This window comes from Phyllostomus discolor, chromosome 2, assembly GCF_004126475.2.
Source record: "Phyllostomus discolor isolate MPI-MPIP mPhyDis1 chromosome 2, mPhyDis1.pri.v3, whole genome shotgun sequence".
Lineage (NCBI taxonomy): Eukaryota > Metazoa > Chordata > Mammalia > Chiroptera > Phyllostomidae > Phyllostomus > Phyllostomus discolor.
Window position 1 is genome coordinate 141,105,242 of NC_040904.2, and position 243,399 is coordinate 141,348,640.

Genomic DNA, 243,399 nt, shown 5'->3' on the forward strand with positions numbered 1-243,399 from the left:
AATAGATCACAAATAAACAAGAAAATATATAATATGTCAAAGGGTCAAAGGACTAGGAAGAAAAAATAAATGAAGGTAAGGAGCTAGAAGAGCATTAGAGTAAAAGGAAGAGTGTTATTTTACGGAGAGTACTAGAGAGAAGGTATCAATAATGTTTGAGGGGAGCCAAGTCTCCCAGGCAGATGATACAGGAAGTCCAAATGTTGTAAGGCAAGAGTATAAATGAAATGTTCAGGAACAGCAAGGAAACTGGTGTGACAAGAGTAGACTGAGCAAGAACAGTGGTAAGAGCAAAAGTCAGAATTGTAGGAGAAGGCCAGATCGCATAGACCTGTTCAGGCCGTTAAGTCTTTAGCTTTGATTCCCAGAGAGGTAAAAGGCCACTGTGGGATTCTGAAGAGACAAAAGACATACTGTGACTTACATATTGAAAAGATCTGGACTTCTGGCCTAGATGGAGGTGTAGGTAGACACACTGTGCCTCCTTGCACAACCAAAATAAGGTCAGCAACAATTTAGAAACAGGATAACAACAAAATCTGACAGAAAATTGAACTGTATGGAAGTTGGACAACCAAGGAGTTAAAATATACACGTTCATCCAGACCTGTAGGAAGGGTGGAGTCAGGCAGCTGGGTGGAGAGGGGTTGCAGCACAAAAATTGGTGGCACCGGGCGCAAAGGCATCCCAGGTGCAAGACCACAGTGGCATACCCTGGGTGCACAGGTGGCTGGCAGGCCCAGCGAGGCAGTGATTGTGAAGTAAGGCACTGAGAGCAAGGTGGCTGGCTGTCCAGGCAGCCCCACATTTGTGAGCAGATAAGCCAGGCGAAATTGGGCAGTGAGACAGACTGTGCAACCCAGGGTCCCAGCTCAAGACTCAGTGCCAGGAAATGGAGCCTCAGGGCACTGATTAAAAATACTTGTTGGGGGTTAAGGAGCAGGGAGAGACTCCCAGTCTCTCAGGAGAGTGCATTGGAGAGACCCACAGGGTCCTAGAAGGTGCACAAGCCCACCCACTTGGGAATTAGCACCAAAAAGACTCAGTTTGCTTGGGGGAAGCCACGGAAGGGACTGAAATCAAACAGAGAGTGGAGCGGGTGCCACCGTTCCCTCTCAGACCCTGCCCCCACATTCAGCATCACAACCCAGCGACTGGGTTGCCCTACCTTGGTGAACACCTAAGGCTCCGCCACTCACTACATAACAGGTATGACCAGACCCTGCCCCCCCCACACAAAAAGGCTCAAACAGAAGAACAAATCAAAGCCCAGAGCCAATACTTTTAAGTGACCAAGAGATAACCAACCTATCAGATGCACAGTTCAAAGCACTGGTGATCAGGATGCTTACAGAATTGGTTGAATTTGGTCACAAATTACATGAAAAAATGAAGGCTATGATAAGTGAAATAAAGAAAAATGCACAGGGAACCAATAATGATGGGAAGACAGCTGGTACTCAAATCAATGCAGTGGACCAGAAGGAAAAAAGAAACAACCAAACAGAAAAGAATGGAGAAATAAGAATTCAAAAAAATGAGGAGAATCTTAGGAACCTCTAGGACATCTTTAAACATTCCAACATCCGAATTATAGGGGTACCAGAAGGGGAAGAGCAAGAGCAACAAGTGGAAAACTTATTTGAACAAATAATAAAGGAGACCTTCCTCAATCTGGCAAAGGAAATAGACCTCCAGGAAGTCCAGGAAGTCCAAAGTCCCAGAGAAGTTGGATCCAAGGAGGAATACAACAAGGCACATCATAATTACATTAGCCAAGGTAAAAATGAAAGAGAGAATCCTAGAAGCAGCAAGAGATAAGGAGACAGTAACCTACAAAGGAGTTCCCATCAGAATGTCAGCTGATTTCTCAAAAGAGACCTTGCAGGCAAGAAGGGGCTGGAAAGAAGTATTCCATGTCATGAAAGGCAAGGACCTACATCCAAGATTGTTTTATCCAGCAAAGCTTTCATTTAGAATGGAAAGACAGATAAAGTGCTTCTCAAGTAAGGTCAAGTTAAAGGAGTTCATCATCACCCAGCCCTTATTTTATGAAATGTTAAAGGGACTTATGTAAGAAAAAGAAGATAAAAAACATGTATAGTAAAATGATAGAAAACTCACAATTACTAACAACCATGCCTAAAACAAAAACAAAAACTAAGCAATCAACTAGAACAGGAACAGAACCACAGAAATGGAGATCACATGGAGGGTTGGCAGCAGGGGAGTGGGAGGAGGAGAGAGAGGAAAAGGTACAGAGAATAAGTAGCATAGATGGTAGGTAGAAAATAGACAGGGGAAGGGCAAGAATAGTATGGGAAATGTAGAAGCTAAATAACTTATGACACATGGACATGAACTAAAGGGGGGGAATGTGGGTGGGAGAGGGTGTGCAGTATGGAGGGGAGTGAAGGGGGAAAATGGGACAACTGTAATAGCATAATCAATAAAATATATTTTTTAAAAAAGAAAAGATCACCATAACAGACTTCTTGAAAAAACTGGAGTAAAATGTGAAAAGCATACAAAGAGGCAAGGGAACAAATTAGGAAGATATTCAAGTAACCCAGGCCAGAGATGAAAATGGCTTGAAACAAGGTGGAAGATGTAGAGGTGGTGACAAGTGGTTAAAATCTGAATATATTTTGAGCACAGAGATACAAGGATTGTCAAATCAACTGGAAATGTGAAAGGAAAAGTCAAAAATTACTCCAGATTATTTGGCTTCCATAGCTGAAGGAATGATACTGCTGCCATTTACTGATATCGGAATATATGTGGGGAGGTCAGGTTTGAAGTTGGAAGTCAAATCCAAGAGAGAATCACAGTTGGAGGTTTGGATGTTAAGTTTGTGGTATGAAGAAGATATACAAGTAGAAATTTCAAGTGGGAACCTCAAGGGAGAGGTCCAGGTTATGCATGCAAATTTAGGAGTTGTCAGTGGAATCATAAGATTTAAATCCATAAGACTAGATGAGATCAGAAAAAGAGAGCATGTAGATTTATTATTCAGTCCAAGTAACACAATCCAACCATAGAGTCTTAAGGAAAGTTTAATAAAGTGTATGTTTAAATGGTGTAGCAGAGTTTAGGGTAAAGAATAAGGCGTAATACACTACCCAACAGCCACCAGCCTAAAGGCCTAAAGAGGTAAGAGGGAGAAGTTACTAAGAACCGAAAGAGGTGAGTGAATGGAGAGGACCCCAGACTGAAATTGTAACCTTTAGTTAAGGGAACCTCCACTCTCTTCCCAATCTCTCCCTGGAAGTGAAGGGCAAGGGAATCTGTCACGTCTTAGGGCAGAAATCAAGGAAGAGAAAGGTCAATAAAGTAACTATGGGGAGCCAAATGGAAGAGTTCCACCACAAGGGATAAAAGAAGAAAAGAGACCCAAGCCCTGGCTGACGTAGCTCAGTGGATTGAGCGCGGGCTGGGAACCAAAGTGTCCCAGGTTCAGTTCCCAGCCAGGGTACATGCCTGGGTTGCAGGCCATAACCCCCAGCAACCGCACATTGAAGTTTCTCCGTCTCTCTCTCTCTATCTCCCTCCCTTCCCTCTCTAAAAATAAATAAATAAAATCTTTTAAAAAAATTTAAAAAAAAAAAGAAGAAGAGAGACCCAAGAAAGGAGCCCTGGAAAATTCAGTTTTAGAAATCAAACAGATGAGGAGTATGTGTTGAAAGACTATTCTTTCCTTATTCAGTTGACTGGACACCTTTAACAAAAATCAATTGATCTTAAAGGGAAGGGTTAATTTCTAGAACCTCGATTCTATCCCACTGATCTATATGTCTATCCTTATGCCAGTACCACATGCTTTTATTACTATAGCTTTATAGTCAATTTTGAAATCAGGAAGTGTGAGTCCTAACTTTGTTCTTTGTCAGGACTGATTTGACCTGTCTGGGACCCGTGCATTTGCACATAAAGTTTAGGATTATTTTATCAATCCCTTTTTTTTTAAAGGCTGGAATTTGATAGGGATTGTATTGAAACTGTAGATCATTTGGTATTTCTATCTGAATAATAAGTCTTCCAATATATAAGCACAAGCTATCTTTCCATTTATTTAGATCTTCTTTAATTTCTTTCAAAAATGTTTTATAATTTTCAATGTGTAAGTATTACAATTCTTTTGTTAACTTTGTCCCTCAATATTTTATTCTTTTGATACTATTTTAAAGTATTTTCTTAATTTTCTTTTCAATTGTTCATTGCCAGTGTACAGAAAATAAAATTGATTTTTGTATATTGATCTTATACCTTGCAGTCTTGCAGAATTTTCTTATTAGCTCTCACAGTTTTGTTTTGTTTTGTTTTGCATGTAAGTGAATTCTTTAGGATTTCTGCATACAAAATCACATCATCTGCAAACGTAGTTTTACCTCTACCTTTCATATCGAAATGACTTTTATCTCTTTTTCTTGCCTAATTGTCCTAACTAGAATGAGTTAATGTCTCTAAAACAACTCTAGGGTTAGGTGCTTCATCCCCAATACCACAAATGAGAGAATGAAGCCAGAGATAATTTGTCCAGTACAACACAGAAGTGAGTGAAAGAGTTGGAATTTAAACCCAGGCAGATTTGTCCAGAGTCTTAGCTGTTAGCCATTTAGAATGCTGACTCATATATGTAGTTACTCAGCAAGTAGCTTAATGATGAAATTTGAGAAGCATTCTTATAAATGTCAGGAAAGAGACAAAGATGCTAACAATTACTACTTATCCTGAATATTTTAGCATAAGTTTAGTAAATGCAAGCTAATAAAAAAAATTGGCATAATAATTGGAAAGGGAGAGATCTGGCTGTCATTATTAGTGAAAAATATGGTTGTACACACAGAAAATTCAATAGCCTCTAAATTCGGCCATGACAATTTAAAAAGAGTCAGCAGACTTACGGATAAAAGAGCCACATACAAAAAATGGCATATTTGCTGAGAACCAAAGCATCGCAGGTTGGATTCCCAGTCAGGGCACATGCCTGGGTTGCAGGCCATGGCCTCCAGCAACCGCACACTAATGTTTCTTTTTCTCTCTCACTTTCTCCCTCCCTTCTCTCTCTAAAAATAAATAAATAAAATCTTTTAAAAAATGACATATTTTGAGCACCAGTAATAATCCATTAGGTAATATAACAAAAATTCAATTCAAAACAAATAATATTAAGATATCTAGGAATACAGGGCTAACAAAAGATAAAGAAATAGGGGAACAAAGTATTTGAGGAAAAAAAAAGAAAGTAGACTATAGTATAAGGTTTCTACCAGGGGGAGTTCAGAAAAGGGAAATTGGTTGGATTTAAAAGTTTGAATATACACTCCATAGAAAATTTTGAGAAAAGAAGTAATAAAATTAATGTAATAATTAGAGAAATTTAATTGGACACCAGTTAAATGAAATTCATTGGTCTAAATAGCCCAGAAAATGTGCTGATATTCAGTTGGGATCACATTCTCATGTGGAGATTTTTGTAACCAGATTATTCTCAGTAAAGAACAATATACTGCCACTGGCTTAAATAAAAGGAAAACCAGTATTTTAGATGTGACTATGTTTTCCGGGTACGATAAACAGAAAAGCAGAAAACACTCTGTAGAGCTGCTTGTCAGACACGCTGTGCTTGGCCCTCATATTTTTAATATGAGGTCAAATGACGGAACGTTGAGTCATCCAGCGACCAGGTCTTCTACGTAATGACTAAGTTTGGCATTTAGAAAAAAGACTAAAAATATAACTATGATCATAGGCAGAATGCACTTATTTTTAAAAATGAGACTTCTGGCTGGTTTCATAAAATTTTAATGAAACCATGATGATAAGAGGCAATATCTCTAATGGATATTTCACGGATTAAGAAGATTTTAACATCAAATTCTGGTGTTAGTTTGGCATTGTATGGGGGAAACCTAAATTTAAGTATATTTAGGCCCTTATTTTTTCTGACTTCTCTTTTTATTATGTTTTCATCAAATACTAATTGGGCTCCTCCTATATATCAGGCAGTGTGCAAAGTCCAGGGAAATGAGCCAAAATAAAGCAGAAGCAGCACCTGCCCTCTCAGGGTTTACAGTCCTCTTTGGAGCCCATTGTTTGTAGCACACTCCTCCTGGGTTGCCAGGACTCCACTCTCCGGGGTTGTCCCCTGCCTCCCCCATCAGCCTGTATCCTTTGCTGGCTCGTTTTCTTTTGCTTTTCTCTTGATATTGGTTGCCTGTAGTCCTCAGCACTCATCTTTCTCTCCCAATATTCTTCCAGGGTAATCTCATATATTTTTTTCTACTTCATTTACTTAGTGCAATTGTATATGTGGATTGCTATACATATGAGGTCTGCCTGGAAAAAGTGCAGCCATTATTAGTAAAATGAGAACCATTTATGTAACATCAATATAACCTGGCAGCCAAGGAGAGTGGACTGGAATGCACAGGCGTGAACAATGATCACTTCACTGATCACTCCACTAGTCAATGGGGGCAGTAGATGCCATTGAGTGAACATGTGTACTGTGTGGCTGTTGCATTTCCAGCTTATGTAACTGTGCTTTTTGATTGGGAAAGTGTCCCTCATGAGTATACCCCTCAGTCTAAACAATTAGTAAGAAGTACTACCTCAATGTTCTTCATCTATTTAGAGCTGCAATATGCCGAAAAGGGCCATAGCTATGGGCAACTAGTGACTGGCAGCTTCACCAACAAAACAACATTCCCACACACACATCACTTCTTGTGCAGAGTTTTTCAGGTGACTCAGTCCCCCTACAGTCCAGATTTGGCACCCTGTGATTTCCGGTTTTTCCCAAAACTAAAATCACCTTTCAAAGGAACAAGATTTCAGACCATTGATGAGATTCAGGAAAAATGCAACAGGGCAGCTGATGGCAATTCCAACAAAGGATTTTGCAAAGTGTTTTGAACAGTGGAAGAGATACTGGGAGAACTGTGCGAGGTCCCAGGGTGTCTACTTTGAAGGGGACTGAGGTGCTATGTACAACGTTTCTTGTATCCTGTATCATCTTCAAAAAATAAATGTCTCTATTTTTCATAGTACATGGCTGGAGAGTTTCTGCACAGACCTCATATATGGATTATATACATATGGATTAATATGTATGTATTACTATGTGCCAAGAACTATTCTAAGCATTTTGAAAATATTATTCATGTATTCCTCATAACAACCATTTGAGGTAGATATTATTATTTTACCCATTTTCCAGATAAGAATGTCAAGGCAGAGACTGACTAAGAAAGTGGCTGAACTAGAATTTGACCCAAGACTGACCATACCCTAAGCCACTACACTATGCACTCTCCGAACATCTACCTGGGCCCCTTCCAATCTCCCCCACCCAGGGACTTAGAGAATAAGGCTAACTAGTGCAAACATGAGGTTTACAATGTTTGTTGGGCTATGAGTAATGACCCATGAATTTTATATTTTCTGCCAGTATCTATGATATTGTGGCAGGCTACTTTCTTAGCTCATAAGGAAGATAAAATCTCAGATTCCTCACAGTTCTTGATGTAATGAGTGATGAGAAAATCTTTTAACTAAATAAAATGACCCTGTGAAGCAATCCTGGGGAATAGGTTAAAATGATTAAGATAAAGATGGCCTAAGAAGTATCATTATCTACAGGTAATAGGCAGCTACTGAAAGAGTTTAGCATGAGTAAAAAATGATAAAACTATTATTTTAATAAAATCAACCTGACATTGGCATTTAGAAAAAAACTGCTCATATACAGCTGGACGTAAACCCAAATATCAGCAGCCACAGCAATTAATATTTACTGAGTACTTTTTGTGAAGAAGGCATTATGATACAAATTCTATTTAATCCCCATTATAACTAAATAGTGTCATTATAATACATATTAACAAATACAATGCTTGCCATGTGAACAGCTTTAAATATATGAACTCGCTAAATGTACATAACAACCTTATAAGGTAGATACTACTGTTAACACTATTTTACAAGTAAGAAAATCAGGTATCTAGAGATTAAGTCACCTGCTCAAGGTCACAACAATCTACAAACCAATAAATGGTAGAGGTAGGATTTGACCCTAGGGAGTCGCTCTGCTGGAAACTATGTTCTTATTCATTATCCTATACTACAAGTTATGTAAGGCAATACAATCATTATAACCATTGTATAGCTATTTTAAGAAATATTGCCAAATTAAGTCACTTACCCAAAGTCACAGAGCTGGTAGTAAGTGGTGAAACCAGAAGGTCCCTACTAAATATAAAAAGAGGGAGGCTGCATAGTCAATTACAGTACTAACCCTGGTTATTTTCAACTAATCCTTTTGTGGTTCTGATTCACAGGGATTCCTTTGGAGATTGTTGTAAAGAGGGGCTTAACTCAGACTTAAAGGGAACCTGCAGTCATTGTGCTGGGAACCAAAATAAGCAAATGAGGCTGGCCACGCCTTGCAGGAGGACATCACTTAACTTAGGACTCTGACTGAGAGTGACAGGAATACAATTCAAAACTCAATGTCAGCAACAACTGAAACCAGAGTCTGTCTGTCTGTCTGTCTCTCTGGTATCTCTGCTTCTCTCTGACCATTGACATCATCCTCACAATTGTATTTTCTCCCTGAACCTGGAACCATGTCTGTTATCACCTCCAGGCTCACATCTGGCTAGCTTCACCACCCAAACATGAAAAAAACTTTCCCTAATTCCAGTTGAAAAAATATGCCGGAAAGGACTCCATCTAGCCCAGCTTGAGCCATCACTTCACATTATGACCGATCCTTGTGAGCAATAGGGTAATACCTTGGAATAACTCAGGTCACTTATTCATCCCTGGATCAGGGCAGGCTTGTACAGTGTGTAAAGGGCAAGTCAGGAAGCAATGATTGATAGTCCTTTCTACTACCATGTAATTGCAGTGGAAGAGCTATTTCTCAAAAGAAGTAGGCAGAGGAGGGAGACAGGGATCTCAGGCAGCCAGGAGCAATAGATCTTCATAACATCTGAACAGGGACTCTTTCTTTCTATGTGACTTTGGCTCCCTTTACATTTCAAGCACATTCAATACCTCATTCAATTCAGTACAAGGCTGGGTTTCATTGCTTTAGTCATGGATAACTTTATTTCACTAATGAGACAATATCTCCTTGGACAACGGGACTAAGTTCATGTTGGATATTTTCATACACTTAGTAAATTCCTGTTGAAATGATGTCCAGCCAACCTTCATTGCCACACTACAAATGCAGAAACCTTTCTTTGGTTAATGGCGGCAGCAGTTTTAGGGAGACTGTCATTGTTTGACATTTCTCCTCTTTGATTTATAGCTGGCACAAAGCTTTTGCTTCTAAGGAGATGGGCCTCATGCCATTATGTCTTCATAGCACTAATAGTTTACTGTCACTAACAGCTCAACGTAGCTGAATTAAATGCCCATTGATTCCTACTCTGTAACGGTACTTGACATGTTCCAGGTCTTTTCGTGTTTACATCACACTCTTGCCACAGCCAGTTTTTAAACTTGAAATAGTATCTACTGTTCTTTAAGCACTTGGTTTAGTGTTTTTGTATATCTTAGCTAATTAAAGAAAGTTAGCATTTACACACAAAAATATAGTTAAAATGATTAAAGAAGCTGAGGTCTAGAGAGATTAAAGATGTACCCAAGCTCATAACCATTGTATGTTGTTTAGCCAGAGGTCCCAACCAGGTCCTTCTGACTTCCAAGGCTGTCTTAGGGGCACTATTTAGCTAGAAAATTAAATGCTAATTGCTACACAGCTAATGTTTCCTTTTAAGACATTAGCATACATTCAGTACAAGCAGAAACATTCACCTCCTAACATAGTGACACTTTTCCCTCTACACACACAGCATGGAATTTCCAAACATTCATAATTATCTTCAAGTTAAGCTTCTTGTTTAGAGAAGTCCTCATCTTGAACACTTTGGGCTGTCAAGGACAGGGACAAGTTTGTGTTCTTATTGTACAGAGATGATTTTCTAAAATTATCTTCAGGAACAAAATCATAACATAAATTTTGGAGGGTGGGGGGAAAGTTTTTTTATTTTGTTGATTTTCTTACACTACAAAGATTTTCTTCACTTATTCTAAAAACTTCACCTGGGGAAGAAATCAATCCATAGCCAACCTTAGCCAGAAAAAGAGAAAAAGAAATGTGAGTAACAGTCAACTGCTAGCTGACGACCTTGAGCACATCGGTTATGTGTTAACACCTTCTGTTCTGGTAGCCATGTCAGTACATTCACCGAGAAGAGCAAAAGAAAAAACCTCAGCTGAGCCATGTGGCCCAGCCGGGATGGCTAAAGAGAATGGTAAAGTGGTATCAGTGAAAAAGATAACTATGAGGAAGGAGGGAGCCATGTGGTCTACCTCAAAACTCTGTTTTTATTTCACTGCAGTGACTGCAGAATCCAAGGAAAATGTTTCTCCTTTTTAAATTATAGAATATATTAAGTAAACGTGGTCTGAATCCAAGAAGATCATTCCCTAAACAATTCCCTAAAATTTTCTCTGGGACTAAAGGGACAGAATGAGTTTGAACAATGCATTTTTGGGTGGTTGTTGGAGTTATATTTCCTTTCTTTGCTTTTCTAAAAGAAGTTGGAAGTACCCGCTGATGTCACTAACATATCTTGTTACTCCTGGGGAAAGGAGATAGAAATAGAGGATAAGGAAAATTTAAATTGGCATTCTCTTGACTTTAACAGCTGGCTGAAAAAATATTCTGCCAAGTAAACTGCAGGCAGTTGATAGACTAACTATAATAGAAGGAAAATCCTGTGAGAGCTTAAACAAATGTACAAATAGTAATATGTTGGATAACTTTTATATTGAATCTTTATATAATCTTATTTATGTGAATATTCAAGTTCATAGAATGACATGTCTGTATGTCATGTACAAACATATATACTCTAATAACTTCAATAATAAATTTATTATTTTGAAAGGAGGGAAATTTTTTATGTATGGTTTTGAGTGTGTGTGTGTTTAAGCCATTCTTTAAAAGAAATGTTCAGGTAACAACACATCAACACATTAGGAAATACAATGAAAGAAAATCATTATAATAGCACTTATAATAGCAACAACAGAAGATAAAATTCCAAGGAATAAACACAACATAAAATTTGCAAGATCTACATGAAGAATTTGTTTTTAAATGCTGAGAAGGCAGACCAGAAAAGACTTGGACAATGGGGCATGTCGCATTCTCGTACAGGAGCACATGGCAGTGTAATAAAGATACCACTCTTCTCCACTATAACTTAAAAAGTAACATGATCTCATTAAAATAACTAAGTTTTTTCCAACTGGGAAGCTAATTCCAAAGTTTATAGACAAAATAAGGAGGAAAGAACAGTTAGAATAATTCTGAAAACAAAGGTGTAGAGTGGAGGAAAGAGCCTTATTAGACATTTAAAGCATACTATAAAACTACAATAAGTAAAGCAATCTGTACCTGCACATGAGTAGACAGACAGATCAGTGGAGCACTTATGAAAAGTCCAGAATTAGAACCAAATGCATACCAGAATGTAGTGTATAATTATAAAGTGGTTTTATAAGTTGTGAGGTAAAGAATTAATAAATGATGTTTATTCTAGCTGTAGTACCTTTACACAAAATAAATTTCAAATGGATAAATCATAAAACTATAAAGAGTAAAATATGAAAGTTGTGAGAAAAAATGATTGTGGGTTTTTAAAAATACAATCAGAGTATGGGACACTTCCTAAGCGACAATCAAAAGCCTAATAGAAGAAATAAATACAACTATAAGAAAGTAAAATTTTCTGCATAGCCAAACTAGTAAAAGAACAAATGATAGACTTAGAAAATATATTTGCAACAAGTTTCACAATGGGCTATATTAAGGGCTCACACCATTCAAACAGCAAAGCCATTCACCCAATAGAAAAAAAAATAAGAAAGAATAGTTTCATAGAAAAGAAAAAAAGTAAGAGAAATGCAAATAAACTTCACATTGAAATATCATTTTGCACCCATCAGATAGTTGAAGATCCAAAAGTTTCATTGTGTACTGTTAGGCAAATGTGTTAGGAGTGAGGGCTCTCAGGCATGCTGACAGGAGTACGTAAGGACAAAATATCTTTGGAGTGTAATATAGCGATGCCTATCAAAGCGACAAGTATGTATGCTCTTCAGTCTGGAGAACATTATCCTACAGATTTCCTCACACACATGAAGGCATAAGAATATACATTGCAGTTTTTTAAATAGCAAACTGTTGGAAACAACTTAATATCCTACAATAAGAACTGGCAAAATCAAATTAAGTGTATCTGTTTCACCATGCTTACTTTATACAACTCCAAACAACAAAGAAAAAAGTAACACATAGTCACAACGTATTCAAGGTAATCCAAAATCCTGGACTCCAAGGCAATTTGGGTTCATGCTCATTGTCCATCCAGTTACCCCCAACTTCTACTCTCAAAAGTGTCCCTATCTCTATAAAACATAATTGGGTCACGCTAAGTACAGTTCTTGGAAATGAGAGAAGGAAGAAGGAGGAGCTATGGAGCAGAATGTGAGGTTTAGATGAAGGGAAAAGAAAGGCAACTTGATTCCTCCCAGGCAACCTGGCACTACTCAATTCTTCTCCTCTTGACCCTATTGAGGCCACAGGTCTCTGGAAACAGTCTGAGTTCAAATCCTGGCTCCACTACCTATAAGCTATATGATCTTGAAAATTCTTTAATCTCTTTCTGCCTCAGTTTTCTCATCTATAAAATAGGGATACTACTACCCGTTTCACAGGGTTAGTGCTATCATGAAGATTAGATGAGCTAATGAATGTACAGCACTCAAGACAGTGACGGACACCTACGAAGCACTCCAGATGCAGTACTATCACTGTGATCTAGAGTGCCTCTGTATGACTGCCACTCTGGACCTTGGCGAAGTTACCTGCAGAAAAACCTAACCATTGAAAGAAATCACAATTAAGAGTTACGTGTAAACTAGAATCATTCATTCACATTTTTTCAGTAAGCGCTTATATCTAAGGCTCTAAGCTAAGCTCTGGGGGGAGGTAAAATTATACAAAATGCAGTGGGAAACTAAGGTGAGTTGGCACATAGCTCACATGTATAAGATGACACTTTCTGTTTCATCATAAGATTTATTGATTATAGCTTTACTTCAATTATGAATTTAATAAATGGTCTGGTTTCCAGTAAATATGTTAGTCTCTTGAGTACTCAGCAATTTTAATAAAACTTCAAAATAGAATAAAAACCTATTAATATAGACCAGTTAGCTAATACTGAACAGTAAATGAGGAGTTAAATGTGTTCTTAGAGCCAAGAACTAAATTTCTGGGATCAAGATGGGCTCAGGTTTGAAACTGCCACTTTCCATGCATGACCATGAGCAAGATACCTAAACTTCCCATCCATTCATTCTTCATATTTAAAACGAGTAGCTCTTGCTACCTAGTTCAAGTGCACTAATGAGGATTAAACATAGGGCATTTACCTAGTGCTCAGCACAATGCTTAATAAATAATTGCTGGCATCATTATTTTTATTTCTCCAAATTTAAATAAACAGCACTTATTTTTCTCTCCATATTACATCTTCTCCACCTGATTTGTCCCCATTTCTCTTCAAGCCAATGAGGTGAAAAGCAGTTTGTTCTTGTTTGAATACTCACATAGCCAATCTTTGTTTAGGTGTGTTCTAGATTTCCTATTTAGGCAAGGCCCTGAGCAGGAAGACATAATTTCCTATAACCCTGCTCTGACAGCACAGCATGAGTGGTGAAGCATTGAAGACTCCCCCTTCCTCCTGTAGGCACTTGCACTGGAAGATACAAACCCAGTCAGTGGGAAGTCACTTGAAAAAGAAAAACGTGAACTACTTTCTTCAGCATGAATCTGCAGCGCCAAAACTCTTCAGCCATATGCCATGTCCCTTACAATTATGATCTAATGTCTAAGCCAAAAGGAAAATTTTGCTAAGTTATCTATGTTTATAGGCATTTGATTTGTCATTTTAGAGTACTCATACTGAAAGCAACTTAAAATTATTTGAAGATGGAAAAGAAAAAAGTTGAAGAATTACTGATACAATTATTTAAATGAATCTTAGGAATTCTAATGTCACATGTTCTAAAGAGGGACAAAAAAGTATGCTTGAGAACTAAAAAGATTAACTGAGACCTGAACTCTGAGGCAGGTATTTTTAGGAATCTGATAGTGTTTTCATGTCAGTTAGCTTAAGAAACTAAAGTGTTTGTTTCTCATAGTTGCTAGGCAACATATTTGGTTTGATTTGGTTTCCAGTCATTTTAAATAACCATGCCATGATTATAATAATAAAAAAAGCATTATCTTTTTTTCAATTTAATGTCAAAATACTTAAGGGCAATTGGCTTTAATAAAGTCATTATTACTTAACGGATTTTTTTCATATTCTTATTCCAAAATCCCAGAACCACATAGTGCACTCTCAAAATAATAACTTAGGTTCCAATTGTGCACTAGGCGGTATTTTTTTCTATTTTAGATTAGAAATTTACAAAAAATTCAAGATACTGAATTTTGTTCCCTTTTTTCTAAGTTTTTACATATTCTGATCATCAAATTCCCGAATCATGAAACATTCTCTTTTTAAGGAGGAAGGGAGTTGAAGGTAACTTAGAGAGATTTTTCACTCAAAATAGTTAAATGTTGGTATTAAAGAGGGATAAATGTTCAGTAGTTCAAAAAAGCATGCATACATGCAAAAACTTAATCTACTGACCAAGCTGGAAATAGTAAGTGCTACTATTAATGTGGTTTTTTTGAGTTTTTACGTAGATGTTAGTTTTCTTGTATAGTTAATATCCTTTGCAATTATTTGTTTAAAGCCAAGGAATACAAAATGACAAGTAACATTCCTCCTCTTACTCCCTCCTCAAGTTCAATCCCATTCTCCAGGAATAATCACTGCTAACACTTTCTTGTGACTATGTATGTTTTTAAGTTCTGCTTGGAAACAGATTTTAGATTTGAACACCCAACTCAGTTATTGTTAGCGCTTCAGTGCACTCTTTGTTACCACACAACCAAGAGGTTTGTTTGTTTTTTGAAAGCAATTTTTCCAGCAAATATTGCATCCCTGAGCCAAGCCTGTCCCTTCTGGCTGTCCTCTGGTAGTACCTCCTCCTCCTGTCCTATTTCCAGACAACGCACACACACAGTTCAAGGACCCAGCTAACTCACCATCTTGGATGGGAATTTCTAGATATATGCTTTTTTAAGGTTAATGTTCCAAAGCTGTTTCTTAGTAGTTAGCTTATTCTAAATTTAAAAGACCAGTCTCTCTCTCCCTTCCTTTCTGTTTCTCCCTCTCCTCCCCCCACCCCCATTATTTCGTTATTTCTATTAACTTTTTTGTTTTTATTATTTATTCTCATTTATAGAACACATAAAAAGATGTATGGCTGGAATGATCTGGGCCCATCAGAGGCACAGGAACCCCACCCCCCGCCCTCCGCCCTGCCAGATACATGCGCCAGCTACAGCTGCACTAAGACATCGTTATGAAGAGCCCTTGTCACACACACCTGCCTCAAGTCAGCAGACTTTCCCTCTTGGTCCTTTCCTCCTCCAGGTTCCAGTTTTCCAGCTAGTCTAAACAGTTTCCATCCCGCAGCCCCAGGACAATCTACTGTTCTTAAATCCATGTTTGGTATCTGGAAGATTAATTTTCTTCTTGTTTAGTCCTGGTTTTTCCTATAATGGGAATTCTGTATTCTCTCTCTCTTTCTCTCTCCACTCCTACCCCTCTCTTTTCCCTCTCTCTCCCCTCTCCCTCCCTCCCTCTCTCTCCCCTCTCCCTCCCTGCCTCTCTCTCAGAAACACACGCATTTGGAACCTCTGCCATTAGCTGTTTTTCCAAACCACTCCTCAGCAACCACACTCTGAATTAAAACCATCCTGGGTATTCAGCTACTGCTTGCCATCATCACATTTGTGAGTACTTGTCCAGCCCTTGTCCTCTTCTCTGTGAGCTGCCTCATTTCTCTACAATTGCAGCTGTTTATATCTCACAACATCCTTCCTCCTTGGCCAGCAGCTGATTGGATCACAGGTGCACATCGGCCCTTGTGCTGGTCCCATCAGACCCACTCACTTGAGAACTTGAACTAAGAGTCACAGAAATTGTGAGTCAGCTAGAATTAAAAAAATATTGTAGGATCAGGAGCTCAGGTGGCCATTTGTGTGTCACAGAGCCGATGAAGAAGCAGAAAGAACCAGATTTCAAAGAGGAGAAAGCAAAATAACAGACATTCACAAACATGCAGAGACATGAGGCCATGTGACAAAAGAAAGAAAAAATAAGACCAAGAATATAAGAGAGAACAAATCTTTCTTCGTCACTGACAACTTACATTTCTTCATGAAGGAACAAATGTTGTTTTCTAACACTGAGTCCTATAAAAAATTCTAGAATTTTTATCATAAATTCACATTGTTTTAATCAAGCTTAACTGGGCCCTTACATCTTACAACAAAAAAAGAAAAATTATGATCTCCCTTACTCTCTTCTGTTCTCTTTTTTTTCTGACTTAAAGAATAATGCTATCTAAATATGTTCTCTTAATCTCTAAATCAGCCCCAGAAACTGCATGACAAATGGTCAATACATGCTGGTAGACTTTCACAGCAACAGAACACACATTGTAGGATCAATTGCACAATACAATATCAGCTCCCAAGTTTTGCTGTTACATTTGAAGTGTCACATCTAGTACTTTATAGTCATCAACTTTTTTGTTCCTGTTTGGAATATTTAAGCTACTGTCTGTTCCTAGGACTACCTAATATCTGAGAGGGGAGAAAGCAGAAACTCTAAAACACAAAAATTAAACAAGATTTAATATTGAGTGGAGGATGAGGCATGGAAATAAAATGACTAATCAGCATGATGGAAAAATGGAAGGTCTCAGGGTTAAGAGGAGGATTTTTTTTTAAAGATTTTATTTTTACTTTATTTTTAGGGAGAGAAGGGAGGGATAGAGAGAGAGAGAGAGAGAGAGAGAGAGAGAGAGAAACATCAATGTGCGGTTGCTGGGGGTTATGGCCTGCAACCCAGGAATGTACCCTGGCTGGGAATCGAACCTGGGACACTTTGGTTCCCAGCCCGCGCTCAATCCACTGAGCTACACCAGCCAGGGCTAAGAGGAGGATTTTTAACGGCAGAGGAACACTTCAATATTTCTGATAGAAGGTGTCAGGACAGAGAAAAGGTTGAAAATATATATAACTATGCATAAAATTTTAATTACATATTCAACCTGATATCAGCAGATTAAGTCCACCTTACTTAATCAAGATGTATTCTGTATGTTGTAGCTTGAACAATAAAACAAACTCCACTTTGAAACATAAACCTGTCCAATAAAAATGCTCATTTCTTCTTCATTTTTGTTTTTGTTTCTTGCCTCTAATGTTTTTTTTTCCTTAATCCTCACTAGAGCATAAGTTTACTGATTTTAGAGAGAAAGGTAAATAGAGTAACATCAATGTGAGAGAGAAACATGGATTGGTTGCTGCCCACACATGCCCTGGTCAGGGGTTGAACCTGCAACCATTGCTTCATGTACTGAATGATGTTCCACCTACTTAGCCATCCAACATGAGCACTTGTAACGCTGTTTTTTTCCAGATGCAAAAGTACTATTAGTGGAATCAAAATGTGTTATATAGGCATACTTGATTCTTGTAATACTGTTATATTCCATATAAATGTTTGAGCTTAATTAACATTTTCCAAAATGTTCCTAGAATATTGGCAATATAGGGAATTAGTCATCAGCTCTTTTCTTACAGTAACCATTTAAGGTGAGAGTTATCGGTCCCTTTTATAGATGAGGAAATAGGAGCCTGAGGACTGTATAGAATAATGTTGCCCAAGGACACACGGCAAACACGCTAAAGAATCAGGGTCACAACCCCAGTTTATCTGGCTTCCAGATAAACTCTCTACTACACCAAGTCCATATATTTCCAACATACAGACTTAAAGAAACCTAATCTCCCACTGGAGTGCTCACAAAAAAATAGAAAATAAATGACAAAAGCAAGAAGTCTTTAGTGTTGCAGGAGCCAAAGAGGCAGTATTGCAACATGAACTATGGAATAAGTAAGTTCTGTGCAGTAGAAAGTGGGCACTTCTTTGCTCCCACCTCAATGTCAAGGCAGAATAGAAAAATCCCACTTCATCAGCATATCAGAGAACATGCATAACAAGGAGGCTGGGCAAGGAGAAATGCTCCTCAACCATCCCCACAAGAAGGGGCAGCTGTACAGGCATTTAAGAGCCTGGGGTTAGTTACTCTGAAAGCTCCAGCAAGGCAAGAATCTTATGACATCCCATCCTGCACAGCACCAGGCACTTAACCGAGTCTCAATAAATCCTGTTGAATGAATGAGCTCTAACCTCTGTAAGTTTCAGCAGTTGCATAGAAACTGACAGTCCTAAGAAGAAGGAGGCTTGAAGAAATACAATTAATACTGACTATAGCTGAAAGCATGAAATCCGCACAAGTGCTGATGGAAAGACTGATGGGGCCCTCCTCTGTAAATGGGAGAAAGGCGGGGATGTTTCCAGAAATGCAAAGTAACCATTCAAACACTAACAAAATGGAGGATGAATTAGCAAAGAACACAAAAGAGAGTCAGTGAATGACAGAGAACTAGGGGAATAAATTTAGAAAAGACTACAGAAAAAAAAAATCAATACATTTTCCAAAGTGACACCTGCATAACAATTTTGCCAGAATTATAATGGAAAGGGTTGGATTTTAATGCTGTGAATACATAATGTACCAAATAATAACGATATATAATAACATAGCTAAATGTTCAAAAGACTTAAGAAAATATTTTAAATGAACTCATTCATTCAAACTTTGACAACAACCTTGACAACAACTGTTAGTTGGCTACTATTATAATTCCTAATTTTACAGATAAAGAAACAATTCAAAGAGGCCATGAAATTCCCTCAAGATGAAAAAGTTAGTAAGTGATAAAGCCAAGTTTCCAGCTCAAGATATATAAGAAATTAGGATGCATTTTCTTTTTTAATATTTTATTTATTTATTTTTAGAGAGAGGGAAAAGAAAGGAGAAAGAGAGAAATATCAATGTGTGGTTGCCTCTCATGTACCCCACACTGGGGACCTGGCCTGCAACCCAGGCATGTGCCCTAACTGGGAATCAAACCAGTGACTGTTGATTCACAGGCCCACTCAGTCCACTGAGCTACAACAGCCAGGGCAAAATTTTTTATTAGGGTGCATTTTCATAACCACTGAACGGCACCACCTTTAGTCAATGCAAACTGTAAGTCGATTCCTGAGTGTGATTTGTCATTCTCAACCCATTGTATTGTCATGATAAAGTTCTGAATGTAAAAGAATGAACTCTTTTAAGGCCTTACTTTCAGTCATATCCAGAACCAAGTCAGCTCTACTTAACATTTGTAGATTGGTATGGTAGCCAGAACTTCTATCCATTCCCTATTTTTAATTTCAATTGGAGAAAAATTATACAAGCTATGCTCTTGCATACATGTTTTTGAGCTAATGCTGCTCCTCTGCTATAACTCGGCTTTTAAATCTCTGCCTTTATGAACTGTAATTACTTTGGGGCATTATTTCTTCCACCAACTCCTGGATTTAACAAGCATTCACTGCTTTGCCACAATTATAAGAGAAATTAATCAATACTTTTATTAGTCTTAATTCTTTCTCTTTTCCTGATTATCTGGTATCCAAAAATGTTCACCCATCCTGTATCAGCTTTAATGTTAAGAATGTGTTCTAAAGAAAAAATAGAGAAAAATGAGCCTTTATTTAACAGCAAAACATCAAAACAATTGTGGTATTTCTGAATCATAGTGCTATAGCCATTAATTGAATTTTAAAGGTATAAGAAAGAAAATATAAAAGGGTTAAAAAAGTTTTTGTGGTTATGAAAGTCAAAAGTTTCAGCAAGATTAATATTTTTATTTTTTTTTAAGATTTACTTTTATGGATGGTGGAATACCCAGAAAGGAGGAAGGTCAATTAAGTAGCATTCTAGAAAAGGTTATATCAGCTTACTACATATAGGAATCACAGTATGAGGTATGCCTAGAACAGAGCCAACGGGGTTAGGATGGCCTTGTTCAAAGCTGTGAAGGTTGGCTGGATTACCAAAAGCCACCTGATTGTCTAAAATTGGAATTAGGTCAAAGGTCAAAGACACACAGCAAATCCTTGCTTCCAATCTACACACCAATATGCAGGGGTTAATGGGGTGGTCCTACAATAAGATAAGCTGACACAGTCAGGAGCTGAGAAAAATATGGTGCCAGTCAGATTGGATCAGGGCCATTCTAAAGCCTTCATTTTAACTCATGTACCCCTTTAAAAGTCCCATCTCTATACTCTGAAGTACTGGGGGGGATTAGGGCTTCAACATATGAACTTGAGGGGACACAATTCAGTTTATAGTATGTCTTCTCTAAAATTAGACTAACAGCAATAACAAAAATAGAAGAGAAAATAGCTCTTAAGACACAGGTTTTTCTAGAGTTGATAAAGTGTTTGTAGAAAGCTGTACAGAATACATCAGATTAATGGTGTCCTACAGAATACACAGAAACACTGTATCACATTATTTGAACTACAAAAGTCTGTGCAACTGCCTAAAAACTCTTACAACCACAAAATGCTTTATATCTTGGGAACATCTGTACTATTTAAAATCATGTTTATTTTGAACATTATACAATACACAGTCCAGTATATGCTTTATAATAGAAACTCTTCTTAGATTTATTTGGTCTTTCAGCCTGTTTTCCTATTCTTTCGTTCATTTTTACCCTGTGCCCCAATTCCCAGGAGTGGGGACTACTTTCTCTAAAACACATGCACTCGTTCTAAGGACTGATAAAGTTGACTGGTGGGAAATGCACTCTTTAATATTCTCTGCTTGCTCATCTATTTATGATTTCTCCAAGGCCAAATTCTTGTCACTGACCTCACCCCAGCAAAGGCCGGGCCCAGGGAGAGGTTCCGTGTATCCCGAGAGGTCACGGCCAGACCACAGCACCCACGTTCGCTTTTCTACACTTCAGAACGCAGTGTCAGTGCCCCGACCACTGGCACAGCCAGGCCTTTGTCAGCGGACAGACTCATTCTGTGGAAAACCATTCACTGGACAGTAACGTTTTACTTCTTTTTTCCTTGAAAAACTTTTTTCATCACTTCTGATTTTTAAAAAAATAGTAAAAGTTAAATGGTTATTTTTTTTTAGTTCTTACTGCCTTGCTCTTTTTCATGATATTAAATGACTATAATTCCATCAGAATACTTACTGACATTGAGCAAAGAATTCATAAAGGCATAATCGTTTAAATTTTAAATAAATACAAGATTAGTAGGCATGTGACTTTCTACATAGTGAGAGAAAATTTTACTTTGTAATTCTCTGTAGCCCCTGCAATTTTTGCAAACTACTTGATAAATTTAATTTGCTTTTTCTCACTGTTAATCGTGCTTCAGAAAAGTGGACTAGGGGGGCACAATATTATTATTTTGGGTCATTGTCAACACTGCTGCAAAGGAATGATACTGTACATAGTTAAGGCCAGTATCCAAATACTCTGGGAAGCTGAGCCACATAAATATAGAACAGCCTCACACTTTTCACCAGTCACTACATAGTTGGGAAACTATGCATCAGTTAAACAAAGAAATTAAACACATAGGGCCTGCTACATTTAAATATTTAAGTGCCACATTTTAAACAAATCATATTACTATAGGCCTGAGGATTTCCAAGGCAAAAAGTAAAGTCTGGACTTTTCATAGAACACCTTTTTTTCCCTTTAGATTTTGAACTGCACACAATAATGCTTTTCATTTCTGTACTTTCTCCAAATGCTTCGACTTCTTACAGGCTACATTGTTTTGTAAGAATAAACTGTAGGTTTTCCAAAGAGCCTCTCTCTCCCACTCAGCTGCCCCGAGGGAGTTAGAGCTTCTGCACACAACTTACTTTCATTTCCCTCACCCTAAAAATGATCAAATAAGGACTGTTTCCTCACCAACATTTCTAGGGTAAGAGGCTCTGACAACTGCAACCTTTATCACTGCAAAACATCTCTTCTCTTTCCTGCTCTGGCATGTCCAAATAAAAAGATTATTTAACACACCAACTGTATTAGAATGAGGCTCCAACAATTACAGAGACACACAAGGTGAATATACAGTGTTAAGCCATTGGGAAGTGGATTGTTTGAGCATCTCAGTAATTTTGCTATGAACAGTTGGGAAAGCTCAACAAATGCTACAGAATCGGTACAATTTCTTTTCAGAATATACCCCTTCTTGCCACCAGAATAGACAGACGCTTGTTGGCTGCACAATTCTCAGCATCCTGGTTCACATAAGGATTCTGCATATCACATATTCTTTACTATTTTGAAGTTGCCATGGCAGAGAAGAGAAGAGATATTTTTGTTGATGGAATGTCTCTTAACAGAGCTCCTTATTTTGGCCTTCCTGACTTTCTGACGCAGTTTTCAGAGCTACTTTAAAATATTTCCCTGACTTTATTTTTTTTTAATTATTTAAAGTAATCAACATTACAGCATACCCACAAGAGCAGAAGATGCATTATTAAATGAGCCAATAGGCAAGTGATTGAGATTTAAAGACACAGCATTCCAATGAAAAGGATGGACCATGTCAGAGTTTTACTGAGCTCTTTAACTTTCAGTCCAAATTCCTCCTGGTCCTTTGTCAGTTTCCCTTTCCCTTTTTCTTTTCATTAACGTTTGTCCCCTGGTTATTCATTGTTGCCTTATCATTAAAAAAATAGAATTAGTGTATCAGATCAGACTAGGTGATGCTGAATTTAAGCTTAATGGCTTAAAATAATGTTTTATTTTTTCACAAACCAGATGGCCTTCGTGGATCGCTGGGGGGCCTGCCCTGTGTGACTCTCCCCTGGGAATCAGCTCTGTGGAAGAGCCTCCCTCCAGGACGAAGGCCGACAAACTGTGGCCTGCAGATGAAGTTTGGCTTGCTGCCTGGTTTTGTAGGACCCAGGAGATAAGATTGGTTTTAGCATATGGCGTGTTAAAATAAATTATTTATGAATAATATTTTCTGTGAAAAGTATATAAAAATTATATGAAATTTACATTTCAGCATCCATAAAATAAGTGTTATTGGAACACAGAAGTGCTTGTTCATTTATGTATTTCTCTGATGGTTGTTTTTGTTCTACAACAGCAGAGTGGAGAAGTTGCAACATACGGCCTACAAAGCGTAAAATATGTGTTACATGTTTTACAGAAAAATGTTACCAGATTTTGAACTAGAGCACCGCTGGTCACCATGGCAGACAGTACAAGAAAGAATGGCAAACCGTGCACTGCTCCCAGGGCTTCCACACGGAAGTGACACTCAGACGTCTGCTCCCTGTTCATTGACTAAAGCCAGTCACATGGCTACACTGAAGTTCAGCAAAGGCTAAGGAAATGCAGTCTTACCCTCTGCCCAGGAGAAGAAGCAAACACATTTTGATGATCAGCACTGATAATTTTGACAAGAAAAACAAATTAGAAAAGAATTAGATACATGGTAAATAGATTCTTTGTTTTACAAATAATTGGCTTGTTGTCACAGAAAAGGTGGCAAATTAAGGAGAGCCTCTGGTTACCTCCCCTGAAACCAAACTCTGAAGATGCCACAGAAATGAGATGGAAGTTGAGGAATCTCAGAACTTTGCACCAAAAGTATGGGGAGCTCTTAGGGACAGAGGTCAGAGCCTGTTATAAGTGGGAGAGTGGGGTTGAGGGTAAAACAACAACCAAATGCAGGAAGCTGAGATGCAATGAAAGCAGAAAGTCCGGCAAACGGCTTTCAAATGGTACCTATATATTTCCATAACACCATCCTACAATGTCATCGCTCATCTCTGTGCCACAGTAGAACGGATCAGCCTGGAACCAACAAAATGGAGGAGAATAGCCTCAGGAGAGCACAGGAGCTCAGCTGGGGTTACAACGAAAAACAAGTATGGGCAGGCTTGTCCCCATTATAAGCATTCCCCTTCTCTCATTTTCTCTTTTTCTTATCCCTCTACCCCGATCTGCCATAATTTATAATTACAGCTGAGAAGATCACTTCTTAAAAAGATCCAAGCACGGGGCAAAGTCACTGGAATGGAACACCTGTTGGAAGATGGTGAGGGAGAGAGGACTTCATCAATGAAAGTGGTCCTGCCAGAGGTTCATGACTGTGAGGATCCTCTCCCCTCCCCCACCCAGAGGAATATAACATAGGCCTTTTAAAATCAGGCAAAAGAGGAGAAACAAGTACAACAGAGGTTGAAAAAATATTATAAACAATTATATGCCGATAAGTATGCAAACTATATGAAATTAATAAATTTAATTAAAGCCAAAATATAAATCAAAGTTTTGAATAAATTAATATCCATTATATAAGTTGAAATATTAATTAAAGACGTTCTGAAAAATCACCAAAAAGTCCCATATGCAAATTACTTTACATATATGTGCTCCCAAATTTTTATTTAAGTAACCCCTCCTTTATACAAATTATTCCAAAGAATTTTTAAAAATTAACTCATTTTATTATTCCAAGTTCAAAAAAGGAAAGAATAACAAAAATAATAATTTAAGTAGATACAAAAAAGCATTTGATCAACTCAACACATATATACACAAAAAACTAAGAAGACTAGACGCAGAAATTTGTTAATTTGATAAAGGCTATCTACAAAATAACCAAAGCAAATATTACAATTAATGGCAAAAATTTAGATACATTTTCTTAGGATCCAGAACAGAACAAGGAATAGTGCTATCACTACTAATGTTCAATATGCTACTGTAGATCCTACCAAATAAGACAAAATATAGAAATAAGGATTGTAAAATAAGGAAGAAATTATAATAAGTTAAAAAGCAACAACTATATGCTGCCTAGAAAAGACAACTTTAAATATAAATACACAGACTGCATGAAAGTAACTGGGTGAAAAAAAGATATATTATGTAAATAACAAACATAAGAAAGCTAGAGGGACATAATATGTGTCCAAATGGACTTCAAGACAAAGACCATTACCAGAGATAGATAAATTTCATAACAATTTAAAGCCCAATCATCAGGAATACATTATAATCATAAATGTGCCTGAACCTAATCATAGAGGTTCCAAAATTATGAAATAAAAGCTGACTGAAATAAGAAGAAATGTAAACAAGTCACCACTGGAGATCTGAACACCATTTTCTCAGTAACTGATAGAACAAGACAAACTCAGTAAAAATAGAAGAATTAAACAGTAGCAACCCGATTGACCTAAACACACTTATGTAATACCACACCCAAGAGCAGAAAACACATTTTCTTTTCAAGTGCACATGGAACAGTCAAAATAGAGCATATTCTGGGCTAACACAAGTCTAAAATTAAAGGACTGAAATATGGTCAGTGTTTGCTCTCAACCATATTATGACCATAATGGATATAATTTAGAAAACAGTAATAATAAAATATCAAAAACACCTGAAGTATTTGCAAAATAGATAACACACTTTTAAATAATTTATGTATTAATGAAGGAATCACAAGGCAAATTAGAAAACATTTCAAACTAATAACAATGAAAATACAACTTCTCAAATTTTGTGGGATTTCCAAGGAAGATATAACATTTCAAAATTTGTGCTCAGAGGAAAATTTACAGCTTTAAATGCTTATATTAGGAAGGAAAAAAGATATAAAATTACCTTAGCAAACTAGAAAAACAAGAGCAAAGAAAACCAAAAAAAGTAAACAAAAATATCAATGAAATAGAAAACAAACAATACAGAAAATTTACAAAGCCAAAGCTAATTCTTTGAAAAGACCAACAAAATAGATAAACCCATAATTAGACTGATCAAAAAATACAAAGGAAGCATACAAGTATAAATATTAGTATTGCTACAAATCCTATAAATATTAAAAGAATAATAAATATAAGTAACTTTATGCCATAAATTAAACAACTTAAATGAAATGGGCAAATAACCTTCAAAAACTACATCTTAACAAAACTGACACAAACAAAATAATAATTATGGACAGCTTTGTATCTACTGGAGAAAGTAAATCCATTTTCAACAAACATTTCCACAAAGAAAGCCATAGGCCCAGGCGGCTTCACTAGTGAATTCTACCAATATATACAGTGAATTTTTTTAAATTTCATATGAAACTCTTTCAAAATGACCAAGAGCAACTAATGTATTGATAGGGTAAAAAACAAAGTTATATAACAAAGGTTTCTCAAGAGTCCAAAACAGGTGATTTAACCAAAACACCTGACACCAGAATGCCACAAGAGACTGACAGATATGTAGTGAAGATGGAAAAGATAAATTGGAATTCTGTATCTTCCCTCCTTTGGCACACCCACCTCCAGCTCTCAGAATGAGCAAGGCCTGCCTGGCTCTGAGGAGCAGGGACCTAAGGAGCCCATTTGCTATTGCTCTGGAGGAGGCGGGGCTTGGCTCTCTCTCCAGGGTCTTGTCTCCCAGCCTGGGCCTGCACCCAGTTGAGTGCAGTGCCTGGCTTTCAGGCCCAGAGGAAAGATGATTTCAGAGAGCACTATGGAGCTGGACTACAGTAGGACAGTGTCTCCTCTCGTAGCCAGAGGATTAGGAGGTGTGGGGCTGGCTCTAGGGCTTTCTGGCATACCCTGTTGTTGATGAGAAAAGCAGGACCCCCAGGACCTACTGAGACCAACACAGAATCCCTAGATACCCAGAACTGCAAGAAGGGCCTGGGCCCCTGCCCTGGAGGGGTAAGCCCTCCTGAGCAGCATGGGAAGAAGACTTTCAGGGCTCAGAAGAACCTGGAGCAGCGTTGTGCCTGAAGCTCGGTATGAAGTCTGAAATATACCACAGAAGAAAGATATCTGTCTCTTTTTTTAAAAGAAGGAGAAAAAGAAAAATTATCAGGCCCCTCTCCCATCGCTTCACATTCCCCACCCCCATCACCACAAAGCTAGATCCTGAACCTTCACTTAAGGACCCCTTAAGAAACTGACCTTTGCTAGATGTGGCTAGTCAATAACCACACCTGTGATGCCATGGTCACTACTGAGGTTTTATTCTTTAGGCTCTGACATGAGGGAACTTGAACACTAACCCTACCTCCCATTCCACACTCATTAGGAAAAGCTCTCAAAGTTCTACCTCCCTTAGTCTGCATCTAGGCAACATATTAAATCTCATTTTATTTATTTTATTTGTGCTTAATCGTCTGCAATCTCTTTTTTCCACACCAATCCTGGTATACTAATTGGCTTGAGGTACACACACACACACACACACACACACCATTCCTTAGGCTACCCAAAGGGCTGTTAAGCTCCAGCAGACTTAGGCCTATTCACCTGCCCCAGCTTCATTTTCAGGGAGGCATTGTCAAAACCAAAGAAGAGTTCCGTGCTGATATAACACACCTTCACTTTCATTTTGTAACCAGAAATAGTACCAGACACCTGTGATTTTTAAATTTATTTATTTAATCTTTATTATATTTTTCCATTACCAATTACTCCCCTTATACCATCTTCCTACCCCCAGAAATCACCACACTGTTGTACACGTCCATGAGTCCTTTTTCCTTTTTGCTCAATCCCTCCATTTCTCAACCTCCCCCCACCACTAGCTGTCATCTGCTCCATCTATGAGACTGACTCTGTTTTGCTTGTTAGTTCAGTTTGTTCACTAGATTCACATATGAGTGAAATCATGTGGCATTTGTCTTTCTCTAACTGGCTTATTTCACTTAGCATAATGTTCTCCAGGTCCATCCATACTGTTACAAATGGTAAAATTTTCTTCTTTTTTATAGCCAGATAGTATTCCATTCTGTAAATGTTTCATATTTGTTTTATGACTCATCTACTGATGGACACTGGAGCTGCTTCCATATCTTGGTGATTGTAAATAACACCGCAATGAACATAGGGGTGCTTATGTTCTTTCGAATTAGTGTTTCTAAAACTCATTCAAACATACCTTAGAGATTTAACACTTGCTTCCCTTCCCTGCCCCAACCTCCCACTGAGTCTATAAAGAGTTTACATCTTAGGCTTACATCTTGCACACCCACACTTGGAAAGTGTATCTTTTGCTTAGCACATAGTGTAGGCCACCAACGAAAGGATGTTGACCATTAAAGTCTCTTATTCTTGCTATTTGTGTTATCTTCAAAGGAAATTTCTAAAGGAGCATATTTGCTTTTTAAATGAATAAAAATGATATTTTAATCTACTGTTTCTAATAGTTTTGGGGGGAAGAGGTTTCCTAACTTCACAGTTAGCACCAGCTAATATAAATAATTTCTCATGCACTCCAATAGTTGGAGAACAATACACTCAAATCCCCTTTCTTCACCACCAGAAAATCTTGTTTGGAAATTTGGACAAGTTAGTTGAGCTTCCATTTATATATCTGCAAAATAGCAATCGTGATTCTTACCTCACATGGTATTGTAAAGATTATAAAGTGAATGTGCAACCATTCATAACACATCATATACATTCAGGCAATGACATTTTAATTGGACTGGTAACTCAAAGTCTCCCAGTCGGATGTCCTGGTTTTCTTAATTAGGTCTTATTGATTACAAGTAATCCAAACCATATAAAACTAGCTTTTAAAAAATAGAGAATGCCATGGTGCATACAGATGTAAAGTACATCCATATAGTAATATAGTAAATAGTATAGGAATATAGGAATATAGTAAATAATATTGTAATAACTATGCATGGTGTCGGGCAGGTACTAGACTTACCTGTGTGATGACTTCATTATGTAGATAAATGTCTAATTGCTATGTTGTGCACTTAAAACTAATATAATGTGGTATGTCAACTGTAATTTAAAAATAAATAGAAAAAAGAGAACACCATATCTTTTTCTCTTTATTTTATTTTTTCCATCACCATGATATCCTGTCCCCCCAGTCCAAACAAACAAACAAACAAACAAACAAAAAAACTAGAGCAGGAAAATGGCCAAGACTTACAATGGACTAAAATCAGAAATTGGAAGATCCCTGGGATTCTTTCTATCTTGTCTGTTGTTTTATTAGTTCTATCTTATTCTTCTCCCTTAGAGCCAGGCTGAAAACTCTAGAGGGCTCTACTCTTGCCCTTCCCTTACCGTGCCCATCCCCATGAGGCAAGGAGTCAATGGGGCTAAGAAGATGTGGCCCAAGTATGTGTGCATAGCCTCCCCCATGTATGTGTGGGGTCAGGGAGTACCTAGGAACTCTCTGTACCTTCTGCTCGATATTGCTGTGAACAAAAAAAAAACGCTCTAAAAATAACATCTATTAAAAGAAAAAAAAAAAGCTGTGCTTTTCCAGAGCCCACATAGTCCCTTCTGAAACATGGTCTGGGTGCTTGAGTTCCCAGAATTCCCTGTCTCCAGTGGGCCTGAGTTTATTCCTAGGACCTGTACCAGCTTCTTTCCTGAGTCTGTCTGCCCAAGGACAGTGTGTTCTTGTAGGTGAGGCCCTCTAGTCCCAAAATATACTCAAGATGGACCGTGCTTGAATGAGCTCCTGGAATGTCTATATACATGTAATTTATGGCCCTTTGTGGTACTGATAAAAAGAGGAGAGTCTACAGACCATCTCTTTCCATCTCTCAATGGAAAGTCACTTTCCATTGTAGAATTCTGAAATCTTAGAGTTTTATTTTATTTTATTTATTTTTTTAGACTGTATCCATTTATTTTTACAGAGGGGAAAAGAGAAAGACAGAGAGGGAAAAAAACATCAGTGTGTGGTTGCCTCTTGTGTGCCCCCTACTGGGGATCTGGCCTGCAACCCAGGCATGTGCCCTGACAGGGAATCAAACCGGCAAGCGTTTGATTCACAGGCCAGCACTCAGTACACTGAGCCACACCAGCCAGGGTGGTTCTCAGAATTTTAATAGTTCAAGCCTCACCTCCCAGGTTGTTATGAATTAATTGTATTTGTCAAGATAGAAAGATAGAAAATATATTATTTAATAGTTTATTTTCTTAATTTATTCCTTTCCAATGTTTAAACACATGATATGGGGGCCACCATCTGTACTCTTGCTCCTGGTCCCATTAATGTTGAGGATAATGCCATTTTATTTCCCTAAGATGACAAGCAATAGGCTCAGTCAGCAGTGGAGAACAAACTCCAGTCTCTCAGCTCTGACTGTGAAGGAGTCTGGGAGGGTCTGATTGGCTCAGCTCAGGTTGCAGAGGGAAGGAGGGCTGCAACCCCTGGTCTAATCAGTTGAGTACTTTAGAAGCGGGCCTTTTCATAGAAATAAGACTGTTTGGGGAGGGAGCCATCCTTGTGATAGAATAGGAGGTTCCCAGAGACATTTGGCTAGATAGATTCCCCACTGAGTATCCAACTTCACAGCTAAAATAAATGCAAATTTTATTTCTCTTATTTCAATAGGACAAATTGGCGAAAAAATCAATATATTCTAATTAGAAGACAAATTATACCATTTTTTTAGTCTTTTTCATGGTTGGCTTTAATAGGAACACTATGATGGAGAGTACATTTCTGTTAAAGAGAAATTAAAGTTTTATTAAAATGATATTCAATCTCCATTCTCATGTAGTTTTAAAATGTTATCAGTCTGTTAATACAAGTCTAATACCTTTTTCCTTATTAGAAAATCAAGCTAAATTGTTTTTAAATCATTCCATTGACTTATTCTTCCCTATGTCCTTTGTTAAAAAAAAAAAAGCAGCAAGCCTAATAAGGTGTACAATGTTTCATTTAAAAAACACTTGCCAAGCCTTCTAGCTATAACAGAATGAATACAGTTCATAACTGGGATCACTAACAGTCCTATTTGAAAAAATACAAAGGACTGGAAACTAGTATTTGCTTTGGATACTAGAAAAGCACGTAGAAGAACATTGTTTCAGCAAGATCATCTTCATGTGGCAGTATGAAATATGGGAGAAATGAGAAAGTATACTTTCAACCTTTTCTGAAAGGAAAGCAAAGCCTCATTAAAAAAGAGAAAACACAGCCACACTTTGTTATTGTTTCCATATTACTTCACCTCAAATAACCTAATGTTACTGTTTACACTTAAACTGAGAGGTTCATCCATTCTACCCAAGTCTGAAGCTTAACCTCCTCTACACCTTATGCAGACAAAACTGCTGTTTGAGATTTCATTCGGCTCCCATAGACAATACACAACCATCCAGAAGTCATCAGCAATTCTAAACAAGGGCATTATTTGCTCTGGAGCAACAGAGTGCCCCTAATTCTATATTGGAAGGGCTTATGGGCAGTAATCCTATTACAGTGGGGAACAGAAGGGAGTCTTCAAACATTTTTGTTTGAGAATACATTTAAAGAACATTTAAATACTATGAAGCCCCATGACATATTTAGATCTAAATACATAATTTTCCCCATATAAATTTACACAATAACAAAAGATGCAAATCCAATATATTGTATATTTTGATATTTTAAAAATGAAATGGTTCTAACACTTTTAAATGTATCAAAAAGAATGTAAATTATGTAGTGGTTTGACACCATCATTCACTTTTAAAATATGTGAACAAGTTCTTCTTTAACAGTTCCTTTTGCTCCTCAGATTCTTACTTCTTTTTCACATCCCTCACAGAATCGTATGATGTAATACATTTGGTGAGTTCTACCTCATATAATCACCTATGTAATGTTTCTTTGCAATAAACTTGTGTATGTAAATTACAATTAAGTGAGGTTCTTTTCCTGTAACTACAATGATCTAAGTGTTTCATTAAAAGTCTTCTCATTATCATTAGTATTAATTATCAATAACTGAAACCATCATAAAATATTGTACATTTGCAGTAGGCTAAGACTGGAGATGGAAGAGAGGTAGTAGGCCTTTTTTAATCAAGTAGGAGAAGGACAATTGTGACAGAAAAGACCCCAAAGAAGTACAATGACTCTTGACCATGAGGAAATTCTCAGGTAGATCAATTTTTAGAAAGATGAACATGAAAGTTGAAAGTTTAATTTCCATAAATTCACTCATAAATTCATATGTGTCCAAAAACACACAGGAAAATCTTGTATGCCAGGCATCGCAGACTTTGGCTTGAAGATCTTTAAGCTAGATGAATTTACCTAAAGCTGCATTTAAATAGTAAGCTCATTATTTTACATAGATTGTTTGTGCCAATCAATAAACCATTAAAGACTTATAATGCTCTTTTTATTGAACATTAAAGAAAATCAACTAGGACATGTAGTATTATTGTTACTTGGACTCGCTTGAGAGGCATTGGGTAGAGATTATTGAGGAACTACAATAAAACCAGCTCCTTATCACTCCTGTTCATAGCCACACTTTATCATTCCTGCTGTTCAGTCTGCAGAAGCATGTGGTTCTTTCAGTCCTTTCTAATTTACACAATGCCTAGTCAACTTAAGGCTGCTGGCCTAGGTGGACAGATCTTCTCTTAGGAAAGTTGTATTCCCTTCCATCTGTGCTTGCAATTGATTCAATCCAATCTAATCTGTATCTTGTTGTGAAACATTTTCTGAAAGAAGTAAAGAGGCAGACAATACATTCCAACATCCTGAATTATTTTATACCTTCTCTCTTAGAGCTATGGTCTTCAGGAGCATTTGGTCCAAGTTATTACAGATGACAGCTCCAGATATTTTTGCTCTGTATAATAAAGATATCCAGCATTTCAGTCAGCAGTATCTCTGCTCTTGTACTTACCACGTGACCACTCAGCCAATGCCCACTTTTAGGTACCAAATTCTGTTTTGTTTTGTTTTGTTTTTTCCAGATAAAGGTTCAGTTGCTAAAGTAAAACCCAGAATAATAGTGTTTTAAACAAAATAGTTTATTTTCATGTGAGAATCCAAGTTTAAACAGAACTAGGCTGATAGGGTAGCTTCATGGTACTAGAAACCCAGGGCTCATGTTATCTTGTTGCTTCGTTGTCCTACATAGTTGCCTTCATCAGAGAAGTCTCAGCATCACATCCACATCTCAGGGAGCAGGAGCAGGGAAAGGCGTGGCGCTTCCCCTTCAGGGCATGACCCAGAAGCTGAACATGTTACTTATGCCCACATCCATTGACTTCATCATATAACTACATCCACTGGCAAGGGAGGCTGAGAAATATCATCAGCTGGTGGGTGGCCACATGTTCCAGCTAAAACTTTAACCACATGGGAAAAAAAAGGGGACTGGATATTTGGGGGAAACTAGCAGACTCTGGTACAATGTCTATAGGAAAAAATGAGTACATTGCCTATTCAATGTCAAAGGAATCGTTTGGACTACTGAGTTACTTACAATAACAATAATTGATATTTGATTAGATCATGTGAGATTACCTGTTCAAGGATTGTTTTCTCACTCGACCAGGTGAAAATTGTGCCTTCAATAATAACTCAAATTGTGTTATATGGCTTTATATAAACATCAAAAGAGCTGCTAAGGGCAAATATATCAATATTTTATCAAAAGAACCATGACTTACTTAAATGGACTGAAGAAAATACACATTTCCCTCACATAAGCTTTTATTTTCATTAGAATATTATACCCAGAAAGCAATTTTTTTCTTTCCCTTCCTCATTCCCTCCATCTTCTCCATCCTGGATTAATACTTAACATGCAGGTATATTTATGTCAGGAATCTTTTTCACATGTATTCTATCCTACTTAAGCCATACCACAACAATATGAGGTATGTACCATCCTCAATTTACAAATGAGAAAATTGAGAATCAGAGAAATTTACTGACTAAAGATAATCAAACTATGATAATGGCTTGCTAGAAACCTCTAGGAAGCCATAGATTTCTGTCCCAGCCAAAAACAGATGATAGGCTCACGTAGCTTTCTGTGAGAGGGCCAAACATTGCAATCCAATGGACCAGAGAAACACAAGTATAACTGATTTAAAGGGCAATTTTAGAGCACACGGCAGAGACTGCTCACGGCAATCCGATACAGGTTCGTTCCCTTTCCCTTACTAACAGGACCTCCAATTCAGCTGGGCACAAAGCTCGCCCTTGTTTGCACCCAAGTATGACCAGTGTGAGCAAAATGTTTCTCTACGCCATATAGAAAGTGTCCTCAGAGGAAAGAGGCAAAGCCTCCTTCTCCCCTCATTACTTTTGCAGGATCAAATGTAAAATACAATATTGGAGCCTGTTGTGGATTAAATTGTGCCTCCCTCCAAAAAATAAAATTTGCTAAAGTTCTAACCTTGAAAAGCTGTGAGAGACTATATTTTGACTATTTCTTTTCTGTTTAGGTATTTAGATACACAAATACCACTGTGTTATAACTGCCTACAATGTTTAGTAACACGTTGTTCACTCTGTGAGGTTTGAACAACAAAATCGCCTAATGACACATTTATAAGAACATATCTCTGTTGTTATGGCATACATAACTGTATTAAATACTTGCACTCACATTAAGTATCTAAAATAATCAAATTCATAGAGTCAAAGTCTCCAATGGTGGTTGCCAGGAGCTGAGGAGAGAAAGAAATGGGGCATCACTAAATCGATAAAGTTTCAGACAAGCAAGATGAATAATTTCTAGAGATCTGTTGTACAACACTGTACCTCTAGTCAATGATAATATAGTTTATACTAAAAGTTGGTTAAAAGAATAGACCTTATATTAAATGATCATCTCACAATAAAATAAAAAATAAAATAAAACTGATCTTTCATGATCTTTCATTACAGATCGCTCAAGAAGCACTTTTCTACACCAGGGATCAGCACACTTTTTCTATAAAAGAAAAAGAAAACATATGGGCTTTTCAGGTCATGCAGTCTCTGCTGCAAGCACATAACTCTGCTCTTTTGCATGAAAGCACCCATAGATGATCTAAATGAATGAACATGGCTGTGTTTCAATCAAGGTTCATAGTCAAAAATAGATGGTGGGCCAGATTTGATCCACAGGCTATAGTTTGTCAAACACTATTACAAGCCATAAACTTCCAGGGAGTGGATGTATCATTTGTTTTATTCTTCATTGTTTCCCCAGTGCCTAAAATAATCTCTCGCATAATAGGTACTCAATAAAATTGTGTTGAACAGATTAAGTCTACTCTCTGCTACAGGTACAGAATTTGCTTGTGTTGAGGTAGCAGCCCTATGTCTGCTATGTACTGCTATGACTCTGGTGACCCACCAGGGTCACTAGTGCCTTGGATGACTGTGATAAGGTGTTAACTGATCCTGGTAACAAGATAAAATGACAGATGTTCCAAGGATTGAATATAGTCTGGGAAGCTAAGGCATCACCAGTTGCTTTAAAAAAGAAAGGAAGAGGTTATTTGTGTTTGGTAGGATTTTTAAAAAATATTTTTTTATTTATTTTTAGAGAGAAGGGAAGGGAAGGAGAAAGAGGGGAAGAGAAAGAACAATGCGTGGTTGCCTCTCATGCACCCCCTACTGGGGACTTGGCCAGCAACCCAGGCATGTGCCCTGACTGGGAATCAAACCAGCATCCCTTTGGTTCACAGACTGTTGCTCAATCCACTGAGCTACACCAGCCAGGACTGTACTTGGTAGCATTTTAAGGAAGCTGTGAAAGTTTGGGAGGAATGGTGAGGAGTCAAAGAGAGAGAATATGATGAATTTCTTAACTGAGGTTGGAGAGAGGAGTGAGAGGTGGCAGTGACCCAGAGGGTAGCAGTTTCCTCTGACAAGGGAAGTTTTAGTGGCCCAAGGAGATCAGCCTAGAAAGAAGGTTGTTTGATTTATCCATGGCACCATCCTCTATAAAAACAGTAAAGGTGTAAGGGAGACCATAGTTCCCTTTTCAAGGCAACTCTAAGCCACTGAGTCAATACCACAAGCATAACTCACCCCCCAGAGTTAAAGAATATAAAGGCAAGAAATCATCATTGAAATTAAACAGTAGTATGCATGTCCAAGGGATATGAAGGGAATTTGGTCTCTTTATGAATCGTGTAATCAATGAATGTGTAGAGATCACAACTAGGGGCCACAGAACAATACTCAAGTAGTGGTAATAAGAGGAAGTAGTAGCATCATGTTTGAAGCCTCAGAAATAATATAAATAATGGCTACGGCTTGCAGAGAAATCAATTGTTTCAACATATCCTCTCTCCAAATGGCTTGTTTTACTGTGGTGTAAAAATCAGGTCACATATATTTGTCATATTAAATTATTTTATTTTAAAAATTTTTTTTAAAAAAACAGAACAAAACTCTGATGGCTGCTAAGATCAGGTCCAATATCCACTGACTGACATACAAAGTCTTCCATCATTTGTTCTCAAACTACCTTTCTAGTTACTTCATGCCAAAAACTCCCGTCCCAAATGTGTTTTTACAGAGCCACACCAGGCCATTGACCATTTCCCTCAACATGCCTGGCACTCTCACAAGAAGATGCCTTTGCTCTAGATGTTATCTGGCCTACAATGCCTTTCTTTTCCTCTCCATCTAGCAAATTCTTACCCTGCTTTGAGACCTATGCGGTAAGGCTTTCACGGCTCACTTACCCAGATAGTTGGTCTCTCATGCCACTGTTCTGCTATGATATTACACCCCAATTATTTGTTTGCATATCTGCCCTTGTGCTGAGACAGAGAGATTCTTGAAAGCTAGTCTTAATATTCTGGTGCTCAAGAAAAATGGGCAAAAAGTGCAAATAGCCCATGGTGCTGCATTTAAAGCAATGATAGCAATATTTTATCCCATAATCTCTCTTGCTACACTAATATTCCTTTCTGTACTTATCCCTTTCCAGATGAATCTTCTATTTTGTTACTCTCACACCCAGACACAGAAGAAAATATCTCTATGCAAGGTCGATAAGCTTCTCAGTAGGAGGGCCAAATAAATGTTTCAATTGTGTTTTTAAATTAATATTTAAACATTTTTAACATTGCATTCTCATTGTCTTCTTCATAAGGGCATGAGGTGGAAAATAAAAGAGAAAAAAGACAGAAAGACAAAGTAGCTGGATCTCACCACTAGAATTCAACATAAAAATCTCAAAATGGAACAGAATTCTTAGAAAATTTCCAAGACCAGTTCTCTAGGAAATTGATACTTACAAATACATTTTAGAGAAATTTTCAATCCCATGTACATTTTCAAGGAAATGTAACTACTATATTTGTATCAGTTAAATTACATTTAATTATCAGCTTAACGTACTTCATCATTGCACTCCAAATCTAACACATTTTGTTAGGAAGCAAAACAATCTACTTTTCCTCTATTAACATGGTATTGTTTTTCCAACTGAAACTTGGCACATAATAGTATTAATTAAACCAATATTTCAGTTTTTTAAAAATAGTGTTCCCAAATAAACACAATAGAGTTCACAATCTCTGGGTTAGTGTGTACTATCAGGAAACTGCAATGGAACCTGACCTTCTCTTTCTATCTACTTATTTATTTACTTCTCTCTCTCTCCCTCTCTCTCTCTTTCCTTCTGTCTCACTCTCCCCACCCCCTCTTTCTTTCTTTTCTTTCTTTCTTCCCTTTTACATTGTTGTGTTACGAAACAGTATCTTTTTTAAATTATATTATATTGATTGAGCTACTGAAGTTGTCTCAATTTTTCCCCCTTTGCCCCCCTCCACACAGCAATCCCCACGCCATTGTTCATGTCCATGGGTCATGTATATAGTAGGTTCTTTGGCTACTCCATTTCCTACACTGTACTTTACATCCCAATGGCTATTCTGTTACTACCTATCTATGTTTCTTAATCCTCTCATCTCTTCACCCATTCCCCAACACCACCCTCCCATCTGGCAACCATCATAATGCTCTCTGTATCCATGATTGTATCTTTACTATTCTTGTTTGCTTAGTTTGTTTTTTAGATCTAGTTGCTGATGGATTTGTATTTTTATCATTTTATTGTTCATAGTTTTCATCTTCTTCTTTTCTTAAATAAGTTTCTTTAACATTTCATATAACAATGGTTTGGTGATGATGAACTCACTTAGTTTTTTCTTGTCTTGGAAGCTCTTTATCTGCCCTCTGATTCTAAATGATAGCTTTTCTGGGTAGAGTAATCTTGGCTATAGGGCCCCACTTTTCATGACTTTGAATATATCTTGCCAATTCCTGCTAGCCTGCAAAGTTTCTTTTGAATCAGCTGACAGTCTTATGGGAACTCCCTTGCAGGTGCCTCACTGCTTTTCTCTTGCTGCTTTTAAGATTCTCTCTTTATCCTTAACCTTTGGCATTTTAATTATGATGTGTCCTGGAGTGGGCCTCTTTGCATCCATCTTGTTTGGGACTCTCTGTACTTCCTGGACTTGCATGCCTATTTCCTTCGCTAAATTAGGGAAGTTTTCTTTCATTATTTTTTCAAGTAGATTTCCAATTTCTTGCTCTTTCTCTTCTACTTCTGGCAGCCCTATGAGGCTAATGTTGGACCTTTTGGATTTGTTCCATATGCTGCTTACACTATCCTCATTGTTTTGGATTCCTTTTTCTTCTTGTTCTGATTGGTTGTTTTTTCCTTGCTCGTGTTCTAAATCATTGCTCTGATTCTCAGCTGCATCCACTCTACTCTTATTTCCCTGAAAATTATTCTTTATTTCAATTAGTGTATCCTTCTTTTCTGACTGGATCTTTTTTATGCTGTTGAGGTTCTCACTGAGTTCCTTGAGCATCCTTATAATCAGTGTTTTGAACTCTGCATCTGATAGATTGCTTATCTCCATTCTGTTTAGCACTTTTTCTGGAGTTTTGATCTGTTCTTTCATTTGGGCCATGTTTCTTAATCTCCTCATCTTGGCAGCTTCCTTGTGTTTTTTTCTATGTAGTTAAGTAGAGCTGCTTTGACTCTAATATGTGGTGTAACATAGTGTGGCCTAATGTAGTAGGTGTCCTGTAGGGTTTGGTGGCACAGCCTCTCCTATAACCCAAGCTGGGTACTCAAGGTGCATGCTTCGTGTGGGCTGAGTACACCCTCCTCTTGTAGTTGTGCCTTGGTTGCTGTTGGCAGATCAATGGGAGGGATTTACCCAGGCCAGTCAGCTGCAAGGACTGGCTGTGACCACTGACTACCAACCTCTGCCCTCCATGGAGGATCAGCTGTGCCAGGACAGGGTGGTGGTGCTCCTACATCATGTGTAGCTGTCCACTGGGTGCACTGGCACTGGGGTTTCCCAAGTGATGCAGGTCAAGGTCAGCCCCTACCTGTGTTTTTCCCAGGGCTACCCTGCCTGAGCTTATATAAAGCAATCTAAGATGGCTGCCACTTGTGCTGGGCTTGGAGATTCCCAAGCAAAGCCAAGCTGTGAATCTAGGCTGGCTGTTGCTAGTGCCAGGACTGGGGCCACGTAGCAAGAGGTGTAGAGGCTGGGGGCTCACTGAGGCCAGCTATTTCTTGTTTGAGAGGATTTAGGAAGTTGTGAAGCATGAGCCACGACTAGCAATTCACCTGGAAAAACCAGCTTGTGTGGGCCTGTAAGTTGAAGGAAGAGTCTCTGGGGATCTCCAAGGTGGGTCAAATAGTTGATAGAGTCTCGGATATGGTACCAGCTTGCCAGCTCTGTGGCTCTGTGGGGGGAATGCTCAGAAAAGGGACAATGGTCTCCATTCACCCTGATGCTGATACTTCATGCCACTGCTGCCCCTCAAGCTGCCATCCTAGTGCTGGAGCTCAGATAGAGTGAGTCTGACTGAGTCTGTGTGTGGGTTCTTTAGGAGGAACTGCTTGCAGCTCTAGCTGTTTCTTCCACCCACTCAATCCCTACTGATTTTTGCAGCCAGAAGTTGTGGGGACTTATTTTCCTTGCACTGGAACCCTGGGCAGGGGGGCCTGGTGTGGGACTGGGACTCCTGGCTCCCGAAATATCCCTCCCAAATTTTTATCCTCCACACATGGGTGTAGGACCAATGTGTTCCACATCAGCACCCCTCCTACTAGTCTAGATGAATGTGGTTTCTTTAATTCCATAGTTGTCAGACTTCCATTTAATTTGATTTCTGATAGTTCTGAGTGATAGTTGTTCTACATTTTAGTTGTAATTTTGATGTGGTTGTGTGAGGAGGCAAGTCATTTCTTCCTATGCCACTATCTTGACTGGAAGTTCTGAAACAGTTTCATAGCATCATAATAGTATAATGTTTTAATTTTATAACAATAAGTATATTTTAAACTTAAGTATATTTTACAAGGTATACAGTTTGAATGTTGCAGCTAAATAAACATTGTGCTGAACTTGACCTTTTGATATTATATTTCATAATAAATCTTAAAGAAGTAGACTGATACTTCCCAAATTTTTCTCACTCAAAACAGTAATCAAGGTACCATTTCCTCAAATCTAAAACATTAACAGAGTTACAGAAAACAAACAATAAAGAAAGACAGTTTACTTAAAATGATACAAATGACAGGGCTGAATCTACTGTTTCAAAAAAGTGTCTTTACACCAAAACCAAAAAAATATATTTATTAAAAATTCTATTGTAATATAAAACAGATAAAATCATGTGTGTTATTCAAGAGCCTGTTTTTGCAGCACTTACTTAAGAATTTCCTACATCTTGTCCCTGACTTCCCCAATTGCCATATTTTTCACTGGAGATCTCAGTCCCCTAAGGAACTGTTCTAGGACATTTTGTAAGAACTCTGATACACTCTGAGACTTTTATGGTGAATTCTAGTGGTGACATTCTGTCCATTTTGTCTTTCTTGGGCTTTTTTCGCCTTTTATTTTCCCTACAATGCTCTTATGAAGTAGACCAATGGGGAATGTAATACATATTAGAAATAGATTTTTAAGAGAGAATAAGGAAAATAATGCAAGATCTTATCTTTTTAATGTAATGACCTATTCTGTACTTATAACAAAGACCATTGAATGGCAAAGGGAAAAAAAGTAAGCAAGCAACAAATTAATTTACATATGAGCATTTATAAAACCCATGACCTTTTACATATGAGTGTTTATAAAACCCATGAACAGAAGTTATAAAACTCTAGAACCAGAATTTATAGTTCAAAAGCTAAAAATAAGATTATAAACAAAATATTTTTGTTTTTTCTAAAAAAAAAGTGCAAGTTTTCCTTTTGTGAACCAATCTAAGACCTCCAACAAAACAACTATGATGAGTGATACTAATATTCACTTGGATGTGCTTATTCAGCCTCAATTTCCTAAGCAAGGTCCTGTGATGGAAATGGGGAAAGACAACAAAACAGTAGTTTCATATATCTTGAGACTCTACCAGATATGGTCCAGTTAACAGCAGGGAAAGAAAGGAGGGGCTCAGCTCCGATAATAGCCTCATCCATAGGAGTGCAGCCACTCTGCCACCGATGCTGGGGGAAGGCCTGGGGAGAGCACAATACTCAGTGTCTGAAACGTTACAACACACAACAGGGGTAGCCTAAGAAAATCATCCTCAGGTGACCTTTACAAGGAAACAGGAACACTCCTAACCATGAGATGCCTAATGACCTTAGTCTAATCCTCCAAGAGATTTCAGGAAAAAAATAAATAAATAAAAAGAGCCAGTACTAGTGAATTCAACCAGTTGACGCAGTCATAATCGAAGTCTCTAGGAACACACAAGAGTAAGGTAAAATGTCAGATTTTCAGGGACAAATTACGTACAGCAAGGCACAAAGTCAGATACCAAGTTAGGAGCAAAAATCATAATGCTGCATCTCAAAATTCTTTAGATTATTGTTATCTCTCCTCAATACTGGTCCTGAAGGTTGTTAGGTCAAGGTTGAGAATGTCTAGGGGGTTAAGTACAATTAGCATTGAAGAAGAAAATACTGCAAAATCCAGTCAATGGCTCTGAGAATTGGTCCCTAACCCTATGACTTACACTGCACTAAGAGGGGAACTAGGGAGATGGCTCCCCAGAAGAGCCATAAATTACTATTTTGCCAAAGAAAGAGTTTGTGGATATTGAGTTGGCAAAAGCAAAAGCTGTCCCCTGCTGAGAGTTTCAACACAGCGTTTGTTGCCTAATAAAAAAAAGAATAGAAAAATAATAGTATGTATTCTGAGAGATTTAAGCTTGAGATTCATCCAAGATCATTAATTGCTGTAAGAATTCATATGATTTTGATGTATTGGATAGGATTAACATCTTCATGGTTTGTTGAAAGTTCTAAGTGAACTTTGGACTGATGATTGAGTTTCATGTGTGAATGCAGTAATAACTTTGCTCTCTTTTAATTTCCCTCTTTCTGGCCATTGAAAGTGATGAGCATATAATATTTACACCCTCCAGGGGTGTCCAACCTTTCAGCGTTTCTGAGCTACACTAGAATACAAAGAATTGTCTTGGGCCACACATTAAATTCACAAACATTAACGAAAACTGATGAGCAAAAAAAAAGGTTTTAAGTAAGTGCACAATTTTGCACTGGGCTGCATTCATAGCCATCCTGGTCCACGTGCGACCTTCGGGCAGTGGGTTGGATGCCCCTGGCACAGCAAGTGCTTTAAGAGCTTGTGACTATTCTTTCTAGTACTGCAGGGTCAGTCCAGCTAATTAATGACACCAAGAATAAAGAGATAAGAAGATAACAAATACTCTTTGAGATCAGTCTCATGGCCATTGCTCATCTAGTCCAAGAGTGGAGAATGGGTTGATTGTATGATAACAACCACTAAAACCTAGAAATACAACCCCCAAATAATCCCCAGCTTCCTTTTACAGTAATTAGGGCTTTTCATCACTAGCCATTTTTTTTTTCAAAATTATGCATTCTCCTCTACCTGTGCATTGAGATTTGTAAGTGGGTTACAAAATCATTTTTGTCAGGTTGGGACTGGAGTTTTTAATTAAATGGAAAAAATAAAATAGAACTAAAGAGTAGAAAAAATAAGCAAAAAGAGAAAAAACTTTTGTTTTAGTTGTTTGTGTGTATGTGCTGGATTCCAATATAAAATATTTTTTCTATGGATTACAGTTTAAAAGTAGATACACAGATGTAGATATGGATATAAATATAGAGATATAGATATATAAGAGAAATAGTTGGCAAACTCTTCCCAAAGTGCTATCACCAGCACATGGGAGGTGCTCTCTACTATATATTTATTGTCATATATTGACCATATATTTGACCATATATTTATGGTCATCTACAAAAATACAATCATAATAAAAATGACTACCTTAGACAAGCCCAGAACTGACTAACAGTTAAAACAGAGAGAACAAGTTACTTGAAGTTTGGAAGGCAAACTTTTAAGTTTAACTTTTCCAAATTTAATTTTTTCAAAGAATGTCTAAGTTCTCAAAATACTTGATTCTATTCTATCATTCTGTTGTATTCTATTCTACTCCACTTGACTCTTCCATTCTGCAAGCCCCAAATCTGGTCATTGTCATTTACCTTCATCCAATTCTAGCGTCAAATGTTTTTCACACAGATTATTTATAGTATCATCATTATTTTAAGTTTTTTTCCACTATGGAATGAATTTTCATTCAACAAGTACAATGTAGAAAAAAGATCACTCTTAGGCCTAACATTTAAAGCAAATAGTGTAGATTTTTTCTAAGCAGTATAATACAGCCAATACTTTCCAAAAGATTTACTTTAAACTTTAACATAAGGATTAAGTTTTAAGATTTCATTATATAGGGTCTTCTTTTTGACTTATTTTATATATTTGAGTTATAAAGAGTTATGCATATGTACTTCCTGATCAAATGAAGAGCAAATTAGTATAACATTGCGTTGTAAATCCTTGTATTGGCAAAACTGCCCACTGATATTTTGGAGTGGGGGTGAAGGCTGGAATTCATTTTAAACAGAGTATCAGCTGCGTAATTCTCCTTTGATCTCACACCCACTTGTGCTGATCTTCCCTTTTCTCTGCCAAGGCAGAGTGGGAAGAAATCAGAACAGAATTCTTACAGGGAGTCAGTTTGACCCTCCACTCCCATTTGCTCAAACTCCAGTTCAAAGACAGAAATGAAATCCAACCAGGGTGTGGTTGGTTACATGGTGCAAGGTGAGTTTGGCCAGAGTGTGAGCATTGTTATCTCATCTGTTTTACCTACTCCCTGAGCTCTCAAAGTCCTATCTCTGATTCATTCTTTCTCAACTTTCTGAACCTTGAACAGAAAGAGCTGGCATTTTTAGAACTGGATCAGAGTAATGAATATCATTAAACTCAGAGTCCTTACTATGGTCCATGAGGTGCTTCATTATCAAGCCCTGGCTACCCCTGTGACCTCCTCTCCTGCAACCTTCCTCTCTTCCACTGCCCTCCTTGCCGGCCTCAGACACATTTAGCAAGCCCCTGCCACACATGCTGTTCCCTCTGCCTGCAAAGCTTAGGTTTCTGCGTGTCCTATTCAAATCCCTGCTTGACCTCTGGAGCTAAACCTTTCCTGTCCCCATGACTATGTATTTTATATACCTTGCTCTGTTTTTCTTTTCAGCACGTAAGTACTTAGCCTGATTTCTTGTGCTACAAACATGAGCTTTAGAGTCAGATGCACCTGGGTTAGAATCCCGTCTCTTCCCTTGCTCTAATCCTGGACAAATTACATACCCATGCCCCTTAGTCTCCATTTCCTTATTAGTAAAAATTAATTATCTCATGAAAAATCTCAGAACCCAATGCCTTGTTACACTAGAATGCAAGTTTCACAGGAACAGGATTTTGTAGGTCTAAATCTGTACTTCAACACTCCAAGAATTGATTTAATAAATGTATTTTGAAGGAAAGAAAGGATGGAGGGAGGGAGGGAGAGAGAGAAACAATGAGGAAAGGAAAGGAGAAAGGATGATTATGTTCTTAGTCAATATTAATTTGTGATCCCTGTTATTTACTTTTTCTCACCAAAATAGCTCTGAATTGCTTCTATGAAGGAATACATGTATGATAAATGAATATGCACCTAACTTTTCCTAACTCATCACAGTCCTCTCCTTCTTCATTACCATGTGAATCTTCTGTTTTTTAGAGATAGAGAGAAACATGAATTTCTTGTTCCACTTATTTATTGGTTGATTCTTGTATGAGGCAGAACACCCCCCCCCCAAAAAATGGAATTATCTTCTAGAGGGCAGCCCCCTTGTAGTACAGGCTTCCCCCTGCTAGATGAGTTTTAGGAAGCTATGTACCAGCTAGCACTGTTGTGAGAGGCTGAGTTCAGCTTCAGTGAATTTTTTTGAAGACTCTTTTAACATGTTTGCCCATTTCATGATGGGTGATTTATGAGTGTACCTCCCCACACTGCACTGAGTATTCAGCAGTTTTTGAACAAAAAGGCGTGACCCCTGTGCCCATCCTCCCTATTCACCCAATCTCTCCCTGAGCAACTTTTTTCATTTCCCCAGACAACAAAAAGTCCTCAAAGAGAAACATTTTGCTGATGTGGAAGAAGTGAAGCAAACAACAACAGAAGCACTAAAAGGCATCAAAACTGTTTTGAGCAATGGAAACAATGTCTCAGTAGGTGTATTGCATAAGATGGAGAGTACTTTAAGGTGACCGAAGTTTAAACATGTAAGAATAAAGACACAATTTTGTATAAATAAATTCCGGTTTTGGGGGGATCCTCACTAGTATATGCCCTGACTGGAGATCAAACCTACAACCTTGGCATATTGAGAATACATTCTAATTCACTGAGCTACCAGGCCAGAGCCTTACCATATGGATTTTTAAAATCACTCAATCTTTATTTTTTTATAACACCTAAAACCAGCAAATAAAGTGAAACGTGAGGAGTAACACAGTGAAGCTAGCATAGCAGTGATATAGATCAGACAGGCAAAAGTTGAAACCCAGAGTCTAGCAAAATCTACCAGAGCGAGATGGCCCACACTGCTGATGACCCACAACTATGAAGCTCTCCAGACAAGAGAATGAATTCTTTGCATGTTCAGTGATAGAGACTCCAGAACACCTGGCAAACAAAGCCCAGAATCAGAGGTCTCTGTCAACAGAAGTCCTGGCAGACAACCAGGCAGGCAGAAGGTCAATGTCAGGGAATCTAACAGCAGTCCTCCAGTGAACTGCAAGCTTCCTTAGGGCAGGGTCTGTCTCTGATTATTCTCTGCCATGTCCATTACACCTAACCAATTCCTGATATGTTATGTATTCTTGATGATTATTTATTAAGTGAATACATTATGAATAAATTAAGATTTTTCCAGCTGAAGGTAATACAACACAAATTCTTTTAAACAACAACAAGGCCCTGGCCGGGTAACTCAGGTCATTGGAGCATAGCCCTGAAACACCAAGGGTGCAAGTTCCATTTCCAGTCAGGGCACATACAAGAAGCACTCAATGCATGCATAAATAAGTGGAACAACAAATGTCTGTCTGTCTGTCTGTCTCTCTCTCACTAAAATTAAATAAATAGATAAATAAATAAATAAATAAATAAAATAACATGACTCTGACATGAGCCAATGTAACTAGAAAGCATTACTAAAACTAAGGGAAAGGGCCAGACCATAGGTGAAGTTAAAGTGAGACCAACCACAAGGCTGATTTGATGTTACATTCTCTTTCAGATGCTTCCTGTGGATAAGAACATGATTGGCTTTGGTGAAACCAAGGAGGTGGCAGCATTCAGTGATGAATTAGAGAATATAGAAGTATTTAAGATGTTAGATGTAGGAAGATCACTGTGATAATAAAGTTCAGAGTGTTACCATGGAGACCCATTATTATCCTCTTACTTTACTAGGTCTTAAATATTACTAGGTGTCCAGTACTGACACTTTAACTTTAAGCATATTTCAGACATTTGTATGAAACTGCATGTCAGATGTTATCTACAAGGATGTGCCACAGATACCCAATTTCAATCCCCACTTTATCTCTTACCTCTTCTTGCCCACCAATACAATATTTCCCTCAAATTTTGGCTGTTATCCTTTATTGCCAATCTCAATGAATAGCACTTATCTAAGTCAGAAATCTGTCTGTGTCTATCTTTGTCTTTCTCTCTATCTTTATCTCTTTTTTCCCCTCCAGTCTAACCAATCATCAAATCCTCCCTCTTACATTTTGCTTGATTCCTTCTCCTCCCTCCGCCCATGAAAACTGTTACCCTGATTCAGGCCCTTATCATTTGTGAAATGCACTGCAATTCCCACCTAACTGGCTTTCCTACTTGAGATACATTACTGAAAACCATGGTCTGCATAGTTACTGTGTGTTCCCATAGCATTCTGTGCCTGCTTCCTATCTGATATTTATGATATCATATTGTAATTATGGGTTTATGTCGGTCCTCCTGACTAGATACTGAATTTTCAAACGTGAGAGTTCATCTTTGAAACCTCAGTGCTTAACATAGTGTCTACCAAAGTGAACTGAATCACTGAGCATTTATATACTTAAAGGAAAAATGGATCAATAGGTACTTTCAACTCTCTGCTAAATTACATGACCATACACAAAACATCAACAGTGGGTTGTCTTGGAACCATACCGTAGAGTTTTTCCTTGGTGCTCACAGTGCAATGGACCAGACTTTCTCTGAATTAATAGAAAAAAATCTACCTTATTGGTACATTTTTCTTCAATGGCATGTTTTATATTCATCAGCAATTTGTGGATGCAATGGCCTGTGATTCTGTAATATGCATATTATATCTCAGAAGATGAAAGAAAACATTCCAAACTTGGGCTGTCTCCCCCAACTATAATTATATATAGTCTATTTTTTACCATCATTCTGGAGAGGATCCAGCATATCTCTGGGCATTAATTTGAAAACTACCATATTAGTCTAAATAATCAGTAATTGATAAAAAAATCCAAATAGACACAGGAGCATAACATTCTTACTATGAGCAGACATTGAATTTTCTTCTGAATTTATGGATTAATAGACTTAGTGATATGTAATCATTTTGGCTCACCTAATAAAATGATGCTTTGATTATGCAAGATAATGAAATTTTAAATCAGGTTTCTAGGTTACCACATGTGTTTATCTCTGTTTTGATCTGATATGTGACCTGCTTTAACTATTCAGATAGGAGACATTACATAATATGTTTATAGGCATGTGCTTTGTAGTAAAATTGCTTAGATAAATCTATTGTATGACAGGCTCTGATTCTAATAATAAGAATTTTTTAATATGCCTTCTTACTCTTCTCTGCAAAAAAGTATATTTAAAAATACAGAAATTTTATCATTTTAAAAGGATGAAAATACTTACCGATATTTATACATTTTTAGATACTGTCACTAATGTCCTTTCTTTTAAAAAAATATTAGAGAATGTTTATGATGTAACTTCAATAAATAACAAGAGTAATACTGATGAATTTGCAGCCTTAGCATTGTGTAATGGATGCTTTACAGATTTATTTATGTATTTATTTTTAGAGAGGGGGAGGGAAGGAGAAAGAGAGGGAGGGAAACATCAATGTGTGGTTGCCTCTCATGCACCCCTACTGGGGCCCTGGGCTGCAACCCAAGCATGTACCCTGACTGAGAATCGAACCAGCAACCCTTTGGTTCACAGGCCAGCACTCAATCCACTGAGCCATACCAGCCAGGGCAATAATGAATGCTTTATAGAAACACATGATCTAAAGTTTAACCAAAGGGTCAGGGGCAAAAAAAAGCACAAGTTAGAGATAATAATATTTTCAAAAGTAACCAAATAATCAAAATGCTAATCAAATGCTGCTTTTTGTCATTCCAAAAGTTTTAAAGTCTGATCCTTTGAAAGTAACACACAGCCTTGTGTTTACTTTGTAAAAATTCATTAAGGTATTTAATAATTTATGTACTTTTCTGTATGTATGTATTATACTTCAATTTTAAAAGTTTACTTGAAAAAATGCACACTCTAACACATTTAATAGGCACCAGAGATGACATGAAAATTCTGAGCTATCAATTCAAAAATAAAACACTATTCTTTATATTTTCCTCAGCATGCATCTCTGTAATTCACAAGACAAGTTCACTTATTTATGGCAAGGACTGCCTGTTTCTACTGATGATCCATATTGTAAAGACAAAAATTTTTAAAGCAAGATATCTGTCACTCTCAAGTAGCGTGTTCTATTAAATTCTGGAAACTCTAATCATTCAATATTTGCATATGTTTTATTAGATACCCAGCACTAGGCTGAAGATACTAGAAGATACTATCTTAGAGCTTTATCTATGGAGATATAGACCCTGGCCTTCTGGACTTGCAATTACACAGAGATTTCTACTGGTGCATTTACTGTTACACAGTGCCTGTGTGTGAGTGTGTGTGTGAGTGTGTGTGTGTGTGTGTGTGTGTGTGTGTGAAATGAGGAGGGAAGACTGAGTGAGAGAGTGAGGCCAGCATCCTTCCCTCCACCTCACAGAGTCAATGGTTTAGGGTCAGTAAAATTAACATTCCAACAGCACTCATTCACTGGAAACAAGTTCACATGCCAATGGGCGTGTGTGTTGATACTGGTGAAGCCTTCACCCGAAATACACAAATTGTATTAGATAGTCAACAGATGTTGAATAGAAGTGAGTCTTGTTCCTAATTTTTTTTCAATAACATGTGATTACCTACATCTAGCATTCAGGGTTTTATGTGGCTGAAAGATAGATGAGAATACAGAAATTTAGGTTTGAAATGAAGGGTCACAAACTGGTAGACCAATTAACTGGTAGGAAAAAATCTATCCTGTGGGTATATTTGACAAACACAATGTTTTTTAAAATTACTTGCATCCCAGCATAAAATCATTTGCATATTTTTTAAATCTCCATTTGGAGTTTCTCTTGACAATCAATAAGGTCTGAAAAAATTGGACTGAGACAAATACTGCTACTTCTATTATTATTATTATTATTATTATTATTATTATTATCATCATCATCATCATCACTACTACTGCTGCTGCTGCTAATACTACTATTACTATTACTACTAATCCATACCCAAGAATATGTTCATTGACTTCAGAGAGAGAGGAAGAGAAAAAGAGAGAGACATCAATGTGAGACAGAAACATATATCAGCTGCATCCTGCACACCTCCCGGCTAGGGATCGAACCTGCCACCCTTTGGTATACAGGACAATGCTCTACAAACTGAGCCACCTGGCCAGGGCATTCTACTTCCTTTAAACTAGGTGTAACTCTACAGTTCAAGGATTGGCTCTATGCCATACACAGACTGTTTTGTTACTCATCTTGCCTTCCTGGCTCCTGTGACATTTCAGGTTGAAATTCCTGGTTTCCATAGAGAAGCTAATTTAATTACCTGGTAAATTGGTTAACCAAAGTTTATTTTCTGTTTCCTTCCACCCTATAGTGGAGGATATTGATACTTTGACTAAATTATTCTGTTTATTAGCCTTCAAAATGATCTTTTGTAGCAATCTATGATCCTTAAACAAAAAAGAACAAAATTATTTTTTCCAGTTGTTTTAAAAACCAGAAAGTCAAGTCTTTCTACACAATGAATTACCAGTTTAAAAAAATATTTTGTAAGTTCAGATTTCTATATATTTACCTCTTCACTAGAAAAGCAGTCTTAATGACAATTTACAAATAACATTATCCTCATATGCAAAGCATTGCATATTTTCATGAAGGTAGCCTAAGATCAGGTACCCAGCCATCAGCTTGTAGAAATACCTATGTGTGTAAGGATATCCTGTCTTTTATTTCTTTAAAATTGATTTTTTAAAAGCAACCTTTGGACTTTTTTCTTATAGCATGTAGAAGTCCTTGGTATTAATTGATGATGGTAAAACATAAAGAAAATTTTATTTTCTGCCACTGACTTTCTGTATTATTTTTATGCCCACTATAAACTTCTCATATTTGTTCAAACATTAGATTCTGGGGTTAAAACTGGGCACATGAATATACCACCACACTATCTTCTCTGTAACTTGCTACTCAGAAACTTTGTGAAACAGTCTGCTGAAAAACAGATGTATTGTTCAAGTTTTACCTTGAGTCAGTTTCCTAAGATTAATCTAGGAACATTTTGCATGGAAACATTGAAGCATGCTTACCTAATGTTAGTGGATGCAGCCTAGTATATTTAAAAGTATGGCATTTAATTTTTGTGTCCTTATAAGGATCCAGGAGATTAAACTCTAAATTTTTAATATCTTTAAGATCTATTTAATGTGCATGGAAAAAGAGCTACATGTTTATGTGTTGACATAAATATTTAAATAAACCAAATTTACCAAATGAAACATTTTAGAAGTTATATAACATGAAAATCATAATAGCATTACATTAAATGTTAATAACGTTTTTGAGAAATTATGGTGTTCTTTCTTCATAAAGGTAAACTTGCCTGAAGAAAAAAATTTGTACCATTGAAAGCATTGGGGAAGAATTGGAGAAGTTTACCATTTATTATATACCATCTCCTACAAAGATGGTGCTACCACCCACCTTCAGTAGCCTTCAGTTATTTGCCCAAGAATAGGGATGAATGTGTCGTGATCTACAACCTTCCCAGTGCCCCATTGCCCTGGACTTGATGCCTTGCATTGTAAGTCAGATGTAGAACTGTGGCCAAGAACAGGAATAATTTCTCTAGTCTCTACAAGGAACTGTCCTCTGTAGAAAACTCGAACCATCTGAGTCAACAGGATAAGGACAGGTAATGCTGTTCACACAGACAGTACATAATTCAAATTTTCCCTTCAAACCATATCATCACAGTTCTCCTACCATCTCTCCCACCATTTTTCAGTGGTCTTTAATAGTTTATCTCAATATAAATAGAGTGGGGTTTTCTTTTTATACTCTTTTTTTTTATATTCTCAGAGTCCGAAAACTCACTTTTTGCCTTCAACCACATCAGAAGCTGTTCCTTTCTACAAATACATATGCCAGCTTAGTCTCCCCACCACTGGTTGACATGGTTCACCAACTCACACCTACAGAACCTAACCTGGGAACACCCAGAAGTTAGGAAGTTATTGTAAAGTGCCAGTTGCAGCTTTTTGTGTGAACCTGTTCTCCTATGTGCCATATCTCCACCCTCAGGACTGAAGATGTTATTTTTTTTCTTTTTTTTTTTAAAGATTTTATTTATTTATTTTTAGAGAGGGAAGGGAGGGAGGGAGAGAGAGAGAGAGAGAGAGAGAGAGAGAGAGAGAGAAACATCAATGTGCGGTTGCTGGGAGTTATGGCCTGCAACCCAGTAATGTACCTGGGCTGGGAATCGAACCTGGGACACTTTGGTTCCCAGCCCGCGCTCAATCCGCTGAGCTACGCCAGCTAGGGGCTGAAGATGTTATATTTTTTAATGGGTCATGGTACATGGAAGGTGCTTAAACATGTTTGCTGACTTAATAATAGAGGGACATGAGGAATCTCATGGCTTAAACTGGTTCCCCAAATTTAGCATGCATAAGAAACCACCTGGAGGGTTTGCTGAAACACAGATTGCTGGGCTCTGTCCCCAGAGTTTCTGATTCAGTAAGTCTGGGTTTAGGTCTTTTTGGCCTAATTCTGCGATTTTAACCATTTCCCAGATGATGCTGATGCTGCGGTTTAGAAATTGCACACTGAGTATAATTAGCTTAGACCATAAGACTGAGTTATTGTAAGACTATAAAGTTCTGTATTTATGTATGTAGTTAACCTAGTTCTTGTACCCATATATACAGGGTAGAAATGCTACCTAAGATTTAATATGAATGTAACAAGAGAATGAAATAGATTTACCTAAACCATACAAGAATATTTATTTATCATTAAACAGTAATGACGTGTACAAACCGGTAGGGGAAGACAGTGGCATAGTTTGAAAAGAAGAGAAACTGGAAGGTGTTTCTGGGAGAGACAAGGGTGGAGTTGCCAATGGCAAAAATAGGGCAGTCCTGCTCAGAAACTATGCTGCTTGGCAGCTCCAAAAGTGTGAGCCTGAATTCTCTCCTCTCAAAAACAGGATGTAGCTGCTCTACCATCTCCCCAACTTTCACCCCTCCAAACTGAGGAGAGCCCTTTGTGGGGAAAGAAGGAATCATATGCTTCTCTGATATTTCACCTAAGCATAAATATAATTTAAGAAAGGTGATTTTTCAATGATAGTCACTAAGTCCAAATGTCATAGCAGAGTAACAGCATCAACCAGAAATGATCCAGTGAAAAGTCTAAAGGACATTTTAAAAATCAGTGTTAGAGATTAATTTGCTTTCATTGCAAAGAAGGCGAGTGCACATTCAATGAGAACATAATGTAGCAAGCAGCAAAAAGGGATCAGTGGAACCAAGCAATCAAATGCCCGTATTTAGACAAGAACAGTTTTTTCTCTTATTTAGAAAAAGGTCTCAATTCTAGGTAGAGCTAAATGTTTCTCAAATTCGAATTGCTTCCTCGTGTTGAAATTGGAGTTGTTTTTCTGTATAACATAAAAATATTCCTTTATATTTGGACCAAATAACCTGATCAGCTGCAGCAGCAGCATGCTCCCCTTAGAGAGTAGGAGACCTTGCATAAAAGCGGAGGTACTCAGTTTATCTGCCTTCAAAATGCAAAGGCCCTTCAGGATTCTCTGTTCAAACTTTGCTAGCTATATACAAAAACTGCCTTTTGAGAATCTGACCTTCCTTCTACAATAGTATCTTTAAACTTGTTCTTTTTTTCTACCAATGAGAATTAGGTCTAAAACTGGTTTAAATTTAGTTTAAATATTTTTGGCACAAATACTGCCTACTGACAATCATGTCATCATGCACCTGAAGTCACATAATTCAACTTGTCTGTCAGTGACAGTAGCTGTGTTAAGTGATTAGATAGCCTCATTGCCAAGGTAAGTTTTTTCCACTTTGCAATCAATAAATAATCTGTGTCTTCCTGGATACTCTATGCAAATACCCTCCTTCCCACCAGCTTTCCACCAAATGATTTAGTCTTCTATTATTGATCTTTGCCTAAATAAATAATTGCATTCAGGATTCCAAATGGTGAGTTTTCTATTATTTCTTCCATATTAAAGAGCTGGCATTCTTTTTTTTTTTTTAAAGGCTCTGGCCAGTGTGGCTCAGTTGGTTGGAGCATAATCCTATAGCCAAAGGGTTGCAAGTTCAATACCAGGTCAGGGCACATGCCTGGGTTACAGATTCAATGCCCCATCCAGGGGCACAGGAGAGGCAAATGGCCACTGATCCATTTCTCCCACACTGATGTTTCTCTATCCCTTCCTCTCTCTCTAAAAAGCAATAAAAAAAAAAGCTTGCACACATTGATGGTTTCAATGGACACTATAAATAATTTTTTACCTATTTCCAGAGTAAAATGTTGATATAATATACAATATCACCTCCAAAGGTGGAAATGAAGCTCACATGCTCGCTCGCTCTCTCTCTTCCCTCAAAACTTACGGACTTTTTATTTATTTAATATTTTATGGGGATGCTTAATACATTCCACATTCGTCCTTGGAAGCCATGAACTCATGAATTTATTTATTCAATATTTTATTACCACTTGTTATTATTTTGGGATGGCTGGCTTATTCCAAATTTGGTCCATGGAAGCTGCTTTAAGAGAGATCCCATATTTGAGGACTTGCTTGCTTTCTGGCACAAGATCCTGCAAGCTCAATTCTTAACTAACTGCCTCAGACTTGGAATCAGCCGTGTAATTAGGTAAATCTGGTTCCTTTCAGAGAATTTAATAATCAAGATCTGAGCACTCAGAGTTGTCATTGCTTCTAGAACTTCTCAGTATATTTGAATTGAATTTCCAATTCAAATTTAACATTACAGAAATTTTTTGCCTTAACTTCTTTGATTTCATATCTGTGTGTACTTTTCTTACACAAAATCTTGTTTTCTAAAATGCTTACTTATTTTTTCCCCAAATATGCAATAATGGTTAAAAATTATAATAACAATATAACTACAAACAATAAAATGAGTAATGTCTAAGTTTTTTTTGTAGTTCTTTTAGTCCTTAGAGCATATCTCATTAAAGATGTGCAGAGTAAGTACTACATTCAAATTTCATTGGAAATGTTTTTCTTCTGGGAGATTGTGTTAGCAGTTTGATATATAATTATGATTTATTTGTTTTCAGTTTTCAAGAGATGTAAAAATATTAATCCTGTATTTTTAATATATAAAAGATTTACATGATTCAAACACAAAATTAAATTTAAAAGCATATTTATATCTCTAAGTCTTACATCCTTCCCTTTCCCCTCCACTCCATTTCAAAATCACCCTATGGATAACAATTATCTTAGTTCTTTTGTTTACACTACCAGTGTTTTTTTTTGCAAAAATAAACATAATATATGCCCCTTGATCTTTTTTTACTTAGCCATATATCATAGTAATGTTTCTTATTCCTTCTTTAAAATTTTATTTTCATTTTTTATTTTAGAGAGAGGGGAATGAAGGGAGAGAGGGAGAAAAATATCAATGTGAGAAACATTGATTGGCTGGCTGCCTTCCATATGTGTCCCAACTGGGGATTGAACCCGCAACCCAGACGTGTGCCCTGACTGGGAATCAAACTGGTGACCTTTCAGTGTGTGGGATGATGCTGAACAAAATGAGCCACACTGGCAGGGGCTATCAATCTTTTTATAGCTACATCATAATTAAAATGGCAGTATCATAGTTCATTAAATCAACTAGTCTCCAGAGTTGATTCCTAGAAGTAGGATTGCTGAGTCAAATGGCAAATACAAAAGTGATTTTCCTGAATAAGATATGGTGTTTTTTATATTTTCCAGAAAACTCTGATAATCAGCTAAGTCTGATAACTAGTACCCTACATATCAATAGCCATAGTATACTGTTTTAATCAAAGCAACAAGTTTTAACAGAGTTTCTACTTTGAGCTGGGTATTATGGGAGAATATAAGCATTCACTCATGAAAGTATATGTGTGTTGCAACCCTTCAAGGCCAGGAAGGTCCATGGTATTCACACAGAAGGAAAAATATTCACAGAGACGGTGGGATGTCTGGCGTGCCTTTATTCATGGGTGGGCAAGCCACACATGCTGCACGCTGCATGTCTATCTCATGTCTCTGCATAGCACATGTCACGGCCCTGGCTCCCCAGCATGGCACCTGTCCCTTTGTGTATGTCTCATCATCGTGCCCAGCAGGGAGTCCCTACCTGTCTAAATACTAGAGGGGAACAAAGCCCGCAAGATGCAAGAAATCAAATAACATAACATAATTCTGCGTATGCAAGCCCACTTCATGTTATGGGAACAGTTTATCAGACTCAGTCTCAAGGCTGTGAGAACACTGGTTATCAGGCCCCTCCAAGGCTATGGGAACACTGCTTCCCTTAGCTACCCAGACTTGCGGGTGAGGAATCCAGACTGCCTCCACTTACTCTACAATGTGTCATTTGAAATACTAGGGGTGGTGGAGGAAAATAGCAGAAAGTTGAGGTAGTTTGTGTGAAAGAAACTATTTTCTGGAGGTTTGCCAGAAGGAAAGAGCACAAGGGAAAAAGGTGAAACAAAAGAAAAGGGTTGAGTTACTTAAAGGATGGTGAACATTGGCATAGTTAAAGAAGAGAATGGAAGAAGCAACTGGATTGGGATGTAAAATCAGACTGTCAAGAAATATGTAGGGGAAGCTGAAATTGGATGCCATTATTATAGTGGCAATAGTCCTAATAGCTGCTTTTCCCCAGGTCTGCTCTCCCTTTCTCCCAGAAAGAATTATGCCTCTATGTTCTGCCTTTCTTTAGCATTGTGCTCCTATAGCATTTGTCAATATTTTGTAATAACTGTCTAGTCTACCTACCCTTACACACTGTAAATTCCTCATCTTTGAATAGCCAGAACCTGGCATACAGCCTACCACACAGTAATCCTACCACAGAGTAAGCACACAATCAATGTGTGTTCAATTGAATTGAATATCTAAATAAAACTGTCCTGTGGATTGTAATCTGAAAAGCAAGCTAAGTAAATACTTCAATCCACATAAATATTAAAATGTGATTTTTGAGGGAATCAATGAGGTTTGACAGGCAAAAATTTATCAGCCCAATATCATTCAAAAGTGATAAAGTTTAATAAGCAAACACCTTGTATTATGGATTGCTTAGGGTTTATGGAAAGATAAGATTAAGAGCAAAGCCCTGTGAACCAAAGTTGCTGTGTTATTGCTTTTTATTGTATGTAGCTATACTTCCTCATGAGATAACCATCAAATTATGTCAGACTGTCTGTTTCTTGTGTAATGCCAAGGTTAACTGGCAAGAGTTTCAAAAATAAAAATGGGTTCACATTAGAATTGCAGAGCTGTAATTATTCACAATGTTTGTGCCACTTTCACGACGCATCTAAAAATATTTGAAGTTCCTTATGGATAGTCAGCTTTATTGAAATTTCTAACTCTTGTGTTAACTGGGGAGAACAAACTAAGTCTAAACATTTTAGGCATTTATATGTTTATAAACCTATGAGGTGATAGGGTATAATGAAAAGGATTAATCCAAATCCACTAACGTTAAAAAAAGAAAGGTTTTGTAAGTAAAATTTAGGTGGAGTTTTCAAAGAGATTTTCTGGCAGGAAGAAGGGAAAAGAACACTCTAGGGAGGAAATAATGCTTTATAGAAGGACACCAAACTATCCAAATAGAGAAGGGGGTTGATTAGGTTTAAAGTCACTGATGAGGCAGGATTTGATAGTGGGTGGGATTTTCAAGTACTAACTCTCAGATGTAGGGGCTCTCTCTGATTCTCTCTCTTCCAGGCCATCACAGACTTTGGACTGGGGCCAGCCCAGAAGGTTAGCATCCCAGTCAGCTAGTTCATCTCAATATCACACTTATTTTCCATGTGACTAGAATAACATACAAAATGTGGGTTTAAATGCTAGATGGTGCTTTGTCCTAAGGTCATTTAAATTCAATTAGATTAAAAAAATGGTCCATTGCTCTGACCAGGTATCTCAGTTGGTTAGAGCATCAACCCCATATGCCAAGGTTTTGGATTCCATCCTGGTCACAGCACATACAAAAATCCACCAATGAATGCATAAGTAAGTGAAACAACAAATCAATGTTTCTTCCTCTCCCTCTTTTCTCTTTCTTTCTCTCTCCCCTCCCCTCCCTCTCTGTCTAAAATCAGTAATTTTTTAAAAAGATTTATCTGCTAAAACTATAGTTTAATGTATCATATTCCTCTGTATTAAGAACCAAAATGCTAACTTTACCCTTCCATTGATTCTTTTGCATGTTCCTGGCACAGAAACTCTTTGGAGGGGTGTTTGTGTAGAATTTTATTTGTGCCTGGTTAAAACACCCAAAGCATAACACAATTTTAACAAATAATCATTTTTTAATGATATGTATTTTCCTAGGCATTGGTTTGAGCTGTGTGATGTTACCGAACATTATCTCTTTACAGGTTTGTTTCCTCCATTAGACTATTAGTTTCTTAAGGATAAAGACTTTTGAGTCTATTTCATATTCTTGGAGTATAACACAGAGCCAGGCACATAGTAAGCACTGAAATGTTTGTTGAGAGAAACAGTTTGTCCAGTGCCCATTGTATAATTAGAATTACTTTCATTCTTGCAGAGTTAGGAACAAAGCTGCAGGGACCTGCTGCTATTTTGAGATGCTGACTATCATGGAAATTTTCCCAACCAGCTTTGTTGGGACAGCCTGGCCACAAGAGCTCTAGTCAGTGTAAAAAGTGTACCTACCAAGCGTCTTTCGTAAAACCTTTGGAAGTGAGTGAGAGGCAATACAAGGTATACCAAGTTGGAAGTGTTTTCATGTTGGCTCCATCACTGAACTGCTAAAGCCACTTTGTCTCTCAGAGGCCTTAAGTTCCTTCTCTGTCAAAAGATTTGTATCAAATTATCTCTAAATTCCTTCCTAACATTAACATCAATAATTTTTATTAGCTGTATTAGAGTAAAGTTGCCCTGGGGTCTCTAATACGTTACTTTATCATGTTTTAGTTCAAAACTAACATTGCTTTCAATGTTAAGTTTAAAATAAAATCTAAATGATCTCAGAGAATGTTATTTCCCCCATTTTTTTAATCCAGCTTATATAGGGAACAGTCACACAGTGAGAAAATCACAGTAAGTCAACCTGTATTTTTATGGGCAATTTTTGCCTTTGTAAATAAAATATTATCTAAGAAAATGAGGTTTCAGGGGAAAGAATGTCTTAAATTAGTTCTTCAGGTTGTGCAGGTACCTCAAGAAATTTCATTAGCACCTAATAACTTACTAGCAGTCTAGAAGAGAAAAGGCACTAGTTTTACTTCTATAATAAAGTGTATTCCCTCAAAGAACTTATTGACAATCCTCCTCTGAGTTTACATATAGTTATTAAATGAATTTAAAAGTAATATAACTATTTTTACTTTTAAAAAAATTCTGAATTCTTAATTCAAGCTTATCTCTAACTATCAATGAAATTAGTGTGGTTTGACATGTTTATATGATTTTATAAGCATGTATACAAAGCTCTGTATGAATATGTAATTAATTTAATGAGTATTGCAATTAAAGTTATCTTTCAATAGCATTAATGAGTAGATGCAGAGCATCATTATGATTATGAGGAAGACAGATGTATTTTTGACTGCTTACTATATGACAGGTACCTTGCATTATCTTGTTGGACCCTCTCACCAACTCTAATGTTATATTATTATCTCCACTTTTTAAAAATGAGAAAACCAATGCTTAAAGAAGTTATTACCTGCCCCAGAGAAAATGGTGGGACTCCATCCCAAGCTGTCAAATATCAAAGTCTAGCCATGCTCCTTAACATCAGATTATGTTACCTTTGTTATATCAACTGCTTCACAAAATACTTTCAAGAATTCATAAATTTGTCTGACTGTAAATTCATTAAAAAGCTTTCAATAAAGCTAAACAGACTAGATCGTCATTTAAGGGTAAGAGGTCAATATTTGCCCAAGACCCCTGAGTTACCAAAAAAAGATTTAAGTTGAATTTACCTACTTCCACTGATATAACTGTAGTTGTTGACAACCAAACTACAGTTATTAAGAATCACCCTATCATCTGTAGGGAGCATTACTAACGTTTAACGTCACAGCTAATATCAACCACAAGAAAAACTGTGGTTTGGTATTTCTCTGTGGTAGATGTTGATATCCAGACTTTGATGGGTAACAGTGTATTGAGTTTATCCAAAATTTTATCACAAAGATTCTTAAAATTTTTCATACTAAAAAAAATTCCAAAATACTTGTAAGTGGAACTAATTAGAAATACCTCAAAATTATACTTCTTTAAATCCTCACCTGAGGATATTTCCATTGACTTGAGAGGGAGAAAGAGATAAACATGGATGTGAAAGAGAAACGTCTACTGGTTGCCTCTCATATGCGCCCCAACTTGGAATGGAACATGCAGCCTAGGTATGTGCCCTGAATAAGAATGGAACCTCTAACCTTTTTGGTGTACAGGATGGTGCTTCAGTTACTGAGCCACTTGGGGCCAGGACTCAAAAATATACCTTCTTATGGCTAAAAAAATTAACCATTCCAAATTAGCTAACCAATAGTTGTATTCCTATACTCAGTTAATATAGTTTGATGATGAACTGGTGTTTACTTATTTTATGCTTGGATCTCAAATTTCTGTTATGTGATTCCATTTCAAGAAATTTTTCCTTAAGAAAGATGAGTCAAAGATGTTAAACTATGCATTTTTTACAATAACAAATTTGTAAAATGTTTGAAATAACACCAAAAGAAGATCAGTTAAATAAAATACGGTATATAGAATGACATACTCATTGCCACTGTTGTAGGAAGAGGTCCATGACACATGGCTAAATGAAAAAGATGGTTATTAAACTCTGTGTAAAGTGACCTCATGTTTTATTTTAATAAACCTATTCAAGATCACAATAAGATATCACCTTATACCTGTTAGTTATTATCAAGAAGACAAGAAACAACAAGTGTTGGCAAGGATGTAAAAAAAAGGGAACCCTCACACAATGTAAACTGGTGCGGTCACTATGACAAACAGTATGGAGGTTCCTCAAATGTTAAAAATAGAACTACCTTATAGTCCAGTAATTCCACTGCTGGGTACTTCTCCAAAGAAAATGAAAACACTAACTCAAAGAGATATATGCACCCCGCTATGCTGCAAATTTACTGCAGCATTATTCACAAAAGCCAAGATACGGAATCAAACTTAGTGTCCACCGGCAGATGAATGAAAAGAAAATGTGACTTTTATATATACATAAAATTCAGCCATAAAAAAAGGAAATCTTGTCATTTGTGACAACATGGATGAATCCTGAAGACATTATGCTAAGTGAAATAAGTCAGCCTGAAAAAGACAAATATCTTATGATTTCACTTGTATGTGAAATCTATTAAAACAACAACAAATGAGCTCATAGATACAGATTGGTGGCTGCCTAAGGCAGGCATTAAGGGGTGGGAAAATGTGTCAAGGTACAAACTTCAGTTATAAGACAAATAAGTCATGGGCTATAATGTGTATCATGGTGATTATAGTTAATAATACTGTATTGTATATTTGAAAGTTGCTAAGAGAATAAATCTTAATAGTTTTCTCCATAAGAAAAAAGGTTTATAACAAAATGAAGTAATGGATGAATAACTATACTTACTGTGATGATCATTTTGTAATATATGCAAATATTGAATTATGTTGTATATCTGAAACTAATATGTTAATTATACCTCAATAAAATAATTAATAAACTTATGTATTTATGAATATATTCAAAGCAAAAATCTGGAGAATATGTTTTGTATAAAAATGTTAGCAGATCTGAGTAATGAAATTACAAGTGACATTATTTTCTTCTTTATATTTTAAAATTATTTCCTGATAATTTTACTGATTAAAATTAAACATCTTACTGATAATTTTTCAATGGGAATAAATTAGCTTTATAACAAGAAAAAACACTACTAAAAATAACTCTGATGGAGCATTTGGGAGAAATTATTCTGTGGTCCCTGAGAAATAATTGCAATGTCCACGGATGTAGCACATTTGAAAGAAATCTATTATGTTTGGCACAGCCCCAGTTGCAAACTACAGTATGTCAATTAATGAATTATAAGTATCTGTGAAGCCTCCACAAGGTAAGAAACCTGATATTTCACAATGTAGAATAATAGAAGAAACTGAGTCTGCCTTAGAGGGCCTATAACCAACTAGAGAATGAAAACATACCCAATTTTTAGTATAAACTAGAAAGGAATGTAAAACTTGCTAATTTATGTTCATGGGCAGAAGGAAGTTTTACCTACTTGTTGAACCAGCTTCATGCTTGTGCATAAAATGAGGGTGATGCTGATCTCCAGTACTTTTTTATCATCTAAGATTTCTAACTGTAAAGGCATTAGTGCCTTAGGGCCTGTTGGACTCTACTATACCAATTGTTAAATTTGTAAGTTTATTATTTTTTCTCCTACAACAATGGAAAAAAGCTCTATTAAATATAAAATTAAATATAATTAACATTATAATCATATAATTATAAATATATCATTAACATTTTACTTAAGTCACTGTACTTCTTACATTTAAATTTTCTCAGTGTCCAGAGCTTACATTTGAAGGGTCACACTTATAATATTTTACCAAAGTATTCACAGAATATATTACTTCCTTTTTAAATATCAAAATAAAATTGGACACTCTCTCCACAGTTTATAATAATGACTATCCACTATTAGACAAAGATTTGTTTCAGGGAACTGAAGAGTACAGATCTGTTTGCCCTTTCATTGATTGGGCCCATGCTCTTTTCTCAGTTCTTATGTCTGTTTTTCATTGTCAGAGTCTGTTTTTAAAATTTTTTTAAATACTCACCTGAGGACATATTTTTACTGATTTTAGAGAGACAGAAAGGGAGAGAGAGGAATATTGATGTAAGAAAAAAACATTGACTGGTTGCCTTCCACACACACCCCAACCAAGGATAGAACCCACAACCTAGATATATGTCCACACTGTAATCAGCCTGCAACACTTTGGTGTAGGGGACTACACTCCAGCCAACTGAGACACCCAGCTAGGGCTTGTTGTTACAGTTTTTAATCTATATAATCTTTTACTTCTCGGGTGTCATATATCACTTGCTGCTAAGAATGTGACTTAAGGAGTACCCCTCGTCTAACTTTCTTTTCTAATTTGCCGCAGGCAAAGATGAGAACAGGGACAGGAAAATGTGAAAATTCTCTTACGTAAGTAGAGTAGATGGGCTCATGGACTTTGAGACATTTATATTAGCTACACTGAGGCCTTTTTCATCCTCCAGGTCCTCAATGCTGCCATAGCTTACTTAGCATTTCATAATCTTCAGACTTCTGACATGTTTTGTATTTCAGAATACTTCCAAGGGACCTATTAAATCAATTTTAAAAATCTCCATATTATTTTAAGTTTGCAGGCAAGCATCCTTCAGAATAGAAGAGTAAAGAAGATACATTGAATAAGTGATAAAAGATAATGCAAAATAGAAAAAGAAAAATACAAAAGGAAAGTGAGAGGAAGGTGAAAAGTGAAGGAAGAGCAGACGGCAAGGAGGGAAGAAGAGGTAAGGATATTAGGAACAAAGAGAGAGGGAATGAGAAATGGAAATATTGAGAGAGGGGAGAGAAGGGATGCAGAAAAGGGGGATGAAAAAAGGGGACTTGAGAAAATTAAAGCTGCAGTGAGGAAAGGAGAAAGACGTGGAAAGAGAGAAATGGACAGAAAGAAAGAGAAATATAGGGAGAAGGAGACAGAGAAACAGATGCAGAGACAGAGTGATAGAGAGATAAAAGGAGAGAAGGAAGAAGGGAGAGATATACCACCTGACAGCTTTCTAACTCCAAAAAATCCAGGTATTCCTCTTGAATATTTTTATGAGGTTTATGCTTCATAACAGGATATGGTATATCCTGTTTTTACTTAAGCTACTTTAAGTTTCAGCTCTTGTAAATAAATAGTCTCTGACTAAAAATATATTCTGCAATAATCACTTACTGACCATCTTCTAAGTACTAGAAATTAGACTCAGTACAAGCCTACATACTGCAATATCCTCACTTTATTTATTAAAATAATGAACTTAAAATTCCAACAGATGCAGTATGTCCTGGAATATTTAGGTTTGACTATATTTCAGAAAAATAAAATACTAGTGTTTTTGTTGTCAGTATATAACAAATTATCCCAAAACTTAGCAGCTTAAAACAATAATTAACATTTATTATCTCACAGTGTCAATGGATCAAGAATTTGGCAGCAGCATAGCTGGATGATTCTGGCTGTAGATCTCTTATGAGTTTGCATTCAAAACATTAATCAATGGAGGCTTTACTTAGGCTAAAGGACCCCTTCCAAGTGGGCTTTCTCACATGGAAAATTTCTTGAGTGTTCTCACAACATGGCAACTGGTTTCTCCCAGAGTGAGTGATTCCTGAGAGAGCAAGACAGAAATGTTAATGCTATTATGACCTAAGCTATAATGTTATGCTGTCACCTCTTCAGCATCCTATTGGTTACACAAGTCAGCCCTTTTCACTGTGGAAGTGAACTGCACAAAGGTGTGAACACCAGTAGGTAAGAATCACTGGGGGCCATCTTGGAGGCATGCTCTCTATCACACTTAGTTAACCAGTCTGATACTGTTAACTAAAGTTTAAATGTAACCTTTTGAGAAACAAATGATTTGAATGTAAGATGGCTTTTGAGAACTTCACTGTTTTCTTTCAAAGTTATAAAGAAGAGAATAAGCTATATTGAAGACTATATTAGTAGTTGTATTTACTATCTTATGAGAAAAATCATCTAAATTATGAAAGTGACTTTATGAATATGGCATAGTTTTTCCTGGTGTGACATTAACTGTCTTAAAACTTAGGTGGTCTCTCTCTCTCTCTCTCTCTCTCTCTCTCTCTCTCTCTCTCAATGAGGTATAATTTACTTATAGGAATACTCTTTTTCATCTATACTTCTATGATTTTTGACAAATGTATACCATTGTATAACAATAACCATAGTCAAGATATAGAACAACTTCAAAATATTAGTACTAACTCTTTTTTCTTCCTTTTCCTTCCTTACCCAGGCAAGAGAAAACATTTGTCTTCAGAATTTAATCAGTAACATGGCAGAAATCTTTACAATAGGGAACCTCATGATGTTAATGTTCATCTCTAGAAATGAGGTAAACAGGGTTAACTGTGATCAAGTGTTGGAGATAAAGGAAGCCACAGAGAGTGCCATGATAAAAACACAAGAATGGCTATAAATTGCAAAATCAATGCTCTAGAACTTACAGTTTCACTTCTTTATGCCACTGTTTTCCTTTGCCCAGAATCTAACCTCTATATTTTTCCCAGAATGATCTTTCTGACCCAATTTCTGATTTTATTACTCCCCTAATCATGGTTCTTCAATGGCTCCTCATCTGGAGCAAAAGTAGCAACTGCCAGTAGCCACAGGGGCCATGGAGGTGGCCTGGGTAACAGATGAATAAAGCAGATCAGATGCGAACAACTGTAGAGTGGTGACAGCAGAGTCTGTCAAATTTGGGAAAATGTGGTCAGAACTCCCCAGTTCTTCAGGAGAGGCTAGAAATCCAGACTTCCATGTGAAATTTCTCAATTTTTAGGTGTTGATAACTAATCCAATTAAAACACACACACACACAGCATGAGCCAACCCACTTCTGGAGCCTGTGAGCAATCATTCAACTCTGACCTGACTGATAGGTTAAAATCCAACTTCTTAGCATCTCATTAAAGACTCTTCATGATCTATTTCCTGCCCACTTTATCTTCCTCCCCAAGAGCATGTGTATTTCATCATCTGTGAATCACTTCCCATTCAAGGAGGAGTGTAGTTGTCCTTGCTGTTATGTTTCTGCCTCTGTTCCTCTGACAGATTGTCCTTTCTACTCACAGGGCATCACTCCCAAACACCTCATCCAATTCCTCTTTGATTAACTACCTTGCTTAAGTGACATCTCCTCCCAGAAGCCATCCCTGTCCCCATCCTCCCCTTCTTTGTCATCTAGAATAGGTATCTTTATAGGTGGGTTCCCAAAGCATTAAGTAAATCCCAGTCATTGCTTGAAATAGACTCTAAGAGAAGCAGCAAATGTATGTGGGCAGATAAGTCCCATTTGGTGTTTGTTAGGCTTATATATTTCATGCCAATAGGCAACTGTATAAATAGACATGGAACTTAGATGCAATATCTAGCCTTGAGGTAGGGATCTGAGAAAAACTTTGCAAAGGGGAAAAAAAAGAGGTCTACAGATGACATCCTGTGAAATAAGATATAGGCAGAGAAAAAGGAGTGTATGAGAGGCATTTTTAAAGTAGTTAGAAAATTTGGAGGAAAACCAGCAGAAAGTGGTGTCATGGAAGTTGAGGGGAAATTGTCAAGAACGAGGAAGTATTCATCTTAACAAACACTGCAATATGTCCACTGCATTTAGCAATAACATCAGTGGCCATCCTGACAAGACCAGTTTTTAAGGAAAGGTGGTTGTGAAAACAAACTAGAGTGAATTAAGGAAAGAATAAAAATTGAGGAAGTTGAAACTATGAATAAAGATTATCCAGTTGTTTTTTGTGTGTGGATTGAAAAAAAGTCTAGAATTGTTTGTTTATGGGGTTAGGAGAAGGCATTTTTGGATGAGATGTTTATTGGTTTACTTTTACTATTCCTCAACAGGGGAGGTACTGGCATTTTGAGAAGCATAATTCATGGTGTGGAGAATTCCCTCACATTACAAGTTATTTAGCATCCCTGCTATCGCCCTCCCAGTAAATCACAGTAATGCTCCCCAGTCATTTTGATAACCAGAAACACCGCCATCCTCATTTCCAAATGCCTCTGGGCATAAAAAACTACAAACCACAGTAAGATCTTCTTCTTTCTCAACATTTTGTTATGAAAAATTTTAAACAAAAACTAAAAAAAAGGTATAATAAACATTTGAATACCCATTAGCGAGGTTCAGAAATTATTAACATCTTACCAATCTGCTTTATCTACTTATGTATGTGTGTTTCTATTTATTTATGTCTTATTTTGCTGACCATTTGAAACAAATTTGTCAAAGTCATGAAACTTTACAGACATACCTCTTTAAATTAAAGACAGATTCTATCATCACAACATTATTACCACATCTTAGTATATAAATAACTAAGAATTTCTTAATATCAATCTAAAACCCAGTGCATATTCAATATTTCCCAATAATCAATTATAACTGCATGATTCCTCTCATATGAGGTACATGGAGTAGTCAAATTCTAAACAGAAACTAGAATGATGGTTTGCATGGACTGGGGATGCAAGGATAGAGTTATTGTTTAATGGGTACAAAGTTTCAGTTTTTCAGGATGAAAAAGATTCTGCGGATGGATGGTGGTGTTGGTTGCACAGCAATGTGAATGTCATGAATGCCACAAACTGTATACACTTAAGATGATTAAAATAGTAAATTTTATGTTACATGTATTTTAGCCATTTCAAAATACTTTAATTAAAAATTGTTTTAACTAATTTTTAAAAATTGAGATTATCCTGAGTAGGCTTGCGTTAAAAGCTCATAAAAGAGGGACTGGGCCCTACCTGGAGGGAGGTTCTCCTGCTGGCCCAGCCACTGTTGTGAGCTCTCCACGGAGGGGGCCACATGATGAGGACCTGAGGGCAACTTCCAGGAACTGAGCAAAGTCTCCAACTATGAGCCAGCAAGAAAATGGGGACTTCGGTTCTACAACTACAACTTAAATGAGCTCCAAAGAGTCTCTAGATAAGAGCCCAGACCTGCTGACAACTTGCTTTTGGCCTCATGATACCCTGAGCATAGAACCTAGCTGAGCCCACCTGGACTTCTGACCTACAGAACTGTGAGATAATAAATGGGAATTGTTATAAGGTGTCACATGTGTAGTAGTTTCTTACAGCACCAATGGAAAGTGAACTACATGTCAACTACCTATGCAATACTCTTTACAGATGTACTGGGAATTAATTTCACTTAAAAGCTCCTCAACTTTTCTAATTTTCTATAAAGTACTTAATTTCAACCTTCATACCTGGCAAATAGGGAGCTCTCTATCAGTCACTCTTAGAGGTCTCTCACCTCCACCAGGGATGTGACAAGTTGCTGAGATCACACTACACAGTGCTACTGTGGTCATCAGTCATGTTTGCACACTTGTTAGTGCTGGAACATTTATCCTAGCCTGGATGACCTCTTCAGGTATATTCCTGACATTCATGTCCCAGCTAGGAACAGATTTACTGTGCAATGTCAGGGCCTCTCATTTGAATGAGTCCCTTCCAAGGTCCTATACTTAATTGAGTACAGTGGTACTTCCATACTCATTAGTTCATTCCAAACTCATGCCGAAACTGAGGAATACTGAATGATGAAGCATATTCTCTTGTGGGGTGGTATTGTGACTCACACAAGTTCTAGCAAGTGTGATGAGTCTGGAGCAGGTGCCAAATGCTGAATCATTTTTTTTCCTCATCAAAATGCCATGAGTACAGGGTCTGAAGTGTTCTGAAGCTGATGAGTACTGAGGTATGACTGTATTTGCAAGTTTATATCCTTTGTTTGAAAGAGGATTCCCCAAACTGTATAAATGCCAGGCACCACAAAACCTGAATACTCCCTCAGCTCAGAACTTTACTGATTAACTAATTAATTCCTCTTCCCTACCTGTTCATCTCCTTAACTGATGGTAACTTTTTAGACATTGTTTTTTCTTTCTCTCTTGTCCTAATTTTTTTCATGACACTTACAATATCTGAATTTTCTTATTCATTTAAAATGTGTTCATTTTGCCCCAACTGATGTGGCTCAGTTGGTTGGGCATTGTCCTACAAGGTGAAAGGTCACCCACTCAATTTCCAGTCAGGGCACATGCCTGGGTTGTGGGTTTGGTGCCTGGTCAGGGTGCATAGGGATGGCAACCAGCTGATTTTTTTCTCTTACATTGATGTTTCTCTCCCTCTTTTTCTCCCTCCCTCCCCCTCTCTCTAAAAATCAAAAATAATAAATTTTTTTAAAAAAGTGTTCATTTCCTGTCCCTTCCTACTAAAAATGTAAGCTTGTGGAAGGTAGGCACTCTATCTGTTTTACTCATTCCTATATCCCGAGAACCTAGAACAATGATTGACAAATCATAGGTGTCAATCAGTATGTATTGACTAATTGATCCCATGTCTACCAAATTGCTACATGCCAGCAGACAGCAAGCATAGTCCATTTGGACTGCTATAACAAAATACCATAAACTGGGCAGTTTATAAACAACAAACAGTTTTTTCTCACAGTTTAAGAGGCCGCTAAGATCAAGTCTTAAGTCTTAAGATCAAGGCACCAGCAGATTCGATGTCTGGTGAGAGATCGCTTACTGGTTCATAGATGGTAGTCTTTTCACTGTGTCTTCACATGGTGGAAGGAGCCAGGGAGCTCTCTGGGACCTCTTTTGTAAGGGCACTAATATGACCTAACTACCTCTCAAGGGCTCTACTTACTAATGCTACCACCTACTAATGCCACCACCACATGAGTTCTGGTTGTGGGGGGGTGGGCATAAACATTCAGACCATAACACCGGCCAAGTTTATGTCCAAGCTTGTATGGCTAGTAGGAGTCCCTAGTGGGATTCCCAGGCCTAGGTTCCAGCCTCTCTAATGTAGCATTCATGTACTCTGAGATCCTGTCACATTCTAACAACACTTCCAGGGATCCGGGAGCAAATCCCCACTGCTCTAGAGATCCACCGAATTCTTTCTCATTCTTTTAGGCTAGGCATCACATTTATTCTCAGTGAAATCCTTTCCCATGACAGTACCCAAGGATGGCTTGAGAGAACATCTCTGCTTGGTTCCTCTTTCTCCACTGTAAATAAAAATAATATTATATCATATGATGAATTAACATTTTTTAAAGTGAGAATAAAAGCAAATTTAGAAATGTTCCTATTTGCATTGATTTATAATGCTATATAAATGTAGCTTCAATAAATTCCTGGTCACATGGTACACTACTTCCAACCAGATTACTAGCCCTAAACTCATTAAATAGAAATTTGGGGGTGACCATTTCAAGCTTAGAGAGAACATGTTGTGTTTTGAAAGCAACTTCTGCTTTCTTCCCTGACACAAACATCCCCTGAGGCAAGGAAGCAGAGTTGCTATCAGCTTAAACAAGGGAAGGGAGAGAGGCAAATACAAGAAAACAAATAAGATCTCAATTTTTTTCTTTCTTATGTACGTTATACATTTAATCTTAACCACATGAAGCTGCTGTTACCCTGATCTGCCAAAACTGAACACAGTCATCATCAGCGATGCTGTATCTGCTATCACTACACATCTGCATTCTCTCCAGGATCCCACTCTGTTCATTTTTCTACTCTGGTCTCTGGAGGAATTTAGCTTTTCCTAGGATTTGAGTTGAAGGATATTTGAATAAATCCCTGAAATGGAATTTCCAAGATGGAGCTCATGTACCTCAAACTCTCCCTCTAGATGCTGGAACAGCTTTTAGTTATTTTTGTAGTTTCAGTGCTATGGAGGATGATTCTTAACTGTTAAGTTCCCTTCCTTTTTTCTCCCAGAGCTCATAGTTTCATGTAACTTGGCCTTCCAATAGCCTGCCTTGATATCCTGGGGTGGGTGTGCCACAAGGAACTTTCCTGTAACCTTCACTTATTAATTTCTTTTTTTTACTATTTAAAAATTTTATTTTTCAATTACAGTTGACATTCATTATTTTGTATTAGTTTCAGGGGTACAGCATAGTAGTTAGATACTTATTTACAAAGTGATCCCCTCATAATTTAAGTATTCACACAGTACCATACATATGTATTAAAATATTATTGACTGTATTCCTTCCAGGGGTGTCCAACCTGTGGCCTGCAGGCCACATGCAGCCCAGGATGGTTATAAATGCAGCCCAACACAAAATTGTAAATTCACTTAAAGCATTATGAGAATTCTTTGTAATTACATGTCACAATGTATTTAATGTGTGGCCCAAGACAATTCTACTTCTTCCAGTGTGGCACAGAGACACACAAATATTGGACACCCCTGATTGAACTTTATACCCCATGACCATTTTGTAACTGCCAATCTGTGCTTCTTAATCCCTACACCTTTTTCACTCAGTCCCCCCAACCCCCCTCCCCTCTGGTGACCATCAATTATCTGCGTCTATGAGTCTATTTCTGTTATGAGTCTATTTCTGAGCCTATTATTTATTTTTCCCCTTCTTTCCATCAACAGTCTCCTTCCCCCTCCCCCTGGTCACTGTCAGTCTATTCCTTCTTTCCATAACTCTGATTCTATTTTGCTCATTTGTTTGTTTTGTTCATTAAGTTCCTCTTATAGGTGAAATCATATGGTATTTGTCTTTCACTGCCTGGCTTAATTCACTTAGCATAATGCTCTCCAGTTCCATCCATGCTGTTGCAAAGGGTACGAGTTCCTTCTTTCTCTCCACTGCATAGTATTCCATTGTGTAAATGTACCAGTTTTTGATCCACTCATTTACCGATGGGCACTTAGGCTGATTCCTGCTCTTGGCTACTCTAAATGTTGCTATGAACATAGGGGTGCATAAGTTCTTTTGAATTGGCGTTTCAGGATTCTTAGCATACAATCCCAGCAGTGGAATAGCTGGGTCAAAAGGCAGTTCCATTTTTACTTTTTTGAGGAAATTCCATACTGTTTTCACAGTGGCTACACCAGTCTGCATTCCCACCAACAGTGCACTAGGGTTCCCTTTTCTCAACATCCTCACCAGCACTTATTGTTTGTTTTATTAATGATGATCACTCTGAACAGTGTCAGGTGATAGCTCATTGTGGTTTTAATTTGCATTTCTCTGATGGCCAGTGATGCTGAGCATCCTTTCATATGTCTATTGGCCATCTGTATGTCCTCCTTGGAAAAGAGTCTATTCAGGTCCTTTGCCCATTTTTTAATTGTATTGTTTAAGATGGTCTGAAGTTTGTGGGTTATTGTTAAGATGATTAATTGAATTGTTTGTCTTCCTGGTGTTGAGTCATGTGAGTTCTTAATATATTTTAGAGATCAAATCCTTTTCCAAGGTATTATAGGCAAAAATGGTTTCCATACAGTTGGTTCCTTTTTCATTTTCATGATGGTTTCTTTAGCTGTGCAGAAGCCTTTTAATTTGATGTAGTCCCATTTGTTTATTTTTTTCCTTTATCTCCCTTGCCCTAGGAGCTATATCAGCAAAAAAATATTGCTGTGTGTGATATCTGAAATTTTACTGCCTATGTTTTTCTCTAGAACTTTTATGGTGTCACTACTGATATTTAACTCTTTTATCCACCTTGAGTTTACTCTGGTGTATGGTATAAGTTGGTGGTCCACTTTCATTATTTTGCATGTACCAGTCCAGTTCTCCCAACACCATTTATTGAAGAGGCTATTTTTACTCCATTTTATGCTCTTGTCCCCTTTGTCAAATCTTAATTGATCATAGAGATATGGGTTTACTTCCAGGCTCTCTCTTCTGTTCCATTGATCTATATATCTGTTCTTATGCCAGTACCAGGCTGTATTGATTACAGTAGCCTTGTAGTGAAGTTTGATATCAGGTTTTGTGATCCTTCCTACTTTGTTCTTCTTTTCTCAAGATTGCTGAGGATATTTGGGGTCTTTTTTGTTCTGTATGAATTTTTGAAATATTTTGTGAAATATGCCATTGGTATTTTATACTGCATTAATTGTAATAATTAATACACATGGTAAGTAAAATCAGTCAGTGTTTCTTACAGCATGGGACATGTAGGCTTGTGGTAAGTGAGCTAATTTTCATTTTTATTTTTATTTTTATTTGCTGGTGGTGATCTATTTAATTACCTGACTGGAAAAGTAGACACTCCACCAGTCCAGGGGCAATGGGTGGGCTTAACCCTCCTCCTCATCCATCATTTGCCTCCTTCTCACCCTGGCCTACATGAGGTAATTTTAGATGGATGGGATATTAAAATACCAGTGAAGCCACTCAGTGCAAAAAAAAACACAACCTTTTTTTTCACTATTTTTAATCTTCCTCAAGATATTAAGTAGAAAAATATTAGGTTAGAACTAATATGTCCAATCCTTACCAATCTTCCTTTTTTAACAAATTGAGAGCCAGCCTTAGGCTCAGATCCTTGATAGACTACCTAAGTAGAATAGCCTTGTTTTCTTTTCATTGGATTTGTTTTTAAGGCCTTCTTTTGTTTATATCAATTGGAAATGTTTTCTACTTATGAAGGTTATAATGTTTCCTTTTAAAATAAATCTATTTAAAAGAAATCTATTTGTTTTTTAAAAGGTTAATAAATATTTACTAATAGTATTTGTTAATAATATTTATGCTTCCTAGGTCAAGCAAAAATCATGACAAAGTTTGGGAAACACTAAATTAAGCAATTCATTTGCATGGCTATATGATGTTTTGACACTGACAACGACGCAGGTTGCAGGTCATGACCATTAGAGGTACATTATCATCTCTTTAGCACTATGCCTATACTTTGGTTTATTGCCAGACACTTGTCAAGACTTCCTATTTGTGGGGATCAGAGGAGCTTCGTGGGTATATCAGCCACAGGTAATTATGCTAGGGTTAGGTTCTAGGGATGAAGCAGATTCGCGGAGAATATACCCTGAAAAGTAAAGAGCAACCTGACTTTCAGAGTAGGGGAAGGAACTACTGGGTATGGGGAGTCAGGCTGACTTTGTAACTCAGAGGTAAGGCAAAGGGTTCCAGGCTGTGACCCAGAAATCAGGATTGGTATAAAGGTGGAGTCTGAAGCAATTTAGGGTGGTTCAGTGTTGGTTCCAGTCAACAGCCTGGATGGGACTATTTTATAATGCTAACAAATTATAAACTTTCCTTCTGGTTTCTAAAAACAACATTGGGAAAAAATTATTATACAATGGAAGAAAGCCTAGCCTACATGTAGGTACAGGAGATAAGACCAAACTGCCTTGCCCTCACCAGGCAGCTCAGTTTGATGGAGCATGCTTCCATACACCAAAAGAATGTAGGTTCAATTCCCCATCAGAGCATATAACTAGGTTGCAGGTTAGATCCCTGCTCAGGGCACGTACAGGAGGCAACTGATCAATATTTCTCTCTCTTCCTCTCTAAAATCAATAGAAACATATTCTTGGGTGAAGATTAAAAATAAAAGGACCAAACTCCCTTGCTAACTATTCTTTTGTCAAGCATATAAATGTAAATTAGAATCTCAGATTTGGACTAGGGATGAAGAGAAAAATATATGACTTAAAAGTACTGATCAGTACAACTATATCTCAAAACAAATAACAACCAGGACTATCAGAAAATCAGGCTGTATGGAGGTCTGACAACCAAGTATTTAAAGAAGCCACATTCATCCAGATGGATAGGAGGAGTGGAATTGCAGAGATGGGTAGAGAGGCACAGAGAGGCACAGAGACCACCGTGGTGGGGCAGTGGCATCAGAACAGGGGTCTCACACTCACATGTGGTGAATAAAAATTGTGAGGATACCTTGGGAGGAAACAAACACAGGGAAGCTGCCAAAATGAGAAGACAAAGAAATATGGCCCAAATGAAAGAACAGAACAAAACTCCAGAAAAAGAACTAAATGAAATGGAGATAAGCAACCCATCAAATGCAGAGTTCAAATCACTGGTCATCAGAATGCTCAAAGAACTCATTGAGTACAATACAGTAAAAAAAAATAGGGGAAGAAATGAAGGTTACACTAAGTGAAATAAAGAAAAATCTATAGGGAACCAACAGTGGAGAGGATGAAGCTGAGAATCAAATCAATGATTTGGAACAAAAAGAAGGAAAAAGCATTGAATCAGAATAGCAGAAAGGAAAAAAGATTTTTTAAAAAACGAGGATAGGCTTAAAAACCTCTGAGACAACTTTAAAGGTAGCGCCATCAGAACCATAAGGATGCTAGAAGGAGAAGAGAAAGAGCAAGAAATTGAAAACTTATTTGAAAAAAATAGTGAAAGAAAACTTCCCTACTTTGGTGAAGGAAATAGACATAAAATACCAGGAAGGACAGAGTCCCAAGCAAGTTGGACCCAAAGAGGACCACACCAAGACATATCATAATTAAAATGCCAAAGGTTAAAGACGAAGAGAAAATCTAAAAGCAGTAAGAGAAAAACAGACAGTTACCTATAAAGGAGTTCCCTTAAGACTGTCAGCTGATTTCTCAAAAGAAATCCAGCAGGCAAGAAGGCTGGAAAGAAGTATTCAAAGTCATGAAAGGCAAGGGCCTACAGCCAAGATTGCTCTATCCAGCAAAGCTGTCATTTAGAATGGAAATGCAGATAAAGTGCTTCCCAGACAAAGTAAAGCTAAAAGAGTCCATCATCACCAAGCCATTATTACATGAAATGTTAAACGGACTTAAGAAAAAGAGGACCAAAACTATGAATATTAAAATGGCAACATATTCACAACTATCAACAACTGAATCTAAAAAAACCAAACTCAGTAAACAAGTGGAACAGGAACAGAATCATAGATATGGAGATCATTTGGAAGATTATCAGCTGGGAGGGGTAAGGGAAAGGATGGGTGGAAAGGCAAAGGATTAAGAAGCATAATCGGTAGGTACCAGATAGACAAGGAGGTGTCAAGAATAGTATAGGAAATGGAGATGCCAAAGAACTTACATGCATGACCCATGGACAAGAACTAAGTGAGGGGTTGCTGGAGGGAAAGGGGATACTAGGCAGAGGGTGGCAAAAGAGGATAAAACTGGGACAACTGTAATAGCATAATCAATAAAATATATTTTAAAAATTTTTAAAAAGTACTTATCAATGTTATGTACTTTTTTGTACCAGACTACATTTCCAATTGTATAATAAAAGCAAAGAAACTTAGATCCCAAGAGTTCGTTAAGTATTTTTTTTATGACAGAAACTAACTTCTTTTTACACATAATTTTTTTTTTTTTTACTAAATGGCAACTAATCTTTTATGGAACAAGACACTAATTTCAAATTTTTTATTTTTTTGCTTGGGTTGATTTAAAAATTTTCCTTTTTTTGTCTGGGTTCACATATTACAACATAATCAAATAATACATTTTCAAGTTTAGGTTCAGTAATATATGAATAAATAAACCTCCACATTATTTAAGTTGGTAGTAAGCCAAGACCACATACACACAAGCTTTTTTATTACATTCTCTAGTTTTGCTAATAATAAGCTTGACTGTAAATGTAGCACCATATTATGCTGGACTACTTCGGTGATGGTACATCAGAGAGAGGGAGGGCACAGAAAAAAATCCAAGCTTTGTGTATATTTTAAAAATATATATATATAACCCAGACTGGTGTGGCTCATTGGATTGGGTGTCATCCCACAACCAAAAGGTTGATGGTTCAATTCTGGTCAGAGCACACGTCTGGATTGCAGGCCAGGTCCCTGGTTGGAGGTATGCAAGAAACAACTTGTATATCAGTGTTTCTCTCCCTTTCTCCCTCCCTTCCCCACTCTCTAAAAATAAATAAATAAAAATAAAGTCTTAATCATACATGTATAACACACAGATACTGACAACAGTGTGGTGGTAGCCAGAGGGAAAGTGGGTGGAAAGTAGGTGGAGGTGGGCAGAAGGGAAGAATGGGGATGGAATGAGACTTTGCTTGGGGTGTTGGGTAGACTTTGCTTGGGGTGCAGTGTGCAGATGATGTTTTCTTGAGTTGTACACTTGAAGCCTGTATGGTTTTGTGAACCAATGTCACCCCAATAAATTCAGTTTCAAAATTCTTCAAATTGATCATAATTATAAATTAAATGGTTGGTAGGGAATATCTGTAATGTATTTATGCTTTGAAAAAAATACCTGTGGATTATCTTTTGACAACTTCCTGCATGTAATAACTAAATACTCTAACAGCATTAGTGACTTGCTGCAACAAAGAAAAACAATTAGCAAATTAATATAGTTTAATTTGCATTTGTATTTTGAGGCTTAAGTTGCTTTAAAGGTACTAAAAAAGTATCTTCATACCCCAATCTACTTAGAGGCCATTAGGAAAATATTTGAATTTCTTAACTTCTTCTACTTAAAGTTTTAAGTTCACTAAATGATTAAAATAATGTGAATGACTGGCTCTGTGCTGTTTTTTACATAAGTTTGCCTGTTCTGGAATTAGCCATAAGTCTTCAGTATCATTAATTCAATAGAATATATTTTCTTAAAACCACCCCTAAAAAACCCAAGCAAGTGGCAGTTTAAGAGTACTTCCAAAGTGGGTGAGGGAAAAAACACTTCCAATGAGATAAACATAGTACTAGGGAGTAGAACTGGGGTAGTGAACTCCGTGGAGTTTGAGTGAAACTCAGTGAAATTTGAGTACATCAATAGCCCAAGTGGGTTTTTGTTTTGTTTTTGACTGATAACCTTTAGGAACTGATCCTTACCTATGTTTTGTTAATGAACAACTTTTTGTTTTATATTAATTTTATATCCTGAAATACTTGAATAAAAATAGTATACTTTCTACCAAACTGTTTTTCAAATGAAGACTTACAAAAAGATCATAACATTCTTGGGAAAGAGTAAGGAGAAGCTGTCAGTTTTTCTAGGCAGGAGTAGCTGAGAAGGCAATCCTCAAATTGCTATCTTTTAAGAGCTGTGGAGTTTTTTTAAGTGAATAGGAATTTATATTTTATTTTATTTTTCAAGATTTTATTTATTTATTTATTTTTAGAGAGGGAAGGGAGGGAGAGAGTGAGAAACATCAATGTGCGGTTGCTGGGAGCCGTGGCCTGCAACCCAGACACGTGCCCTGACTGGGAATCGAACCTGCGACACCTTGGTTCACATCCCATGCTTAATCCACTGAGCTAAGCCAGCCAGGGCAGAATTTATATTTTAGTGCTAACAGAATTCTTTATCACCTAACACCATCGTATTGAAAGGACTGATATTACCATCGATGCATTTTATGCACGTTACACTCACTTTCTATTTCTACAATATTTTCAGAGGAAATTATCTTTATCTTAATGGGTTCTATTACTATCCTAGTAATTGCAGTTCAGAAAATTCACTCTTACAGGCAGGAAGGTGATTTCCTAGTCACATTTGACTCGATTATTTTATTTCTCAACAGAATAGGCTGTGATAATAGTCTACTGGAGAACTGGAAAAGCTTAATTGTTCACTGCTGTATCTGCAGCATCTAGAACAATGATTGACCCAGTCTGGATGCTGAACAAATCCTGATCCTGCTGCTAAGTAAAAGGTTTAAGTCAATTAGTTCTAGGACCCAGGCTAGATGATCCCTAAAGATCCAGTCAATGGTAGTGGCAAAGTATTTCTTATTTTGCCTCTAAATGCTCTGAAAAGTAGTGAATGAAAATAGTGAAATGTTTAGAACAGTATCAGTTGGTGGAGATTTTAAACAGCTCAAAAGATTAGTATTTGGATTTGGGGTGGGGGGAAGGGTGATGAACAAATTAAGTATAAATTGGCAGTTATAAAATAGTCCCAGGGATATAAAGTATAGCATGGGAAATACAATCAATAATATTGTAATAACTATGTATGGTGCCAAGTGGGTACTAGATTTATGGAAAGAGATTACTTTCCATAAGTAATTAAGGAAAGGGATTGTGACCCACTACGCTGTACACCTGAAACAAATATTTAATGTCAACTGTAATAAAAAAAATTAAAAAATTTAAAAACAGTGTTTGTTACAAATCATGTGTGGTGTCATATGAAGACAAAAAGTATTTTGTATGATAAATTGTCTTTTTTTTAACGCGTGACCAAAAGATGGTTTAAATATGTCATTATCATGATTGTATCAGTAGTGCCTAGAACAATGTATGGCTCATGGTAAGTATTCAATAAATACTGTTCGAATTAATTGTGTAATATTAACATTCCTTTTGAACTCTAGAAGCAGTTGGGTCTTTACCCATCCTTAGAAAGCAATGGAGCAGGAACAGAAATCCCATAAAAGGTCAGGACTAGTAACAGGGCTGAGCTAAGCTCACAGGGAGCACCAGACAGGCTTAAAGCACTGACGGGGAAAAAATGAGGACCTAAAAATACGCGTGAGAAAGAAATAAAACATAGTTTAAAAAAATCAGCGTAAGAGGTAAGACGTTTCTATAGCGGACGTTGGCATTTACCACAGGTCAACGCTTGTCACCAGGTGGTCACCTTAGCTGAAATCTGGCTACCACTAATGCCCTTGGCTATAGCACTCCACTCTTAAAAGGTTCTTATCAATAGTGACATGACCAAGTTCATCCGAGTTCCTTAGAAAGATAAATAATAATCGCTTAATTCACAACCTATTCTCCACTCCATTCAAATAACGCAGTCAATAGGAAAATCCGCCCTGAGAGCAAACGACTAGGCATTGCTGCGACAACCTCGGAAGGAGGACTGCCCTGTAGAGCCGCCGTACACCCCGACTGTTGGCCTCCGGAACCTCTGGAACCCTCAGCTTGGCAGGACAACCTTCCTTCCCTGTCCCCGCCCTTCCAGGTTGGTCCCAGCCCCCGCAGCCCGGGCGGGCAGGACCACACCCGCTTCCCTCCGGTGGCTCGTCCGCCCCCGCCGCAGTTCGCGGGAGCGTTCTTCCTGGGGCGGGCTCGGGCTTAGGGCGCATGCGCACAGCTGAAGGGCGCCTCCCTGCCCGGATCTCGCGAAGTTACGTTAGATTGGCCGCCGGTGACGGGTGGCCGGCCGGGGGCGGGAGGGCTTCTGTGGTAGAAAGGGAGGTCCACTCGGCCGGGCGCGCCGCCCCAGTGCTCTGTGGGATACTGGAAGTCTCGAGCGTCTCCTCCCGGTTCCCAGCCCTCCTCTGGCCCGCACTCACAGAAGCAGGCACACACCCCCTGCCTCCCCTCTCTTCCCTCTCCACCTCCCCCTTCCCCCTCGCGATAAGAAGACCCGGCGGCAGGAGAGGGGATGAAGATGGCGGACGCGAAGCAGAAGCGGAACGAGCAGCTGAAGCGCTGGATCGGCTCCGAGACCGACCTCGAGCCTCCTGTGGTGAAGCGCCAGAAGACCAAGGTGAAGTTCGACGATGGCGCCGTCTTCCTCGCTGCTTGTTCCAGCGGCGATACGGACGAGGTCCTCAAGCTGCTGCATCGCGGCGCCGACATCAATTACGCCAATGTGGACGGACTCACTGCCCTGCACCAGGTCTGTGAGCCCCGCCGGCTGCTCTCTGACCCTGCGGGTCTTCTTCGGCTTCCCGCCGAGCCCTCCCCTCCGCCTGGGGCCTCCTGATGCTGGGGGCGGCTTCCCGTTGATGGAGGGAGGGAGGGCGCTGGGTTTGAGGCCCCTTTCAGAGCATTTGGTGGTGGAGCTGGGAACTGGCCGATTTCCGGGGCAGAGGGGGAAAGGGACTGTGGTCGGCTTAGGGCCCCAGGGCCATAAATTGACGTGTGTCTGGGATTTGGAGTCGAGACCAGGGAGATGTAGTGAGGTTGTGCCTGGGCGGTCCTGATGTCAGTGATATACTTGGAGGACGGGGGATGCTTAAAACGACCAACAAGGGACATTAAGGACATTTGGACAGTCAGACGTATTTGGCTTATAAGGGCATTGGATTTGTTGTAGTTTGTGGGACTTGATTACAAATGATGATGGTGGTGATAGTAATGAAGAGCCGTAGCCTAGTCCCCTGAACGGACGATTTCCTGTTTTCTCCTTTATTACTCTTGGTCACTGGGGAGGGGGAAACGGGGTGCAATTAACTGATCTGCACCGGCTGAAAGGGAGGGGATGGGGTAAGGAAGATTACAAGGGCTTGCCCACCGCTGGGCCCGAACGTATTGAATGAAGAGTTTGCCGCAGAATCAGAAATCCTTGAGCCCCAGGTCCTGGGGTTTATACACCGGGTTAGAAAGAGAAGAATAAACACCGGGCACTCTTTTCAAAGCCAGTTAGTTACCAGGCTCTGATTTTTCCTTTGGGGGTGGATGAAAGAAAGCTGGTCACAAACTTTTCTCAAAATGGATGCTTTGTGCATGTTAAAGTTTTATAGTAGTCTGATTGGGATCTCTCAATGTTAGCCAAATAAGGAGAAACTATTGGCAATCCAGAGATAATGTTCCTTTGCCTTTAACAGGCCAAAAGCAACACAACCACGTAGAGTTGTACATAAAAAGCAATTTTTAGTGATGGTAAAAGGTGACAAGACAGGCTCTTTCCTTTTTCTTAGTGGGCAACTTGGAATTACTAGAAAACGAATTTACAGCAAAGGTTCCCCGTACATTGAAAAGACTTGTACTATCTCAAAGTCGCCTTAGTTGTATGTAATACTGTAACAAAAACTTGTTTGGGAGGTTAAGGCTTTATATTTCATGCATATTACCTTGCTGCCTTTGTAAAAGAGATGTGTGGTGGCATTTTTCTGTTTACTTCTTGTTTAATGAATGACGATCGCCATAGGTTTTAATTGAATTCTCATATCAAATTTGGCTTATGGCCTTTGTTTACAAAGTTGACTGGCTGGACTGAAATGACTGACAAATTGCAGGACAAATCTGGAATTAAGAATGTGGCACCCAGTAAAAATATACCATAGTCTTTAGATCTTTCACTTTCATTAGTGCTGAGTCTGTAATGTATATGGAGTTTTTTATTTGGCTGAGGTTTATTTTAAGGCATTGGATACCTCTAAATTCTAAAAATATAGTGTTAAGAGTGAAATAAGTTTGGTATTAAAAATGATAATGTAATTATATAACAGCAATCTTTTTCAAAGTAGTATGAAATTGATCCTAAAAGACAGTTATTGTGTGCCTGAGGTCAGGATACAATTGGATGATGGTTCACATCAATATGTTTCATTAAAATTGTCAAATAGAAATGTAAAGTTATTGCTATTGTGGAGAAATCCAATTTGTTGGAGGAAACTTTCTAATACTTAATATCATTGGCTTAGGTAAGCAGAGAAAAAACATGTGTCAGTCTTCTTAAAGGCTTTTTTTTTATATATAAATTTCCTCTCAATTTGGACATGTTGCAAGAATTACCAGACTTATCAGTGTCTTCCTGAACAACTGAATTCATTGGCTAGTTTGGCTTATATAGATGCAGTCTTTATTGGGTATTTTATTTTAGCTGACAAGTGCTTAAGCAGAAGTTTCCAAGTTTATGTGTAATCATTTGCATAACATTTTCTTTGTAATTTATCCACATAATCTTTAAATCAATGAATCCAACGTCTTTAAAATTCAAGCATTGAAATTTTTATGTTTTCTCTGCTCTCATTTCTCCTTTATTAACTCTTGTATTTTCCCCCATTGTGATTATTTGTCCTGGGTCAAATTCAGGACGACAGATAGTGAAAGGTGATAAATAAACCTTTTAAAAAAGAATCGCAACAAAGTGTTAAGCTTTTAAGGAATCTCTTGAATGCTGCTTGTTTTAACTACTTAAATTATAAAACCTAAAGTTGGCCCACTGATTTGTTTTAATAGTCCTTGAATTTTTCTTTATGTAGCCTCTTGAAAAATCATAGAATACTTAAAATGTTTTTACTAGATTAATTATTGGTTAGTCTTTTGGAATGTTCATTTACTTTTATGGTTCTGATCAAGTGTCCTAAATTTCACTGTCAGGAGAAAAGTGTTAAGGACATCACAACGTACAAATACACTTCTTAATCTAATATTTTACTTCCATTTTTTAATATAAGCAGCTTGTGTTTAAAAGTTTCTTTATTAACTGGTTAAATGTGCCCTCATTAGAAGTTACAAAAGATAATAAATTTCAGCTATTCTTTTTATTTAGAAATATGTCATGCATGAAGAAAAAAAAGCAGTTTCTTGTCAAATTTTCTACCTTGGGCAGTAAAATAGCCCCTTCTACTGCTTCTGCATAGCTAGAAAACTGTATGGATATTATGAAATAAACATCTGATTTTCTAGAACTGAGGTGTAAAGATTTTCATTTCTACAGTCATCTCTGATTTTATAGCTACCTGGTAGAGTTTTACACTTATGTGATCTTTATTTCGGTTTACTTTATAAAGATTTTAGGAGAGTAATATTAGAGTTTTCATAAGAATGCTTTATTGTTGATTCTAATACTGTGGGCATAAAATGCAGGACTGAGATTTCTCCCAATAGTTTTTAGTTTAGCCCTTTGTTTTCCACCTTAAAATCTTACCTACTTCCTCTGTGCCAGTGACTTCTAAGTCAATTTTCAGTTCTCACATTTCTGCAGAGCTCCAATCCCTCATTTCTATTTTTCTACTGATGATGAAGTATTGATTTAAAATGAAATATTTGTTATTCAAATATATTATTTTATATTTAAAAATATGTCTTTAAGTTGTAATATAAAGAGGTCCATCCTCTTTTCTGTAGAATAACAATTACTATACTATATTTATATTTACCTTAGTCATTTCTTCAAAGGACCATTATTCAAACATGGATTTTCATAATTATAATTCAGTTTACGGTCTACTTTTATCACTTCAACCTGAAATGAAACTTATCTTTCTTCACCAAGGCTTTCTCATTGATTCCTGTTTCTGTTAATGATATCATTAATCTCTAGATCATTTACATTTTAATTGTTTTCTCATCCCCTTGTCTGCATATATTTCGATTATTCTTCAGACTTACCCTTGCATCAGTTCTTTTCCTTGTCACTCTATCAGCCTAGTTCATATCTTTATTATTTCATCCTTAGAGTATAGTAGTAGCTAATTACTTTCTCCACCTCTTCTCTCCCTGGTCCAATCCAGCATTCGTATTTCCGGCATTCCTATTTCTATCTGATCAATCTTTATATTCAGTAATTTCTATTTGAATCTTTTTATTTACTGATTTCAGAATGAGAGAGGAAGGAAGAAAGACACACACACACACACACACACACACACACACACACATGAATTTGTTTTTCCACTTATTTATGCATTCATTGGTTGATTCTAGTATGTGCCCTGACTGGGGATCTAAACTGTAACCTTGGCTTGAGCCAGCACTCTAACCAACTGAGCTAGCTACATTCTTAGGGCCCTGATTAATCTTTTTCTTTTTAAGATTTTATTTATTCATTTTTAGAGAAAGGGGAAGGAAGGGAGAAAGAAAGGGAGAGAAACATTGATAGGTTGTCTCCCTCATGCCCGCAGTCAGGGACATAGTCTGCAACCCAGACATGTTCCCTAACAAGAATCGAACCAGTGACTTTTTGGTTTGTGGGACAACACTCAACTCTCTGAGCCACACCAGTCAGGATGGCCTTCATTAATCTTTTAACTATACCACCTTGTGTCACTCCTCTCCTCAAATTCAGATTTAAAGTATTTCATTATTTAGCTTATACCTGATACATTTCCATTATGTTGTAACTTTTACTTTTTACTTTTTATTTCCATACCTATGGAATGATCATCCTTTTTCTGCCAATAGCATGTCCTCCCTCTCCTTCACCAATCAACGTCATCTTTGGTGTTCAACTTCATTGCCAGCCAGAAGGGATCTTTCTTTCTTTGGCATTCATGTAATACTGTGGCACTGGAGAGACACTCCTCTGGTGTGCTCAGTATACCTTACATTTTGCCTCTGTGTTGCTATTAAATTACTGAATAGTTTTTTGTAAGTTTGTCTTTCCTGGATGACTCTAAGGACCCAATCTTCCATATTTTATATTTCCAGAGCTTAACACATAGTAGGTGCTCACTAAAGATTTATTGAATTGTATATTTTGCCTTGTATCATGGATAATAGTTATTTGTATGTTATAAGATATATCTTTAAAACCTTCACATTCAGATACTTAGCGAATGGTTCGTGCACATAGTGGAACTTGTGTGTTTATAAAAAAATGAAAACTTTGTTGTGGAACTTTTGTTCAGATTTTTTTGTTATCTTGAGATTGAAAAAATCCTTAATATTAACCATCTTCCTATGAAAAAAATCCTTAACCCGTTTAAATCTTGTTTAAGTGATAGAAAAATATTCAGTTAAGTCATTTATATGCTGCGTACTTTATAAGGGGCTGAACCTAAGTCCTGTAGAAGAATGCAAAATGGAGTTAGAGCCATGTTATATGCAGCTTTAATTTTAAAATTACTAAAGTTATAATTTTCAGTACAAACCTGCAGATAAGTTTAGTATTAAATCCTGTTACCCTTAAAAATACAAATTCTATCAGTTTCTAAGGCAGCCATTTGAAGCGTCTTTGTAAAAATACGTGGTTCCCAACTTGTCAGTCAAAGGAATACTTTTGTGCAGTCTTTTCTTAAGTGCTTCATCTTTTCAGCCAATCCGTTTTCACTGAATTGTAATCTGAAATGTAACTCTCTTTTTAAAAGTATTCTAATAGGGCTACTTAACGTGTTTTCCAGCCAGAAGGAAAAGAGACTAGACACAGCTGATTTTGAGTCTCTTGTTAGGCAATTGTGTAATTGGTATATATGAGACATCTATTTAAAACTGAATCTACAGTTTATAATTGTTTACCCTTTTTTTGTTTTTTATGGTGAGGGATGTTAATTTAAGATCTTGGAAGAATTTATTGGATCACTTATAAGTAATGTTAAAATCTGTGATTAAAAGAATGTTCAGTTTAATTATTTTCTGTACATAATTTTCTTGTCAGAAAGCTGTAACACTTTAAGATGATGGCTCTTAAAATTTTTTTGTTGAAATCATTCTAAATCCATTTTTTCAAAAACCCCCACCTAAACAAACAAACAAAACTTATAACCCCATACTGGCCCCTCACTTCCTGCAAATAAATGGACAACCCTAGCCATATATGGGTTGTGCTGGTAGGGCATCAGTGCCCACACTGTTGCTGTTATAATGCCGTCTCTGCAGTTGCTGCCTTTGTGCTTCCTGGCAGCACTTTTGTGGTCTGACTTTGAAGTGTCACAACCAAGACCATCTTTCATGTACTTCAGCTACAGTGTGATTGCAAGCTGTGACTGAGCATTTTCTGGTATAGCCAAGTAGAAGCACTAGATGCAATAGAGAAATTTTTTTCATCATCCATTTGTTAACCATATTTTACAAAATACTGTTAACATAAGAAGAGTACCTGTGCTTTAAAATAAAACCTAGTTAGATGATATTTTCTCTTTTATTGATTCTAGGGATAGGGGAAGGGAGAAAGAAAGAGAAACATTGATTGGTTGCCTCCTGCACATACACCCTGACTGGAGACCAAACCCGAAACGTAGGCATGTGTTCTGACCGGGAATTGAACCTGTAGCCTTTTGGTTTGCAGGATGTTGCCCAACCAACTGAACCATACCAGCCAGTGCTAATTAGATGATTTTTACTATATAACTATTTAGGAAGGGAATATAAAACATTGTTTTTGCTGCTGCTGTAACATGTTAACTTCTTGACAGTTTCCAAAGTTGCTATTTTTATTGCATCTTTGCCTACAAAAAATCCATTTTTACCCCACTTTTCTTTTGAAAATTTGTGAGGTTCAACAGTTATGTTGAAAAGATGGAGTATTGGCATTTTCGTACACATCTTTGAAAAGTTGAAGACCTCCAACGGTCATTTTGTGTTTATTCTAACTTGGGGTTAAATACACGCTGGTCATGACTTATCACAGTGTTTTATTGAGGCGTAGAATTGGCTGGTGAACATTTGCTGAGGATTTGTTATATGTGAAACACAATGGTAGGTACATTTGCAACCAGTGTCTCATTTAACTCTCAGAATGTCCCCTTTCTCTTGATCAGAGCTACTAAGATAATAAAGAGCAGAGCTGGATTCTAACTCAAGACTATCTGGTTCCAAAAGCTCAAACTTCACACTATGCTAGATGTCTGAAGTTGGAAGAAGAAAGTACATATTCTTAAATCTTCAAACTGTTAAGGTTGATTTTTGGTACTCAGAGGTTTGCCCCATTAGTCAGCAAAATATCAAACAAAACATACACATATGTAATTTTTTTCTTCATCTACTTTTGTTTTAGCTGGCCAACACTTTTAAGAATTTTCTGTGGTAATTGAAATATAGTAATACTGTATCTAAATTAATCTCAAGACTGACAATATTGTGTTTAGCCATTATATGCAGAATATTGGATCAAGTGCTTTGGGAAGCTTCAAGGGAAGTAACAATACCAAGAAAAACTCGTTTTATTTTTATTTTTTAGGACATAGAGTTTAATCTTTAAATATCTTCATTTTCCTTTGTTGTAATAACAATCTATTACTTTCGGTGTTTTTATACACCGTATTTTTAGGACTATAAGATGCACAGGACCATAAGACACACCTAGGTTTTAGACGAGGAAAATGGGGGAATTTGAAGCAAAAAATGTGGTAACATATTTAATAACCTGTGACCCTGCTCCACCGCTCCCCCACCCCTTATACACAGCGAGCCAGGTAAGCTATATTCAGACTATAAGATGCACTCCCTTTTTCTTCCAAATTGGGGCCAGTGCGTTTTATAGTCCAAAAAATACATATTCACTTATAGTAAATGTTTAGTACACACATTCTTCACTCTTAATGATGAGATAAATTTTAGGTAAATTCATATCACTGGTAGTAAGAGAGAGAAAGAAAAGTAACCTCCAGCGTGTCACTGCCATTTAGCTTAATCTCCTTTAATTTATCTTCTGTGCAGTGATTATTGGTATTTATAATTAGAACTTGAAGCGTTACATGAAATGCTATTAATAAAGTTACTTGAATTAACTCCTGAATTAGTCAAACAAATTTTTAATATTAATTATGTTTGATTTTAATTGGAGGCCTGTTTTAGTAGGAATATCCAAGTTATAAGAATATTCTGTTCCTTTTAAAACATTTTACAAACTTTAGGTGAATTATATTTCAGATTTTAACTTGGAAAAGGCAGAAGGATTTTTCCTTATATCTAATAAATGAGAGTGCCATTTGAAATTTGATTTGCTTGTTGCCCATCATATCATTGATTCCCAGAATTTTGCCTTACATGGGTCAATAACATGTTTTTAAATTTTTTGATGACTAAAAGAAAAGAGCTTAATTTTCATTTTGCCATGTTTGAGCATTAAAAGCAACCAACCTGCTCACCTTCTATCCTCATCATTTCATAAAGAAAAGAATATTTTAACAACAAGAATAGGATGTAAGATATGAGGATGTTCAAATAAAGGATGGTGGGGTACATATAGCAACCTTGATATATTGACAGCAGATGTTTTTAATGCTTTTTTATGCAAGCAGGGAAAATAATTGAGTGAACAGATTTCATAACTTTATTCCCTAAGTCTGTTTTTTTAGGTGGGATATGATAGAGTGTAGGTGGTGTGGCAGGGTAGATAATCAGGATGCAAACATTTGGCCCCTGATCATCCAATAATGAGCAAAAAAGAATTTGCCCGAACAGATTCAGGATATTGGTGAAAGCTTGCTTTAGGAACCACCGAATTCATATTTGCATTTCCATATTTAATTAAATATGCCTTTGCACATTTAATCTTCCTCTGGAATGTACTTCCCGGCTTATTTATATTAGGGCACAGCTCAGAGCACAAAGTGTGGTCTTGCTTGACCACTGGGGCACACAATGATTCTTTAATGTGCTGTATTTAAACCCTAAGTTTGACACTACCTGCTATCATTAGTATATCTTATCCCCTGACAAAATAGTAAATTTCTTCAAGTAAGGGCTTTGATTCATTTTTCTTTAAATTCCTTTGATAACTGCATTTTTTTAAAGTAGGTGCACAGTAAATATTTGTTGATTTTAAAAACTGAACACAATGTAGACTAATCTTGTGAAGAGCTGAGTTTATATTGTGTAAAACAAAATGATTGTGTGGATAAATATAACACAGCTAACAAACATTAAAAATATTTTAATATAAAAGTGTATACCAATAATTTCCTTTTATAATACTTATAATGCAAAGGTAACCTGTTATTACAGTCAAAATTTGGCAGACTTTAAATTTATTTTTGAAATGGAATATATTCCTGATTACTGATACAAGTAGAATTTTGCTCAATTTGTGTAACATCTTAAAACAAATTTCTTTAAACAAATCATTGGTTGTTTAGAAAAGGAATCCTTAGAATACTGGCTTTACAAACTAATTCATATGTTCTAAATATTTCCATGACACTTTTTTTTAATAACATTTTCACTATGGATCCCTGTATGTCAGTATTATCAGACCTTATTAGTATTTTGGCTGTTCATCTTTTCATTGTTGGGCTGGCTAACCATAAAAAGACAAATTTTAACTCTGTGTTACTGACCAAAGTGTTCTTGCTTGACTTGAATGTTCTTTCATGGGTGGAGACATTCCACATTGTCATGTGTCATATAGGCATTTCTGAAATGACATTCAGTAGAAACCATGGAAAGAAATGAAGGCATTCCTCAGCTGTCACCTTTTTAGTAATCTATTTAAATGCATTACGTGCATTGAGTGAGATATTCTTTAGGGAGAGCTCCACAGAATAAAAAGTAGTACTGTAACTTAATTAGTAACTCATACTTGAGATAAAATTACTATTTTTTTTGTTCAACATGTTCTTTAACAGAAAAAAAATTATAAGATTGTAGAAAGTTGTATTATTTTCTTGAATACTTGTATAAGGCAAAGGAGAAGTTTTGTGAGATGTGAATTGATACCCTCTTAGAAGTTAACCATGTGGGAAAGTATATTTTCCTGAGTTAACTATTAAAACACACCCTCCAGTTGTTTTTACTTTTTATTAAACATACTAAAGTATATACATTTTATTTGCCTTCAAAATTATTTTAGGTGGTTATAAACTTACTTTAGTAGTTATACTTTTGCTTGGAATATTTCTGGAAGTCTATTTGAGCTTCAGCTTTAGAACATTCTTTTGAATATTTTTAGTGTTGAGGGATTTTTTGTTTGTTTTAAAACTCAGGAGAGTTTTTTAATGTTGAAAATGATAGTCACTTGGAGGATAGACAAGTCTGGTGGATAGGTAGATCATGGTTAATGAATGCTATCAATGATTAGATGATACTTTCTAAAAAGCTTCTTCCTAATTGGAACATGATCGTAAAAAGTCCATCTTGGATTTTAGTTAACTGTTTTTACATTGTTTGGACTTGAGCATTGTTTAGAGTTTGTTTATGATTAACCTAGGGCACGCTTACCTTTGGTTTTTTAGATTTTGCATGAAACAGCTCAAGGGTATAGCTTGTGATTTGAATGTGGTCTTTTTTGGTTAACGTTTGTGTTTTCCACAAAAGAATTTAATGCTGCTTTTGCCAGATCATGACACTGTATTTTATTAATAGCTATTGTTTTCTCAGAGATATGTTCGTTTGTACAGTTTTTCTTAAGATTAGAACATATGACTTGTTCAGCAATTTCCATATCCTTTCTAAGTACATGGAATAATCTGAGAAAATCTTTGCCTCATATTCAAGGACTTTTTTCTTTCAAAATATCTATTACTGTTTAACTATTCCAACTGTATTTTTTTTACAGTAAAATATCTAAATTTCTGATCTTTTCAGTATTTTCACTTATGTTATACATGAAAATGCCCTAATTAGTAAGCCTTCAATGCCTTGTACTCTTTTGCCTTTCTCGTTTTTGTTTTATTTTTAAACATGGTTTATTTTCAAGGTCGTTTACTGTTCTATATGTATTTTATCACAAAATGTTAAAAATAATTATTTAAGTTAATTAAAGCATCAAAGAGAAATATAAAAAAAGAAATTAAATGCTCTCCAAATTTTCAGGCCTGGAAGTAGTAGCCCCATTCAAACTTTGGTAAACTTACTTCATCCATCTCTATCTAATACAGTTTTCTATAATTATACTCAATTTTCTGGTTTATAGCCTTCTTTTTATATAGCACATTTTTAGAAATATTTGTAGATTTTTGCATATTGATTCTATGTGTGTGTGTGAGTACATGTGTATATCCCAAAATTTATTTTAGTCATCTGATGATGAGTATTTAGTATATTTCTAATTTTTTATCAATTTTTTTATTGTTCAAGTAGTTTTCTGCCTTACCCCCAACCCCTCATCACCCCAGCCCTCCCCACCTCCCTACCCTGTTTCCACCCCCACCTTGTTATTGTCCATATGTCCTTTATAAAAGTTCCTGTAAACCCTTCACCCTTTTCTGCTGTTATCCCCTCCCCTCTCCCCTCTGGTCACTGTCAGCCTATTCTCAGTTTCAGTGTCTTTGGCTATACTCTCCCTGCTGCTCATTTTGTTGGTTAGGTCCCTGTTAAGGTGAGATCATATGGTATTTGTCTTCACTGCCTGGCTTATTTCACTTAGCATAATGCTCTCCAGTCACAAAGGGTAGGAGCTCCTTTCTTTCTGCTGTGTAAAAATTCCATTCTGTAAGTGTACTATAGTGTTTTGATCCATTCATTTACTGGTGGGCACTTAGGTTGCTTCCAGCACTTGGCTGTTGTAAATTGTGCTGCTACAAACATTGGGGTGCATAGGTTCTTTTGGACTGGTGTTTCAGGGTTCTTAGGATACAATCCTAGCAGTGGAATTGCCAGGTCAAAAGGCAGTTCCATTTATATGGAATCATAAACAACCCCGAATAGCTGCAACAATTTTGAGAAAGAAGAGCAAAGTAGGAAGGATCACAATACCTGATATCAAACTGTATTACAAGACCACTGTAATCAAAACCGCCTGGTACTGGCCTCAGGACAGACACATGGACCAGTGCAACAGAATAGAGAGCCCAGAAATAAACCCAAATCTCTATGGTCAATTAATATTTGACAAAGGGGACAACAGAATAAAATGGAGCAAAAATAGCCTCTTCAACAAATTGTGTTGGGAGAGCTGGACAGCTACTTGCAAAAAAATGAATTGAAACTCGAGCACCAACTTACACCATACACAAAAATAAATTCAAGGTGGGTAAAAGATTTAAATATAAGTCATGACACCATTAAAGTCCTAGAGGAGAAAAACATAGGCAGGAAAAGCTCAGATATTCTACACAGCAATATTTTCACTGATATGTCCTCTAGAGCAAGGGACATAAAGGAAAGAATAAACATGGGATCTCATCTATTTTTCTTTATATGGTGGATATTATACTGCATTTTTGCTCATTCACAATATTGTGTTGCTAGGATTGTTTCTTAGAAATTTTATGTGCAATGTTGTGTTTTGTTCAAAATAACATGCTATTTTAATGTTAGTTTATGCAAAATACATTTTCAGTAAAGTCTCTAGTATATCTAGTGTGGGAGACAAACCGTGAAGGTAGTTGTGCTGAAACATATCTCATGACAAACTGATGGTGTTATCTTCTGAGTTACCCATAGGAAAATTTGTTAGTCCGTATATATAAATAAAATTTGTGTTGCATAAATTTTAAAATATTAAATAGTATTTGTATTTTACAGATATATGTTGCTGTCATTTACTTAAATTAGTTATTAACTAATTCATGGAACAAATAGATGAATCATTGTGTACAGTATGCCTGGCACTGTACTAGTCTCTAAAAACAGTGGTCCCTGCCTGCATATGATATACAATCTAGTGAAATGGCAGTGTGAACAAATAATTACAATTTTAGTAAATGTTAGAATAGAGGTATAGGGTGAGATAAAAGGTTTTATTAGGACGATTTAACGTAGGATGTCAGGAAAGACATCCCTGAGAAAGTTATGTTTATGTTACAGGTAATTTAACAAATATCTTGAGCCCTGGCTGGTGTAGCTCAGTGAATTGAGCACAGGCCTGTGAACCAAAGGGTTGCTGATTCAGTTGCCAATCAGGGCACATGCCTGGATTGCGTGCCAGGTCCCCCATAGGGGGTGTGCAAGAAGCAAACCACACATTGAGTTTCTCTCCTTCTCTTTCTCCTTCCTTTGCCCCCCTAAAAATAAATAAATATAATCTCTTAAAAAATAAAGGAAATATTGTATCCCCCCCAATATCTTGAGCCCTGCTCCCTCTTTGTCCCCCGAATGCCTCTGTTAAGTTTTTCTTTTTATTTTTTTCTTAAAGGAGAATGTTTCAAGGTTGTTACATGTCTTTTTTCTTTTCTATATCATTCATTCTTATAGTTTCAACTGTTTTCCTTTTATGTGATCTGTTCTCTTTTATAAAATCCACATCTTATTTTTGATATCGACAGTTCTTTTACTAAACTAAAATCTTAGTATTCTGTTTTCTCATTCACTTCTTGCATATAGTCAGCACCTCTTATAACATGCACAGCTGCAAAAGAAATACTCCCAAATTGATACTAGCTTTTACTCATTTTTAAAAATTTCTATTTTTATTGAATTTATTGGGGTTACATTGGTTAATGAGATTATGGGTTTCAGGTGTACATTTCTATAATATGTTGCCTATATACTGTAGTGTGTGTTCACCACTCCGAGATATTTAACAGAATTAAAGGCCTGTTCTGTGCCATACACTATTAAGTACTGGAGGAATATATTTTAAAGCAAAATAGATAACAACACTGCTCTCGTGGAGTTAACAGTACAAGGATATCACTTAGCCATTAGGGAAGTGCAAATCAAAACCATAATTAGTTACCACCCTATAACTGCTAGAATGGCTATAATAAAAATAACAGATAATACCAAGTATTGACTAGGGTATGGGGAATTAAACCTTCATACGTGGCTGATGGTAATTAATGTAAAATGGTGTATCCACTTTCAAAACAGTCTTACATGACAGTTTCTTAAAAGGTTAAACATAAGAGTTACCCCAGTGATTCTACTCATAGGTGAATAGAAAGTATACCTTTGAGAATTGAAAATATATGTCTACACAGAAACATGTACATTAATGTTTATAGCAGCATTGTTCATAATAGCCAGAAATTGAAAATAACACCTGTCTATCAGCTGATAAATGGATAAATAAAATGTGGTATATTTTGTTACTGGAATTAGTAACAAAGAAACAGACACTAGTACTTGCTACAGTGTAGGGGCATCTTAAAGACATTATGCAAACAGATCAGTCACAAAAAACAACACATTGTATGATTCCAGTGTATATGAAATGTTCAGAATAGGCAAATCAGTTGAGACAGAAGATACATTAATGAATGCCAAAGGGTGGAGGTATTAAGGAGAGGTGGGGAGGGACTGTTAATAAATATAGCATTCCTTTTTAATGTGATAAAAATTTTCTAAAATTGATGATACTGGTTGTACAACTGTGAATATACTAGAACTCTTAATTGTACACTTGAAATCAGTTATTGTATGATGTATACATTACATGGTAATAAGTTGTTATATTTCTTTAAAGAATTAAATTACTTATATATTAATCAGTGCTCATCATTAAAAATTGAGTCACTAGCAGAGACTGTAATTATATTCTGCCCAGCGTAGGCTTGGTGTTTATCACTATAGTTAACAAAGACACTATAGGCAAAGAAGAAACATCACTCCTACCCTAACACAGCTTGAAGTACACTTGGGTATATAGACAGATACACGGGCAATTTATACGTTCATGCCAGTTATGTGTAATGATATTTAGTGGTAGTGATACAGAGTGCTATGAAAGTTCGTGAAGGCACATCTTACCTAGATTTCGGGGTGGGAGGGATGCTCCCTGGAGTGATCAGTAAAAGAGCCCAGTAAAAATATTTCAGAGAAAGGGAATAGCAGATGCAGAGAGCTGTAGGTAAACAGAAGTGTTGAAGAACTTTAATCAGGTTAAATGAAACAAGCAAATTTTTTCATTAAGAAAAACCACTGTTTTTGAATGCTGTGTGGATAATGTACTGAGAACAAAACAAGACTGGAAGCAGGGAGACTAGTTCAGGAAGTTGAGTAGTCTAAGAGAGACGAACTAGTTTAGTGTCAGTGAAGTTGGAAAATAGTAGATGGACTAAGATATTTAAGGAATAAAATTGGTAGGAATTGCAAATGGATTGGTCTGAGAGAATAGGAGTCAAAAGATACGTGTGTACCGGTTTCTAGTTTGGACAGCTAGGTAAGTGCTTTTCACAACATGCATTCATTCAGTAAATACTCAGTGTGCTTACTCTGTAGGTCAGAAGCAGAGTATATTTGAATGATATTGGAGGAGACAGGCAATAAACAAGAAGTTACAATCAAGTGTGAAATATATGCGAAAGGATACACAGGATATTGAAGTAGCATGGAGGAGGGATGGCCTAACTATAAATAATGTATCAAAACTTTGGAGGGTTTTTTTGTTTTGTTTGTTTGGTTTGGTCTTGGGACTTAGCCTATTTTCTTAGGTCTTCTGGTTATCTGGAAGTGTGAATACTGAATGCAAAACAATTTATGAGGCTACAGGAAAAGATTTTGGGGGGTTTGGTGAACTATCTAAAAATATGCAGAAAGTTATGTATGCTTTTCTGTGCCTTTCAACTTAGAAAAATTACTTAACTAAATATGGTAAAATTTACTTTTATGATATTGTGGGAGAGGGCAGAGTATGTGTTTTTAGAGGTATGGGAGGGGTGGAACACAGACGTGTTGAAGAGGAATAAAGGAGTGGTAGTAGTAACGATCTAAGTGACTTTTATTGCCTGAAATAATGCACTGTGAAAATAGGTTATAGGTTAAAATGAGAGGTGAGAGTCCATTTTCTCAAAGCATGTTGGATTTTACTAAGGATTGAACAGATAAGGAATTTATTCAACAATCTCTAAATTCCCTTTGTTTCTAAATTTACTAAATGGTGTTTTCAGGGGAAATAAAGATAAAATATTAGTTATAATTAAGAAACTTACACCTTGATATATTTTTTCTTTTACTTACTACATTTTAATACTGCTTTTAAAAAAATCATTACCAGAGAATAACCTTAGAGGGGAAGAGAGGGGGAGAAAAAGAGGGAGAAGGGGACCAAACCCACAGCCTAGGTATGTGCCCTGACTGGGAGTCAAACCCACAAGCTTATGGTTTATGGGATGCCACTCCAACTAATTGAGCCGCACAAGCCAGGGCAATATTTTTTCATTTTTGCTTGAAATATTACTAGAGTTGCTTTGAATATTTGACACTTAATTGAAAATTTCAGGGGTTTTGTTTTAAGATTTTATTTATTTTAGACAGAGGGAAAGGGAGGAAGAAAGAGAGGGAGAGAAAAATCAATGTGTGGTTGCCTCTTGTACATCCCCTACTGGGGACCTGACCTGGCCCGCAATCCAGGCATGTGCCCTGACTGGGAATCGAACATGCAACCCTTTGGTTCACAGGCCAGCATTCAGGTCCCCATACCATCCCCTGAGCCATACCAGCCAGGGCAAAAATTTAGTTTTTTAAAGTTGCACAGTTAATGGGAAAAGCAGCAGTTGTATGAAAAAGTTGTGTGGGTTATTTTGACTTTGAGGAAGCATAATTAGGCTTGTTTCAGCTCAAATGAAACAAGAAGTGGTTATTATATATTAAACTATAACTCACAATTAACATGGTATCTTTTTCCTTTTCAGCCTACCCTTGACATTTAAAGCTAACCTTGGGGTGTGGGGGGGGGGTGGGTAATGTGTTTGCTTGTTTTATTTGTGAAATACATTGATGGTATATAAATTGTTCTTCAGAAACCACTTAAATGTGAAAAAGTTAGTTGCAAGACAACATGTATGGTATGATTCCATTTGGAGGCAAAAGCTATTTGTATAGGAAAAAAAAAAAAACTGGGAAAATTACCCGACGATTGCCAGTGGTTATCTCTGGGAGGGAAATACCGTGGCTTTTGAATTATTCCATCTTTGACTCTTTTACAGCAATATGTGGGGGAAAAAAGATGAAGATGATTCTGAAATGGACAATAATGCCTAAAAAGCCACTTCTATTAATGTATTAAGGATTATAGAAACATTAAATAATTAATGAAATTTAGTCTTTGGCCACTCAAGGAAGCTATACTGATGATTACATATTGCTGTATTATGCCTCCCTTTTCCCTCAACCTTTTATGTCGGAAGGAAAAACTGACTGGCAATGTGATAGACAATTTGGGAGAGTCTTTAAAACAAGTAAGAAAATGAATTAGAGGTTTAGTTAAATGTATTTTGAAGCTTTTGGTAAATGGGCTATAGAATATTTAAAGAAAAGCTAAGCATAATTTCCCAAACAGCAAATAGCTTTTGAAGAGTAAAGGGATTTTAAAAGATAAAATTTGGATTTCAGAATTTTGAACATTTCCACTGGGAGACAAGTAGAGGAAAGATCTAGAAAAGCAGTTTTTTAAATATATTGAGCCCTTTCACTCTTTTTTTTATGAATATAAAAAGCATCTAATGATGTCTGTTTGAATAATGAATTGAAAAACATGGCCACAGGTCTCTAAGAATAGATTTAAGAATGTTGAAGCTCAGAGTTACATGAATTTTAAGAAAATATTTTAGAAGATAGTGAAAAAAGGGCCTTTAAGAGTTTTAAAATTGAGCAAGAAGAGGAAGTCACTGGTGGCAAGATATATAATTACCTGTACATTGGTTTAAAAATGGTTTACTCTAAAGGGCAAAAATGTAATCTCCATTATTAAACAGATAGTTTTAGAAGATAATGTTTTGGTCACTAAATGGGCATCTGAGGTCTCTAAAAACAAGTTGTATTGATGTATCTTTTTTTTTTTTTACAAAATTAGTATATTTAAATAGGGAAATGTTGCAAACCCAAGTATACCTTGATTTTTAGTAAAACGCTTGGACAATCTCTTGTTAGATCTATGTGGTTAATGTAACAAATTTGGTATGAATATTAGGATAAGATGGATTAACCACTGGGTGAGCCACTATAACATGTCAGCCTACTGATTAAATTACTCATTGTCAAACTAGAGGAAAGACTGAAGTAGCAGTCCTTGTGTTCTTAATCTTGGCCTTATCCTATTCAACATTTCAGTAGATGAACCTATAGATCTGAGAGAGAACTTCAAAAAGATAATATAATGTAAAATTCTGTTTTAACGTTGATGAGTATAGCTTGGTAGAGGTTATCTTTGGCAAATGTGAGAAAAAGGTTCCTGAAAATTTAACAGAAAGCCCAGTGTCTGACAATAGTATAATAATTTTAAAACATACTACTTCAATATAAAGCTAAATTAAATTAGCTGTTGGTCTAGATTTAAAAAAACGAAAACAAAATCTAATCCTACATACTATGAGATCACACCTGTAGAGCTGGGTCTAGTTCTACAGTTTGATATTTGTGTACTTATTCAGCAGCTCTGACCCACCTTTTGATTACCCACCAGGGGAGTGGCTTTTGTATAACAAAGTTAATTCTGCAGAGAAAAGCAAACCTACATATTCCAATATTGTTTTCTAGAATTGCTAACAAATTTATACATACCGTAATTACACACTTGCAATTATTTAATGCCCTAAGATCACCCTGCTCCCCCAGTCATCAGCTCAACTATTTGTTTTGAACCTTGTGGAAAAAAAGGGTGCCAGTTCAAAGCAACATACTTAGAATAATCACTAGTAGAAAAGTGGTAGAAGGACCCTTGCGCATATTATTATGTTAGGGTTCTTTATTTTAAGTAAGAAAAGGCCATTGGAACTAGTCCAAATAAAGTAATTCACTGTAAGATTATAGAGATATCTCATAGAATTTGGGCTTCTGGAATGAAGTAGAACCATAAACTATATGTAGCCCAGTAAGTCCTCTAAGTTTCTCATCATTGTTTTTAACAAATCTACTTTATTCTTTTTTTTTCTTTACAGTAAACTACATTTCTTGTTATCTCAGTTTAGAAGGCAAAATACAAGGTCACCAACAACCCAAGAGTTTATAATCTGGTACAGATTGAGCTCCTTCTGAATTCTAATTCTAGATTTTCAGGGAAGGGACCAGTTGATCCACCTTAGGTTATTCATACATCATTTTAGGTCATCAGTAGTGGCTGTTGAAGTTGGACCCTTCTGAACAAACATGCCTACCCTAACTGTAATGTATTTTGATGAGATGAGGGAGACATAAAGCTCGAATTAAGTGAATTTAGAAAGATGCAAATAGTAATTGTTACATCACAAAAAATATACAAATGGTGATGAAGGTACAAAAAGTTATTTGATATCATTCATCAGATAAATACAACTTGAGACAACAGCAAGATGTCAGTATAGATCCAACAGAATAGCTAAAATTAAAAAGATTGATAATAATACTATGTGCTGAGGGGGATGTGGAGAAACTAGCATTCTCATACATTGCTGGTATAAGAAGTGCGTGAAATTTCAAAAATATTCAAATATAATAAAATTTGTTTCTTTTGCTGAGTTGGACATACTGTACATAATACCAAAAGAAACATTTACTCTATGAATTAATGCACATTTTAAAGCTAAAATTTCACAAGAATCTGCTGAGATACCTATTAAGCTGATTCATTATATAAATATTAGATACCCTCTTACACTGATTAGTTTGGTGATTGAACTATCACTGTTCAGGAACTTTACAAATGATTGTTGAGTGCCTTGTATGTGCCAGGCTTGTTGCTAGGAGTTAGGGAATACAGAGGTTAGCATTAATCAGATGATCCATGTGAGGCATGTTAAGTATTTTGAAGGAAAAGTGTAAAATATTATACAGAATGGGGCAAAAGTAGTTTTACAGTTTGTATGGAAAATAATACAGTAACAAATAGTAATGCAAGAATAAACTGCTTTTCACATACTCGTAACTGTAAACGTACTTTTGCCCTACCCTGTATATGTCAAGTGTATTTCTATAAATAAATAATACAAATATTATAAGGGAGCAAAAGATTTTGAAACTTTGGATAAGTTCTCTGTGGAAGTGATGATTGAACTGAGAAATGAAAGATGAATAGTGTAACTTGGTAATGAGTTGGTGGAGAGGTATATTCTTGGTGGTATAAAGTGGGGAAATAGTTTCTTGCCAAAGGAAATAAGATATAAAAGCCCTTCATAGGAAGAAGGAAGAGGAGGCAAGGCTCAATCGGAAAACTAGCCCTGTGACTGGAGCACAGTGGGTGAGGGGGAAAAGGGTGTGTCAAGAGATTTGGAGAAGGTTAGATAGGTGTGTCAGATGTAGTAGGACCCAGCAAGTCCTGTTAAATCCACATTACACTAGGAGCTCTGGAAATGCATCTGAGACTTGTAATTGTCTTAATGTAAACAGATTTTCATTTTTAAGATAACTAATTGTTGCCTATAGAAAAGACTAGGATGGGGTGGAGACAGAGTTCTACCAGGAAACCAATTCCTGAGACTATTGCAGTAGTTTATTTTTTTATTTAATTTTTTTTTCTATTGCAGTAGTTTAGACTAGAGACTTGTTTTCAGATGACTCTTCAGTTGAACACTGGTATTTGACAAAGGGTTAAAAGGCACTTGGGCTGTTTCCAGTACTTGGCTATTGTAAATAGCACTGCTATGAACATAGGAGTGCCTAAGTTCTTTTGAATTGGTGTTTTGGGATTCTTAGTGTGTATTCCCAACAGTGGAATCTCTGGGTAAAAAGGCAGTCCCATTTTTAATTTCTTGAGGAAATCCCATACTGTTTTCCACAGTGGCTGCATTGGTCTGCATTCCCACCAGCAATGCACTAGGGTTCCCTTTTCTCCACATCCTCGCCAGCACTTGTTCTTTGTTGTTTTAATAATGATAACCATTCTGACAGGTGTGAAATAGTATCTTCCTGTGGTTTTAATTTGCATATCTCTGATAGCTAGGGATGCTGAGCATTCTTTCATATGTCTCTGGGCCCTCTGTATGTCCTCCTTGGAGAAGTATCTGTTCAAGTCCTTTGCCCATTTTTTAATTGGATTGTTTGTCTTCCTGGTGTTGAGCCTAAGTGCTCATCTGTAGACAGGTGGATCAAAAAACTGTCGTACATTTATGCAGTGGAATACTATGCACAGAAAGAAGAAACTTCTACCTTTTGCAACAGTATGGACATAATGGGAGAATATCATGCTAAGTGAAATAAACCAGTTGGTGAAAGACAAATACCATATGATCTCACTTACAAGAGGAATCTAATGAACAAAATAAACTAACAAGCAAAGTAGAACCAGAGACATAGAAACATGGAACAGACTGACAGAGGCTAGAGAGGTGGAGCAGGGGAATAATGGTAGAAAGAAGGGGGAAGGGGCTAGTCATAGAACATGTATGAATAACCCATGGACATAGATAACAGTGTGGGAACAGACTGGGAGAGGAGGAGGCGGATGGACTGGGCAGAGGAGGGCAATCGGGGAAAAATTGGGACTACTATAATAGAATAACAATAAAAAAAGTTAATAGGCATGCCAAAGGATTGATTGGGCTTGGGGAAGAATTCTTTGGTCAGTATGTTTAAGAGATGTTTGATAACACAAGGTTAAGCAAATTTTGCTAGAATTATTCACAGTCTTAAAATGTTTTGAAAGGTGTGAGTGAGGAAGAAGCTGAACCCAAGTGACAGAGGTGGAATTGGGTATATTTGACCCTGGAGGAGGTTTGGTTTTGGGAAATGAAGGAATAGTCTATGCAGAAAGATTGGGAGGATGGACCCTGGGAAGTCTGGAAGCAAAGACTTGACTTATAAATTGGTAAAGAATTTTTAATAGTAGAGTGAATGAGCTAAGGTCTATTGTGAGTGGGTTAATTTGGTAGCTATGGAAAGTAGATTAGGACACAGCAGCTGGGAAGCCATTTAGGTAGTTCACCTCATATGAAAATATACCTTTGGGTTCCCCTTTGATTTTATAAGTTTCCAATTTACCAAAGAAAAAGGAGTTGTTTTTTGGATCAATGTCTTACAATACTTTTCAAGAGTTTTTATTTCTTTATTTTTAAAGAGAGAGGAAGGGAAGAAGAAAGAGAAGCGTTGATGTGTGGTTGCCTCTTGAATGCCCCCTACTGGAGACCTGGCCTACGACCCAGGCATGTGTCCTGACTGGGAATCGGTGCCCTGAATGGGGGTCGAACTGGCAACTGTTTGGTTCTCAGGCCAGCACTCAATCCACTGAGCTACACCAGCTAGGGCCAATATCTTATAATTTTAATCTTTAGGATTTTGTGCTTAAGTTCCAAAGTGATCTGTTAGAAGCTACAAGAAGTTAGGAACTGATTGATAATCTTTTTCTACTTCCCTTCTTGAAGTCGGAAATATTAACTTTCTTAGCCATTAGCTACGTTCTGTATTTTAATAGAATCCCATATACTTAACACTAAATTGACAAGTTTTTAAACAATTTGAACTGTTGGTATTCAACTTTGTACTATAACTGACGTTTGAAATTGGAGGGTTTTTAAAAATGTGTTTAGTAGTATATTGTAATTTTTTAAGAGTGAATTCTTTAAGAACACTAAAACACCAATCCAAAAGAACCTATGCACCCCAATGTTCATAGCAGCACAATTTACAATAGCTAGGTGCTGGAAGCAACCTAGATGCCCATCAGTAAATGAATGGATCAAAAAACTATGGTACATTTACACAATGGAATTCTATGCAGCAGAAAGAAAGAAGGAACCTCCTACCCTTTGCAACAGCTTGGATGGAGCTGGAAAGCATTATGCTAAGTGAAATAAGCCAGGCAGTGAAAGACAAATACCATATAATCTCACCTTTAACAGGAACCTAAACAACAAAACAAAGAAACAAGCAAAATATAACCAAAGACACTGAAAAAGAGGACAGGCTGACAGTGACCAGAGGGGAGAGAAGAGGGAATTTCAGGGGAGAATGGGAAGGGTTTACAGGAACAAATTTAAAGGACACGTGGAAAAAACCAGGGAGAAGGTGGTAATGGGAGGGTAGTGGGGAGGGTTGGGTGGGTTGGCTGGATTGAGAGTAAAAGGGAGAAAACTGTACTTGAACAATGATTAAAAGAAAAAAAATTAAAAAGAAAAAAGAGTGAATTCTTAGAATAAACTGGATTTAAGGTATTTTAATTTTATGTAGCTCTTACAAGATAATAAAAAATTTTAAGACAAAGTGATTCATGGAGATTATCTTTTGAAATAGACTTTTAAGGTTCGTTTTAATTCGATGTCATAGTTATCCTATTCCATTTTGTTTTAGTTGGGTCTTTCAGATTAACTCACATAGGCCCATTTCTCACCCAATAAAATCCTTTCTTTACTACTACCCAAATAATAAACATGATTTGTTACCAGTTTAAAAGATGATTCTTTTTTGAGTTATGAAAATGATGTATCCTTAAAAAGGAGCTATGGTTAAGGCATAGAACTTTTACTTTATAACAGGTTCTTACCAAAGGGACCTATTTCATTGGAATAACAAATAGTAAACACTTTTATAATAGTGTTTATATAATAGACACTGATTTAGGCAGTTATATTATCTCATGACAATATGAAGTAAATATTTTTATTCTTATAATTCCATGATACAAATGGAGAAACCAAGGTACAGTTGTGACTACAGGGTCACAACAAAGCTTTCAAATTGCAGAGCTGGGAGTTTAACCTGGGCAGTTTGAGTCAACACTGTTCTCTGAAACACTATGTTTATCCTCTCAAAACTAATTGAATCACTAGATTCTCTTTCTATAGTATCCTCAGGAAACCTTGGGGCTAAATTATAGGACTATGGATAGGCCAGAGCAGATCTGGTAGGTAGATCAGTTATCTTCTAAACGCCAAGGTTTAGCTTTTGCCAACCTAAAATACTCTGCTCTCCTAGGGCTCACTGTTTACTATTGTAGGTACTATTAGACAAGAAATTTAGGACTCTGTTAGGTATGGTTATATTATCAGTCCTTGGTTCTAAATATGTTCATTTAAGAAATGTTAACTGAACATAGAATGACTAAAATGTAACAGAGCTAGCAGGTCACAGACCTTAAGTATTTTATGCTTTCTATTAAGTGCTTTAAAATGTTCTTTTTGTCAGAATACATTGTGCAAAAACCCTTATTAAATGTTTCATTTTTAATTTATGTATATGGGATCTCATATCTGCTATTCTGCTAGCTTCTGCTTCTGTATTAAGTAATTTTTTCCATTACTAAAAGCTTGTTTGTTTTTATTGGATAATCTGATTCCAAGTTTAGAACTTCTACGTTTTACAGGACTGTGGATGACAGGGAGATTACAAAACGAAAAGACTACAAGAAAAGCACTTCCTAGTTTCAGCAGAAAATGCAAAGGCATCTGGGTTGTGTGTGTGTGTGTGTGTGTGTGTTTTCTATTATTAACTTTCTCTTCCTATTTTGGAATAAAAGTAAAACTAGAGCCTACTTTAGGTATCGTAGCTTTCATAGATACTTAGAGTACTGCAAGCAGTATACTCTTTGAAGATCTTAAATAAATATAATGGTTTGGTTCATTTGTTTGTTTGTTTGTTTATAGAGAGAGAAAGGGAAGGAGAAAAAGAGTGAGAGAAACATCGATCAGTTGCCTCTCGCATGCCCTTAACTGGGGACCTGACCCGAACCTCAGGCATGTGCCCTAACTGGGAATTGAACTTGAGACCTTCCAGTCTGCGGGATGACATCCAGCCTAACTGAGCATAGATTGTCAGAACTGAATCTTCTAGGTCAAAATGAAGAGATATTTTTTTTTAAGGTTTTTCACTTCCTTCTGTGTTGTTGTGTTTTTTGTTTTTTGGTTTTTTTTAAGATTTTATTTATTTATTTTTTAGAGAGAGGGAAAAGGAAGGAGAAAGAGAGGGAGAGAAATATCAATGTGTGGTTGCCTCTCATGTGCCCCCAACTGGGTACCTGGCCTGCAGCCCAGGCAATTGAACATCAACCCTTTGGTTTGCAGGCCTGTGCTCAATCCACTGAGCTATGCCAGCCAGGGCGAAATAACGAAATATTTTAAATCACTTTTTATAAGCACTACCAAACTGCTCCCAAAGGGTTGCACCAATTTAATTGATCTCTTGAAATGGGACTCTGTTTTACTCTAGCCTAACTTGTACTGTATACATCTCAGCCCTTTGCAGATGAATGTAGAGATATGATTAATTTTTAGCATCTAAATATATTACAGGTAGATTATATAAATTTTTAAAAGAATGTATAAATGAAATCCACTTCATAAATTATTTCTGTGGTTCCTCCTGTAGAAAATGCTTGATTTAAAATCATAATTAAGATACATAAGCAAGAGTTAAGAACAAAGCGAAAGTATACAAGTGTACAGCAAATATGTGTTTAATTGGAAAGTTAAAATACCAAATACCAAATGAGTCAAATTTAACACTACTCATAGGCAGAAGGTAGCTGGAAAGAATGCTGGTTCTGTCTTAAAGTTAAATCTTTCCTGTGCCATTTATTAGCTCTCTGTTCTTAAAAACCCCTGTAAATTTGTTTTCCCTTCTGTAAAATGGGGATAATGAAAGCCTGGAAAATGATTTCTAGGAAAAGTGGGGAAGATTTGGAATGCAGTTACCATATGCTGCCTCTTTAGGAGAAAAAGAAAGAAAAGATTCTAGAATAGAATATTTGAATAATTTTTTATATAGCTCTAGCTCTCAATTATTGTTACCTTTTAGTGTATTATATTCTGGTGCTATTGTTAGACTAGTGATATTTTCAATTTTATTTTGCTAGAATGCTTACTCAGAATTTTGCAGAATGGCCTGTAAAAAATTATTTGAAGGCTTTTAAATATATCAAGCAGTAAAATAATAACTATAGTAAAACATGAATAGAATTAGTGGAGAAAGATTATTTTAGTAACATGGCAGCTGGAAGAAAGATTAGCCAAGCCATCTGTGAATTGAATTACAATATAATGCGTTGAAGTGTATTTTCAAACATGAACTTTGCTATTTTAGTTTTTGGAAATAGTTTTGTATTTGTATTTGAACTTTTGCATGATCTTGGTATTTGGATAAGCAAAGCAGAGGTACTTCGATGTGTGTTGAAGAATTACAATAGTTCTTTTCTCAGCTTGCTTTCTGTTTTACTTCTATACCACACACTTGTTTGGTTTTTGTAAGCATCTAGAGCTGTTGCCTTTCAAAAAGTTGAATATGGAGCAAGTGAAATCTTATATTTTCAAGTTTATTAAAACAGCCAGTTGCTTAATAAAATGTTATGTTGTAGGGTGGTATGGGTGTTTAAAATATATAAAACTAGTGAAATGTAGAGGGAAGAACTTTTACTGCTACAGCGAGCTACTTCATCTCTCTGAGTCTTTCCGATTCTTATTCTCTAAAGTAAATATAATGTTCTGCAGTAGGATTCTCAGAGGACAAAATGAGATGGTATGTGTGAAAGCCCCTACCATAGCCTTTCCCGCTAAGGGGAAATGGAGTCAGTATTTAAGTAACTACTCTGTTTCAGATGTTTTTGGGGGTATTGTGGCACAAACAGAAAGTATCTGCCTTTGAGATTTTAGTCTATTTGGATATACGAAACAAATATCTCAAATGATTTTGGAACATTTTCTCTCTGTTTAATTAAACACCACATGTGCTACATTTGAAACCATAAAAGTGGTATCATTTTATTCCAGTCCATCACAGTTGGGAAGAGCTTTCTCATAAAAGTAATTTCCTGTTTGTAGATGATATATACAAGCAGATTTTCGGGGGGGGGGGGGGGAATATAGGTGTATTGTGGAGGGAGAGGCAGAGTTATGAGTAGAGGGCCAAATGGTTTAGCTAGGCAGTAATAGTTGTGTAGTGTGGGTTTATGTTCTTTTTTTTTTCAATCATGAACCTTTGAATTCATGATTGTATCTGTGTTTACCTTCACTTTCCCAAAGAATTAATTGTAATAAAGAAAATAATAAGATAAAAGAAAATGCATGTGCATGATACTAGAAAGCAAGATATGAACTTGTGTAAAGATCCACATTGTGGTATTTAGAACAATACAAAAATTTAGGTTCTGCTTCATTGCTATTTTAGGTAGAATCAGTTAAAAATAACTTAAGAGGTAAACAGCGTGAAAGCAAGCTTTCCCCCAAAAAGGTAAGTTACTTTCAAAGTCCAACATTCGTTGTTCATGTTTATCTCCTTGAAAACTATTTTTTGTTCATCAGATAAGTAAATGTTTGTTGACTGCATTTTATAACTTTAAAAATAAGAATTTCATACTTTTTTAAATTTGGGAATCAAAGATTTCAAAAATCTAGCATTTGCTAGAAAATTAATGGACCAATTATAAGGATTAGATGAGATACTGAATGTGTAAAAAGCAATACATTGGTTGGAGTGTCATCTCTTACACTAAAAGGTTGCAGATTTGATTCCTGGTCAGGGCACATAGCTAGGTTGTGGTTCATTCCCTGGTCGTTGGGACACATACAGGACACATATGGGAGGTGACCAATCGATGTCTGTCTTTCTCCCTGTCTCTTTCTCCCCCTCCTCTCTACCCCGTCCCTCCCTCACTCTCCCAAATTAATAAATATGTCTTTGGGTAAAGATTTTTTTTAATTTTAAAAACAATACTAATAAAAGAGCTAAAGAGGGAAGGTTAAGTTTTCACATTAAACATTAGTACTGGTATCATCCATAATACGTGAAGCTAAGAGGAAATGATATTCTTTGTTAGAGAACATTTATCATAGACTTGAAATTGAAATCCACTTTGAGTTTTTGTATCTCTCGTAAATGAATTGTGAGGTATATAAAGTATTTAATGAGGTATATAAAGTAGTTCAGCTCTATCCAAGTTGAAAGAAATTGTTAGAGAATAAGATTCCAAATTCTTATTGAGACCTATCAGGATCCTGCTAATTTTTTTTGTGGTCTGTTCCCTTTGTTAATCTATCTTCAGACCCTTCCTTCAGACCCTTAAATATACTAAGGTCTTTACTATCTCCAGCCCCTGTATGTTTTCCCTTTGCCTGGAACAACCTCTCCACCTCTTGGCTAACTCCTGTTCATTAAGCTTTCATCAAAGGCTTTTTGAAGGAAGCCTTTGCTGACTCCCTTTCTTATTCTCCACAAACCTGGCTTTCCCTGTTAACACCCCATTCCTTAATATCTCTTAGGGTATAATTATACATTTATTTGTTTTATTTACTTGTGTAACAGTGAAATTTAAGCATTTATCATAGTGTATGGCTCATAGTGAACATAGTGAACATAGTGTATGGCTCATAGTGTATGGCTCATAATTGTTAAATGATTAAGTTTGAAAAGTCAGTCCTATTTAGAAATGGGCAGAGGCCCTGAACAGACACTTTCCCTTATAAGACATACAAATGGCCAACAGATAGATGAAAGTTTCTCAACTGCTTTAGTTGTAATGGAAAGGCAAATCAAAACCACAATGAGATACCGCCTCACACCTGTTAAAATGGCTATCATCAATAGGACAATAAATAAGTGTTAGATTGTAGAGAAAAAGGACATCTTATACACTGCTAGTGGGAATGTAAATTGTGCAGCCACTATGGGGAACAGTATGGAGTTCCACAAAAAATTAAAAATAGAGCTATTATATGACGCAGCTGTCCTTCTTCTGAGTGTCTACCCCCAAAATTTGAAAAGATATATTTATAAAGATATATATACCCTTAGGTTCATTGCAGCATTATTCATGGTGGCCATAAGTGTTCTTCAGTGGATGATTAGATAAAGAAGATATGTGCATTTATACAATGGAATACTACTCAGCCACAAGAAAGGATGAAATACTGCCATTTGTGACCATGTGGATGGATCTTGAGAGTATCATGCTAAGTGAATAAGTCAGATGGAACAGGACAAGAACCAAATGATTCTACATATATGTGGGATATAAAACAAAGCAGCAAATAAACAAAAAAAACAAACAAACTTAAAGACGCAGACAACAGTATTAAGGTTATCAGAGAGAAGGAGAGTAAGAGGGTAGGATGAAGAGTAAGATAAATGGGGTCAAATATATGGTGAAGGAGGGAGACTAGACCTTGAGTGGTGAGCACACAATGCAGTATACAAATGATATATGGCAGAACTGTACATTTGAAACATGTAATGTTACTTATCAGTGTCACCCCAATAACTTTAATTTTTAAAAAAGAAAAATTCAGTAGCTTCTCTTTGGATCTTCATCCAATTTTTACTTCACTGCTTTTTCTCTTTCTTACTCTTTTTTGGGGGGGGGGCACAGTCAGTTAGTAACTGTTAGTATTTACTGCGTGGTAATATTTACCTTTAAGGAAGCTATGCAGTTATCTTTTGGGGGGTGGTTGTTTGTTTGTTTTGGTAATGGCTGCCAAAAGGGAGAAAGTTTAAAACTTACTTTTTTGCCTCTTCAAGAGAAATGAAAACATACAGTCACACACACAAAATGTAAATTTTTATAGTGGTTTTATTTATAATCATCAAGAACTGAAAACAAATCAGATGCTTTTCAACTGTCATGTCAAAAACCCAGATGTCCTTCAGTTACCCTTCAGTATCAATAGGAACCCCTCTGAAGAGGATCAGTTGATCTAGAGAAAGCTGGCTCTTGAGCATGATTACTACTGAGTTTTTCCTTCAGGGGATAACCCTATTTTTTCTGGCTCATGGGATTAGATATTTCATGTAGTCACTTTTGCCAAGAAACTAATCCTAACTTATTCCTGATCTAGAGCTCTCTTACATGTTGTCCTGGAACTCTTGCATGTTACTGTAACAGTTCTGTAATTGTTAATTTACTTAACTGTTTCTTCTACTAAAATATAAATTCCTTCATTTTGTCTTTGGAGCCCTAGCACCTAACACATTACCTAGGATACTCATTGCCAGACATTCAGGAAATGGTCAATAATATGAAGAATTTTCTTCACAATCACATCAAAGACTTCAATCTTAGGGTTTTGAATAGAAGCGGACATTTGGAAATTGTTATCCCTAATTTATTTGGTGCATAGATACACAAGTGAGTTAAATTAAGATTTTTAATAGGCGGACAATTTTTCTGTATTATGGTATAGGACATCTCGTTGACTGCTGGCTTGATTTGATTCATTTGTGGTTACTGTACAGGAACCTTCTCCTTTCTTTAAAATTCAGTGAGTATGCTTCCTGAAGTCATAATCTGTACTTAAGTTAAAGGGGATTACCACTCCAGATACACTTTAGAAAATACTTTAAGCCCTGGGTGGCGTAGCTCAGTGGATTGAGCTTGGGCTGCGAACCAAAGTGTAGTGGGTTCAATTCCCATTTGGGGTACAAGCCTGGGTTGCAGGCCATGACCCCCCAGCAACTGCACATTGATGTTTCTCTCTTTCTCCTTCTCCCTCCCTTCCCTCTCTAAAAATAAATAAATAAAATCTGTTTAAAAATAAAATGAAAATACTTTAAATCCCAGAAGGGAACCTAAATCTGTATCTGGAAGGAATAAATTGGAGGGTATTTACCAACCCTTGATTGTCTGTAACCTCATTTCACAGATGTGCCTTTTGGATTTTTTTTTTAATGGCTTAACCAGAACAGGAAGGACAAGTAAATTTTAATAACCACTTTAATTACCATTTTTTGCCATGTATAATGTATACTTTGGCCTAAATTTTTTAGTGGAAAATAAGAATGTGCATTATACATGGGTGTAATGATTATATACTGTGGGCATAACAGTCCCATGTATAATATGCACAAAAACATGGGTTTGTGTTATATACAGGCAAAATACATTAAGCTGATATTTATTGTTCCAGTATATAGCACTCTGCTATAAACATTCTAGGAGAAAAAGGGCAAACACAGTTTGTAACTTAAAGAAGTATATAGTCTAATAGAGGTAAATCAAATTCACACATAAGTAATACCATACAGAACAAAATGAAAAGTGCATCCGAATGCCAATTATATTCACAAAGGGTAATGTTACACCAGTCAGTGGCTAAATTAAAGAAAACTAAGATCATCAAATGTTGGCATGCATGTGTGTATTGGAACTCTCATTGTTGGTGGAGATGTGCATTTTTCCATAAATACTTTGGGAACGTGTTTATCATTTTCTTATAAAAGTAAGTGTATACCTGCCCAGAAGTTCCATTCCTAGTGTTTACCTAAGAGAAAGGAAAACATATGTTCTAAAAAGACTTCTACCAGAATGTTTGTAGCAGCTTTATTCATAATGGTTGAAAACTAGAAACAGCCCAGGTGTTTATTAGAAGGGAAATTAATAAATTAGGCAAAAAACTAAAAAGAGAGACAAACTACTGATAGCCTCAGTGACATGAATGAATCTCATAAATATTTTGCTTAAAGAAGTGTCTCCCAAAATAAGGATCTGCTCTAGATTCCTCTTACATGAATTTTAGAACGGCCACATCTTACTTTTATGGTGGAGGGAAAAAAAAAAGCAGAATAGTGGTTACTTCTGGGATGGGGGTCATTATATAAAAACTAAACAAATATTGAACTGAATGATACACATGCTAAAGTATTTAGGGAGCTAATTTACTAATACTAATTTCTATGGTTTTATGTCTTTGATATATTTCAAAGTAGCTAGATTAATAGATATGTGCCAAAGCAAGTAGTAACATGTTAATAGTAAAATAGAATCTAGATGAAGGATACATAGGTATTTACAATAAAATTCTTTCAGTTTTGCTGTTTGAATATTTTTATAATAAAATAGGGAGGAAAAGAAGGGAATATTCAATGTGGATGGTAGTATAAGTAAGTATTTTTATGTTTTATGTAGTTTTTAGGATGTAAAGGAATTTTTGGAGGGGGCCGGGGTTTAGGCAGAGATATAGGGAAAGCACTATAGGAGGAAAGAGTAACATTAGGAGAAATACCAGAATAAGAATTAGACCAGTGAGTATTTCACTTTGGCTGAAGCATAGGGTAAAATGTTAAAACACGAACATAGAAAACTAGAGAGGCGTTTGTGTGAGAAGTCATTAGGAATTTTTTTAGGAATGTAGGTTTCTTCCTCTAAGCCAAAGGAAATGAAGATGTGTCGGGGTATAAAGATATAAGAACTTCAATGTGTATAGAATGGAATTCTTAGAAAATTACCATTGATCATTTCAGTTTTCTTGATGGTGTAAGAGTATATAGCTATTTGATATTTATCCTAAGTGGCATTGTGGAGTAGTAGGACTTAATGGGATCTTAAGGAAACTAAAGGAGATTTGGAATGGTTAAGTACAATGTTATAGGAATTCAGGCAAAAGACATTTAAGAATAATCTGTTAGTGGAATACTACAGTGAGGTTAGGGTGAAATTATAGTGGACCAAACCACCCTGGTTTCATGCTTTTTCTAGCATTGTTTGACAGTGACTACATAACAGCACAGAGAGCAAATGGATGGTATTACTCAGCCCTACAGATTGGCAAGAGATACAAGGATTCAGGGTGGTGAATGGATAGTTGAAGAGAGCAGGCAAGTAAAGCCTGTGAATGGTAGACTGGGAAGAATTGGAAGGGGTCAAGAATCAGGAATTCAAAATCAGAACAAAAAGATTCCGTCAAAAGAGGAAGAAGGAAATGGAGGATGGGATACTGTGCTTTCCTCTGGGAATTTCAGTGCTCTTTGATCTTAGAGTGATGCATTTGGGACTGGTAGCATTATCCTCCCCCTAACCACATAAGCCAGAAAATTTAGGAGTCTTAAAACTTTGTTAATTTCCATTTCAGCAAGAATGTTTTAATTCTTTAGTTTTCATTATGAAGATAATCTAAAATATATAAGCATGAGTAGCTACATAGGTAGACCGATGAATGAATGGCAGGCTTACAATGCATGCCTCTTCTTAGTTTCAGTTGCTTACATTTGCATTTCTGTTGGAGTCAGTACCGAATATAATAAATTTAACTCATAGACAAATGAGGAAACACCAAGGTAAATTTAATGAAAATATCGTGGTAATGGGTGAGGGGCAATTCCCAGACAAATTAGAATCACAGACTCCTTTATTGATACAAACTAAAGAAAAAATGGTAAGAAAATTTGTTTGTTTTGATTTATACATGTACTAAAACATGTGTAAAGGCCTATGTTTTTATTGGTAGCTATTTAAATAGCATGACAAATAAAATTTCAGTCAATTTTAGGGAAATCTGTGGGGGTTTTTTTCTTTTTAGAGACATCCTTTATATTATTCATATTTGACAAACACTGTTGTACAAGAGCAGTCAGTCTCCTTGGTCTGGTTTATAAAGCCAGCCACAATCTTCCCCCTTTCATCTCTTAATTTCCCCTAATCACCTTCTATCTCTTCTTACACTTACATGATCCTTCAGCAATACCAGTGCCCTCTATCTGATACACTGCTACTCTCCCCACTCTTTGAAGAAAATTGTTTTAGTGTTCACCTTTTTTTATTCTTAAAGACAGAGATTAGGTTTCTCCCAGATGCTCTGAATCCTTCCTCGGCTATCCTTTGACCTCGTACAAAATATAGCACTTAACATATTAAATAAAGATCATCTTATTTCCCATTTAGCTCCAAATTAAAATCATAGATTTCATCAGGATCTGTATCAATCATGATTCATCTTTATATGCCCTGTGTATTATACCTAATAAGTAATAGATGTTAAATAATTGTTGAAAAGATCTGAACAATGTAGCAGTGCTGATGAGAGGCATTAAAGTTCAGAAACAGTTTTTGTTCTTCTGAAGATGTTTTCTGAAGAGGAAGTTTATTATTGTCATAAAATGGAGCTTTGAGGTTTGTCTCCATGTCATTTATTCTGTTCTCTTACTAATATGAAACAGCTGTAACAAAAGATTTACATCTGTATTAGATATGACTATTCCCTTGAGCTTTACACATTACTAAATTCTATAAAATGAACTACTGCTTTCCCTTTTACTGTTATTTTTGAAAATTAAATCACAAAGTAAGTTATTAATACTTTTTTATTATAAAGACATCAGCGTACAAAGCTGTAAGTAAAATATAAATATAAAAGTGAACTGTTATCTTAGTATTTTTCTTATTTTCCTAGGGTCAGGACTATTTTTTCCAAGAGCCCTGAAATAATCAGTATTAGTTACATCACATGGTTCTTCTTAATCACTCCCATACAAAGAAAACATTGCTAATAATATTTGTTTGCTTTTTTTTTTTTCAGCAGTTGTCAATTTTGATGTTACTTGGGTATAGGTCAGCCTTCTACATTTTACAGGGCATAATTTCTGTAATAATATTTCCTCATATTGGAAACCTTATAACCTAAGTTAATAATTGGAAATGAAGCAATACTCATAGGACTGAAACATACATTGCAGACTTAAGCCCAAGTGCTTTCATTTACTTGGGAGAAATCCTCACATAGTTTTTATGTACTTTTATTTTAGGCTCAATTTTTTTTTTTTTTTAGTGTTTCTCAAAATTAAAAGCTACAAATTATTAACTATCACTAAAGAAGAAAATGTAAGATAGTTGAAAGAGGTAATCAATAAAAGCAAGAGATAGGGCCAAAAACCTATTAAAAGCAAATATTCCCAAAAAGCATTTTAGGTATTATTTTAGCTGTTTAAGCTATTGGTGACAAGGACATCAGAGTTTAATAGTTTATACCATAATTAGTTAATGGAGAAAAATGAAATTACCTTTTGTACTTGTTTAAAATGGCAAAGGAATGTGTAGCAGACTTGAGGAAGATTTTCATCAAAGGTTGTTTGTGGGTTGTTTTTTTTGTTTTTTAAGGAAATTTCAGTGATTAATATATGCTTTTCTTTTATATTTTAACTTTGTGGATCTGACCATATTTTGCAGGAACACTGAGATTATCTGTGAGAATATATTTAAGTGAAGGTAGAATTAAAAAAACTCATGGTAGTTTAGTACCTGTGTTTTATATATTTTAAGATTATTAGATTTGACTGCTTGCTGTTTAGGCGTTTCCATCCATGGGAATCCCAAGGCCTTATATGGTCAAGACTTAGCTTTTAGACTTTCAGTGAAATGCAAGGCACCGCTCCAAAAAAGAGAGAACAGGGTAGCTGGCTTTCACTTTGTCTTCAGTGTTCTCTTGGCTGCTTTTATTACCACAGTAGCTAAATTACTAAGAACTTCATGTGCATTGGGAGTCATTCTGCCTTGTGGAAGGAATTCCTTTTGTGGCAGTAGTTTTATGCTAGATTGCTTTTGCTGTTGGTTATATAATTTGGTTTTTTAAAAAGGAAACTTAGAAACAGTTCTGCTTTATTTTATGCAGGAAAGGAGGGGACCTTATCTGCATGTGGTACAATGGAATTATAGGTTTCATTAATGGCAGGTGTCAAAGAAAGTGAAAGTGAAATTATTTGCTTGCAGTCTTCCTACCTTGGAACTCCTGCTGCCTTGTTAGGTGGCACAGGTGAAAAAGGTGAACATTAAAGAATAGCAGTGATAATAGCCAGCCAGCAAAGGGCTGCTAAAACAAAAGTGTATTTCCACACTGGTGTGATCTTTTCAGCCCCAGTCATCTTTTTGCTGTGAGGAATGTTTTTTTTTTTTCCTAATTTTTTTTTTTAATTCTTGCCCAAGGACATGCTTACTGATTTTAGAAGGGAAAGGAAGGGGAGAAAAAGGGAAAGAAACATCAAGTGAGAGAGAAACATTAATTGGTTACCTCTTATAGTGCCCGACAGGGGACCAAACCTGCAACCTAGGTATGTGGCCTGACTGGGAATGGTTCACAGCCCGTGCTCAGTCCACTGAGCTACGCCAGGCAGGGCGAGGTTACTTTTTCTTGGCAATTGGATTTAGCCCTCTCCTCTTGCCAACCTGCTTTTTTGGGAAAGACCTAAGAATGTGCTTTCTGTATGGTTTTTAGCACTGGGTTTAGTTTTATCTGAAGACCCTTCATTTGTCATGTCTGTTTCAGCAGAATTTTGTAGCCCCTCTCTTTCTGGCAGAAATGTATGTCAAAGTCTTTTATTTTCTAATTCATTCATTCGTTTGTTTTTGTTTTTTTCAGCTTTCAAACTATATCTCCATTTTTTTCCTTTTTATTGAATTTATTGGGGTGACATTGGTTAACAAAATTATACAGGCTTCAGGTGCACAGTTCCACAACACGTCATCTGTACACTGAATTGTGAGTTCACCACTCCAAGTCAAATTCTGTGTCTCCAGTTTTGGAGAGGACTGGGGGCTAAGGTTTCTATGGAATGAAGTTGTGTTGGAAGTTGGTTTCAGCTACATAAAATCTTGCCTTTTTAATTATTTTTCTTGCTTGATTTAATGAAATCTCAAACGTTGTTATGAGACAGGACCAGAAGAAGCCTTGAGATATACAGTTTCCCTTCTCATCAAGGTGGTCCATTCATTTTTTTTTTCTTTACCTGCTTGGTCAAGTTTATCAGTCTTTTTTTTTTTTTAACTGTTGACACTATTACAGATGTCCCCCATTTTCCAAAGTCTTTTAGATAGCTGGTAAACCATCCCAAAAGAAATTTCTTGGATCCAGTAGTTATTGTTGCATAAAATCTGCATACAGAGTTTTTCCCATAAAGGTGAAAATGGCATAAAATTTTGAAATTATTAATTTATTATCAATTATCTATAGTTATTGGTGCTTAACATCTGCATACAGAGATTTCCTCCAAAGGTTAAAAATAGTATAAAATTTTGAAATTAATTCATTATCAATTACCTGTATCTGCGAGAGACTTATAGTTTACAGTGCACTGGTACACACGTTTATTATGTTATAGATAGGTTGTATGTATGGAACAGTGGTTACTAGGTTGTGTGCTTTAACTTGAACAAAAAATTGATTTTGATAATAAAAGTAGATGTTAGTGGGAAAGGGGATTTGATGACAAGTTCTGCAAGTACAACTGTTTTATTCCAGCATTTCCTAAATTTAATTGTTTTTAAAAAACCTTTGTGTTGAAGACCATTTATTAACTTTTCTAGATTAGTAGTTTCATGGAAACAGGTGGAAATATTGCAGTAAATATTTGTGATACATTATTTGTAAATATAAAAGCACTGACATCTTGTTAAAACAGTTTGGGGAAAGTGATTAAATGAATGTGTTATGCAATATGAAATTACACATTTCCCTTTCCCATGATGCAAAGGATTGTGTAATTGCTATTCATGTGCCCTCACTTCTAAAAGTAAATAGTGAAGGAATAATAATTTTTTTTACATACTAGTTAAGTGGTTATTTTTTTGTACTTTTTTGCTCATCAAGCATGAGTACTGGCATGTTATCAAGTAATTGTTCTGAAGTTATAATTTCAGGTTGTTTGGAATTTCAAGAAATGGAAAATGGTTCAGTGTTAGAGCTTTAAATTTGTGAAAATGAAGAGAGGTTTAAATTCAGGTAACTCTTTAGATAAAAAGGAGGAACTGATGACATTTAAGGGGAGTTGAAATACTGGAGAAAAGACATAAAGTAGAGAAGGGAACACGATGTTTGGATACATGCAGGCTAAAGCAATGAAACCTGGTGTAAATAAATGCCTTCTACATTCAAAATTTAAAAATGTAGCCATTGCTTATTGCAGTGTAACAAATTATCCCTAAATTTAAAATACTCAACATTTATTATCTCACTTTTTTGTGTGGTTCAGGGTTTTGGATGTGGCTTAGCTAGGTGTTTTGGTTTACATGAAATTGTCTCACATGAGATTGTGCTCAAGCTATTGGCTTGGACTGTGGTCACATCTGAAGGTTTAACTAAGGGGGCTCCAAAGCTCACTCGTGTGGTTATTATTGACAGACCTTGCTTCCTGGCCGCATGACTCTCAACATGACTGCCTCTGGATGTGGCAGTTGAGTTCACCCAGGTTGTGAGTGATCCAAGAGAGGGCAAGAGGAAGTACAAGCCAAAATGAAAGCTATAATCTTTTTATAATCTATTCTCAAAATCTAATCTAACCCCATCACTTCTATTCCTCATCTAATCTGTTAGAAGCAGGTTATTTGGTAAACTCTTGTGTAAACTCCCACACTCAAGGGGAGGAGTTTACACAAGAATGTGACTACCAGGAGGCAGGGATCATTGCCTTATTAGAGGCCACCACAAGCAACAAACTAAAATAAAATAATTTTTATGGCATTTTACATACCTCAGTTCACATTAATAAATACTTAACAGTTGGTTCCTATTTACTCTGTGCCCTTCTTACTAGAAACTGTTTATTTCTCCCTTTCTTACTGTTCAGCAAAACACTTGAAAATGAATTATATCTTAGCTTGTTTGTTTGTTTTTCCCCTCTGCTTTCCATCTAGATGTTTGGTGTACCTCTTATTTTGTGACTTGAGGAGTTAACTTAGCTTCCTTAATTTCTCCATCAGTTGTCCCTGAAATGCAGAATAGCTTAGTAGTCTAAAATAGAAAATAATATTTGGTTAAAATAACCAAATGAGATTATTTTTTCAACTTCCTTCCCCAGGACCCAGGATTATATACTTTTAACTTAATCCTGATATTTTTTTTGCTGAAGCATACCTGAATATAGCAGAACAACTACCAGGTTCTCAGCCTCCATTAGACATAGCTTTGTTCTTTTCTTTCCGAAGTGGATGCAGGAGTATAGTTATATTCCCTGTTTTTATTCCTCCTATTCATATCATGGCATGACAAAAAAAAATATTGTCTTCCTCTTCCTAAACCCCTCTCCTTTTTCCTTAGTTTCAAGTTATATACACACATCTAAGTTTCCTTAAAATTTAACAGTTCATGAAGTTTCATGCAATAATTTACGTATTCTAGAATGAGGAGAAATAGAGATTAGAGAGGTTATGTCATTTTTGTAGTTTTCTCTACATACAGGTTTATTTCTGATTAGACTATGAGTTTATTGCAGGTGGGGCTTGACTCTTTTTAAACTTTGAGCTAAGCACTGTGCTGTATGATCAAACAGTAATAATAATAGTTGTCTCATGGATGCTGACTATCCAAAACTAGCCATCATTCATTTAGGGAGTATCATTTCAAAATCTCTTTATGCAAATCCTTAAACATTTATTTAAAAGGACACATTACATAACTTTTAATTTGAATGTGTTAAGTTTAATTTGCGGGGGGGGGGCAAAATAATAGAGTAATAGTTAAATTTTAGTTTGTTGTTGGTTTTGGGGTTTGTTTGTTTTTAACAACTAAAGGGTATTTCCCTAAATTTTTTTTTTTTTTTTTTTTTTTTTTAGAGGGAAGGGAGGGAGAGAGAGAGAAACATCAATGTGCGGTTGCTGGGGGCCATGGCTTGCAACCCAGGCATGTACCCTGACTGGAAATCGAACCTGCAACACTTTGGTTCGCAACCCGAGCTCAACCACTGAGCTACACCAGCCAGGGCTCCCTAAATATCTTTTTAAAGATTTATAAGCTACAAATACATTGCAATAGGTTTTTCTGAAGCACACTCCAGTTTTAGATTCTAGGAAAGATTAGGAAGTCAGCACATATATTTTTGCTCTTTTTTTTCCCTCATCTCGTTTTGTTAGCCATATTAATATTTCTACCTTGCTAGAATTTATAATGTTTACATTCTTCTTGAATCACTTATTATGAGTCTTTGACCATCCTGTCTTGATTTCTGAATTTATTTTGTTCTTTTTATTGGCTAGATTTAATTCTTAGAGTATATCATCTTACTTTTGATCTTGTATTCTATTCAGTATATTGTTAAGTAGAACCAAAATGTGACTCATTTCCTTTGGTTTGTCAAGTTGTAATTTCTTCCACATTGTTTTCTCTATCTGTATTTTTGCATACTTACTACTTTTGTTTGTTGTTGTTTTGCTTTGTCTCCTCCCCTTTCTCAAATAGTCATGGTCCCTTAGGTTTGATAATATGCTTTTCCTTATCACGTTTTACATATGATGCTTATGCCTTGTCTTTTTTGTTTTAATAACCATGGTTGTCAATGGGTCTTAGTCCAGTGTGTTTTTTGTAAATTAGATAGGGAACTTTTTTAAAAGTGGAAATTTCTGGGGGCCACCTTCAGAGATTCTGATTTCTGCTCTATTTCTCCCAAATCTAGCTAGGTTCAGTACTCTACTTATGTACATATTATTTATCCTACATCATTTTGTTATTGTTTGTTTAGTATATGTCTTGCCTGCTATATTTCTGCACTCATATAAGCTCTGTGAGTGCAGAAATCTTTACCGGTATATTCCTAGGAACTGCATAGTGCCTGCCTTTAGTGGGCACTTAATAAATACTTGTTGAATTTATTAATAAACTAGGGTCTTTATTGGCCACATATTTTGCTGAACACTGAAGAAGTTCATCAAGAAACCATTAGCCCTAGCTGGTGTGACTCAATGGATTGAGCACCAGCCTGCAAACCAAAGGGTTGCCTAATCGATTCCCAGTGAGGGCATGTGCCTGGGTTTTGGGCCAGGTCCCCAGTAGGGGACACTTTAGAGGAAGCCACACATTGCTGTTTCTCTTCCTCTCTTTCTCCTTCCCTTTGCCTTTCTGTAAAAATAAATAAATAAAATATTTTAAAAGAACATTAGATAGCTAACAACTATATGAATCTTTTGATTTATTTTGGAAAACCATAAAAATTTTATGTCTTCACTATAGATAAGCTTTTAGAAAAATAACTCAGTAATTTTGACTTTTATTAATATATATTTTGGTATATTCTTCCAGACTCTTGATTAATATGAATGGGAAGAATTATATAATACATACTCTTGTAACCTGTTTTTTTAATTTAATAGAATAAATTAGTAAGCAAATGCTTGTATTTCATCCCCTGAAACTAAATTATTTTCTTATTAGTATATATGGCCTCTAAAGATCAAGGTTTAACTTAGTCCTATATTTATGTTTATCTGTGGAGGAAATAACAGTGCTCTGTAGTAAGAGTAGATAAAGGGCAAACTTTAATCTTTGAATGTGGTTTTCAGTGTTTGGCATTCTCATTCAAGTACTCAGTACTTAGTGGGTGATGAATGCTTAAGCAATACTTAGATTACTTTTACCCTAGAAACTTTCATTCTCATTTTTTAAATCTCAAATGTTTTTTTAGATTTTCTTATATCGTCTGTTTGCCATATTTAGTTCATTCAATCCACAAATATATAGTGTCTTACATATATATATATTTAGGATACTATATATGCATAAGTCTGAACTTTTCTTAATCTAAATGAAGAATTCTGTATGGTTTAACCAGTGTGTATAATCTGTTTTGAATTTATTCCATAATTTTATCATTTGAATATATGATTTATTATAAGGACAGGTTTTTATTTTTACATCAGATTTCCTATTTGTTTATATGATAAGAGTGGAAAGGCAAAAAATTAATGAAACTTAAATGCAATGCTGAACTTATTAGCTGTTTTTATAACTAAATATGATTGACATATGACCTCCTAAGATTGTACATGCTCTTTTATTGGCCAGTTTTAATGCAAGACCAAAGTGTTTGTTTTTTATTATTTAGTATGAGAATACTGTTTGGAGTTTTTCATTGTTTTTCTTTTATAAACCATAGTTATAATTCTTCCTTTCATATGTCCAAATTCCGTTTTCTTTAAAATAAAACAAAAACTGCTTGGATATCTTCAGTTCAGTTCAGAATGTATATTATGGCATGGGCATTTTTCTAGTATTATCTACAAATTTCTGTTCCCACCAGTTGAACAGAACTTAATTTTCCTTGCTAAGGAGTTGTAAAGAGTTGTTTTAAGGGAGTAGAAATTGATTTAGAGAAGTTTATATTCAAATTAATTTGTCTATCAGTAATTAACTATGTTACTAATGATTAGACACTGTAAGCATTTCAACTAATTCCCTAAAATCACATTTTCACTTAAGTTGCTATAATTACATTTATACAACTAAATCTTTTCTTTTGCTTTACTCTCCTGTATTGTATATAATTTATATGAATGAGCTTATATAAAAGTGTTTGAAGGAGGTTTAGAATACCTAAGATTTTTTTAAGATTAAAATATAATTATCTTCTTAGAAATTATTGGTAGATGAGACTTTTACCAACAGTAGTGGTACTAAAAGGAATATATGACAACTCTCCACCATTTAATTTTGTTCTAAAATTTATAGATGTACAAGAATATAAAAAAGAAATTTAAATGGATGATGTAGCACAAGGCTTATGTACTGATATAAACATAGTAACACTGTTTGACAGGTACTACTTTTTAAGTGCTTTATGTATCAATTCATATATTTCTCATAGTAAACTTTTGAGGTGGGTACTGTTACTCTTTTCCAGAGCAAACTGTGGCACATAGAATTCTAAGCATTTTACCTAGTAACACTCATCTAGTAAATTGCAGAACTGAATTAATCCTAGTCTGGCTCTAGAGTCTGTACTTTTAACCAAACGGCTTTTATGAAAAGGAATATAATAGTATTAGAATATATTTCAAATGCTGCTAAATTTGTGATTGTGATTTTTTTTTTTTACTCAATTGAATTCCATAGTTGCTAACTACATTTGTTTTGATCTTTTCTAGGAATGAAATTTAGTGACTTTTTAAGATACATATGCCCCACCCAAAATCTGTCTTTAAGCCAACATTTGAACAGCTTCTTTATTCAACTTTTTGTTATTATACTTCTTAACTTTTTCCTTAAAATGTGTCGGGAACAAAGTTCATCCTTGAGCTTAACTTCCTAAGAAAGATAATAGTCCCCCTTTAATATAAAAACACATGTTTTATATACTTTAGTTTTTTTTAACTAGTTTACATCTCAAGTTGACTTTCTAAGTCAGCGACTCCTATGTAATCTTCAAAACCTTCCTCAAATATGTACTATTTAATGAGGTCTGTGTGGACCATCCTAGTTATAAGAATATCTCTTAACTGTCCCCACTGATATTTTAGAAATTTCTATTCTCTGCTATTATGCCATTATATGTAAAATTATTGTTACTTACGGACTAGTTTCCTATATTATAATATGATCTTTACCACTCCAAGCATTCCCAGGGCCTTGGCATATATAGTTTTTAGAATATATTGTATGATATGAAAGTAGCTAAAGAAATTAGGGATATTTAGCCTTAAAAGTACATGAGAATTATTAGCAGAAAAAATTTCATAATATTTAAAGATTCTCAGTTGAAAGAATTCCATTTGATATGTGGAGCTTCAGGAGTCAGGGGATAGAAATTAAAGGAAGACACTTTAGCATGTACAATTTAGAAAAAGATAAATGTCTTATACTGGAAGTAATATATAGTAGCCTTTTTTTTACTTTTTAAATTGTATAATTTACATAAAACACAAAGCTTTAAGTGTACAATCTCATACATTTTAAATATATATATGTCTAAGTAAAAAAATCAGACAGGTAGAAAACATTTCTAGTCTTCCACAAAGCTTTCTCATGCCCCTCCTATCATTTCCCCATAAATTTAACTATGATTCTGATCTTTACCACCAGGGATTAGCTTTGACTGGAAACCTACAGTATGTATCCTTTGTCTCTGCCCTTTTGCTCTCACCTCTATGTCTATGAGGGTCATCCATGTGGTTGAAGGTAGGTAGCAGTAGTTTGTTATTTATGTTTAATGTTCTTTTTTTTCCTAGATGTGTAGGATTCTATTACATATAAATAGAATCTCCCCTGCCCCCTCCGAGTGCACACCCCATACTATTTATTCATCAATTACATAAACTTTACTAGATGCTTTTGAATGCTTTTCTGGAGGGGTTAAATGAATTTTATTACTTTCAGTAGCAATTTGGTTGTTTCTTCATATCACAGAAAATGTAAAGAAGAAAATAAAAATTATTCAGTCTCACCACCAATGATAATGATTATTAACCTTTAGTATGTATTCTTCTAGTGGATTTGTGTATGTATTTTTTGTAAAATTGGACTCATTAGGCAACTTGTTTTGTATCCTCTTTTAAAAACTTGAGAACATATATTGTGAACATTTTCTCATGTCCCTTTATAAAAAGTCATTTCTTGTTTGCTTGGCATTCTCCATTTTTTAAAAACCAATAATCATTTTTGTATTAGATACTTTTATTGAATAGATTTTTATATTTTTATATTGATGATAAAAATCAGAATACTGCTTTGGAGCCAGCCTATAGGAATCAAAAGAAGTTGAGAGAAAAGGAGAATAGAATTGAGTATCTTTTCTCAATAAAATCAATGATTAGCTTATAAATAGTTCTGTTATTTCAAGCCACTGTGAGTCATTAGGTATCTCAAATAACATAAACTACTTTCTAATACAATAAAATTTTGATTTCTTCTTTCATTATTAGATAGCTATGGTTCTCAAATCTCTCCTCCATTTTTAAGAGTTGTTCCTTGAAAAACACTGTTCTTTTCCCAAGCACCTTGTACTTAAAGGTTGCTTATAACTTGTTTCAAGAGGAAGAATTGTGGATATATAATGTTAAATTTGTTAGGGAATTTTAAGTTCTTCCCTCCACCTGAAAGATAAAGACACCAAAGCCCAAATATTACTTGTCTATAGCCACAAATTTTGTGGCAGAGTCAGAACTAAAGCCTAGAGACAGAAGTTCTGATTCCCAGTCAGTGCTTTTTGACTTTAGATACAAAATACTTTGCCCTTAGTGCTTTCCTTGACACCAACTAGGAAAATACTAATTGCTTCTGTGGTAAAGGAAAATTGGTTTGATTTATACAACAAACACATGCCTGCAATGTATGATAGCCTATTGCAGAGACTTCAGATAAATGAGAAATATATTGATGAACTAGGAACATCTGTGGCAAGCAGAGTGTGGAGAGAGCTTGCTTTTTGGAATCTGAACATGTATGTTACCATCTCAGCTCTGTAATTTCCCTGTGTGGCTTATTCAAACTACTTAATCTCTTTGAATCTTCATGTTCTTGTTTATTCACTCATTTATTGAGCCTCTGCTATGCACCAAGAATTATGTATGGTGCTGTGGGGATGCAGCAAAATTCTTGATCTTATGAAGGTTTTCTATGAGGTAATGCATATAAATCAGTAAAATAGAAAAAGGACCTGTTATACTACTTGACACAACGTAAGCATTGATAAAAGTTCCCTTATTTACTATAGGCTGAGGTTCTCACACTTTTTCATCTCAGGACCATTTTATCCTCTTAAAAATTATTGAAAAGAGCTTTGTTTCTGTAGATGGTATGTATTAATTTTTACAGTACTATATATGTTAAAATGAAGATTCTTAAGTATTTATTAATTCATTTCAAAATAGTGTACTTTATCTATGTTACATAATTAACAACTTTTAAATAAAAATAAGTAATTATTTTGCTCCTTTTGAAAGCTTGAATTTATCATTGGCAACAAATACTGTTAGTTGTTTTTCTTGAAATGATAGGCATACTTTTTTCATTTTCAAAAAAATTTCTGCCTTGCCTGTGGCTCAGTTGGTTGGAGTGTTCTGTACCCCAAAAGGTTGCGGGTCCAATCCCTGATCAGGGCACACATGTGAGGCAACTAAATGATGTTTCTCTTTCTTTCTTCCTCTCCCCGCCCCCTTCCTTTTCCCTTCCTCCCTAAATTCAATAAGTATATCCACAGGTGAAGGTTTGAAAAAAGAAAAAATTTCTGCCAAAAATCCAAGTTAGACTAACTGTAGTTTATCATTTAAGTAAAAATTATATTGCATGGAAAAAGTGGCAGGTTCAGGTTGCAACTTAGCTGGACAAGTGCTTTTAGTTAGGGTAATAATCACACTCATAACTGTTTCATGCACAATTCTATCTTATTCCACAAAATATAAAAAAGATGAATATCTTTTCACCTTTTTAAGGGTGAAATTTTAATAAAATTCATGATTTTTACTGCTTTCTAAAGGACATTCATAAATAAAAATGGCTTTTGAAAAAAGTTGAGTGCATAGTGAAGACAGTGACTGTTAGAGGGTTTTTTTTGTTTGTGGGTATTGTGAGTGTGTGTATGTGCCATAGCCTTAATTTGTGCGAAGGTGCAAGCAGTTTTACCATTTGTGCTTTTGTACCTCAAGTGCACGTGTCAGTCAGCACAGTAAAAGGGGGAAGTACCATCTTAGTATTATTTTGAAAATAGTTTTGACCATGTCTGCTTCCTGAAAGGATCTCTCTCCCCCTCAGCAGACCACATTTTGGGAACCATTGCTATCGAGGATATTTTTGGTGCTTAATTTTAAAGTTTTGATTGTTTTCATTTTGATGAAATGTACTTGTTTTCCTCATGATATTGGCATAGTCTAATGACCTACACTACTGTTGTATGTGTATCTAAGCAAGGACTTCTGCAATTTAAATTCTTAATACATTGGCCTGTTTGATGGCAGTACAATCAAAATAGCAGCAGACTAATTTACAGAAAATTTTTATATTATAAAAGCTGCAAAATAGGAATTTTATTCCATTGCTTTATTGTTGGGAGTGTTGATTCAAACCTTTTGTAATCTTTTGTGTTTTTAGGCTTGCATTGATGACAATGTTGATATGGTGAAGTTTCTGGTAGAAAATGGAGCAAATATTAATCAACCTGATAATGAAGGCTGGATACCACTACATGCAGCTGCTTCCTGTGGATATCTCGATATTGCAGAGTAAGCCAGTTCTTTGTTTACTTTTATCCAAATACCATTATAGAGACCTGAGATTTTACAGAAATTGTCATTAAAGGCAAATGAGTGAGCCCTCACTGGTGTGATTCAGTTGGTTGGAGCTTCCTCCTATAAACCAAAAGGTCGTGGGTTCGATTCCTGGTCAGGGCACATACCTAGGTTGCCAGTTTAATACCCAGTCAGGTGCATATGAGAAAGCAGACAATAGATAATTATCTGTTAAAGTGATGATACCCCCAAACTTTTACAAATGCATGATTATTTTTGTCAGAATTGTCTCTTTCAGCGATTAATTTCACTAGTGAGTGTGAGAAATTAATGAAACCTTCCGTAACTTTCTTGGGCCTAGAAAAATATAGCATGGTGGCTTAAGAGATAGGGTGAAAATATCCTCCAAATCAGAGCATCTGTAGGGTAAGGCCCTGTTAATAGTAATGTAGAGACAACTGTTATAAACCAGGAATAACCTAGGAAAATTGGGTCACTCTGCTAAGTATTTGGAGTTAAATTTGTTGCAAATCTTGGTTCTGCATTCACAAGTTTTGTGCTCTAGGTCAAGCTACTTAGCCTCTGTGATTAATATTATTTATGAAATAATATGATTATTTGGAAATAATCTAGCATCTTCCTAGCTCTTATTTCTCATATTGCTTTCTACATTTTTCATTATGTCAATACTGGACTAATACTGGACTAATTTCAGTTCCCTAATATTCCCTGCTGGTTCACATCATTGTTTCTTTGCACATAGTGGTTCATTTGCCTCATTTCTTTCCTTGATCAGTTCTTACCAAACTCTTCAGATGTGGTTTTTTAAGGCTCACTTCTTCCAGAAACCTTTCCGATATTCCTGACTGATTCATCATCATCTTTAACCTATCAGTTGTTGTGTTATGCACAGAATAGTGCTAGTTATCCTAGTTGAAATGAGAGCTGAAACAAACAACAAAACAGAGATAGTTCACTCTGAAAATTTGAGGCTAATTAGGATACAGTGAGTTCTAAATTTTTGATCTCCACTAGAGATTGTGGAACAAAGAATATGAGATTACAGTTTAGTTTCTAGACATTTTAACATTCATATCTGGTCTATAGCCTAGCAGAAGCCAAGCATATAGAGGTGAATGATAGTTCTTCATATTTTGGCTCAATTATCTCATCTTTTCACCAAGATACTTACCCTTAATCTCTCCCTGCTTTAAAAATGATAGAAGTCTTAGAGAAAACTAAAAATTGAGATTTTTTAAATTTAATTTCATTATTGTTCTGTCACAGTTTCCATTTTTACCCCATTGCTCTTCCCCACTCCCACAGTCAGTCCTCACCCTGTTGTCTATGTCCATGGGTCATTCCTACATGTTCCTTGACTAGACCCTTATAATGCCCCTTCCTCAGAGTGGATTAGAAGTATAAATGAGGCGACTTAGGGAGTATCATGTTAATGTTCAGCATATGCATTGTTTTACTAAATATTGATGGATTGGGTATTAAAATGTGTGCATTAACATTATTACCTTCCTTTGGTGTGCTGAATTGACAATGTTATGGGCTGAATTGTGTCCCTACAAAATTTAGATGTTAAACATTAACCCCCCAGAACCTTATAAGGTGACTATAGAAATGGAGCTTTTAAAGACACAAGTAAGTTAAAATGAGACCTCTATTGTGGGCCCTAATCCAATCTTACTAATATCCTTATAAGAAGAAGAAATTTAGACACCAGAAGAGTTACCAGGAATGTGCACACAGAGATAAAAGACCATCAGAGGACACTGTGTGAAGGCAGCCATCTTTAAGCCAAGGGGAGGAGTCTCAGAAGCAACCAAACTTGTTAACACTTTATTGGACTTCTGGTATCTAAAACTATGTTAAAGTAATTGTTTAAGCATTTAATCTATGCTATTTTGTTTTGGTAGCACTGGCAAACTAATATAGGCAGTATAAAATTCTCACTGTCACATAAAGGTATTCTTCCCTAAAAATTACAATGTTGATGTCATTGGGTTATGGAATAGAAATAAAATTGAATAGTGTGACTTTCGAGCATAACTAGGAAAGGCAAATAACTGTGGAGCCAAGAAACCATTTATTCAATTTTATTGTTCCAATTTAAAAATTAGTTATAGCTCTCTAACTATAAATGATAACTGGATTATTGATGTAAGTACTCTATGCAGGACATTGACAGTCAAGTCTTCTGACTGAAGAACAATGGCAGCATTTTAATTTTGGTTTTTTTATTAATTAGCTTGTACAAAAGAATATTTTGTACAAGAAACTTTCTTACATCTGCTGTTTGGTTACCCCTGGGTACAAATTTTATAGGACCGACAGGATATATTATTATTTCCCTCCATATAATGATTTTTAAAATAATGAATTGGTTCACTAGTTACCTTCAAAAGGACTGATTGTTCTTTTGAGGTCTGAGTAACTTCAGGAGTTCCTGCATTTAAACACACTTACTGTATAAATCCATCGAAGTCATATTTTATGGATTAGTATATTGTACCATCTTTGTTCATCAAAACTCTCTTCATATGGCTTCTATGTTCTTGGGACATGACCAAATAAAGTGAATTTTAACACTTTCTTGTCCTTAGTATTACAAGATGTTCCAGGCATCTTTTACATTTCCTGCCCTGATCTAGATTTCCACTTTTACCATGGAGCCCCTTCCTAATAACGGGTGCTAGAAGTGCTCGTTGTTACTGCTGATTTTTTCCAATTCAAATTCAGCAACAAGATGTTTTTCTTTAATTTCTCTCTCATATCAGTATTTCCTTTTCCCCTCACTTCATTGCCAGGAACAATAAGATTAAAATAACAATTACTATTGGTTTCACTGCTTGTAACAGTAATAGCCCACCACCAACAGCAACAATATGATTGCTGAAAACAGTTTGAAGTTTTGTTGGTTGGTTGGTTGGTTGGTTGCTTGGTTGGTTGGTTGAGTTTTGGGTAGGGGAGAAAGAAGGTGCATAAGTATTGCTCCACCTTTGTGGATAAATTGTAGGACATTATACACATTTCTCTACTTTGCTCTTTTCACTTTACAGTTTATTATGGAGTATACTATGTAGTGGAAGATGGTGATATTTCTCATCATTCTTTTTAGGCTTAGTACTCCATTGTGTAGTTTATTCAACCTATGCCTCTTCATTGACTAGTGAATGTTTTTTATTGGAATGACTGCGGTTTTAGCCTTGGAAGGTTTTGTTGGTTTTTTTTTTTTGTATTCTTGTAAATCATAGGAATTTTTATGTTTATGTGAAAAAATATTTTGTATTTGAACAATAAAACTTAAATGACTTATTCTATTAATGTTTTGGTTATTGATGTGATTGTTATTCTGATATAATCTTTTTGTATTTTAATTTCATCACCATGTTTCTTTTTTAGGCCTTCACTACAGGTGTTTAAGGAATGCTTTAATCTTGAGTTGCTTTAGTGCTAGCCATAAAATTTTCCAATAGTGGAGAAAATTAGCCCTGTATTAGGCTAATGTTACATAACTTCATAGTATATAGAATATGGAATATTGATTAATTAGTATACTTAATATAATTTTCTTATTGTTTGAAGTAGTTTTAAAGGCACTACTGTTGAGGATTTCATATCATTTTAAAGTGCTGGTAGGATTGATTACATTCAGTGACATTTTCATGGTCTTATTTACAGCTTGGGAAAAGTTTTATTAGCTTTGTCACTTGATCATTAAGGAACCAGCTATTTAAGGATATGAAAACTTTTAAATATTTGTGGTAGCTTATTTATAGCTTGTCTTTTCTTCATTTTAACCTTTATTCCATAAACATCCAACAGTATCCTCAAGATTTTTTGTGACTTGTCCTTCAAAATATATCCAATATGTAACTATTTTTTATCCCCTTTTTCATTTCTCCCTGATCCTGGACACTGTTGTTTTTCACTGGAATTACTGCAGTTGGCAATAATTCTAATCATAACCATCCTCTTCTCCCCATCTTTTTTTCATCTAGCAGCTAGAATGATCTTTTTAAAATATTTTAAGTGGGATAACATGTTTTTACTCAGAGCTCTCATATAGATTCATAATGCCTTCAGGGTGGAAGCAGAGTTCTACAGTGCTATTATGTGGGCCTTTGTCACCTTTCTGACTTCATTCCTTCACTCTAGTCCAGGCTCTCTTCCTTTAGTCACTCTAGTCTGATCCCTTTGCTTAGCCTTTAAACAAACTTAGACATTGTGCTTCATAGTCTGAACCTGCTGATTCTTCTGTCTGGAATGAAATACTATTGTTATTTTTGGTAAAAGATTCAGAAATTCTTATCAGTTTAAGAATTATATAAACTTTACCATGCCAATGAGAAACATTCTATTACTGATTTCAACCTCAGGAATCAGCAACTCTATTTAAATTTTAACTCGGGCAAATAGTTACTGTTAACTTTGAACAAATTACCAGCTTCTCTGAACCTCTGCTTCCTTGTCTATAAAATGGAAGTGTTAATACTTGTCCCTACTTTATAAAATTATTTTGAAGATTAAATGAGATAATATATATGAGACTCTTGGGAGAATGTGTGGCACTAATCAGTAAATAAATGTTAGCTAAATGACTTATTCTTCATAATGCAATTTTTTAAGAATTTTGCTTAATGAAAAATTTGCACTACTTTTAGTGTAAAATGGTAAGCTCTTGTTTATCCTGGATTATTGTAATTTTGTCTCAGGACTAACCAGATGAGAAGAGCAAAGGAGAAATGTGGTCATTTGTCATGATTATACTTTGATGTATAGGCATTGAGCCCCAAGAAGAATTGGCAGATCCATTAATTTTGCTGTTATTTAGCAAAAGGATACTTTTTAAAGGATATGTGTCAAGGATGATACTTTGTTAGTATAAAACAGACCATGTATTTTGATTGAAAGTCTTAGAAAGTAAAACTAAATCAAAGCTCCTATGAGAATAGTAACATTTTATTTGAGAGGTACTTATATCTTGCTATAATGACAATTAGGTGTATGTGTCTAAAACTATAAACATGGTATCTCATATACATTCTTACTCCATTTTTTAAACAACTTTGTGGGAGTATTCACTGTTATTTCCATTTCATAGTCAGAGCTGGGTCCTCATTCTCAAGACTCAAATTTTTATGTTCTTTCCATTTTAACACAACTGTCTCCTATGGTAGTGTCAGGCATTATGAGATCGAAAGCGACTGCAGGAAACATAATCTTTAATCTTCAAGTTTATAGATACTGTGAGGTCAGTTAACTAACGCTAGATAAAAAAGAAGGACCAAGAGATGAGTGAACAGAGAACACTAAGGAATTATTTCTATGTTGTCTAACCAGAGAAAGATTCTAAAGAAAACAACAGTATTAAATAATGAATAGAGTTTTTGCCTCTGGGTATTAAGAGCTGCTTGAGTAAAGTCATGCTATTCATGAATGAGAAATAATGTATGTAAAGCTCTTAGCTGGCTCCTATCATACTGACTAACATTTGTCATTTCTTTGTTAAAACATACTGATTCCCATAAAGTTGTTAAAACTGAACTCTGAAGCTAATAAGTTACTTCTACTGAACTCACTTACTTTCATTTCCAGCAACTGAATTACAAAACTACCAAAAGTTAGTTGTGTATGTTTTAGCCTGTTAACGTCCATCAAACTTATTAGTGGTTGTCTAATTTAATCAGATTGCCCCAAACTGATAGAACAGTACAAAAAAAGAAAACCGTTGCTATAGCTATATTAAACACTTTGGAAAGACTCAATAAAGGCAAGGCTCTAAACATAAAATGGCTGTTTATTAGATGTGGGAGCAACGGAAAGACTGAAGAAGAATACCTAGATTGCTTTTCTATTTACTTCTAGTTTTTTCTTTCACTTTAAAACACACTTTGAAGTCCAAGACAATGTGTTACGTGCATGGTTTATGCTGAAAGGCAACAGCATGGATTTAAGTCACTGGAGAATCCTCCAGTGGTCTTTTATTTTGAAATAAATGTCTTATTTTTGTTTATTTATTTCATATATGTATTCTGTTTTATGATTTCCTATTTTATCAGCTTTCTGCTTAACCAAGCAATACTTGTTCTGATTTTTTAGATAAAAAGGTTTCTTTGGAGCTGAGGTTTTTTTCAGGGGAAGAGCATCATTGGTGGATAGGAAGAGATAGTAGGCAGATGAACTGGGAAGTAAGTCTTTGCTTATCCTACTTACGGTAAATATATTTTTTGGCAGTAATACCATATTTGTGCCATGTATAATTCTCACTTTTTGCCCACATCTTTTAGAGAGGTAAGTAAAAATGCATACGATACATGGCTTATAATGAGTACATCCATGGGTATAATCGCATGTATCATGTGTACAAAAACAATGGTTGCGCATTATACACAAGCAAAATATGGTAGTAATGTGTTGGTTATAGAGTGCTGTCACCAGACCAGGGGTGGAGTTTTTATACTCAAGTGGAGTTGTTAAGTAATCTATAGTGTTATCTTTCTAAAGATTTTATATTTTTGGATGAGTGATGGCAGGCCTATACTATAATTCTTATTTTGTAGATGAGAAAACTGAGTCAGAGAGAGAAATCACACAGTAAATGGCAGAGCTAGGATTTGAACCTACACATTCTAACTTTTCATGTCTGTACTATAGCACTGCACTATTCCCTTCTTTCTAACCTTTGTAGTTGGGAATATGATGCTATTAAACTTATTAAGAATCTAAGGAGCAGATAGAGGGAAACAGAGGAGACAATGTAATGGAATATGGATTTAGATAGGCCTAATTTGAGATGCTCATGGGTGGTAATGCTGCAATAGGAAACCAGGAATGTTTTGGATATGTTTATAATGCATGTACTGGATTTCATCAGATCTAATATGCTATCTTTATAACACAGTGCTAATATTTTATTACCAATTCAAGGGTTAAAATAATCAAACTATGATAGTGTTGTTCTTTTAACTTTTTAATCACCTAGGGGTTTTTTGTTGTTGTTGTTGTTTTAACACATTTGCTGGGCAGTTTAGTATCAGTGATGTCACATTGCTTAAGAATATTCTGCTGTTACCCTTGGGATTTTCTTCTAAGCCACTGATATACATTCTGCAAGTTTTTTCTCTTTTTTTTTAACCCTTACCCTAGGACATTGTTATTGATTTTTAGAGAGAGGGATGGGGAGAGAGAGGAGAGATAAATATCCATCGATTCTCAACAAGGGATCAAACCTGCTACATAGGTATGTGCTCTGACTAGGGATTGAACCCACAACCTTGTTGGTGCACAGGATGACACTCCAACCAACTGACCATTGAACAACTTTTGATATTGGTGCTTTCTTTTTTTTTTTAATATATTTTATTGATTATGCTATTACAGTTGTCCCATGTTCCCCCCTTCACTCCCCTCCACCCTGTACACCCTCTCCCCCCACATTCCCCCCTTTAGTTCATGTCCATGTGTCATACTTATAAATTCTTTAGCTTCTACATTTCCCATACTGTCCTTACCCTCCCCCATCTATTTTCAACCTACAATCTATGCTACTTGTTCTCTGTACCTTTTCCCCCTCTCTCCTCCTCCCACTCCCCTGTTGCTAACCCTCTATGTGATCTCCATTTCTGTGGTTCTGTTCCTGTTCGTTTCTTTTGGTTTTGCTTTAGGTGTGGTTGTGAATTATTGTGAGTTTGTTGTCCTTTTACTATACATGTTTTTTCTTTATCTTCTTTTCTTAGATAAGTCCCTTTAACATTTCATAAAATAGGGGCTTGGTGATGACGAACTCCTTTAACTTGACCTTATCCGAGAAGCACTTTATCTGCCCTTCCATTCTAAATGAAAGCTTTGCTGGATAGAGTAATCTGGGATATAGGTCCTTGTCTTTCATGACTTGGAATATTTCTTTCCAGCCCCTTCTTGCCTGTAAGGTCCCTTTTGAGAAATCAGCTGACAGTCTGATGGGAACTCCTTTGTAGGTTACTGTCCCCTTATCTCTTGCTGCTTCTAGGATTCTCTCCTTCATTTTTACCTTGGCTAATGTAATTATGATGTGCCTTGGTGTGTTTCTTCTTAGGTCCAACTTCTTTGGGGCTCTCTGAGCTTCCTGGATTTCCTGGAAGTGTATTTCCTTTGTCAGAATGGGGAAGTTCTCCTTTATGATTTGTTCAAATACATGTTCAATCTGTTGCTTTTCCTCCTCCCCTTCTGGGACCCCTATAATTCGGATGTTGGAACATTTAAAGATGTCCTGGAGGTTCCTAAGCTTCTCCTTGTTTTTTTGAATTCTTATTTCTTCATTATTTCCTTTGTTTTTTTTTTTTTCTTCCTTCTGGTCCACTCTATTGTTTTGAGTCCCAGTTTTCTTCCTATCACTGTTGGTTTTCCGTGCATCTTCCTTCATCTCTTTTATGGTAACCTGCATGTTTTCATCTAATTTGGGACCAGAATCAACCAATTGAGCTTCCTGATCACCAGTGTTTTGAACTGTGCATCTGATAGGTTAGCTATTTCTTGGTCGCTCAGAAGGATGAGTTCTGGGGCACTGATTTGTTCTTCTATTTGAGCCATCGCTGTCTCTTTTTTTTTTCGGTCTGGTCACTCTTGTTACAGTGAGGGGTGGAGCCTTAGATGTTCACTGGGGCTGGGCACCCCAGTGGCTAGATTGTGACGTTGTATGTGGGGGCGGGGGTGGGAGGGAACAATGGCGGCAGCCCCACTCTCCTGGGATCTCAGTCCCTTCCCTGGGATCCTGGGCTTCGCGCTCCGCCCTGGTCCACAATCGCAGCCTCACTGGGTCTGCCAGTTGCCGCTTGCGTCCTCAGGGTCCACCCACTGTGCACCCCGGGTGGCTTACATGCTCCCAGTTGCCTTAGGTGCCCAGCTCTCCCCGCTCCGCGCACTGCGACCCGCGCTGGTCACCATCCCTCCTGCCAGTCTGGATGAATGGGTCTATTTCAACTTCTTGGCTTTCCGACTTCCATTCAGATAAATTCTCTGTCAGTTCTGGGTGTTAGTCTGGCTCTAAATTGTTGTTGTTCTAATCTATGCCTCCATCTTGCCAGAAGTCCAATATTGGTGCTTTCTTGATACTACTAGAAAGTATCAACAAAAAAATTTCACACAACATCTAAAAAAACATTTTGAACAACAGTTAAATTCAACAAATAAGCTCAACAAACAATGTACATGAGTCAAAACGAAAAAAAAAATATATGACTAGTTGTGACCAGGGTCACATGAGGACAGATATTGACAACTACATCTTGTCTGCTACCTGGCCAGTATCCCCATTTCAAGACCTTAATGACTGTAGAAGATTTCAGTGATATTAAAATGTCAGGGAAGTGTACATCTTAGAATTATTACCCAATAATAATTCTTCCCAAGAATTTTTGCCTCTGGGAATTGGGAGCTACAGTACTAAAGTAATAAAGTAATTGATTTTAATAAACAAATGTGTATTACCAGGAGATAGTGCATGATCAAAAAAGTATAGAGTCACTGTTCTGGGGAATAACTGAGAGAAATTGGAAATGCTGAAGGCAGAACCTTCAGGATTTTTTATATTTAAAGATGGCTTTGCCAAGAGAAGAGAGGAATTAAAATACTTCCCCACGTTTTGAATTTGTTTACAAATGACAACTCAAGTGCCTAGACACCTGGAAATAGAGTTAAGTTTTACAAATAGACTCATTCCTCTCAGAAGTGTTAATCTGGCCTTTTCTTTTGGCATAATATATTATATCTGTAGCATAATTGTGGAATCATGGTGTCAGAAATTTAAATTTGGCCAGTGTCAGGTCTACTAACAATTGTATGAATAATATGACTTATATACAAAACTAATACTTCTACCTGTGGGGTTTTGTAAGTTGAAACTGTGTAAAAAGGTTAAAAATTGGTAATGTTGTAAACTTTGCAATTTTTTACTGAATTTATTGGGGTTACATAGGTTAATAAAATTATAGAGGTTTAAAGTGTACAATTCTGTAATACGTCCTCTGTATATTTTACTGTGTTCACCAACCCATGTCATGTCTCCTTCCATCACCATTTATCCCCCTTTTAATCTCTCCTGCCTCTTCCCATCCCCAATTTCCTCTGGTAATGACCATACTGTTGTCTGTGAGTTTTTTGTTGCTGCTATTGTTGTTTCTTTTTTTTCTTTTTTGCTTAATTTTGGAGAGTATAATGCTAAGTGGAATTAGTCAGAGAGAGACAAATACTATATGATTTCACTTTTATGTGGAATCGAATAAACTAATAAACAAAATAGACTCATAGCTGTCAGAGGAGAGGGGGTAGGAAAGCTGGGTGAAAAGGGTGAAAGGATTAAACAATTTCTTGACAATTAAAAATGGTAGAGAGAATTTCTGCTTGTAGGCAAATAGAATAGATATGCTTTCCCCTGTTCTCTTGCTAAGTACAACTAAAAACCCTAAACATTATCTATAAACACAAGGTAAATCTAAAAGGTGGAGGGAAGAAAGCAGAGCAGCTTGGGAATCTCAAGATCCAAAGAATGACACAGGGGTGAGTTTTCTGGCGCGCGCTCTCTCTCCCTCTCTCTCTCTCTCTTTCTCTCTCTCCATGAGGCTACATGATGAATAGTAGTGGGACACTGATATCCTTGTCAGCAGGAGGTATCAGTGTAGGTTTGGCAGGGAGCCAGAAGTTACAAGGAGCTGCCCCATCTCTAGTATCACTGTAGGCTGAGTGGGGAACCTGGACTTATATCCTCACCTTTCTCTGCTAGATCAGGGCCAGGCAAAGCCAGCCGACAGAAGATTTAAGCAAGATCTAGGGTTATAACACACCCAAGGTGTTAAGATTTCAACTGAAAATCAATTGTTATACCAAGGAATTTTCAAATTAAATAGAAGGTAATCAATAGAGACTAACATTGCTATGACAGCAGTATTAATCTTAAAATTATCTGACAGACTATCAGCAGATACCATCAGAATGCTTCAACAGGCAATTTACAAACATGCCTAAATTAAATGACAAAATAAGTCTCAGCTAAAAAAAAAAGTCTGCAGAGAAGTGGAAGATATTAGGAAGAACCAAATGGAAATTTTAGAACTTCAGAAATCAATAAGCAAAATAAATAAAAATTCAGTGGATAGTCTTAACAAGAGAATGGAGGAAATAGAAGAAAGAATTAGTGACCTGAGAAATAGAATGGAAATTACCAAATCATTGCAACAGAGAAAATAGACTGAAATAAAATGAACAGAGCCTCAGGGGTTTGTGGGATGGTAATGAAGAGTTAATGTTTGTACTATTGGAGTCTGAGAAGAAAAGGAGAAAGAAGGCATGCTAGAAAAGTATTTAAAGAAGTGATAAAAGTGGCCAAAAATTAACCCAAACTGAGCAAAAGGTATAAACCTACAGATGCAAAAAGCTTAGCGAATTCTAAATAGGATAAACCACAGCAGTGCCCATAAAGACATGCTACATGTAAACCTCTGAAAAATAAAGACAAATTTAAAGCCTTGAAGGCAGTGAGAAAGAAACTGTATTCTGGGGTGGACAGTAGGTTGAATGACAAATTTCTCATCAGAAACTATGGAGGCTAGAAGGAAGTGGCATAACATTTGTCAAGTGCTGAAAGAAAAGATATTTCTAAGAAAACTTTTGAAGTCAACTTTTGTTTGGATTCTTACTGTTAACAACTATTTTCCACTATTTTTCATTGTGGTGTAGAACTTCAAAAATAAAATTGCGAAGTGCATTTCCCTGAAGATACATAAGATTATTTATACTTATTTTATAATTTTTGTTTCTTAGAGAATTCCAAAAGAAAATAGTAATGTTCTGCTTACCCCCTTTCAAAAGTTCAGGTTGCTTAGTTTTCATAATTTCTTTCTCATTGGATGATTCTAAATAATTCATTTGGATTGTCAAAAAAAAACCAACTATTTTAATGGTATTCTGCTGATTTTCTGATATTTTGAAAATGTTTTTATCATGATTAAAAACACATAATGTTAACTTTCCATCTTAACCATATTAAGGGTATAGTTCAGTAGTGTTCTATATTCATTGTACAACAGATCTCTAAACATTTTTGTCTCATAATGCCGAAACTCTACCCACTAAACACTAATCTGTCCTCTCTTCTCCCCTTAGTCCTTGATAACCACCTTTGTATTTTCTGTTTTTATTATTTTGACAACTTCAGATACTTCGTATAAGTGGAATCATAAAAGTATTTGTCCTTTTGTGGCTGGCTTCTTTTTGCTTAGCATAATAATCTTAAGCTTCATCTATATAACAGAATTTCCCTTTTTAAGGCCATACTCACTTTCTGAGTTTTAAAAATTCATATATTGAATACATGAAACATTCATATATTGTATAAAATGACTTCTTGATAGTTAATTTTCTTGCAGCACATAAGAAACTCAGTATTCATTAAATTTATACAGGAAATATATTCACTTCTGATGAAGTTACTTTCTCCTTGTCATTTTTTTTTATACTTTTTAAAAAAGATTTTATTTATTTATTTTTAGAGGGGAAGGGAGGAAGAGGAGAGAAACATCAATGTTTGATTGCCTCTCACACACCCCCTACTGGGGACCTGGCCCACAACCCAGGCATGTGTCCTGACTGGGAATCAACCAGTGACGTTTTGGTTCGCAGGCCAGGGCTCAGTTCACTGAGCCATACAAGCCAGGGCTCTCCTTGTCTTTTTGATCACTGTGTTTTCAGCTTCTGATTTAAAGAAATTTTTTATTAAAAGGTCAAAAGTTTAAAATGAATTTCTCTTTCTCAAACAATTTCATCTATAGTTTGATTTTTGTCAAAACTCAGAATCCAACATAATTAACAAAGACTGTCAAAATTTGTCTTGCAAATTGAATTAACACTGAGTAATTTTTTTTTTTTAGTTTTTTTTTTTTTTTTTTTAGTTTTTAAAAATTACAGTTGACATTCAGTATTAGTTTCAGGTATACAGCATAATGGTTATAGAACTTATATAACATTTACATAACTTACAAAGTGAGCACCCTGGTAAGTCTAATACCCAGTTGGCACACCATACATAGCTTTTACAATATTATTGACTATATTCCATATGCTGTACTTTGCATCCCCATGACTGTTGTGTAACTACCAATTTGTATTTATTAATCCCTTTACCTTTTCACCCAAGCTTCTGGTCACTGAGTAATTCTAATGCAGATAGAATCCTACCTGCTTATTCAATAATACCATATCCGAATTGCATTCAGTGTATTGGTTAACAACTTTATACCTTTCATTAGATTTTTAAATAATTTTGTAAAAATCCATTTGGATCATGCCTGCATTTTGAGATCTATTAATTTATCCAAAATTATTTTTTTGACTCAGAGTTGCTAGATTATTATAAATCTCAATGAACCTGGTAGTTTGCCATTTTTCACTTACACAATTCATAAAGAATGTTGTCTTTTGTTAAGTGGCATATCCTAATTTCGTCCTCCTTTACATTACTTGAATAAACCATTAACCGTTTACCCTGAAACATCAAAAAAGTTGCCCATTTGAGAAACAGCCCAATTATCTGACATTCATTCTGGAACTCCTGTGAGAAATCTTTGGGGTTTTTTTCCCAACAAATCTTAAAATAGATATAGTATATTTTTTCTAATTAGCAGTCACTTGAGCTGTTTATAATACCCCAGCATGTTTGTTGTGAAGGAAATAGCCATCCATTTTCAGTACCTCCAGGGTCCCTCGAAGTGAACTTCTGTTATTCTAGATAACATATATTTTGTTTCATATTACCTTAGACATTACATGAGATAACTCATTTAAACTTCACACAGCCTGGTCAGTCACTTTTAAAGAGGCTTCAGATGTTTTAAGTTAATGAATGTCACACAGCAGTCCAGGCAAAGATGGGAGTCTAACCCATAATCTGCAGAACTTAAATGTTTATGCTTCTTTTCATTCAACCAACATTTGAAGAGCTTTTTGGATTATTCATGGTAGATAAGAATTAATACAATAGGATTTTATTTATTTTAATATATCTTTTTTTATATATTTACATTTGTAAACAGTAGTTCTCGAGTACAGGAGAGGTTTTTGAATTGTATGCGTGTTGTGTGTGTGTGTGTGTGTGTGTGTGTGTGTGTACCTAAACTTTTAGCTAAGGGATTGCTCCAGGCCTTGCTTCCTGCCAGTAGTTTTAGATCTTTACTCTTGTTATTTTCTTTTAACATCCTTCCTGTTTTTATAAGTTTTGGATTGTCTCTATTTGGCTTTGACCTGGTATTCCCTTGAGACTCTGCTTCCCATATAGCTCCCTCTCCTACAAGCGCTGCAGCTACATTGAAGTATTCTTTTTATTCTCAGTCTTTATATCCTGCGAATGACTTCTAATACCGTACCTAAGTAAGATAGAAGTGGTTTTATGTGTAAATATTGAGTATTTACCAAGGTTTTGCCTAACAGAATACTTTCATATTCTCTTAGAACATAGTACAGTTTTTTACTCACATCTTTTTTTGCTTTAGATTCATTTATTTATTTGTAGTATATAAATGTTCTTATTTAGTTTTATATTTTTCAGAGCTGTAAAACAGAAAAAGTTACCTCAATTAATTATGACTAATGTTTGTGAAAGTCCCATGAAAATCATAAAAAATGAAACATTACTTTGTATAGGGAGAAATGTTTGCAACATATTATTAAGTTTAAAAATACCAGGCTACAAAATGATATGGTCGCTATTTTGTGGTCTGATGTGCATATACAAAATAAACTTGCTGCAAAAAACTTAGATAAAAAAATTTCTTCTCACAAAAAAAACACATAACTTACTACACAAATCCCTCCTGATCCTACCTCTTACCAATGATCTCTGTTAACTTTGTAATGTATATTCTTTCATTTTTCTTTCTTTCTGTGTGTGTGAATGTGTCTGTAAAAGTTACATCTCTACATAGATACCATAAGCTAGATGGGTAAAGGACTTCTTAAAGCAAAAGAGTGACTAATCTGACTTCGTAAAACCTTTAAGATTTAGTAAAACACAAAATATTTACAAGAAAAGTTTTTTAATGCAGTGACAGTCTAAAAAAATATTTGGAGTTATAGTTTTATGTGTGCTTTTTTAGCAACACATTAAATAAAAAGGCCTAATGGTTAGTCTGGTAACTACTTTAATTTCAAATAGTGGTGAGTGTAAATAATATTTTAAGATATTAGCATCAGTGGAATGGTCATCTGAACTTTGTCCATGGACTCCCAAGTCAGAATTATTACTTATGGCTTGAGACTGGGAGCATGGAGATCAGTAAGGGAACTAGTCAATGTGAAGATAATGAAAAATCTTAGTGGATATGATATGACATGATCCTGTGAAAGACTTTCTAATTATTATAGAAAATTAGCATTTTTTGTTAGCAAGGCTAGCTATACATTTTCTAGTATACATTATAGAAAAATTAGGGAATATAAATGTTTTTTAAAAAAGAAAACATTCTTTATGGTAGTTCTTTAAAACTTAAGTAATATATATTCTATCCTAGGTTTTTATTGCTGCTCTTACATAGTTTTCCTCATTGGCTATATATTTAGTCTTAATCCAATGATATCATCATTGCTTAACTGTATTCCTTTTGATTTAACAGGTTTTTGATTGGCCAGGGAGCGCATGTAGGAGCTGTTAACAGCGAAGGAGACACTCCTTTAGATATTGCTGAGGAGGAGGCAATGGAAGAGCTACTTCAAAATGAAGTGAATCGGCAAGGTAACGTAAAAGCAGCCCACATGGAAAAATGTTTACAACTGTTTTAGAAAGAATATCATACTTTTTCAGTAAAATAATTGTAGACATTGAAAGACAATTATAATTTGAGAAAAAAGTCATGTATTAATAAGAGCTTTTGAGAGAAATAAAACAGGCAAAAAAAGAGTGAGACATATGTAGGATGAATTTAAATTCAGCAGTCAAGAAGTTCTTACTGAAGAACCTAATGAACAAAATAAACTAACAAAATAGAAGCCACTGATAGATACAGAGAACAGATTGACAGCTGTCAGAGGGGTTAGGGAGCTGGACAAAAAAGGTGAAGGGGTTAAGAAAAACAAACAAAACTCATAGAAATAGACAACAGTATGATGATTACCAGATTCCCTCTAGTAATCACCACATTGGGAGGAGTAGAGGACAGTAATGGGGGGATGAATGGTAATGGGATGAGACTTAACTTGGGATGGTGAACACACAATATACTATACTGATGATGTATTATAGAATTGTACCCCTGAAACCTATATAATTTTACTAACTAGTGTTACCCCAATAAATTTAATTTAAAAAAATTCTCAGTAATAAGATGGTGTTTAAGCTAATAACTAATGAGTTGAGGTATTGAATCATGTTGATACGGGAAAAGAATATTCCGGACAGAGGGAGCTATGAGTGCAAAGATGGAGGCTTCCTTATGTATTCAGAGAAGGAACAAGTAGACTAGTGTGACTGGAACAGGCAGAACAAGAAAGAGGCTGGAAGGTGGTCACAGAAGTAGCAGTAGACCACATTGTATAAGGCCTTATGGGTCATTGGAAGGACTTTGATTTTTAAATGGAATAGGGACCCAAGGGTTTGAAGTAGAAAAATGACATCAGCTGACTGACTTCAAGAAGGATCTCTGTGACTGTTGAGTCGAGACTAGATTGTAGGAAAGTAAGAATAGAAGTAGGAGAGTGACAATGGCAGAAGTAGGCTGTAGGGTTAAACAACTAATAGAGAGGTTGGATTTTAGATATATTTTGAAGGTTTGGCCAAGAGGATTATTGAGTGATTAAGTGTAGGGTGTGTAAGGAAAAAAAACAGCAGGAAAGATTCTAAGATTTTTGGCTTGAACAACTAGATGGATAAAGTTTCAGTTTGAGAGGTAATTATTGTGGGAAAAGTAGATTTTGTAGGGGAAACTTGGGATCGTTTTAAGACATGTTAAGTCTTTTTAACCTATTCAATATTCAAGCAGTTGAATATGTGAGTAAAGAGAGGTACCAGGCTTGAGATATAAATATGGGAGCTGTCATTTTATAGATAAGAAGCAAGTTCTTATGGGTAGAGTTTCTTTTAGGAGTGGTGGGTGTTCTGAAACTACATTAATCATACATAGCACAACTCTGAATTTACTAAATAGAAATCATTGAATTGTATACTTTAAATGATATGTCTTGATAGAAGTTACTTTATATATATATATAATATATATATATACACATAATATACATCTGAGGTCTTTCCAGAAAAAAGTTCAGCCGTTGTTCATATCACGAGAAGGGTTTGAGTGACATCAGTGTAACCTGGCAGCCAAGGAGAATGTACTGGAATGCACATGGGTGAACAATGACAACTTTACTATACTAGTCACTGGGGACAGTAGACGCTGTTGAGTGAGCATGTGTACTGTGTGGCCATCACATTCAAAATGACTGAGTGAGTAGAGCAACAAATTTGCATCCAATTTTGCATTAAGCTTGAACATCCTCCATGGAAACTATTTGGATGGTTTAGAGGGCCACAGCTATGGGCAGCTGGTGATTGGCAACTTCATCACAACAACGCATCTGCTCTTGTACCCCGTCTTGTGCTGAGTTTTTTGGCAAACCATCAAATTACCCAAGTGACTCAGCCTCTGTACTGCCCTAGATTTGGTGCCCTGCTACTTCTGGCTTTTCCTAAAACTAAAATAAAATCACCTTTGAAAAGAAAGAGATTTCAAACTGTTGATGAGATACAGGAAAATACAACAGGGCAGCCGATGGAGATTGAGAGAACTGTGTGAGATCCCAAGTTGTTTACTTTGAAGGGGACTGAGGTATATGGGACAATGGTCCTATATACAGTGTTTTCATATCTTGTATCTTCTTCAGTAAATGTCTCTATTTTTCATATTACATGGCTGGATACCTTCTGAACAGACCTCATACATATAATCTAGCAATTCCTCTTCTGGGTATATATCCAAAGAATTAAAGGAAGGTTTCAGACAGATAATTTGTACACCAATATTTATAAAGGCATTAATCACAGTAATCAGAAGGTAAATCAGGTGTCCATTAGTAGATAAGTGGATAAATGAAATTTGTTACATGAATACAGTGGGATGCTGCAGCATGGGTGAACCTTGAGGGCATTATATGAAGTGAAATAAGTCACTCACAAAAAGACAAATAATGTATGATTTCATATACATGAGGTATACTTCAAGTAGTCAAATCCATGGACAAAGTAAAATGATGACTGTCACAAGCTGGAAATGGGGACTTATTTAAAGGGTATATAGCATTTTAGTTTTATAAGATGAAAAGAGCTTTGGAGATTGGTTCACACAACAATTTAAATGTGCTTAACACTGATGAACTATATACTTAAAAATAGTTGTTATGGTGGCAAATTTTATCTTTAGCGTATTTTACTACAATTAAAATTTTAAATATTTATAAATAAAATCACTCTGTGTGATTTCCACTGTATTTCATTGTGACAGCGATTAAATGGGCATTATCAGAAGAGAAATGTGTTTTGCTAAGGATAAAGGAAAGGTATGAATTTTAATTTGAGAGGGTTGATTGCTGCTGAAGTGTGATTCATCAGGAGATAGAAGCAAAGGAATAGAAGCTAAGCTAGACCCTTGAAAAGGGACTTTTATTCCTTGGGACTTGGGGAATTCATAATAACTACTCAGTTATTTAAAAAGAAAAATCGTAGGCACTAAACTGAGAAAATATTTAAATGCCTAAATAGAATTGAAGCCTTCTAATAAGTGGGTAAAGATACCTGGAGCCCAGGAGAAACAGGACACACATTAGAAAAGTTGTCTTAGCCCTGGCTGCTGTGGCTCAGTGGATGGAGTGCCAGCCTGTGAACCAAAGGGTCGCCAGTTGGATTCCCAGTCAGGCAGGGCACATGCCTAGGTTGCAGCTGGGTCCCTAGTGGGGGGCGCATGGGAGTCAACCACACATTGATGTTTCTCTCCCTCTCTTTCTCCCTCCCTTCCTCTCTCTAAAAATAAATAAAATATTTTTTAAAAGAATAGATAAGTTGTCTTAAACTGAAGCTTGGATAAATATACAGAAGAGCTTTTAACAGCTATGTTCTATGCAGGCACTTTGGAGTAATGAGATCTTCAAGACTTGAGGAAACTAGAATATACAAGTAAGAGTATCCAACCTTTTGGCGTCTCTGGGCCACACTGGAAGAAGAGTTGCCTTGAGCCATATATTAAATTACATTGTTACACGTAATCACAAAAAAAAATCTCATAATGTTTTAAGTATATTTACAATTTGTGTTAAGCTGTATTCACAGCCATCCTGGGCCAAATGCGGCCCACAGGCTGCAGGTTGGACACCCCTAAATAAGGCGTCACAAGCTAGAAAGAAGAGTACTGTCTTCTACTAGTAATTTTTATACTGTCTACTACTGGTAATTATTACGAACTAAGAGAAGCATGGAGATGTACTGAAAACTTCTTGCCTTTGGTTTCCTTTTATATAAAGGAAACTATTAGCAGTGCTGATTTTAATTGTAATGATCATTCAGTATTGACTAATGTTCCAGCAAATGTTTTGAGTGCTGGGTATTAAAGGGAGGAAAAAAGAAGGCAATCTTTGTTCTTAAGAACTTCACAGTGACAAATATATTAGCAGAACCTCACAGTACAGTGTGTTATGTGCTAAAATATAGATAGGAAGAGAATATTGTGGGAGAACCAAAAAGGCTATGACTAACTACAATAAGAAAGGTTTCAAAGTGATGACATTTGAGGAGTTTGCTTGGCAGGAAGGGAGGCAGTGGACAGAAGAGGCATGTCAGGCAAGGCTGTTAACATGTACAAAGAAAAAGAATTGGAGACATAGGATATGTGGAGAATTCATTACATTTGTGATGGAAATAGAAAGTCAGGATGGAATTAGTAGGAGTTGGAGGTGAGGCCTTAAAAGGTTGGGCTGGCCCTGGCTGGTGTAGCTCAGTGTATTGAGCATGGGCTGCGAACCAAAGTGTCACAGGTTCGATTCCCAGTCAGGGCACATGCCTGGGTTGCAGACCATGGCCCCCAGCAACCACACATTGATGTTTCTTTCTCTCTCTGTCTCTCTCTCTCTCTCTCTCTCTCTCTCTCTCTCTCCCCCCCCCCCTCTCTCCCCCCCTCTCCCCCCCTCTCTCTCTCCCTCTCTCTCCCTCTCTCTCTCTCTCTCTCTCTCTCTCTCTCTCTCTCTCTCTTTCTCTTTCTCCCCCCACCTTCCCTCTCTAAAAATAAATAAATAAAATCTTAAAAAAAAATGGTTGGGCTGGAGCCAGGTGATGAAGGACATATATTTTGTAGGCATTAGACAAAAGTGACAGAGATCTCAGCAGGAAATTAATCCAGCTAAGTTGGATTTGGTTTTTGGTAATAAAGTTCATAGCATTTTGGAGGTTGTATTTAAATGGGGGGTTCGTGGTGTTATGCCTTCTTTGAAGAAGGCTCTTAAATATTAGTCCAGGTGAAAGATGATAAGGGCCAAAACTATTACATTTAAGATAGGAGAGTAGGGCCATCTCGAGGAATACTAAGGTAAAATTAAAACAGTTTGGTGAAGAGTTGAATATAGAGATGAAGGAAAAAGTCATTTGCTTCCTGAAGTTTCTAGTTTAAGAAGTGATGACTGGATGAATTCATAAGGGAAAATATGGAACAAAGCCAGAAGAGATTTGGGAAGTACATGAGTTTTGGAATATATTGAGTTCGTGGTGGCTAAAGCATTTCTAGATGACAGTATCTGGTATACTGTTGGAACTTAAGAGATATCAGGATGGAAAATATAAATCTGGGGGAATAATACATGAGGGAGAATTTGTGGGAAAAGTTAGGTGAGATTACCCTGGAACTGAAAAGTGAAGAGCTAATACTAAAAATAGTAGCTAACTCTTATTAAATGTTGATTATATGCCAGGCATTGGAACAAAAGGCTTTATGTGCATTATTTCAGTTCATGCTCACAGCAATTTAAGAGTTAATACTACTATTATCCCCATTTTACAGATGAGAAATTGAGGCTTAACGATTTGCCCAAGGTCATACGGGTAGGAAGTGGTGCTGTAGTTTAGTCCCAAACAATGTGATAGATATCTTGAGCCCACACTCTTCATCACTGGATCAGACTGCATTTTATTATTATTTTTAAGTTCTCATTCAATATGTTTATTTTGATTTTTGAGAAAGAGGAAGTGTGGGGTGGACATCAATATGAGAAACATTGATTGGTTGCCACCCATACGTGCTGCCACCCCCTCACCCCCGCATCAGAGGTCGAACCCACACCTAGGTATGTACCCTAACCCAGGATCAACCCAAGATCTTGGGATGACATTCCAACCAACTAAGCCACCCAGCCAAGGCCAGACTGCATTTATTAAGGATTTGTCTTAGAAAACTTAATGATGTTCACTTTTTATATAATGGAAATACATTTATATAGCATATACCAAAGAAATGAAAAGATTAAGGACATTGCTAATAGATTTTAATAATTTTTTAAAAAGCACCCCATATAAACCTCTGGTAGTGATAAGATTTCTCAGTGTTTATCCTGGTATGAAAATTATTTACTATTTTTAAATTATGTAATCATTCTTTTGGCTCATTTCTTATTCTAATGTATTTGATCAATAACAAGTTAATGTTTAAATTTCCTTTGAAAGTAGTAATGATTGAACACTAGTTAAACCTATTTCTGGTTTACATCTTAGTATAATTTTCTTTATTTCACTTGGGACACAAATCAGTTTTTGTATCTCTTACCGGACCAAATTTCAATTTAATTTTATTTTTTCTTGCCTAAGAGATTTGGCTACATTTCAACCTAATATTTATTTTTTTTCAATTGTAGTGGCAGATGTTAAATAGTCTAAACACTTTATTATATCCCATTTAGTTTTAGTATCTATTGTTTTCATTGTTCAACCTTGTGATTATAGTAGGTGGATGAAAGACCAGTTAAATGAATTATAAGATTTACTTTCTGGTAATCTTAAAACAAGATTATAAAAGGCCATAAAACAAGAAAAGAGAAGGAGAATCATAGATTTTTAGGTCTGATAATGGCAGTTAACGCCTTGCAGTCCTGAGATAAGCACTTCAAATGCATCAAATAATTTAGTCCTCACAACAACCTAGTGGGGTAAATACTTTCATTATGCCTATCTCACAAATAAAGAAACTGAATATTAGCATAGATTAAGTATCTTCCCCAAGATAATAAAACCAAGTAAGTAGAAGTGGAAGATCGGGGATTGAAACTCAGCAGTCTGGTTTCAGTGTCTGTTCTTAACCCGCTATACTTATATTTGAGAACTTATGGCTTTCTCAAGGTCACTAACTAGTTAAAGCACTGGGATCACAAAACATGTATTGTAATATATAGTACAATAAACTATATTTTTTTTTATCTTTTTTTTAATCTTTAATGAACTAAGCAGGGTCTACAACTCTAATCAGTAAACTTTTTTTTTAATTTTAAGAACGAGAGAAGAGTTTCTTTTCTAACTGGATTTTCTTAAGAATAAGAAATTTTCCTTTACTTTTTGTTACTGTATTTTTTTCATTATCATTTATTCCCCTTATACCCACCTCCCCTGGCAATTACCACACTGTTGTCCATGTCTGTGAGTCCTTTTTCCTTTTTGCTCAATCCTTCTGTCTCCAACTTCCTCCCCCACCAACTGTCATCCTGCTCTCTCGATATCTATACTTTAATTTTAACATTGAGTTGTTTTGTTTTTATATAATTCATAGAATAGCATGATTTGGAAGCAAAAAAAAGGTAATTATTTTTTAATTAGATAAACATACCATGAAATGAGATAAATCTAGATGTAAGAAGTAGGGTTTTTTGTTTTTTTTTTTTTGCCCTGACCTGTATTGCTTAGGTGGTTGGGCATCATTCCACAAAGCAAAAGGTTGCCAGTTTGATTCCTGCTCAGGGCACATACCTAGGTTGTGGGTTCAGTCTCCAGTCGGAGCGCGTACACAAGGCAGCTGACTGATGTTTCTTTCCCTCTCTTTCTCCCTCTCTTCCACTCCCTTTAAAAATAAAAACATATATATGTACATACATACATAGAACTGTTTTTTTTTTTATTTCAAATTCAGAGGACATTTAGAATAGTAAAAACCAGTGAAACTCAGATGGCAAAGGCAAAAAATGGATACAGATAATAAATATGTTCATGTTTTAAAATGGCATAATAAAAGAAGAGAACAAGAATAAGAACAAGAACTTTATTCTTAAAAGAATAAAGCATAAGTAAAAAATCAGCCTGAGAAAAATCATTTAGTGGAAAAGGTTATTCTTAATATATTATCATGCAGCTTTATAATTTTTTTCTGAATAACATTAGAAGGAATCTTAAATAGGATGGGTTGATTATCTTTTGGTTGGAAATTTTTAATATACAAAAGTGCTTTATTATGGAAATGGTGATAATTTTTTTAATTTCTTGGTTTTAGAGAGAAAGAAATGTTGATTGATTGTTCAACTTATTTTTATATTCATTGGTTAATTCTTGTATGTACCCTGACTGGGAATCAAACCTGTAACCTTGGCATATTGGCACAACACTCTAACCAACTGAGCTACCCAGCTAGGGCCAAAGTGGTGATAGTTTTAAAATAAAGATTATGATAGGTTTTATTCATTATACATATATAGTATATATCATTGATTGTTTTTAGAAAGTCTGGGAAAACTTTATTGCACATATCTTTCATATGCAGTAATGAGGTATTACAGTCTTTAGTTTGGAAATGACTTACCTGTACTTGTATTATATAATCTTGGGATTTAAAAAAATTTTCATTACAGTCTACTTTTTAAAAGTTGAGTTTCAATTCAACAGTTTATGTCTTACTAAATGGTAGTTTGTTAATCAGTCAAGGATAGAAAATCCAAATAGAGGATAAAGCTTATACAACACCACACAAGCATGATGCACTTGGGTACCTAGGCAGGGAGATCTAGATGGTTAGAACAATGGGTGATGATACAGGAGAAACACTAAAGACTAAAAAAGCATTTAGACCAAACTATAAGAGGCTTTATGTGCTACACCAAAGAGCTTGAGTTTCTCTTACAGGAAGTAAGCAACTTACATAGAAAAATCAGACAATTATATATTTTTTAATTTTTTAAAATCCTCATCAAAGGGTACATTTATTGATTTTTAGAGGGAGAGAAGGGGTGGGGAAGAGAAACATCAATTTGTTGCCTCCAACTGGGTGTTGAACCTGCAGTGTTTTGGTGTACAGAATGATACTTCAACCAACTGAACCACCCAGCCAGGGAAATTATATTTTGATACAGAGAAACTTTTGTGACATTGGTGTGTGCAATGAATTGGAAGGGACTGACACTGAATGAGTTCAAAGCCAGTAGTATAAAAAGTGTGAGACATAAATTATGAACTAAGAATGGTAATAGGGGCCATTAAGAAGATGATCTACTCAAAATCTAGTAATTTAAAGGGATGGATTAAGGATATTTTCCATGTTGTTGGGTAAATATTGGTACCTAGTATAGTAAATACAAGCAAGAAGTTTGGCTGGGGAAAATTGAGTTAAGGTTTTAGCATTGAGTTGAGGTACCTATGGCATATTATTATATTAAATTATTGCCAGTCTTGACCTTTCTATTGTTCTCCAGACTTCAGATATCCAATTGACTACTTGATATCTTCGATTAGATGTCAATTAAGGCATCTCAGACTTCACATTTTTCTTATGAAAAACTTCTTCAGTTGCCCAGGCTAAAAATCTCTGATTCATCCGTCTTTTTTTCTCCTACTTCCAAACTACCAGCAAGTTCCATTGGTGTTCCTTGGAGAACACAGAATCTAACCTCTTTAATAACTTCATTGCTACCACCATCATCTCTTTCCTGAATTATTGCCATAGCTTTCAAATTAATACTTCAATTTCTGTTCCTTTTAGTTGGTGATCCTTTTAAGTTACATTGTGTCACCCTGTTCATTGTAAATACCCTGTTTTTTTGTAATCAAAAGATCATTCCAAAGCAGGCTTCTACCTCATAACCTACTACTACTTCCTTCGTCCTAGAATGTCCTCCTATAATATTGTATGAGTGCCGCTTTATTTCTTGCTATAAATGTCACCTTATCAAAGAGACTGTTCTTTATCAACTCACCTCTTTGAAATAACACCTCTTTCTAATTATTCTCTGTCCTTTTACCCTGCTTTATTTTTCTTTACAGATGTACATCTGCAACATATGTTCACTTTATAAAGAACCTGACATATAGTAGACATTCAGTACATACTGGGTGGATGGACTGATAAAAAAATCCTGAACATATAGTTGGGTATATGGATATGATTTATAAGAGATCTTAACTGAGATATGAATGTATTGTGTGCATATGATTATTTTTTAACTAATTTGTTTATTCATTATTTAGTAAACACTTACTTATTGATCCCTTTTACTTTGTATCAGGTTCTCATCCCCACAGTTCAGATACAAGATGAAAAGTCAGTATCTTTACCTTTAATAAGTTCATATTCTTCTCTAGTAAGACTATATAAATGCCTTGTGGTGTGTACTACTTATTAAATAGTCAGCCAGAGAAGCCGTAAGACAACATGAGATCATTCATGAATTTTAGGATTATCTTTTGTATTTTTTTTTTCGGGGTGTTGACCTCTTAGAAGATAAGAACTAGAGTATCCTGTTACTTTTGAATTTGCTCTCACTATCTCAACCTAGCACAGTGCTTAATAAATTCTTTTAAGTTAATGAACATCTGTATAATTTATTAAATTTTAAAACTAATACTAATGGTATGGACAATGTAGTTATGTTGGAAAAGTAAAGAGAGTTTGGTAGAAAAGTAATCTGTTTCAAGGTTTGGTAAATTTTAGATGAAGAGAGCACCTCCAAGTTGAAGTGTTCAGTGTACATTTGTCCCTATACATTAGAATTCAGAGACCTGGTCAAAGCAGTAGGTAGAAATCTGAGACTTAATTACATATGATTGATTTTTTAAAAACATTTTTATCAAGAGATAATATACCTAGGGAAACATTCACATTCTTAAGAACAAAAAGAATAATCAGAAAAGGTTTTAAAAAAAAAGAACCAAAACAATATGGTGAGGTAGAAATTAAATTATCAGTATAGACAGGATAATAAAATATCCATAATATTCTCATTTTTATTTAACTAGTTTGTTATAAGCAACCCATTTTTCAAAAATTAATTAAACTTTTGATTTTTATTTAAACTTGAAATGTTTTAGATAATTTTATTTTCCAACACTGAAAGAACATTTTCTATAAAGAAAAATAAAAACAATTTTAATTTTATTAGGAGTCGATATAGAAGCAGCTCGAAAGGAAGAAGAACGGATAATGCTAAGAGATGCAAGACAATGGCTAAATAGTGGTCATATAAATGATGTCCGGCATGCAAAGTCTGGAGGTACAGCACTTCATGTTGCAGCTGCCAAAGGCTATACAGAAGTTTTAAAGTAAGTAGTATTTTTCACAATTGTTTTCCTACTTTGATTTGTTTCCTTTATTTTGGTGTTCCTTTTGTTAAGGTACTTGCAAACATTTCAAAACAGCTTATAAAATTCTATTTAATGTTCATTTACAGAAAGAAAAACTACCTTGAATGTTTATTATTGATTTGTTTCTCAAGTTCTTTCACTTAAATTTTTATTACTTTACTGTTGTGTTCTTTAGTTGCAGTTTTCCAATAAGTTAATAAATGTCAGACAACCATTATGTGTTACCTTCTGGGCTAATAAATTATCACAGAGTCATTTTGAGGTTCCCAGATTGGTGAACTCCAGTTTCTGAGACTAAGAACAATGTCATATCTTAACATATTACTGTTTATGTATTTTGAGAGCTTAAGTCTCAGAATTCTGAGAGTTTGGTTTATATTGAATATTTATTTATTTAAATATAATTTATCTAAAATACAGTATCTTTTTACTACGTGAACACCAGCCCTCAAATGCTATCACGTTAGCATAAGAGCAAATATCAAGCTGTAAGCAGCTTAGACTGTATGTTATACATTTCCTTGAAACAAAGCTTCTTTATGTCACAATAATTTTTTTATCTTATGCAGTGCAAAGGTGTTGGCAGCTATGTGAAAAAATAATTCAGTGCGTAACTTTTGTTATGTGTATATGAAAGGAAGTAAGACTGGTCCTAGCAAAAATCTACTGTACCCTTTGTATTGCTTTTGTTCCTTTTGGGTTTGTAATGTCATATTCTTCCTATTCCCTTCCTCAGTAAAAACAGTGAAGCAGTTTAAGTATATCAGTAATTCCCAAATTTCCTGCTTTTTTCAATCCCTACACCAATAACTTAAACCTTCTCTTAGAGTAGTATAATTAACTTCTAATTAGTTTCCTTGTCCCCCATCTGTTTCTCTGTAATTCAAAACTTTTCAAACTTCAACTTGGTGAGTTGCCAACAGCATTTTTTAAAGAAAGAATTGGAAATATCAGAGTATTGCATATGGTAAAGGTATATATGATGTTAAAACTTTTTTCTATAAACACAGATGAGTACTGGATTACACTGTAAAATAGATTCTAGACTGCTTGCAAAGTGGTGTTTGTAATTAGATTATCCAGGCTCTTAAAAATCCTTCATTGAGATTCTCAGTGGGGATCAGTATGTATATTAAACTTCTCAACTTAGAACAAAGACCATTTGTCATCTGACCACTGGCTTCTCTTTTAAACTAAGCTGCTATCATTGCTCCTTAGGCATGCATTGTCTATCTATATATACTTGAAGTTCTGTCGTGTTGTCTTTTTTCTTATTATAAGGTCTTTTTTTTATTGTCCCAGTACAGTGGTCTCCATTTTTGCCCCACCCATCCCTACCTCCTACCCTCCAACCTACCCCTTTTGGCAAGGTCTTAATGCCTACTCTTGTTTTCTCTCAGGATATCTGTGAATGATCACCATCTCTCCAAGTTGGAGGCACATTTCTTTCTATCCTTTGACTTGGTTCAGGGTGTTTAAGCCTATGAAAAATAAAATGCTCAACTTCATAATAAGTGCACATAAACCTATAATGAGCTATCATTTTTCATCTGTCTTATTAACAAAGATTAAAATGTTTGACATCCTGTGTTGACATGGTTGTAGAAAAAGGACTCTTACATATTTCTCTACATGGTAGAAAAATAAATGACAGTTGAACAAATTCTGTCAAAGTAACAGTTATTCTTTAGCTTAACAGTTCTACCTCTGGGAACTTTTAACATATTCTCACTCACATAGGAAGTAAGGTATGTGCTAGTAGCATTGTTTTTTACATTAGGAGAATGGTCGAATAAATTATGATGCATCCTTTCACTTGAATATTCTGTAGCAATTAAACACTACAATATATGTATATGGAAAGAGCACTAGGACGCATTGTTAAGTGTCAAAACCAAATAGAAATATGCATAATTTGTGTTTGTTTAAAATCTTTTAATTGTACTTGCTTTATAAATACATGAGACTTCTCAAAGGATTCAGCCAAAATTAGTAGCTTGGTTATCTATAAGGAGGGGAAACTGGTTCAAGGTCAGCAGCAGGAGAATGGCTTACCTATTAAGCCTTTATTTTTTATTTTTGAACCTTATGAATATGTTATATGTGGAAATACATAAATAAAAATGTATGTGAAATGAGAAATAAATAGAGGGTACCTTTTTCAAATGTATTCTCCTTGCTTGCCCCTTCCCCGCCAAACAAACAAACAAACAAACCCCTTTCCATTGATTTTGATGCTTTTCAGTTCTGTATTCCCATTTCATCTCTATCACAAAACCTGTCTGTGAGGGTTCATTGTTGTTTTACTTGACTTTTGTCCTTCTTTATAAGATCTTTTAATATAATAAGTACTGTCTCATATTTGTTGTATGACCCGGCATATACAGAGAACCATGTTTGAGGGGGTGGAATGGGGGATAATGTATCTACTTTCCTGACTCTTTCCTCTCCATACAGGCTCCCAGGTACTTAACTTTTATGTTGTTCAGGATATTTAATAGTAATTTAGTTTATATTCTCTAATAAGAGATATTGTTTATTATCTTATATCCCAGTATTATTTCTGTCTCTGTTAATGGACATATTTTTATTTAAATCTCTGGATTTGTACATGTTAGTCTGCTCTTTACAAGATTGTTGACTTTTAAAAGTTGGTTTACAGGCAGGTAATAGGCAGTGGTATGAGAATCATATGAGGGACTTATTAAAAATGTAGATTTACAGGGCCCATCTCCTAATAGGCTGCTTAATCCAGTCGATCTGGGATGGAGCTGGGGAATTTTTTTTTTTTTAAACACTCTTCAGATAGTTCTGCTGTGGAGCCAGAATTGAAAACAGCTGCTTTAGATATTGTTAGGAAATAGGGAATCAGTTCTTAAAACACAAATAACTGAAGGGTAAATAACTGAAGGGTTATGTATTAGCTATCACTGCCACCTTCTGTAGGTAAAAAGAAGCCCTTCTCAAGCTCAACATCTTGGAAAGTAAGGTAAAGGTCACCAGATTTCATGAGTTGTAAAGTATTTAGTGTTTGGCCTGTGTGTGTGGGGCTGTGCTATGTGCAATTCATAGACCCATTCTTTGCTCTCTGTGAGCTTAATTTCTAGATAAAATAAAGGTTGGTGTCAGTATACAGTTAGAAGGGCATACTAACATAATTTGTGCAAGTCTTTGCTTTGTATTAAAATGTATTTGTTTTCTAGCTTTGTTGGTGATTGGAATATCTGCTTTCTACTGCTACAGAAAAGTAGACTCTATCCCTTGGAATATTTGTTTTGCTTTGTTTTGTTCCTAACAGTCAGATTGTGAGTTTCCTATGGAAATTTCCCATGGTAGATCGTAAAGGAACATTTGAGGAACTGGTTTGTGAAAGCTTTCACAAATGTAAAAGCAACAGAAACACTACAAATGTAAAGCAACAAAAACACTATAAAGTATGCTTGTTTGATATAGGCATATTTTTAGAATACATTTAGCCTGAAATGATTTATCATATGGGCACCTAAAGACTTCCTTATGAGAAATCAATTTAACATACAAATTGATCCAGTAATTTTTGATCTCACAATGAAAAATTATAGATTCCTATGAAAATTTTAATTATAGGTCATATTAACAAGACTGACTTAGTGTCACACCAAACCATAAGACTTTTATAGTCATTAGGAATTAATTCAAGCTGAATGCATTATTATAGCAGTAATTGAAGATGCTCTTTGCCAATGTTTTCTGAGAATTACTTTCTTTTGCCCTCTTTCATTGATGGGGGGAGGTTTGAACTATGAAAAGAGAAATATATTGCAAATTTTTGTTAACTCGCATGGTATAAAGCTATTGATTATATTTGTTCATTTCTAGTTGTTAATGATTATTTATCTAACTATAATTTCTTTAGACTTTTAATACAGGCAGGCTATGATGTTAATATTAAAGATTATGATGGCTGGACACCTCTTCATGCTGCAGCTCACTGGGGTAAAGAAGAAGCATGTCGAATATTAGTGGACAATTTGTGTGATATGGAGATGATCAACAAAGTGGTAAGTCCTTTTAAACACATTTTAAAGATTATAACTTTTAGAAATACAATTTTGGTCTTAAAATATTAAAATAATATAAATTATATAATTAAAGTTTTACTATGTAAAACAATTTCTGTCAGTGTATTAATTTTTATTACTAATTAATTGTTTTAAGTCTTTTTCAGCTACCTGTGAGGTGGTTTTGGCCTCTATTTAGCATAAAAAGAATTACTACTCCTTCAGTAATCATTATTAACATACATATAGAGTAGATTGGGTATTTCAGTTGATATTACAACATATTTTTAAGAATTAATAACAAGAATATTTTGCATCTGTATATGAATGGTTTCTTCCTTCATTATGAGTTGGAATACACATAGAAGTGTTTTTCTAATTTTGTTACCTGCTAGTTCTCTCGGCTTGCTTATAGTAACTTTTTAAAAAATACATTTTATTGATGATGCTGTTACAGTTATTCCACTTTTCCCCCTTGATTCCCCTCCGCCCTGCACACCCCTCCCCCTTAATTCATGTCCATGGGTCATACATATAAGTTCTTTGCCTTCTACATTTCCTATACTGTACTTAACCTCCCCCTATCTATTTTATACCTGCCATTTATGCTTTTTATTCCCTGTACCTTTACCCCCATTTTTTCCTCTCCTCCCTCTGCTCATAACCCTCCATGTGATCTCCGTTCTGTGATTCTGTTCCTGTTCTAGCTGTTTGCTTAGTTTGTTTTTGTTTATGGGTTTTTGTTTTGTTTTTTTTTTAGGTTCAGTTGTTCATAGTTGTGACTTTGTTGTCATTTTACTGTTCATAGTTTTGACCTTCTTTTTCTTAGATAAGTCCCTTTAACATTTCATAGAATAAGGGGTTGGTGATGATGAACTCCTTTAACTTGACCTTATCTAGAAAGCACTTTATCTGCTCTTCCATTCTAAATGACAGCTTTGCTTTATTGAGTCATCTTGGATGTAGGTCCTTGCCTTTCATGACTTTGAATACTTCTTTCCAGCCCCTTCTTGCCTGCAAGGTTTCTTTTGAGAACTCAGCTGATGGTCTTATGGGCACTCTTTTGTAGGTAACTTTCTCCTTTTCTCTTGCTACTTTTAAGATTCTCTCCTTATCTTTAACCTTGGTTAATGTAATTATGTGCTTTGGTGTGTGCTTCCTTATATCCAATGTGTTTAGGACTCTCTGAGCTTCCTGGACTCCCTGGAAGTCTATTTCCTTTGCCTGATTGGGGAAGTTCTCCTTCAGTATGTTTTCAAATAAGTTTTGAGGTTTCCTCATCTGCACAATGGGAATCATAATAATGGTTGTCCTAACTACTACTTCACTAGTTGTTGTAAAGATGAAGAGAGATCATACCTGCAAAAGCAGTTCAGTTAGAATAAGTGAGGAAGGAACTGTGCATTTAAACAATGGCACTAGGATTACTCTAGTAATTTACAGGTGTTTTGAACTGAGTTTTTAAGCAGTAATTTTTTAAGATAGTTTTTATTTTTCTTATACCTCAGCATTGTGCCCTTCTCAGTAGTTTCCTGGTTGCTTTAAGTGACTGTTTATATGCCCTACTTCATTAATACCCCACTAATAAAGCATAGTAACCTTATAGTAGTTACATTTGGTTAGCTTCATAACTGTCCTATCAGCTGTTTAAAAAGCATGGTTAAGTTAACAGGTGTGCTTGTAAATAATGCTGCAATGAACATAGGAGTACTTATGTTCTTCCAAATTACTGTTTTGGGTTCCTTCAGATATATTCCCAGAAGAGGGATCACTAGGTCAAAAGGCAGATCCATTTTTAATTTTTTGAGGTATCTCCATACTGATCTCCACAGTGGCTGCACCAATCTGCATTCCTGCCACTAGTGCAAAAGGGCTCCCCTTTCTTCTTATCCTCCTCACTAGTACTTGTTTGTTGATGTATTGGTGATGGCCATTCTGACAGGTGTGAGATATCTTATTGTGGTTTTAACTTGCATATCTCTGATGATTAATTGAGCATCTTATCCCTATGTCTATTGGCTGTGTGTGTGTCCTGTTTGGAAAAGTGTCTGTTCAGGTCCTTTGCCCAGTTTTTAATTGGGTTGTTTGTTTATTTGTTTTGGTTTGGTTTGAGTTCTGTAAGTTCTTTATAAATTTTAGATATCAACCCCTTATCAGATATATTGGCAAATATGTTCTCCTATTCTGTGGGTTGTCTTTTTTATTTCATTGATGTTTTCCTTTGCTGTGCAAAAACTTTATAGTTTGATGTAGTCCCATTTGTTTATTTTTTCTTTTGTTTCCCTCGCCTGGGGAGGTATATCTGATGAAATAATGCTCTGAGCAATGTCCTAGATTTTGTTGCCTATGTTTTCTTCTAGGATTTTGTGGTTTTGAGTCTAATATTTAAGTCAGCAGCTATTTTAAATATTCTTTTCCACTCAGAATAATAATAAACAGGTGTTCATCTAAATTAATTTTTGAAACTAAGCCATACCTGTGGCAGACTGAACTTTAAGCATTTTAGATATTTTTTAAATTTTATTACTCTAAGAATTTAGTTAATTTTTATAGAGGTATCAAAAAGTAATAAGGCCTCCAAAGGTTAAACATGAAGTTACCACATAACCCAATAATGTCACTTACAAGCTATACTCACAAAAAGATGAAAACGGATGTCCAAACAAAAACTTACAGACAAAGGTTCATGGCAGTATTATTCATTATATATACCAGAAAGCAGAAAGGAAAAACAAATGTTCATCAACTCATAAATAGATTAGCAAATGTGGTGTCATGCAATAGAATATGATTTGGCAATAAAAAGGAATGAAGTAATGATACATGGTACAACACAGATGAACCTTGAAAGTATTATGCAAAGTGAGAAAAGCTAGTCACGAAGGATCACGTATTGTATGATTCCATTTATATATATGAGATGCCCAGAATAGGCAAATCCATAGTAACAGAAAATAGATTTGTGGTTGCCTTGGTCTGGGGGGGGATTGGTAAGTGGGGAGATGAATGCTAATAGATATGTTGTGTGTGTGTGTGTGTGTGTGTGTGTGAGAGAGAGAGAGAGAGATCAAAATATTCTAAAGTTATGTTGATAGTTCTAAAACTTTGTGAATATACTTTAAAAATACTGAATTGTGTACTTTAAATGGGTGATTTGTATGGTGTATGAATTTTATCTAGATAAAGTTTTTACCAAAAAAGTAGGAAAGGTCTATCAACTGCTTCTCTCTCACATTGATTTCTCATACGTATCATTCAAGTTGTGTACTGTGTTTTCTAACATAAAAATGTTATCTAACTTTTTTCTAATTAATCATACAGAATCACCAAAGGCATTTTGTAATTTATTGAGTTTTTACTATCACCATCCCCCTTGTTTCTTACCTAGGGCCAGACAGCCTTTGATGTAGCAGATGAAGACATTTTGGGATATTTAGAAGAGTTGCAAAAGAAACAAAATCTGGTATGTTTGATGACTGTCTAAAAATTATCTTAAATTAGTGAATTCTCTTAGTAGCTTTGAGTTTCAGACAGGTAAAAAATATTCTTGAGATGTTTTGTACTTTCTGACCATAAAACTAATGTGACAGTGAAAGAGAATAAAGGAGTAGTGGCGGTATATTGTTTATCCCCTGTATATTGCTTATCCCCATTTTAAAAAATATTTTATTTATTTATTTTTAGAAAGAGGGGAAGGGAGGGAGAAAAACATCAATATGTGGTTGCCTCTTGCACACCCCCAACTGGAGACCTAGCCTACAACCCAGGCATATGCCCTGATTGGGAATCGAACCAGTGACCCTTAGGTTCACAAGCTGGCACTCAATCCCCTGAGCTACACCAGCCAGGGCTTATCCCCATTTTTTTAACCTCCCTCACAAAATGAATACTTCTGTAAAGTACATGTCCTGATGAATAACATGTTCTTTTAAGTTTATAAAAATGTTTACTTAAGCCCTGGTGGGTGTGACTCAGTTAGTTGGGTGTCATCCTACAAACCTAAAGGTTGCAGTTTCAGTTCCCGGTCAGGGCAGATGCGTGGGTTGCAGGTTTGGTCCCCAGTCAGGCCACGTACAAGAGACAACCTGTTGATGTTTCTCTCTCTCTCTCTTTCACCCTTCCTTTCCCCACTCTCCAGAATCAGTAAAAGAAAGTTTTCTTAGAAGGTAAAGGCTATAAAATCTCAGATTCCTCAAAAAGCAGGCCCTGAACAAGCAAGAGGTGATGTAGCTAGGAAACAGATTTTGAAGTAAAATGTCATCAGACCTTCTAAGTTGTGGTTAGACCCTGAGTTGTTTGTTTGTTTGTTTTTTAAGATTTTATTTATTTCTTTTTAGAGAGGGAAGAGAGAGGGAGGGAAGGAGGGAGGGAGGGAGAGACACATCAGTGTGCAGTTGCTGGGGGCCATGGCCTGCAACCCAGGCATGTGCCCTGACTGGGAATCAAAACTCTTCCTGTGAAACAGTGGGTCTCGGGCTTGCTGCGCACCAGACCCACCTGGGAAGCTGCGACAGCTTCCGACGCCAAGGCCGCCACCCTCTCCAGGAGCCCTCTGGGGTGGGACTCAGGCATCAGCCATTTTTAAAGCTTCCAGATGCCTGCGGTGCTCAGCCAAGGCTGAGAAAAACTATGTTTAAAGAAGGGCCATACATTCATGTATCGAGTTTGGAAAACAGTTATGAATCGAACCTGCAATGCCTGGTTTGCAGCCTGCACTCAGTCTACTTAGCTACACCAGCCAGGGCTGACCCTGAGTTTTTAGTGAACAAAAGTTGAGAGGGATCTAAAAGAATCCAACTTAGTCCTTCATGGAGTTTTTTAACTGTCCTAACTTTTTTATCTTTTATCCAAGCCCCTTTCTTTTCATGTACAACTTAAATATTTTCTTTGTTTTATTTTGTTCAGTGTTTGTTATTTCAAATTTTGTATTTTGCTAATTAATATTATTTTAATAGTATTCTTATTTTCCCTTCCATAACTTTTATAAAGCTGCATAGTGAAAAACGGGAGAAGAAGTCTCCACTAATTGAATCAACAGCCAACATGGACAATAATCAGTCACAGAAGACCTTTAAAAAGTAAGTAAAATATTAAAGTAGGTTTTATTATTGCTGTGAATGAGTTGGCATGATGGCCACAGTCATAATTGTTACATTTTGTAGATCTGGAAGAAATTCATGTATTTTGACCTTTTGTGTTTATAATCATTTGAAAACTATTTTCCTTTCACAGCAAAGAGACATTAATTATTGAGCCAGAGAAAAATGCATCCCGTATTGAATCTCTGGAACAAGAAAAGGTTGATGAAGAAGAAGAAGGAAAGAAAGATGAATCTAGCTGCTCTAGTGAAGAAGATGAGGAAGATGACTCAGAATCAGAAGCTGAAACAGGTAAAATTTGAAAGATAAAAGGATTTTCAGTGATTTTTGGTTCAGTGTAAAGTTAGATGAGATCAGGCTTTAATTTTGAACTTTTCAGGCAGTGTAGGTGTGATTTTATTGTTCTCTAATTAATTAAAGGCTCTTGTTCACCTCTCTCTCTCCTTTTTTTTAGCTGACCTCTTTAGTAAGTTTGAAGGTGAAGAGACTTTCAAGTCTCCCATAGCATGGTGTAGATAGGATGTAAATGGGTTTTGCAGCTCTTCAAGAATTTTCCTACTATTTTCTGAGGCCCCAAAGTCTAGAACTAAGTCCTGGCAGCATCCCAAATACTGTATTCTTTAGACTGTAAGACACACTAAATTTCCCCCCAAATTTGGGAGGAATAATGGTTGTTAATGCTGCTGTTGAGTTCTGTTTACATTTACATTGGTGAAATATTATGTTATTTATGCTATTAAATATTTTACCACATTTTTGCTTCAAAATTTTTTCACCTATTTTCCTCCTCTAAAACCTAAGTGTGTCTTATGTTCTGAAAATATGGATTATGCCCTCTAGAAACAACAGTAACAATTTTGCATCATTTTATTTTTACTCAGCAAAATATTTCATATCAGAAAATTTGAGAAGCTAAAGTTTGCCAAATAAATATTGAGGAACATACTGATAACTTTTGTTAACTATTAAAAGCAAGATGTTGCTAAGATACAGGTTAGCTTTGTTGCCAGGAGATGTGTTTGGAATTTCTTTATTTTTTTCGAAGCTTGCTAATCATATAAGTAAATTACTTTTCAGTAATACTCAGTTTTTTATACATGCATATATATGTGTATATATATAAATACCTAAATTCTAGTTACTTGGGGCTTTAATTTTTTTATTTATTGGTGTCACATTACTGGTCAGGTGATTCAGTATATCTTTTGCCTTGGTGACAGTAATATGGGTAAAATTGGAAACTAAAGCAACAGGTAGTCACTGGGTATATAATTTATTTCTATAAGGTGCTAAGTAAAATATTTTTAATTATAAAAGCAAATTATATGAGAATACAATATTTAAGGGCCACAGATTGATTCATGCATGTAATTGTAGATGTAGGTAATTTGTTTAATTTCTGATTTCTCTGTAAAATCAGGGCAATAATACCTGCTCTACATTGGTACTATACAGCAATCGTTTGCTTTATAATATGTTGGCTTTCATATAATAATTGTATAAAGTTCTATATTAATGATTTAAATATGATCAATATACATGCTTACCTAATGTCACTTTAGTTAAATTTGTGCTGTTTTCCATGTTCGAGTTGAAATGATATTATGAAATTTAAATTGTCTCAGATACTTTTGCAAGTATTTAAAATTATGTCTTTGTAGTTAATCTTGTATGACATGCCTTGGCCTCCAATCAGTAGTAAAAATACATAATTATGAATTAAGCTACATGCACATGTGTACAAGAAAGCCAAGACTAGCACGCAGATGTCCTAATGCATATGTGTCAAGTCTTTTACTACTTATGTGTTATAGTTCAAGAACTGGAAATCCAGGCATCTCACAGAGATTTCTGAGATACTGTTTTCTAATTCTTTTTAGCCCTTTCTATACAATTCACTGTTCAATGGTAGGCACTGGGGAGCTATTTAAAACAAAAGACTTCAGATTTAGGCCTGTCTTGCCACTGACTAGCAATTTTTCTGACTTCTTTTGGTTGAAATTTCCTTCCTTGTAAAATGAAAAGAATTGGACTAGGTGATCTGGATAGTTCTCTAAACTCTTTTATTCTATAAATATAAATAGAACTAGATACCATCAAATTGTATTGTATTAGTTCCCTGTCTGGGACTTAGGCATACTAACCACTTTCTGCTTAGTTTCTCACTGAGCTAACTTCAAATGTTCCTCTGAAGCATTGTACTATGATAATTTTGTTCTTCCTGTTGCTAATAGTCATTTGTGCCAGGAAAATTTGACTCTATCTCAAGAATTAATCCATGTAAATGCTGTGGGGTTTCTTCTCTCTCTCTCTTTTAATATCAACAAGGCTTTATCATCCTTTATTTGGCAAGCTTAAGAAGGTAGCCATTTCCCTGTAGAGCTACAGCTTGATTTGATGGTTTCTAAACTGTTCTTTTTCTATTTTTGTGTAGCTATTTCCTTGGGAAACGCTTTGACATAAAATAACTATTTTACTGAACTTTCTTTTATAAATTATTTTTACTAGACTAGTTTTTGTTTTATCAAACCTGTTTTTAAGCAGTGTTCTTTTCATAAATCAGATGAAATAGGAACTTAACCAAAAGTATAATTTACTTTCAGAAAAATTTTAAATTTGAGAGGTTAGTTGAGGGAATGAGAACATGAGGCATGTTTTTGCTTTTAGGTTTTTTTGCTCTAGAACTTGGAAATTTTTCATTCTTCATTAAAATCAAGTGGGTAGAAGGGCTTCGGCAATATTGATAATGTTTACTTAAGTTGGAGAGTGGACACCTGGTGTTTGTTTCATTATTATTCTTAAACCAAGCGTAAATGTTTACATACATACATATACATTTTTGGTGTGTAGATTTCATTGATATAAAACAATTTTTTAAATATTTTATTTATTTGGAGAGGGGAAGAGAGGAAGAAAGGGAGAGAGACATCAGTGTGTGGTTCCCTCTTGCACGCCACCCCCTACTGAGGTCCTGGCCCACACCTAGGCATGTGCCCTAGATGGGGAAGCGAACCAGCGACTCTTTCATTCTTAGACCCGCACTCAATCCACTGAGCCACACCAGCAAGGTCTAAAACAAATTTTTAAACCTAAAGAAAATAGGGAAAAAAGAAAAAAATAATAAAATGAGAGAAAATCTGTTGAATTTTATTTTTATTGTTTATTTCTTCTACACTGCAAGTGCTGAGAAGTTAAGATATCATGTCTTTTCATTGACTGATATGTTCCTAGTACCTAGGACAGTACTTGAAATATGGAGACAATAAATATTTGATGAATTACTCCCTCTATTTAAGTGGATTCTTTTTTCAGGAAAATGGTCTGATTAGGTTATACATGATTTGTATTTAACTGTGCTAATAGGCTTAGCTTCCATTGAAGGAAAAAAGGTATTATTTAACAGTGACAAAGTTTACTAGGCTGAGTATAGCTGATTCAGTTTATTTGGAAACCTAAGGTTATAGTGGTTTTTAAATGTGATAGTTTGGTGTTGTCTTTTGTTATCGTTTGAGATGTGCTTTTCACCTTATTAACATTTACAGATGTTTTTGTAGTCACAAATAGAACTGAATCATTGCAAATTCAGATTGTTGGTGGGATGTTTATACTTGCCCAAAAGATAAGGCTTTTTAAATATTGTCTTCTTATAAAATATAACACCATACAGTGATGAATAACTTAAGGTGGAAGATTTCTATGGAAAACTGATGGTCTAAAGGGAGAGAAGTAGTATAATGAAAGTATCTCATATGGCTTTAATGCATTATATACTTACTCCCCAAAGTATAGAAAGATACCAATCCTGCCCCATTTTGAAACCAAAGGCATGTTTAAAACTAGATAAAATGGCCTTTGACCATTTGGAAAATAAGCTTTTCTAGTTCCTTTATAAATTATAGTTAAAGATTTAAATTGTATGTGACCATTTGGTAAAAGCCAGTCTGACTAATATGTTGAGACGTAGTCTTTGAATTTTTTTCATACATCAGGTTAATATTTCTAATATTGACAGAAATCTTTTACTCAGTGATTATCAGTTGGAAATTGTCTTGATACATTGTGAAAAGATATTCAACCTGGTATTATGCCCATTTAACTATAGACTTTATAGGGGTGAAAAGGCATGCTCATTGGGATATTGAAGCATACTTTTTGTCAGTAAGCTGATTATTGACAAAAAGCACTTTTAGATTTCCTGGAATAAAGAGCAGCCATCAGTTTTAGATATATGTTGATCCACTAGAAAATTGCACAGTTTTCATAATGTTTTTAGTACCTTTTCTTTATGCATTCAAGTTTTAAATATAAATTTAAAAAACTTTTTACATTTCTGTAGTGTTAAAAGTACAATAGTCAGATTCCATTTGTGCTTTTTATAGTTTGCAGCTTGTCATGTTTCTTCATATTTTCTTACCTACTTTAGCAAACTTACTGAGACATTTCTAGAAACTCTTTTAAAAATTCACTTGTTAAAAGGGATAATAATAGTGAGAGAAGCCTTTGAATTAATAGAACCTTAAACAAAAATAGAATATAAAATGGTATTTTTCCAGTCATTGAAACCAAATTCATATAGAATCTTGACTCTTAATGTTCTTCTTTTTTTATTAAAATAGATAAGACAAAACCCATGGCTTCTGTAACTAATGCCAATACTTCTAGTACACCAGCAGCTCCTGTGGCTGTTACTACACCTCCTGTGTCATCTGGTCAGGCAACACCCACATCACCCATAAAAAAGGTAAGCCAAAATTGTGTTTGCTAAAAATACATATATTCTATTTAAGTATCATTTGGGCAAAAGCCTTAAGACGATTCTAAATTTTATAGTTTTTTATTCTAAAAATATTTAAGGTTTTAGAATAAGGCTATTCTAAAATTTGACTAAGCATTCCTCTGAACCATATTATACTCTTTTTTAATGCTTTTGCAATTGATTATATTGTAGTTGATAGTTATCAGAAATAAATGGCAGAAAGATTAACATTTTCGTATGAAAATGAATAATCAGTGGTTTTTATTTCAGTTGGACCTTTTGAGAAACACAGGTCTTGTTTTTCAATCTTTTATCTCTGTAAAGTAAAAGTGCATTTTGATAATTTTACATGAGTATTAAGTTAAGCACAAAAAGTACTACCACAAGTCAAAGAGAAAACTAGAATCTAGGTTTTTTAACTCAATACAAAGTACCAAGCATGCAAGTATGGCATACCAGTAAGAAGGGCATGATCTTTGATGACAAACCAGAGATTAGCTCCTGACGCCACCTGTTGTAAGTTTATTCCTTGAGTGAGTTGTCATCTTCCTTATCTAACAAACAGGAAAAAAGATGAAAATAATAAACAAAGAAAGTCAGTCAACATTGCTAAGCTCTGGTTGAGAGAGCCTGGATAGTGGCTGAAGCTCCCCAAAATTTAATTTCATATCTCCCTCTTCTCCCTTATTCTGTTCTCCATTTGTTCTCTGTCCTTTTTTGCTTCCTTTTCTGCACCAAACAGTGCTTTTTCACCAGTGTGTTAATCTTTTTAAAGACTTTCTTTTTTTCTGCTACTCCAGAACCTTTACTTCTTTAAACCCAAATTAAAGATTAAAAGTTCTGGGGGTTTTTTTTTACCTACTTATGTCTTTTTAAAGGCTTCTTTCCACCATCTCTTACTTACCTGTTTCAAGCATGCTCATGCCCCTCTCTGTGTATACACACACACACACACACTCATCTGTACACGCTTGCACACATACTTTTTTTTAAAGAAGTTTTTGCAAAACCATTTAAGAATTGGTTGCAATCAGTATAACACTTGACCTCTAAATACTCGAGTATGTATCTCCTGGATATCTCTTTCACTCTCACACTAAAATGATCATATATAGGGAATTTAACATTGATATAATACTATTATCTATGTTCACAAATGTACAGATCACACTCAAGATTTTCCCAGTTTCCCCCCTAGTTATAATTATGTCTGTGTTTTTTTCTTTTTTTTTTCAAATCAAGGGTGCACTCAGGGATTGTACACTTTCTGTAGTTATCATGTCTCTGCCTTTGAATTCCTTATTTTGTTCCTTGTCTGACATTATTTGGTTTGCATGAGTTTGAGGACTGATTTTAAAATCCCTATAGTGTTTCTATCTCAGTGTCAATCTTGCCAATCTTTGGACCTGGCTCCAAGTGGTCCAAATGTGAAACTTTTAAAAGTGTAAAGTAGAGAATATTCTTAAAAATTATACTATTAGTAATAATCTTCTTCTAAAACTTTTCTTAAGGGAAACAATTGTGAATTCTAGGTGTTAGAAATGTGCGGATTCACTGTTCAGTTTGAATATCAGGAAACAATATGAATGACTAGTTCTTTTTACCTTCTGTAGTCTAGAACTGAGGGCTTCTGGATTCAACTAGATCCCATGTTCATATGATCATTATGCTTTAAAATGGAATTCTCCAGAAGCAGCCTGTATGTCTGCAGAAGTTTTAAGATGGTTATCATGCCATATATAACTGGTGTCACCATGAGTTGCTTTAACTAAAGTTTTATATACTCTTAGAACCCATATATACTTCTTCAATGAATACTAAACTTTAGCTTTTTTATTTATTGTCTGTTAATACTTACATTTAAAAATAATCCCAAAAGCTCCGTCCCCTTGGAATAGTTGGTCATTAAACTATTCTTTGGTCATTCTTTTGAGTATTTAGCTAAGCCATGTCTTACTTACCACAGTCAGTTACAGTAGACTTCTCGTGATCAATTATATTTTTCTCAAGCACAGCCCCAGATTTCTGGCAGTTTACTTCTCGATTTGTGCCACCTACCTTAATTGAAAGTAGATACTTAATAACTTTTTTAGATTAGTGAGCTAATAACCTGCTTGCCTATGAAATTCTGATTCTGAATTACTTCTGTGTGATTAAATTGATCTGACACTGTTTGCTTCCATAATTTACATATTTAGAAATTCCAATTCTCAATTTTAAGGATCATAACCTAATTTGAAGATTATATTGTTAATTTGTAAATGCATCTTTAAAGATTTTGCAATTAAGAGTTCTATTTTTAAGCCCTGGCTGGCGTAGCTCAGTGGATTGAGCACAGGCTGCGAACCAAAGTCGCAGGTTCGATTCCCAGCCAGGGTACATGCCTAGGTTGCAGGCCATAACCCCCAGCAACCACACATTGATGTTTCTCTCTCTCTCTCTATCTCCCTCCCTTCCCTCACTAAAAATAAATAAATAGAATCTTTAAAAAAAATAGTTCTATTTTTAGATTCCCACTCACTACTACGCTTCTAACACTTAGACATAGTTATCTTAAGTTCTCTGGTTTCCACCACCAGTCCATAAACTTCATGGGAGCCCTCCACATATGCATAAGCAAGGAATGGCTCACAAACAGGAAGCTCTAAAACAGTATTAAATATCACTTATATTTTTTCATTTTTTAAATATATTTTATTGGTTATGCTATTACAGTGGTCCCATTTTTTTTCTCCCCTTTCTCTCCCTCCCCTTGCACCCCACCTCCAACCAGCATTTCCCTCCCCACCCCTTAGTTCATGTCCATAGTCCATGGGTTGTACATGTAAGTTATTTGACTTCTCCATCTCCTATACTGTTCTTAACCACCCCCTGTGTATTTTGTACCTACCATTTATGCTTCCTATTCACTGTAGCTTTTCCCCCATATTCCCTCCTCCCTTTCCCCACTGATAACCCTCCGTGTGATCTCCATTTCTGTTATTCTGTTCTGTTCTAGCTGTTTGCTCTGTTTTTGTTTTTTGTTTTTTTTAGGTCCAGTTGTTGATAATTGTTTGTTGTCATTTTACTGTTCATATTTTTTATCTTCTTCTTTTTCTTAGATAAGTCCCTTTAGCATTCCATACAATAAGGGCCTGGTGATGATGAACTCCTTTAACTTTACCTTATCTAGGAAGCACTTTATCTGCTCTTCCATTCTAAATGACAGCTTTGCTTTATTGAGTCATCTTGGATGTAGGTCCTTGCCTTTCATGACTTTGAATACTTCTTTCCAGCCCCTTCTTGCCTGCAAGGTTTCTTTTGAGAACTCAGCTGATGGCTTTATGGGTACTCTTTTGTTAGGTAACTCTCCTTTTCTCTTGCTGCTTTTAAGATTCTCTCCTTATCTTTAACCTTGGTTAATGTAATTGTGTGCTTTGGTGTGTGCTTCCTTGTATCCAATGTGTTTAGGACTCTCTGAGCTTCCTGGACTCCCTGGAAGTCTATTTCCTTTGCCTGATTGGGGAAGTTCTCCTTCAGTATGTTTTCAAATAAGTTTTCAATTTCTTGTTCTTCCTCTTCTCCTTCTGTCACCTATGATTAGGATATTGGAACGTTTAAAGTTGTCCTGGAGGTTCCTAAGCCTCTCCTCATTTTTTTGAATTCTTGTTTCTTCATTCTGTTCTGGTTGAATGCTTATTTCTTCCTTTTGTTCCAAATCATTGATTTGAGCCCCGGTTTCCTTCTCTTCACTGTTGGTTCCCTGTATATTTTTATTATTTCACTTTTCATATCCTTCACTTTTTCCTCTATTTTGTGACCATACTCATAAACATTTTTTCTGTGAGCATCCTGATTACCAGTGTTTTGAACTCTGCATGTGACAGGTTGGCTATCTCTTCATCACTTAGTTCTCTGTTTTTTGAGCTTTGATCTGTTCTTCCATTTGGGCCTATTTTTTTTTTTTGTCTCAATGTGCCTGTTACATAGTAAGGGGTGGAGCCTTAGGTACTTGCCAGGGCAGGGCAGGGCAATCCACCTCACTGCATTGTGGTGCAGTATGTGGGGGCAGGGGGGGCGCGGTACGATAGGGAACAATGCTACCTGCTTGGCTCTCAGCTAGCTTTCAGTCACTTCCCCCACTACCCACAAGCAAATTGGGCCCTTCTGGTGCTGATTCCCGGGAGGGTAGGCTTGTGTGCATTCTAGGACCCTGTGGGTCTCTCCAACAGACTCTCCTGTGAGTCTGGGAGTTTCCCCCACTGCCTCAACCCCCACAGGTTTTTTTATTCAGAGATTTTGAGGCCTTATTTCCCTGGGCTGGAACCCTGGGTTGCATGGTCTGTCTTGCTTCCAAGTTGTTCCTCCTGGTTTATACACATACAAATGTGGATCCATCTGATCCTCCATCCGCCACTTTGCCATTTGTCCTCTCTACCCCTCCTACCAGTATAGATGAATGTTTCTTCTTTAACTACTTAATTGTTAGACTTTTCACACAATTTTCTGGTAGTTCTGGTTATTTTTTGTTTTCAAATTTGTTGTTGTCCTTCTTTTGGTTGTGCAAGGAAACAAAGTGTATCTACCTATGCCTCTATCTTGGCCAGAAGTCAGTATCATTTATATTTTATAATAACTTTTGGTAGCTACAGAGAAATCTAGTTGTATTTAAGTGGTCTTCCCTTAAGCTCTCAACTTCTTCACCCAAAAATAAAAAATAATTGCTGTAGCAGTGAGATCATGCCTGTGATTTGTGGAAATGTTAGCTATAAAACCATCACTTTAATTTTATGATTTAAAGTTTTAACTAACAATAACTATATATAGCTCTCCAGTCAAAATAATTATTGTTGGGATCTCTGAAAAAGATTACTTACTCTGCTGTATGTACTTAGATTTCAATAAACTTTTTTTCTTTACTAGGTGGTAAAAATTAGAATTTTGAGGGAATTAAATGTTTTAGTTTATTGAATCTAATCAGTAAGCATAATAATAACTTAATAGAAGACCACTGTGTGCTGTAGGTTTATGAAGTATGCCAATAAAAGTGTGCATATGTAAAATTATAGTTTAAAAATAGAAGAAAGCATATTTGATTTGATGTAATGAAATTAGGACATTGAGATAGATCTTGAAGAATGAGTATAATATTTCAACTAAATAGAAGGAAGGTTTGTACAGTTTGTTGAAAGGGAGAAAAGAAACAATGTGTGCCAAGTAGGGCTAATGTGGAGTATTTTATGTAGAAAATGAGTTACCTTACCTAGGTTGGTAGATTTATAGGGTACCAATATAAAATAAAACAGGAAAAGTAGAGCTAAATTGTGAAATGTCCCCATGTCTATGGTAGCTGTTTTTCTTTTTATAATTTGATAACAATTATAAATGTTTGAAAAAGGCCATGAGAGAATTACTCTTTATGGAATATATTTTGATAGCAATGCACAGGTACATCTGAAGATGAGAGGCTGGTTTAGAGAAGGTTATTAGAAAGTCACTGAAGTTGCCCAGGATAAGAATATAAATTAGAGAAGTGACATAGTCTTAAAAAGAAGAGAAGGCTATTTAGAGACTTGACATCTAATTTGTAAGTGGAGGAACATGACCAAAAAAAGTCTAACATGACTAAGAAGTTTCAGTTGAAGAGAGTATTGACGCCATTAACAGAAACACGGAACTAAGAGTTGGTTTAGAAATAAAGGTGTTTGATTTTAGGCATGTTCAGTGTCAGGTTCCCATTATTGTTCTTGAGGGCCCATTCTAAAGGTAAATAGAAATTTAGGAATGGTCAGGAATGTGATTTGAGGAGTCAGGCTGAGCTGAAGAGTAACAAATTGGAAAATAAGCTGAATTCGATTAATATTTAGCCTACTCCCAAAACCCAGGAGAAGAGACTGGAAAGAGCACATGAGAGATCTGAGAACAGACTCTTGGAGTATTTATGTTGCAGGGCTATGACAAGGAAAGTTGCTAAAAAGAACAACAAAAAGACTAAAAAGGAGGGGTATATTAGAAGAGTAGGAAAGTCAATACAGTGTCCTATTATGAAAGCCAAAATAAGATTTTCAGGGAGTGGATATAGTTGAATATTTCAGAGAGGTTCATTTATACCCCAAATAAAATTGATAGGTGCTTTTTAATACATACACCAGGACTTAAGTGCAAATTTATGTTAGAGTGGAAGTATATTAATTACCATCGTGTTGCAAATGTTTGCTTCAGAACTGGTATTACTGCCTCATTTTTCTCAACTCTAAAATGTAGTAATAGTATTTCATTGGGTCATTATAAGATATAATGAGATAACCCATGTGAAGCACTTAGCTTAGGGCCTGACACCAATAAACATTTGTTACAGTTTCTGTTACAACATTGAGTAAATGTTATCTGCTGAATGACTATTTTATTATGAAGAAATAACATTTGCTTCCAGTTTGGGGGAAGGTTCTAGGACAGGGGTTGGTAACCATGGTCTGTGGGCCACAGGCAGCCCACACTGCCTGCTTTTATGTAGGCCTACAAGTTAGAATGGCTTTAAATGTTTTTAATGGCTGCGGGCAAGGGAATCAAAAGAATATTTTATGATGTAAATTCTAATCCCAATGTTTTTACATTAAAGTTTTATTGGAACACAGCCACCTTTTCACTTCTGTATTACCTTATGTCTGCTTTGTGCTACAGTAGCTTAGATGAGTAGCTACAACAGAGATTCTGTGGTCTCAAAGCCTACAATGTACAATTTGGCCCTTTATAGGAAGAGTTTGCCAACCCCTCTTCTAGAGTACTGTGACTGTAATTTCAGAAATCAGTAACCAATCACCTAAATGCCAATCATATGGAATGAAATATGTCAGTTTCCTGAACTTTTTCAGTCAATGGAGCCCTTAGTGTTTTACTAATTTTTTTCCCAAAGGGCCACTTGGCCAAAAGAAACATGTTTGTTGTATTTATTAAATGCAAATAAGTTAATAATGAAAGAGTTTGTAGTATCCAACAGATGTCAGTGTGCTTCTTTCAGAACTTTAAAATATCCCGTAGAGCCCCTGTGATTTTGTTCTGGTGCCCTAGAATGCCTCAGTACACACTTTGGGAACAGGAATGCTGCATGTGTCTATTTTCAACCCTATTAACTACTGGAGGTACCAGAGGTCTTACAACAGTTTTGTCTATGAAGTAGCTCTCTGACATCATGGGTGCTTTAACAAACTGTTAAACTGCTAATTATAGCATACTTCGGCAATAAACATGAAAGAAAGTGTTTTCAAAAAGTATCTATCTGATGTTTGTAGCAGCTAGTTAGTTGCTATATTCACCCATCTATATTTAACTGATTGAATATTTAAATTCTGTAAGTGAACTTGACACGAGCTAGTTAAAAATGACAGATATTTCATTTTTAGGGCTGTTGGAAAGATAGCCTTGAAAATGAAATAAATATTTGTACAAAAAAGTTTTTAGTTGAAATATTTAATACAATACTTAGTGTAAAAATCAAACAGTATATGTAAGGTTATGGTATTAAAAATATCACTGAAAAAATATAACTAGAAAATGTGTCACTAACTTTTGTTGTCGATTATGTTGGATTTAAATTTTTAACCTAAATATATAAATGAATAAGAACAGAATTTAAGTGCAATAGTTTGTTCACTCAACATTCTGTATTATATGCTGTGTATGCTTTAACTGCTTTAGAAGATTCTCTATTAGATTCTTTCAGATTTTCTCATGCTGAAAATGGAACTTGTTTTCAGTGATTTTTAAAGATTGGATTATTATGCAGTTGTTGGGTTTTAATTTATCATACAGTTCTTTTATAGAAGAAAAAAGTATGTTTTGTTCATAACTTCCTTTTCTGTTTTCATACTTTCAATCTTTATCTCTTTACCTGTCTTATTTTAATTGGCTTTAGTATGATTTCATTGCTCCTATCATGCCTGTGGTGGAATCAGTAGATCCTGCATCATGGAGGCAGGGCTTGCGCAAAACTGGCATTGTTCTTGTGCCCAGTAAGGGTGAAAAATCTATGGTGAGGCATTTCTATGTGCAAGGATTTATATTAGGTTACAATATAACAAGTTTAATATGAATATTGGTTCCAAAGATGCATGGTTTTAAGTCCTTACAATGTGCTCATTCCTGTTCTCTGTATTTGCATCATAATTTTTCTGCGTGATGTAAAGTGTGGAGTGTGTTTTCTTATATCTAACTTCTGAAAAGGCAGTTCATTCCTTTTTCAGTTTTAGATCTTTGACACTTTTGACTAAGACATTAACCTACTTAGTAAAAGTGTTGCTCCTGAAACTATTAACTGTAATTTTATACAATTTTTTTTCTGTAAACTTATCATTTCCAGCTTATGGACTGATGTCTTGACAATTCTTTTTTTCTTTTCTTTAAAATTAAAATAAAAACAGTTTCCAACTTCAGCTACAAAAATTTCTTCCAAAGAAGAAGAGAGAAAAGATGAGTCTCCTGCATCTTGGAGGTTAGGACTTAGAAAGACTGGCAGTTATGGTGCACTTGCAGAAATCACAGCATCTAAAGAAGCTCAGAAAGAAAAAGACACTGCAGGTGTTATGCGTTCAGCTTCAAGTCCCAGACTTTCCTCATCTTTGGATAATAAAGAAAAGGTAATCTATTTCATGATCTGGTTTCTACAAAAACTAATGATTTGTTTTCCAGGAACATCAGATCTCTTGGATTTTTTACTATGTATCTTTAGATCTATGTATCATTTTAATTCACCTGTCTTAATGAATTACATTTTAATACAAATGTACCTACCTTAAACCAATGTCCTTATGGATCATTAGATATTATTAGACTGTACTCAATTAAAGGAACCCTTCATTTTACTTGAGAATTCACAACAAAAAATGTATCAAGGAGGAAGTTTATTTTATTAGGAAAATTTTCCTAAGTTTAGGAACACATTTATTCTAGAATATGATTGTACTCCTAAGTTACACTTATCTAGGATCCGCAATTTTTTACTTGCTTTTTTATCACAAGCAACTTTGTCTTAATGAGTAGTTTTAATAACTTATTTTGAAAAGCAGTATTAAATTGCATCACACAGAATGTACCACAGTTCACTCAGTGTTACTTCATATCATTAGATTATTTATTTCCCATGGCATTTTTAGTGCTTGGACTTTTCTTTCATATTTTTCCCCTGTATTTAGGAGTGTTTCCTTGTATCAGAAATTCAGAAATGGAATTTCTCATCAAGTAATTTTAATGTTTTTATTTTGTATAAGTGTATTGCCCAGTTTTCCCAACATACAGATGCTGGTGTCTCAGATGCCGTTGTTGAAGCACTCTCAATCAGATATGGATATACATGATTTGAGTAATTTTGTTTTAAATATTGTAATGTTATATTTTAAACAGTAGACTAGCAAGATAGTAAATGCCTTTTATAACATAAGTATTATAAGTGATTGGGACTTAAGGGTAAACCATATTTTCCTGGAAGAAAAGCATATTTTACATTCTGATACCACATTACTTTAAGTAATCTGTTACAGAAGTTTTAAAAAAAGTTATTAAAATGTGGAGGAATTTTTCTTTTCTTATCTTAAAATATTATCTAATTGTAGATAAAAGGAGAAAGAAAATAAAATTAGTTTAAACAGGCTGTCCTTTAGTGCGTATAGTAGTACTTGATTATTGATAGACATCAATTTTAGAGTTTGGCAAAGAACTATGGAAATACTGTAAAGTAAACTGTAATGGCTGTGTAATTATATATTGTTGAATACTCTTTCTTTAATAAGCACTCTTGGCAGAGCCTACAATTATCACATAGATTTATTTTCACTCATGTTTTTTTCCTGTTGTGTAGGAGAAAGATAGTAAAGGAACTAGGCTTGCATATGTTGCACCTACCATTCCAAGACGACTAGCCAGTACATCTGACATTGAAGAGAAAGAAAACAGGTGGATTAACTATGATTTGCTTTATGTTTTTACTATAAAATCTTTATTATCTAGCATGAGAGTTAAAGCATGAGCATTATTGGAATTATGTTGGGTATAGATTGTGGGAAGAGATGGAGGGCATTCCTAAGAGAACACAATGGACTCCTGAGGAAATTCTGGCTTGTAGTGTTCATGAAATAGCAAAAAACAAACAAAAAAAACAAAAAAGCATTGTGTTTGGAACAGAGTAAGGGGACAGTGATGGCAGATGAGGTCACAAAGTAGTACATGCTCTCTAAATATGTGGAACATACTGAAAAGGAGAAAGAAGAGGGGTAGGAAAATGCCCTTACTTAATTTAGTTTCTTCTTATTTTTCAGCACATAGAGTATGAGAACTTAATATAGTTATAATCCTGTTATAATATCTAATTTTGTATCTGCACTTATTTAGCATCTCATATGCTAAATATGTATGCTAATATATATTTTCATTTAAGCATTGTTTCTCATCAGTACATAATGTTCTATAGAGTAGATCTTTTGAGGTTAAAGTAAGGACTTCCCTTCCTCACACTGTGGACATTTAAATTGTCTAATGTAATCATAAATTAAACTTCTGTAAGCCTCTTAATTTTTCCCCTATAAATAGGATTATACCTTAGGGATAGAATCTTTAGAAGTGGAATTACTTCCACTTAATAAATACTCCAAATGTTTTCCCAAGGGATTTTTCTAGTTTCTACTTCTCCTTCTAATGCTTATTAATGTACAGTTTTGTTAGCCCTGTTTATAAATTATCTACCAGAATCTGAAGGATATTTTTTTCACAGAGACTCTTCAAGTTTGCGAACAAGTAGTTCCTATACAAGAAGAAAATGGGAAGATGATCTCAAAAGGAATAGCCCAATTAATGAAGTATCAACTTATCATAAAAGGTAGTAATATAATCCTTAACTAACTTGTTTTGTATTTTATAAAAATATGAGGTAATTAGTTTGGACCCCTCAATTTAACATCATATAAGAAAATATGTGCTTGTCTTAAATATATTGTATGTTGTTTAAATGAAACTTTATTTGAAGACAGAATATATATTTAAAGATGAGTGAAACTTTGCTATTAATGCCTTTCTATTATATTCCAGTGAGTCCTCCTATAACGTCGTCAGTAGGTTCTCCTACTTAAAGTGAAATGGTATATGACAAAACCAATTCTACCTTAGGCTAATTGATATAAACAAGAGTTAAGTTCCTGTGGAATCTCACCAATCTTTTAGTGAAATGATGTTGAATGAAACAACGTTATTCGAGGACCTACTGTATATATTTTAATTTAATTGGATATATTATGAAGTATCTTTTAAACTGTAGCATATTGAAAAGGAAGTCCTTGTCTAATTCACTGGACCAGTTGAAATAGATCAGTGTCTTAATAGATCTGGCCATCATTTGGTGACCCAGAAAGTTTTCACTTGTCTTAGAACTCAAACTATGGAAATGCCTTGAATTAGAATGTTGGCAGTATCATGGAGGGGGTTGGGGAGTGAGGTCTATAAATTATTTCATAGCTAAAAGCAACCAAAAAGAAGAATAAAAAAGAAGCCTGTGTAATATAGGTAGGCATGGATCACTCCTGAGGATGTGGCCCATTGCTGAACCAATTTTCTTCAAAAATTTTAGTCTTAACTTCCCCAAATAAATCCAAACCAAAAGTGTTTTTTCCAGACCCAGCCTGGCATGACCAGATGATCTGGAACAGTTCCCAGAAACGTAAAATATCCAATCAGACCATCTTTGAGTCTTGTCGAGGAAGGTGGGAGGCAGTAAAATCATACACTACCAAATTAGTGAAATCATCTAGACTCTAGCAAGTTGTAGGTGCAACTCTTGGTGCTGGAGCTGGTGGTGTATTTAGGAACACAGTTTTTTAGATTTTCCCTAGCCTTGTGAATCTGTGTAATATATAGACATTAACTATAGAATACACATACAAACACGTCCTATATAGATATGACTCTTTCCTTTAGTTGCTCCTTTGGTAGAAGACAAGATGATTTGATTAGTTCTAGTGTTCCAAGCACCACATCAACACCAACAGTTACCTCTGCAGCTGGGCTTCAGAAAAGCCTGCTTTCCAGCACAAGCACTACTACAAAGATTACAACGGGTTCTTCCTCAGCAGGCACACAAAGCAGGTGAGTCACAGATACATTTTGTGTTCAGGCCTACTGTGTGCTTATGTATGTGCATGCATTTTTGTTTAGAAGATTGTGGGGCTCTGGATTTTTTTCATTTACCTTATTAAAATTATTTACAAACAAAAATTGGTTCCAAAAAGAGACTGTTACGCATGTCTGGGGGAAAAATTAGATTCCTGAATTACAAACTTCCCTTGAAATTAGGCTGCTGAAAATATAAATTTCTCTCTTTGACAGATCTGTTTAACCTTTTTGTTCATAGATAAAACATGTCTTGCCTTGTGTTTTTAAAAAATCCATCCCTGTAATCACACGTTTTCAGCTGCTAGAAAGTGCTTTCATTGTTTAGCTGTTTTCCTTTTCTCTTTTTGTGTTGCTTCTTGTGATGCTATAGTACCTCAAATCGTTTGTGGGCTGAGGATAGTACTGAAAAAGAAAAGGACAGTGTTCCTACGGCAGTGACAGTTCCTGTGGCTCCAACTGTTGTAAATGCTGCAGCCTCTACCACAACCCTGACTACAACTACTGCTGGCACTGTCTCCTCCACATCAGAGGTCAGGGAGAGACGCAGGTGTGTAAAGGTCCTATTAGGACTGCTGCTGTATCTTGCCCAGTGATGAAAGTTGTTTGTTTTGTTTTGTTTTGTTTCGTTTTTTTCAATCTTGTGAAGTTGGTGACCATCTTTCCAGTAGGTTAATAAATAAAATGTAAATTGATATAATTAGCCATTGTTAGCATTCAGACTTGATAGCCCATCTCGAACAGTATTGTTTTTGTTTAAAGGCAGTAAGCCAGACCGTTGTCTTCTTATTTGGCCATCTTTTTTTAATGGTTGGTTTAATTCAAAATATTTTTATTATGAAGATCTAAACACATGTGATCACACTCATAGAAAACTAGATGCAACATGACAAAAACAGGTTTTTTTCATTCTTCCCATTGTTTCTCTTCATCATTAAATCTGATGGATAATTAAGCTGTTTTCGTTATTTTTGAGAATTTCCTTTTAAGAGTCTCTTGGTGAAAAAGGCTTCTTGTGCATATGTACAAGCCCAATATAACTATGTTGAGTACATTCACTTAGTTTTAATTCTGGTATATAGAAGGCACTCGTTAATTAAATTTTTTTAAGAGTCTATGAATTTGTGTGCTCCTGTCAACGGTACGGAATCATAGATGTAGAAAGGAACTTACCTATTATCTTTTGTGATATACTCAGTTTACAGAAGGAAACTGAGGCCCAGAGATATTAAGTGACTTTTCCACTCTGATATAGTTAATGTGAGAGCTAAGACCATGCCCAAGATTACAGGGGACTCAGTCCCGTCGTCTTGCTATATCATTCTTAGTCCCTGGCTTTGAATTTCATTTTTCCTCTTGAGAAAGAAGAAAATCTTAGGAAGCTAAATGTAACATTTTTTATATTTTATTCTTGCCAAATTAAATTACCTACATAACTGATACTTTCTTTCTAAAATGCTGACCAGGTTAACTTTGTCGTATTTCTGGCATACAGTTTTCATAAATAGACAGTCTTAAGCATCCTTTATTTCTGATGCCTCACAAAGTGCATCCTTATAGTAAGATCCTTAAGTAATTATGTGTGGTGATTATATGAAAAGTAACAAAATGTTAAATTTTTAAATGTAAGTTTCTTCTGTCAATATATTTACATTTTATTTTTATTTTTGTGGTGACATTTAATAATACTTCTGTAACACCACTACAGATGGCTCAAAGATTGTAATTTGAGGACCAGTATAGGTTGTATCATATTTGAATTATTCTTTCTTTATTTTTTTATAAATTTAAGTCAGTTTGAGGTTTTGGAAGTATTCTTAATAAGACCATACAGCCTAGGAGCAATTAAGGAGCATAGGCATCCATCATTCTCTTCTAGTGAAATAAATTTGAGAGTTTTGCTTTTATGGGGCGATAGGGTAGGAGCGGTCAGGTGGGTAAAGGGTCAGGAGTCCTAGGTTTTTTATTCCTTCCTCTTCTGCCTTATTCCTAAAGTTAGAATTCTATCCAGATCAGGATTTTTTCTGTAAAATGAGGTGTTTGATTTGTATAATTTTTAACCCCCAGAATTCTTTTAACTAGTATTCTATATTTTAAATATTTTTTCAGTGATAATTAAAGTCTGATGAATATCTCCCAGAATCATATGTTGTTTCAAAACAAATTATGATTCTTAACTTCAGATTTTTAAATGTTTTGTGTTGTAGAAAGTTGAATTTCAGCTTTTTAGAATTAATCCTAAAAGACATTCAAGATTGAGAATTAAATATTGGAATTACCGTAAGGACAGAGCAGGTTCTAATAGCATTAGAAACAAAATGTGCCTATTGACATTTTTCCTGGTCTCTTACAGAAAATTTGTTTGTCTTACCTTGTTTCAGTGATGTTTGCAATAATACTAATGTTTGTGTTTTGTTTCACGTCAGATATTTGCTTGCAATTTTAAATACATTGTTGGCCTCTTTTGTTCGTCTTCTAATTAAAATACATTAATTTTTTTTTCAAAATGTGTATGGCTGTAAAGTTGCCTCCAGAATGTATATATGATAATTTAAGAATATATTGTGGCTGAAGAAAACTGAGTTAACACATTTATGCCATCTTAGGTATCATTACATATGTACTTGAGGATATTATGTAAAGTTACCATACATGCTATTAAATTGCATCATGTTAAAGAATTTTCCTGCTTTTGTTGACCAGGATTGGGTAAGGAGTTCTCTTTTTGTTAGTTAAGATTTCCGGTGTATTAACTTGAAGGGAGTGGAGTAGGGAGAAGAAACTAGCTTTAAGTACGTGATGATAGCAGATTATTTTCATTGTTAAAGTATTTCGAATTCTCCATGATATTTTAAAACTGCCAGACAGTACCTTATTAATAATTTTATATTTGTAGCATGGATTCACACCGAGCTGTTGCTTTAGTATAACTGCTCTTTTCTACCATTTTCTCTTCACTCAGCCACCTCCCATTTGCCTATTTATCTTCTCTATGGAAGGAAAAAAAGCTAAGTGAGAAACAAGAGTTAGTATTCAGATATTTAAAGATGTAACTTGGTTGACTAACCAAAATATAAACATTATGAATAAATACAAATATTTCAGCCAATAAATTCCAGTGGATTTATATATATCTATATAGAGAGAGTAATTGCATTTATTGGAAAAAATCTTTAATTTAAAAAAAAACTTATGGATTGCTCAGAAAATCATAAACAATATAAGATGACTAGGGAGTAAACTTGTATTACCCTAGGTAGTTATATGAAAGAGATCCAGTCTGACAGGATGATATAGTAATTATTAAAGCAGTGATGGAGTTTGGTATATTTTATCTTTTTGATGATTAGCTCTTTGTAATTAAAAATACGTAAAATATATGAACTATTTTTCCTATCTACATCTCCTGTTCTTAGAGCCCTGCTCTATATAGGCACTCCCAAGATGGAGAAAGAAAGTGAATATCATATGGAAACTACCAAATACAAGAAATATATCATTAGAAATTGATAGGCTAGATTTTTATGCTAACTTGGGGCAAATGTTGTATGGGAAACTTAAATGAACAGATTTTGTAAGTCTTCTGGCTATCGATTTTTATCCCCCTAACCTGCATATGTTAAACCAGATATGATAAATAGATTTTTTAACGTTTTACGTCAACTTGAAACTTTGAAAATCAGTCTTGGCTCCTTGGAAGAGAATGTGGTTGATTCGTTATTTGCCATTGGAGTAAAAAGGGCAAGCGTCAATGCAGATTTCCTTGTTCTAAAGTAAATATGAAAGCTTTGACCATTTAAATAGTAGGAGTTAGAATTTAGTAGTTCAAATTCTTGCTTTTATAGCAGTTCTTGAAATGCTGAAGTGATATGACTATATGGGCTGCTATAAACTTTCTTTTTAAGTTTTGTTTTGTTTGTGTTTTTTGGTAAGATTTTATCCATCCATTTTCAGAGAGGGGGCAGTGAGGGAGAAAAAGAGGGAGAGAAACATCAGTGTGTAGTTGCCTCTTGTGTGCCCCGTACCAGGGACCTGGCCTTTATAGGCATGTACCTTGCATGTACCCAGGCATGTACCTTGACTGGGAATCAAACTGGCAAGTCCCAGGTTCACAGGCTGGCACTCAGTCCACTGAGCCTCACCAGCCAGGGCGGGCTGCTATAAACTTTTGTTTAATCAGATTTACTATGTCATCTAGATTTCATCTACTTTTACTGTTTTCTTCTTATCTGGTAGAAGTCCAAAAAGCAATAAATTGCATAGGATCAGTTGGTGCATAAATATGTGTTAAATGAATGAATGAAAAGAATAACCATTGGACCATATTTTCCAAGCTGATACCTCATGGAGCACTTTTCCACATTTTATGTGTACCACCAAAGGAAAAAAAAAAAGATGTATTCCCTACTTAAATGATTTTGAGAAATGCTGGATTGAACTAGCTTCTTCCCTCAGTGCTTCTCAGACCCTTGAATATATTGTGATTTTCCAGGAGACACCATTAGAATGTATAGAATTTTCCAAATTAAAACACCAACATCGACAAACAAGCTCCTCCTCATATTCCAAAATTAATGTTTCTTAACTAATAACAAGTTTTGGTTATTTCTTCTTTTGTATTCTTTTGTATTACTTGTAATTACTTGAAAAGTCATTAGCATTGTTATAAAAATAGGAAATATCTGTCATATTTCAATAAAAAACTTAAAACTCTAGAGAGTTGATGGAGAGGCAGAGTGAAAATTATAAGACAGAGCCCTGCAATACATAAAAAACTCAGGTAATTCTGATCATTTGAGGGGAGTTTTCTTTCTGTATTACAAGGCTCTGTCTTACCTTTGATTTTTCAACCCTTTAATTATTTAACTCTTGACATAGATTGCATGCCTTTGAAATTATGCATATCCTAAGACAGGATAGAACATAGGTTTAGATTTATAAGAGGAAATTTAATGAAGATAAATTATCCAAGTAATGCTGATTTTAAAGCAGTCCATGTATAAAACCACTTGAATTTTTTTTTAAGATTTTATTTATTTATTTTTAGAGAGGGAGGGGGGGGAGAGAGAGAGAAACAGAGAAACATGAATGTGTGGTTGCTGGGGGTTATGGCCTGCAACCTAGGCATGTGCCCTGGCTGGGAATCGAACCTGGGACACTTTGGTTCCCAGCCCACGCTCAATCCACTGAGCTACGCCAGCCAGGAACCGCTTGAATTTTTAGAGAACTTGTAATGTGAACAAGATATGATATCTGCCAAAGACAGCATTAATAAATACACAGTGACACAAATGCAGGGAGTACTGCTTACTCTCTAGTCATCCTGTATTCTGAATGTTACATTCGGTCCTAGCCATTTTACCATAAAGACATAGACAGTCTAGAGTTTAGCCAGATAACTTCACATATGATCTAGGAAAGTGTTGCAGGGAATCTAAAAGGGGACAATGTGGAATGACATTATATGGTGGTGGTGGTGGTATTGTTTTTAAAAACAACTATAGTTGGGAAGAATTTGAAAAATGCTATATGTTAGTATGATTAGTTCTATTTAATCTAAAAAAATTATCAGGTTGAATTTCAGAGTGGATGTAACCATTTTCTGAAGACACTTTTTCCTAAAATCTATTAAAATTCTAAACTTGTAAGTTTGCCCACATTCTTATGTAATAACATTCTCAGATATTGTATCTCCAAGTAACAATTATTATATATTACTGTAGATCATACCTCACTCCTGTTAGAGATGAAGAGTCTGAGTCCCAAAGAAAAGCAAGATCTAGACAAGCAAGACAGTCTAGAAGATCAACACAGGTATATTTATAATGTGTATAATATATGAAAGTTCAAAATAAATTACCTTTTTCTTTTCACTTTTCTGTGAATACATTCATGTCAATATATAATGTGAGTAAATCATTAATGAGAAGAATTGTTTTCATACTCCTCCCATACCCTTTTTTATATTGATACACTGTTACTATTATATTTCATCTAATTAGCATATGCCTTGTACCTCCTTGAGCATGTTTTATTCCAAATATGGTATCTGACACAGGGTATTTGATAAGTCTTCAAATGAATTAATCATGTATAATGTCTAATAATTATTAAAGAATTCCATGAATATTTGGAGTTAGGGGAAATAAATCTGTTAGGTTTATCAAATAGTCACTGTGCGAGTATGAGAAAAATGTCACTCAGTAGTTATCATCTCATTACCTCCTCCTTGATTTGGTAATTATATCCCATACATCCCTTTGTGTTTTTTCTTTCCTCCAGTTTAGCACAAAAGTTCTGGTTCAGCTGTTTGATCCTTACCACAATCCTATTAACTAGCACATCAAGCTAAATAAAACTATTTGCTAGAACCTTAACATTAGTATTTTTTCTGTCTTTGTACCTTCTTGAAATCCAACCTGTTCTTCAGGGTTTAACCTTTAAAATTATCTCTTTACTGAAATCTGTGTGTGTGTGTGTGTGTGTGTGTGTGTATAAATTATGTGTATATATATATACACACACATAAATATATATAAATTTAATATAAAAACAATGCATTTTTGGCTTTTGTTGAACCTTTTGGGAATGTTTACATTCATATGGTATTTCTCTCATCTCCTATGCTATTTCATTAATTCCTTGAATATAGAGATAATTTCTTATACATTCCCTTCATAGAATGAATGTGTGTTGCTAGGTAGAAATTGTTTCAGTTTGCAAACCAATTCCAAAAATGCGTATTTGACTTTCAATACTTTCACATTTCCTTTATCTGCTTATAAAGTATTCCTCCTAAACAAGCTTTACCGCCTCTCATAATTAAATTTATCTTTTTTGTGTGCAGGGGGTGACATTGACTGATCTTCAGGAAGCTGAAAAAACAATAGGAAGAAGTCGTTCTACACGAACCAGAGAACAAGAAAATGAAGAAAAAGAAAAAGAGGAAAAAGAAAAACAGGATAAAGAGAAGCAAGAGGAAAAAAAGGAGTCAGAAACATCTAGAGAAGATGAATATAAGCAAAAGTACTCCAGAACATATGATGAGGTAATAGTATACAATGACCCTGCTAGGTCAAATAGTAGGAATAATTCTTGTGATTTTCAAATCCAAGAGAGATTTGTCTTATCAACAAACCATATACAAAATACTCATAAGGATTTTAATTAGAAATCTGAATTATTTTGACATGAGTAGAACATCACTTTTCCACTGAAGTGAATTTAAGTGTTCTATGTGTTTTTAAGTATATAATATTTCAGAAGGATTTTAAATCTAATATTTCACAGACTTACCAGCGTTACAGATCTGTATCAACTTCAAGTTCAACCACTCCATCCTCTTCACTTTCTACCATGAGCAGTTCACTGTACGCATCCAGTCAACTAAACAGGCCAAATAGTCTTGTGGGTATTACTTCTGCTTACTCAAGAGGATTAACAAAAGAACATGAAAGAGGTAAGAAGACCAAATTTTGAAAACACCTTGTTTTCTTCAAATAATCCTTTGTATTGTTTTTTCCTAATTAACATTTCAACAGAAAAGAAGTAGCATTCTAAATTGGGAGTCATTCTACTTAAATGATAAGATGGTTGAGAATGAGAGAAGTAGAAAATGAAAAAAGGAAATTATATGAACTGGCTTTAATACATGTATCTTTATAACCTAAGGTGTCATAAAAATCTTTACATCAACCAATATAGAAAAGTTAGTATACAAGAACTGGTGGAGTAGTTTATTAGTGCTTTACATTATTTATTTGCCTGTTATGTTTATATCTTTTACATTTTTTGGTGGAATTGTTTTAAACTAAAATCACTTAACACATGTAATGTCTTTGCTAAAACAAAATTGTTATTATGCTTATTTCTTTGAAAGGGGATTTTTTTCAGGTATATTGGCATACTGGTGCTCACTATTAACATTTCCTGTTATTTCATATAAACTTTCTAATTTAAATTCTAATTGGTCTCTATTTTAAATCAGAGATGGGTACTAAATAAAATTATTTCTAATTATAGACATTTTATGTTTTAAAAGCAAATTCTCGTAGCTTTAGTCATGATAATAGCAGTAATCATGTAGGATAGACTTCAGAAAATTAACTTTTTCTTAATTTCCAGCTGCTTTTCTTTTGTTGATCATTGAGATGTTTTAGTTCTTTAGTCCATTAAGTTGAGAGGCCTGTATAATGTTCATAAAAATTTTGAGCCAATATTTAAAAGTATGGATATTTGCATAATAGTTCAAATTTCAGTCTTCTGTTGAATAATTGGAAGACTCGGCATCACTGAGTCTGAATTCTCATATGTTATCAATTGTCTAGAGCCCAGTAGTAGTAGCCCCCCACCCCCTTGGAATCGTGCCCTCCTGGCCCATTTGATATATTTAATAAATTACATTGCCATTTAAAGGCATTGTAGTTTGAGGTCTTTGCTATAAACTGATTCCAAAAATAACTTTCAAAACCCCTCTTAATACTATAATTTAGGGTTATCTTTTGCTGCGATTCTTCGCTAATGATACAGAGAGCCTTTTAGAAATAATTGCTTTGTTCCATATGTATTTACTTCTTTTTAATATATTTTATTGATTATGCTATTACAGTTGTCCCATTTTCTCCTTTCACTCCTCTCTACCCTGCACACCCCCTCCCACCCACATTCCCCCCCTTTAGTTCATGTCCATGTGTTATAAGTTCTTTAGCTTCTACATTTCCCATACTATTCTTGCCCTCCCCCTGTCTATTTTCTACCTACTATCTATGCTACTTATTCTCTATATCTTTTCCCCCCTCTCTCCTCCTCCCACTCCCCTGTTGCTAACCCTCCATGTGATCTCCATTTCTGTGGTTCTGTTCCTGTTCTAGTTGTTTACTTATTTGCTTTTGTTTTAGGTGTGCTTTTAATAACTGAGTTTGATGTCTTTTTTCACTGTTCATATTTTTTATTTTCTTTTTCTTAGATAAGTCCCTTTAACATTTCATATAATAAGGGCTTGGTGATGATGAACTCCTTTAACTTGGCCTTACTTGAGAAGCACTTTATCTGTCCTTCCATTCTAAATGAAAGCTTTTCTGGATAGAGCAATCTTGGATGGAGGTCCTTGTCTTTCATGACTTGGAATACTTCTTTCCATCTCCTCCTTGCCTGCAAGATCTCTTTTGAGAAATCAGCTGACATTCTGATGGGAACTCCTTTGTAGGTGACTGTCGGCTTATCTCTTGCTGCTTCTAGGATTCTCTCCTTCATTTTTACCTTGGCTAATGTAATTATGATGTGCTTTGGCATGTTCCTCTTTGGGTCCAACCTCTTTGGGACTCTCTGAGCTTCGTGGACTTCCTGGAAGTCTATTTCCCTTTCCAGATTGGGGAAGTTCTCCTTTATTATTTGTTCAAATAACTTTTCCACTTGTTGCTCTTCCTCTTCTCCTTCTGGTACCCCTATAATTCGGATGTTGGAACATTTAAAGAGGTCCTGGAGGTTCCTAAGCCTCTCCTTGTTTTTTGAATTCTTGTTTCTTCATTCTTTTCTGTTTGGTTGTTTCCTTCTTCCTTCTAGTCCACTCCATTGATGTAAGACCCAGTTTTCCTTCCATCACTATTGTTTCCCTGTGCATTTTCCTTCCTTTCTCTTATCATAGCTTGCATTTGTTCATCTAATTCATGACCAAAGTCAACCCATTCTGTGTGCATCCTGATCACCAATGTTTTGAACTGTGCATCTGATAGGTTGGCTATCTCTCGTTGGCTTAAAAGTACTGACTGAGGGGCTCTTAATTCTTTTTGAGCCATCCCCCCGCCCTCCACCTTTGGTCTGGTCAAGCCTGTTACATATGAGGGGCGGAGCCTTAGGTGTTCACCAGGGCGGGGGACCTCAGTCTCCGGGTTGTGATGTTGTATGTGGGGGCGGGGTTCGAGAGGGAACAAGGGCACCTGCTCCTCTCTAGGACTTCAGTCCCCTCTGCTGCTTCCCACAAACAGATTGGGCCCTTCTGGTGCTGGCTCCCGGGCGGGTGGGCTTGTGAACTTTCTAGGACTCTGTGGGTCTCCCCAAGAGCCTCCTGTGAGGTTGAGAGATTCTCCCAGGCTCAACTCCCACAGGTGTTTTCAATCGGTGCCTTTAGGCTTTGTTTCCCGGCTCTGGGTCACTGGATTGCTCCATCTGTGTGGCTACCCGTTTTCGCCTAGTTTATCTGCGCGCGAATGTGTGACTGCGGACAGCCAGCTGCCTTGTGTGCCTCACTGGGTCCGCTCGTTCCACGCCCAGGGTCTGCCACCAGTCTGTTTAGCTTCCCCTGCACGTCTGGGGTCAGCCAACTGCTGTCTGTGTCCTGTGCGCCCTTGTCTGCCAGCCACCGCTTTTTCCTTCCCAGACCCCTTGACCCCTCTCTGTAGGCCTCTGACTCCGCCCCTCCATACTGGTCTGGATGAATGGTTGTCAGACATCCATTAGGTTCATTTCTCTCTGTTCTGGTTGGGTTTTGTTTCTAAATTTTTGTTGTCCTTACTTTTGGTTGTGCGAGGAGGCACAGTGCGACTACCTATGACTCAATCTTGACCAGAAGTCCTGTATTTACTTCTTAAAACATATTCAAAGGCCGTAATCTTCTAATATATATGTCCAAAGCAATTTTAATTACTTCAGGAAGGAAACATTTTAAGACTCATATTTTTCACATTGATTTTTTTAAATGAAAGATAAATATTTTTTCCAGGAAAAAAAAAGGATTTGCCCTTACATGGTATAGAAATGAAGTGACTACTGTATTTATCTTGCTGAATAAAGAATGGAAGTACTAGAAGCATAAAGTGATATGATGCCTACTAGCTGTTGCATCATTAAGAACTGTTTGTTTTCTTGTTTCTTTGAAGTGTTAATTTTAGGTATAGTAACTATGTCCCTATCAGATATTAATAAGTAGAACCTCATTCTCTTCTTAGGGTTTATTTTTTTGTTTAGCAAATATTATTAAGTGTATCTTTTGAGCAAAATTTTTGTTTTAGGCAGTAGGAAAATGAAGTAATTAAAATTCTTATCTTGATCCTCAAGAATGTATCTGATGAGAGATACAAATACATGTTTAAGCCAAGTGTTATAGGAGCACTGAAGAGTAAAATTTGATAATGATTAGAGAATTTTAGAAGGCTTCACGAAGGAGGCTGACTTAGAATTGTTTTTACATTTGCCTTGCAAAATACTGTCAAGATACATTGCTACCATGTGGTGCATTGTAATCCTTAACAGAGGGAGAAAAGAGAGAAGAAGAGAAAGAAGGAGAAGATAAATCACAACCTAAATCAATCAGAGAACGTCGGCGACCAAGAGAGAAAAGAAGATCTACTGGAGTTTCATTTTGGACACAAGATGTGAGAACCTATTAAAATACAACTCCTTGATAGTATGCTTCTTTTCAAAAGTACATACTAATAATTTCTAACATGCCTCAGATTATATACTCTTTAGATCATCACTATGTATTTTTGAGCCAAGTTACGAAATAGGAAAAGGTCTTTTATAAAGGATAGTTAACAACTACTTAGGTTTTTGGTATTACTTAAAAGCAGGACTTCTTTTGGAATAAAAGTAATAATAATAGCTGCAGATCAGTATACATACACTGATTTATGTACACATATATATGTGTATATAAAAGTACTAAACTGCTCTCTCAGAGTCTTGAAGGAATCCCATTTTTATGAATATGAATATAAGATATATGCATAACAGTTATTTCCATCTCCAGTAGTGCTGGACAGAAACAGTTCTTACCAAATTGTAGCAATTAATCATATAGAATTTAATTTTTCCCTCTGATTCCTGATTGAATGCCTGGTATTATTATTCATATACAGAAGAAAAAAGAACTATGGGGTAGCTCTGTTAATGAGAAGTTTATACTATTTTAATATAATGTACAACTATAGTGGGCAAACCTAATTTGTTTTGTCTTGTGGTTTTTGGTTTTTTTGTTTTGTTTTGTTTTTTAACCTCTTGATTTCTTACATTTTTTTCTTTTAATTTTTAATATAGAAAACTTCAACCATACAAAAGTAACTGGAAAGCATAATGACCTACCCTATATATTCATTATTTAAGCTAATTCCACACCACTTCCCTAACTCCCATATTATTTTGAAGAAATCTTAGACATATCATTCCATCTGTAAAAATTTCAGTGTTTTTAAGGGATAAGGATATCTTTATAAAAATTACTAAAAATAGTAAAGTGTTATATCACATAATGATCACAATACCACGAGCACCCTTACTGTTAAATAAATTAACACTAAATCCTTAATATTGAATATCCAGTCTCTTTTAACGTCCATTTAGTTCATGTGTGCCATAAATGGTTTGTTGTTGTAGTTTTAGGCTTTGCTAGTTTGGTTAGCATTCATGTAAGGACCATACATAATGGTTAATTATCTCTTTAGAGTCTCTTTTAATCTGAGTTTTTCCATCCATTTCTTTTTTTCCCTTACAATTATTTTCTAATGAACTGGGCTTTCATCTTCCGGCAGTATAGTTTTTTTCTGTTTCCTATTAATTGGTTAGTTGCAAGCAGAGAATTGATCAAATTCTGGTTTAATTTTCTTTTGGCAAGGTATTTTTGTTGCTCCATTAGAAAGTACATGATGTGTGGTTGATTTTAATTGACTGCTGGTAATATTTTAATAACAATAAATTAAAACCTCACAGTCTTAGCACCCATAGAACTTACTACTTAAAATAAGAACTTATTTAAAATGATTTTATCTTCTTAATAAGTAATACATGTTAGGAGTTTCATAGGCAAAGCTGTATTTGTTACAGTATAGTATTTATTTTTCCCCAGTTTTATTCAGACCAGCCAGCTCTCCCTTCGACTCCAGCTTCTGTCATTATAAGGATCCTTCCACTTTGGCGATACTTACCATTTCAATTTTAGCTTGCCTTGAATTGTTTTCTTATCAGCCATCAAAGCACAGCTCTCCTTTCCCTTTATAGTAGCCACACCTAGATTATACAACATACAAAAAGAACCAAGGGCTGTGTCAAACGGTGGTGGTGTGAAGTTAAGCAGCTTTTTGCTCTAGTATTACTAGGTTCCTTTTTTTTTTTAAGTTACTACTTTTTAAGACCTCTGGGTTTCCTCCCTTTTTTATTCCAGTTCTTGTGTTCTCCTTTGGAACTGCAATACATAAAGACAATCTGTTCATGATATGGAATTAAGATATTTATATTAATAACAGTAAAATAGCAGCAGCAGCAGCATTGATTTCTCCTGTTCTCAGCCTGGTATTCACATATCATTTTTACTAGGCACCAGAAGGACAGCTTGTACAGATTATTGCTAATCCTTAGAACAATTCTATAAAGTTTTAACTATAGCTCAGAGAATTTTAAAATAAATTTGTACTAAGTCACATAGCTAAAAATAGCTATACCAGTGTTAAATTAGGATGATCTACTTTTAAAGCCTATAGTGTTTAGTTTATATAATGAGCTAAGACAGATATGTTTTCAAATTTCCCTGTTCTTTTAGCTGTTTAAGGTTTGTTGAGATGTTGAAAACTGTCTGATACAGGGGTGTCAAACTCATTTTCACCGGGGGCCACATCAGCCTCACAGTTGCCTTCAAAGGGCTGAATGTAATTTCAACTCCTTAACAGTTAAGGAATAATTACATTTATACAGTCTTAAAATTATTTTGGCCCTTTGAAGGCAACCATGAGGCTGATGTGGCCCCCAGTGAAAATGAGTTTGACACTCCTAGTAATAGGGTATTCCCATACTCTGGGATTCTAGGCTTATAACCTGCTGAGACTAATTTTTTAGTTGGTGTGCTCTAAACTCCCAAGGAATTTCCCAATGGATAAACTACCTAAACATAATACAACTGTTGCATAAATTTTGCCAAGCTTATGGAATCCAGCTTTTCTTGAAGTAATGAATTTTCTATTTTTGCTGCTTCATTATAGTTGAATACTTATATTGACTATTAAAGCTCATGAAGTATTATTACATTGTAAAGTGGACTCTCTTCTTTCCCACACTAAGCCTCCAGCTTCCTCACCCCTAATATAAGTATTTCCTAAATCAGGTTGTTAGGTAGATGGTCTTGAATTCACCATAGGTACTAAACTACTCAGATTGTTCAATGCAAACAAATAGAGTTCCTCTAAATAGGATAGAAAAATTCCCACTTAACAGTCAGTGTTCCTTTTGGTCCATTTCCCTGGTAGGTTTTTCCCAAAGGTCATTTTAAATTAGAAAAGCTCTAAAGTATTTAAATATCAATTATTTGAGATTTGTATTAACTTTTCTAAAATAAATTGACAATCTATTTTAGAGTGATGAAAATGAACAAGAACAGCAATCAGATACAGAAGAGGGATCCAATAAGAAAGAAACTCAGGTAAAAACCTTTACTTGTATTTATAAGTATGCATATTTTTTATTGATTGATTTGGGGGGGTGTGAAGAGGAGAAACATCAGCTTGTTCCACTTATGGATGCATTCATTTGTTGCTTCTAACATTTGCCCTGGCCAGGGATCAAACCCACAACCTTGGCATATTAGAATGACACTCTAAGGATCTGAGCCACCTGGCCAGGACGAAGTATGCCTGTGTTTGAAGGATTACTTTACTTGTGTTTATGTTTATTCATGCAAGACAGTTACTATACACTGTACGTGCATGCTGGGGATGGACTCATCAGTGGTTTGCTGGGTTCAGGGGTGGAAGGACTGGAAAGGGGTATTTTCCCTTACACACAAAGAATATTTTAGAGGCAGTGAAAATGTTCTGAATCTTGATTGTAGTGGTAGGTTTGTGGATATACACAACAGTCAAAACTCATCAAACCATATCACAAATGGATGTAGTTTCTTGTATGTAACTTAATCTTCAAAGTTGGAAAGTAAAAAAACCAAAAAAATAATACCCTTGACCAAAGAAAAGTATCTAAAGAATATCCAGAAGTAGTGGATCCCTTACCAGACCCAGATTTTAGTTTTGTAAATATCAGAATTATGTTCTAGGAAAGACTATAGGCTTTTTTAATTTTTTTCACATTTGTTTAGAAATTTAGTATCTCTAAAGGACTTTTACGTTCATTATCACAAGTGATCTTTCCAACAGTCTTCTGAAAAGGGCAGTTTTTTCTCAGTACAGATAAAGAAATTAAGGCAAGTTTGAAAGACTTGAGGTTGCATAGCTAGTAAATGGTAAAAGTTTTGCAGCTAGTTCCCTCCCCTCAGGTTCCCTATTGTTCGACTGCAAGAAGCCGGCATACTTTCAAGAACTCTGTTCACATAAGCATAGAGGTCTACAACATGAGTTAGTTCTAATCTTACAAACTCAGCCCTTTCTAGCCTGAAATGGCACTCTGGTCATATCTTTCTCATTTTTACTTGAAGTTTCTAAATAGAACTGTTAAAATTTCTTTTGGTCAGCAAGGATCTATAATAATGTGAAGTGACCAGAAGTTGGTTACTTGTGGTGACTGTAAATATTTTTTTAGGGCCAGGTTCACCTATTTTGTCCCAAAGGATACTTTCATCTTTATGTGGCATGACAGACAGTAAGAAATTAATTATTTCAAAAGGTAAATTATTTTCAGGGCTAAAGTTTGGTCACTTTTAAACCCTTTGCCTATCAATTCTCGGTACTCCCCTAGTTTACCTAATGTCTTTATTTATTATATGCTATAAACTTGTTGATCATCTTTCTTTACCAGTGGTACCCTATGAATTCCCACTTTTCAAGGAAAAACAATGGACAGGTAAACCAGAGAGAAGAATTTAGTACATCATCCCCATCTGACACTTCTCACTACCTTATCACACACGCATCTCATGTCCCACCAGACTGGGATAAGAGGGAAAAGATATTCTGGCTTTCAGAGTTGTGACTTTTAAATATATTGATATATGTTATGTTTAAGTTTTTTAAGTTTTACTGTTAAAATTATACATGAGACACAGTAAGGTTGAATAGAACATTGTTTCAAAAAAGAAAATTTTTTAGTTCTAGACAATTTAAACAGTTTTTATTCACTTTAAATAGAGAATTATTTAGATCTTGCTTTGTGCTAGCATTCTTTCTGTTACAAGTAACAGAAAACACAACTCAAACTGGATTAAACAAAGAGAATTTATTGCACTCCAGTTACATAACCCTCTATGTCAGCTTCATCCTCAGGCTGGTTTATCTCACAGGCCTGGGATTATAATAATCCACTCAGGCCAGACGATACCTAATGTGGCTACATACCATCTCACCTAAATGCAAAGACTGCTACATCATAAGGAAAAGGAGGAAGGAAGTTAAGACACACCTGCAATGTCTTTTGCAATAGATTAGGAAAGTGCTTCTACCCAACAAATGTGCTACTCTCTTAGAAAATTTGTAGGATTCACTTTTATGTTTCTGTGAACAAGTATGAGCTGCAAAATTCTTCTGTGCATTTTCTGAAGTAGTGTTCTCATCACCTCAATAGTGTATTTGATAACAAAACTGAGTTTATAGAATCTAAGTCTAACCACTTTGAAAAATGGTTTTCTGGCATGCACTTTTTTCCTTCAAAGGTAAATATTATGTTAGATGACAAAAGGTTCTTCAAAATTCTGAACTGCATATGAAGCTCAAGCTGTCTGCCTTCAGGATATAAATTTAAAGAAAAGTAATAAATTTTATCACAGAAAATTTGAATTACTTTATTATAATACTGTTATTTCAAAAATGGGTTCTGTTGCTTGGGTTATTATGATTTGCTTTCATTAAACTATTGGATGATGAAACTTTAACATGCAAAGGACATTATTAACCAAGAATTTAAATATAACACTAAGGAAAGAAACCATAAATAAAAAATTAACAAATTTGATTATTTAAACATATGAAGCTTTAAGATGGCAGAAAAGATACCCTTATTCAAGTTGAGAACCTTGTCTTGCTCTGTTAAAAGTAAAGAATCTTGACTTTATTTCCTAACATTTAAAAGATTGATATTTGTACTATGTGAAAAATAAATGGGGGCATAATACATCAAATTGATAAATTTACAAAAGAAATACAAATGGCCAATAAGCTTGAAAATGCACATAATCTCATTAATAACCAAAGACATAATACCAAAAGAAAATGAAATTGACAAAAGTTAATAATGCCTGTATTTGGCATGATTTGTTTTGAAACAGGCATTTTCATGTAACATTTGGGGACTCATAAATTCATCCTTTCTCGAGATCAGTGTAACATTACAAATCAGAAGGCTTGCCAAAAAGTTCATGCCTTTTAACTTGGCAATTCCACTTCTAGAATTTATTTCCAAGGAAATGACTGGAGTACGTAAAAATAAATCTACACAGTATTCATAGCAACATGGTTGGTAAAGCAAAATACTGAAAACATCCCTAAATGTCTGTTGGTAGGTAATAGATGAAGTAAAATGTATTTACATAGATAGATATTCTGTGTTCACCTGGATATATGTATATAAAAAAGGTTAACTCAAAAGGATTTGAGGAATAGGGAATTATAGAGAAACTTTTTTATGTATTGCAGTGCTTTTGTATGTGTTTATGGTGCTGTAATCTGAAAAATTAAAAGGATATTTTTATTTTGGAAAAGAATCTTGAAACACAAGGAGCAGGGACATTATGCTAAGTGAAATAAGCCAGACACAAAAAAGGCATACTGTTTGAGACCGCTTATATAAGGTATCTAAAGTATTCAGACTCATAGAAACAGAAAGTAGAATGGTGGTTATTGGGGATTGGGGATAGGAGGATATATTGAGTTGTTCAGTGGGTATAGAGTTTCAGTTTTGTTAAATGAAAAAGTTCCAGAGATCTGTTGTACATTGGGAATATAGTTAACACTACTGACATATACTCTTAAAAAGTAATTTATATAGTACATTTTATGTTTTTTACCACAATTTAAATACTTTTTAAAAATGATAACACCATGATTTTTAAAGATAGACATAAAATTTGAGTGATTTCAGTGACTTCTTAGAGTTTTTATTCTTAAAGTTTAAGTCAGTGAACCAGTATAGACTGAAGACGTGATGTTTTTGTTTAATATGTACGCATTTTATTTTATGTGCAAATATGTTCCTGCATTTGAGTATCTTTTGTTTATTTCTGCACTTTTTTAATTGAGATATAATTAACATATGATGTTTTAGCTTCAGGTTTACAGTATATGTTTCGATGTCTGTGTATGCTGAGAAATGATCACCACAATAAATCTAGATAACATCTATCACCATGCATTGTTACAATGTGTGTGTGTGTGTGTGTGTGTGTGTGTGTGCGCGCACATGTGCGTGCACGTGTATGCGCACGCATGTATGGTGGAAACTTTCAAGATCTACCTACCCTCTTACAAATTTGAATATTTTAAAAATTAAATTTTAACTTCAAAATTGTTAATTGCTATAAAACTGAAGAATAAGTCAATAAAATAAAACATATCCAAAAATAGAACACAAGTTCAAAATTAGTTTTGTTTTTTTAAAGATTTTATGTACTTATTTTTTTTTTTAGTGAGGGAAGGGAGAGAGATAGAGAGAGAGAGAAACATCAATGTGCGGTTGCTAGGGGTCATGGCCTGCAACCCAGGCATGTACCCTGACTGGGAATCGAACCTGCGACACTTTGGTTCGCAGCCTGTGCTCAATCCACTGAGCTATGCCAGCCAGGGCTGCAAAATTAGTTTTGCATGAGAAATTTGAATAGATTTTAGTAAGACATTTTTAATCTGAATTACCATCCCCAAGGGAACCCAATAATGTTACAGAGTATATGAAGATAAATATAATGGAAAACTAAAAATACCTAAATTCAGGAATTTAACACACCATTTCTAAAGAGTTGTCTTAATAGAACTTATTGATTCGGTGAGTGTCCTATTAACTATTTCATGACTTAGATAAGAAGAGTTATTGGAACTTCAGTATAGCATACCACTAGCTTGGGAAAATTTAAAGTAATCATAATTTTTGTCCCCTAATTTCTAAACTTTGAAGGATGCATAGCTAGGTTTTCAAGAAAGTAAATTTTAAGCAAAATATATGTGTACTGTTATATATAAAATACCTTAGGTGTTCATTTATCTCATGTTATTGCCTCAAAAATAGAAAAGTGAGAAAAGTAGTTACTTTGAGTTAGCACATAGTAAGCTTGACGTTTTTTAAATAAACACATTACTTCTGCGAAGCTGGTATAAGTAATAGATTATGTGTTTTAGTCTCTATTTTTTTCTAATTAAAAAAATAATGTATGATGGCATTTGTAGGAATTCAGAAAAGATGACCATAAATTGCCAAAATTATGTAGTATTGTGCATATAAAAATATAGAGTGACTCTGTGTTCTAGAACTTCTAAGAACACCCATGTAAAAGTCAAAACATAAGTAAATATAACAGATGTTACTTGAATAATGTGAAAATGGTATTGATGTTATATTAAATTTACTCAGTCAATAAGTTGCTTTAATGGAGTGTAAATATTTAGTATGCCTACATTTGTTTTCCTTTTTTTTTTTAGACGGATTCCATTTCTAGGTATGTTTTACCTCTTTTACTACTCTCTCCTTTTTATTCTTCCTAAAAATATATGGCTGGATATTTATAGATTTTATAAGCTGATGAAATATTTTGAGTAATAAAAATGTATTGATACTTAGATGACCTAGTAACTGTTACTAGTTCTCTTTGTCATTGGCTTTACTTCCAGTTTAATAGTCACAGTACACATGATTTTTCTTAAATGTTTAGAACAGTATAACTTTCAAGTTTTCCTAAGCTTCCTAAGTTACTTCAGCAATGACTATGTATTATTAACATCACAGGCTGATGTAACCCACCAGAAATTTATTTCATTGGGTATTCAGAATCTTCTCTTTTATCTGCTTTAAATAAAAGAAGGCCAAAGAAAACACTAAGAAGTGTCATCTAGCTCAAAATTGTTGATCTTTTCAGAGAACTTCCTTGAATCTAATCTCCATTCCATTTCTCTCATCCATAATTGTTATCCAAAGCCATGTAAAACCAGGAACAAATAATTATGTACTGTTAATTGTGTTGAGTTGAAATGTAGAGGCAATAGCGTTTATTAGAAAATGTAACCTGAACTCAGAACCGGATAAGAGAATTCTCATTTATAAATGAGGTATGTTCTTCTTGTTTAGGACAAAGCTATTATCACTCCATCACTTTGGATAGACTATAGTTAATTCATCAAACCAAAAATTTTACTAACTTTAAAGCAAAATTATACACAACTTTAAAAAAAAAAAGAAAAATGCTACCAATTAAACTATAATACACCATCAATTATAAGCCATGTTTTGATTTCAGAGATGTTAAAATGTGAAAAAAAGGTACAATTTTAAATTTTTGAAAACATTTATTGTGATATAAAAACCAGTTTTGATTTTTAGATATAGAAATAGTTGATCCTTTTCTCAAATAATGGAAATAAGTAGCATTAAAAATAACCTCCCATTTAAGTTTATTAGCTAATGGGTGAGGGAGAATGTTACCTACTATATACTAGGATGCATTTAATGTAAGTTATGAAAGCCTGTAATAAAGATTTTTACTTAAATTTGTCTTTCGAAGGTATGAAACCAGTTCCACATCAACTAGTGATCGGTATGATTCCTTGCTGGGTCGCCCTGGATCATACAGTTCCTTAGAAGAAAGAAAACCTTACAGTAGCAGGCTAGAAAAGGATGACTCAACTGACTTTAAAAAGGTACTTGGGTTATTTAGTAAAGTTTAATTTGAAATAATCTGTTGAGATATATATATGTTATGATATTCTTAGAAACTCATAATGAAATCAGCATCTTAAAATATCTTACTCTAATTTTTAATTTGGAACAATTAATGGTAAGTAGAATATAAATAGCTCTTCAATTGTTCTTTAAAGGAATGGGGAAAATACTCAGGACTTTATTTCACATTTAAGTGTGTCAGACTGGTACTATGATACTATGATAGAGCTGAAAAGAGACATTGGGGCAGGGTGCACATCTGTGTGTTTGTATGCATATGTATACAAGCACACATCCACACTCCTTTATTTGTTACTAGGAAACAAAGAAGTTCTTTGTTCATCTCTGGGTGGGAGATTGCAACTAGGCTGGGACTGTGACTACATGGTGCCTTACAGACTCTTTTTAGGATATCCTTATACTGAAAACATGGGGAAGCTATTCATGGGTTTTTAATGTATGAGATGAAGGTATTAATAGAATAATTGGTATGTGAAAATTGAGATTGTCATTTTGAAAAGTTAACTCTTGATGCTCTGTACAAAACAGATGAGATGGAGGTCAGGAAAATAATTCCAGCATTAGCATAGTTTAGGTAAGAAATGATTATAGCCATGTATCATGGTTGTAGAGATGAGGGGAAAAGAAGTGGTAAATTCAGGTGTTATGAAAGTGTTAAAAAATATTTCACTTGCCTTTTAACTTTAGTAAAAATAATACAAGTGTAATGATAAATGCAACTGATAACTCCCTCTCACTGTCAGGAATTTAAGAGGGCATGGTAGTCAGAAAAGCTTACAGACCACAGATAAAGACCACAGGGTCTCCTTAGCTCCAGCTATCGTTACTATGCAGATATGTGGTCCCTCTTTAACAGAAAACTGAATTTTTTAATGGAAACTGAAAAGTAATATTTTTCAGTGAAATCTTAAATTTTAAATACTGGCACTCGTTTTCAAGAGTCTATGTAGGACTAACACACCTGTATAATGAAAATTTTCTGCATTGCAACCACAAAGCATTAAAACATTTTTAACATTTTTTAATAACTCATGTTAACATTAATCTTTTTGCACAAGTTTTAATATTGCAAAATATTAATAGGAAATCTTAACAAAATATTTGGAGAGCAGAAAATAATTTATTCTTCCCTTACTTTTACAGCTTTATGAACAAATTCTAGCTGAAAATGAAAAACTGAAAGCACAGCTACATGATACGAATATGGAACTGACAGATCTTAAATTGCAATTGGAAAAGGCAACTCAGGTTTGAACCTTTTTCTCTTTGTTACGCTAAAGGTGATGGTTGTGATTTTTTCTATCTGAAAGGTTGCATTGAAATGTTCTCTAGTATTCTCACCGTAAGTTTGGTTACTAACGATAGTTTATGTGTTAGAAAGAAAGCGCATAATACAGCTTACTGATAATTTCTTCTACTTTTTTCTAAAGTGAGTTAAAAATATAGAAGTGTGACCTCGTAATGGAAAGTCTAAAGATTTTAAGCCTTTTAATACCTATGTTGTGATCCATGATTTAAGTGCTTATTTCCACCATACCAAGTGTAGCGAGGCATTAAAAGCATCTATACAGAATCTCCTTAAAGTTACAAAATTTCTGTGATAATTTTTATTCATTATGACTATTTCCTATTTTTAAAAAAATAGGCGGTTCAATACAGTAATGCTGGAAGAAGATAATTTTAGTTGTAACTTATTTTGTCTTCCTTCTATGCAGTAGCCTAGAGGAGACTATTTTAGACAAGGAACTTGGGATAGCCAAGCAGAACTCACAGCCTTGTTCATTTGATCTAGGATGTGCATGATCTAGGAATTGTTTCCCAAGCACTTTTTCCTTGGAACACTAGTTCCTGGGAGACAGTAATAGACACATTCCCTCCTCCTTCTCCTCCTGCCCCCACTTCAAAAAAAAGCTTGGGGATCCAAAAGACTTGGGAAATAATATATATTCTACATCTCAGGGATTTCACAGGGTCTGTTTATATGTTAAAAGTTCTTAAGGGTCCTGTAATTGTTAAGAAAACAAACTTGTTTAAATTTAACATGGGACTTTTTAGCATAAACACATTTCTGTAGTACAACTCTTGGAATCCAGTTTGAAAGCACTGCTCTAAAATGTCATCTCCAGTTCTATAAATGATACTGCAGATACTGCATTTATACTTTCTTTGGCCACTTTTTTTGCACTCATCTTTTTCATAATTTTTTAAAATTAATTTCTATGTTGAACTTATACTTGTTACCAGGTCCCTTTTTATTGTCGTTAACCACTGTTATGTTGTGAAGCAGTTGTCTATGCCAAATAAGCCACTGAAATTCCAGGGCTCAAACTAACTTGAAGAGGTTATGAAGGCTCTTCAGATTTCATTAGTTAGTGAGGGATTACTATAAAGATACACAGAACAAACAAACTCATAGACACAGATTGGTATGGTGCTTAGCAGAGGGGAAAGGGGTGGGGATAGGAGGAAGAAGGTAAAAGGGGTCAAATATGGGGTGACAAAAGAAGACACGATTCTGGGTGGTGAGCACACAATGCAACATGCAGAGGCTGTATTGTAGAATTGTACACTTGAAACGCATAGAATGTTATTAACCAATGTCACCCCAATACATTTAACTTTAAAAATGGGGGGGAAAGATAGAGAAGAAGTAAGATAGAACAAGAACACGTTTCATAGTGACATGTCAAAAACTTGGAATGTTATACAGGTTAAAACTTGCTGGCTTATACTTCAGCTTCATGGTAGACTGGAATGTCATCATTCTTCAGGTTACATGAGTAGCTTAGCCTTCATACATAAAAATATAAAAATATAACTAGTTTTCTGAAAATATCCTTAGCTCTAGAAATTTGATAATGTTTTCCTAATAAAAATGTTTGCTGCTGCCTAATGTAGTGTCCTGTCATAGTGACTCAGCTAATCTGTTACCACTGCTTACTGCTTTCTTTGTTTTTCTCTGCTCTTCTTCCTCTCTGTTGTCCTCTAATTTGTACTATGTGTCTCATTCAAACACTACAAAAGAGGGGAACTGATAGAATTAGCCAGTTATTATCAGTATGGAGCAGTGTTGGTTCTCATGGCCCTATCCTTGACCATTTCATGGGGCACACTAGATAACTTACAGCAAACTGCCTTTGGGTCATAAACCAGTTTTTCTAATCCTGTCACCTGGCCAGAGAAACAAGTCATTTTATTAAAAAATATGACAGATTCTACTTTTACAGGCATTATCATGCCCAGTATATTGAATTAATGATATGAAGGATAATTCAAAGTGTAAGATAATTGAGTAAATATTCAAAGTTAGTATCTAGTTGGAAAAACTATGTAAATGTTATTTTAAAAATTTAGGAATAGCCCTGGCCTGTGTGGCTCATTTGCTTGGAGCATCATCCTGTAACCAAAGGGTTTCAGGTCCCATTCCCTATCACGGCACATACCTAGGTTGAGGGTTCAGTCCCTGGTCCAGACATATGCACAATCCTGAGTCTGGGCACATACTAGAGGCAACCAGCTGATGTTCCTCTCTTCTTCCTCTCTCTCTAAAAAGCAATGAAAAAAATATCCTTGGGTGAGGATAAAAGATAGATGGGTGGAAGGATGGATGGATGGATAGATGGATGGATATCCTTGGGTGAGGATAAAGATACATAGATAGATGACAGACAGACAGACAGATGATAGGTAGGAGGTAGAGAGAGAATATGAATGAATGAATAAATGAATGAAAGAATGAATTTAAGCTCTAGAATACTTACCCTGAGCATTTAAGTCTACTATGAATCCTTCCACCTGTTTTTTTTAACATTACTTCCGTAACTATTTATGAATATAGGTGACAGTGTTGATAGTTACATGGAATTTTCCAAGGGAACTATTCTTCTAAGGAGTACTCTTTTTTTTAATATATTTTATTGATTATGCTATCACAGTTGTCCCGTTTTCCCCTTTCACTCCCCTCTACCCTGCACACCCCCTCCCACCCACATTCTCCCCCTTTAGTTCATGTCCATGTGTTATAAGTTCTTTAGCTTCTATATTTCCCATACTATTCTTGCCCTCCCTATTTTCTACCTATTGCCTATGCTACTTATTCTCTATATCTTTTCCCCCTCTCCCCTTCTCCCACTCCCCTGTTACTAACCCTCCATGTGATATCCATTTCTGTGGTTCTTTTCCTGTTCTAGTTGTTTGCTTATTTGCTTTTGTTTTAGGTGTGGTTGTTAATAACTGTGAGTTTGATGTCTTTTTATTGTTCATATTTTTTATTTTCTTTTTCTTAGATAAGTCCCTTTAACATTTCATATAATAAGGGCTTGGTGATGATGAACTCCTTTAACTTGGCCTTACTTGAGAAGCACTTTATCTGTCCTTCCATTCTAAATGAAAGCTTTTCTGGATAGAGCAATCTTGGATGGAGGTCCTTGTCTTTCATGACTTGGAATACTTCTTTCCAGCTCCTTCTTGCCTGCAAGGTCTCTTTTGAGAAATCAGCTGACAGTCTGATGGGAACTCCTTTGTAGGTGACTGTCGGCTTATCTCTTGCTGCTTCTAGGATTCTCTCCTTCATTTTTACCTTGGCTAATGTAATTATGATGTGCCTTGGTGTGTTCCTCTTTGGGTCCAACCTCTTTGGGACTCTCTGAGCTTCCTGGACTTCCTGGAAGTCTATTTCCTTTGCCAGAATGGGGAATTTCTCCTTTATTATTTGTTCAAATAACTTTTCCACTTGTTGCTCTTCCTCTTCTCCTTCTGGTATCCCTACAATTCGGATGTTGGAATGTTTAAAGAGGTCCTGGAGGTTCCTAAGCCTCTCCTTGTTTTTTGAATTCTTGTTTCTTCATCCTTTTCTGATTGGATGTTTTTTTCTTCCTTCTGGTCTACTCCATTGATGTGAGACCCAGTTTTCTTTCCATCACTATTGGTTCCCTGTGCATTTTTCTTCATTTCATTTAGTGTAGCCTTCATTTTTTCATGTAATTTGCGACCAGATTCAACCAATTCTGTGAGCATCCTGATCACCAGTGCTTTGAACTGTGCATCTGATGGGTTGGCTATCTCTTGATCACTTAAAAGTATTAGCTTTGGTGCTTTCATTTGTTCTTCCGTTTGAACCTTTTTTTGGGTGGGGGCGGTCTGGTTGCACCTGTTATGTATGGGGCCAGAGCCTTAGGTGTTCACCAGGACGGGGCAACCCATTCACTGGGTTGTGACGATGTTTGTGGGGTAGGGGTTAGTGAGGGAACAGTGGCACTTGCTTCGCTCTCTGTTAGATTTCAGTACCTTCTGCCGCTTCCCACAAGCAAATTGGGCCCTTCTGGTGCTGATTCCCAGGTGGGTGGCTTGTGTATGTTCTAGAACCATGTGGGTCTCTCCAGTAAACTCTCCCTGTGATGCTGGGAATCTCCTAACATCTCAGCCCCCACAAGTGTTTCCAGTCAGTGCTTTTAGGCTTTATTTCCCGGTGCTGGGTCCCTGGGTTGTGAGGTCTATCTTGCTGCCTGTTTTCACCTAGTTTATCTGTGTGTGAATGTGTGACTACAGACAGCTAGCTGTCTTGTGAGCCTCACTGGGTCTGCTCCTTGCCTCCTGGAGTCCGGGGTCTGCCAGCCACCGCTTTTTCCTGCCACAGCCCCTCTCCACCAGCCACCAACTCCGCCTCTCTTACCGGTCTGGATGAATGTTGTCGGACTTATGTACAGTTCAGTTTTCTGTCTGTTCTGGTTGTTTTTTTGTTTCTAAGTTTTTGTTGTCCTTAATTTTGGTTGTGTGAGGAGGCACAGTGTGTCCACCTACGGCTCCATCTTGGCCAAAAGTCCCCTAAGGAGTAATCTTGAAGTTTAGGTATATTTGATAGTATTTAGCCAGTGGATTCTGGAATCCTTACCTCCTGCCTTAGTCCAACAACCCTCCTTCGTGTACAGTCTCCAGAGAGGGGACGAAGCTGGTGTATCAGGAAATGGTTTGGTGAACTTTGTCAAATGTCACTTCACCAAATTTACTAATTGTAATTTTAACATAACCTTTAACTAGAATATTTACTAAAATATTAATTAATTTTTTTTTACCTAAGAAATTGGCAAATTAATCATAAAATTGCTAAATGGTGGGAGGATTGCCTGAAGGAGTGGAGGGTGCTGGGTAGAGGGGGGCAACGGGGGAAAATCAGGACAACTGTAATAGGATAATCAATACAATATAATTTTAAAATAAAAATAAAATGTTTCTATATGAAAAAATCCCAGTAAAATACTAATTTTCTATATAAATTTATTTAACTTCTATTTGATGACATTCTTCAATTTATTTGATTTCTTTCCGGTGCTTTTGAATGTAATTTTTAAATTCTTCCATCTTTTAAGTGCTTTTTTTAGGATTCATTTACATGTTTTAAATGGTATATTAGCCCTTGTTTCACATTTGTAGCAATTAAAATATAAATTTTTAAATGTCAAAAATAAATCAGAATTAGCTGAAACAGTCTCTTCATAATAGAAATTCTGAATTTGATTTATAAAAAATAAGCAACTTAAATGATGGTCCCTTCCTTTTCATTACACTTATATTCCTTATATATTTGCCTTTTTTGTTTTAATTTTTTATTGTATTTTTTCCATTACCATTTAGTCCCCTTATACCTCCCTCTACAGTCACCACACTGTGTCCATGAGTCTTCCTTTTTGCTCAATCCCTCTACCCCTAACTTCCACCTACCTCTCTTAGCTATCATCCTGCTGTGAGTCTGTTTTCTATTTTGCTTGTTAGTTCAATTTTTTCATTAGATTCCACATATGAGTGAAACCATGTGGTATTTGCATACTGTTCTCCATATATTTCTTACTTTTCTTGCAGAGACAAGAAAGGTTTGCTGATAGGTCACTATTGGAAATGGAAAAAAGGGTATGTGTCCATTTTACTGAATACAGTTTTCCCACTTTATTGTTTTGTGTAAGCAATGGTAGGTTTTTTCCCTTTAGTTTTTCATGGATGGTAGTTTTAATGGTTTTAAATTAATATTCGTTAATTTAGTTAGACTGTTGTCTAGCTTACCTTCTTTATAAGAGTTCTGTCAGTTCTTTGTAAGTGTGACATTGCTTCATTAAATAAGACTTAATTTACCATATTATTCTTTTAATAGATTAAAAAATATCTTGGCTTGATTCTAAAATGTGTACATTGTGATAGTAAATCTGGTATTTTTGCGATGTCATTTATCGCTTTGATTTTCTGTAATATACTAGAAATGTTGTAATCATGTATACTTTTAGTTTAATTGTTTGCAAAATTAAAATTATTTCCATTCTTGAAATAAATTTTATAAAGCTTTGGGGAATATCAAATTTTCAAATTCTTTTTAAGTTTAATACTTATTCTGAGTTTAAATATTTAACTTAAGCAAAATATTTTAAACAAAAATGATTAAGAGAAAATGCTTTTGCCATTTTTAAGCCTTTCTATAATTTTTCATATGACTGTTATATTCACTTGTATTTCTCTTCATTTATCATTACTATTGCTCAGAACCAAAGGAAGTATAGAAGTATACTTCTAGAAGTATCTAGAAGTATAATCTGAGCAGTTGAGGATGTATAAATGATCAAAAGTTAAAGGCCAGAGCTTTAAGAGTATCTATAATGCAAGTGGACAGTGGCTAGACTTATAAGGTTACAGCCAGAGAAGAAGTGACATCCTAGGTATCTTTGCTCTAGATCAAAGAATAAAAATAATCAGGAACAGTTGATATAACAACACTTTCTTTCATTCCATTTGAAAGTAGCTGTTTGTTTACCCTTCTGAGTGAGCAAGTGATAGAGAAATGATACTAAAATACAGAATATATAAGCAAAGTCTGTTAATGTCTGTGCCATTTACTTAATTGCACCTTGAAATAACTATTTGTTTTATCATGAATAAGCAGTTTTAGGAATTACTGTTCTAGGCCATTTTAAAAACTGTTGTCATAACTAATAATTGCTAAAAGTTTAGAATCATTTATTTTATTAAATTTTATATTATTCTTTCACAATAACTATTACTGAATTTTATATCTGAGATGGAGAAATCATAAAAACCACTCACTTCTCTGTTTTGCATTCTAATGGTTGAGATTAAAAGACATAATAGATAACAGAAAATATAGGACTTACAAAAATTATTTTTGAGACAGTCACATTTTTTTAAAAAACTCTAATTTTTCTTGGGAAAACAGTAATGTTTATCACAAAAATTTTAGCAAAAGATAAAAATAAGTTACCCACAATCTTGTCCTGAGAGATAATTGATATTTCGATGTTTATCCTTTGTGTTATTTAAGCTTAGGCATACAATACACGGTTTCATATTCTGACATTTTTACATGATCTTTTCCTGCCTGTCAAATGCAGATGAATTTACAAAGTAGCTAATTCACTCTCAGTTTAACAGACATTGGTAATCATAGTATTAATAGTAACTGCTGGAAACAACTATACTTGAACCACAATAAAAAATATATATTTTTTAATTTTATTTATTTTTAGTTTTATAGAAAGGGGAAGGGAAGGAGAGAGGGAGAGAAACATCAGTGTGTGGCTGTGTCTCACACATCCCCTACTGAGGATCTGGCCCACAACCCGGGCATGTGCCCTGACTAGGTATTGAACCAGCAACCTTTTGGTTTGCAGGCCCGCCCTCAATCCACTGAGCTACACCAGCCAGGGCCAAAAAGTGTTTTTTAAAAAGTCAGAAATGAAATCAAGTTTTGGGGGGGGGAGCTATTTGATATTTTACTGCCAATGTTTTTTTTCTTTTTTTTAAAGATTTTATTTATTTTTAGAGAGGGAGGGAGGGAGAGAGACAGAGAGACATCAATGTGCAGTTGCGGGGGGTTATGGCCTGCAACCCAGGAATGTACCCTGGCTGGGAATTGAACCTGGGACACTTTGGGTTCCCAGCCCGCACTCAGTCCACTGAGCTACGCCAGCCAGGGCCCCAATGTTTTTTTTCTATGGTGTTTATAGTTCCAGGTCTAACATTTAAGTCTTCAGTCCATTTTGAATGGCTTCTTCTGAGTGATATAAGAAGGTGGTCTAATATCATTTTTTTTTTGCACGTATTTGTTCAGTATTCCCTACACCATTTAGAGAATAGACTCTCTTTACCCCATTTTATTTTTTGCTTCCTTTGTCAAATATTAATTGACTATAAAAATAATAATAACTGCTAACATTTATTCAGCACTCTCTTATGTGCTAGGCAGGTTCTGAGCTAAGCACTTTACATGTGCCTTACTGTTAATTTTTTAATGTTATCAAGTTTGTCAAGACATAAGAAATTGCCTGTAACTTTACAGTTGTCAATTTGGCAACAAGGCAATTTGGTATGGTGTTCTCGTCTTTACCACTAAGTAGTTAAAACCTTGAAGTCACCCAGTAGAATTGAGGATGATGGGGCATTTACTTGTCAATTGGAAGAAATATGCTATTTCTGATATTTCACAAAATTACGAGGATTAAATATGGTACTGTATGCCCTAGTATTTTGAGAAGTGCAGTGGTTTTTATGAATTTGTCATGGTATATCATTAACTTAGAGAGAGGTCTGTTTATAGAAACATTTTTGTCTATGTAATAATGCTTAAACATGCTGATAATAGAATAATGTGATACTTATAAGACTATTAGGATTCCATCTGTTTTTTAAAATTACATAACCTTAAAAAACATTAACACAGTAAATGTATTGCTTCACTAAATAAGAACATTATTAATCTGGCAAAGTATGTCTTGGAAATAATTTCAGTGTGATTAAACTAAATTTAAATGGTTTGTATCTGAAAGGTGACCGGCAAGAGTCAGTATCTTCTGGGCGGTATGACCTAACCAAAGTTTTATAGCACATTAATTATTGCTGCTTGCTTTTTGCGTAACACCCTAGAAAAACAATACACTGCAATAATGTATGTTGCATTTGCCTGTCACTCTTTGAAACAAGGTAGTTTAAAATAAAATAAATGCTACAGTTGCTTCTTCATTACATTCACTGCATTAATGCTACACAGTATCAACCTAAATACAAAGCTATGAAGTCAGTTGGGTAAATAATGGCTAGTAAATAATTTGGGTGGAAGAAATGAACTTCTCTTCAATCCTATTCAGATTTTAAGGTACGAATGTTTTAGGCACGTTTGCTTCTTGCTTTTCTGCTTCTATCACTGTAGAATTAATTGCATCTTTGTGTGAGGGTTTTTTTTTTCTTTTCTATACAATCTTCAATCTTCATTATTGGTTTATTCTACCTCTGAGTTTAACGTGAGCTTAAAAAAAAAGTAGTTTGAATATGTTATGTAGCATCATACCAGAAAGACAAAGCTTTAAAGAAAAAGCTTATAGAAAGTAATGGAAATAATGACCTTTATATTTATTTCTCTCGAATTTTGGAAAGCTCTTTACACATCACTGGCATCACATATTTTTCTACACTGCTCCTGATGTGATTTTTGATTCTAAAGTGGCACTATTTCACAATTTAGAAGAGGATATAAGAATATAATAATTATGTAATTAATATTGGTCCCTTAAATTGATCTAGGAGCGAAGAGCTCTAGAAAGAAGAATATCTGAAATGGAAGAAGAGCTCAAAGTAAGTAAACCACTCTACTTATGAGAGGTAGTGCTGTTTATGATCTCAAGTTTTACAGTACTATTATTGATGCTATGTTTACAGTAATTGTTCTCAAAGTTCTTCATGCAGTTTATGATTTACCTATATCTGTGCTTCTCTTCCAAAATCCAGGTTTTAGGTGGCCTAGGAGAATATTTTAAATGCATATCTTTTTATTAATCAATTTTTATGGCACTTTTGATGTTTCAGATATAGAACAAATTAGACAATAGTCACTATACAATTCAGGATTTATTATTCTTCACATCCACATGTTCTGTTTCTTGGAGAGAAAATGGTGGAAGGTTTTCACTATAAAAATACTCATCTTTGAAAATAAAGCTGTATTTTATCAAGCTCTGCATTACCTGTGGAAATAACTGTTTGTTTCGATCGTTGGAACACTTTCCAGAAAAAGAAAAATAGCATAGTTGATTCATTAACTCTTATTACAATGTCTTGCATAAGATATCTCTATCACAGTATGAATTAAGGAATTAATGTATAGGAACATCGTGCCCAAGAATTAGAATTACAAGACTTAAGTGTTTTATTATTAAATTACTTGGTTACTTAGTAGGACATTATTATTGAATGTCTTTGAAGACAGATTTATTGGATTTTGTTTGTTTATATATTTCATTTTCTATGGAATTTTAGGCTACACTATCTGTCTTTGTAAATCTCATGGAATTTTTTTTTAAGAATTATGTTTTCTTATATTCCTTGTCTGTGAATCTCTGTATTGTACTCTTTTCCATTTTCTTATTTTTTATTTTTTATTTCTTTATGTTCTGATTCCTGCAGAACCTGCATCAAATAAAGCAAATTCAAACTCTGAGAGAGTTAAATGAACGGCTGCTGACTGAGAATAGGGCCTTGACAAGAGTGATAGCCAAGCGCTCAGGGTTCTGTAGGAAGCTGCAGTCTGTGAACCTATAAGTTCTAGTTTCATCATTTCTTCTGGGTAGAGCCAGGCAGGTGTTTTTGTATTAGTAAGCGTGTCTTGAGTTCACTTTCACAAATTAATGCCATTTTGTCTGGAGCTTATCATATAACTTTAATTATGCATGGCTTCTCAGAATGTTAGAAAGTGTCACTAATTGTATATTAAACTGATAAATGACAATAAACAGGAAATTACTTTGTAATTTAAATAAAAGAATTGTCTGCACTTTGGTTAAGCTAATGCACGTTTTGGTTCTACAAATATTTTAGGGCTTAAAATATAGCCATTATATTTAAAATTCTTAATTAGAAAGAAAATGGAACATAAACAATGGAACATGTATTTTACACATAGTAATGTTGAAGCTGAAAATTAAGCATGCATTATCTGTTTTTCAAAATGTCACTTTCAAAGCCATCTTTAATTATTCACTTAGTTCTCTACTACAGAGGTATCTTAATACATAAACTTCAGATTACTGTATATTTTATCCATACATTTTGAGGTAAGAATTGATTGGGTCCACATAAAGTTAAACAACTTCAATTAGATTTTGCTTCTATTTTACTAGATATCTTGGAAAGCATACTTTAATGTCCAGAATACAAGCTGTTTCATTTTGTAGTAAATCTGGCAGAGCACATGTAATTTAAATGATTCTTAGTAGAAAATTCAGGTAACAGAACATTTCCACCCCTTCCTTCAGTTTGTAAAACAGAAAATAGATTTTTTTATTTTGAGGATGTGAGGGTGTTTTTTTCTGTTTGCTCGAAATAACTGGTTATTTTTTCCATGCTTGATATTTTCATAAATATAGGCTCAGTACTTTGGCTTATAAATTATTTTATTCTCATAATAGTAATAATTGCTTTGTTACCACTTAATGAGCGCCTATTTTGGGATCAGACATTGTATTAGTCACTTAAACTTAGTACCATAGGTTAATCCTTTAAAGAATTTTAATAGTTTGGAACAAGTCTAACGCCCTCAGAACTTTCCCAACTACATTGGTTTCTGGTGAAATGTAAGTATTATTGTTTGAGTCTTGAGTAAATTAAGCAAAAGCTTTAGGTACTGACAGGAACTCTTAAAGGGGCTCCCTTGAAGCTCCCTTTTATCCTAACAGAAACAGGCTTCATTTTCCTGGCTGCTCTAATACGGTGTGCTTGTGCATCATAACATAAAGTGATATGTAGTACATTTCAGTTGGTAACTTTGGGAGAATAAGCCTTTCATTCCATCATTTATAGTTTCACAAATTGGGGGTTGGTTTTTTCTTTCTGATATAAGTATTACCCACTAGAAAAATATGTAACTGACAAAGCTTGTTCATATGTCTTGTGATGAAAATACAACATTTATTAAGAATAATATTTTATCTTTTTATTGAAGCAAAACTTTTTATTTTTCCCCTCATAGATGTTGCCAGATCTTAAAGCAGACAACCAGAGGCTAAAGGATGAAAATGGGGCCTTGATCAGAGTTATAAGTAAACTTTCCAAATAGAATTTGTTAAAAAGCAGCAAATAATGGAATTGCACCTATTAGTAAGCCAGTGGACCATAATTGACAGTCACTGGAAGCCTGGGAAGAGTCCTTGGAGACTGTCATTTTCGGATATCCTGCCAAATGCCCTCTTGTCTTGGAGTTTTGTTTTGTTTAATTTTCTGGGGGGGTTTTTCCTCGTATCAAGACCATTGTTTCATGTTAACGCAGCTGCTGAGAAGATTTTTTTAAAGACTGAGAAAACTTGTTTACAGCTCCAGCATATAAGGAAAGTGTTCAAGGCCAGATTTGCCTCAGATATTTAACCAGTAAGCCTTAGTTGTACATAAATACTTTTGTGTCAACAGAAACTTTCAGCTCACACAGAAGACAGTTATTCAACATTTTTTGATGTGCCACGGTTTCCAGTTTTTCGATATTTAAATTTTTTTTTTTTTTGCTTTACATCTAAGTTTGGGTTTGTATGTTTTTCCTTTTAACTCTTCATGTGGCAGACTCTTCTATGTTTTCACAGCTTTTTCATTTACAGAAAAGAACACTGCTCTTCTGAGGTCGTTGTCATGTATTAGGCTAATGCGGTGTTATCCCCCACCTGGAACTGAATTGCTTGGTGGAACATTTGCTTTCACTGTTTGTGCAATATGCATTTATTTCTTATATGAATGCTTTAAAGTCCGTTGAAATTAGATTCTTTTAAGTCCTATTTTCTGCCTTCATTGGTCACTTTTTTGTTTTTTGTTTGTTTTTTACTATTGTAGTATAAGATGTTAGATTCTATAATCTTCACATTCATTTTAGCAGGTACTGAGTGATGCTGTATATATAAATAAGTGTATTGTTTTGATTTTTAGACCACCACATGGCATGCTTAATATTTTTGTTATTTCAAATGTCTAATAATGCAAAGTAGGCTACTCCATAATAGTGTTAAAAACAAAATTTGCTAACAATGTGATGATATAAAGACTTTAAAAGTAACACATTATGTGGAGCCCTATCTTTACAAAAGTTTCCTACTGTAAAGTGCTTTTACTTTTATTTTCAGTTTTTGATAGTATTCAACCATAATTAAAGTTGTATAAGATAATTACTTCACATTTCACATACTGATATTTATCTGAGTGCTGTCTAAAACTGTTGTGCTAGCCAAAGTGATACTATGAAATCATTTGCAGACGTACCAGTGAGTTCCTGTTAAATGCACTGTTATTGCCATGTGAAGAGGCATTGACTTTGATACCACCGTCATGTTCAGACCATTTTATACATTTCAGTGGCCTTTTTAAAAAAAAGAAAAAAAAAGTAAAACCGAGTACATAGTGGAAATGGCTTTTATTTGGACAAATAGCTTTTATATTTTCATTAAACCATGCAAAAATTATTACATCTTTCTGGCACATAACTGTCTCTTTAACCACTGAACAGTTCAGCCATTTGAATAAATTGTACATTGTAAAGCTTATAGTAGCTGATTGTATGATTGATTGTATTGTATACTATATTAAATGTGAATTTGTACCCCATCATTTTAAAAGGTCATTGTGTTCTACTGCCTATTTTAGATTACTTTGGGGTTGGGAAAAGGTGTTTTGGTAAGCAGGATTTAAGTCCTCTCTCTCTTGATTGGTTTTATGAAGATATAAGGTTATGCTCTTACTACCAAGCTCAGGATTCTTGATTTTTAAAGGTACAAGGATAGTTGTGGGAATTTTATTTTTGGTTATATTTGAACTGTATGAGTGGTGGGTCTGAATATAGAGAATTTCCATGGTCTTATATGGACATAAAATATACAGATAATTGATCAGCTTGAGTGACTGCAACATGTTCTGGTTGCACAACAGTTAGGCATGCTAAGGATTGTATTTGTGAAGTTTGGATGCCTGTGAAGAATGATTAAATACATGTTTCTAATATTTTAGTGTTTTGTATTTAGGTTATTTATTCTTTGTATCTAAAACTGAACAGCTACTGTGCTATATTGATTTTATTGGTAGTATTGAGCAGACCTTGTTTCTGCATGAAACTAGTTGCAAAACCCACTATTTGGAAATAAAATGTATTTTGACATATAACAAATAAAATGAATAAAACTATTTTAAATGTGTGAACTTTTACTGAGACATATTAAATTTTGTTCTGAGATATTTAAATTCTGCATGGGTATTTTTTCACTAATTGCTTTCATTTGATTCCAGTTTGCGTAATTTTTGAAATTGTAATATTGTGATAATTTGCATAACATTGTACATGCACATCTGTAAATGCAATCTTAATCGCCATATTTATGCAATCTGTGTACCAATTTGGACAAATGTTTATATATTTTACATAAAGCTGTCTGTATGCAGAACCTGAGAACTAGTTTTTTTATGATTGTTGGGTAAAAAAATAATGGTAACAGTGAGTTTCAAGATGGTGGCTTTGTAGCACAAGATTTTATTTATATAAACATGTGATTTCTAAGTTAAACCTGTGCTTTTTCTTAGCTGCAAACATAGGCTTGAGAATACATGTAAAGATAATATTCCATTGAAATGTAAAATATTAGATGATTTTCCAACCTTGATTTGTTCAACCTCTGTCTACTAACATGTGTAAGTAAGATAAGAGATGCTTTCAGTTGGGAGCTTCGGTAGAAGATTTGTAGTAAGCCTGTGTTGAAATTAATACAAGAATTTAATTATCCTTTTCTGCTTCCTAGTACTTACCCTGTGCATACTCACAGAATGATAGGTTGTACTATTGTTGTTTGTCCTCCATAAAAATAATTTCATATGCAAATACTTCAAAGCCAAATGAAAAGCAGCTATAGAACTACCTAGGAGCATAGTCATATAAAAAGTAAAGTAGATATTCATTAATCCATTAGGCTACTTTTTTCTCTTGCTTGAAGATTTATTACCACTTAGTTTTTCCTGGCTAATCTGAAACAGTCATGACACCCAGTGTCAACACTCACTGAGTCTGCTGTAAGGAGAATACATCCAGAGTGCCAGATTCTCCTCAAACTATGCCTGTGGATTTCCCATAGGACGTAATAGCCTTGTAGGTTGTCTTTCACTTTGTTACTATAAGCAGAATATAGAGCAAACTCCATTAACAGTTATTAACTATCCATTTAGCTGTATCTTGCTAATGAAAATCTTTGGTTGCAAAGATGAAAGCTGGCTGATAAGCAATCTGTTGTGTGCCGTTCCATGTTTTATGTTGCGAGACACACCCTCTGTGTGTCTCGAGGGTGCATGTTCAACAGGGGCAACGTACATGTAAGGGCTGCTGAGTACATTTCTCGACCTTCATTTTGGAAAGGTTCTCTTGAGTTAAGTGTTATGCAAACAACAGAACGCTCTTTCTCTCAGGCAGGTGGTATAGAGTGTCATACTGCTGTTCCATACCTACAAAATGACCGACTTACAAAGTAATAAATTCAAAATAAAAACATAGGAGTGAGAAATTTAAGATTCTATAGGAAGGTAACAAAGAACTATCTTATAGTAATTTTAGTACAAGTTGTCTGAAGTTTATTAGATATAAGCTTTTTGGAGCTAAGCACCCCAGCTTTTCACTGGTTAAATTCCAGTAAACATGTAGGTCACAAAAATTTACCAGATTTTTATTTTAGAAGGCTGTGGAGAAAGAAGGGGGTGAAGTTTGAAGAAATGAACATTACAAGTAGATTCTGCCCCAAATAATAAACAGCTAATAGGGCCTTACTTTGTCCTTACGGGTCTGAGAGAGTGGTAGTGGAAAAGATTTACTTTCTCTCCCCTTCTTCACACTGAATTTTTCTTACAGGTTAGTCTTGATACAAGTCCATTTCAGTAGGATACCCCATCCTTATAACAGACTGGGTAAATAAAGTCTATCTATCTACATTTTATATGTGAGAAAGCTAAGATGTATAGACTATTAACTGATGCAATATCCCATGCCTCGTACAGAGTCGAGCTCTTAGCCCAATTTAGTGGTGGTCATAGTGGTTATATTTTAATGCCACTTCTTAATCCAGGACTTTCCCATGGTATCAGTCAGTTTGATGGCTTATTTACATGAAATTACATAAGTTACATATGAGGCTATATTTTAGGCTTAAAATGCTTGATTATCTTTGAGAAATGTGTTTCTTGATTTTTTTTTTCCTTCCACATTTTTTCTTTCATCCCACATCCTCACCTCCACATCCAGTTAGGGCTTAATATTACTTAAACCACTTGCACTATAATGGGACTTAAAGATGAATGCCTTATTGCCCAAGCAGCTAGTTGATTCCCTGGTATAAATTCTAACTATGGCCAGTAGACCATCATAAGTCTGTAAAAGATTTTCACATACCTACATGCAAAAGAACTTCTTTTGCACTCTTCAGAAACATTTTTTAATTGATTAGAGCTTAATTCCCAAGATAGGCAACATTAATAGTACCGTGGTATTAGCAAATTTTTCCCTCCAGTGAAAAAGTGTGGAATACCAATGTGTAAAACAGACAAAATGTGTATTTACATTACCCTTAGATAACATCCCACTCCAAAAGAAAGTGCCCAAAATAGGCCTCTGTAAGACAGCATGACTTCCTTACTTGTTACTGTGGATTTTAGGGCCAGAGTATTGCTGAGCAGATTCACCTTCTCTGCACTTGCTTTTATAATAACTGCACTAAACCTGTGCTCTAGTACTTAGTTTATGTGAGTGAATACGTTCTCGCCTAAAGAAAATCAAAAGCAAGTACAGGGCAGGAAAAACAAAAATGAGAACACGTGGCAGTATGAGTAGACAATTCGTGCTCTCCAGTGTTTCACTTGTGCGTGTGTCTAAGTGTATTGTTTTTGTAAATTTTAAGAGCATTTTAGCAACCAATTGAACCAAACTTTTGTGAGATCCATAGAGTACTTTTGCAAAATCAACAGGGTACTCATTTTTACAAACACCTGACATGGTGGAAAGAGCTTTGGATTCAATCAGCTTTAAATGTAAATTTCAGTTTCACCACTTCATAATTGTGTGATATTGCTTGCTCAAATTACTTAACCATTCAAGCACAATTTCTTCTGATAAATGACATATTTGTATAAAGTTCTTTGAATAGTTCTTGGAGCTTGGTGGATAGATGTTGAACAAATGCAAGTATGTTATTGCTTTGAAAAAATTACATTAATTGTGGCTTTTTGCAGTACTGATTTACTTTGGAACATATAATGTACTTTTACTGGGATTATTAGATGAATGTCGAAAACTAGTCATTCCAAACAATCTTATAGTATTAAAAAGTTAAATAGTATTGTTTTTTCTTAGAATATATTAAAGCAAAGTTTTTGGAATAATTTTACAGTTACCATAAATACCTAATTTTTTTAAAAATTTCTGGGACCAGTCAGGGGAAAAGATATGAGGTAGTTTTCAGAGAACTTCCTTCATTCATCTGGGTGGTTTAGCAGCCTTCACATCAGACTCACCTAGTTACATAATGATCTTCTGCATAAGAGTTTTACAATTGCACCTCTCCTGTCTGAAATTGAGTCCTGCCCGTCCCATTCTCACTCCACGCCAGACTGCACCTCTGGTGTCGGTGCTTGCTTTACAGTAACCAGTAGTAAGGAAAACCAGAGGGAAAGGGGGCTGACTTTTTAGTACCACACTAGTATTTAGGATTAGAAATTACATAGCTTGGTTTTCTGGTTTTAATTTGTTTTGAGCTATTTATTTTACTATGAGCTCCTTGAAAGGAAGAAATGGAAAAATGGAGTATTAGAAACATCATTACTATAGAAAAGCATATCAGTTCATTGGACAAAATAAACATTTCAGATCAGTTTTCAGGAAAGACTTTAATTGTTGATTTTACCATCAGTCTATATATGTAATATACATTGTCTTCATTTGTCTCTCTCTTCAAGATGTTATTTTTAGAGAGGGGGAAGAGATGGAGAGAAATATCAATGTGTGGTTGTCTCACACTCCCCTACTGGTGACCTGGCCCACAACCCAGGCATGTGCCCTGACTGGGAATTGAACTGGCGACACTTTTGAGTGACAGGGCGGCACTCAGTCCATTAAGCCACAAGAGCAAGGGCTGTCTACTTTTTATAGTATTTCTGTTCAGAGGCTGATTCCTTATTTCTGCTTTCAAAAGCAAAATCTGGGATCTAAAGTGTGCTTCCATAAACATTGTGTAGTTCCAGAGGGATCAGAGCACTGTAATCCCACGTGGGCAGTGTTCACCGTTTTTCTTGTCCTGGCAGTGTCCCGGGAATGGTCAGCCTAATCACTCCTCTACAGCAGTGGTTCTCAAATGTGGGTCACCTGGAGAGTTTGTTCAGACAGTTTGGGCCCCACTCCTGTTTCTAATTCAGTTTTTAGGGTTTGAGGTGGGACCAATGAACTTCCACTTCTACCAAATTCCCAGCTGATGCCGATACTGCTGGTCCAGGGGCCATGTTTTGAGACATACTGCATTCTCATATCAGTTGATCGTCTTTCGAATACAAAAGTCCCTTGTGGTAACCTAAAATGTAAGTACAGTATCCTACATTACTAGTTTAAAAGATCATACAGACATCAAACCTTGAGTAACATCAATGGCAATTTTAAAACAAGATTGTGTCCCTTCCTCCCGTGGCTGGGGCAAAGGACACATGCCAACAAATTGAATTCAATTTATCAGGAAATCAGATCAAAACAAAGCATTTTTTTGTATGAGACAAGCAACTTGACAACAGTCCCATATACTTCATCAGGAAAAAAAAAAGTAGCCAAACCCCTTACTTCACCTTTTCTTTTTTTTTTTTTTTAAGATTTTATTCATTTATTTTTTTAGAGAGGGAAGGGAGGAAGAGAGAGAGAGAGAGAGAGAAACATCAATGTGCGGTTGCTGGGGGTTATAGCCTGCAACCCAGGAATGTACCCTGGCTGGGAATTGAACCTGGGACACTTTGGTTCCCAGCCCGTGCTCAATCCACTGAGCTACCCCAGCCAGGGCCTACATCACCTTTTCTCTGCTTGCTAGAGAGACTAAAAGAACCGGTAATGATGGGGGCAGGCAGGGGGAGGCATATAAGGGGGATAAATGATAATGGGAAAATACAATAAAATACATTTTTTTTAAAAGCCTAAAACTATAGGTGTGGGAAGGCAAGTGTCCTGAAAGTCTAGGTGTTTTACAACTTAAGAAAACCAAGACAACTGCCTCCTTACCTTTGAGGCTCAAGCCACTGACATTCCATGCAGTGTATTCAAAATACTGCACAGTGCCCTACGGGTAACTCAGGTGGCTAGGGTATCATCCCAGTACACCAAGACTGCAGGTTTGATCCCTGGTCAGAGCCATACAAGAAAAAAACCAATGAGTGCATCTGTAAGTGGAACAAATAGATTGATGTTTCTCTATTTCTCTGCCGTCCCACTCTCTAAAATTAACAAATTTAATTACTTTGCAGGCAAGAAGGAGCTGGAAAGAAGTATTCCAAGTCATGAAAGACAAGGACCTACATCCAAGATTACTCTATCCAGAACTTTCATTTAGAATGGAAGGGCAGATAAAGTGCTTCTCAGATAAGGTCAAAGTAAAGGAGTTCATCACCACCAAGCCCTTATTTTATGAAATGTTAAAGGGACTTATCTAAGAAAAGAAGATTAAAAAAAAAACATGTATAGTAAGAGGACAGCAAACTCTCAATTACTAACAACCACACCTAAAGCAAAAACAAAAGAAAGTAAGTAAACAACTAGAACAGGAACAGAACCACAGAAATGGAGATCACATGGAGGGTTAGCAACAGGGGAGTGGGAAGAGGTGGGGGGGAGGTACAGAGAATAAGTAGCATAGATGGTAGGTAGAAAATAGTGGGAGGTTAAGAATAGTATGAGAAATGTAGAAGCTAAAGAACTTATGAAACATGGACATGAACTAAAGGGAGGGATGTGGGTGGGAGAGGGTGTACAGGGTGGAGGGGAGTGAAGGGGGAAATGGGACAACTAATAGCATAATCAATAAAATATATTTTAAAAACTACAACTGAAAAATGAAGAAAAAATTAGAAAATAAAGTGAACCTGGGCGTAGTAAATGAGGACCATCAGGTAACGTGCCATGAGATAGAAATAAAGGCCTGTCATGGCGGAGACAGCAGCTTTTGCTCGCCTTGAGAGAAAAGCCATGCTGTCCCTTTTCCTTCACTGGAAAAAAAAAAATTTAAGTTATTGTACAGCATGCTGTAGGGACTCTACTACATCTAAATGCATCCATTTTGTTCTGTAGTTTAAGTGACTAAAAATACCAAGGCTGTGACTATCGCTAAACTCCCTTGGATTAAGGGAAGATGAATTTAACTAGTTCATTCATACAGTTTCAAATTGACATTCTGGGACCAACAATGCCAACATCAAACTCTTCGGCCCCACCCCAGACCTGCGGAATTGGAACTGAAAACGGAGCCCAGCAGTCTTTGCAGTAAGCCCTCCAGTGGGTTTGGATGCAAGGTAAACTCAGAGCTGCCGGCCTATAGGTTTTAAGTCCAGATCACCTGGGCCGAAATGGAACATAAACATTTGTATAAAAACATTTCTAAGTTTTTTCCTCAAAGACTATACTAATGGAGAGGGGAAAGAATTACAGTATCAGTGGGGCATGTGAGAAACCTTTAGTTGTGTCAGGAAAGTACCACTGTTTCCACTCAATCTGAGAAATACTAGGGAAGATTGTACTCTTGAAACTGAATTGGATTGGGAAGGTTCATAATCATGAATTAATATGAAGTGGAGCAGATTCACCTCAATGAATAGGAGCTTCACTTTTAATGGATCTCTACAAAAGGAACGGAATAAGATATTCTTGTTTGGGGGAGTGGGGAGACAAAATTATACTACAAAATGAGTTTCTTATTCAGTACTTACCAAGTTACAAGTGAAGTCCCAGTACATTGGAGGTCTCCTACCTGAGTGAGATACAGGATCACTGAGAAAACTTAATCCCTAAAGCAAGAGATACAGGGTCTAGCTAATCTGAGGCAAAAGCAGGACCACAGAAAGCTCTTCCAGCCTCTGAAGTGTATGGCTGGGGAAGGGTCAAGAGCATGGAGACCCACTCTGAAACATTAACTAGTAGAGAAGACTTAAGGGAGAGGCAGAACATTGAGAAAAAGTTTCTGATAAACTAATTCCCACCCTAATCACAAGTGAAGTCCAATGAAATTCAAAAGCTGTGTGTAAAGAAGGTAAACAGCAACAACACAAGCCAACCCCAGCTCAGTTCCTAACTCTATTGACTGAACACTCTGCATTTGTAGTAGAAGAGTATCAATTCCAGCTAATACATACTATTTACCTTAGTCTCTACTATGCAGTAAGAAATAAGTATAAGAAGAAATCAAAAAAATACTTTTAAACCCATTGTCAATAGACAAAGCAATCAACAAAAGAACCAAATTTAGAGATAGTATATATATTGGAACCATCCAATAGTGAATATAAAATCATGAAGGTATATGCCATTTTTAAAACACAATAATATAAAATCATTAAGAGTAATGTGTTAACAACCTATAGCAGAAAAGGTGGAGAACAAATAAGGAAATTCAGCAGATATGGAAGCTATGAGTCTAAAGGAAAGGGTAGAATAAAAAACATGATACCATAAAGAATGCCTTCTTTAAAATTTTAGTTTTAGAGATAGGGAAAGGGAGGGAGACAGGGAGAGGAAGAAACATCAGTTAGTTGGCTCTCACATGCCCCTTCTGGTGGGTAGGGGGTGCACCTGGCCCGCAACCCAGGCATGTGCCCTCACTGGGAATCAAACCAGCAACCTTTCAGTTTGCAGGCTGAGGCTCAGTCCACTGTGCCATACCAGCCAGAGCTAAAGAATGTCTTCTTAAATCACCTCAGATTTGACACAGCTAAGGAAACAGTGAAGTTGAAGATAGAGATTATCAAACTAAAGCTCAAAAAAAAATACACAAGATATAAGAGCTGTGGGACCCTATCATATGGTCTAATATGTATGTAATTTGAATCCCAGAAGGAGAAGAGAGTTAAAATGAAACAGAAGAAATGTTTGAAGAGATAGTGGTTGAGAATTTTCCAAAAAATAGAGACACATCAAACCACAGTTGCAAAAACATCAAGGGAATGCCAAGATGGATTTTTTTAAACTGAATACATTATATTAAAACTGCTGCAAACCAAAGATAAAGTCTTGTAAGCAATCAAAGGGCAGTGGGGGGGAGATACATCATATACAGAACAAAGATGAGACTAATAGACTTCTCAGGAAAGGTGCAAGCCAGGTAACGGGAGTGACATCTTTAAAGTGCTAAAACAAAACTGGTGGCTCTGATTTCTATGCACAGCAAAACTAACTTTGAAAAATGAAGAAAAATGCTTTTTCAGATGATAACTGGGGAAATTCAGTACATCTACCCTACAAAAAAAATGTTTAAAGGAAGTTCTTAAGGCAGAAGAAATAGGATATAAGTAATTCAGATCTCCTCGAAGGAGTGGAGTCGAGGAAGGGCTTAAACTGCAAGGAAATATAAAAGACATTTTTGTCATATTTAACAGGTCTTAAAATAATTGACTAAATCAAAAATAGAGAAGATATTCAGGGTTTATAATATGTAAAAGTGAAGTGTATTACAACAACAGCACAACAGATAGGAGGGAAGGACTGAGGGCACATCGATGTAAGATCCTTAGTCTGCATGTGTTGGGTATGATGTGCGTTGATATGCTCTCAGTTCTGGGGTGAACTTAGGATATGAAAGATTTTATTTTTACCTGAAATAAATAAGCTTGTTCGTATATGAAAACAGTTGAAAGCTGCGGCAAGACATTCATTATTTTCCTATGAATTAAAGGATTTTTTTTTTCTTGTCTTTGCAGAAATCCAGAACTTGTCTAGGGGCAGGTCGGTAAAGCTTGTCTGAGTGTGCAGACTCACAGCTCACATAATCTCCAGCTGAGCAGAATTAGAGAAAGGGGCCTTCCCCAAATCATACTGTGTTGGAGAGGAGGGAAAATACTGTTTAGTTTTGCCCTGCAGTCCCTCTAGGTCATTTCAATAAAATCAGACACTTGGAAATATCCTTCACTGTCAGACTCAAGCAGTTGTGGAAATATTTCAAAATTTCCTTTTGTACTATGATTTTTCCAAAGATTCAATTTCCCTTAAAATCCAAAAATCTTTCATTTGATATCAAAACCTTTTCTACAGGGTCTTGCAGAGATTTGTTCAACTGGTTATGTGGTTAAAAAAAAAAGTCTGCTACGTAGGCCCATTTCTGAAACACTTCTGCATGTCTAAGCACTAAGCAAACTCCAGCTCTCCATTTTCATGAAAGTACTCTAGCAAGTCTCTTTTAAGCTCAAACACCCTTTTGAGAACTCTTCATCAGATAAGCCCCCGGGGGTTCTGCATTTGGCAATAAATATATGCACTTTTAGTTCAGGTTTTCTTGAGTAAATTAGTCTTTGTTTGACATAATTAACGAAATTTGGTTAACATCATTCCATATTTCTAAATTTCATCTCTAAGAGTTTTGGATGCAAGCATCTCTCGGTAAAGACAACTGTATTATGATAACACTAACATCTGGATTTTCTTTCTTCTTTTTTCTAACAACAGGCTACAGCCAACCATTGGTAGAGCATCATCAACTCCAGATGTTAACACAGTCCCTTTAAGACAGATGTTTTTCCCAAATGTGAAGACAAATTTTTATTTTTTATTATTGATATTCTATTGATTATGCTATTACTGTTATCCCAATTTTTCCCTCTTGGCCTGCCTGACACCTGACACCCCCAACTCCCTCAAGCTATCCCCACACCACTGTTCATGTCCATGGGTCATGTGTATAAGTTCCTTGGCTACTCCATTTCCTATACTGTACATTACATCCCCATGGCTATTCTGTAACTACCTATTTGTACTTCTTAATCCCCTCACCTCTTCACCCATTCCCCCACACCCCCCTCCCATATGACAGCTATCAAAACACTCTCCATATCCATGATTCTCTGTTCTTCTTGTTTGCTTAGTTTGTTTTTTAGATTGAATTGTTAATAGATATGTATTTATTGCCATATCATTTTTAATAGTTTTGATCTTATTTGTCTTAAATAAGTACCTTTAACATGTCATATAATAATGGTTAGGTGATGATGAACTCCTTTAGTTTGTTCTTGTCTGGGAAGCTCTTTATCTGCCCCTGATTCTAAATTATATCTTTCCTGGGTAGTGCAATCTTGACTGTAGGGCCCTGCTTTTCATGACTTTGAACATATCTTGCCAATCCCTTCTAGCCTGCCAAGTTTCTTTTAAATCAACTGACAGTCTTTTGGGAACTCTTCTGTAGGTAACTAACTTCTTTTCTCTTGCTGCTTTTAAGATTCTCTCTTTATGTTTAACCTTTGGCATTTTAACTATGATGTGTCCTGGAGTGGGCCTCTTTGCATCCATCTTGTTTGGGACTCTTGGTGCTTCCTAGACTTGCATGTCTATTTCCTTCACCAAATTAGGGAAGTTTTCTTTCATCATTTTTTTCAAATACATTTGCAATTTCTTGCTCTTTCTCTTCTCATTCTGGCACCCCTATGATGTGAATGTTGGAATGCTTGAAGTTCTCCCATAGGCTGTTTACACAAATCCTGGTTTTTTTTTGGATTCTTTTTCCTTCTGCTGTTTCTGATTTCTTGTTTTTTGGCTTCCTTATGTTCCACATCATTGATTTCATATTTGGCTTCATCCATTCTACTGTTGTTTTCCTATAAATTGTTCTTTATTTCAATTAGTGAATCCTTCGATTATGACTGGATCTTTTTTATGCTATTGAGGTCCTAACTGAGTTTCTTGAGCATCCATATAACCAGTGTTTTGAACTCTGCATCTGATAGATTGCTCAACTCCATTTCATTTAGCTCTTGTTTTTGAGTTTTGATCTGTTCTTTCATTTGGGCCATGTCTCTTTGTTTCCTTGTTCTGGCAGCCTCCCTGTGTTTGTTTCACTGGATTAACTAGAGCTGCTATGACTCTGTGTCTTGGTAGTGTGATCTAATGTAGTAGGTATCCGATAGGGTCCAATAGCACAGCCTCCCATACCACCCAGTTTGGGTACTTGAGATCCACCCTTCTTGTAGGCTGAGTATACCCTCCTCTTGTAGTTGAGCCTTGGTTGCTATTGGCAGGTCAATGGAGGGATTTACCCAGGCCAGTCAGCTGCAAGGACTGGCTGTGACCACTGACCTCCAACCTCTGCCCTCCATGCCAGGGCAGGGTGGTGGTGCTCTAAAATGGCATATAGCTGTCCACTGGGTGTGCAGGCTCTGCAGTTTCATGGGTGGTGTAGGCCAAGATCAGCCCCGACCTGTGTTTTGCCTAAGGTCACCCTGCCTGAGCTATAAAGCAATCTGAGATGGCTGCTACTTATGCTGGGCTTGGAGATACCCAGGCAAAGCCAAACTGTGAGTCTAGGCAGGCTCTTGCTAGTGTCATACCTGGGGTCACTTAGCAAGAAATACAGGGGCTGTAGGGGTCACTGAGATCAGCCGTTGCTTGTTTGAGAGGATTCAGGAAGCTGTGAAGCATGAGGCAAGACCAGCCATTCATATGGAAAAGTCTCTGTTAACAGCTTGGGTGGTCCCATAAATTGGGTGGAATAGAGTCTCAGGGAATCTCCAGTGCAGGGCAAACAGTGTTAACCAGGTTGATGAAGCCTCAGATATGGCACCCGTCTACCAGGTCTGTGGCTCTGTGGGTTCAGAAAAGGGGCAATGGCCTCTGGCCACCTTTCTGTCTGGGAGAAAGCTGTCCCCCATCTCTCATCTTGATGCCAGACCCTTCAGTTCCTCCCTGATGCCTTTCAGCTCATTTGGCTGCTACCCTGCTGCTGGAGCTCAGAGGGAGTGAGTTTGAGTAGGTATGTCCATGTGTGGTTTCTTTAAAGGAACTACTTGGAGCTCCAGAAGTTTCTTCTACTGAGTCCCCACTAGTTTTTGCAGCTAGAAATTATGGGGACTTATCTTCCTGGCACTGTAACCCTGGGCTGGGGGTCTTGGTGTGGGGCAGGGATGACTTGCTCCTGAGATATCCCTCCTGAATTTTTATCCACTACACATGGTGTGGGACCAGTCTGTTCCAGGTCTCTGCCCCTCCTACCAATCTGGATGGATGTAGTTTCTTTAATTTTGTAGTTAACTCGATTCAACTTGATTTCTGACAGTTCTGAGTGACTGTTGCTCTATAATTTAGTTGTAATTTTGATGTGGTTGTGCAAGGAGGTGAGCCATATTTACCTATGCCAATGCCTGCATCTTGACTGGAAGTTTGGGACAAAGTTTTAATATATCTTGGCTTTTGCTTGTTTCAGGTATCTCATGAAATGCTTATCTCTAAAAAACACTAGCAACATCTTGCAGAAACATAGGTTCCATTGAACCCCAGTAGAGAAAATTTGATCTAGGATTGCAATATGCATCCTTAATTTATCATATTTCACTGGAATATTATTGCACTGTAATATAAAATGGAACCTTGCAATAATTTATTCCATTTACCATCCTTCGCTCTTTGTGCTTTTGCTATCCTACATTTTTATTTATAGTCTAGTTATTTATAAATACTGTAAGGCTATGTTGTAATTTTTACAATAATAATCAGTTATCCATTAAATAAATTAAGAGGCAATAAAAGTGTGGTAAACAGACGAATGGCTCCCAAAACATGTCTAGGTCCCAGTCCCTAGAATCTGTGAAAATGTTAGGTTACATAGCAAAGGGGAGTCCCAGCAAATAGAATTTAAAATGTTAATTGATTGACTTTAAGACAGGGATATTATTTTGGGCTTTCCAACTGGGCCTAATGTAATTGAAAGGATCCCTGAAATGGAGAAAGGGAGGCAGAACCGAATTGGAGCATGAGAAGACTCAACTTGAAACTGCTGGTGTTGAAGGCAGAGAAACGGGGCCGCAAGCCAAAGAAGGCATGTGGGCTTAACAGGCTGAAGAAACAAGGAAATAGGTTGGACTTTGAGGCTTGCAGAAGGAATATAGCTCTCCGGACACCTTCATTTTGACCCAGGAAAACCCACTTCAGACTTTTGACCTCCAGCCTTATTATCTTAACAATATATTTGTCTTGTTTTAAGACACCACCTTTGTGGTAATTTGTTGCAGCAGCAAAAGGAAACTTCTATGGCCTTTCATATTTACTTTTCCAGAGCAGGTGCTCTTTGTTTCTTCTTGCAGATCCAAATTCTCACATCATGCCATTTATTTTCAACTTGAAGAAAGTCTTTTTGTATTCTTTGTGTGTTCTCTCAGCTTTCACTTATATTTATGTCTTTAGCTTTCCTTATTGGAGGTTATTTTCTCTTGATATAGAATTCTTAGTTGACTTATTTTTTTTCTTTCTTTAGGCCACTTACAATTATCATATCATTGTCTTCCAGTCTTCATTTTTTTCTGATGAGAATTCAGCCATCATTTACTTATTTTATTTTATTTTTTGTATTTTTGCTGCAAGGAGTTTACTGAAATTTTTGGAGCTGTAAGTTGATATTTTCACCAAATTTGAGAAATTTTCAGCTTTTTGCCCTAAATATTTCTTCTTTCTCATTAAATTATTTTTATCTTCTCCTTATGGATCCAACTGCATGTGTTTTAGGTTGCTTGACATGGTCCAACAACTTATTAAGACTCTGTTCATTTTTCTTCATCCTTTTCCTCTCTATTATTCAGGTTGGATTTTTTTCTGTTGATGTTTGAGTTTACAATCTTTTCCATCTCCAATGTGGTGTTAGGACTATCCAGAGAATTTTTCATTTCAGATATTGCACTTTTCAGTTCTAGAATTTTACTTTATAATTTTAAAAATTTAGCTTTCATCACCCTGGCCAGTGTGGCTCATTTGGTTGGGCATCATCCTGCAAACCAGAAGGTTGCAGGTCAATCAATTCCTGGTGAGGGCACATGCCTATGTTGTGGGTTCAATCCCAGACGGAGCACATGCAGGAGGCAACTAACTGATGGATATTTCTCTCTCACATCGATGTTTTTCCCCTTTTCTTTCTCCTTCTCTTCCTTTCTCTCTGGAATCAATGATTTCAATAAACAAATTAATTAAATTAAAATAGCTTTCATCTTTCTGGGGAAATTCCTCTGTTCACTTACTATGACTGTTCTTTTCCTGTAAGTCTGAAGAAAATGATAACTGCTATAAGGTCCTGCTCTGCTAATTGTAACATGTGGGTACTCTGAGGGTCTGTTACTATCCACTACTTTTTGTCTTGCTCTTCAGTCACATTGTCCTGTTTCTTTACATATTTCATATTTTTTATCCTGGACATTACACATGAACATGAACATGAATTCATCTTCCTCTGAAGTGTTCTGATTTCTATTCTAGCAGGCAGCTAAGTTACTAGTTGATGGCTTTGAACTTCTGTAAGCCTACGCTTTATATTTTTAAGATGTGTCTATTTCCAATTTGTTATTAGCCTTAGAGCAAAACGTGAGTCTTAGGAAATTGTTTTTACTCCAAAGATGTAGCCCCTCTCTAGTTTTGATTGAAAGCTTGATGTGTTTACCAAGCCCCTTTGACTTGGTAGGTGCTATGGTCTGAATGTGTGCCCCTAGAATTCACTTGATTTAATCCTAACATCCAATGTTATGGTGTTAGGCAATGGGGACTTTGTGAGGTGATTAGGTCATGGGGTGAAGCTCTCATGAATGGGATTAGTGCCTTTAGAACAGAGGTCCTGCAGAGCACCCAGACCCTTCCACCATGCAAGGACACAATGAGAAGTCTGTGAGCTGGAAGAGGGCGCTCCCTCACCTGAGCATACTGGCACCCTGATCTTGGACTTCCAGCCTTGAGAACTGTGAGAAACAAATTATTATCATTTATAAATCAGGCTGTGATACTTGTTATAACTGCCCAAATGGATTAGAAAAGTAAGTAGAATTCAAAATCCATACTCTGTCTCTTTTCTGGTGGGCAACATCCAAAATTTTCCTCAGCATTTTCTAGCTGTTGCTTTCCTGGGCTTTTTTTTTTTTTTTAGACACTGCATGTGCAATTAAGAGGCCATCCTAGAATCTGAAGGGAGCTTATACACTGATGTGGGGCTTTATCTCTATGACTTTAATTTCTAGAATCTTTCCTCAATTTTCAGTTATTCTGTCCTCTGACATCTCAAGCTTCAAGATTCAGCTTAAGGCTGGCCACCCTCTACTGCACTTACTGGGTAAATCAGTTTAAAAATGGATCTCACCAAGTACAGTTCTCTTTTTTCCAGGGTTGAGGTCTCTCTAGTTTGTACCTGCTGTTGGTCACTCTCTAGTTATTTTTTATATCTTATCCAGCGTCCATAATTGTTATTTGTGGGAGGCTTAGTACAATACAAGCTGCTCTGCCATTACTGGAAAGAAAATCTCTGTATTACTTCCACAATTTAAAAAAAATTGCTTTAAAAAAGACTAGACCAAATGGACCAAAATATAATATTTTGTACTAGGAAGTAGTTTTACAGGTACTATTTTCTTTTCTATTTTCCCAGTTTTTAATAATGTGGTATTTTTAAAATTAAACTATTTTTAAAGAATAGAATTTGCATGGAGTGAGAGGCATTCCAGTGGGAAGTATATAATATTTTCTGTAATCTGGATTTTTTTAATTAAACTTTTTTATGGAAAGCATTTGAATGGAGTAAGAAGCACTTCAGATATAGAAAGTGTGTAAATTAAAGGTGTGTTTGTGTGCAGAACATGAGTCATCTTTGGGCCAGCTGTTCACTGAGGCAGGATGGTTGGCAAGGGTGGAGAAGTGTTGGAGAAGTGTAAAGAAACAAGGAGGCACAACCATTATACCAGGGTAATTATTGTCAACTCATTGCCAAATGCTTGTTGGATTACCTTATTGCCTTATATAGTAGAAAAATAACTAAATCTGACATAGCCTTGCATATTTTATTTAAAATTTTCAACTTAATATTGCACAAAATAATGAATAAAATACATTAAAACTAATAGTTATGTCTTTGGATACAAATCAGAAACAGATATGGAGAAAGAAAAACAACTTATTTGTGGAGTGATGAAATTTGGGGAGATTTTTAAAGCAGTAGTTCTCAATTCCCCGAAGGTGTCTAGGGGATGCTTTATACAGGGCAAAATCATTAATAATGGTGACTAAGGAAGTCAAGGTCATGGTCTCCACTGATTGGTTGGGGCCAGAGCAGGGGGTGGGGGATCATTGCATCTGGTCCTGATGTCACCCATGGTGGTGTTTTTCCTAGTTTCACCAGGATGAGGTTGATGGGGTTGGCCTGCCTTACTGGGTCTGAGGCAGAAACACTGCTGAGGCCTCAATGTCATCTTTAGTTTGACTGAAACTGAGTCTGTGGTCAGCAGACCAGACACTTTGTTCCTAAGACTGTTTGAGGCTGACCAGAACCTCATTGTCCTGAGGACATAATGATTAAGGTCCCCTCTGTGCTCCAAGCACACTAACATATTTGGACTCTCAGAAGAGGACTCAGACTTTGCATACTTTTGCCCATAGTTTACTTGTTTCCTATACAGCTGTCAAGACTAGGCTAAAATAGGGCTGCTTTCGTGAAGCCTGGTTTATTCGGGCTACCACTGCACTACTTTCTGTCTCTGCCACAGCAGTTACAATAAACTGTGAATGTCATCAGTTCCTCCTACCAGACCATGTCAGTGGCACATCTTATTTTCATCTAAGGCCCTGAAGTGAATCGTTTCTTCTCTTTACACTTAATACAGGCTATTTTGGGCATTTAAAAAAGCAATATGAATGATATGCTAGGAGATAAAATGAGCTCAATAACAGAAAAAAAAGATACTCATTGAATTGAACCAAAATATAGTTATATCTATGTTTAATGAAGCATGCTGTCATTAATCGAAATTAATGAAAAGATCTAGTGAACATCATAGAATTGCAGAGTTGGAAGTGATCTTATAGCCTGTTAGTCTACCTCTCATTCTCAGACCAGAGAATTCTTGGGCAAGTAGGCTAGGAAGTCACAGAGGCATACATGGAGAATGAAGAGAAAGAGTGGAGGAGGATGAGTGCTGGTGACTTACAGTTACAGAAAGACCCTTTCCATTCTCACACCTTCAGAGTCTCCTTGCCCGTACCAGTGGCTGGAACTGTGGAGCTCACCCCTATACGTGTCCTCTTTCCTTTATGTTGGCATCTTGGGGACTGCAGCAACACTTGGAAGCTTTTATACTCACTTCCATACTTCTTTCCCTGAGGCAGGAAGAGAGAGAGGAGTGTAAGACTACGTTCAAGGCAAGTTCTGATGACTGCTTGGAATACTTAAAGAAACACACTTCTAAGTGTTTCTCCTGCTGCCTTGGCTGGGATTATGCAGAAGGAACACAGGCGAATTCGAACCCCCATAGTGTGAGACACACCCAAAATGGAGTGAGTACATAAATGATTGAACAACTAAGTAGAATAATATTAGACGTAAATAAAGAGAATAATACAAATTCAAAAAAGCTAAGAAGAATATTGAAGAGTTTTAATTTTTAAAATGATATAGTTGAAAAAATAGTGACAAAATACATTTAGTGGCTTAATAAGGGAAATGCTAAGCAAAGTTTCAAATGGCAAACTATATAAATAGGAATATTAGAGGACTATTTCTTAGGTATAATCATTAATCAAAGTTTTAAAAGTTTAGTTAGGCCCTGACCATGTGGCTTGGTTGCTTGGCATGTCCCTCAAAGGAAAGGTCACCAGTTCAATTCCCAGTCAGGGCACAGGCCTAGGTTGCAGGTTTGATTCTGGGGCTAGGTTCCCAGTCGGGGCTCATATCACGTTGATGTTTCTCTCCATCCCTTCCCCTCTCTCTAAAAATAGATAAGCTTTTTTTAAGTTTAGTTAAAATTTCCAGTATAATTTTACTTTAAATATTGCCAGATTTTTTTCAGAGGGCTGAATTTGTCTTTTATTAATATGCCAACCATTTTTTTTCTTTTGCTAAGTTCATCAGTAAACCACTGAGTAAAGAGTGAGTGTGTCTATAGCACAACTTAATATGACAGGGAGTATTTCAACAGTAGTTGAGGATCCCTGATATGGACATAATTTCTCAATAGTGACATTTAATCAGTTATAGCATGTTTATTACCATATTACCATAAACAAGCTATAACTGATTAAATGCTATAAATGGGTTTGGATGGTAATAACATTAAAAGGGGTAATGAGTCAAATAAAATTTTTTAAAATCATAATCTATGTTCATTTATACATCTTTGCAAATGTTAATGGAAGCAAGAGTATTTTCTCAAACCTCAGTACAAAAATTGCTTTGACACCAACATTTCACATTTGGTTGATAATGATTCTATAAACAGAAGTGCTCTTTTTGTAGCCTACATATTTATTATCCCCTTATTCTTTATTTTTTTAATTTAATCTTTATTGTATTTTTTCCATTACTATTTAGTCCCCTTATAACCCTCTCACTCCAGTAATCACCACCCTGTTGTCCATGTCCATGAGCCCTTATTCCTTTTTCCTCAATCCCTCCACCTCCTAACCACCCCCCGACAGCTGTCACCTGCTCTCCATCTATGAGTCTGTGCTCATTTTCCTTGTTAATTTAGTTTGCTCATTAGATTCCACACATGAGTGAAATCATATGGTATTTGTATTTCTCTGGCTGGCTTATTTCACTTAGCATAATGTTCTTCAGGTCCACCCATATTGTTAGAAAGGGTAAAATTTTCTTCTTTTTTTACAGCTGAGTAGAATTCCATTGTGTAAATGTCCCATGGTTGTTTTATCCACTCATCTACTGATGGACATTTGGGCTGCTTCTGTATCTTGGCAATAGTAAATAATGCTGCCATAAAAATAAGCGTGCATATATCCTTTCAAATTAGTGTTTTGGGTTCCTTCAGATATATTCCCAGGAGTGGGATAGCTGGGTCAAAAAGCAGATCCATTTTTAATTTTTTGAGGTATCTCCATGCTGCTTTCCACGGTGGCTGCACCAGTCTGCATTCCCACCAACAGTGCAAAAGGGTTCCCTTTCCTCCACATCCTCTCCAGCACTTGTTGGTTGGTTTATTGATGATGGCCATTCTGACAGGTATGAGGTGATATCTCATTGTGGTTTTAATTTGCATCTCTCTGATGATTAGTGACGTTGAGCATCTTTTCATATGTCTATTGGTCATCTGTATGACCTCCTTGGAGAAGTGTCTATTCAGGTCCTTTGCCCATATCTAAATTGGGTTGTTTGGTTTTTTTGGTGTTGAGTTTTTAAGTATTTTATAAATTTTGGATATTAACCTCTCATCAGATGTATTGGTGGATATGTTCTCCCATTCTGTGAGTTGTTTTTTTATTGTGTTGCTGTTTTCCTTTGCTGTGCAAAAACTTTTTAGCTTGATGTAGTCTCAGTTGTTTATTTTTTCTTTTGTTTCCCCTACCTGGGGAGATATAATATTGCCAACAAAAAATTTCTACCAGCAATGTCTGAGATTTTGCTGCCTATGTTTTCTTCTAGGATTTTTATGGTTTCAGGCCTAACATTTAAGTCAGCAGCTTTTAAAAATATTCTTTTTCACACAGAATAACAATAGATTAACAGGTGCTCATCTGAATTAATTTTTGAAACTAAGCCATACATGTGGCAAGCTGAACTTTAAGCAGTTTAGAAATATATTTGATCCATTTTGAATTTATTCTTGTGTGTGGTGTAAGAAGGTAGTCTAGTTTCATTTTTCTGTATGCATCTGTCCAATTTTCCCAACACCATCTATTGAATAAACTATCATTAGCCCATCATATGTTCTTGCTTCTTCTGTCAAATATTAATTGACTATAAAGGTGTGGGTTTATTTCCAGGCTCTCTCTTCTGTTCCATTGATCTACAAGTCTGTTTTTATGCCAGTACCAGGCTTTTTTGATTACTATGGCCTTGTAGTATAGTTTGATATTAGGCAGTGTGACTCCTCCAACTTTGTTGTTTTTTATTAGGATTGCTGTTGCTATGTGGAGCTTTTGGTGGTTCCATATAAATTTTTGAAATATTCATTTTAGTTCTTTGAAATACATCATTGGAATCTTGATAGGAATTGTGCTGAATCTGTATATTACTTTGAACAGTATGGACATTTTAATGATGTTAATTCTTCCTATCCATATAGACATGGTATATGCTTCCATTTATTTGTACCTTCTTCTATTTTTCTTCAGTGTCTTATAATTTTCTGAGTACAGGTCTTTTTTAATTTATTTTTTGTTTGTTTTTAAAATATATTTTATTGATTATGCTATTACAGTTGTCCCATTTCCCCCCTTCACTCCCCTCCACCCTGTACACCCTCTCCCACCCACATTCCCCCCTTTAGTTCATGTCCATGTGTCATAAGTTCTTTAGCTTCTACATTTCCCATACTATTCTTGCCCTCCCCCTGTCTATTTTCTACCTACCATCTATGTTACTTGTTCTCTGTACCTTTTTCCCCTCTCTCCTCCTCCAACTCCCCTGTTGCTAACCCTCCATGTGATCTCCATTTCTGTGGTTCTGTTCCTGTTCTAGTTGTTTCCTTAGTTTCTTTTGTTTTTATTTTAGGTGTGGTTGTTAGTAATTGTGAGTTTGTGGTAATTCTACTATACATGTTTTTTATCTTCTTTTTCTTAGATAAGTCCCTTTAACATTTCATATAATAAGGGCTTGGTGATGATGAACTCCTTTAACTTGACCTTATCTGAGAAGCACTCTATCTGCCCTTCCATTCTAAATGAAAGCTTAGCTGGATAGAGCAACCTTGGATGTAGGTCCTTGCCTTTCATGACTTGGAATATTTCTTTCCAGCTCCTTCTTGCCTGCAGGGTCTCTTTTGAGAAATCAACTAACATTCTGATGGGAACTCCTTTATAGGTAACTGTTCCCTTATCTGTTGCTGCTTCTAGAATTCTCTCCTTCATTTTTACCTTGGGTAATGTAATTATGATGTGCCTTGGTGTGTTCCTCCTTGGGTCCAACTTCTTTGGGACTCTCTGAGCTTCCTGAACTTCCTGGAAGTCTATTTCCTTTGCCAGAATTGGAAAGTTCTCCTTTATTATTTGTTCAAATAAGTTTTCCTTATCTTGTTGCTCTTCCTCTTCCCCTTCTGGTACCCCTATAATTCAGATGTTAGAACATTGAAAGATATCCTGGAGGTTCCTAAAGCTCTCCTCATATTTTTGAATTCTTGTTTCTTCATTCTTTTCTGTTTAGTTGTTTCATTCTTCTTTCTGGTCTACTCCATTGATTTGAGTCCCAGTTTTCTTCCCATCACTAGTGGTTTCCTGTGCATTTTCCTTCATTTCACTTATCATAGTCTTTATTTTCTCATCTAATTTGTGACCAAAATCAACCAATTCTGTGAACATCCTGATCACCAGTGCTTTGAACTGTGCATCTGATTGGCTATCAGGTTGGCTATCTCTTAGTCTCTTAGTTGTATTTGCTGTGGAGCTTTGATCCAGTCTTCTGTTTGGGCCTTTTTTTTTTTTTTTTTTTGGTCCTGTTGTGACTGTTACATATGAGGGGAGGAGCCGTAGGTGTTCACCAGGGTGGGGCAATCCACTTCGCTGGGTTGTGATGCTGTTTGTGGGGGAAGGTCAGAGAGGAAACAATGACACCTGCTCTGCTCTCTGTCGAATCCCAGACCCCTCCACTGCTTCCCCCAAGCAAACTGGGCCTTTCTGATGCTAATTTCCATGTGGGTGGGCTTGTGTACGGTTTAGGACCCCAAGGGTCTCTCCAACGACCTCTCCTGTGAGGCTGGGAGTCTCTCTCTGTGCCTCAATCCCCACAGGTGTTTTCAATCAGTGCACCGAGGCTCTGTTTCCTGGTGCTGGGACCCTGGGACCATCTGGTCAGCCAGCAGTGTTGCACGCAGTGCCTTGCTTCACAATCACTGCCTCGCTGGGTCTGCTCATTGACACCCCAGGCCCAGGGTTTGCCAGCCAGTGCCTGCACACCCAGGGTCCACCCGCTGCATGCAGTCTTGCCCACCCAGTGCCACTGCTTTCTGTGCCATGACCCCTCTCTGCCCAGCTGCCTGACTCTGCCCCTCCTACTGGTCTGGATGAACGTGTCTATTTTAACTCCTTGGTTGTCCAACTTCCATACAGTTCAATTTTCTGTCAGTTCTGGTTGTTACCTTGTTTCTAAATTGTTGCTGTCCTTATTTTGGTTGTGCCAGGAGGCACAGTGTGTCTACCTACACCTCCATCTTGGCCGGAAGTCTCTGAGTACAGGTCTTTTATATCCTTGGTTAGGTTTATTCCTAGGTAGTTTATTCTTTTATGAAGTAATTGTGAATGGGATTGTTTTTCTTAATTTCCCTTTCTGTTAGTTCATTATTGGCATATAAAAATGCAACAGATTTCTGGATATTAATTTTGTATCCTGCTACTTTGATGAATTCATTTATCAGTTCTAGTAGTTTCTCAGTAGAGTCTTTGGGGTTCTCTATGTACTGTATCATGTCATCTGCAAATAAAGACAATTTTACTTCTTCCTTTGTAGTTTCAATGCCTTTTATTCCTTCTTCTTGTCTGATTGCTATGGCTAGGACTTACAGTACTATGCTGAATAAGAGAGGTGAAAGTGGACATCCCTGTCTCATTCCCAATCTTAGGGAAACACAGTTTTTGCCCATTAAGTATGATGCTGGCAGTGGGTTTGTCATATATGGCCTTTATTATGTTTAGGTATGTCCCTCTATTCTCACTTTGCTGAGACTTTTTATCATAAATGGGTGCTGGATTTTATCAAAAGCTTTTGCTACATCTATTGATATGATCATGTGGTTTTTATCCTTTATTTTGTTTATGTGGTGAATCACATTTATTTATGAATATTGTACCAACCTTGCATTCTGGAATAAATCCCACTTGATTGTGATGTAGGATCTTTTTGATGCATTGCTGTATTCAGTTTGATCATTCTGACCTTGTAGAATGAATTTGGGAGCCTTCCCTCCTCTTGAATTTTATGAAATAGTTTGAGAAGGAGAGGTGTTAGTCCTTCTTGGAATGTTTAGTAAAATTCACCTGTGAAGCCATCCGGTCTAGGGCTTTTGTTTGTTGGGAGGTTGTTTTTTTTATTATTATTATTGCTTCAATTTCATTAGGTGTAATTTGTCTATTCAGATTCTCTGATTCTTTCTGATTTGTGTTTGGAAGATTGTATGTTTCTACAAAGTTATCCATTTCACCCAGGTTGTCCAGTTTGTTAGCATATAATTGTTCATAATATTTTCTTACACTCTTTTGTATTTCTTTTTTAAAATATATTTTATTGATTATGCTATTACAGTTATCCCATTTTCCCCCCTTTATTCCCCTCCACCCTGCACACCCCCTCCCACCCACACTCGCTCCCTTTAGTTCATGTCCATGGGTCATACATATAAGTTCTTTGGCCTCTCCATTTCCTACACTATTCTTAATCTCCCTCTATTTTCTACCTACCATTTATGCTACTTATTGCCTGTACTATATTTTTCCCTGGCTATTTTTTTCTACCTTGTCTCCCAAAACATTGATTTGATCCTCTGCTTCATCTCACCTACTGCTTATTTCCTCCAGTGTGTTTTTTATTTCAGACATTGCATTATTTATTTATTTATTTATTTATTTATTTATTTATTTATCTGAGTGGTCTTTTCTTATGGGTTCTATGTCTCTTTTCATGCTGTTGAGTATTCCTATTATCATTACTCTAAACCAGGGGTGTCAAACTCATTTTCACCAGGGGCCACATCAGCCTCACAGTTGCCTTCAAAGGGCTGAATGTAATTTTAGGACTGTATAAATGTAACTACTCCTTAACTAGGGGCAAGGAGCTCAGCACTCCTGCCAGGTAGAAACAAGATGTGGGGCCAGATAAAACCAGGTGGAGGGCTAGATTCGGCCCATGGGCCTTGTGTTTGCCACCTGTATTCTAAACTGTCTATCTGATAAATTGCTTGCCTTCATTTCATCTAGTTTTTCAGGAAGATTCACTTGTTCTTTCACTTGGGGCCTGTTTCTTCGTCCTACCCTTTGGGCTTGTGTTTTCTACTTTAACTGTTAAACTAATCAGCTGCCAAACTGCTATTCTTCTGCTAATCTAATCAATGTGTGCTCAGCAACTAGCTTAAGCTCCACAAGGTGGGGCAGAGTAATTCCTGTGAGCAGGGGCATTGCTTCCCCCAAGCGATGCCATTCTGAGAGGAGTGCTCTGCCTGAGAGGGACGGCTCCTGCAAAGTGGGGAATGACTCAGCACAGGGATCCTAGCAGCTGTTCCTTCAGTTCTCTCCCCAAGTGTCTCCCGTCCACTCTGCCCTCCCTTTGCTGGAGCCCAGAGTAAGTGGCTGCGAACAAAATTTTGTGCTTTGGCCCTTTAAGAGGCTCTCTGTATCTCCAGCAGTCTCTCCCTGGGAGACAGAAACCCTGCTGCTTTTCACAGCTGGATGTTATCTGGGTTCCTTTCCAGCTCTGGTGCTATAGGCTGGGGAGCCCAGGTTGGGGTTTAGACCCCACACCTCTCAGGGGGATCCCCTGGCTGCTGAAGCACCCCTCTGGCACCAGCTGTCACCTGTGGGAGCCCAGCCAGCCCTGTCATGTCTCCTTCACAGTCCTTACCAGTCACACTGTGGTGAAGGGACTCCTTCTGTCTGTCCTTGGTTATAAGGCTTCTCTCCAGCTAGAGTTCAGTTGGTTATTCTGGATGATTTCTCTACAATTTAGTTGTAATTCCGTATTAATCCTGGGAGGAGGTTAGTGTGTCTTCCACTTATTCCTCCACCATCTTGGATTCTGCCCTCCCTTATTCCTTAAAAGTTCCATGTCAGCACTAAATGGAGGAATTTGTGACATCAAATTAAAATAGAACAAGTGAGGTTCACTATTTTATAGTTATTATATTTTAAAAATATAGATCCTTAGAGACAAAAATCTACTTGTTGTAACTAGGAGTAATAATAGATTCTTAGGGCATTAAGAATTTCATGTGAAACATTAAAAACAGCTCATGACTTCTTTGCCAATAAAACCAAAAGATCATGGGAAACAACTCTGAATGCTTTGTTGATTGCTTTACTAATATTGCCTGGTATGTTTAGCCTCAAAAGAAAAAAGAAATGAATATTTCTTGATCACCTACTGCATGCCAAGCATTCATAAGCACCTTATGCACAATATATTTGTATGATTTAATCATCACAGTGAACTGAAGAGGCAGAATAATTCTCAGTTTACAGAGGAGAAAACTGAAGTCATGAGCTCAGGTCATACATAAGCAATGAAGCCTGGATCTAAACAGTGTCTGACCCAACGCCCCTTCTATTTCATGTAACTTCAGGAAATCAACATGAGAGGTTCATGTACTTTTCCTTCAAAACCTATTTTGTTCCTACCTGTCTTCAACATTCATCTGAACTGTTTAACTGAAAAGTCTAAGGGTATTCCAAGAGTGTTCAGATTTTTTTAAAAGCAGGAAATAACTTCAATTTGTTGGTAACTTACGTAAAGAACTTAATTTTGCCTGACATAACTAGTGAGTACTACCCTTCTCTGATGCTGGCATTTGTAAATGGGCTACATTTGCTTCACATTTTCTTTTTATTTTTTATTTTTTCAATGACTTCTGGGAGGAAGAGAGTAAGAGAGGGACAAAGAGAAAAACATTACATTGTTGTTCTGTTTATTTACGCTTTCAGTGGTTGATTCTTGTATGTGCTCTGCCTGGGGATTGAACCTGAAACTTTGGTGTATCAGGACAATGCTCTAACTGACTGAGCTACTTGGCCAGGCTGCTTTATATTTTCTTAATAATTTTTTGAATTGGCAGGGTGAAAATATACTTCTAGTCAATGGTTAAAAATATTCAATTATTAAAACAAGTTTGTAACAACAGAAAGCATAATTTGCACAGGTTGAAACTTATTTAAATAGGCACTTCAGTCAGTTTTCCAAATTTCTCCTGTTAAACCTTGTCCACCTCTCTCAAGCATTATCTCAGATCTTTTTTTGCTTTTGCCAAGGTGGTATCTCACTTCTGTTCAAAAAACCTGTTTCTCTTCTTTTCTTGTCACTGGTCCCATTTCTCTCTATGGCTATTTTTATAACCTATGTTCTTAGACCTATTCAATTTCCTTCCACAGACTTGTTAATAGCTCCCTTACCCTGTCTACCAAAGATTTTTTGTGTACTTAAGTATCTAGTCATCATTGTCATAATTGTTCTGAAAACAGCTTTGATAAGTGGACCATCCCAGAAGATCAGCAACTTCTAAAGTTAGTAATATCTCGAGCAAACAAATTATTTCATGATTCACTCCTTTCATGACTCCTCTTAAATAAAGAAAATTGTTATATGGTAAGAATATGTAGAAGTCATTAAGCATTGTAAGGGTTCAATAGTTGTTGAGATGCATTTGACTGTTCAGATCATAGTTTTGATGTTAGCAGAAGGATTACATCTGTTAAGCATAGGTGTCCATTGAAAGAAATGTATGTTTGTTAGAAAACTTCAAAGAGTTAAAACTCCCCCTTTTTACATAAATTGTAGAAGTTTATTATATTTCAAATACAGATGACCTGAAGATTTAGATTCAATCATTTTTCTTCATTTTCCTATTAGATGTATAACATTTTTAACTGAGTTGAATAAATCCCAATAAAACCCTCAAATGGTTAAGTTGTACACTTAATTCTAATTGCAGTGCTATGATATGAGTTTTGACATGATCACAAGATTTTTTTTACACAGAGTAGTACTTAATTTAATAAAAAGTCTAGATTACAGATTTTTTTAAAGAAAAAGAATGTGTTAGGACTTTTAAGTACCTAGAGTAACCTGCCTATTAGTTTTACAGGAATCCAAAGATCTGTAATAAGTAAGGATTCACTATTCTGATTTAAAATTAGTTATAGCTATCAAATAATTTGGGCTTGAAAATAATTCATCTAAGTAATTTGCTATATCAAAGAACAAAGTTTCTGATTAGCAGAGATAAACTTTATAGCTAAACTAGGAATGAGCCTTTTCCTTTGCATTTTGAAAAGCATTTCACCTAGAACATTATAGAAATAAAGTGGCTGAGGGAGTTTGCAATGACTTTTAGTATATTAATTGAAACAGCCTTAACAAATGGGGAAATCTAAAATGTCTTTTGAATTACTGCTATAATATCCATCACTTGAACCACTAGGTGGCACTAACAGGCTTTTTCCAAATATGTATTCTAAATGATGTATAAGACACGCCTTGAATTCTGTCCACCTATAAACAGGATCACATACCACCACTACAAACATGTCAACAAATTCAACCGATCTGTTTAAGGAAGATTATATAAAGTTATGGCTCTATACAACAATAAATGTTATTTAGAAATTACTAGCTGTTTAAGAAGCTATTTGCATTATTGACAAAAATATTGAGAATTCAATAAAAATACAAGGCACCATGATTGAATTAGTGAAAAAATTAAAAAAAAACACACTGGACTTAAGGTCAATAGTCTTGGTTCTGTTCTCAGCTTCACCCCAATAATCTTCAACTCTGGAGTAAGTCACTAAACCTGTCTGGTTACCAGACTCCTAGTCAGTGAAACAGAAAAACAAATAAACAAACAAAAAAACAAACCTCACCCCACCTTTTCTCCTACAAAATCCCTCAGAATTCTTGTCTGGAAAACAAACAAAAGTAAGGCTGAGGGGATGAGGGGTAGGGATGGAATGTTAGAAGGAGGAAGATGTATGGGGCGCACTTCCTGCCCTGCTTCCCATCACTCACCGCAGTGTCCAACCCATGGTCTCCGTCGTCCAGAAAACAGTAATCCAGAGACCCATGAATATTACTACAGTCCCTTCTGTTCCAGGGCTGGTTCCAAGTATGTAGCTATGTGCAAATTCTTAAACATTTCTCTTCATTTGCCCAATTCCAGGATATAGTACACATATTATTTCCTCCATTTTATAAATGAGTAAACTGAAACTGTGTAATTTACTGTCTTTCTAAAAATCACCTGAACATAGGATCAGAATCCAGAACTTTTGGTATTTTGGTGTGGGCAGGTATTTAAACTTTTTTTTAAGTTCTTGTTGTTTTCCTTAAGATTTTATTTATTTATTTTTTTAGAGAGAAGGGAAGGGAGGGAGAAAGAGAGGGAGAGAAACATTAATGTGTGGTTGCCTCTCATGCATTCCCTACTCAGGGCCTGACCTGCAACCCAGGCATGTTTCCTGACTGGGAATCAAACCAGCGACCCTTTGGTTCACAGGCCTGTGCTCAATCCACTGAGCTACACCAGCCAGGGTGGATTTAAACTGTATTTTGAGAAAACTGTAGATTCACATGCACTTGCAAAAAACAACACAGAGAAATCCCATGTAC

At 35.8% G+C, this 243,399-nt stretch overlaps 1 protein-coding gene, 1 long non-coding RNA gene and 1 pseudogene across 7 annotated transcripts; 2 read left to right on the forward strand and 1 right to left on the reverse strand.

Annotated features, from left to right (window-relative positions):
• The first annotated feature begins 34,045 nt into the window (after nucleotides 1–34,045).
• Nucleotides 34,046–36,227, forward strand: LOC114513974 (annotated as a pseudogene).
• A 43,308-nt stretch (nucleotides 36,228–79,535) lies between these two features.
• PPP1R12A (protein phosphatase 1 regulatory subunit 12A) lies at nucleotides 79,536–215,336 on the forward strand. 6 transcript variants are annotated; one of them, XM_036018640.1, is made up of 26 exons: nucleotides 79,858–80,344; nucleotides 126,312–126,442; nucleotides 142,099–142,217; nucleotides 152,855–153,014; nucleotides 156,952–157,096; nucleotides 160,485–160,559; nucleotides 162,086–162,174; nucleotides 162,329–162,486; nucleotides 166,812–166,936; nucleotides 175,348–175,563; nucleotides 176,781–176,875; nucleotides 177,690–177,794; nucleotides 178,886–179,053; nucleotides 179,451–179,627; nucleotides 184,801–184,891; nucleotides 185,925–186,125; nucleotides 186,368–186,536; nucleotides 190,325–190,446; nucleotides 193,413–193,478; nucleotides 198,625–198,641; nucleotides 199,701–199,836; nucleotides 201,023–201,127; nucleotides 206,735–206,782; nucleotides 209,701–209,731; nucleotides 210,452–210,502; nucleotides 212,892–215,336. In XM_036018640.1, the coding sequence occupies exons 1-25, from the start codon at nucleotides 80,108–80,110 to the stop codon at nucleotides 210,481–210,483; spliced, it is 3,018 nt and encodes a 1,005-aa protein (XP_035874533.1). In that variant the 5' UTR covers nucleotides 79,858–80,107; the 3' UTR covers nucleotides 210,484–210,502; nucleotides 212,892–215,336. The 6 variants fall into 6 exon arrangements, with proteins under 6 accessions (XP_035874534.1, XP_028388488.1, XP_028388490.1 ...); XM_028532687.2 differs by lacking the exon at nucleotides 209,701–209,731 and having other exon boundaries at nucleotides 79,826–80,344; XM_036018639.1 differs by lacking the exon at nucleotides 209,701–209,731 and having other exon boundaries at nucleotides 79,859–80,344; nucleotides 178,922–179,053.
• LOC118499001 lies at nucleotides 205,016–222,858 on the reverse strand. The gene is made up of 4 exons (XR_004901504.1): nucleotides 222,849–222,858; nucleotides 217,641–217,647; nucleotides 217,330–217,331; nucleotides 205,016–205,139 (listed from the first exon to the last, which is right to left on the reverse strand). It is a non-coding gene; the product is annotated as an uncharacterized LOC118499001 (long non-coding RNA).
• Between the last annotated feature and the right edge of the window lie 20,541 nt (nucleotides 222,859–243,399).

Bases quoted from the DNA above. Each gene is read 5' to 3' on its own strand.
- PPP1R12A (XM_028532687.2), top strand. From the start codon at position 80,108: ATGAAGATGGCGGACGCGAAGCAGAAGCGGAACGAGCAGCTGAAGCGC. The intron at 162,487-166,811 runs GTAAAATTTGAA...TTATTAAAATAG, and splicing joins AGAATCAGAAGCTGAAACAG to ATAAGACAAAACCCATGGCT. The intron at 186,126-186,367 runs GTAATAGTATAC...AATATTTCACAG, and splicing joins ACTCCAGAACATATGATGAG to ACTTACCAGCGTTACAGATC.